The 288,358-nt window shown below is 40.7% G+C and overlaps 1 protein-coding gene, 1 long non-coding RNA gene and 1 pseudogene across 2 annotated transcripts; 1 reads left to right on the top strand and 2 right to left on the bottom strand.

The window, feature by feature from the left end:
• Window positions 1-72,935: 72,935 nt before the first annotated feature.
• On the bottom strand, window positions 72,936-74,070 carry LOC115275963 (annotated as a pseudogene).
• A 61,304-nt stretch (window positions 74,071-135,374) lies between these two features.
• LOC115277096 lies at window positions 135,375-137,332 on the bottom strand. The gene is made up of 3 exons (XR_003902218.1): window positions 137,147-137,332; window positions 136,133-136,185; window positions 135,375-135,780 (listed from the first exon to the last, which is right to left on the bottom strand). It is a non-coding gene; the product is annotated as an uncharacterized LOC115277096 (long non-coding RNA).
• A 2,018-nt stretch (window positions 137,333-139,350) lies between these two features.
• Window positions 139,351-268,054, top strand: TMC1 (transmembrane channel like 1). The gene is made up of 20 exons (XM_029920495.1): window positions 139,351-139,526; window positions 170,782-170,829; window positions 172,949-173,120; window positions 177,924-178,052; window positions 196,244-196,334; window positions 198,068-198,149; window positions 205,294-205,400; window positions 208,107-208,205; window positions 224,097-224,239; window positions 228,384-228,528; window positions 229,136-229,330; window positions 232,031-232,210; window positions 232,335-232,496; window positions 239,440-239,568; window positions 249,415-249,482; window positions 254,570-254,809; window positions 259,329-259,454; window positions 263,285-263,363; window positions 263,463-263,514; window positions 267,748-268,054. Exons 1-20 carry the CDS (start codon window positions 139,448-139,450, stop codon window positions 267,768-267,770), a joined length of 2,349 nt encoding a protein of 782 aa, XP_029776355.1. The 5' UTR covers window positions 139,351-139,447; the 3' UTR covers window positions 267,771-268,054.
• The last annotated feature ends 20,304 nt before the right edge of the window (window positions 268,055-288,358 follow it).

The following is a 288,358-nucleotide window of genomic DNA, read 5'->3' as shown; positions in this document are numbered from 1 at the left end:
CAGAGCTGCAGAAGTGGACTGAATGGTCTCAATGGTACCCTAGAGGCCTGAAAGAGTTAATGGGCTTGCCTCTGATTGGATTGATTGGATGCCAAGACATGACATAAGACACAGGAGAGAGAGAAGGCTAAAAAATCTTTACATAGGGGAACATTTAGCATCCATTAGTAACAACTAGATGGTACTTCCCATTCACTTCCTCTTCCCCTGCCTGATCTCTCTCTCTCTCTTTTTCACACACACACACACACACACACACACACACACACACACTCACCCTTGTTATTATGGTCCTGCCTGGAATAGCAAAATCAAACTGAGCTGAGTGGAAAAAGTGCTTTGAGTTCTTGGTGAAAGAAAAAATATATCTCACCCTTGACCACTGAAAGTTTATTGGATGGGGACATTTTTTTTCTCTTCTTTTCTCCCCTATTCATAGAAGCCCAATTACTTACGTGAGGGTCATGGTTGGGATCCTCATCTGGAATCCAATGAAGAAACAGGCTTCTGTGAATATAGTAAGAAACCCAGAATAGCAGGTAGTAAAAACTCCACTGATGGCCCATTAGTAGGAGGATAATTTAAAAATTCCTGAGGTTGAAATTCAAGGAACTTCTTGGTTTGGTTCCAACCTAAACTTGCTAAGAGTAGAATAAAATCTTTCTAGACAGCTTCCTCTGTCCACGTTGTTCCTTTACAGCAGGGCATTTTGTGTCTGTCATTTTGAACCAGGAATATAGTGAATCAAGAGAGGTCTGATGTCCTGGGGCATTTTAAAAATTACCTGTTGGGGCGTCTGGGTGGCTCAGTTGGTTAAGCGTCCGACTTCGGCTCAGGTCATGATCTCACAGTTTGTGGGTTTGAGCCCCGCATCGGGCTCTGTCCTGGCAGCTAGATCAGAACCTGGAGCCCGTCTTTGGATTCTGTGCCTCCCTCTCTCTCTGACCCTCCCCTGCTCATGCTGTCTCTCTCTTTCTCAAAAATAAATAAAACATTAAAAAAATTTTAAATAAAAAAATAAAAATTACCTGTTAATGTCACAGAACAGTGATAGCCTCTTTCTCCATCTCCCCCTAGGCTTTCCGCTGTGTTCTCATTCTGTGTGCGCCTCTTCTATCACCCCTGTTCCCTTAAATTGGCCAAATGAAGATTGCCACACAAAATATTTTCTTGCTACAAGTTTCAACACTGCTAGAATTTTAGTGAAACTGATTGTATTAAAGTTCTCAGGATTAAAACATAACAATAACTGGGTTCTTTTTCTTTATTGGTATATCCCAAGAGGTAGCACAATGTTTGACATATATTTAGTATCTAATAAATATTTAAAGAATGAGTAAATGAACATTAGATCTCGGGGCACCTGAGGGGCTCAGTCGGTTAAGCATCTGACTTTGGCTCAGGTCATGATCTCACAGTTGGTGAGTTTGGGCCTCACATTGGGCTCGCTGCTGTCAATGCAGAACCTGTTTTCAGATCCTCTGTCCCCACCTCTCTCTATTCCTCCCACCCCTCTCTCTCTCTCTCTCAAAAAAAAAAAGAACATTAGTTCTCTTGTTTTTCACTATCCCCATCCTCCACCCCCCTCCACATAGTAGGCCCAGGAGGTAGAGTAATGAGTGACGTCAGTTAGCCCAGATTCATGCATTTTGTCTGTGGTAGAATCATGTGAAGACATGTGTTCAAGTGGCAGGGGACACCTCTCACCTTTGTTGCCACGTACAAGTATTTATTGGCCCGGCTCTGCCAGATACTCTTATCTTCAAGAGAAGCTGAAACTCCTTATTTGTACAAAAAATTTTCAGATTTTTAAATAATGACTCAAAAATTTAAAAGTGTTGTGTGCTGTATTAAAGAAATTAAAGTAATTCTGGGACACATAGGTGACTCAGTCGGTGGCTCGGGTCATGATCTTACAGTTCATAGATTCAAGCCCTGTGTCTGTGCTGACAGCTCGGAGCCTGGAGCCTGCTTCAGGTTCTGTGTGTGTGTGTCTCCCTCTGCTCCTCCCCCACTCACACTGTCTCTCTCTCTCAAAAAAAAAATTGATAAAATAAAAATAAAGTAATTCTGAATAAATGGAGAGATATACCATGTTCATGAATGAAAAGACTCAATATTATAAAGGTGCAAATTCTCCCCAAATTAACCTATAGATTCAATGCAATTTTAAATTTTATTTTGTATATGTGAGAATGAGTTAATTCTAAAGTATGAAGGGTCAAGAATAGGCAAAGCAATTGTGAAGAAAAAGAGCAAAGTTCAAAGGACTACCAGATGTTAAGTATTGTATGTATAGACAAGAAGAACAGAGTCCAAAAGCAAAAACCACATAGATTTTTCACTTATAAAAAGGGGACTTTGAAGTTAGTGAGTGAAGGCTAGCCTCTTAAATAAATAAATGGTTCTGGGAAAACTGAACATCCATTTGGGAAAAGATAAATCTTACACAATATTAAAAAAATCACTCCCACATGGATTATATATATAATGTAAAAAGTAAAACAATAATTCTATAGGAAAAAATTACAGAAGAGTAGCCTCATTCTGTTGGAAGAGGCAAAGATTTCTTAAACAGAATGCAACAAATATTAGCCAAAGTTAGATGTAAGAATTTCTGTTTGTTTTGCTTTTAAATTTTTAAAGTTTTTATGTTTGTTTATTTTTGAGAGAGAGACAGAGAGTGAGCGAGGAAGGGGCAGAGAGAGACACACACACAGAATCTGAAGCAAGTTCTAGGCTCTGAGCTGTCAGCACAGAGCCCAATGCAGAGCTTGAACTCATAGCCCATGAGATCATGACCTGAGTCAAAGTCAGACACTTAACTGAATGTGCCACCCAGAAGCCCTTAGAATTCTATTTATTAAGAGACACCAATAAGAGAATGAAAAGGGTAGCTATATTTTGCCAATGAATCATATACAGAATACATTTTAAAAATTATGTCTGTCAATAAGATATATACAACCCAATAAAAAACTAGGCTTGAACTGCATGAAAAAGTATGTTCAAATGGTCAGTAAACAAGGGAAAAACGTGAATATCTCAATAATCATTAAGGAAATGCATATGAAAACGACAAGAAGATACTGTTGGTGGAAGTATGAACAAGCACAACCACCTTGGAAAACTGCTTGGTAGTATCTACTACTGCTGAGCGCACACCTGTGCTATGACCCAGCAATTCCATTTTTGTCTGAAATGCGCACATAGGTGAACCAAAAGACATGTACTCCCATGTTCGAGAAGTTTCATTTACAAAACCTCCGAAGTGGCAGCACACAGATGTCCACCAACAAGACAGTGTGTCAATAAAATGGCGGCCTATTGGTAAATGGAATACTACACAACAGTGAGAAGGAATTCATGACTGTTATCTGAAACAACATGGACGAATCTCTCACACACACACACACACACACACACACACAGCCAGACACAAACTTACATATGCTACATGATTCCATCGATATAAGGTTCAAAATCAGACAAAACCAATCCATGGTGATAGAAGTCAGGATAGTGGTTGCTTTTGGCAGGTAAGGACTGGCGGGGATCATGAGGGAGACTTAGGCGGGGCTAGTGGATGTTTGGTTTCTTGATCTGTGGGAAGTTACATGAGTGCATTCAAAATTTGTAACAATTTTTCAAGCTGTACATACACATTTTTCTGGAAGTATGTTATCTTTAGAAAATTTTTTAAACATTTATTTATTTTTGAGAAAGAGAGAGACAGAGTGCAAATGGGGGAGAGGCAGAGAGAGAAGGAGGCACAGAATCCAAAGCAGCTCCAGGCTCTGAGCTGTCAGCACAGAGCCCAATGCAGGGCTCAAACCCACAAGCCATGAAATCATGACCTGAACTGAAGTCAGATGCTTAACCAACTCAGCCACCAGGTGCCCCTGAAAATATGTTCTTTATAAAAACCAGATTGCTTTGGGGGCACCTGGGTGGCTCAGTCAGTTGAGCTTCTGACTCTTGATTTCAACTCAGATCATGATCTCATGGTTCATGAGATCAAGCCCCATGTCGGGCTTTTATTGGCTGTGAGGAGCCTGCTTGGGATTCTCTCTCTCTCCCTCTCTCTCTGCCCATCCCCAGTGCTCTCTCTCTCTCTCTCTCAAATAAATAAAATCAGAAAAATAAATAAAATAAAATAAAATAATTTTTAAAGCAATAAGGTTGCTTTGAAAAATACCATGCAGTTTAGGGCCACCTGGGTGGCTCAGTCAGTTGAGCATCTGACTTGGGCTCAGGTCATGATCTCACAGTTTATGGGTTCAAGCCCCACATTGGGCTCTATGCTGACAGCTCAGAGCCTAGATCCTGCTTCAGATTCTGTGTCTTTCTCTCTCTCTTAACCACCCCCAGCCCTGGGCCCACTCTGCTTGTGCTCTTTCTTTCAAAAATAAATAAACATCAAAATAAATACCGTGCAGGCCAAACATAACTGTATGTCTTGTAGAGTTCATGAGCCACTAGCTTGTACCATTTATTCTGGGTCAAATTTCTGATTGAGCCAAGCTGGTATCTTCACCATTCATACACTTCTGTTATTTACTTCTTGGAGCTTTGCCTTCAGCCTCTGTCTGAAATTCTCTCCCCACTCTTTTCTCCCATTCAGTCTTTCAGAGCCCACAGTGGGCTTTGCTTCTTTGGCAATCATGATCTATCTTGCTCGCCTGAATCACAAATTGGCTCCTACTTTATAAGTATAGGTCTCGTTTCTTTAAAGTTGTTCTCTGGATCCCAAATGCCAGTCTTTATAGATCCACACAAAATGACCAAAATCAAGATCATGTCATTTTTATCATAAAGCTGAATACATTGTGTCTAACAGATCTTTATTTTGTAGTTACTTGGCTTCTTTATTCTTTTAGTATCTCTTTCACAAAATAATGGGATTAACTGATGTGAGTATGATAGTTAAGGGTTTTGGGGGCCAGACTGGTTGTATTCAAGTCCCAGTATTGCTGAAGTTATTGACTTCTATAGACCTCAGTTTCCTGAAAAGTGAGGGCAATAACTATATACACACATACACACATGTCATGTGCACACACGCACACACCATATATACACATATAATGCTATATATAGTTACATATGTCAATAATATGTTATATATGTTGATATTAAATATCATGTTTTATATATATTTATAAAATGTCAGAAAGGTTGCTAGAAGTTCTGAGTGAAATAAATAAAGCCCGTAGGACCATGTTTGGCATATAGGTTTCTCTCTGTAAATGTTAGTCATTTTCATTGTTTGGCTAGAAAGAAGAAAAAGTTGAAGTCTCCATCTTAAATGTCCTTCCCATTTTTTTTCTCCAGAAAAGTTGTTATTAGTCCAGAAATGTTTAAAAGTTCAGATCTACTCAACTCGAGTTGGTGATCTCCAAGAGCATGGCCCACACTTTATATTTCTTTTAAGCATATAATGATATATGAGCAGCTACTCTGATATACTGATAAAATACATGTTTCTGTTCTAAATGTTTCATGTTCTAAATCATGCCTCGATTTATTCTAAGCCTGTTAGTATGTCTTTATGGTGAAATACAATAACATATATTTCTGTATATATTTTTGTTTCATGCCACATAGTAAATGTTAACTGACTATCAGCCTTGTCTAAATGTAAAACTTCTGTCTTCATTTCAAGATACTTTCCTCAACAAATGATCAAGAGTGATGCTCTAAGAATAACAGCAAAAATGCAAACTGGGGAAAATTTCCCCCCTGAGGTTCAGACAATCTGCTGTCTTTTGGTATAATTAACTTTGGGATTAGAAGATCTTAGGAAAACACACAATGAAGGACAGGCACCAAACACTCGGCAAATACTCTGGGTGCGTTTAATGAGCAGTGATCTTCATGACCCTGAGGTGACTGGTTTTTTAAACAAAGCTGTCCCTGGCAATTGGCTGGGGTGAAGGAGGAGGCAGTAAATGTCGGAAAGATAAGCATTATGACTTCAAGGCGACACAACAGAAACTAAGAAAAGTGTTTCCTCAAATGTGAAACTGCTCCAGATAAAATCTGGAGACATCGGGGTGGAAAGGAGGGAACTGAAGGAAGGAATCGGGTTGTAAGTCTAGAAGAGTCTCTGTGGGGAAAAGGACATTTCTTCATTTTCCACCCATATAATCCTCAATTTTAAGTGCACACAACTTATATCTAAGACACTGTGGGACTATATTTTTTCAAAGCTAAAGTAAAGAAGTAACCCTAATTTTTTGGGCAGATTTCCATTTAAGCCACTATTTTAACCACACAATGACTTAATGGGCAGATTAGACATATTTTATGAATACTCCAAATTACTTGAGTGTAAATCTCATTTGAATCACAGAGCCTTTTTAAAAAATTTTTTCTTATAAGAGACTTAAATCTCCAGAGTAGGATGGTGAAAAGCATGAGGATATTCTTTTGGAAATTTATTAGGGTGGCGTAGTGGCAAAGGTGCATAGCATCATTATTCCATCCACACCTAATGTCATTGCCAAGTGGGGCCAGTTGGTGCTTCTAAGGATTCCACTTCACTGACAGATCACAGAAACTTGAGCACTGAGGCATGAGGCACGATACAGCAACTGTTCATATTTCCAGAATTTGAAGAAAGCCCTAAATTCCAAGGGAGGGGAGGTGACTGAATCAACATCACCAGGGAGATGCACCACCCTCTGCTAAAATCGCTTCTAAAACTCTTCCATTGACCTTCAGATCTCAGATCTGTGGCATGACCTATAGTTCATTATCATTCCATCAAGAGGCTTTGCCCTTATTTTGCCTTAAGAATACAAAATTAGAGGGGCACCTGGGTGGCTCAGTTTGTTAAGCATCCGAATTTGGCTCAGGGCATGATCTCTTGGTTTGTGAGTTCAAGCCCCACATCGGGCTCTGTGCTGACAGCTCAGAGCCTGGAGCCTTCTTCAGATTCTGTGTCTCCCTCTCTCTCTGTTCCTCCCCCATTCACCCTCTGTCTCTCTCTCTCTCTCAAAAATAAATAAAAACATTCAAATTTTGAAAAAAAAGAATACAGAATTAGAAAAAGACTATTATGGCAACTTTGGCAATAATTCACTACTCAAAGCTGCTTTTCAAGAAGAGGAAATAACACTGCGACCAATCAAAATTATTCCTTTTTATATGATGCATACATATGGTGCAGGACAGGGATTTTGAGCAAATGCATTTTTGTTTATGTTTCCTACTTTCCCTTTATTCTTTAGTGACTCCAATGCCTTGTCTGTTCAATAAGGTGAAAAATGGTCCTATGGTCATTTTAAGTCATAAATATAGCTTTAATTCATTCTTGACAATGTCCAGGACCATACAAAGTCAAAACTCCAAATATAATTTAGCAACATATCTCTTCTGCCTGAAATTTGAAATCCTGAAATCTTGCCTGTTCCAGCCTGAAGCTTCCAGTAGGGAGTGGGAACAAGTTTATCTCCTTTTCCTCCTTCATGTTCTCTACTCACCACCTCCCCAGGGTCAAATGTAGTGTGGGAGAAGGGAGAGAGAAATGCATAAGACATTGTCTATTTGGCTAGGTGGCTTTGGCTCTCTGACTTGGCAGATAATAAAAGTAGCCTTTTTTGGGAGACTGGGCTGGCAGGGACTTAGGACAGAAATGGATTCTCTCCCCCGTGTGGCAGTCTCACGGACTCTCCTCTTGCTGGGCTTCTCTCTCCTGTAGTGTGGTTTACCTCCATGGATGCGTCTGTATCCCAGGTGTTCAGTACAACCCCTTGCTCCATCCCTGGACATCTGGAGTACACATCCAGCCTCTTTCTGTTAAAGTCACCTCATACCTCCATACAGCCCAACTCGACAGGACACGAGAATCACAGAGGCCGCTCTCCCCTGTGTAGCTCATTCTGGCCAATGGAATACATCCATATCTCTTGCTTAGGCAAACTCAGACTCATAATACAACTCCAACACAGCAGCGCTCTGTTGGATCCACCACCAAGTCAATTAGGCCCTCTCCTACCTCTACATTTCCCCCGGACCATCTGCACCCTACCTTAGTTGCTTCTAGTGTGAGTCAGACAGGAGTCTTCTGCTGTTCCCAACTATCAGAAAGTGTTTTTCCAACTGTGCTTCTCTTGAGGTGTGAAGGGGATGCAGGAGATTGAAAGGTGGGAGGTGAAGAACATGGCAGCACTTCCTTCCTCTTGTCTCTCAGGTTCCTTTCTGTTCTATCCATCTGTTTGAGACATCCAATTGCCATGCAACAGGTTCTTCAGGGCCCTTTCTTTCCCCTCCTCCTCCTCCTCCTTTTCTTCTCCTTCTCCTTCTTCTTTTAACAGTTTATTTTATTTATTTTTGAGAGAGAGAGAGAGAGAGAGGGAGACAGAGGATCTGAAGCCGGCTCTGCGCTGGCAGCAGAGAGCCCAATGTGGGGTTCCAGCTCCCAGATCCCAAGATCATGACCTGAGCTGTAGTTCAACACTTAATGACTGAGCCCCCCAGCATCCCTCAATTTATTTTAAACATAAGTGTTCTCCATCTGAAAACACCATGCTGGCCAAACAACACACCCGTGGGTTGCCAGGTTCTGTCTCTGTCCTAGGTTGATTCTGGAGCCATTTTCTTTTTCTATATTCCAAACCCACCCTCTCCTTTCCTGGGATGTGGCTCAGGACTGGAAGGGACTCTGAAGACAAGGACCCAAGGTAAGGACTGAGGCTCAGCCTACCCCCTTCTACCAGTCGTCATCAAAGAGAGAGAGGTTTCATCTCACAATCTTCAGGGAACAGGAGAACTTGCATTTACAACTATGTTTCACTTTTATTCAACTGAAGGATGAAAATTCTTGCTTTAAACAAAACTGCAAAGGGCTTCCCATTACTGTCTTATGGGCATCATTCTAGCCCATAATTAGATGTTACGATTGTTCATACGAAACTGACATTTGCTCACGTTCTGAGAGAACACTTTCCAGCTGGTAGTCATGTGAATGCCATTACATGACGGCTTGTTACAAGCCTTGCTGAGGAGCAGTTTACAACACGGATATCTGTGCAAGGGCCATCCTCCGTCTGCATTAGATCCCTATCCCCTCTGTGACCGGTGACCTCAGGGACGTCAGGAGCTCTGAGTGAGTATTTGTCTGTTGCAGATTGCAGGAATCTTCCACTCACCCAATTGTTGTATTTTAATTTTTTTTAATGTTTATTTATTTTTGAGAGAGAGAGAGAGAGAGAGAGAGAGAGAGAGAGAGAGAGAGGCAGACTGCAAGTGGGGGAGGGGTAGAGAGAGAGGGAGACACAAAATCTGAAGCAGGCTCCAGGCTCTGAGCTGTCAGCATAGAGCCCGACATGGGGCTGGAACCCACAAACCGTGAGATCATGACCTGAGCTGAAGCCGGACGCTTAACCGACTGAGCCACTCAGCTGCCCCCCAGCTGTTTGTTTTAGAACCATCTTGGGTCTGCAGGCAAATATTCGGTTCCCTTATGTATTATAACCTCCATATAATCTCTGAGCTGGCTTGAGGGAAGGTAAAGATTTTCTGGAGCGCTCAGCAATAAATGGTTTGTTCATTTTTTAATTATTTGGGCTACAGCTTTGAGACTCCAGGAAAATTTTTTTTAGACTCCAAGAAAGTTTGATATCAGATATTAACAATAAACAAATTGCAAGGCTGTTTTGTGTGTGTAGTTATTACTACATTGTGGCTATTGCTCTGTGCTTCATTTGAGAAATATGTCAGTGCCTGTCACTCGTGTAGCCTGAATATATGCACACGTATGTGTCTTTATTGTAAATAAAAGATGCGGCATTTTCGAAGATCAATGTTAACTGGCTAATGTGTTCCATAGATGGTAATGAAAGGAGGAGGTTTCCGTTAACCGCTTGCATTTGTGATTCCATTGGCGCAGAGAGGTTTTTGTTTCTGACCTAGATACTTCAAGTAGCTTGCTTCTGGGAAAAATAATACCTAGTTAGGCAGTAGTAACAACAACCCGTGTCCTAATTAAAATCCCTAAAATGTTTTCTTTCCTTATTCGTTGTCTTGAAATTGTCTCACTAGGTTAAGAAGGTGGTTTTCTGGGTTAAATCAGAATTTAGTGGCGAGTTAGGAGATGTCAGGTGGATGTGCATTGCGTTTCACCTCAGCCAAAGTGTCTTAGGTTTTATTGCGATTCTCATAAATCGGAGACCCCAAGGTTTCTGGCTCTGAGCAATGCGGCATTCAAGACGCACAGTTCCATAGGCCATCTCATTTCTTCTCCCAAATTAAAAAGGAAATCTGGTCTTTGCTTGTATCTCTCAAAGGACATTCCAGGAATCCGAATCACAGCCAGTGTACATCCATTTCTCTCCTTTCTTCAATTCTTTCATGTTATTACTTACAACTAACTGCCTCCTTCTCCTTTTCCTATCCACCCCCACCCCTTCCCCCCACAACCTGGGCTCTCTCCCATCTGTCTGGCTTGTATTCAGGGTCTTTCCTCCCCTTCCCTCCCAGCCCTTTAATTGTGAACCACCTTCTCCTCTTCCAAGGATTCTTTCCCCCCGTTCATGTCAGTCCAGAGACGGATGGGAACCAGGAGGGTGTATTGGCTTTGTAACTACTTACCTAATGATGGCCTTAGGGGGATAATGTAAATATCCTTCCTTTAATCATTTTTATCTTGTTGCATAGGGCATTAAAGAGTTTAAAATCTGGCTTGCTTCAATAATATTGATTAAAATACAGAGAGATTGGTATATAATTGTCCATAGCCGACGTTCTAGAGAATGAGATTGGGCTTTTTATCACTAAAATGGTATTATTCCCTGAAGTGGTTTCAGGACCATCAGACTACTCCATTCTGGGGCCTATTAGGGTCGCAAGGCTGTCTAGGTCTGGTGTCTCCATTCATTGTCAACCTTTAAGAATGGCAAGAGAGGAATTTATCAGCGGCGGTTGAAGTAGGGCTCAGCCTTCAAATTGCTCCACAATCTGGCACCGGTTTTGGTTTCCTGCCTTGTGCTAGCCATGTTCCCATGCCCAGTACTTTATTTATATCTCTATTAATAGAGAAAATTGCCTTGAATTATGGATATTCATGTACACACTGTCTGGCTTAATGGGTGATTAGCTCTGCAGTGTCTTACACAGAGCACAGGCTCAATAAATGACTGGGTGGACTTGAACCGTGGACTATGTTATAGACTCTCAAACTCCAGGGCAAGCCTGCGTTGTGACCTTGTTTCGTTCAATGGCTAGCAGAGTAGTTGAACGTGGTACATATTTTTTAAGGAGAGATGGAGTGGTGGCAGAGTGATCATCATCAGAATTTGGACATCTTCTTTCTACTGAACTCAGCAAATGTCTTCTGAAGAGTGAAAGACACTGGAGGAGGCACAGTGAGAGACACAAACTTAAAAATGACTCTGTGTTCATCTTTGGGAATCATACTGTTATTGCACATACAATTTAATTCACATGGAATATAAGGTGAAACAAAGAAAACCCATTTATTTGCTGGCCTGTTAAAAAAATCTGTGAGATTCAAAAATCCGGATTCACTACTTAGTCCTTTACTGACAATATTTCTTAATTGTTTTCTAGCAGTCACCATGAAATAAGTAAATACAATTACAGTAAAAGTTTGGATTGTGTGTAACTTGTTCTGTGAACATTCTGCAAGACGAGCAAACATTTCTAATAAATCTCAACTTGATAAACAAGTGATGTCTTGTCATACGAGTCATATGTGATGGTAAACGTCACATGATCACAACTGAGCCAATGGTTCTTGAAATTTGCTTAGATATATAAGTGCTTTGGATTGCAAGCATGTTTTGGGAACAAATTATGCTCACAAACCAAGGTTTTACTGTATATAATTTATGCTGGGAAGAAGAATAGAGGGTAAGTGTTCCTTAGGCAATTATTATTGAGGAAACCAGACCAGTCATTTGAGCAACACGTAACAAACACCTGCGGAGGAGTCTTTAGTCCCAGAATGCTTTGCCTCCTTAAGCCAGGGTAACCCTCCTGTTGGTAACCACTGGCAGTTTCAAACTCCCCTTGGGTGGAATGTCTTGGTTTTCTAAATCTTCCCAGCTTGCCTTCTTTACAGTTTGGCATTTACTGTTGACCAACGTTCCTGTATCCTGAGCTATTCTCCAATAATTATCTAAACTGTGTTTCATGAACTAACTCTGGCTGAATTTGTATGCAATCTTGGTACAAAATGTGAGCTTCATGGTGCCATCCGTATATAACCTAATTTGTAGAAACACTAGAAATTGAAACTGGAAGGAACTTTATGGAGTAGTAGTTACAGGGAGAAAATGATAAGCAGCCATGGACAGTGAGATTGTAGTGCTAGTAAATTGTAGCAGTAATTATAATATTGTGGAGTGAAATGTGTCTCCCTACAAATTTAAATGTTGAAATCCTACCCCCACTACCTCAAAATGTGACTGGATTTGGGGTTTTTATGTTTATTTATTTATTTTGAGAGAGAAAGAGAGAGAGGGAGAGAGCTGGGAAAGTGCAGAGAGAGGGGGCGAGAGAAACCCAAGGAGGCCCGGAGCTGTCAGCGCCAAGCCCAATGTGGGGCTCAATCTCACAACTGTGAGATCATGACCTGAGCTGAAATCAAGAGTTGGACGCTCAACTGACTGAGCCACCCAGGTGCCCCAAAATGTGACTAGATATGGAGTTAAGACTTTTAAAGAGGTGACTAAGTTAAAATGAGGCTGTCAAGGTGAGTCCTAATTCAGTCTGATCAGTCCCCTTATAAGAATAAATTTGGACACACAGAGATACTAGAGATAAACACAGAAGAACAACCATGTGTGATAGTAAATTTTATGTGTCAACCTGGATAGATCATGAGGTGCCCAGATATTTGGTCAAAATTATTCTGTATCATCTGTAAGGGTCTTTTTGAATGGGATTTACATTTAAATCTTTGAATAAAGCAGATTGCTCTACATTGTGTGGGTGGGTCTCATCTAATCAGTTGAGAGCCTGAATAGAACAAAGGCTGATGTCCCCCAAACCAGAGGAAATGTTGCCAGCAGACTGCCTTTGGACTTCATCTGCAACCTTGGCTCTTTCTAGTTCATCAGCAGACTCCCCTCGGACTCAAAACTGTAACTCCTTTCCTGAGTCTCCAGCCTGCTGGCCTTCCCCATCCAATTTTGACTTGCCAAGCTTCCATAATGTCTTATATTTCACGTGTGTGTGTGTGTGTGTGTGTGTGTGTGTGTGTGTCTGAATTTCCCCTTTTTCTAAAAAGACATCATTCATATTGGATTAGGGCCCAAACCTAATGACCTCGTTTAACTTGATCACCTTTGCAAGGATTCTGTATCCTCTGTGTGTATGTGTGTGTGTGTGTGTGTGTGTGTCTAAATTCCCTTCCTTTTTAAATTTTTAATGTTTATTATTTATTATTGAAAGAGAGAGAGTTCCTTCCTCAGGGGAGGGTTAGAGAGAGAGGGAGAAACAGAATCTGCAGCAGACCCCAGGCTCTGAGCTGTCAGCATAGAGCCCATTGTGGGGCTCGAACTCACATACTGCGAGATCATGATCTGAGCCAAAGTTAGGTGCTTAACTGACTGAGCCATCCAGGCGCCCCTAAAATTCCCCTTTTTATAAAAAGACACCATTCATATTGGATTAGGGCCCAAACCTAATGACCTCATTTTAACTTGATCACCTCTGCAAAGATTCTGTCTCGAAATACAACCACATTCTGAAATCCTGGGGGTTAGTACGTCAACCTCAGGACATGTGATCCTTGCTGCATTATTTCCCTGATCCTAAACTTAACTGTGAACAAAAGGCTGAAGCTAAACCAGCTGAGTTCTCTTTCTCATGACTCTGATCATTGAACCAAGTGACTTGAGCACAAAATGGCCACAATGGTAATTGGCATTCATTTATTCATTCCAGCAGTGGAAGCTGCCCATAAAGAGGAACAGTAAGTCCAGTGATCTTAGTTCTCACTCCAGACTGGTTCTAAGTTTGATTCTCCAGCCTTCCTCTAGATTTTGTGTTTTATCTGACATAACAAACTCTTTTTGCTTAGCCAAAGTTGAGTTCTGATTGCTTTGGACTGAGAACAATCCAATTTTTTTTATTGAGGTATAATTGTCATACCATGTCACATTGTTTTCAATTGTACAATATAGTGATTTGATATTTATATACACTGCAAAATAATCACCAAAAATAAGCCTAGTTAACATCCATCACCATACATTAAAAAATTCTAATTGATATAATGTTTTCTGAGGGTAACTTCTTGGTCTTTCAGGATTTATATACACTGTACTAATGTCCATACATATTTATTGACCTTAAGATAAAGGAAGCAGGTAATAAGTAAATTCATTAAATATATTTCTTTTGGAAAAGAGAAAAATATGCACACATATACATATGAATATATGTATATATTAAGCATATATCATATATAATTATTAAAATATAACATAAGCTATAATATATAGAGAGTATATATTTTATAATATATTATGCTGTATTATAAACATATATGATAATATGTAACAGGTATTTAAAAAATTTTTTTTGTCTTAAAATGAGCATACTTGGCTAAGAATTGTTTTCTAGTACAATGAAGAAAGGAGACATCATGCTAAGGAAGGATACAGAAATGCCTACATGCCTGTAAAATCCAAACATATAGTTGGTCTTTTCAACCCTACACATACACACACACACACACACACACACACACACAGATTTTTTGGTTTTGTTTTTTTAATATTCATTTATTTTTTAGATAGACAGAGAATGAGTGAGGGAGGGGCAGAGAGAGGGGGACACAGAATGTGAAGCAGGTTCCAGGTTCTGAGTTGTCAGCATAGAACCTGACATGGGACGCAAATCCACAAACCATGAGATCATGATCTGAGCCGAAGTCAGATGCTTAACCCACTGAGCCACCCAGGAGCCCATATTACCAAGTTATAATGATCGATAAGCTAAAAATTCAGTTCAGTCAACAAATGCCATGGTCAGAAATGAGATTACAAACATTATCAGTGGATCTGTTGAAGAATAAACTGAGTCTGTACACGTGGCAAGAGAACAAGGAAGTTTTGTTTAAAGCTCTGGTGAGGCACATGATGACTAGTCACCTTGGATCAGAATGTGGCTCATGGGTACCTGTCAAATGCTTACCAACAAAACCAAATATTTACCAAATGCTTATTAAATTTAAGGCACCGTGCTAATCTGCAATGACATAAAGGCAAATAAGCTTGAGCGCACGCTTTCAGATTTTCATGAGATGCAAAAACATGAACTCTAAACATATTTGTGGAATCATATGCATACATTCAATTACTCTCCAGCACTAATACTATCTACACAGGTAAGAGTTTTATGAAATTGCCCTTCATCCCGGAATCTCCAAAAAATTTCTTGAGCGACTCATTTTTCCTGCTCTACACATTAATTGCCACTCTGGTTTTGGCTGTGAGATATATATGGTATTTCATGGAAGGGCTATGCAGGCTTCGCGGAGTTATAAATGGGTACTTCTCTCCAGAGCAACCTGTCCAGAGAACTGTCTAAATTAGCTCCCCTAGTTTGCTGACTCATGTCCCATGAGAAAAATATAAATGTTACATTTGCTGGCAACATGGTAGGTGGAAATTCACATAAAAATTGGAAAGAAGTAAAACAACATGGTAAACTCAACGCAAGCCCGGAAGTCAGGCGAGCCTGCCCTTGTATGGACTAGCTGACTGGCGTTAGTCATCAGCTGGTCTTGGAGAGGCTCCTTCTTCTCCTGTTGTATAACATGAGTACTGCAGCTCCTCTTCTATCTATCACACTGGGTTGCGTAAGGCTCAAACAGGAAAATATCCGAGGGCTCACGATACTACCCAAATGTGAGTCACCACAATGAAATGATGTCAGAGTTAGATTCTATGGGAAAATTATCATTGCTATTACTCTTGAAAAGTGTGAATAGACAGAAATAAATTCACCTGTTTTTATCTTTCAGATGGGTGGGGGAGTGAGGTGGGACAGGGAACAGAGGAAAGAGTTCAATCGACTCTCATGTAACATTTATGTCCCTGACATGCTTGGATTTCCTCACATTCTCTCCGAAGCACGTGAAGATGTTGATTGATCCAAGTAGATTTGAAAAATCTTCTCTAAAAAAATTTTAACAAGTGTTAATGACTGGTCCTTAGAAAGGAAATTTAATATAAAACAGAATCACAGTATCTCTTTCAGACCTTGAAACAGAGAGAATTCAATGGTCCATAACTTCAACCTTCATAGTAATCTTAGCTGATTAGTAGCTTTGGAGAAAAACTAAATAAAGACATACTGTGTTCCTTCTTTCTCCTAACAAGAACTGAAAGTCTGAGTCATAAAATAAAGGGCTTAGCCACTAGTTAGAATTTGAGACTTGTCATTTCTGAGGAGGTAATTCTTAAACATAATGTATAAAAATAAAAAAAAAACCTCTAGACATTTAATGCCTGATATATTTGAGAAACTGTGTGCATATATGGTGTGTGTGTGTGTGTGTGTGTGTGTGTGTATGCGTGCATTCTCACATGGGCTGAGGCTGTGTTTTTTATGATTTTCACTTTTGAAACATTTCAGTCTTGACCAAAGTCACCCACTCTACTATTTTCTGGTATTGTTGAGGGAGGTAAAAGCTAGAAAAACAAGTTATTTTTGTTTTGGTGTCCTGTACTAGCCCTCAAGTCTTCTTCTCCATTGGTTAGTGGCTGGATTTTATTTACATGGCAAGGAAAAGTCAAACATTACAAGAGTTTAATTAAAAGTTATCGGAGAAGATATTTATGTTCTGAATTATAACGTAAATATGGCTCTTTTACCTCTTTTACTAACCATAGTCATCTGATGTACTTGATTTCATGTGTGAGACTCTTAAACCTCTCTGTGTCAACCTGCATAAGAATCTCACTATTTCTTCTCATGAGCTGTGAGATCATGACCTGAGCTGAAGTTGGACACTTAACCAGCTGAGCCACCCAGGCGCCTTCCATATAAATACATAAATCTTTTTATAAGTCACAGTGTCACACAGAGGAAATACACATTTTAATTCACAGATTCACGCTCAGTGAATATTCTCCAAAGAACAAGTGCTATATTCAGATGCCTAGATTGGTCTGGAATTCTTATGCAGATTAGGCCACCTTCATCCCAAGGAAAATGTCTGTTCTTCAGGATTTGGGTAGATTTACTCACCCAGTGCAAAGAAACCAAAAGATATATACTCTTCCCCTAGGACAATAGGAGAAGACATCTTGCTCTGCATTATATTTTACCTGGGAGGGAAACTTAAGGGTGTGACCTTGAGGGTCAAAGGTGGTCAAACAAACAAAAGACTTCCAGGAGCTCTACCTCACACAATGGTAATATCTGGAAGCATTGGGAGTTTAAAGATAAATACGTATGTACTTAGGGCAACTGGCCTGCTGTAGCTCTTTCGTGCTATTTTGATCTGACCTAATAAGCTCAAAGTGTAACCACACAAAATAAATTATTTAGTAATTTCAAACACCATAGATACCCAGACTATTGAATAATATTTTAGATACATTTTCTAGGAAATTGCTTTCTCCACAGTCAGTCATGTGAAATATCTGACCTTTGCCCAATACTTTGTTCAGAGAGGGGCTCCTGTGATATTGAGGGACCAGAGAATTCAGAGAAGACTGGTCCATAGCCTCACCCCAATTTGGGAATTGCACATGCTCTACTCTTTCTGACCTAAGGAGTTATACAAATCCAGTAACTATTTTTATCTTCAATGAAACCTTTTTGGTATGACCAATATTAAAATTAGCTCTTGAATTGGGGGGTCTGGGTGGTTCAGTCAGTAAAGCATTCGACCTTGGCTCAGATCATGATTTCAGGATTGGACTGTCTGCTGTGAGCGTGGAGCCTGCTTGGGATCCTATCTCCCTCTCTCTCTGCACCTCCCTCACTTGCGCGCGTGCTCTCTTTCAAAAATAAACAAATAAACAAAAGTAATAAAAAATTAGCTCTTGAATTTAAAGCCCTGGTTTATGCAGTATGTTGTATCACAGTCAAAACTGACCTGCGGCATAGCTGCAGAAGGGAATTGCTCAAGCCAAAGCTGACCATCAAAAAAAAGGGAGGTTCCTGTAATAACTATATTATGACAATAAGATTTGCCAAGTGAAAGAAGAGAATTGTGTTTCATTTCAGCAAGAGAAACAAATGTGCTCGGTTTTGCATTTTTCTACCATTTAATTTTTCAGTGACTATCTTGTTCAAATTCCCACCACTTTCATGGGCATCATGTCAGCAATGGTCATTCTATCAGTGTGGATTGAGTGATCACAGATTTCCCCCAAAGCTTCAAATCCCAATGATTAAAGTATTTCTTATAAATGATGTTTGTTGTCACAAGGGAGTCATCTCTGACTCAAGTCTGAGTTTTGGTACTTTGGCGACATGGAGTTAGATGACACTTCTCTTCCTCCTCCTTAAGAGTATATCTTTGTAAATACTGATCCCCAAAGGGTGTTGAGAAATTTCTGGAAAAAAGCCAATAAACAAAGTAAGTGTAGCTCACGATCGGAGGTCAGATATTCACAGGTCTAGTGGACTTGAGGTTGGAATGTACATGTGTTGGAGATCAGGCCACAGGTGACAAGTTTGATGAGAACAGATGGAGCCCCTGATAAGGAATTCATGATAAGGAAAATGTTCGGTTGAACCAAGTCAAACCCTGGTGCGGATCAAAGGTTGGAAGTTCTGTGAAAATAAAAGAGATGTTAAAGTGTAGCAGCTGATACTAGAAATCAGTTCTAGGAAACCCATCCCATATGTCAGTTGAAGGAGAAAGAAAAGAAAAAGGAACACCTGCTATCCTGTCCTTGTAGCCCCGAGCCATGGGTCTCTGGTGCTCTTCACCTCTGCCCACTACCACCCCGTATTTCTAAGTGTCCCCAAGGAGGGCATAACAAACGGGGCATATAATTCCACTCTGCCACTCTCTTACTGGCTATGAACAAACTTAGGGGGCAAAAAACAGTGGGGGGTGCGCAATCTGCAGAATTCCAGGTGTGGCCAACAGTGCCACAAAGGTGGGGATCAGGGCACAATAACCGGGAATGGTATCTAAGACCTTCCTGAGTGATTCTGACACACTGGGCAATGAGGGGAGGGGGGAAGACCCTGAAAGGGTCGGAAATTCCAAAAGTCAAGAGATATTTGGATGAACGTTATTCGTTATCATTTTATTAGTAGTTTTATGAAATCTTTGAAGGACAGGTCGTGATAAACAAGACATGGCTAAGATTTCACTTCAGCTCATGCCTCCATTCCAAATTATGCAGTAGCATGCACACAACACACACACACGACCATCACCACCACACTTACTGATTCTGTAACTTTTGGACAGCTCTCTTCTTAAGAAGTGAAATGAAATGTTTCCATGGATTGTGGTTTTTTTGGCAGCCATTATGGTGCTGTCCAGTAAAGTCAGATGAATACTTCCAAAATAAGAGAAAGATATACCCAGTAGAAAAGCAAGGAATTTTGATGTGAGGCAAATACAATGCAGGGAAAATATACACAGATGTGGTAAGAAGATCATTTTAACTAAAAATTATAGATATTAAAATATAGCTATTAAATATATATGCCTACTTTGGATTCCAAAATGATGCAATAGTTAGCACTTATCAAACATCTGCTGTATGTCTAAGGGGCGCCTGGCTGGCTCAGTTGACTAAGCATCTGCCTCTTGATTTTCGTTCAGGTCATGATCTCATAGTTTGTGGTCTTGAGCTCTGTTTTTGGCTCCGCACTGTTCATGCAGAGCCTGCTTGGGATTCTCTCTCTCTTCCTCTCTCTTTCTGCCCCTCAGAAGCATTCTCTGTCTCTGTCTCTCTCCCTCTCTCTCTCTCTCTCTCTCTCTGTGTCAAAATAAATAAATAACATTAAAAAAAAGGTCTACTCTATACCTGAAACTGTGCTAGGGCCTAAGCTATAAAGATAAGACATAGACTCTGCCATAAAGGATTTCTCAACTTAAAAGGGTACAAATAGCTACAATAAGTAAAGTAACAGAGGGGCTCCTGGAAGCCCCAGTCAGTAGAGCATGTGACTCTTAATCTTAAGGTCGTGAGTTTGAGCCTCACACTGGGGGTAAAGATTATATTAAAAAATAATAAAACCTAAAAATATAATAATAGTGTAATAGTAATATTGTCTGATATGGAGGAAAGAGCAAGTAACTACATTTGGGATAGTGGTTAGGATAGCTTCTCAAAGAAGAGCTTTCTTGGCCTGGATTTGGAAGGTGAGTCAGGTAAGGAAGGAACATTTCAGTCAGGGGAAACTGTAAAAGCAAGGATACATAAATAGGTTTCTTTATTTGCTGGATGGAAGCCATTTTTCCCATGGGCTAATTGGAGAACTCCAGAACCTAGCATGAGAAGAATTTTGGGAGTGTTTTGGAGGGTGCTAAGGGATAAACTCAGAGAGGCGAGCTTGCATCAAATCATTGAGAGCTGTGGTAAAGGGAGCTGGATTTTATATTGTGGAGGATGAAAAACCATGGAAGTGTTCAAGTAAAGAGTGACACGTTCCGATTCATGAATTAAAAAATTATAAAGAGCACTACCAGGCACCCTTCTAAGTGATTCCTCCCTTCCATCTTGGTCCCACTTCTTTGAGGAACCCTTTCTTATATGCTCGTTTGTAGGGTACATGACGATCTTTTCTAAGACTCGTCGTCATCTTAGCCCTGTGGTATCATAGGTGTTGCTTATTGAAAAATAGGTTTCATTTCATGAGTGCATTCTTTTACTATATTGCTATAATGATTTGTGCCAAGATAAGAATATTTTGAAGCTGAGAAATTACACATAGGTTCTCATCTCAAAGATCATTTTTGTGACTGTGGGAATGTGTCTTGCCAGTAGAATTAAGTGGTTCATTATTTGTGTCGGTAAATGTGATCTCTTGGTTTTCCAGTTACGGTGAGGACTATTTGGAAGGGCAAAGATTTTAGAGCTTTATTATAGGAGGCAGTTTCTAGATCTGAGTGAATTTAGTGTGACATGTGGGAATCCATAGCCCATTTTGGTTTTAGTATATTTTTAAACATACTAAATTCAGGAATCAATGTTAAAGACAATGTTTTTGAAGAACACATAGCTTGCTTTATATTTAAAACACAAGGGATGCCTGGGTGGCTCAGTGGGTTGAGCATCCTGCTTAAGCCAGGTCATTACCTCACAGTTCGTGGGTTCAAGCCCTCCATCGGGCTCCATGCTGATGTTGCAGGGCCTGCTTGGGACTCTCTCTCCCCCTCCCCCACTCACACTGTCTCGCTCTCAAAATAAATAAACTTAAAAAACACACAAAATAGCAGAAGTAAATGGATAGGTGGTGTAAATTAGCCTAGAATCACAAAATCCTAACCTAATTTAGAGTGCTTCTGACTTAAAGAAGAGTAAGCTTAGAAAATATGGCTACATTCACTACTATTTTTTATCCTGACCACAGCGTGAATAGTTATGTCGGAAATTTTGCCAGCATTGCAAACAAACTAAGGCTTCCTAATACCCGTTGTGAGAGGCCTGCTTACAGCAGCCGTTCAATAAACATGTAGTGGAATTCTAGAAGTCCTCACCATAATAATCCTTTCCTAAGAGGGATACTTCTATTTAATAATCAAGATTTTCACAGACCTTTGGAACTTTCCGATGTTGAAAAAGTAGTATAGGCAGTTAATCATCACTATTGTAAACAAGATATCCATATTTCCCTAACACTCTTCACATCTAATGGTGCTCATACCCGTCATCAGACCCCCTCAACACTTCTAAACCTCATTTGGTTCCACATTTAGTTCAACAAACATTTATCCAGCACTTACTCTGTGCAGGGCCCCGGAGACATATGCAAAGAACACGTTAGTCAGAACTGGTTTTATTGTTGTGAGTGTATGGGTTTTAGTTCCTTAATATGTGAGTCCAGAGTCTTCTTTTATCAGAAAAAAAACCCCTCATTTTTTTTCATCTTTTTCCTTCTTCCCCTTGCACCATCTTTAACAAATTCTAGTATAATAAATTCTAATCCCATATCAGCAAATTGCAAGTCACTTTCATTGAGAACACCTAGAAACTGGAAATAATTAGAGGACAGGAACAGTGATGTGAGGAAAGGTGAACAGTAGTCCAGGTTCATGGCCCAGAACTCTGGCTCTTGTTCACTCTGCTTCAGCCTTGGGTTCCAGCTCTTCCCTTACATACTCACTTTGGCAGCACATACACAAATCCTCCCCTGAAACACTGTGTGACTTTGGACAAGGTTCGAAACCTCCAGAAACCTCCATTTCTTTATCTGTAAGATAAGGATAATACTAATACCTATCTCATAAGGCGGTTTTAAGTGCAAAATGAAATAATGCATATAAAACTGAGCACATTGTTATCACCCTATCGGTGTTGGTGACTGCTTTATAGAAATGAACATGGAAGCAGATTTTGATAGTAAAACATGGGAAGAGGTAATGAATGTTGGAGCAATCCCTGCCTTCTTTTCTTTATTAGGATGGTGTGAACTCAGTTGTGTTTCAGAATGTCCTTAGGCCAGAAAACTATTATTTATTTATTTATTTATATATTTACATATATATTTATTTATTTTAACATTTCACTTTATTTTTTGAGAGACAGAGTGTGAGCAGGGAGGGGCAGAGAGACACACACAGAATCCAAAGCAGGCTCCAGGCTCTGAGCTGTCAGCACAGACCCCAGTGCAGGGCTTGAACCCATCAACACAAGATCATGACCTGCGCCGAAGTCAGATGCCCAAGCGACTGAGCCACTCAGGCGATCCCAGAATAACTTCTGGAAAGAACCCATGACATATGAACATGTATATTAGAAGCAAGACTTAAAAAATAACTCCCGGGGCACCTGGGTGGCTCAGTGGTTAAGGCGCCAACTTCGGCCCAGGTCAGATCTCACGTTTGTGGGTTCGAGCCCCGCGTCAGGCTCTGTGCTGATGGCTAGCTCAGAGCCTGGAGCCTGTTTCTGGTTCTGTGTCTCCTTCTCTCTCTGCCCCTCCCCCTTTCATGCTCTGTCTCTCTCTGTATCAAAAATAAATAAAACATTAAAAAAACCAAAAACAAAACACCTTAAAAAAGAAACATATTAAAAAAAAAAATAACTCCCTAGTTGTGCAAAAATAGACCAGTGTATGGAGGGCCTTTTGAGCATCTACTTACAAATATTTAATTTTTTTAAATGTTTATTTACTCACTTTTGAGAGAGAGAGAACACAAGTGGGGAGGGAAACAGAGAGAAAGGGAGACACAGAATCGGAAGCAGGCTCCAGGCTCTGAGCTGTCGGCACAGAGCCCGATACCAGTCTCGAACTCAGAAACCATGGGATCATGAGCCCACATTGGATGCTTAGCCTACTGAGCCACCAGGAACCCCTACTTATAAATCTTAAAATCCTTGAAATCACAGTGAAGCCTGAGATGATAGGAGTGAAAACCCTAACTTGTGAACATCAGAAGGGATCAGACACATTTAAACAATGCTGCTTACCCAGCATGCAGGCCATTTGCAATAAAGCCAATAATCTTGTAACCGTTTTATAATTTTGTAATTTTATAGTTTATACAGTATAAATTTAAAATTACAGCTTATATTTTTTTTATTGAAACTTGGAGAAAATGGTCTTCTGGAAAATTTAGAGTGAAAAATGACAAATTAATTTTAATTATAGAGTATTCAGTCCTATTAATCTAAGATTCCAAATGGCATCTATAATTTCTGTGTTTCAGGTGCCGTCTTTATTTTAGTAATGGTTTAAAAAAAGTCTGTGAGTGCTTTCCTTACAGTTACCATTAGCTCATGTTCCTGATAGATACGTTTCTTTAATAAGGTCTCAATTTCCTCCTTTCACTACATTCTTTTGTGAAGGAAGTTAAAGAAGTTAATTCTTGCCCTTGGATGTGGAAGAGGGCACTACCAAGCTTTCTATAGAAGATATGATTATGCGTACTTGAGGCCAAATATTCAGGAGGCCTGAGTGGCCTCATCAATACATATGTCCAGTGATCACGTGAAAAACCACACCTATACACCTGTCATGGCTGATGTTAATAAACAACAGGTACAAAGAAGTTGGGCACAAAAAAATGCATGCACTTTCGTGTTGATTTCATCTACTTGAAATTAAGCTTAGCATATTCATGACATTTAGCATGAAGCATGTCAACTATTGTGAACTTAATATTATATGTAATATATTCATAAGCATTTTAATTTTCCAGCATTTATTTTCAGATTACAGGCCAAACATTTTAAGATGCACAAAATGGTTAACCTTGTGTAGCAAGCCTTAGAAAATGATTGAAGACATGCCTCTGAGAGATTGGAGGAGATAGCAAATAGCCTAGGAGACCAACCAGAATTATAAAAGGACATAGACAAAGGACATAGAAGAAAGAGAAGATTGATTGAAAATAGGGGGAGAGGGGAGAAAATAACACAGGAATTATTAAACAGAAGCACTGAATTCAAATAACCAAAAGCTATAATCAAAGCACAAGTTGACAGCATTTCAGATATGTTCTTATTCCTGTGAGGAGTGTAAGTCTAGGTTTTAGGGCCCTGAGTTTAACATATAGACAAATACAATATTGTATGCCTAATAATAAAGATCTTCAGGAATGTTATGTTAGTTGTGATGTGTTTCCAACAAATAATTATGTTCGTCCTGGACACTGGAGTGGGTCTGATGATTAACTTACCTTTGAAGACCGAGCCCTCCCTTACTCATAAGAACAGACTGGAATGTGTTTCTCTTCTCCCGCTTGCAGAAACCTATGCATTGTTTCCTTTGCCAGCACTGGATTTATTTATATTTTTATAAATATATTTTTATTAAAAAGTGTGTTTATTTATTTCCAGCTCAGGCAGGAAATAGCTGGCTGATTATCTGGAGCAGCGGTCCTCAGCGTACCATCAGGAGACAGTAACAGCAGCAGTAGCATTATCTGAGAACCTTCGAGAAATGCATATTCTCGGGCTCCACCCAAGACCCGCTGAATCACACACGCTGAGGGTGGCACCCAGCCCGAGCTTCTGAGTCACTGTCTGTGGGTGGCACTTAGAGCTCTCCCAGGGAGGTGGCAGGTAGGGAGACAACATGATTACAGATGTGTGGGATTTAAAGCACTTCACGAAACGTGGATGAAGACCGAAATCAAAGGCCTTCTCCTCTGTGAGAATTCCCTGATGGTTTTAATGAAGATGAAACTATATTTCCTCTATTCTACTGCTCCTAAAACTTCCTGGATTGGGATAGATGTCGTCTCTTATTCAGCTTGTTTTTTTCCACAGTGTCGAGCCCATCACCCCGTAATTGACATGTTTAAATATTAAAACTAAATTGAATGCATGCCTACGATAAACAAACACAGAACGATATATCACAACTATGCGCAAATTTCTACCTCATGGTGGAAGTCAAACATGCCAGCGGAGAGAGAAGAGAGAATGAAAAGGAGAAAGGGATGAAGTTGGAGAGAGCACAATCCGAGGAAGGATCAGGACATGATTGATGGATGTCGCCACCCTTCACCCTGAGTATTGATTTTCCTCTGACTTGCGGTCCATGCTCAAATTCGTTATTAGTTCTTTTTATACAACTGTAATTAAGATTTTTTCAATTTCATTTTCAAGTTTGATTTGATTTAATTTTGCAATTGTCTGGATTCCTGATGAACACTGGCCACGGTGCTTGGAGCGAGTGGGCAGAGGCCTCCAAAAAGTCCTGCTCTAAAGGAACTTAGAGTCGAGGGCGGTTCCTAAACTTCAGCGCTACTGGAATTCGGGGCTGGGTAATCCTTCATCGTGGGCACTGTCCTGGGCCTTGTAGGATGGTTAGCGGCATCCCTGGCCTCTACCTAGTAGACACCAACAGCATTAACTTCTTCCCTCCCCCCACCCCCACCAAGTTGTGACAACGAAAAATGTCACCAGACATTGTCAAATGCTCCCGAGGGACAAAACCTACTCCAGTTAGAACCACTGTGCTCGTGGAAGATGGACAACATACAGAAGTTTCTCCTACACCGTGATACGTGCTAGGACACCGTAAGGCCTCGAGGGCACCTCACAGAGCCTGGGGGATGGGGGCGGGTGAGGGGTGGGGAGGGAAATTTGGGCAGGAAAGGAAGTGGGGTGGCATCTTGAATACTGGCAGAGTATTCAAACCTGTGAGAGATATGAAAAGGAAGGGGGGAGGAGAAGGAGGAGTGGGGAGGAGGAGGAAGAAGGAGGGAGTTACAGAGAATTACTTGTTCCAGGCGGAGGGCAGGAATGAGAAAATGCAGCAGCCTGAGCCTGTGTGTCACATTAAAGGACCCAGAAGCTGGGAAGCGCAGTGTTACCCAAGCGTGAAGTGCAAAGGTGGGGGGTGGGGGCAGTGGACATTTCAGCCACAAAGCTACAGAACTCATTGTTCCTAGCCCAAGGTCAGTCTTCTATTATCCTTTACGGTGAGGTTGTCATCCATTTGTCTCTCGTCACCGCCGGGGAGCCCATTAAATACTTGCCACTCTATATGGTCCCAACAGTTAATAGACTGTTGCATCTGTTAGCTTCTCACCTAGCACTGAAATCTGTTGAGTTTTTGCAGAATCTTGGGTATGTTTTTCTTCAGGTGTGGGGCACAGACATTTAAACAGATACATAATACTTGAAAATAGGGAAGAAATAGCTTTGGCAACTTGTTCCTTTATTTGGTTTCAAACACTTCATAAAAGTAGAAAACAATTTTAAGGATAAGAACTGTCATCATTTTCCTGAGCTCTTTTGGTTTCCCTTTGTGTCCTGGGAAAAGAGGGTCAGTGTCTTTATTATTATTGTTGTTGTTGTTGTTGTTATTTTGAGAGAGAGAGAGAGAGAGAGAGAGCGCGCGTTCGAGAGTGCAAGTGGAGGGGAGGGGGCAGGGAGAGAGAAATGAAGAAAGAAAGAGGGAGGATTTTTTTTCTTAACATTTTTTTTCCAATGTTTATTTTTACTTTTGACAGAGAAGGAGACAGAGCACGAGCAGGGAAGGGGCAGAGAGAGAGGGAGACACAGAATCCGGAGCAGGCTCCAGGCCCTGAGCTGTCAACACAGAGCCCGACTCGAGGCTTAAACTCACGAACTACGAGATCATGACCTAAGCCAAAGTCACATGCTTAACTGACCGAGCCACTCAGGCGGCCCGAAAGAGGGAGAATCTTAAGCAGGCTCCATGCTCAGCCTGACACAGAGCTCAACCTCATGACCCTGGGATCATGACCTGAGCCGAAATCAAGAACCAGATGCTCAGCCCACTGAGCTACCTACCCAAGGACCCCAGGGTCAGTGTCTTTTTAACGTTCATCATAACATCTGATGTATGGGAGGTCCTTGACCAATATTTATTGGGTAAATATATTTACATTTATTACTAGTAATAGTACCAGCATTTTGTCCGGTTCCATTAAGGCTGAGGTAACAAAGTACCATGGACTGAGTGACTTATAAATAATAGAAATTTATTCTTCACAGCTCTGGAGACAGGCAAGTCCAAGATCAAGACGCAGGTTCAGTGTCTGGAGATATCCCACTTTCTGGTTCACAGACTGGGTGTCCTTTTTGCTGCAACTTCACCCAGCAGGGGCTAAGGACCTCAGGGGTCTCTTTGATAAGTGTGCTAAGCCCATTCCTGAAGGCTGTGTCCTTATGAGCTGAGCCCCTCCCCAAGACCCATCTCTTAATACCATCACATGCAGGATCAGGTTTCAACCTGAGAATTCTGAGGAACACCTTTAGTCTAGGACTCATTTCCATAGAGCACAATACAGGATCAACTTCTCAAGGATGTGATCTCATTGGATGATTATGGCAACCCCGTGAGGTAAGTAAAGAATTGTGTCTAACCCCATTACAAATTGTGTCTTAGCCTTGACCCAGTATTAGCCATGTCATACCTTCCTATTTCTACAGTGAAAAAAAACTATAGACAGAAACATTTTGTATGAAGTATAAGTAGTTATTCTTATGGTAGATAAATGATGGAGATAGTGAGCAATACAGATATGTATCTTCAACTCTGTATAAGTCCAAAAAGAGGGGCACCTGGGTGGCTCAGCTGGTTAAGATTCCAGCGTCGGCTCAGGTCATGATCTCACTGCTCATAGGTTCAAGCCCCTAACTGGGCTCTGTGCTGACAGCTTGGAGCCTGGAGTAGGCTTTGGATTCTGTGTCTCTCTCTCTTTCTGCCCCTCCCCCACTCAGTCAGTCAGTCTGTCTCTCTCTCTCTCTCCCTCTTCTCTTTCAAAAATAAATAAAACATTTTTTTAAAAGTCCAAAAAGAATAAAGGGGGAGGGGCCTTACAAGTCAAGCTTCTCAATTTCTCAGATAAGGAAACTGAGGCCACATAGCTGTTTAGTGGAGGGAGAGCCAGAATTCTCTCTCACCTGGGCCTCTGGACTTCTATGTCTGTGTGTGCTTAAGAATTTACCAGTTGGTGTGCAGACCCGAGGATCCCTTGTCTTTCCAAAGAGCGGCCCTCCCACATCTGCACAGCTGATGTCGGACTGTGGGGACTTCTCTCGCACAGCTGGTCCTCTCTGGATAGCTATGATCTGGGAGGAGGCTGGCTTCAAGGACATGAGGAATGGCACATTCAAAAAAATATATACACCTGCCTCTCTTTTCACACCAGTACTGAACAATGCCACCGAGGTGTCCAACTATAATAACTTGTCTGTTTTATTTTTTTCCCAGAAGAGGAAGTGTTGGCCCAGCGAGGTGAAATATTGCACGGGATTTTGTTAGCCAAGTCAACATCTGTTTGCTCCTTGACAATGAGTCACCGCTCTTCCTTATAAGTAGGGCAGGAGGGCAGCTGGAATTTCCCAGCTCAATCCTTGGTCACCGTTTCCTGTTTCTGCTGCTTTTATCCTCCACGGCACAACTTCATTGGCCAAAGAGTAAAACAGATACTACCCTGGGGTAGTGTGCCTGTACTGAGTCAAATGTGCTAGGCTTGTGTTATGGTAAGTTGAGGGCAAAATGTGTGTCTGTCTTGACCAAGAGTGTGAATAATCAAATCTCTTCCCAAGTGCTGTTGCTCAATATTCCACCTGGAAAGGAACACAGCCACACTCTGCCTATCAAAGTCCTTGTGTGAGGGTCAGAGGCTGAGGCTGTCCTAAGTGAAGACGCTCAGTGGACGGGTCAGCGCCGTAAGAAAGAAAAACAGTTGAAGAGGTGGCGCCTGTCTTCTTGCTTTTGTGAGAAAAAGAAAAAAAAAAAACCCAAAAAACAGAAAGCAAAAGCAATCCTTAAAAGCAAAGACAAAATAAGCATTACCCACAAAGTAACATTGACTACTCTTGCTCGTCCCTGAATCTGGAAAGTGCAGGAATCTCATTTAGGATGGTGGTGTGTGTGTGTGTGCCTCTCTCCAGAGGCAGCCGCCCTGAGAGTCAAGGGAATGAACCTTGTTGAAGAAGCACTGAGTTCCTATGGCAGTTAGCATGTCTGGGGCCCTCCCTTAAAATAACATACTCCCTGGGGCGCCTGGGTGGCTCAGTGTGTTAGGTGTCTGACTCTTGGTTTCTGATCTCACAGTTTTGAGTTTGAGCCCCATGTAGGGCTCTGCACTGGTAACTTGGAGCATGTTGGGATTCTTTCCCTCCCTCCCCCTCTCTCTGCCCCTTCCCTGCTCGTTCTCTCTCTCTCTCTCTCTCTCTCTCTCTCTCTCTCTCTCTCTCTCAAAACAAATAAATAAATAAACATATTTTTTTTAATAACACACTCCTTTACACAGCTGTTATGTTTGCATTCCTTGTGTACAACTTGCATCATGCACTGGCCTGCTCCTGCCTTACTGATTCCCTCACCGTCTAAAACAATGGGCAGCACAGAAATAAATGTTCAACAGATACTCCTGTATCTGAATGAATTCAAAGTTTTAGGACACCACTTAATAGGAAAGCCTTGTTTCCCAGACTTCATCTGTCAAGGGAAGGCGTCAAGAGCCGGTAAAGTCACAGCGGAATTAAATTCTAGCATCTGTTCATTTCATAATTGGCGCTTTGACCCAAAGCTTTCTTTCCCTCTCTGATTCTTAAAAACAAAGTAAAACAGGACTAAACAAAAACAAAAGGAAGCAAAATCCCTATGATTTCACAAAAGAGCCAAAAATAAGGAGAACGAGTCTGGTCTAGACCAGTAGGTGTCCCTAACATCGGCAGGGCCAGGTCACAAGCGTGCGTGGAGGGAGAGAAGGGGGAGGCTCCCTTCTCTTCCCATTCTGGCTCTTGCCCCAGTGCCAGAGGCCCGGAGAGCACATGTGGTCAGCCCAGCACACAAGTCCAAGCTCGGGGCCCACCAAGCACCTTGGACAACACTCATTGCTGGAGTTGTGCGTGCTACGCCGGGTTATCCACTGTGGGAGAACAGATGCGGGGAACAGTCCATCAGGCGCTAGCGCTGGCCCAGTGATATTTGGGCACGGAATCCAGGGTCTTGGGCACCAGGAGCATGGTCTGGGGACGGGGGGCCATGGGATGCCGTTGGGCATGTTCCCTTGACCCCTTGGACCCCTTGCACTGTGAGGAGCATGGCTAGTAGAAGGTTATCTAGAAGTCAGCGTCCAGGATTCCCGGTCTCTCAGACCTACGGGCCATACTGCTCACAAAATCACCCTGAGACCTTCTTTAAAATGAAACTCCTACGTTCCATTTCCAGATATTCTGATGCAGCAGCTTCGTGGGAGAGGCTCTGGCCTCCGCCTGTGCAATCAGGGTGGCTATTCTGCCGTTTCCTGGTTTGGCTCAGCTCATCTGGGGGATGTTTACCACCGGGAGGGAGGCCTCTGTCCTCCGTCCTCTTCCTCCTCGCGCTGCCCTCCCGCAGGCCCCGGTGACTCACTCTCCTCCTGTTGCTGGGCTCTCTTTGTTGTGGTTGCCAGGCCTCGCTGGTGTGTCTTTTGCAGATGCTGCCTGCTGCCTGTATGTTCAGCCAGGTTCTGGTTCCCGGCTGCCACCACCGCTCTCGTTTGTTCTGTCCCTCGCTTGCTGTAGGAAACCTTGCTACTGTCCCCCAGGCTGCAGTCTCTAGGCTGCTTCCATTGCATAGAGGAGGGCTTTCTAGGTTCTGTGTTCTTCTACAGGCTCGACCTAGAAGTTGTCACTAAGTGACGATGGCATGATGGGGCTTCCCAACACGGCCTCATGGTGCCCAGTCCTCCAAGGGGCTCTTGTGCTTGTTCTCTGAGACCTGAGAGGGGGCCATGCTTTTCCGTATTCCTGTTTTCTTGGGATACACTTCCCCCAGAATTTAGGGCAGGCCATCTAGCCTTCCAACGCTTCTCAGTCTGAGTACTCAGTCTGAGTACTCAGAAACTGACTCTCAACCTTAAGGCCTTTTTTTTCTTCCTTTCTTTTTCTTCCTTTCCTTTCCTTTCCTTTCCTTTCCTTCCTTCCTTCCTTCCTTCCTTCCTTCCTTCCTTCCTTCCTTCCTTCCTTCCTTCCTTCCTTCCTTCCTTCCTTCTTTTCTTTTTCTTTCTTCCTTTCTCTCTCTCTTTCTTTCGTTCTTTCTTTCTTTCTTTCTTTCTTTCTTTCTTTCTTTCTTTCTCTTTTTATAGGGAGTCCACATTACTGCCTACATTTCCTGGATTCCTGAAATATGTGGGCCAGTACACTGGCCATCACTCTGAACTCTGGCACATTTACATGGTAGATTTCTCACAGGTCTAGATAAATAATTGCAAAATCACTCCCTACTGTTTTGGTGATTTTGTAAAAGACTATTGAGAAGCATGAAGGTTGGACAAGGACAAAAATGATATAATTTTACCACCGCAGTCAGAGTATATTTTATATCTGTATATCTATAGAAAAGGATCTGCATTAATGGATTGATTGAGACTTCTGGCTTCATATGTTGGAAAATAATATTTGAGTTTTTCAAGTTTGTTCTTGGGTTGATTTTTCTTATTTCTTTGCTTTATTCTGTATTTGTTTGTTTGTTTGTTTCCCCCTATGGGTCTCATTGCTTCTGAGAAAAAGTGACCCAGAAGGACATTTGACAGAGAATCAAATTTTTGTCCTTGGAGGGGCAGATTCATTGGTGTGGGCACACAAGAAAAGTTTTAGAATAAAAGTATCAGATTAAACCAGTTTTCCCAACTGTAAGTAGATCAAAGTTTCCAGGAGAAAGGATTGAGGCAGAAGACAGTGAGGACCGGGATCCCTGAAGGGGTGGAAAGACAAGAGTCACCTCCCCGCCCCTCCCCACCATAGTTCTTGGGAATGAAGGTCAGAGAGGTCAACGAGTCAGAACTCAGAATTTCTTCAGGATCACCAGGTAGTGGGAATAAGAAAATATCATTCAGGTATATCGGGACAGATAGGTGAGAGGTAGCCTCACAGACTTTCCTCAGAGTTTCCTCAAAGCCTAGAGCAGTATAAGAGCAACAAAATATTTTTATGGGGCTGAGCACTGCATGGTCATGGAAGAAACTGCCAGGCTAAATGATCTCGCAGTAGAAAGTTAAGGCTACCCCAGGGACAGTTGGTCCTGTGTGGATCAACCACTCAACGCCAGATGGGAATATAAGCATGTGTCAGTGGACGCAGCCGGCTATGTGACTGACTGCACCTGATGTGTCTTCTTTTATTTTTAAGAACTATCTTGTAGTATGTGTCTCAGTAGCACTGTGTGATAGGAAGTTCCGTATTTCATTAGCTCCACAAGAACTCAACTATTATCTCTTCAAATAATGCCTCTGCCCCTGTAAGGATGCAGGTGTGAAACTGACTCCATGAAACGATAGAAGGGCACACATTGCCCAAAGCAAAAGACCACCCAATCAAGAAAGGCCAGCTAACATCTTTAACATTTCTAAGGGCGGGCCTAAAGATGGAGGCTAAGACTAGTCACGCCCTATGTGAGGGTCCTGGGCCCATTCTGTGATTGGTCAATACTCTAAATGTTGTAATTGGATAAACCTGCTGTCAATAATATTGTGTAGTAATAATTGGATCACTGTACCTATGTCACAATTTCCTGGAACTCCCCCTTCCCAAACTCATAAAAGCCCTGCCCCACCTTTGTTCGGGGCTCTTAGCATGGATTCCCTGCATTGGTAAAGTCTGTGAGCCCGAGCTTAGGCCCGGCCCGCCTAAGCCCATAATAAAACCACCCTTTGCTTTGGCATGCATGATTCGGTCTCCCAGGTAATCTCTAGTTTTTGGGGCGATATTAAAATCTGGGCATAACACCCCATTATCTGTCTGAGATCCCAGTGAAATGCATATAAGATATTCCTAATGTGTTTTCTATGTTTCTTCCTTCTGTATTTTTCATCCTTATGTGTTTGTGTTTCATTCTGGATTAGGTGACTAATTCTTTTTTGCAGCAATGCCTAGTATGCTGTCAAGTATTCTTAACTTGATTGACTTCTGGATTTCAATGATCAACAGTTTCATTTCTAAGATGATGAATTTGCTCCTTGTTTCCTATTTTCTGCCAGAATTTTACAGTTTAATTCTTAGCTCCCTGAAACTAGCAAACACAAGTTGTTCATAGCTTTTTTTTTAAATTCCAGTATCCAGGGGCGCCTGGATGGCTTAGTTGTTTGATCATCTGACATCTTGATTTTGGCCGGGTCATGATTTCACATTTCATGAGGCTCTAATGGTGTGGAGTCTTCTTGGAATTCTTGACTCTCTCCCTCTTTCTCTGCCACCTCCTCCCCCCACCGGCTTGTGCTCTATATCTCTCTCTTGCTCTCAAAATAAATAAGTAAACTTAAAAAACATTCCAGTATCTGGAACTCATGCAACCAGTTTTGTTCCCTAGGGATTACATTCATAGCATCCAGTCTGCATAAATAAATGCCAGGATACCTTTGATTGCATGCAACAAATAATTTGAAGCCTAGAACAGTGTTTTTGTCCACCAAAGAGAATATACAGTTACTTTAGCCAAGTGCTTGTGGATACTAATATTTCCGAGCAAACTTCATCCAAGTTCCAGATTTGATACGTTCCAGGCTACTCAGCATATCTGTAGTTTATTTCTGGCTTATCCTTACTTCTGGGGTACAGCTCTTTGAGGGATAGTGTATGGAATTCCTATTTTGCCTGGCTCTGAACACTGATTTTTTTCTTCCCAACTCTATAGAGTCATCAAAAGTAGGGCTCAGTTTCTTGGCCACCTTTTTCCACTCCTATTCAAAAATGGCTATAATACCAAGGTTACCTATCTGGATTCCCACCCCTTCTGTATCTGGGCCTGGTAGTTCATCAGTATCCTGTTGGCCTTTTGATGCTTTGAGGATATTTTGTCTCTTAAAATTTCATACAGCTTTCTTAGTCATCTTTCGTGAGAAGCCTGGTTCCCATTACCTAGTCTTCCAACAGAAGCAGAAGTTTTTATTAAAAATGCTTTACCAGACTTAAAGCCAAGTCATCCTGAGGTTGTGACCATGACTCTGTGAAAACAACTGGTGAGGTAGGATGAGACAGACTCTCAGGAGCCATGGTGATCTGGGGCCATAAGCTATGACGAGACTGTACTGTATTTTAATTTCCTTGGACAGTCAAATGAATCTTCTGACACACAAAATGCAGATGTGGTCTTGTTAGAGCTTGCTGATGAGACTGAGTTCTCTGAGTGTTTGAGGAATACTTAGGAAGGGAAAAAGTAAAGCAAGCTATTTTTAATGACCCGATAGCTCTGAGTTTCTAATGGGAGTCAGTCTATTGGTCTGGGCTTGGGCTACTTGGCAGAGAGGACCCTGTTATTGTGACAAACTGGCTGATCCCTTAGGCTGCGTACATATGGGAGATGTGGTGAGGGTGAGGAGGGAGAGGGTACCATGCTCTGTAGGAGAAAGCTACATTCTATAGAAAGGCCTAAATTGCCCCTTACCTCGGAGGGGAGGTGTTTATGGGATGGTTGCCAAGACCAGCTCAGTTGCCCCGCTTCTTGCTTTGCCTGTAGGAAGCTGAGGCCTTTGCGGTGAGGTGCACCCATGCCGAGAACCCCCAAGGTTCATGATGCATGACTTGACACAGGCTTGAGAAATCTTGAGGGACCTAAGGGGGAGCTGCTTGCCTTGTGTTCTCCTGAATGAACTCTACCAAGGGGTGTGTCCCAGAGACCCCCAGAGCAGAGGCTTAGTATGCTCAGCTAACCTGAATGGAGCTGGGGAGCCACCAGCCATATGGCCCTGCACTGTACAAGAATGTGACTGTTCTTGTTCTGAAGAGACAAGCATGTGAGATAGCTTGTGCAAACAATGCGAATTCATGATAAGGGTACAGGACACTTGCAAAAGCTGAGACAGAAAAACAGCCAAGGCTCAGGAACAAACTGGATCAGAGACTTGAACACCTCTGCTCCTCCATGTACCTGGTTTCAGGGTTGTTCTTTTTCCCTCTCTCTCTGTGGACTAGCTTTTTCTATTTTTCCATGCACAAATGGAAAAATACAATTGTTGAAAGTTACCAAAGGTAGATTTCCACTGGAGCTACCTAGAAAGAGAAAGCTATCTCTTTCTCTTTTCCAATTCCAAATTCTGCAGTCAAATGACTTTCTTGGTCCCAATAGACTGGGGTTCTAGGGGTAGGGCCATGAAACAGAAAGAGGACATCAGGACCCATCTCTTTAATCATATGGATGGACAAGAGCTCACAGGAAAGGTGGTGGGGATATAATGGATGGTGCTGAACAGACATTATGAAAAGGCCCCGCCAAAGAAAGCTCTTTGATATGATCAATTTGTTATTTTGATGAATATTCTGGAGAAATTCTTCACTCATACAACAAAGAAATGGCAAACAATTCACTGAAAGATGTATCCATGAAATGATTATGATTGATTGGATAGTAACTAATATGGATGTGGTTTAAGTAATTTCTAGAATTTGTGTTTACTATCGAGTCTGTATATTCTTTTAACATATATTGAAAAAAATCCTAGATATTTTGAAGGGCATCACCAGAAAAATATGTATGAAAACATTAATGGACTCCTATATATTTAGTTCCTGTGAGAACGTCCAGTCCAGTTTCCTACTTCACTGATGAAGAAACTGAGAACTTGAGTGACAGGATTACAAAGATTTTTTTAAGCTACTTTTAGATTTTCATTTTAAGTGCTTTAAAAAAAATCCTTGAAAATAGTGCTTAAGAAATAAAAAAAGACCAAAGACGAATCACGTAGCAGATAGCCTGTGATAAAGAATTAGAGTATTCAAAGACAGGGTGAAAGAAAAAGATGATTATTTTTTTTTATACCAGGGTAGAAATGGTTTATTTTCAGTATCATTACTCTTGCTTCAGGTGTATACATCTCTTATCAGTGAGGCTGATCTTCGCAAATTGTCCCAATTCTTAGACAAAGGCAGTTGATTCATGGGTCTCTTAGAAAGAAAAACTAGTTGGGTGTGTTACAGCTGCATGAATCATGTGGGATTCTGCTTAAAGCTATATTTATCATGGATTAAAGAATGTTTTTAAGGGAAACTATGAATCTACCTAAAATTACACGGTTCACCTCTCTTCACAGGGACTCATTTTTTTAGGCTATTGTTGAATGTATGACAGAAGTACCTTCTAAGCTGTTGGCTCTGCAGAAGAAAGCTCTCCCGGGGTCGACAGATGTCATTCCTCAAAGTTGAGATTCCTCCTGGAAGCTCATCTTTCTTATCTTTGGTTTAACTGCCTCTTCGAATCCTGTTGACACCCAGTCACGTGTCTTGCCTTGGCCACATTTAATCTTTTCCACTGGTCACTTTTCCTTTTCCCCCCTCCTATCTGACCTATAAACCACAGTCACATGAGGCTCTGCTAGGCCGATCGTGTGTCCTCTTCCTGCCACAAGCAGCCTCAGTGGCTCTGTGTGACCTCCAAGATCAGCTTCTGGTCCCTCATCCCGAATTTCAGTGTTCTACCATCTGACACATCTAGCTGGCCATGTTCCTTCATACTTTTTATTACTTGTTCCTTACCTCTGGAAGGAGAAAAGAAGATGGGGTTCAGAGTGTGCTGGAAGTATTTCATACTCAGTCTCTACTATAAAATTTTATTCCATTAATTCCATATTATTTCCATGACTCTTCCTTAAGGGGACAAAGGTAGCTGTATGCACAGTGAAATCAGGGATGGCCAGACGACTTTTCTGCCAGGAATCCGCCTCAAAGAAGGCTTATCCTTGGCTGTGCTCGCCCTATAATTTTTTTTCTTTTAATCCCAGCCTAATCCAAGCTATATCTCCAAGCCAAGAGCTATTTCTTTCTAGAACCTGTTCTCAATATTTAGCCCCATTCTCATTGTTTGGAAGCCGTCTGATGCTGTCTCTGCTGTGACTCGGGGCTGCTCAATTAATCATCTGCCTAGTCACTCTTTCCAGACTTCTGGGTCATTTTGGTGCCATCCCTTTGAGTGTCACACCACCAGCACTCATGTGAGAAGCCACACGCTGCAGTGGTTAAGAGCACAGGCTCTCTAGCTCAACTCCCCAGGCTTGAAACCCAGAGCCACGCTGTGCTGCCTGTGTGACTAAGGCAAGATACAAAACCACTCCGCGCCTCAATTTTTTCATCTGTAACATGGAGCTATAATACCACCTGCTCGGGGGTTGTTAGGAGGCTTACTTGAATTAATACAGCTATAGTGATGATTTTTTCAGCTTAGCTGTTCTACCTCCACTAAGTTCAGTCTCCAAGGCTGCTGCTCTTTGTGAAACCTCCTGACACTTATTTGGGCCCTGCTGGATTAGATTCTCTCAGGTACAGTTTGCATCTGCCTTTCTTTTCTTCTCTTAAAACAAAACTGCTCTCTGAGGGCCACCTGGGTGGCTCAGTTGGTTGAGTGTCTGACTTCGGCTCGGGTCATGATCTCATGGTTCATGGGTTTGAGCCCTGTGTCGAGCTCTGTATTGACAGCTTGGAGCCTGGAGCCTGATTTGGATTCTGTGTCTCCCTCTCTCTCTCTCTGTCCCTCCCTGGCTTGTGTTCTGTCTCTCTCAAAAATAAACAAATAAACATAAAAAAACCAAAAGACAATAAAACTGTCCTTTGGTTTCCATAGATTACAATAGACCCCTAATTTTTAATGTCTCTTACCCTGATGAATGGCTACTTTTTCTGAAATATCATGGCCCCTCACTGTGCTAGCTGTATATTTTGATGCCAAATCTTATACTGACCGGCACTGTGTCTTAACCAATTCTAACCTCCATATCTTAATTTTTCCAACCAAACTGAAATGATTGAAGGATCGGTGATCATTCTTTTGAGTCATTCATACATACAGAAGATACTGAAGAAGTAGTTATTTGTCCGAATGAGCTGATTGAATAACTATGCTCTTCTCAGGAGCCTAGAAGCCTTCCAGAATGGTTCGGAGGGTCTTGACTTTCTTTCTTTCTTTCTATTTTTTAAATTTTTTTTTTTTTTTTTTTTTTTGAGAGAGAGTGCAAGTGAGAAAGGGGCAGAGAGAGAGGGAGACAGAGGATCCAAAGCAGGCTCGGTGCTGTCAGCAGAGAGCCCTATGCGGTGTTGGAACTCATGAGCCATGAGGTCATAACCGGAGCCAAAGTCCACACTCAACTGACTGAGTCACCCAGGCACCCCAGTGGTATTGACTTTCAAAGAGGAGACTTGATGGATGAAAATTTCCTGATTGTTAGCATCTCTTGTGCTTCTCAGGATTATTGTACTGCTAGTCTGAATGATCTGAACACAGGAAGCCACCGCTGACTACTCACCTGTGAAGCCGCATCACACTGCCCTTCGGAAGAAGTGACTTCACAGGCTCTGTCAGCAGAGGTGGCCTTGAACTAGGGTATAAAGAAAAAAGGACTATGGAAAAAAAAAAAACCCAAAACCAAAAAACTGGTTGAAGTATTTGGAGTGTGCGAGCCAAAGAGCCTGACCTAGGGGATGATTTCTGATCAGGGCTCTGACTCATCAACTCAGTTTACTTTCCCCTTCAGGCCTCAGCCTTCTAATGTGTAAAATGAAAGTGTGGCCTAATTCTTGTCTTCAGCTTCTCTATACGAAAATAAGTCAATATACCCATATATATGTATACATAGATATTTAATGAAGGTTTGACTTTATATGTTATTTCTACTTTTATTCTTTTGCTTGTAAAGTAGCCTTTGAGTCTTGGGACAAGGAATTTCCCCACTAAACCAGTTTCTCCCCCATCTCCCCAAAGACACCCCCAGCCACTCATTGTTGAAGCCAGAAATCCGGAACTTCTTGATTCTCTCTCTGGTTCACTCCTCTCGTTGTCTCAGTGAGCAAAGCCCCTCTGCCAGATCTCAGGCCTATCCACTCTTCCTATCTTGTTTCTTTTACCGTCATCTGCTTCCAGCCATAGCAACTTTTTGTTTAGATTATAGAAATAATCTTCTTTCCCTCTTGTTCTCCTTCAACTTACTTTCAGGATGGTAGCCAGTGTTATCTCGTAACACCGTAAATTTGATCGTACCATGTTTCTGCTTAAGAAACATCAGTATTTTCTTTTTGTGCTTAAAATAAAATTTAAATTCATCTCAATAGCTTGTAGGGTTATATGATGTGGCCCCTGCTTGCTTCCGTAGGCACAACCCAAGACACTATTTACTTGACATCCTTCCTCTAGCTCATTTGCCTCCATTTAATTTCCAAAACAATCCTTTGTCTTTCATAATTCAGGTCTTTGTCCTTGTGTTCCTCTTTTCTGATATGTCTTAGACCTGCCCTGAATGGTGGGCTCTTTCTCATTGATCAGAATTAGTACTTTGTGATGACATTAATGTGGTTTTTTTTTTTAAAGAATAAAATATATTTTCTGTCACAATAACAAATAATAATAGTATAGTTTCTGGTTTCAAAACTTAAATTTGGCAAATTTGGCAATGACTTCATTTAACATTGATCTTCTAATAGAATAACCAGATTTGTGAATCTGTCTTCTTTCATAGTTAATCAAAGAATACTTTTTATCTAGTTTAATTCTGAAAGCTCTCTTTTATGTGAAGTAACAGATCTAAAAATAGTTCAGTAAATCTTACACAAATAGATACATTTGGAAGAGTCCTAAAAATCTTATCGCACAGTAATTTCCAGAAATTGTAAAATTGGCCACATCAATGCTTTTTCGAGGTAGATTCTAGGGGCTTTCAATTTTTTCTTCACTTAAAAAAGATTCGCCAAAGTATCTTCACTAGAAAATTTATCATAATTTTTTTTTGTATTTGGTAGAAATGTCTAAAGATTTCTTTGGCAAAAAAAAAAGACAATGTCAAGGAATGATAGCAAACATTGACTTTATTTGATCCATTGCTTTAGAACAGGTGTCCAGTTTTTGATAAAAACAACTGAGGCATTCAAACATCGTTCTTTTGATTTTGTTGATGCTGGTCTTTTTCAAACTGTGCTTCTTTTCCCTATATAAAAATGTAATCAAAATGTAATTTTTTCCTTATGAAAATACCCATTTTCTTACATTCATTGTTGTAAATGTATTGGTTTCGCCTACACTTAGGAATGCTGATATTCCAGGAAAAAATTAAATGCCTACGTTTCACACACATTGTTCAAAGTCAATTCAGTCTCTTTGCAAATCTGTTTGTCTGATTAATCTCACTGAAAGCTTCACTCCAGAAAAAAAGATTAATTCAGGAAAGGAAAATAGCCGTAACGGAGAACAAAATCTGGTGAGGTCTTCTTGTGTCCACATTTTCTCTTGGATCTTTTAGTACTTCAAAGGTTGGGATTAACTTTTCAAAATTTGCCTTTACTCTGTGGATGGCTTCAAATGAACACTCCACTGTGTCCGGAAAAAGCCTTCTGGTTGTTAACACCTACACTCTGCAGTTTCCCATCAATGAGTCTTTTCAAAATGTTGAAAAGAAGGAATACATTTTTTTCTGTTTCCCCAAAATATCACGCATGAAGAAAAACTTCCCAAACAGTGAACTCTTCAAAGGTTTGGGGGATGGTTTGCACAAGGTACAGATAAGAATTTGGATTAAGCTCTTTGATTTTTTTTACCCAAACACTGCAGTGAGTAACAGCTGTCATTGCAGTGTTTCTATACCCTTGACCATGAGGGGGGGGCTTATGTCCTGTCCTTCCCTATTCAGTGACCTTCATGTGAGTTCAGCAGCAATGATCCTAGAAACGGGAAAGAAACTCAAGAATGAGTCTTTTTCTCTCAAATTTGCATCCTCAAAATGGACATAACTGAGCACTTCACATTTGATCAGGGTGTGACACGTGAGAAAGATTAAATGTTATAAAAAAGAACAAAAGATTGAGATGCATGAAGAGAGCTTGAAGTTAACTCAGATTATTCCATATGCCCCTGACCCTAATGTAGAAATAAATACAGGAAGTTGAGTGTCTTAATCAGTTCAGGTTGCTGTAACTGAGTACTCTCGATTGGGTGGTTTAAACAATAAATATTAATGCCCACAGTCCGGAGGCTGGGGAGTTCAAGATCAAGGTGCTGGCAGAGCTGAGGACTGGAGGTGAGAGCGTGCTTGCTTACTTTGTATATGGTCATCTTCCTGTGATATCTTTCCAGGGTAGAGAGTAGAGTGCAGAATAGGTCATCTCTCTTGTCCCTTTTCTTTTCTTTTCTTTTTTATTTATTTTTAAAATATTTTATTTATTTTTGAGAGAGAGAGAGTGACAGAGCATGACCAGGAGAGGGGTAGAGAAAGGAAGACACAGAATCCAAAGCAGGCTCCAGGCTCTGAGATGTCAGCAGAGAACCCGATGGGGGGCTTGAACTTACAAACCACGAGATCATGACCTGCGCCGAAGTCAGATGCTCAACCCACTGAGCCACCCAGGGGCCCCTCTTGTGTCTTTTCTTTATCAGCACTAATCCCACTATGAGGATCCTACCCTCCTGACATAATTATCTCCCAAAGATATACCACATCGGGGATTTAGGCATCAACATATGTTCTTGGGGGCCACAAACACTCAGACCACGGCTCTGAGTCCGTGTGCGTTGGGAACAGATTATATAGTTGGTCCTTCCAATTAACGTCCATATAGAAAACAGTGTTTTAAAGGGTAATAAAAATGTGCTAATTCATAGTTTACATGTATATTATTAAAACTCAGCAGTAACCGTACCAATTATTTAGAACTTAGATCAACAAAAGATTTCTTTCCTGGAAGAAGTGTTTTTTATTGACATTGTTTAAACTTGCCAGTGTACAGTGATGATAAAAAGCAGGCTGATTTTAGTCAGTTTTATTACTGCTTCTAAACTTTCTAAATACAGTGTGCGTTCCCAGCCCTGGGCACATATATGCTTCTGAGAGCAATCTTCCCCGGTTTGAATACACATGCCCCCTTCCATCTAATCTTCATCTCCAAATTCTCTCTATCTCCCATAGAACATTTATAACACTTTGCAGTTATATATTTATTTGTTTGTTTATGTGAGGTGTCTGCCTCCTGCACTAGATTATAGTTTATATCCCGCACAAGGGAAGAAACTATGTCCCTTCTGTTCACATATAGTTCATGCCTTCCACAGTGCCTCGCACATAGTGGGCAGGCAACAAATATTTGTGGAATAAATAAATGCAGGGAGATTTTACAATGGTTCGTAAGAAGCAATAGATGCCCAGAGACTAGTGTTTCAAAGAAGCAATGTTATTCACAAACATCTCCTTTGGGTTTCATTACTCATCAGAAGTGCATTATGAGGCTTATTTTGTACGCTTATATATTCCCATCAACAGTCATCATCAGAAAGTGTATATTTCTTTAAAGAATTTAATTGTGCAGTCTCTTCTTTAGGATGTCCAGCCACATTACATGTTTTTAAATTTATATTTAAAAAAAATTTAATGTTTATTTATTTTTGAGAGACAGAGCATGAGCAGGGAAGGGGCAGAGAGAGAGGGAGACACAGAATCTGAAGCAGGCTCCAGGCTCTGAGCTGTCAGCACAGACACCGACTTGGGGCTCAAATTCGCTGATGCGTGAGATCATGACCTGAGCTGAAGTTGGATGCTTAACCGACTGAGCCACCCAGGCAACCCACGTCACATTTTAAATGAAGGTGAATTCACTAAGGGACACAGAGCTGGTAGTCCCGATATCCAGATGCAAAAAGGAAGCAAGCTCTTCTGTAACTGGTGGATTTGAGATGAGAGCTGCCCCCATTTGTGGAAGTGGATCTAGAGAAGGGAAAAAAAACAAACAAACCGGAGGGTGTGGTGGGTAGGAGGACAGCCTCGCTAAAATGTCCACATTCGAAACTCTGGAACCTACGAATGTGTCACCTTAAATGGCAAAGGGAAATTTGCAATTGTGACTAAATTAAGGATTTCGAGATGGGGAGATTATTCTGGATTATTTGAGTGACCTTTGTGCAAACACAAAGATCCTGATAAAAGAAGAGAGGGAGGCCGGGAAGGCATAGAAGAAGTTGCTATAGAAACAGAGGTCAGAGTCCAATTGAAAGATACAAGGAGTCCTAAAGATTCTACTATGTTGTATCTGGCTTGGCATACTGAGGAAGGGACTGTTAGCCAAGGAATCCAAGTGGCCTCTAGAAGTTGGGAGGCCGCAGAAGGAATGCAGTCCTGCTCATGTCTTATTTTAGTCCAGTGAGATGGACTCTGGACTTCTGACTTCTAGACTGGAAGATAACAAATCGGTGTTATTTTGAGCCCCTTCAATAGTGGCCGTGGGACCAGTTCCTCATGCTCTCTTGTGGCTGCTCTGTCCCTTAAGATGTGGCTGTTAGTCTGGTATCTGTAACAAAAAGGGCTGAAAAAGGGGGTGAGGGGAGAGTGCCTTGAGCTCAGGCCTGGTAAGGGCATGAAACCAACTAATGACCCTCCTATGTTGTTTGTACCAAGGTAGAACAATAATTACATTTTAGCACAGAGTGATTATTTCTGTTCTGATTTATATAGTTGCTTTATTTATCATTTAAAAAACAGATTAATGTAAGCAAATGTCAATGCTCTTGTGTTATACGTGATAAGGATTTATTTTATAATTTAAACATTAAAGATATGTTTAAATACACACACACATATACACACAAATAATTCTCAACATCGCATAGAATGTGCTTTTCAGGGTTTGGTTCTTCATGTTTTAAAATATAAGGGTAAGTGTTTCTTTTTTTTATGCTTTTTATTTAGTTTTGAGAGACAGAGAGAGACAGCATGAGCAGGGGAGGGTCAAAGACAGAGGGAGACACAGAATCCGAAGCAGGCTCCAGGCTCTGAGCTAGCTGTCAGCACAGGCCAACGTGGGGCTCGAACCCACGAACCATGAGATCATGACCTGAGCTGAAGCTGGAAGCCAGACACTTAACCAACTGAGCCACCGAGGTGCCCCTAAGGGTAAGTGTTTCAAGAATGAAAACTTATTCATATTAGTTGCCATGCTATTGTTGGTTTTTGTGTTTTGTTTTGTTTTTGGCTATTTTAATCATTCCAGGATGAAGAAAATTGAATGTAGAGTTAAACATTCACTTAACTTTGACTATTACAAAAGAAATCCATTTATTTCTGAAATAGCCCAGTTATGGATTCCTGAGTCTTCTCTATTGTTAAATTTTAGGAAGACATAAAAAAATAAATAAAAGGAATAAAATGAAGCATGAAATAGAAGAGAAAGTAGAATTTACACCATGATATTGTGCTCATATTTATCAAAGCTTGCCTATGCTTGCGCTGATACATTCCCCCCCTAGCTTGACATTTTAAAGGCTTATTTTAAATTTATATCTTCTGTATTAACAGGTGAGAAGTGGCTGATTCAACATATAGCAGCTACTATGGTCACTTTTATCAAGATTTTCTCGTACAAGTAATTGGGTTTCTGGGGCCTTAGACACATAATGATTGGAAATCATGCTACCAATTATGTATGAAGCCATCTCAATTTATCTTTTCTATGTCGTATGTGTGTGTGTGTAAGTACTGATGAATCCCTACAGCTCTCTGGAAACGAATTCAGTTTCGAGCAAACTGAATTTCATGTCTGAGTATTGCTCTTAACTTTTACAAATAGAAGTCCTTTAAAAATTTCTATTTACAACTGCTCTGCATTCTCAAAAACGGCAGAAAACACCTCACTTAATATATCTCCACGATCCATAGCACACACACACTTTTGATTCCTCGAAATCTTAATATTTTATAAGCACGGGTTCCTTCTTCTTAGATGTGTGCAAGGAACTGACGGGCACCATAGTTTTGGGTGCTTTCAGTCTCTCGGTTTTCCTCAGCGGTGCTCCTTCATTGCTCATTCAGTTACTGAATAATTAAGGATGACTCTTTTCTAACCAAAAATACTTTCCAAGTTAACATTTTTTTCTCTAAGTTTTTTTGTCCCATTCTACTTCTTTCCAGATTCAGTGTTGTTCCAGCTCGTGGAGCATTCCAGAGAGTTGGAATCTGCGTTGGCCAAGGTTTTAAAATGGTGACCACGCGGACTTAAATTCTTTCCAGCTGCATATGTGCATGCCTTCAACAGGAGTGGTTATTTCTGACTAAAAGACCCCAATCTGGACTTATTAGGACAAGACTACATGACTTTTCTTGGTGAGATCTTGATCTTAGCATTTTTTCAAAAAAGATCTTTATTTGTCATTTGTTATTTTTTTAAGTTTATTTATTATTTTTGAGAGAAGACATAGAGAGAAAGAGAGGCGCGGAGAAGGAGGATTCCAAGCGGGCTCCATGCTGTTAGCACAGAGCCTGATACAGGGCTCGAGGCCACGGATAGAGAAATCTTTACCTGAGCTGGAATCAAGAGTCAGATGCTTAACCGACTGAGCCACCCACATGCCCCTGATCTTAGCATTTTACTCTGCCTTCCTGGTTTGCACCCTGACCTTTGGAAGTTCAAGGAGACTAACAGAACAATAGGACATGAGAAGCAATGAACCCTTAGACCACTCCCTAGAATGAAGGTAGGGGACGCTGGCATTAGGCTGGCACTGACCATGTACAAGCTTGAAGGACTCTGGGCTGTGATTTTCTGGGTTTTGTATTCTCATCTGAAACATAAAGAGATTAGATCTGGTGATTTTTAAAGGGTTTCCTTACTTTCTGATGTTCTATGGTCTATGACAGTAGTTGAAGGCTCCAAAGAGTAAAGGAGGTAGACATTTCCTGAAATTTAGCCTGCTTCTTTATTCCTAAGCATTCTTGAATTCTGAGTTGGAATCTCTTGGGTAAATGCCTTAAGCAGCTAGATTTCCCTTGACTTATGAGAACTTCACCAAAGTTGACCTTTCTTAATATAATCATTAGTAAAAGGCATATAAATGACACACAGGAATGCCAGAAAATCAATAGCTTCCTTTTCATGTGGATGAATGTTTCTTATTAAGATTAAAATGCTCCACAGATAATATCTCATTTGTTTGTACAACATCCGGGTGAGTTGGAAGCTAGTCGTAATCTCATGCAAATAAATGAGGCTCACTTAGGAGCTCTGTTTCCTTGGATTCTTTTGTCTTTGGGCCTATTACGTGATCATAGCCAGGTAAACGAATGCATGACTAAGGTTAAAAAAAGAGCAGGACTATTGGTGACATCTTCTATCATCGGGAAATTTTCTGAAGTCTGAGTGACTCACTCAGAGTCAGAGAGACCTGGGTTATTAAATCCAGCTCAACAAGAGAGCACTTCAAGGCTTTTGCTATGAGTGCTGTATTAAGTAGCACAGTGAAAATGGGGCAGGAAGCAAAGGGTGAATTAGAATGGGAGGCAGGATGGGTATTACAAAGGGATGCCAAGGATCCTAAATTCTATTTGCATAAGGATTCTGTAAGTTTATCGTTTGTCACTCTTTCAGAAATATGTATCGGACACCTTCCTGGGTGTTGGGAAGAAGGATCCAGTAGTGAAGAAAACAGACACGTTATGGTGGGGAATAGGGGAAAGCATGGTAGTAAGACAGTAAACGAATCAATATGATTCTTTGGGTAAGGCTCTATCAATAAGCACTGGGAAGGCCGTGAACTTGGTAATGAACCAGAGTGACTGAGGTAGGCACATGAACAGGGGGAGCCCTCTCTGTGGCACTGACTTTGAAGATGGAGAGTGAATGGTAAGAAGGAGGCAGGAACATGGGGGAGGAGCATTCCAGGCGGAGGAAAGGGCAAGTGCAGGGACCCTGAGGTGGGCAGTTTGGAATGCTTGGGAACAGCCACAAGGCCAGTGTAGTCAGAGCAGAGAGGGCAGGGTGTGGGCAAGACAGACAGGCCTTGTAGGTCAGGGCAAGGAATTTGTATTTTAAATGTAACTGAAAGCCATGGGAGGACTTTAAGCAGGGCAGTGGCATAGTCTGATTTGCATTAAAAAAAAAAAAGAGCTTAGTGAAGAATGGATTATAACAGAGCAAGAGTGGAAGCAAGGAGACTTCCCTGAGTCCAGATGGGAGATGATGGGGCTTTGAATTTTAACAGAAGCAGAGACTTTCCAGGAGAGAAATTTAGGGTTGATATTTAGATTCATGGTTCAGAACAAAGCGGGAAGAAAATGTTACTTAAATCACTGCCTTCTGAAGATACAAAACTAACAGGGAACAGAGAAAAAAAAAAGAGGACACCAGGTTCTGAGATACGAGAACTGTAGGGAATTTCTTGAGTGCCCGTTAGCAGAAGGTCTGTAAATTAAGAAACCTTGGGGCGCCTGGGTGGTTCAGCCGGTTAAGCTCTGACTTCCGCTCGGGTCAGATCTCACGTTCATGGGTTTGAGCCCCGCGTCAGGCTCTGTGCTGACAGCTCGGAGCCTGGAGCCTGCTTTGGATTCTGTGTCTCCTCTCTCTGCCCCTCCCCCTCTCATGCTCTATCTCTCTCTGTATCAAAAATAAATAAAACATTAAAAAAAAAAGAAAACTAGATTTCCTTTTAGTGAAACCGAATCGGTCGTCACCCAGGCAGCCCATCATTGTCTGCCAGGGACAAGGCTGAGGGCCAGGGAGAGAACCACACCTCACCCTACAAAGGATACCTGGGTTGAAATTCAAGAGCCACGCAGACCGTTTTGATTGTGTCCCACATACTGACACTCAAGTAAGAATATGAAAGCTTGGGAGTCCCTGGGCGGCTCAGTTGGTTAAGTGTCCGACCCTTGATTTCAGCTCAGGTCCTGATCATGCAGTTTGTGAGTTCAAGCCCCATGTTGGGCTCTGCACTGACCCTGCGGAGCCCGCTTAGAATTCTCTCTTTCTGCCATTCTTTTGCTTTCTCTCTCTCTCTCTCTCAAAATAAAATGTATAAGCTTTTTAAAAAAATAATTCAAAAATGTTACACAAAGAGGAGAAAAATCAGTCGATCAGAAGCTAAGTGGCTCTGACCCACTAATCAACCGGGTGACTTTGCACCAGTCACTTCTCTGAGCCTTCCTCCTGGAGAAATGAAAGCATGGAGTGAATTCTTTGTAAGGAATTTGCAAAAAGGGTCCCTATAAATCTCAAATCGATGCCTTCGCTTTGCAAAAACATACCATCTAAAGCAGTTGTTCTTACTTGGGGCAACTTTCCTCCCCAAGTGACACTCGGTAGCATCCAGAGGTGGGGGTGGAATCCTCCCAGCACCCAGGAGGTAGAGGTCAGGGGTGCTGCTCAACAGCCTACAACGCACAGGACAGCCTTCCCCCCAAACTAGAGCGGTGACTGAAACAGTCCCAAAGGTCACGGTAGTGAGGCTGAGAAACCTTGGTCTAAGAAATGACAGAAGTGCTAACCGTTTGCTTCTGGACAGGATTATGGGTGATTTCTCTGCTGCTGTTTAAAAAAAAAAAACATTTTGTCGGGTTGCCTGGGTGGCCCAGTGGGTTAAGCGTCCGACTTTGGCTCAGGTCATGATCTCAGGGTCTGTGAGTTCTAGCCCCGAGTCGGGCTCTGTGCTGAGAGCTTGGAGCCTGGAGCCTGCTTAGGATTCTCTGTCTGTCTGTCTCTCTTTGTCCCTTCACCTCTGTGCTCTCTTTCTCTCTCAAAAATAAATAAACATTAAAAAATAATTTTTGAAAAATTAAAAAAACCATTCTGTCCTTTCCAGATGTTTAGTATTGAGCCCATGTTGCACAACCATTAAATAACAACAACAACAACAACAAAACACAGGGGCGCCTGGACAGCTCAGCCAGCTAAGTGTCCCACTCCTGATTTCAGCTCATGTCACGATCTCACAGTTCGTGGGTTTGAGCCCCGTCTTGGGCTCTGCACTGACACTGTGGAGACCCACTTGGGATTTTCTCTTTCCGTTTCTCTGCCCCTCCCCTGTTCATGCACACGCTCTCTCTCTCTCTCTCAAAATAAATAAAAGTTAATAAAATAAAATGAAAACAAAAAAAACAAACATGCAAAAAAAACCCCAAAACTGAAAAGCAAATGACATGCCACCAAACAAGGGTCGCCCTGGAGCTGGGTGGTGACTTTCCAGCACAGGCCACGGGCCTTCAGCCCTCTGCTGGGTGAGTCAGGGCTGGCAGCGGAAGGAGGGCCCTGGGCTGTCTGCTCTGGGTGCTGCAGAAGACCTTACTTAGCAAACATTCACGATTTCCAATGAGTCATTTGCCTGTGGCTTTGCTCCGCTTGCTCAGGTCCTCCTGTGTTTTGGTTCGAGAGGCCAAAGAGGAAAAACAAGCGGCTTTCTTTCTCTTTAATTCGCCTTGATGTTGAGCAACACCTAGGGCCTCTGGCTGGTGTCCCTGCCTCTAGGGCTGGGCCAGTGGGGGGCTTGTCAGAACCCGCAAGAGTCCCTGGGAGCAAGGGTTTTCAGATTACATGTAGGGGCTCCTGGGTGGCTCAGTCAGTTAAGTGTCTGACTTCGGCTCAGGTCATGATCTCACAGTCCGTGGGTTCGAGCCCCACATCGGGCTCTGTGCTGACAGCTTAGAGCTTGGAGTCTGCTTCAGATTCCATGTCTCCCTCTCTCTGTGCCCCTCCCCCGCTCACTCTCTGTTTCTGTCTCTCAAAATAAAAATAAAGACATTAAAAAATTAAAAAAAAAGATTACATGTAATGTTCAATTTTAATATTAAATTGTTTACATATTAAACATTAAATAACATTTCAGGTCCTAGTCAAAGAGGGCACATGTTCTGAGCACACCGTAAAGGTGGCCAAGGGTGAAATAAAGATGTTTCTTCAGCGAAGGATTGTCCAAACGGAAGACCCAGGAAGCATTTCTTTTGTTGTTGTTTGTTTTGTTAATGTTTATTTATTTTTGAGAGAGGGAGGGAGACACAGAGTGTAAGTGGGAGAGGGGCACAGAGAGAGAAAGACACAGAATCCAAAGCAGGCTCCAGGCTCTGAGCTGTTAGCACAGAGCCCGACATGGATTTGAACTCATGGACTGTGTGATCATGACCTGAGCCGAAGTCTGACACTTACCGACTGAGCTTCCCCGGTGTCCCCCCTCCCCCCAGGAAGCATTTCTAACTCCCCCGTTAGTGTGATGAATCCTGCCCTCTCTCAGTACAATCCCCATCCTCCTTGCGAAGGACCTCAGCCCCACCAAATGCTCATGAAACCTCTTCCCTGACTCACGGGACACTCGTCATGGCCCACACTCTTGGTGGCTCACCTCAAGAAAGCTAACTGTAAAGTCCTGAGTTTGTGTGATCATTCAGGTGACAATGCATTTGAGATTCCAAGGTCTCGGGGAAATTCGGACCTAAATTATCTGGATGAGTTATCACATTATGTCCTGCTCTGTCTGTTCAAATTTGGCAATTGCTGGGCCACACACTCCATCCCCTGGGTCGCCCTGGACGCTGGCTCATGCAGCGAAACAGAATTCTAGGCTCAGTGACTTCTCATCTGTGGCCACTGCCATTTTCTCTTGGAAGAGGGCAGACTGCTTCACTGATCTCTATTTCTATTTCATCTTTTGAAAAAACTGGGATGATCATAGTTATCTGGTTTACATGCTTGTCGGGAGGAGTTATTTTAAAGCACTTTGCAAATATAAAAATGTTCCACAAAATTGCAGAGTCATCCAGATGGTGTAGTACCTGTCTCCTTTGGGGGAGTCCATCCAAATCCACACCCTCCCAAGCCGACTTTTCTCCCGTCTCCTGTTCTCGCTTTTGTTAAGAGATAGGGGTGCCTGGGTGGCTCAGTCGGTTAAGCATCTGACTTCAGCTTAATCATGATCTCACAGTTCATGGGTTCCAGCCCCACGTTGGGCTCTGTGCTGACAGCTCAGAGCCTGGAGCCTGCTTCAGAGTCTGTGTGTGTGTCTCTCTCTGACCCTCTCCGGTTCACGCTGCCTCTCTCTCTCTCTCAAAAATAAATAAGAAACATTAAAAATTTTTTTTAAATGGTCGCCATGTTTGTGTATATGTGTGAGTGTGTGTGTTGCAAAAGGACTCTGTTCAAATATTCATATCTTGGAAATTGTGTTTGTAAGTTAAAGCTTTTATTTTGAAAATTTGTGGAATTATCTTTATTTCAGCTATTCCTTTGAATATAAGAAATAAAGTACACTTTTCTCTCTAAATGGAAGCATCACCCTGGCCATCACAATAATTTTTGTTGAAAAACTGACTAACGTGACTATGAAAGGACACAGGTCTGAACCAAACTGACTCCATGACAGGCTTCAAGTTTCACCTCTGACCTTGGAGGCCTAAGTGTCGGTTTCTAAGAATCATTTTAAAATAAAAGGGCACAGATTGCTCAACCAGGGACCACCCTAGTAACACCCAATCAGAAGCGGCCAGCTAAAATGCTTAACATTCCTAAGGGCAGGCCTAGAGATAGAAGCTATAGATAATCACTTATTGCTTAAGGCTAGTTACACCCTACGTGAGGGTCCTGGGTCCACTCTGTAGTTGGCTAATACTCTAAATGTTGTGATTGGGTCCCGCCAAAAGTAACGAACACTCTAAGCAATGGGTATGATTAAAGTTACTGCCAATGATGTTATGTGATAATGATTGGATCACTGTACCTGTGTCACAATTTCCTGTAACTCCCCCTTCCCAAACCCCACAAAAAACCCTGCTCAGCCCTTGTTCGGGGCTCTCAGCACGGATCCACTGTGCTGGTGAAGTCTGTGAGCCCGAGCTTAAGCCCATAATAATAAATGCCCTTTGCTTTTGCATGTGTGACTCAGTCTCCCTGGTGGTCTCTGGTCTTTAGGGATGAAATTGTGTTCTGGGCATAACAACTAGAGTCATATAACTGTTCCGTTGTTTACCCTCTTGAATTCAAATGAGCACATTAAAATTTTTTTAATGTTTATTTATTTTTGGAGGTGGGAGGGGCAGAAAGAGAGAGACACACAGAATCTAAAACAGGCTCCAGGCTCTGAGCTGTCAGCAAAGAGCCGGACGCAGAGCTCAAACTCACAGACTGTATAATCATGACCTGAGTCGAAGTCAGACACTTAACCAACTGAGCCACCAGGGGCCCCAAACAAGTACATTTTAATGTAAGGAATGAGCCAAACATCTTTTCTTCTATAAGTCTTTAAAATGGACTTCATTTAGGGGCACCTGGGTGGCTCAGTCAGTTGAGTGTCCGTCTTCGGCTCAGGTCATGATCTCGTGGTTTGCAAGTTTGAGCCCTGCATCGGGCTCTGTGCTGAGGGCTCATCTCTCTGTTGCTCTCCTGCTCACACACACTCTCTCTCTCAAAAATAAATAAAGATTAAAAAAAATGTTTTTAATGGACTTCACTTAGGTATGAGACACTACAATGAAAATGAATTTCCTTTTCAGGAAAACATTCCTTTCTGAAGGGCAAGCTGGGACAGACATTAGAATGAGAGAGAATTTTACACCAGAAACTGTATGGCCTTTTCCACCACATTCTTAAGGATCGTATGTCCTCTATCCCACAACACCTCCTGAGGTGACCAGGTCCTTCCCTACCTAGTGCTTCTCATGTGACAAACCACAGTCATGGGTGACACTGCTCAGAAGCCGAGAATCCAGAAAGCAAAAGATGGAACCTAGAAAAGAAACAAACTAAACTAGACAGACAAGAAAGGATTTACAAAGCAGACACCAAACCCAGAAAAATATGCTATCAGGAGGTGGGTGGGGGATGGGTGAAATGGGGGATGGGGGTAAGGAGGGGCATCGGTGATGGGTACCAGGTGTTACATGGAAGTGATGAAGCACTAAATTCTACGCCTGAAACCAGCATGATGCTGCATGTTAACTATTTAAATAAAGAATTGAAAGAAAAACAAATTTGAATTCATGGTGGGTGCAGAAAAAGAATGGTTAAATTTTGGAAAATTGAGATGAAGGAAAATCATTCGTCCGTAGACTGCCATCTAAATAAGAACACATTAAAAAAAGAAAAGACTGCTAAGGAAAGAGGGTGCTGGGCAACCAGGTCAAACGCTGCCAGGATTAAGAAGTATTCAGATGTAATATGCAGGTCACTGATAATGGGTGCAAAACCCAGACCTGGATGTGTTTAGGAGGCTTTTTATTTTGGAACACACTGATTTCAGGCTGAATTTAGGCAAGAGTCCCATTGTCTGAAAGCTTATATTTGGCCGAGGAATATCAATTCACTCATGAATAGGTATGTTAGGACTCTCGGGCCTGATATATGTTTGATTATAGGAAAATGAATAATAGTCATGTCTGATATGCACACGCCCCCACTTGTTTCTGCCTTTCAGCAGCTAAAAACATTGTTGAAAACAGTCATTATTGCAATATCCTCAAGAGGTAGGTGTTACTACCAGGCCTATGCAAGTGTCAAGCTGATGATTGGATGAAAACAATGGTGGCATGAGTCATACGTTAATTACTACTACTTACCCTCCCAGAGTCAACCCATCTGATTGCAGAAGCGAAGTGTGAAGAACCAGGGAGGTCCACACGTATGTAAATATTTCCAGTCATCGCTCTTTTTGTTAATACTTTTTTCCCCTCATTGATCTTTATTTAACATTGGTCAGATAAGAGTTAATGTCCTCCTGTGCACTTAGATACCCTGCGTCAGCCTGAACTTTGCCCAAACGTATTCTCAATTTGGAAATATCTTTGATAGAGGTGTTATTTTATCGCCTCTGGGTGTTTATCTCCTGTCTGCTTACCCAGATGGCATTTTGCAAGTTTCACCAGCTCACCTCAACTAAACTTCACTTTGCCATCCAAGCAAGGTTGATAGTTATTGTTTCATCTTTCTGATTGCACCAGGCTTCTGAAGGGACACCTGTTAGTCAGAGATGCTTAAACGTGGTTTTTCCAGAAAATAGGTGTTTCTTTTTTTTTAAATTTTTTAATGTTTATTTATTTTTGAGAGTGGGGGGAGGGTTAGAGAGAGGGAGACATGGAATCTGAAGCAGTCTCCAGGCTCTGAGCTGTCAGCACAGAGCCAGATGTAGGGCTTGAACTCACAGACCATGAGATCATGACCTGAGCCAAAGTCAGATGCTTAACTGATTGAGCCACCCAGGTGCCCTCAAAATAGGCATTTCTAAGCAGATAGAGGACAGTAACATTAACAGGACTGGTTTTGTACTTCCGGAAAGAGAGGAAAAATTAACTCAGCTGTGTTCAGCTTTCTGCTCTTTTTCTCTGAATCATAGTAAATTGCCATGGAAGTAGAGGAACCAGAAGGAGGCAAGTTAAACTATTAAATTTAGGAAGGGGCACCTGGGTGGCTCAGTCAGTTAAGCATCCGAGTTCGGCTCAGGTCATGATCTCATGGTTTGTGGGATCAAGCCCTGTGTCAGGCTCTGTGCTGACAGCTCAGAGCCTGGAGCCTGTCTTCGGATTCTGTATCTCCCTCTCTCTCTGACCTTCCCCTGCTCGCACTGTCTCTGTCTCTCAAGAAAAAAAAATTTAGGAGATCACAGCAGCGGCAGAGAATGCTGATAAAATTATCGCGTTGGTCTCACTATGAACCATCAAAATAAATACAATGATGTTAACAAATAACATCAGGTAACATCCAAGCCAGACACCGTTTTCAGACTGATTAATTCCCACAATCTTATAAAGTGGGTCCTGTCTTGTCACAGCGCCGGGAAGTCTGAGGGTCAGTAGGCTAACATGACTTGGCAAAGGTCAACAGAAGTACTGAGTTTACCGCTGGCATTGAAACCTAAGCTGTCAATTTCAAACAGACATTCCACAATTCTGCCTCAAGTATTTCTCTTTTTAGGCATACATGGGATGTTTGGACCACAGAACTGAAGATCCTGAAAGACCCCAAAGTTAGCAATAGTTACCACATCTATGGTCTAACAATCTCTCACACTGCTGTAAGACACCCGTAATTACCATTCCATACACTTGGTTGCCCTTGAACATGAACCCTTGATTAAGATGAACTGCTGACTCTGCCCTATACCCTCTTTTATACGGCAAGGCAAAGGTCTGCAGGTTCTAATAAAAAGAAAGCATTTCTGGAGTCACTGGATTTACATCATAAAATTCCTTTAAAGCTCTTTATGCACCAAGTTTATTCTAGCCTATGCTCAGTTACATGATCCATTCAACTTGCTGCCTGATGGATACACAGAACAGTGCTCTTACATAATTTACATAATTTTATGTGAATTACATTTTATATATTTAGTAGTACACCTTTGTGCCATGGCATATTGCTTGAGAACCAATCTATTTTTCTCATGACTGGAAATTTAAGTCAGATTATGCATGAAAATCACATTTATTATCACCCAGGAGGGGATGGATAATTAGTTTGATTTACAAACATCAGAAAATATAAACTCGCCCATCAAAGAATTCCCTACCAAGAAAACCACTATAGTGTAAGAAGATAATTGATATAATAATAGTTTTTCACTGTTTTTAAAAATATAGAAATATATAAAAATATACGGAAGAGAGAAAGACTCAACTAAGTCTTTGGGGATTATCAAAGAAAACTTGACAGAGATGTGGAATTTTAGTCTTTTTACTTTTTTTAAGATTTTTTTTTAAAGTAATCTCACACCCAACATGGGGCTCAGACTCATGACCCTGAGATCAAGAGGCACAAGCTCTTCCAACTGAGCCAGTCAGGCACATGAGTCCTTTAGATTAAGAAGAAAGTTACTAGGTAGAAAATGGGTGTTCAAATGTAGCACTTACAAGCGGAGAGTACAGCATAAACAAGACTTAGAGAACACTGAGTACTTTGGGGATAATGAAAGCTTCACCTGCACAGTTATGTGGTAGTTGCTGAAGAGAGGAGCTTAGAAAGTGGATTGAGATTGGGTTGAGAAAATTCCTTTAGATCAGATGAAAAATTAGCCTTATTAGGCAACACAGAACCACAGAAAGCTTTAGACCATCATTAGCTTTACATTTTACAGTACCAATTTGGGTGTCATAAGAAATACAGATTAGAAGTTGACAAGAACAGACTCCAACGGACCAACTCACCAAACCCAAGTGCCAATAGATCAAGAGAAAATAAACGTCAGAATTAACATGGCGGCAATGGATTCCATGGTGACTTTGGAAAATGGACTTTAGAGACCATCTGGGATGGGCGGAAGCTAGGAGATGAGAAAGGAGTTGATGCCTTCAGGGATTGATGGTGCTTTTGCTAAGACTGGAATTACAGGAGGGAGAATAGATTGGGGGAGGGGAGGAAGGAGTTGGATTTTAATTCGAATGTATTGATTTTGAAAGACTAGCAGGACATCCATCATCCCAGGCCTTCCTTGATGGCAGTTGTTTGGATGATCATATCAAAGTGCTGGTGATAACTCCAGTCACACGTATCAGCTGTGGGTAAAGAAGACAATTTAAGTCTTTTTTTTTCCCTTTTTTTACCCCTCCTCCCCAATTTAATCTTGCATATCAACTCTTTTCTTTACCATTTAGAAAAATTGCATTTTTACCAATGTCAGGTTTTTTTTTTGTTATTTGATGAATTTGGCTTGAAACTTCCCCTATATTTTCCTGATGACGGTAACCTAGGGAAAGCATTAAATTGTGTTGATATAATTGTTGGCTACAATCTGGCTCTGATGATAATAGCGTAGAATCATGAAGCAGCAATATTTTAGCCCAAGAGAAAACAAACTCTATCCTGAACACATGTGCTCTTTTGCCTTTCTTGTCTGATGTTGCTTGAAAATTTTATTTTTCCACTTCGAATTGTGGTTGCTACCAACTGTTTTAAAAGCTTGTTTCCTTTTAGGGGAGGAGGGGAATGGTTTTTCCTCCCTTTTGCCTGATAGCTAAGGATGAAGATTTAATCGGTGAGAAAAATATACACACTATAACCTCAGAATGTTCCTGCTGCTTTTAATGTTTGATGTACCTGACTCATTGTCCTTTCAAAAACAGAATAATAGGATAGGTGGTGCTGGAAAAAACCTTTTCCATCCGAGACAAAAGCACGTGGACATTGAATATAACTGGCGTTAGCCTAGACATTTGGGGGGAAGGGGGACATACTGTTGGGCTGCAGATTCTATACTAATAGTCCCGGCTCACTACAAAAAGTGTAATGGAAACAACACTGAGCCAGAGTCAGGGCACTTGGCTTCTCTTTCTACCTCCACAACATTGAGGGACTGGGAAAAATCTTACCCCTCTCTGTGCTTCAGCATCGTCACTTGCAGAAATTAATGATTGCATTAGGTGATTTCTGACTCTAATAAAAAATGAATATGATATATTTTTGAACACCCATTATATGTCAGCTATGTTGGCATATATATTTGCACTCAATATAATTCGATTATGGAAACCAAACTAACCTGTGTTACCTGTCATTTATTGATGAGGAAATGAAGGCTTAGAGAAAAAGTGTAAAGTTAGTAAACATTGTAAGGCAAGGTCTTACCTTAGTGAGTGTCCTTTCCATGGTATGGCACTGCGGCTAAGCGATTTCCATTATTTGGCCAGGAAAAGACAGCACAACAGATATACATCTGAAACAGTAAAACTACCTACCATTCTTCATCCTAGAGAGAAACAGGATGAGGAGCAGCTTTGGGGAAGAATTTAATAAAGTCTTTAGGACAAGAAATCTCGGAAGCTTTGAATGGGTGCTTAGGTATCCAGAAAGTGACCCTGGAGAGGTGTTGTCCAAGTTTGGCAACGGGTTCATTCTTATTGCTGCCAACACCAAAAAAGCTCAAACTCCAAAGCTAAAGAGTAATGAGACATTGACTCTATTGTATAAGAGAGGTGCCTTGCAAACTACAAGGTAATTGGGAAAATGTTTAGCTCTTCCCTTATCATTTTATAGAGGGTCTATCTTTGAGATGAAATATTTGTCCTTTGGAGATGTGTGTGCATTTCAGTATCTTGTGTATTCATGTACCCACATACAAGTATTTCAATAGTGACTGATGGATCGTCTGAAAAATAAATCAAGAGACAGGACTAACTCACATGAGAAGTAAGGTCTTAAAAAGAGCAGCAGGCTGGAAATCCCTCCTCCATTCTCTCATCTTCCCTCAACTCTTCTGAAGGTCCTGGGAAGTCAAGGTCTGTCATTGTCTTTTCTATGGAAGCCCTCAAGAAGCAGCTTCGTAAGTAACATCTTAGCTTTGAGCTGTGTATAGGACTGGGGTGGGCAGGAACAGTAGACCAGAGGCCAGTTCTCTGAGGTGGAGGAGAAGACAGATACAGGCCCACAGATGTTAAAAGAACATCTTCTTTGTGGAAAGGGGAGACTCAACAATGAGAGGAGCAAAGGAGGGATCAGTTACAAACAAGAAGGGCAGGGGGTGCCTGGGTGGTTCAGTCAGTTGACTCTTGAGTCTTGATTTTGGCTCAGGTCGTGATCCCAGGGTCATGGGATCAAGCCCCTTGTCTGGCTCCATGCTTAAGATTTTCTCTCTCTCTTTGTCTCTGTTTGAACATGCACTCTCTCTCTCTCAAATATTAAAAGGGAATGAAAGAAGGAAGGAATGAAGGAAGGAAGGGAGGAAGGAAGGATGGGCAAGTCTGCAAGGAGACCCCACTATGAATAGCTGGCCACGTGGTCACTTTGCAGCCCTTGGACTCTAGAAAAGAAGCTTATTTAGGATGCAGCTCTAGGTTCTTTTCCCTGCTCTTATGGATTCTGCCATAGACACATCTTTCAAATGCATTCCATCCACTTGCCTTTGATCTGCTGCTAGTATTTTAGTCTAGGGCCACTCTCCTCTCTCCCAAGGTTGCTCCACAGAATCCTACCTAATTCCCCACACAAGGTGCCCCATCAATTTCATCTCTTAATACATTACCCACAGTACAGCGATGGACACCTTCCTGAAATGCAAATCAGATCTTGTTGCCTCCTCATTTCAAACAATTTCAGGGCCTTCCACATTGCCTTCACAGTTCAAGTTCAAGCTCTCAAGTGTGCGGGCAAAGGTCCCTTTGTGATTTTCCTGCTGATTCCTCCCACCTCATGCTTCACCCTCTCTCCACCTCCTACATGATTTCTCAGACATAAGGGATTCCTAGTAGGATTTGATTGCTCTTTTTCTCTGGCTTCAGGGCTATTCTCTCTGCTGTGAGATTCTCTTTCCTTTTTCTGTGATAATTCCCCTCAAACTTTACCATGAATAACGTACAAATCTTTTAGATTTCAGAGAAGAGGTCCCTTTCCCTGAGAACACTTCCCTGACCCCTCGCTGTGAGCAAGTATTCCTTTGCGTGTTGCCATAGCCCCTGGGGATCCCCCCTTGTTGGACACGTCACCCCTTCTTGTAATTGCCTGTTTACTTGTGTGTGTCTGCCACTCGTCTTTACCCTTGTCAAGTATAGTCCTCTTCACGCATTATTGTAAGTTCTTTCCCCAGAACAGTTTCGGATAGTTGATAGTCAGCAAAAACTAGTCTTGCTTCCTCTCTGTGGAAGGAATAAGTGGTTATTAGCCCCATCCACAAAATAGCTCTCCAGCTAAAGATAGCTAAGACACTCCTATAGTCTTACCATGTCTCTGACAATTGTCTCTTAAATCTTTGTTCACTATTCAAGACTCTATCCTGGGGCTCAAAAACCTGATTACAATCTCCTGGGATATCTGAGTCCTAGAGTTTGTTTTATTCCATACATTAAATACATACTTTGGCCAAATTTCCATGTTTATGGGCTGTAAATATTGTATTTGGGACTGAAAACCTGCAAGTAGGTGGAAGTATGGGAAGGGAAGAAGAGGGTATGAGGTTCACATTGATAATTATTCCTTTGGGAATTTCTGGTGGAAAAGGAGAAATGCTCAGAATGTCCCAGATAAAAATGGTTTCAATTTTGTGGCCAGCTCTTTTTCTCAAATTGTCACAGCTTCTCAAACCTCCGAACTGAATTCCCCTTTTCAATATGCTCCCTTCTGCCCTGAACTCAGTCACAAAGCTCCGCCTATCAAGAAAATACAATCCTTGGGGCACCTGGGTGGCTCAGTAGGTTGAGCATCCAACTTTGGGATCAGGTCATGATCTCACAGTTCGTGGGTTCAATCCCCTCATCGGGCTGGCTCTGTGCTGACAGCTCAGAGCCTGGAACTATTGTGCCCAGATTTTTAATATCACCCCCAAAACCAGAGACCACCAGGGAGACCGAGTCACACATGCCAAAGCAAAGGGCTTTATTATTACAGGCTTAGGCTGGCCGGGCCTAAGCTCTGGCTCACAGACTTTACCGGCACAGTGGATCCATGCTGAGAGCCCCGAACAAAGGGGAGGTAGGGCTTTTATGAGTTTTGGGAAGGGGGAGTTCCAGGACATTGTGACACAGGTATAGTGATCCAATCATTATTATACAATATTATTGACAGCAGGTTGAACCATTCACATTGCCTGGAGTATTCGTTACTTTTGGGGGGACCCAATCACAACATTTAGAGTATTGACCAATCACAGAGTGGGCCCAGGACCCTCACTTAGGGCGTGACTAGCCTTCTAGGCCTGCCCTTAGAAATGTTAAGGGTGTTAGCTGGCCTTTCCTGATTGGGTGTTACAAGCGAGGTCCCTCTGGCCTTGGGCAACGTGTGCCCTTTTATTGTCTAATGATTATGAGAAACTGATACTTTAGGCCTCCAAGGTCAGAGTCAGTTTGATTCAGACCTGTGTCCTTACAGAACCTGCTTCAGATTCTGTGTGTCCCTCTCTCTCTGCCCCTACCCTGCTCCTGATCTGTCTCTTTCTGTCTCGCAAAAATAAAGAAATGTTAAAAAAAAAAAAAAGAAAAGAAAATATATCCCTTGACACATAGAAGCAGAAATTCCTATTTCAGACATGTTTTGTATACTTTCGTTTTGGTCTCATTTCTCCACCTGCCAGGTAAAAAGGAAACCAGATGAGAAGTATATTCTAGTATGGCTGTGATCACGACAAAATAAAGCAAGAGGATTGTTTCATGAACTTCCGTTCAATATTAATGTTGAGTTTATTGAGCCGTGCTATTGGTTACGTGGTGTGTTAGGCACTGTGGTTCAAAGATGAGGAAGACATAAGCTGCACCTCAAAAAGCTTACACTATAAGCTTCAGAGTTATTATAAATAATTATTGCTTACCTACAATATTCTCAACATACATCGTTAAATAGTTTAGGTCTTGCGAAATTTGCTTGCCTATTTTGTATTATTAGGAAATATCTGCTGACTCACTGGATTCTAACATGGTTGGCTAGCTTTCTGACCCAAGATGGTGGACCACACATTTGTATATGCCGATTGTGCTTACCACACCTCCCGGAAATAAAAGTGTAAATGCACAAAATGAAATAAACCCCACCAAAGAGAAAGAAAGCAATATTATCAGCAAGTAAGAGATTCTAAAAAAATTTTAGAAAATGAAAGGTAAACTGAATAGTGGGATGTAGAATTATCAGACACATTCGGAAAACCAATTGCATGATGATCATGAATAATGTAATCCAAGAAAAATAAACTGACTCTTGTAAAAATAGATGTAATGTGAGAAACACAGACATGAACTAAAAAGAAAGAATTAAAACCAACAGGTTCTGTTTGAATACTCGGAGCCACTTGAATTGTTCGTGAATGCATAAAACAAAAGCAGTGGGGTGGGGTGGACAAAGCGGTGACAAGTTCTAAACTCTGACCAAATGGACATGGGAGTGCACGTGCGCTTGCATGTAAGAACCAAGAAAATGTTCATGAAGAAAGTTCTGGGCTGAGCTTCCCGGTTAAATAGATGTACTGCTCCCCAGGAGGAAATGAGCAGGGTATTCTAGGCAGAGGAAGCAAAACCATAGAGTGTGTAAAGAAAAGAAGGATTGAAGCCCAGGAAACTACAGGTAACTAACTGCAGAGAAATGAGAGGTTGACGTGTACACGGAAAGAGGTCAGCCTGGAGGTAGGCGGGAGCTAGCCCATGAAGGTCCTTAGACTTTGGAAGCCATGCTAAAGATTTGGCATCTTAGCTTGGCAGTAATAAGAAACTTGGACCCAATGTGTGGAGATCAGTAATTGAGGAAGAGACTTCTATAGTCAAATAAAAGTTTGATTGCCCTCAGTACTTCCAAGGGTTAGCCCTAAGGCAGAAGGAAAAGCCAGTCAACGAGAGGAGTTGAATTTAAGTGGAGGCCTTGAGGCAAGAATTCGGGTCGGGGTGGAGGAGGGGTGGGGGGAAACAAAAGCTATTAAGGTGGTAGAATTGATTGTGCTTGGGGAGCCTAGTGGCAACATTCACCCATACCGAGAACGCAGGATGAGGAGCAGATTTCAGAGGAACATAATGAGCCCTTTTTTAGCTCTTTGTGAATGTTCAGAAATGGCAGCTGGTGTTGCATAATTGCAAAATTGGGGTTTAGCTCATTATTGGCTTCTAAGAATATAAACACATTCCTTCTTTCCTCTGGCCTCCTCTTTGAAAACCGACACCTCCCCCCTTGGCGGGGGGTCCAAGTGTGTTTTTTTGAGTAAGGCCCTACATGTAAATTTCTTGATATCTTTTTTTTTATCTTCTCTACCCCTTTTCTACATTCTGGTACATTCTGGCTGGTTGTACTTATTGTACAGGTAATCCACGATCATGGCAAAAGTTCAAACAAAACACAAATTTGGGAAAGTAGAGAACAAACCCCCGGACCTACCTCTCCCAGAGATAACTATCACTAACAGTTCCAGTCTACAGCCTTCCAGATTGTTTTAGTGTATATTCTTTTAATCACTCATTATATTTTATGGGATCGTACTACAAGACTGCTTTTTAATTCATTTACTCTATTTTTAATTTGGAAAATTTCAAATATTCATACAAGTGGAGAAAATAACATAACACCTATATACTCGGCTCTTAGATTTAAGAGAAATCAACATGCTGCCAAATCTTTTTTTGTAAGTAAAATTTCAGTTCCAGCCAAACCACCGGATTGCCATCACTTCTCTCTCCCCCTCCCCCTTTCCCCCATGCTCCTTCTCTCTCCCTTCCTGTATTCCTGAGGTTTGCGCTATCCTGAGGATGTGAATCAACCTTATGTATGTTTACTTTTGAAATCATTATCTGCGTATGTATCTATCTAGAAAAAAATATAGAGTGATATTTACTATCAGTCTATTATTTCCAGTAAATGTTTGCATTCATTGTATCCTACTGTATGTATCATTTGTCAGTTTTCTTTAAGTGTGGCATTATATTTTTGAGATTTATCACATTTCATGTAGATTAAGTTTACTTTTTAAAAAAATCTATTCTATGATACCCAACCCCACTTTTCTTAGCATTAGCAACAGTGGTATAAAGTGTATCCTTCAACATCCGTCCTTGTATAAATATGAAAGTCTTTCATACAAGTGGGTCTAGGGGATGTGCCCACCCTCAACTTCACTTGTGATTGACAAATGGCTTTCCAAAGAGAGATACCGGCTTACGTTCCCCCAAGCAATTTTTACACCCTTCTGATTCCTTTCATACTGTGCCAACGCTTGTTTTTTTTTTTTTTAGATGAAAACTTTGGGTTTATGAAATAGTATCTGTGATGGTTAATATTATGTGTCAACTTGACTGGGCCATAGGTTGCCCAGTTATTTGGTTAAAGGTTATTCTGAGTGTGTCCGTGAAAGTGTTTCAGGATGATATTAACATTTGAATTGGTAGTAGATTGCTTCTCCCAGTTGGGGGTGGACCTCATCCAATCAGTAGAAGAAAGAGTGAGGGAGCATTCTCTCTCCACACCTATCTTTGGGTGGGGACATTGGTCTGGCCTTGCCTACACAATGGGACATGGGCTAGAACTTATACCATTGGCTCTCCTGGTTCTCATGCCTTCTGACTCAGACTAGAACTGACCATTAGCTTTCCAGGGTCTCTAACCCGGTGACTACGGTGCTTTGGACTTCTAAGCCTCCACAATTGCATGAGCCCACTCCGTAAAATATACTTATACCTATGTCTGTCTACATATTTCTCATTGGTTCTGTTCTCTGGGGAACCCAGACTATTATAGTACCTCATTGTTGTTGAAATAGACATTTCCCTTGAGAATGAGTAAGGCTGACCATTTTTCTTCACAAATTTATTGGCGATTTGGATTTTCTATCATGGATTTTCTGTTCATATTTTTTTACCCACTTTGTAGGTGTCTAGTCATAGCCCATCCAACTGTTCTTTCTCTCAGATACTTCACTTCAGGGACATCCATTCCACATTTATACCCCTCTATCCTGAATTTTAATTGTCATATCTGTTTAACTACAAATTACAGAAAATGAAGGCTCATTCAGAATGAAGAAGGGTGATGTAGGTAGATGGGCAGCGTGTCCTTCTGTAAATAGGGGTTTTAGAATAAGAGGAGGTAGAATGAATGGACAACCTCAACATCTGCCACCCACGAATGGCCTCCTGGTACATGATGACCTTGGCATGCCAGACCAGCATTTCTACCCACACAGGCACCAAGACTGAAGGACAAAGAGGGCACTGTTGCTAAGTCCTGTGTATAGATGTTGGAAAAGAACATACCTCACTTTAAACCACTAAAAAAGCAGGTAATGATTCCCCAGAGTGGCTGGGCTTTCACTCTTTTGTGTGGTTCACAATGGTCCTAAGTATTTCTCAGTAAAGATGTCATTCATTTCAATTCCCTTTAATTAAGATTTCTATTTCTGCAACATTTTGCTGGTATTTATTTCAAATGCTTACTTTCCAGACCTTCCCTATTTTTCTGTCTTTTTTTTTTTTTTTTTTTTGCTGTTTTGGTGAAGCTATAGTCATGCTCTGTGCTTCACATGGGTGTTCCTTGGAAACAAAGCAATTTTAAGATGACAGATTGGGGACCAGTTAGAGAACAGGAAGAGCTGTGTGCAGGGTCTCCTCCAGTATGATGATTAAGGAAAACAGATAGGAGAGTGTGTTGAGGGGTGCCTGGGTGGCTCAGCCAGTTAAGCATCCGACTTCGGCTCAGGTCATGATCTCACAGTTGGTGGGTTCAAGCCCCACGTCGGGCTCTGTGTTGACAGCTCGGAGCCTGGAGCCTGCTTCAGATTCTGTGTCTCTGTCTCTCTCTGCCCCTCCCCACTTCAAGCTCTGCCTCCCTGTCTCAAAAATAAATAAAATAAAAAACAAAAAAAGGAGAGTGTGTTGAGGGATGTTCATTTAATGGGGTGCCCAAGACGCTAGGCGCTTCAATGTGAAGGGTCATCCCGACTGACCCTTGACTCAAGACCACTGTGGTGGTAACAGAAATGAGGAGTGAATGTCTGAGTAGTGCTGCTGTAAGAATGTAGGTCTGAAACTGACTCCATGAGACAATAGAAGGGCACACGTTGCCCAAGGCAGGAGGGTCCCCTTGTAACACCCAATCAGGAAAGGCCAGCTAACACCTTTAACATTTCTAAGGGCAGGCCTAGAAGGCTAGTCACGCCCTAAGTGAGGATCCTGGGCCCACTCTGTAATTGGTCAGTACTCTAAATGTTGTGATTGGCTCCCACCAAAAGTAATAATGATTGGACCCCTGTACCCGTGTCACAATTTCCTGGAACTCCCCCTTCCCAAACCCATAAAGGCCCTGCTCCCCCCTTTGTTTGGGGCTCTCAGCATGGATCCACTGTACTGGTAAAGTCTATGAGCCTAAGTTTAGGTCCAGTGAGCCTAAACCCATAATAAAGCCCTTTGCTTTTGCATGCATGACTCGGTCTCCTTGGCGGTTTCTGGTTTTGGGGGATGGTATTGAAATCTTGGGCATAACACTGCAGAGGCTGTGGTCCTTCAGACCGCTCTCCAGTTGGAAATTTTCCTTGGCCACAGTCTCAATCAACCCAGATTTAGTTTATGACCCATTTGCAAAGAATGTTCCCTTTTTTAAAAAAATTTTAAATGTTTATTTATTTATTTTGAGAGAGAGAGATAGAGCTTGAGCACAGGAGGAGCAGAGACAGAGGGAGACAGAATTCTAAACAGGATTCGCACTGTCAGTATGGAGCCCTACGTGAGGCTCGAACCCATGAACCATGAGATCGCGACCCGAGCTGAAATCAAGACTCGGGCACATAACTGACTGAGTCACCAAGGCCCTGGGAATGTTTCCTTTTAGCAGCAGCAACAACAAAATCTTTAGTACCACTCTTTCCTCCAATAAAAAAGAATCAGTTTTGAAACTTAATTGGCCTGGTTAATCCAAGGTGGAAAATGGTTATTTCCTTATCATTTTTTATACCTAGCCTTGCTCTGCAATAGAGGTGATAAGAAGTATGATGAAAGCCAAAGGCAAACTTTTAGAAGTCAACTCCTCTGATAGGTATTCTCTGACCACTTAGCCCTTCTATTGTCCCTATGTATATCCCCAAATCTCCCTGTGTGTTAGGGTTTTCTGGAGAAACAAAACCACTGGATATGCTGAGATATAGTGAGAGCAGATTTATTATAAGAATTGGCTCCTGCAATTATGGACGTCAGAAGTCCCACAGTCCTCTGTCTGCAAACTGGTGAACCAGGATACTGGTGGTACAATTCAGTCAGTCTAAAGGCCTGAGAACCAGGGATGCTGTTGTCTGAGTGCAGAAGATGGATATTTCAGCTCAAACAGAGAAAGCAACTTCCCCTTTCTCTGCTTTTTGTTCTATTGAGATCCTCACCAGGCTAATGCCCACCTGCATTGTCAAGGGCAATCATCTTTCCTCATTCTCCCAATGTATGCTCATTTCTCCCAGAAATAGCTTCACAGAGCACCCAGAAATAACGTTTTATCACCTAGTTGGGAATTTCTCAGTCCAGCCAGGTTGACACAGAAGACTAACTCTCACTTGGTGTTCACCTCCCTTTGCCAGAATTGCTCCCTCATTGAAACCGTTTGGTTCTATCTCCACTGTCTTAGACTCCTTCAAAGCCAAGCTGTTTGAGCTGTTTGGGCGGTCCAAGCTAGTATACTGCCCCTGGGAACTTGTGGAGTGATTTTAGTGGCTGGGGTTGGATGTGGTCAAAGGAATCACTGCCAAGTGCCACGAGGGCTCTTAGACCTCTTTTGGTCAGTCTTTCCCTCCCAGCCCCCACCCTGACCTCCCTTTCACCTCCAGCTCTCTGCTGAGAAGGAGATGAATAATAATATACTTATACAATGGGTTTACATGTTTTGTCTGGCTTACATTATTACTCCACAATAGCAGATGAGGTTTCAAAACCAAATACCATGCTCTTAAATTTGCAAATCTTTGGAACAAGAATTGGGAACAATGACAACATTCTGAGCTTCCCAGAAGGTAACAACCATGGGGATTTTCGTGGACATCTGAGAGGAACACATGCACAGATGGTCTGTCTTTTATTGGCCCATTCTTGCCCAGCAGGCAGGCCTCACTGAAACAAAGGGGCCTTATATTAGGAGGGTGTGGGGTCACAGCAGCCTTCAGGGTGGCCCTTGTCCTTGCTCTGGTCTCTCTCCGGGCCTCTCCTGTATTGTTGATCTTCACAATCCAGGGCTTGTGACCTTCTCTCGCGTGGAAACGACAGAACTATAAAACATTCATTTCTGATTGGTATCTCTGAGTCAGGCAAAGGGGCGGGGGTGATTAAAACTGGACTCACGCATGTCTTCCCATGAGCGAAACCAGGGTGTGGAAGTACAGAAAGAAGCTGTTAGGGGAAGGCACCCAGGAAACTGTTTTCGGTGGTAACGTCTGCCAAAGTAAGGCAGGTTTCCTTTGTGTCCAAAGGGGTGCCACCCCTAGACTAGAAGCCCTGTGGCAGAATGTCCATCAAGATGTCAAGGCAAGCTGAATTAAATCGCTTCTAGAAAGCATCTTAGAACCAGATGAAGAGAAGTCCAGCTGCATAGAGAAGAAGCTGTGTCTGTTCTGACAACTACAGTGGTTGGCCAAGAGGGTAAAAAATACACTGAAACTCGGAGGAGCTCCCATGAATATCTTGAAGAATCTGAACTTGTGTGCCAAGTGGGTCATATATCCTCACTCTTCTCTCTTTTTTCTCTTCTTAAAAAATGTTTATTGTGAGAGGGAGAGAGAGAGAGAGAGAGAGAGAGAGAGAATGCATGCAGGGGAGGGGCAGAGAAAGAGGCAGAGAGAATCCCAAGCAGGTATCCCATGCTCAGCAAAGAGCAGGACTCAGGGCTCGAACCCATGAGCTGTGAGATCATAACCTGAGCCAAAGTCTGGATGCTTAATCAACTGAGCCATCCAGGCACCCCTCTTTTTTTTCTCTCTGTTTCTCCTCCTGCTCTTCTTCTCTCTCCCTTCTCTTTTCCCTCTTTCCTCTCTGCCCTCCTTCTCTAGACCCTTTTCCTTCCCTTCTTTCCCTTCCCTCCAGTCTTCTTTGATCTTCATTTCCTCTTTGCCTTCAAATGCTTAGTGCCCTTTTGTGCCAACAAACAGGTACAGAAATCTCCTGCTTCGGCCAATTACTGTGCTAAGAGCCTGGGTGTCAAGATGAATCAGTTCTGTTTCCTCTCCAGGATCAGGGATCACTCTGCCAACTTCTTCCTGCACTTCCAGTCCTCGCCTCCTGGAGCAAGCTGGGCTCAGCAGCCTTGGCATTTTTATTCTATAATATGAGCCATTGGGATTTTTCTTAATCTTATTAAAATTATTCTCAGAAAAACTTTTTTTTCTTTTTTAATCCTCCTGTAGCACATCATCTAAGGACAAATAATGTGCTTACTCTATGACCGACATCTCAAGTCTGGTCCCACGGTCTCCAACTTCTCATTTTCCGGGTCCGTCCCTCTCTCCCCTTGTGTGCCTCCTCTCTGAAATTCTGGAGCCTCAGATGTTCCCACCCTCAGGTGGCTTGCCATCTAAAGGGAGTCACATTTAGATCAATTGCTTTAAAAGTCTTTACTCGCTCCGCAGTTGATAGGAAAATTGCGCAACTGATTTGGAAACTCCCACTTGAGCAGGTTGCAGTTGTTTGGGCCCAAGGGGATGGGTGGAGCAAAGAGACCAGAAGCCAAAATGTCTCAGGGCACTCACCGAGATTGCACAAAAGAGAGAGGTGTCAATTAACACAGGTGCCGGCCAGGACACTGCGTAATGCCTCCATTTCTAGTCAGATCAAAAACAGCTCACGCTGTTAAATAATACCTTAGTTTCTGCACCAGCCTGATTGAGATCAGCTAACCTTTAGGCGGAGAGTATGACTCCTCCTTGCTAAAGCTTTTGGCAAACTATTTTCAGCTTTGTGCAAGGGATTAGGTTAACTCTTGCAAAACCGGTTCATCAGGAAAAATGACTAAGTGGATTTTTTTTTTTTAGCATCCGGCATATTGTGTCTGAGCAGCTATAAATATATTTACAAGCTGAAATTCCAAGGAGGGGGCGGTATGAGCTTGCTGGAAAACACGCCAACTGAACTGTGGGCCTTCACTCAGTCTGCATATGGTGGGTTCATCTTCATCTCTCGCAATTTTATTTTCCGTCTCAAGGACTTTGTGTCACTTTCTCTTTAACACTCGTCATTTCTCTCCACCCTGCTCCTGAGCTGGTGTGTGTGCACGTGTGCGTGTGCATGTGTGCGTGTGTATGTGTGTGTGTGTGTGTGTGCGTGTGTGTGTCTGTTCTGGCCTCCCCAAGGCGGTGGAGAATGCCATGCAGGTATGTCCCTGTTATTAAATGCACAATCTACATATTAAGCGCTCCGGTGATGAAAGTCACTGACAAGCCATGTTCTTATCCCTCATTTGCAGGCAGTGAATCTGAAAGCCTGGAGAAGTATGCTTTCCAGCAGGAAGTGAGTATCTTGGAATCTGTCGAGATCTAAGTGTGGACAGCGCAGGTGTGCGTTGCAGATCTTGGCACCTGGCACCGAGGCTGGCAGAGGCGTGGCGGCGATAGACATTGCCATCAGGCAGTGTTTCCTACTGCGTGTTCCCAGAAATTAAAGACAGGAGGGGGAAGCGGGAATGTTACAAAAGGGCTTATTGAAATGAGGATTTCCAATAAGGGAGCTTTCTCAGAGTATTAATTATGCTAATGTGCCTTGAGCCTAGTTAAGGATGAGTTATAATACATGTCATTTTTCATATTTATCATTGGAGCCACGTCACCCAGTCTTCTCTGAGCTTAGCCTGAGAAACACACTTTAGTGAAGCCCCAGGGTCTAGGAAAAGAAGAAAACCCTGGTCACAGTTCCTGTTGATGTCAGCTGTGGATAAGTTTCCACTTACCACTCTTGGAATTGATCTGGGTAGAGTAGACCCGACTTGGGGGCTGCTCTGATTGGACCTAGGGCTTCTGGGAGTTTTCTAGTTCCTTTTCGCTGCCTTGTCCTACCTTGTCCTCACTGAGAACACAACATAATCCATCTGATCACAGAAGGGAGTCTTTCTCCCGGGTGAGGGGTTATCCTCAAGTGTATATTTAGGCATTATTTATAATCTGTTCATCTGACTCCAAGTTCAAGTCAGCGTGTCACCTAAGCCCAGATTCAGAGTTGTTCTTTTTCAGCTCACCTCTTCTCCCTGCAAGGTGCTTTCTCTGGCTTCCTACGCTTCTTACTGCCTTTGCGTTGACAAGGCTGTCTTTCCGAGTCCCTGGGCCACCAGCTTGGTCTCTGTGGACTCGGAATCTGCCTCGGAAATATCAGACTGTCACTTCTATATGTCACCGGGCTCGGCTCTGGCCAGCCTCAGAGTCACTCAGGCACAATGCCCGCCCGTTGACTTCCCTTGGTCCTTTGATTGGAGGCCTAGAAATCTCTACCTCTCGGCAGCACCCCAGTTGATTCTGATGCTTGTCCTGGATTGAGAAATGCTGCTCTAGGTTCTGGGCATGCGGCTCTGTCTCCTTTTTTCCTGGAGCTCCACCTGGGTCATGATTCCATTTCCCCTACCTCTGCCTTCCGAGAGGATGGAAATGGGGGTCTTTCCATTCATATTGTGTTCCTATTATGTCTTGGGTGCTTTAAATATGTTATTTCATTTATTTTATATTTTATTCTTTAAAACACACATTTATTTTTGGTGGGAGAGTGCAAGCAGGGGAGGGGCAGAGAGGGGGAACACAGGATCCAAAGCAGGCTTTGCACTGACAGGCCGACAGCAGCAAACCCGGTGTGGGGCTCAAATCCATAAACCCCGAGATCATGACGGGAGCCAAAGTGGGACCGGTAACCAACTAAGCCACCCAGGTGCCCTTATTTTTTAAATGTTTATTTATTTATTTACTTTAGAATAACTCAACATTTATTATCACCAAGATTTTAACTTAAACCCAGCTCCTTCACTGAAGAGATCTCCATTTCAGTACTTGCCTCACATCTGTGAATGTCCTTCAACAACACTGATGTAAGTGATTTATTGATAAATTGGTCACAAACGAAGATGAGTAATTATACCATTTCCTTTACAATTCGGTAGTTCAAAGAATGAAGAAAACAAAATCGAAAGAACAAAAGTGAAATCCAGTCCTTAGCCCTTAAACAGAACGTTTCCCTTCCACTTACCTGAAAATATAAAAATATAAATGACCACGTATGGAGCCGCACCATTGAATTTACTTTAGTGGTTCTGGTTTTTTGCTGAGATTTTTTTTACTTATTTGCTTTGAAAAAATTAGAAAATTGTCAGTTTGAAACCAGAACCACTAACACACTAGAGTCAACAAACTAAAAAAATCCAAATGGTTAAAAATAACTCTGTTATAAAAGTACAAGTATAATTTACAACATCACATAGTTCAGAAAAATAAACAAAACCACTTAAATGTCTTTCCTTCTACATGACTACTTTCTCCCCAGAAAGAAGCAACCAATGAACTTAAAATCAAATGTAACTGTTGCTCACCCAGCAACATCTAAATAAGTGGCCCACACAGCACAAAGCATTCTCATTCACACGTAGTTAAATTATTTTTCCCCTCAGTTACATAACAGTCTTCTTAAATCAATGTCCACTTAGAAAATTACTGTATTAGTTAAGCCTATTCATTCTTGCTATGCAGTTAATTTCATTTACATAGGCCACATAAGTTTAACTGGCACACTTTCCTTAATAAGACAAAATAAGTAAATTTTTCTTTTTAAAGATTACGGAATCATCTGTTTTCAAAGAAGAGTCCTAGAGACTTAATTCATTAAAGCAATCTCCTACCATCAGCTGTCAAGCGTTTTAAATGATCACGAAGTGTTCCTCGCAGATTATCAGTGCTTGGTGAGCTGTAAACTTGATCTCAAGATTTGTGTCCATTTTATAGTATGAGACAGTCCGTACTGAAGAGTTTTTTTGAAAAGATAACCTACATCCATACAGTTAATTTGCCCAAAGAACTTCTTAGAAATTCAGTATAAACATTTAAGAACCACAACAGAGTCCACTGTGGTTCAAACTTCCACAAAGCTTTCCTTGAAACCCAGGACAAAGTTTACTGGCTCAAGACCATATTCCAAAGTGACAGCAGCACACAATTTGATTGTGAGACTCTACCTCTTAAAAAAAGAGCACACGTGGTTATACATGGCTTTTCACCTTGAGCTACAGGTGTGCCACAAACCCCGGCCACCCTCCCCCTCTAGAGGACGTCAGTCACGGGGAGATGCGCACATTCTCGGAACACTGTTCAGAGTCCTTGGTTTTCCAGCTCTGATGGAGATCTCGAAGGCGCTCAGAAGTCCGTGTGCTCGCATTCAGGGCAGGATAAACTTCACAAATTCCACTTTCCTCCATTAGTGACAGGCCACAGACCCCAAAGTATGCATGCAAAGCATCTGGATGACTATCTGGCCACTTGGCAAATCCCCCCACGAGGCGATCTTGAGTTGATAAGATGTCATTTCTATTTTTCTCAAAGTTAGTGTACTGAAAACTTTTCAGAAGCTTGAGTTGCTCCTACCCAAAAAGAGTAACAGGCGTCTACGGGCTTATTAGGTCTTCCATGATAACCGTTTTGTTGCCTCATTATACACCACCTCTTTATCCGGTTCAATTCTTTTTCTGAAAAATCTTCTTCTAGTTTACCCATCAGACACAGGGATGCAGTGCCACAAAAAGTCGATCCTCCGTGAGATTCAAGTCCAGATCCGTGTGCCAGCCCATTGTCATAGGACATACTTCTTCTAATGTAACTGATGGCCTTTTTCACATCCATGCCGGACCAGTTGTTGAACATATAGCAAATGCAGGAAGCACAGTATACAAACCGCATGTCATGTCATTTTCACTGCCTTCAGGGACTGCGCAAAAACTTCCATCTTCCAGCTGGAGGGCTTGCAAGCCCGCTAAGCACGCTTCCTTATTTACCCGGCTCAGGTCATTTCCGAGAATAACTCAGCAGGAAAGGCCCGTGTAGGTCATTGCTATGTGGCCACGATCATAAGGATGAGCTGCTCCAGGATTCTTTGATGGGCTGAATGGAATACCCAGGTATAAGGAGCCTCGGAAGCCACGGCGATTTAGATTGGATCTGTCTTCTGTGGGAAGGACCTGGAGGGAGTAAATCCACTCTATTATATCATCTTTGTTCACCACACCTAAGGAGTCCAACATATCCAGCCTGGAGAGTGCAAAAAACGCAATTGTCAACCTGCTGGTCTCGAGTGAAGAAAAACGCTCGGGCCAGACCCGAGGCAGCGCTGGAAGAACCACACGTGCCGCTCTCACAGGAAATCCAGCTGCTCTCCCTCGCGCTCCCCGCTGGCTGCTCGTCCCCGGTAGCCGCCATGCTGCTGCCAATGTTTATTTATTTCTGAGAGAGAAAAAGAGAGCAGGGGAGGGACAGAGAGAGAGGGTTACAGAGGATCCCAAGTGGGCTCTGCGCTGCCAGCAGAGAGCCTGATAACGGGCTTGAACTCATGAACTGTGAGATCATGACCTGAGCCAAGGTTGGAGGCTCAACTGACTAAGCCATGCAGGGTCCCCATGTTATTTCATGGTATTTCGCGACACACTTATGAAGTACACATCGTTATCTTAATTTAAGGATGAGAAAACCAGTTTTTGGAGGGCCTGGGTACGTTTCCCAAAGGCTCAGCCCCAGGCAATGGTAGCAAAGGGGCTCGCCCTCCAATCTTCCAGCATCCAGTCTTGCTACTTTAAAAAGTGTGGTCCTTGGAGCCACAGAATCAGCCTGACCTGGGACCTACTAGAAATGCAAATACTTGGGTGCCATCTCAGACCCACCCTGTCGGTTTCTTTGGGGAGGGGGGGTGGTCCAGAAACCTGGATTTAATCAAGCCCTCCCAAATGATTCTCTCGCACACTGACCTCTAAGAAGTACCAACCAACTATATATTTTCCTGCTATATGGTCTTGTCTCTTTTTCCTTCTTTTTTTGCTCAGGAGAATTGCCATATTTCTTTCCCAGAAACCCCACTATCAGCTCAGTGTGCAGCCCACCCTCCCATATCTTTCTCAAGCAGCAGTTTTATGAGGCACACCCTTCTCATTTCCTTAACAACATTCACAGTATCTGAGCCAACCTGGCAGGGGGGGGGGGGGGTCCAGCCTAACTTCCGGTTTTGCACTATTTTACCTCAGTCTCTTAAATATTCCCTTGCATCGTTGAAGGCACTGAAGACACTGACTTCCTTTCTTATTTTTTATTGTTGTTTTTTTTTTAAACATTCATTTAGTTTTGAAAGAGAGAGCAGGGGAGGGACAGAAAAAGACGGGGACAGAGGATCAGAAGCAGGTTCCTTGATGTTAGCAGCAAGCCCGATAAAGAGTTAGAGCTGAAGATCCATGAGATCATGACCTGAACAAAGTCCCACACTCAACTGACTGAGCCATCCAGGTGCCCCCAGTTACCTTTTAAACTTGGGAGTGTACCGGGCGCCTGGGTGGCTCAGTCAGTTAAGCCTCTGATTTCGGCTCAGGTCATGATCTCACGTTTGTGGGTTGGAGCCCCGCGTAGGGCTCTGTACTGATAGCTCAGAGCCTGGAGCCTGCTTTGGATTCTGTATCACCCTCTCCCTGCTCCTCCTCCAACCTCCCCCGCCCCGCCCCTCTATCTCAAAAATAAATAAAACATTAAAAAATTAAAAAAAAGAAACTTGGCAGTGTTCACGTGGTGGGGGGCACATACCACACACACACACACACACACACACACACACACACACACACCCCACACACAGAGTGAAGTTTAATGACACCAACAAACTTCATTAAGTTGTATCGCCTACAGCTGGCAAATCCCCACCGGTGGTCTACTGCAAGCTCGGATTCGCAGATAAAGGATTGCAAATATCCAGTGGCCTCGGAAAAACGCTCATGGACCGTTGAGCTCTATCTCTTTAAAGGGAAGTAAGAGTGGGGCGATTCTTGAGCAGGGATCTGCTGATAACATGGCACCTCCTCAAAACTATAATCTCATTCAGCATTGGATGATGTCCAAGGCAAACCGGAAACACTCCCGTGCCACTCTGCCTGAACGCTCAGGGTGGCGAACGCCTCTTGCTGACGCTACCGCTTCCTATACACGTGGAGACTTCCAGGTCGCTCAGCAAAAGCCTGATGACCCCGTGTGACAGTTTGAATGTTGATGCCATTCAGACTACCTTTGAAAAATGAATTTATTCCAAGCTCTTCAGCCTCAGAAATAATGCATAATGGATTGGTGAAAGATTAGCATTTTGGAGTTCAAAATACCTGCAGCTTCCTTGGTCGGCTGAGATGTGACTGTTGAACAGAATAAGAGGAAATAGAAGGCTGAGGAGGAAATCTCAGGGTAGGGGATTGATTTATTTATTTACTTATTTTTCAGTTACATTTAGCCTTCCAGATGGTTTCTTCAATGCCATCTCTCACCAGAATATTCCATGAATACATATTAGGGTATGTCCCTGGGCCACGTGTAATGGTCATGCTACTCTGTTCGCTGAGGTGCCCATGGGATTGTGTCCTGGCCAGGATTGGAGTTGGTGTATTGAGATGCATTGAATCCTTTTACAGCCTCCATTCTCCTTTTTGAAATGTATTCTCACTGGGTAAGAGTTCCTAGCTGTGAGTACTCTTGGGTCAGCTTAATTACCAAAAACAAAACAAAAAAGAATTACAGTTTCACCATAAAGTGACCTTACAAGTGCAGCCCAATTTCAAATTCTGCTCAAGTTTCACATATATTCTTGATATATTTTGCTTAGCAGTTTATTTGCTTTCTCATTGCCGCTGAGTAACGGCACAGAACTCTATAAATAAGAGCCAGTAATGGGGAGTGACTCAAGAGTCTGGCTATTTCCATTAGTGCACTATTTTGGGGTGAATAGTCCACATTTTACATTCTGATGCTCGCAGCAGTGCACATAAGTCTGAATCCACACCCCCCCTTGAGTTCAAGAGAATATTTGGAAATGACTAGCAGAAAATAGACTTAGCAAAGCAGTGCTATCAATTTTCATGCTGAAAGATTTAGAGGGAATGATGGCATCTTATGCTTCACAATGAACATACAAGGATTTCTAAAAGTTGGCAAACCGTAAGAAAAACGCATTTAGAAAATTGTGCTATGAGTTAGTGTTCTGGCTATATAGCTGATTCACTTGTGTTTTGCTTTGTTTTGTTTTTTAAATTTTTGTTTTTATTTTCCTCTAAATGTTTAAAGTGAAATTTAAAGCACGGCTGATCTGGGCTTGGATAGGCAGACTGGATATTAACTGGGGATTTAGTTAATATCCAAGGGCTGATCTACTTCTGACGGTGGGACCCACATAGCTCCCTTGGAAGTTTTCAGAGAGGCTGACTAGTCTTTTTATGTCCTGCTTCCTGCCTCCCTGTTGGTCTCTACCTTCTTTAGTTACATGCTAATTTGCCTCATAGAATTCTGATTTTCTGGAATTGTTTTCTCAATGTACATGGGGAAAAATGTAATAAAGATCCTTGATATTGCACATCTTGAGTTTTCATATTACATTTTTGGAGGGGAAATCACCTTAATGTCTATTTTAATAATCTCTGTGGATGACTCAATAATTGAACGTAAGCTATGTAATGCCCCTTTATAATATCTTATTCATTAAACCCATTCTGTGGGGTACCTGGGTGGCTCAGTGGGTTAAGCATCTGATTTCAGCTCAGGTCATGGTCTTGGGATTTGTGAGTTCAAGCTCCCCGTGGGGCTCTGTGCTAATGGCTCAGAGCCTGGAGCCGGCTTCAGATTCTGTGTCTCTTGCTCTCTGCCCCTTCCCCACTTGTGCTCTCTCTCCCTAAAAATAAGTAAATAAACTTTAAACCTCAAAAATATTGAGTCAGTGGTCTACAATTCCCCATTCAAAACTTCCATAAAGCAGAAACATAAATATCTTCATTGTTTTTACAAACAAACGGACAAAACCAATGACAACAACAAAATAATTTTTATTCTTATTTCTCGGATGCTATAGTGGCCCTTTGCGTGGGTTGGGTTTTATTTATTAGACATATTCTAATAATTTCTGTTACTTAAAAGCAGATAAAATAACTTCTCTACTTTAACCTCTCCGGCTCTACCTCTTCTCATATGACCATTTGCCAAGAACAAAGTATGCACCCCAAATTCCAACTAAAGTCAATTGTTTGACTACTCAATATCCCCAATGGGATGGGACGTCTTATACAAGATTTTTGTTTCAGAACTTAGTACCAGCAGGGGCGCCTGGGTGCCTCAGTCGGTTAAGCAGCTGACCTCGCCTCAGGTCATGATCTCACGGTTTGTGGGTTCGAGCCCCGAGTTGGGCTCTGTGCTGACAGCTCCGAGCTCAGAGGCTGGAGCCTGCTTTGGATTCTGTATCTCCCTCTCTCTCTCTCTCTCTCTGCCCCTCCTCACTCACTCTCTGTCTCTCTCTCTCTCAAAAATAACTAAACATTAAAAAAAAAAGAACTTAGTACCAGGAAAATTTTGCTTCCCTCTGGCAATGGTATATTTTCTCCTCCTGGACAATAAGAACCATGTCATTGAGCACATTTTTCCTTTGTGCTTAGCTGCCAGGAAGCTCAGAGCCAAACATGTAGCCCAATTTTTATTTCTACTTAAGACCCTACGGCCCACATATCTGGGTTCCTCCTTTCTCTTTGATATCAATCTTCCATCCTGACTTTAGTTTGCAAAATATGCCCCTATTAAAAAAATTGCAGAAGTATGCACAGGGTGCCTGAAATTATTATGGCATAAAGTAGGTTACATATAAACCAGTAAGTCCATGATTTGAAAAACAATGCATTTTGGCAGGCAGATCGCTCCGTGAATGGCCTTTTGGTTCCTAACCCAACTCATTGACGCCTATTTCATTTCAGGGCACATTTTGTGTGCGTTTGCCGTGTGTCAGACAGCCATGCTCCTGGCAGCGGGGTTTATGAGTGCTCACGGGGCTCAGTCTCTCAAGGGTGGCTTGAGAAGACACAAATACAAATAACGTCACACAAAACAAAATAGACATCAAGTAGCAATAAAAAACCCTGATGTAGGGGTCCCAGTTCACGTTGCAAGTGCTTAAAAGATAAAGAGATTTTTTCCAGAGCTGAAATTCAGGGCCGTTCATTTCAAGCCAAGGAGGCTGCATGAAGAAAGCATCATGTTGCTACATGACAGGGAGAAATGACAGAGCAATGCTGTTACAGACCGTTGTTTTGCTTGTTTGGTTTTCAGTTTATTTATGTATTTGGGGAGAGAGGATCCCAAGCAGGCTCTGTGCTGGTGGCAGAGCCAGAGACAGGGCAGGGCTTGCTCCCCTGAACCGTGAGATCATGGCTTGAGCGGAAAACGAGTCAGATGCCTAATGGTCTGAGCCACCCAGGGGCCCTGGCAGATCATCGTTAATAAGTAATGGGTTATTGTTAATATCGCTCCCTAAGCAAGACAGGGTTATGTAGAGGTGAGTAAAAGTTTTTGAAAGGGACTTCTGGGAATTTAACTATCCCAAACCTATTACACACATTTCAACTTAAAAATTATAGCTCTCCTTTTCTTTGTTTAATACAGGTCTTTAAACAATGGAAGGATAATTGACATAGAGCATTACGTTATTTCAGGGGTGCCACATAGCGATTTGACAATGATATACTTTATGAAATGCTCATCTTGCAAAGTATAGTTACTGTCACCACACGAAGTTATTACAATGTTACTGACTATATTCCATGCGCTGTACTTTTCATCCTTGTGACAAGTATTTTCTAGCCAGAAGTTTGTATCTCTTAGTCCTCTTCACCTGTTTTGCCCATCTCCCCAGTCCCCTCCCCTCTGACAACCACTAGATTGTTCTCTGTATTTATGAGTCTGTTTCTGTTAGTTTGGTTGGTTGTCTTCTTTTTCTTTATTTTTTTTTCAATGTTTGTTTATTTTTGAGAGACAGAGCAGGAGCAGGGGAGGGGCAGAGTGAGGGGAGCAGAGAAACTGAAGCAGGTTCCAAGCTCTGAGCTGTCAGCACAGAGCCTGACGCAGGGCTTGAACCCATGAACCATGAGATCATGACCTGAGCCGAAGTCAGATGCTTAACAAACTGTGTCACGCAGGTACCTTTGTTGATTGTTTTATTTTAGATTCCACGTATAAGTAAAATCATATAGTATTTGTTTTTCTCTGCCCGACTTAGTTCACTCAACATAATACCCTCTAGGTCTATGTGTGTTATCACAAATGGCAAGATCTACCTCTCTTTGATGGCTGAGTAATATTCCATTATATATATGTATATATATCATATTTTCTTAAATAATTCATCAACTCTTAGGTTGCTTCCATATCTTAGATATTGTAAATAATGCTATAATAAACATAGGAATACCTATATCTTTTTGGATAAATGTTATTATTTTCTTTCAGGTAAACACCCAGAAATGGAATCACTGATCATAGGGCATTTCAATTTTTAATTTTCTGAGGAACCTCTGTACTGTTTCCCACCATGGCTGCACCAGCCGGCATTCTCACCAACAGTGCCAAGTGTTCTTCTTTCTCCACATCCTCGCCATTTCATATTTTTTTCCTGCTAGCCACTCTGACAGGTATGAAGTGATATCGTAGTTTTGATTTACGCTTCTTTGATGATGAGTGGTGTGGAGCATCTTTTCACGTGTCTGGTGGCCATCTGTATGTTTTCTTGGGAAAAAACGTGCTTTTCCTTTTCCTTGATAGGAACATGTCATTGGGATTTCCCGAATGCCACTCCATCATGATTGGGATGACTTCTGAACTGACAGTCCTAAAGAAGAGAGGGAGTGGAAGAGGAAAGGAGAAGATGCTCTAAGAAGAAGAAAAGCGAAGGACAAAGAGATGCCCGGGATTAGCTGCATTTCTCTAAGGCACAGAGAGAGCATGGGGATGTAGACCATGTGGGAGTGCTCACAACAAAGAAGCCTCGGGAATATGTCAGACTGAAACAGAGAAGGGTGAAGCGAACATGGCATGCAGGGACGTCAGTGGGGGAATTATTGGGCCAGATTGTCTTGCTGTCAGGCTAGAACACGGTGGTGATCTGATGGGGAGCACAGTCTGCTACAAGGAAGCCATTAAGCCTTGTAATGGGTGCTGTGTGGAGCTGGGGAGGTGGGCGAGGGCCGCCGGGGGCACAGGTGCCCAGGTGGGAGGAGTCTTCCTGTGCCCTGGGGCGCTCCTGCATGGCTGGTGGACCTCCACTGCAACACCCCGAACTGTTTGACGTTAGGAGCTAATTTAAACCATCAAGAAGAACCGCCTGAGCAGAACCAGAGGGAAATTTCGTAAACAGCAAAGGCAGTGATTCCTACGGGCTGGGCACTTTTGGAAACAATTTACATAAGGGGTGATTTCGACATGCACTAATATATACAGTCTAGCTGGCGTTTTATATGGAAACTTTAATAAAACGGTTCTAATTGGTGCTTGATTTACATAGATTAGAGAGTTTCACTGGCCCATGTATTAGGGCTTAGGGATTTGGGGTCATTTAATGGAGATGCCAGTTTGATGTAGATAAATAACTGATTTTAGGGACTCCTGGCAGGATTAGCCAGATACAAACAAGATAGTTTTTAAATTTGTTTTCTCTTCCTAAAGTTTTTTTTTTTAAACAGTGTTATAATTGCAAAGACTTGGAGACAACTTAAATGTCCATCAATAAGAAACGGATTATATAAAGTATGTCTATCCATAAAATTAAATATGCATCAATAAAATGATGAGGCAGGTACTGATAAGGCACATCACCTAAACATGTGTGTTTGAGCTCAGAAATAAGATGTAAAACATTGTGCAAACATTTGTTTACCAACATCTGTGTTTTAAAAAGAGAGGGAGTCCATTATGTACATATCACCGTGAATGCCTAGCATTTCTCTGGGAGACCACGGAAGAAACTAGCGACAGTGGCTGGCCCTGGGGAGGGAATATAAGGGATCAGGAGTAGGAGACTTAGATTTTCACTGTGTTTCTTTTCAAACTTGACAGTCTGACCTTGAGTTTCTTTTACTCTTGTCCAGTGGCTTAAACCAGCTTTCCGTCTCTTTCCATGATCCAGGACAAAGAGAATCCCTGTGTCAGCATCAGGTGGGAAGGCTTTGATTATCCAGTCCTATCCTATGTGGATTTGTCCCACATTCCTCCATGGTCTGGTTTGGGGCAGGCCCTTGGTGTGAAGTTGTTGTTGTTGCTGTTGTTAAGGCTCTTCCTCAGACAGATGAATAAGAACTCTCTCCTTCTGCGAAGAGGCAGCATATTGGGCAGAGGGGGATGGATCTCAGTCACTGTTTATCCCTGTGGTTAGGTACTGTTGTGCAGTCTGTATACTGCACAACCATTTGTGATGGTCCTAAACGGGTCAACTTGCTGGTGAGAGTATGAATGTCAACCTCCTCCCTTGGCACATCACTAACAGAAAACTCAAGCTCCACGTAGATCATGAGACCTGCCCTACTTTTCCACTTCCCCTTATAGTCTTCAGAGTGACCAAGTCCAAGGACCTAGGGTGAGGCTGTGTGGCCAATGATTAGAGTGCCAGAAAGAAGTATCTGTGAAAGACTTCCAGGGAATGAAGACAAAGCAATTCACTCTGCATCACGGTGGTTGCAAGCGGAGTAGCCTAAGTTAGCGGTTTTCAACTGGGGTCTTCTATGCGAGCTTTTGTTTGGAGACGTTTTTGGTTTTCTCAGCCAGAGCGGTGGTGTTACTGCCATCTAGTGGATGGAGGCCAGGGCTGCTGCTGAACTCCCTTAGGCAAAGGACAGTACCCACTGACAAAGAATTACCTGGCCCCAGTGTCAGTGGCGTAGCTGTTGAGAAACCTGGTCATCTGCTATGGTGACAAATAACTTTAATAAAAATCTCAGTGGCCTCATGCAAAAAATCATTATTTGTCCCTCATGCTGTATGTCCAGCACGAGTCGGCATTGCAGCCCTGCCCATCAGGAAGTCTGGCTGAGGGGAGATTCACTTCCAAGTGGCCCTCCACCATTACTGTGACAGGTAAGGAAACTGGGTGGGTCGCGCAGTAGATTTTCAAGCTTCTGTCCAGATCGGTACATGTCTTTCCCAGTCATATTCCCTTGGCCATAATCTAGTCTATGGCCATGCCTACATTCAAAGCCGGTGGGAAACGCATTTACATCTTGTACCCAGAAAGAGGAGAGAAGGGGAATGATTATGAACTGCCTTATGACTATCACACCGAAGGGAGTGGAGGTGTGAGGATTCAAGGAAGGTTTCTGTTCTTGTGATCTATCCCTGCTTACACACCACCCAAACTTAGGGGCTGAGGACAACAACCACTGAATTTGCTCATGAAGTGGAAATTTGGATAGGGCTGGATGGGAACAGCTCATCTCTACACCATGTGGCATCTTCCGGGGCAGCATGCAAACTGGGGGCCAGAAGCCTCCGAAAGCCTGAGCGCGCATGTCTGCCAGTTGGTGCTGGCAGTGGACTAAGACTTCAGCTGTGACTGTCAGCTGGACCACCGACACGTGGCTACATGTGGCTGTCTGGCTTCCTCACAACATGGTGGCTGGGTTCCAAGGCAGAAAGTAAATGCTGTCGGTTTCTTAAAGCCTGAGTCTGGAAACTGGCCATGGTGTCCCTTCAACCATCAAGGAGTTACAGAGCCCAGGTTGAAGGGGAAGAAACACAGGCCATGTTTCGATAGGAGGAAGGTCAAAGAATCTGGGGACTGTGTTGGAAAACTGCTTCCTGGTCAGTGATGGGGCTGAAGAAATGGCAAGATTTCTTTAGTTGCAGTATGGGGCATGGGCATTCCCGGCAAAGCAAATAGCGTGAGCCCAGGCACATCAGAGCTGAATTTATTTCAGTTTTTCAGCTGGCCCCGTTTCACAGTTACTCACCCTTAGTGCTGACATCAACTTTATAAAAATGTCTTCATCTGACTATACCTTATATTTTGAAAATATTGTGTCTCATGAATGTGAATTGCAATCTGGGTTTGTTCTGACTTAATTGTCCATAATAAGACATCAATTCATTTTCAGGCAAATTAAATTATTAAAAAGAATAAGGGTACCGAAATTTTCTGTTCAATATTTGTTTCTATGATAATGGTTCAGTTTACCTCAATTTGGGACTTAGTGTATTAGTGGCCTTGACTATGCTTTGGATTCATTTTGCTTTGAACTTCGTGGTTCAATTTGGACTTCAAAGCAGGTTGGACTTAACCTGAAGCACTTTCTTTGGGAGTAAGATGTGGTGGGGTAGAGAAATAGCATTAAAGGGTCACAATTTATTATGATTTTTGAGAACGACTATCTGTGCATGTTTCTGACTTTCTGGAGCCAATCCTAACAGCACTGTTCAGAGAAGCACAGAATTTTCGAGCCGAGAGCATCTTTCAAGGTCATCTAAGATGACCTTCCTAATTTTGCATCTGAGGACACCAGGCAGGAAAAGGGCAGAGCGACCTGGAGTTTCAACTCACTCTGGCGCAGCGAGAGGAAGGGCAGCTGGTACAGATGGAGGGACCCACTGCTAAACTACGGGGAATCGAATGTTCCTCCCCACCCCACCCCCACCCGGGTCCCGCCGCCCTGGGAGAAACAGCTTCTTCGCTTCTGCGGCGCTGCCTTCTCTGGTGACCCCGGTGCCAGCCCTTGCTGTGACTCCTCCACGTCCCCAGGCCTGGACCCTTCCATCTGGCTTCTGATTATGCGCCCGCAGCTGCCTTTCTGCTCATCCTTTGTTCTCACTCTTTTGAATCCATGGGGGGAGTTTCTTCACTGATAGCATTTGAATTCAGCTCATGAAAAATTCTGTAACAAGTGTACTTGACAGTTTGGTCTCTGGCTTCTCCCACGCATTTGCCCTTTATACCCTGAGAGCCATAAGCTTCATTTCCTTGGAGCAGATTGCCATTTCAATGGAAAGGAAATAACTGTGTGACTTTCAAGCTGAGTCCAGTTCTAACGAGGACCAAACAAAGCTTAATCCTGAGTGACTGGTGGAAACTCAGGCACCAGAGCAGGCAGTGGAAATATCTCCTCAAGCTCGGCTGGGAGGTTATGATGTTGGAAAATCCCTGATCTGGGTTCAAAACCCAGCCCCGCCATTTACTGGCTGTGTGATTTGAGCAAGATGCTTAAACTGTGTAGACTCAGTTTCCCCTTATATTACGGAGAACACTGATTAGTGCCCACCTCAAAGAGTTGCTCAATCATTCAACTAAATATATGTGAGTGGATCCTTGTATGTTCAACATCCACAGTTTACAATCCAGTGAGAAAGATGAACATGAAAAAAATAATTACAAGAAGGCATACAGTTAAAACGAAATAAATCCATAGGCCATAATCTCCTAGATCAGGACTTTCTGGACAAATCTGTGTCCTCTCCACCCCACTCTTTCCATGACAAAGGAGCTTGAGAAAGACTTCCCTGGGGGAGGGCAGAGGGAGCTGACATTACAGAAGGATTACCAGGAAGGTTATCAGGCAAAAGGGTAGCACAGAGCAATTTAGGGCAGGAGAGCCTGCATTGGAAGAAGATTTCCAGTAAAATACAGGGGGGTGGGGTGAGGACATAAATGGCGGGGCCAGATCACTCACCTGCCTCTGTGGTGGTAGGGGTGAGGGATTGACCTGGGCTCCTTTTAGGTAATTGCAAGAACAGATTTGCATTTTCAAAGATCAGTCTGACTCTCATGGTTCTTAAGTCTTGACCTTTAAGGTGAAGCTTGAAGACGATACCTTCCCACCCACCTCCTCCGACCCCACACTGCGAGAGTCGAGATTCGGTTTCCGGTGGATCCCACTAGATGACAGCATACACCAGGGTTGAGACTCACCCAGAAAGGAGGCTGTAGTCAAAGCAGACTTACTATAGCCTCCCAGCAGGTTCAAGACAGAGACGAGGGGGGTGGTTCTGGGTCTAAGGCACTGGTTCTGAAACTGCGCTGATCTTCCAATCCCCCGCCCCCCCCCCCCCGGAGGACATGTTAGAATGCAGATTTCTGGGAACTTTGACTAGTTGGTTTGGGGTGTGGTATGAGAATTTGCATTTCTGACTAGTTCCCTGGATATGCCAATGTTGCTAGTTTGGAGACCACACTTGGAGAATCGCTGATCTGGAGAAAAGCTGTCAGATTTGGTAGATAAAATTAACAGGATGTGGTGGTAGATTGTGTGCACAGCTAAGAGTAAAGGAGGATTATAAGAACTCCTTTCTGTTTTCCAAATTTTGCAATGGAATGTACTACTAAGTCCGCTCCCTGGTTTTCAGAGAACAGGTGATGGATGGATCAGACCAGAGAAGACCATGAATTCAGTGCTGCCTGTGTATTTGAGTGTGCCTTTGAAAGAACTAAGTGCATGTATCAAGCAGGGATAAACATATGGAAGTTGATGGAAAGGGAAGTGACTATATGAAGATATAAATTTGGGGGTCACTGTGTAAATGCTTATTGAGGCTGAGGACTTAGCAATGGGATAATTCAATTCTCTTCCTTTCTTTTGCTTCTATCCTCAGTTTGAAAGCTCTGGCTTCCTTTTTATTGGCCTTTCCTAAATGCCTTAATCCTTCCAGCCTCTGTACTTTTTTATCTGCTATTTCTTCTGTTTAGGAGAAAGCTTCCTCTTCCCCTTTCCATGATTTAGCTCCTTTTCCTCCTTTGGATTCCACCCCCCAAGCTGAGTCCTGTGTGACATTAAAACCCAGCTACCCTGGTTTCCTTCTGTAGCACAAATCGGAGTTGGTGGCTGTGTGTTTATTCTTGTGCTTATTTGCTGAACAGCCATCTCTAACACTGGATTCCCAGAAAACACCGGTGCTATGTGAGGGCTTAGCTCGATACCTTACACTCAACGAAAACCCTCGGAGACACTTGTTGAGTGTCCAGCAGGTTAGTCACACAGATGGGAGTTGCTTAAGCTGCTGCGATTATAAAAAAGTGGAAAGAAGCGGTTAGTTTTGTGAAGATGTTGGTGTTCAGAGAGGTGATCAAGTTTTGCAGGAGTCTGGGCGTGTGAACTACCAACTACGCCATCTGGTGGACGCAAGTAATGCAACAACTAGGATCTCAGAACAGGCTCAGTATTGCTTCAAGAGTGTTGCTCTGGGGGAAAAACTCATTTCTTACACTTAAAACGCAAGAGTAAATTTTATTAGAGGGAAGATAGACGCTTTCTTAGAGAGACCTCGTTGGACAAAATTGGATATTTATTGAAAATAGTGTTGGGGCACCTGGGTGGCTCAGTCGGTTGAGCGTCTGGCTTCGGCTCATGATCTCATGGTTTGTGGGTTCGAGCCCCGCGTCTGACAGCTAGCTCAGAGCCTGGAGCCTGCTTCAGATTCTGTGTCTCCCTCTCTGACCCTCCCCTGCTTGTGCTGTCTCTCACTGTCTCTCAAAAATTAAAAAAAAAAAACCAACATTAAAAACAAAAGAAAATAGTGTTGCGTTTTCAAAGAAGAGAAGCATTGCCGTGGAGAGGGGCTCACGGAGAGAGGACTCAGTGTGAAATAAGAAATTCTAGATCTCCGCCCAAAGCCAGACTCTCAGAAAAACAGGAACAGGTATATGGCTGGGCGCTTCTCAGACTGATTTGCATTTTGGAACCGGCCAATCAGTGAGGATATTGCTCATCGCTGGCCATTTGTCTTGTAGTCGCTGCGCTGCCCTCAGTTACTTCTCCTTTGTTGCTTCACCATTAGAGGGTCTCCTCCTACAAGGCACAGGGGGTCGCTTACTGGTGATGACAGTAACTAGTGCTGTGCCATATGGCGTGTGGGGGTCTGAAAGTGGACTTGTAAGTTTTCTTTGTTTCTTACATGCAAAGGGGAGGAAACGTAGCTTTGACATTTCGTGATAGACAATGAAAACTGACCGTCCACCACAATCTATGGAATGGAATTTACGAAACTTGGTTCTCCTGTGCCTCTAATTCAACTGATGTTGCCACCAGCAGTGGGCTTACTGAACGGCATGAAACCAAGGGGATTGATTCTGGTCAGTCACTTCCCTGGATATGATGTCCCTATTAGACAAGAGCATTTGTATCTGGCTACATCATAGACTGCTGCCCAGCTTGCATATCGTTTGCTCAAGAGTCTGGTGGGCTCACTTCTTCCATTCAGATATGTTCATTGTTGGGGGTCATTTGGGACAGAACATAATGGCTGTATTGGTTAAAGTGGCTTTGATTTGAATAGGCTTAAATAAGGGAATTTATTTCGTACAAACTGGAAACTCCAACATTAGAATGGCCTTCAGGTGAGGGTTGATCTGGTGGTTCAATGATGTAAAAAAACCCAGTTTATTTTTTTTCCACTTCACTATGTACAGTCTTGGCTTCATCTTAGGATGAATCTCTCCCTTTAGCCCCTTCCCCAGGCCTCCTCCCTTTGCCTAAAAACAAATTAGTTTTTCCTCCATTTCTTCTTTCAAGGACTCTGAGATGCTGATGAGTCAACGCCAATGCCTGTAATTTCCTGATTTTCAAGCCCCATTACCCCAGAAACTGGGTGGTAGTTTTTCCATTCTCTAAAATGTGCTCCCAGTGACTGAGTGTCATTGCTCTTTTGCTCATAGAAGGCCAGTGGATAGAGTGGATGCTGGAATTCTCTGGAATCTCTGAAGTGGAGGCATCTGGTAGGAGCAGGGAGCAGATATGGGTTGCATTTAATTACTCATGCAGGTGTTTATTTAAATTAAGTTTGCTTGCTAAAGGTGGAGGCTGGTTTATTTTAATGCAACATGACAATAATATTTGTTGCGATATAACAGATACAACAAAAAGTACAAATCTTAAGTGTATAGTTTGATGAGTTTTACCAATGTGTACTTCTACGAAACTACCACCCAGATCAGATAGAGAGCATTTCTAGGACCTCGGAAAGCTCTCTATGCCCCTTCCTGGTCAGAACATTCCTAAGGTGTTTACTTTTGAAAAGAATTAAAACTGTTGCCGAACAACAAAACGTACCTCAGTACATGTATCATCTTTACACGTATCACCAAGGCCCTGTGATTATAAAGATTTTGCCACACATTATTCATGATTCTCCTTCCTTTTATGTGTGTGCTAAGTATTTTGAACAAAGCCCAAATATCATTCTATTTTGATACAAACTCTAAAAACATGGAGACTTTAGGGGGCGCCTGGGTGGCTCTGTCAGTTAAGCATCTGACTCTTGATTTTGGCTCAGGTCATGATCTCATGGTTTGTGAGTTCGAGCCCCATATCGGGCTCCATGCTGACGGTGTGGAACCTGTTTGGGATTCTCTCTTTCTCTCTTTCTTCCTCTCCCTCCCCACCCCCCCAAAATAAGTAAATACACTTTTAAAAATGAAGACTTTCTTACATAGCTATAGTACTATTATTACCCATGATGAAACAGTAAGTCCTTGAAATTATTTAACCCACAGGGTACATTCCAATCTGTCCAATTGCCTTGGTATAATTTATTTGTTCCAACTGGGATTCAATCAAAATCCAAAATAGCAATCTCAATCTCTCCCTCTCTTTCTCTGTGTGTCTCTTTCTGTTTCTCCTTGTTATTGACTTGTTGAAGATACTAGTGAGTTGACCTGTGGAATGTCCTCCATTCTGGATTTGTTTGTTTTTTTTGAGCTGGTGTTTAACTTGTTTTTCCAGGTGCCATTTGCTTTTTCAACCGGAAGTAAGCTCTACAGGCTTAATCCAGTTCAAGTTCAGACTTTTGCAAGAATGTGATGTTGTGTGTGTCACATTGCGTCACTCCTGGAGGCACCTCACCTCCAGCTGTTCCACTTTAATGATACTGATTCTTGAATTCAAGCCTTCACTGCCTGATCTCTCCATTTCCTTATCAGCCTTTTCTCTAATGGTTTCCACATGGGGTTTTTTTTCTGGGTTTTTTTTTTTTTTTTTGAGAGACAGAGAGAGAAAGCGCGACCAGGGGAGGGTCAGAGAAAGAGGAAGATACAGAATCCAAAGCAGGCTGCAGGCTCTGAGCTGTCAGCACAGAGCCTGACGTGGGGCTTGAACCCACGAAACATGAGGTCATGACCTGAGCTGAAGCTGGAAGCTGGACGCTTAACTGACTGAGCCACCCAGGCGCCCCCCACATGAGTTTTAAACATTTACTCTACAAATACTTATCGGAGCCTCTACTGAGTACCCTTTATATGTAAGATATTGGGGTTCCAAAAGTGGGCAAAGGAAACCTGTTTGTGGATAAGTTTAAAGACTTCATGTATCCTCAGTCTGTTAGTGAAAACCGCCCCCGCGAAAATTTTGGTTTCCTATTTTTAGAGCAAATTTCCAGCCTTGGGAAAATGTGAATGAAAAATGCAGTGAGAGTTCAGTGCTTCCCTGAAGTCAAAATAATCCTATTATCTTTCCTTATTTCCCCTCTTTCTCATTACATTCTTCTCCCTTCCTTCTTTAATTTTCCAATTACTTTGCCCTCATAATGTAGCAATTATACTGAGGATTCGTGTTGGAGGTGCGATGGGCTAAATTATCCTTGTTTGTATGCCACGGTGATTCATGGCGGAGCCGACTAGATAGCAGATCGTACGACAATCTAATTTTGTGAGAAAACCTTACCCAGGTTCACACGGTGACTGGCTCTAAGAAGAAATGACTCCTTTATTGAAAGTACTCGGTATCACAACTTCTGACAAGGAGCAGCGACTCTTCTAGAAAGAAAGTCGGTCAAAGATACGTAGCGTAAATCTACGCCAAAGCGCACCTGATAAAGAACTGCGTACGCTGTCTCCTCAGGAACCTCAGGACCATATGTATTTAACAAAGTTGTTTTGGGGCAGCTTAAAAGCAGATAAGAATTGTATGCCAGTGGGTTTCCTTTGTGGAATCCACATGTTGAAGTCTTTCATTCCACCTTGAAGAAAATACATTACTTATTTTTTTTAAGTTTATTTATTTATTTTGAGAGGAAGAGACAGAGAGAACCAGTGGGGGAGGGGCACAGACAGCAGAATGGAGGATCCAAAGCAGGCTCTGAGCTGTCAGCACAGAGCCCGATGCGGGGCTTGAACTCACAAACTGTGAGATCATGATGGAGCTGAAGTCTGATGCTCAAGTGACTGAGCCACCCAGGCTCCCTGAAGAAAATACATTACTAACTAGAAAAATGACAGTTTGAAAATTAGGAAGAAAGGGGGTGCATGGGTGGCTCAGTTGGTTGAGCATCTGACATTTGACCTAAAGGTTCTTAAGACTGAGCCCTGGTCAGCCCTGTGCTGATAGTGCAGAGCCTGCTGGGGATTCTCTCTCTCCTCTTCTCTCTACCCCTCCTCTGATAATTAAAACAATTTAGGAAGAAAGAACAAAGGAAAGCCCACTAGAGTCTCTGGAAAGAAGAGTGTGAGATACTGGACTGTCCATGGCTTGTAAGTAGACACCCTGAAAAATACCACGTTCCTACTTCGTTTTGTGAGTGCAGGAGAAGGGCTGGCCGCTAGCAACCCAGGTAAATATTTGGGGGTTTGAATTTCAAAAACTGAAACCCGGTCTGCTGAGGGCTTTGCTGCCGATGTTCCGGAGCTGTGGCACCAGCTCTCACCCAACGCCACGAGGGAGCCCTCTCAGATGACGAGGTGTGGCCGTCCTAGGAAGAGATGTTATTGGGAAAGACATTCAAATGCTGCCTCTTCGGAGAAGCATTTTTTACATGGGCAACGAACCAGAGGTCTAGCCGCTGAGTTTTCTTCCCACGCAGAGAAGAAAGGACCCCAGGGTGCCGTTCACGTGGGGCGGGAAAGGTGTTCTTGCCAAGCGGGTCAGCGGGACACGGGGCCAGCATGTGCACATTGGCCCAGATCCACTCAGCTCCGCGGAGTCACAAGGCTCGGTGACAGATTTCGGTTTCTGGAAAAGGAAGGGCCACCTTGAGGGCATCGGCTGCCCCCCTCTAGCGGATTAAGAGGGAAGAATGGTAGTAGCCATGTGTGCCAAGTGGCGTGGGGCGATCCTGGTCCCCGCATTCAGCCCCGGAAACGGCCGCCTTTTCCAAGCTTCTCACCATGAGGCTCTGAATCTAAATACAAGTTAGTACTTATCAGGGGCAGATGGCAAGCTGGTAATGGTACCCGGATACAGGGGCCTCCGGGCCTGTGATGTTATTGAGATCTGTGTTGTGTGTGCTCTCTTTGGCTCCTTTATTGGGGAATAATAATGATGACAACAGTATTCATAGTGTAACCCAGATGTCAGCGCAGACCCTGTGTTTTCTGTCTGCTCCAGGACGTCCCCACTTTCCCAGGAATGAACGTCAGCTCAGAGCTGGCTCCTACTTCCTGATACAGGGACAGCTCACTCCCATCCCCGGTACAGGTCCCTTTCCTCCATGCTGAACCAAATGCCATGCTCATCCATTCCATGGAATTCCATGAAAAAACCCCAGTCATACCATATAGCTGATGGTCTTTACTGCACGTTGGTCAGCACAGATAGGCTTTATGTTTTCACGGAGCAAACATCTTAAATGGAAAATGGAAACAAGACCAAACAATATAATCCTCAGCCACTGCACTATTGCTTTCTTATTATCTTTCTTGCTCCCTCTTTGATTTCTACAGCTTTCTCCCAGGAAATGGAAACAGACCCTGTCTTCAGTCTCTGCTCCAGGGATCTTCTCCAAAGACGGACGAGTGTGCTCTTCCTCTGTGAAACCATCTGTCATTGGCCCCCCTTCTCCCTGTGCTCCAGTCTCTGCGACGGAAAGGGGGCCACAGAAAGATTTCTTTTCCCAGGGACAGAAATGATTTCCTCTCTCTGTTCTTCCAACTTACAAGGCTAATTCGATTATGTTCAGTTTTTTGTTTTGTTTTACTTTTCTGGTCAGTTTTGATTAAAAACAAGGTTTTTTCCCCTTCCAATACTAGAATAATAATGTAATGGAGCACATGTTGTGAGGTGTTGATTGTTCTTTGCTTCGGGCTGCTATCTGTTATTACTGATATCTTTTCCCACTTCCTAAAGGTTGCTGCAACGTGTAGCAAATACAGTGGACACGGAGCTCTGATAATAAAATGACTGAATTCTCCAAGGCCAAGGGTCTGGTTTTAAGCCATGAGATTCCTAGTTCTTGTCTTTCTGTTGTTGAGAAGGCCAAGGTGGTGTCATAGACTTTATCAATGAACCGGATGGAAGGGGTTCTGGGAGAGAGGAAGATGAGGTCTTTGGGAGACAGCAGAACTCAGATTATGGAAATATTCCTCCCTACGTTGTTCCTGGGGTGGAGAAAGGCTTCAGACCTGTTGTTCTCCTTTTCCTGTACATGTGGCAATTCCAGGGCCATATGTTTGCTCCTCTCTGCTTGGCTAGGTGCTGACAAAGATCTACTGTACAAAGTTGCTTCCTAATGGACTGGCAGAGTGAGTGATATTATTTGGGCAAAGAGAAAGGGGCGGGAGAGACAGTAGGAGAAGGAACACCAGAGGACGCCTGCATTCCCCACCATTTTATTTGCAAAGATAACTGTATGTTCCTCCATTAAGTGGATGCCAAAGAAGGTGGATGCAGCAAAAGGCTTCTTGCAGATACCTCCCAAGAAAGCTGACCAGTGGGTGAGTGGATCTCAGTTTCAGAAAGTCTGTTCATTGGATTTTCTAAAGAAATTGCTGGGGAGATAAGTATAAAGGGGCCAAGTTGAAACTGGACTTTCCAAATCGAAGACAGTGCAGTAGAAGGTCCCTTGGGATTCTCCGATGACCCGGCAAATGCACATCTGGATTTGGACACCTGCCTGGAGACTGATGACCCTGCCATGTTGAGGGGGGAGAAGTGACCACCACCAGAAAGCGATGTCACAATTGCCACCAGCAGCTCCCAGTTCCTCAGACACCAGTGTTGCCCCCTCTGAAGTTTCAGGGGTGGGCACAGGTTGGAGAATGAGAGAGGAAAAATGGAGGAAGTAGAACATGCTTCAGCGAATACTGGAAACAGTTCCTATCTGCTCATGAAACTAAGATTAAACGTTCAGGAATTTTGCCAGTTTTTCCTGGGTAGCTTGAATCAGCCGTTGTGGAACACATGGAAACCAGCAAATGCTACAAATCAGGACCTTTTGATTTTCTCTGCCTGGGAGAACTGGTTTACCACCTTCTCCTCACCCCATGGAGATGAGCAGGGGCTACAGACAGAACCCGAAGGGGGAACTTGGCTGAGGGGGGTTGAAAAAATTCCATACTCGAATGGAATATAATTAGGCCATCTTGCTCCCCGGCAGGAAAAGGGAGCCCAACAAAACAAAATTGTGTCGGTTATTAAGAAAACAAAATACCATTTTATATTTTTACCACAGTGAGTGGGTTACTTTGTCTCTGTAGGGGAAAAAACTATGATTTTCCCTGAACCCTCTGAGTTCTAGCTAAGACCTCTGTAATAAAAGACGGATTAACAAGAGGAAAACAAACGGCAATTTATTAACATGTACAGCTCATGTATCCATGGGGGAGACCCAGGAAAAATGAGTAGCTTAGAATTCAAACTTAAATAGTATCTTAATTGGGAAAAGGGAGCGGAGATGAGGCTTCTTGGTAGAGAGTAAATGATTTTCAGGACAGACTAATGGGCTGCTAGGAAGGATCGATGGGAGGCATGGTGGTGTGTGACAAAGCTTGTTTGGATTTGGTTCCAGTTTCTAGTCTCCTCTTGGTGACAAGCGTCTTTCCTCCCTGGTTAATGAACCTCTCAGGAAGGGGATTTATGACAATTGCGTTCCTTTTGGAGCATCTGTGTTTAGTTGGATGAGGGGAGTTCAGACAAAGCCTCTTCCTGCATTTGCTGTTTTTCAAGTGCCCGTGCCTGTTGTTCAAAATAATCAGTGCATCAGAGTGGCATAACTTGGAGGGGCGTGTCCTGTAGTTCCATTTTGTGTTGACATATCCTGGTACCCTTCCCTTCTGTTCTTGATTGAATTGTGTCCTCCCCAAAAGGCATGCTGAAGTTCTAACCCTCAGAATGTGACCTGATTTGGAAATTCGATCTTTATAGAGGGCATGCCGTTAAAAATAATGTCATTCGTCCTAATCCAATATGTTTGGAGACCTTATGAAAAGGGGACCTTTGGACACAGAGACCGACGTGCACAGAGGGAGGGTTATGTGAAGACACGTTGGAAGACAATCATGTGACTAGAATGATTCGTCTGCAAGGCAGGAAGCCAAGGATTGCCAGCAACCACTCGGAGCTAGAAGAAACCAGGAAAGATTCTCCCCCAGGGCCATCAGACGCAGCAGGACCCTGCTAAACCTTGACCCTGAGCTCTCAGCCTCCAGCATGGTGAGGCAATAAATATCTGTTATTTTAAGCCAATTTTTGATACTTGTTATAACAACCCCAGGAAATTAGTACAGTGCCCCAAATCCAATGCAATCTAACTACTACTTATTCGTTATTTACAAGGTGTGTGTTGTGTGCTTTGCTTTATTTATTTTATCTGAATGAGTCCTTCCAGAGACTTGCAAGGATGAAAAAACTACAGCATCCATGGGTCATTGCAAAAGAGCATCAAAGAAGTTTCCAGGAAAACAGGAGTCTTCGACATCTCAGAATCAGCAACAGGAAACGGCCAATAGATTTTTCAAGGCAGATGGTGAAGATCCAGGTACCTAACAGAGCTGGGGGAGGGGAGGAGGCATTATTGCTGTTCCTTACACATCCACCCATTATTCCAATTCACTCAAAAACTGGAAATGCGCCTTTCGGCCTAAAGGGACATGGCCGTAGATACAAAATGATGGTGAACCACTGAACGAATAAGATATTCTCGAACAACTTGCAATTAATTCAAAGTGTTGTCACTCCTGAGCATGGAGTGCCTCAGGGAAAGAACTGGCTAGGCTCGCTGGCTGGGTGTTCCAGCTACCCCCAGCCAAACGCTTCGGGCTGAATGACTTAGCAAGAATAAAATACCAGGGGCACAGAGCAGAGCCAAGTTGAGGAGGGAAAGTCTTCTAAATTGCCCATCTGAGAGCTTACTGAGTGGTAGCAGGGCCCTGGGGGAAGTCAGATGCACAGTGGTGGGTTGTGGATGAGAAAATAGTTACCATGATTCTGAAGCCGGAAGGATTACTCAGTAGGCCAACAGATGTGGGGTCCCCTGCCTTTAAACTGCCACACCCAGCTGAATTTGCAGCTTTGACTTAAATCTTGAAGCTATAAAACTCATGACTTCGAGTCATGATAAAAAGTGGAGTTTGGCTCCAATATCAGCTAACTTAGTAACCTTGGGGTCAGAACATCTCAACAAAACACCTTTTGGTGCTCATTAGATGACACTGGTGACAAATAGGATGTTCCACCTTGGAGATGGCATCTGCTTGATGAAGGTGACCCTGGAATTCTGGGAGTGGCAGAGCTTCTCAAAATTCAAAGATTTGGGTCCTTCCATGGGGGGACAGAAATCCAGGTGATCGCTGTGTTTTCCTGAGCTGACCTCTGGCTCATGCATGGAGCTCGCATTTTAGACCCATGGAAAGTCTTAATTTACTAAGGGTCTCTTTGGCGCTGGGCTCTACGCCAACTGCTGGAAAAACAAAAATGAAAATGTACTTCTTGCCGTCGGTAAAATGTAAGTAAACATCTAGTGGAGATACAAGACATTCAAACAACAATTATGAATATGATGTAAAAATTACTTCCAGAGGTTTACAAACTGTGCCCGAAAAACTCAGTTAGGAGGGGCTACTGATGGAGGGTGGGTTGCAAAAGGAAGGATCCGTGGAGGGGGTGTAACCACCGGATTGCAGTTCATGTCACAGGGGGCAGATGCCAGATTGTAAAGGCTGTCAAGTGCCAGGTGTAAGGGAGCCATTTAAGTCTTTGGTGCTGTATGGGGACATGTTTAAATGTGCATTATTTAAAAAAAATTTTTTTTTATGTTTTTTAATTTATTTTTGAGAGACAGAGGGAGACAATGTGAACAGGGGAGGGTCAGAGAGAGAGGGAGACACAGAATCTGAAGCAGGCTCCAGGCTCTGAGCTAGCTGTCAGCACAGAGCCCGATGTGGGGCTCGAACCCACAATCATGAGATCATGACCTGACGCTTAACCGACTGAGCCACCCAGGCGCCCCTAAATGTGCACTTTAAGGACACCTCTATGGCAGCAGTGTGGAGGACGAAGGGACAAAAATATCCACGTTGGTACACTTAATTCTAAATGGTGACCTTACCTTTGACTGTGTGCACACTTTCGTGGCTCTATGTAAGCAACAAAACATACAGAATTAGAAACCCCGTTTTACACCCCAGTACCTAGCTCTGTCACCGCTTCGGCTCCTGCCTATTCGCCAATCTTACAGTGGTACAATACTGTAGATGGAAATGGTTAAGGGATGAAGATGTGGGCTGTGTTCCAGTGTCACCACTTCTTCTTTTTTTAAAAAAAATTTTTAAAGTTTATTTATTTTTGAGAGAGAGAGAGAGAGAGAGAGACGGAGGGCACAAGAGCAGGGGAAGGGCAGAGAGACAAGCAGGCTTCTCGCTGTCAGTGCGGAGCCCAACTCAGGGCTCAAATTCACAGAACTGTGAGATCATGACCTGAGGTGAATTCAGGGGCCAGATGCTCAGGGCATCTGTGTGGCTCAGTTGGTTAAGCATCTGACTTTGGCTCAGGGCATGATCTCGCAGTCTGTGAGTTCAAGACCTGCATTGGGCTCTGCACTGACAGCTCAGAGCCTGGAGCCTGCTTCAGATTCTGTGTCTTCCTCTCTCTCTACCCCTCCCCAACTCATGCTCTGTCTCTCAAAAATAAATAAAAACATTACAAAAAAATAGTCAGGTTCTTAACTGACTCAGCCACCCAAGTACCTGTAGGCCCTCCCTCTTTTAAATGACTTTTTCCATTATATCTTTGGCTTTACAAGATAGACAATTTAATAATAGATATCCTGGAATATTGTTGTGTGGTGTGAAGTATTCTACCTAGCAAAATAAAAAATGATAAGAGTTATCCTATAGGCGACTTATAGTTCTCAAGCCACTGCTGGAATTCTTTTTCCTGTTATTAGAAAAAAAAATCAAGTGCTCTCTTGCATTTAAATATTCACAAAGAAACGGAAGTTCTTAATAATAAATTGTATCAGAACATATTTTGTTTTACCCTATATTCTATAAGCATCATTCTCAAATTTCAGCATGTACCAGAGTCACCTGCAGTTCTTAAAACCGAGTGCTGGATGCGGTGCGGGGAGGGGCACCTGGGTGGCTCAGTCAGTTAAGTATCCTACTTCAGCTTAAGTCACGATCTCCGGGTCGTGAGTTCGGGTCGCACATCAGGTTCTCTGCTGTCAGTGCAGAGCCCATTTTGGATCCTTTGCCCGCCCTCCTCCAAAGCCTCCTCTCTCTCTCAGAAAAATAAAATTAAAACAAACAAACAAACAAACAAACAGAGTGCTGGGTACTGCCCCAGAGTTTGTGATTCAGCTGGTCTGGGATGAGTTCTCAAACATTTGGATTTCTGACAGCTTCCTGGCTGATGTTGCTTCCGCTGGTCTGGGGGACCACACATTCAAAACCATTGGAAATAAGAATGGCTCATTTTATTGGGTACTTTCTGTGTTTCAACTGTGTTTTGTTGAGTTTGTCCCTTGTATTTAGCCCTTTTAATCTATTTGGCAACCCTCAGAGGCAGGCACTTCTGAAAGGTAGCTGAATATGCCACCCCAAAATATGTCTCCTGGGCATAAATATTATTTTGAGCTAATTATTTGAGAAGCTGGAGACTGCTTGCTAGAGTAGCTTTGAAGGCAGAGTAGAAGTTACCCTTTTGTAAAAAAAAAAATTTACATCTAGAAAGAAACTCTCCATTTGTAAGAGTATTTTCCTCAGGGTATCTGGAAGAGGAGGACTGAATCCTAAGGGAATCCTATCAATGGGAAGGCACCAGACTTCTGTCTGCATAATAAACATTACCTTTGTTTATCTTGCATTTCCTAATAACTTCCCTGTAACTGGTCCCTTCCCACCTTTCTTTCTTTGGTCTTTAGCTGAAGATGGGATTAAGTCAGAGTTCTAAGTCTCTCCAGAGAGGGACTCATTTCCCCCTGGGTATGTCTTCTGCATAATAAGCCACATGTGTTCATAAACTTCTGTTTGTTTTTCTCTTATTCATCAGCCTTCTCTCACTGGGATTTAAACTAGAACCCGGGTAGAGGAAACATTTTCCTCCTGTACCACATTATTACAAATGAAGAAACTGAGGTTTGAGAAGGTACAGTGACTCAACTCAAGGTCACTCAGTGACAGGTTGAGATTGAACCCAGAGTTATATGCAATAATGATTTGCTGTGATTTTCCTGTGGGTGAATTCCTACCTCCAAGCATGCCACCGATCCAGAAACTTTGGAATGCTGACTGCACTTCGTTGGTATGTTTTGTGACTAATGTTGCCTTGTTCCGATGTCAATGTTGTTCTTTGTGAAAACATTCATATTTTTTAGGTAGAAATTTACTTTATCCCCAATGAACATTTCTGACGATAGCCAAATTGCCAAACCTGATGACTCCTAACAAAAATAAAGAGCATCTACTATTTAGTCTAAGGCTTGTAGTCTTGGGAGGTGGTGGGAGGAAAATTAGATTGCCTCCCACTATTGATCATTTTCACTTCACTTTATTCAATGGCACTTATAGTGTAGTGTATGAAGGTGGTCGTGAGGACTTTGTGGAGATAAGATTTTCGATAGTACCAATGGCTCTGCTAAATGTTTAAGGCATCATCGGGAGCTAGGGCACGATCCTGACTCAGGGGGACTTGGCCATGTAAGTCACTTTGTTGTAAGTGCGTTGGCCTCTGAATATCTAAAATGGACACACACTTTATGGGCTTATTAAGTCACTTCTATGGAAGGCTCCAGCTACAACTTCATGCCTGACCACACACCAAGGACTCTTTATTGCTTGTTTTCTGGCTCTTTGCCTGTTCTCTTTCCTCTGTCCATAACTGTGGGTGTATGAAGTCCAGGAAATTCTGTTTCTCTATGTCTCTTTCTCTCTGTCCCTCTGTCTCTGTCTTTGTCTCTCTTTCTCTCTCTCACACACACACACACACACACACACACACACGCACGCACACACACACACACACACACACACTGAGTTTTTCATGGATAAGTTAGGTAAGGAATATTTCTATCCTGTAAAGCTAAATATAAAACATCTCTGACCATGGCAATGTCTTGTTTTGTGTTAAAGCTATTGTCCTAGAAAGTAATGGGAGGAAGGGTCGTCATTGTTTGGGGACAAAGTTTCCTATAATTACAATCTCATTATCAAGGAGAAAACATTAATGTTTAATATGCTTTTAATTTAATGGCAATTTTCACACTTGAAGATATTGCAAGTATATACAATTCTTCTGCTGATAAACTCCCATTATAATGCAATATGTTGAGACAAACCACGAACATCAGCTTAAAAATGAGCCACACTGACACCCCTGAACGTTTATAAGATTTACTAAAAATTATTAATAAGGAATTGTTTACAAGAGATTTCTTTATTCACCAACCCAATATCTTCACACTTTTACCCACTGTCTAAGGGGAGGAAGTCATGGCCTGAAATGTTTCTAAGCACTGAAGGTATAATTTTTCTGTCTATCAAATATCTGGTGAAGTATTACACAGCTTACTTATTTTTCTTGTTCAATCTGTCTCTCTCCACAAGCTCTGTGAGCCGAAGTTTTCATCTGTTTTGCTTTCTGCTGTATCCTCAATGCCTAAATAAATAGTGCCTGACTTAACACATACATAAAATAAACACTCAAATGAATAGATAATGAATGAATCGTGGAGCAGATGAAATGTACTGGCTTAAAAGCATCGTCTGAGCTGAAATACAGTTTAAAGAACTTCTGGTAAGTTAGGTAGTATACAATAGGATCAAGGTATTTCCCCCATCTCTGAGAACTAACTTTTTGAGGAGAAAACAGGATGAGTTTACACAGGCTCTGTTACATATCTAAAAAGGTAATTCAGACCATGAAAGACAGATATGATCTCACTTATATGTGGAATCTAAAAAAGAAGAACTCCTAGAAACAGAATAGGATGGTGGTTACCAGGAACCGAGAGCAAGAAACCAAGGAGATGTTGGTCCCAAAGTATGAACTTGCCCCTAGAAGATAAATAAGTCATGGGGACTCTAATACACAGCATTGTGATTATAGTTAACAAAACTGCATTCTGTATTTGCAAGTTGTTAAGAGACCAGACCTTAAAAGTTCTCATCACAAAAAAGAAATGATCATCATGTGACATGATGGGGGTATTAGATGGTGGCAGTCGTATCTCAATATATGAGTGTGTCAAATCAGTACATGTACATCTTAAACTTACACAAGTCGTTATGTCAATGACATCTCAATAAAAAAAAGAAAGAAAATAGGCAACAAATATTAAGGGAAAGTTTTGTAAAATTACAGACTATTTTAAAAGTAAGGATAGTTGAATCCATTGTTTACATACCATTTGCTTCCCTTTAAAATTAAGTCATGTGAAAAAATTTGAAAAAATAAATTAAACAATGTGGATGGAAATAGCAAACTCCATAAATGAATAGCTTCTAGATGGTTCAGACAACAAAACAATGATCTGTAACATACGGCCAAAATGATATGGTCTTTCATCAAAGTACAAATTTAGAAAGGCAATTGCTTGTCACCTTATCACAAGGAATCCAAGTAATTAGGTGGTGTATTACTTATCTATTGCTGAATAACAAATTACCCCCAAATTTAGCAGCTGAAAGCAATCATTTATTATCTCACCGTTTTTGTGGGTCAAGAATCCAGGAGCTTCTTAACTGGGTGATTCTGATTCAGAGTCTCTGGGCTCATTTGCTAAAGCCACCATTACAAAATACCACAGGCTGAGTAGCTTAAAAAATAGAAGTTTATTTTCTCATAGCTTTGGGGCTAAAAGTCTAAGATCAAAGAGCTGGCAGGGCTGGTGTTCTCTGAGGCCTTTTTCCTTGGCCTACAGATGGTCACTATCTTGGTAGTACTTCACATGACTGTCCCTCTGTGCACATGGACCTTGTTGTTTCTTTTTGAGTGCAAGTCATCTCCTCTTAGGAGGATAACATTATAATAAGATTAGATCCCACCCTAAGAACCTCATTAAAATGTTTTTTCTTAATGTTTTTTATTCATTTTCATGCACGAGAGAGAGGGATAGAGCACAAGTGGCAGAGGGACAGAGAGAGAGAGGAAGACACATAATCTGAAGCAGGCTCCAGGCTCTGAGATGTCAGCACAGAGCCTGACGCAGGGCTCGAACTCACGAACTGCAAGATCATGACGTGAGCTGAAGTCGGACGCTTAATGTACTGAGCCACCCAGGTGCCCCATTGACTTAGGGGCGCCTTTGAAGGGCCTATCCAAATACAGTCACGTTCTGAGGTAATGAGAATTAGGACTTCAACATATGAATTTCGAGAGGACACACTTAAGTCCATAGCAGTCTTTCATGAGGTTGTTGTCTTTCATGTTGCTGGGGGCTGCTGTTACATCTGACAGATTGACTAAGAAGGGATGACCTTCCAAGCTCATTCAAGTGGTTGTTGGAAGGCCCTGGTTCCTTGGTGGCTGAGAGCTGGGGATTTCAGTTCCTGCCATGTTGGTTTCTCCAAAGGCAGGCCAAGTGACGTCATGACATGGCTGCTGGCTTCTCCCAGAGCTAGTGATCCGAGAGGGAGGGAGGGAGACAGAGGAAAGACAACTGAGAAGGAATATTTAATCTTTTTACAATCTAATTTTAGGACCATTACTTCTGCATATTCTATTAGTCACACTGACCAACCCTGGTAAAATGTGGGAGAGGACCATACAAGGGGATGAATACCAGGAGGCAGAATCATCCTGCCACCATTCTGACAATGGCCATCTTTGAGGCTGGCTACCACAGTTGGCTTAAAAATAAAACTTCATGTATTCTGCAGAAATTTATGTATTTATGTTACTTAAAGCATTTTGATCAAGTAATGCAATATGACCTTGAAATATTTTCAGTGACTGTGGTAGGGATTATGCTTTCTGGGGTTGAGTTATTTTTACTAAAGAGATTCGAAGTGCTGTGTCAAATGAATATAAATGTTGTAAATATTAGTGCCTTAGGGTGTATCTAAATCAAAAGCAAGGGGAGTTAGCAGAGTAGTCGACTCCAGCCTCTGATGCTGAAATGCCTAGGTTGTTTTCTTGGTTTAGTCTTTTGTTTCAATAAATGTAAGTCAACTTTATCGAAATATGATTTACATAGAATAAACTCTATTTAAAAAATGCAAACTTTCAATTACAAAATACCTAAGTCACAGAGATAAAAAGTACAGTATAGGAAATTTTAAAATATAACAAACAAACAAATAAATAAAACATACAATTCCACAAGTTTTGTCTAGTCTGTGAAACTACTACCACGATAGGTATACAGGACATTTCTATCACCCCACAAAGTTCTCTCTATCCCTTTCTTAGGGTCTTCAGCTCCAGGCACCCACTGATCAGCTTTCAGTCAGTATAGTTTAACTTGTATTTTCTAGAATACCGTATGGGTTCTGTTTCTCTGGAGATGCCTGACTAATAGTCTTGTGTTCTAGTTCAATGTTTTCAAAAACAAGTTTCAAATATCCAGCAGGGTATACTTTTGGGAGTTCCAACTCTGTAAGTGCAAAGTGGAATTGTTTTCCATTTAATCACCCATTGACGGATTCAGTCAATAAGAACTTACGGGATGTCTACCATGTGTTAGATAGGTATGCAAAGTGGGGTTCTGGTCTCAGTTCACTGAGTAGCAGAGTCAACAGATAAGGTATGAAAAGTAAACCTCATAATTCCCTGTGACCAGCAGCCTAATAGAAATGTGCAGGACAGAGTGGTAGTTGAGAGGGCACTGTGTGTGCTCTGTAGGGGTGAGAGGAGGGGCTGCCACTATGGAGGACTTCCAGCTCAGTAGGGTTGACAGGGAGGAGTCATCAGGTGAACAGGATGAGCTGATGAGGGAAATATATTTAGCAAGGTTAAACACATGTACAAAGGAAGCATGTGAAACAGCTGTGGTAATTAAAGTAGCTAAGTGTTCAAGACTTGCAAGGGTTAATTGTGAATTCTAAATATGATGAGAATAAAATGATTGAGATATAAGAGTTCCCAATCTCCCCCTCCCCATGTGCCTATTAAAAGGAGTTTTGGTATAACTCCTTAGTCCCTTTCCTTCTCCTGCTCTCTGAGGAGGTTCTGCCTTGTCACTGTAGTTTGTGGGATGAGAGGGAGGAAGGAAGGGAGAAGAAAAGGAGGAAGGGATGGAAGGAGGGAGGGAGAGAAGGAGGGAAGGAAGGAAGGAGGGATGGGAGGGAAGGAAGGAGGAAGGGAAAGTAGGAGGGAGGGAGGAAAGGAGGGAAGGGAGGGAGGTAAGGAAGGAAAGACGGGAGCTAATAACGAGGAGGGGGAGGAGAAACAACTAGTATTTTTTCAGCATGCCCTTTGTGCCAAGGCTTAGTCTAAGCATTTTATTTGTATTAACCCATTTAATCTTCCCAACCATGTGAAGCAGATGTTGTTTCTCCCATTTTACTTACGAGAAAACTGAAAAAAAAAAACCCAGAGATGGAATACATTGGCCAAGTTTTCACAGCTTGTAAATGCCGGAGTCAATATTCAAATTCAGGCAGTTTATGCTGCCTATATATGTCATACACACACACACACACACACACACACACACACACACACACATGTACATAAATCTGTATATGATGATGTGATTTATTATAAGGCATTGGCTTACATGATTATGGAGGCTGATGTGTCCCAAGCTTCATGGTTGGCAAGCTGGGGACCCCAGGGAGTTGATGGTGTGGTTCCAGTCTGAAGGCTGGCAGGCTCAAGGCTCAGAAGGGTGCAATGTTTCCATTTGAGTCTGAAGGTGGCAAAAAACCCATGTCCCAGCTTGAAGGTAGCCAGGCAGAAGGAATTCTCTCTTATTCAGCATTTTTGTTCTATTCAGACTTTTAACTGATGGGATGAGGCCCACCCAGATTAGGGAAGGCAAGTGGTTTACTCATTCTATTGGTTCAAAACCTTAGAGACTAGAAACACCACCCAATATATCCCTACTCATGTTTGGCTGGATGTCTGGCTACCCTGTGGCCCAGTCAAGTTGATGCAAAATCAACTATCACAGAAGACCAAAGCCTGTGGAGAATTGGAAGTACTTCAGTAGAGGAGAAGGTCAAAACTAAGTAAGGTTTTAGGCCAAGTAGGAATGGCTAAAAAAAGGAGGATCTGGAAGATTTCTTTAGAATCCTTACCAAGAAAAAGGAGATGCAAAGTTAATTCTCATCTGTACAGTAAGGAGATTGAAGTTGGTAACTTCGAAGATACTTCCATGTCTAAAAGGTCCATTTTCTCCTCGATTTGAGGTTTCAAGTCTGAGTAAGTGGGAACATTAAGAGAAATGAGTAATGCAAGAAAGCTTTGGAGGGAAATGATATTTTGTTATTTATTAGTTGCATGGAAAACGACTTTTACCCAAGATTTTTTAATTCTCCAGGAGATATTATTGGTGTTTGACAAGACACAGCCTTCTGAAACTACTCATTGTATTTGTTTTAATTGTATTGTTGGGGTCATGATTTATTAGTAGGTCCTTTGGAGAAAATTCTTTTCTTTAGTCAAAAGTACCTGCAAAGGATCACTGTACAGAGGAGGTGGTCAGAGTCCTAGGAAAGTTTTCCTAGTGTAGATGGTGCTATGGAAGTGAAAGGAAGAAGTAAACCAAGAAGGGATGACGGCAAGATCAAGATCTTTTTCTCCAGAGAGGTTAAGGTTGATGAGGTTTTTGGAAAAGCTATCAAATTTTGTGATTAAGATATTCAGTCCAGGCTTTTTTTTTTTTTTTAATGGTTGTCAATTTTTGAGAGAGAGTGAGTGGGGAGGGACAGAGAGAGAGAGAGAGAGAGGGAGACAGAATCCCAAGCAGTCTCTATGTTACCTTCAATGTCAAGCCCAACATGGGGCTCAAACTCACAAACTGATCTTTGAGATCATGACCTGATCTCTCTGATCAAGAGTTGGATACTTAACCGACCAAGCTACCTAGGTGCCTGTTTAGCACAGCTTTAATTAGGACTAAAACTTTAGTTTAGCTTAGTTCTATGACTGAAAGTCATGGAAAGCTGAGCTAACAGACTTCTGTTGTTGGTTGATAGGATGACATTGAGGTGGATTCAGTAATCTGGGTATTTAAATTTTTCTATCAATGTTTAGCAATTTGAAGACTGAGGGGAGAAGGTAGAGGGCAGGGACGGATGGGGATGTGTGTCTGGTGCTTGGGTTTGAAGGTTTAAATGGTGGCTGTGGGTTTAAGGATTATGGTTTGTTAGAAAACACAGCATTAAAATATCTGATGATGGGATATTGTTTCAGAAAGCAGACAATGATGAAAGCAGACAAATGAAGTCAGAAGGCCACATCACAGGTGCTTTGCTTTGATCCATTTCATACATTAGGGCTCTACACTGGGGGTCTTCTATTTGCCCCTCAGATTCACTCTGTATGTATGACCTGGGAGATGACCTGTAAGGATCACATCAATGAATTATCTTGTCCTCCAGCTTCTGTTTGGATGTGGCCAGTAGAGAGCACATTCGTGAGATAGGAGGGAAAATGTGAGGGAGATATTCATTCCTCTGCGTTCCTTTCTCCAGAGTCATCTTGTTCTTACTCCTTCAGGTCTAGAGGTGGTAAATAACACTCAGCTTTCTTAGCCTTTTGTGATTTCTCTATACTCTGACACATCTTTGAAATTACCTGTATGAGTTTCTCAAATTACCTGCGTTGAATGTTCCATCTGGAGCCTGTCTGACACAAGTTTTATATAAGATTTCATTATAAAAAGTTGTCATCACTAAAAAGATGTTTGGTACCAGTAGACTGGAACAGGAGTTGGCAAGCTATATTTCTAAAGAAACAGATAGTAAATATTTTTGGTTATACAGGTAATACAGTATCACTCAATGTCACCACTTCTAGCTCCTGCCGCTTTACTGAGACAGCAGCCATAGAAGATAAGTAAATAAATGAGTGTGACTGTGTTTCAATAAAACTTTATTTACAAAGATCAGGCCTGCATAAGCTGTAGTTTTTCTGACCTTTGATCTAGAACAAGCAGTCTTCTGTTTAATCAATGAGAGTAGTTCTCAATCTGGGAAGATTTTGGCTCCTTGGGATGTTAGGCCAATGGTTGGAAACATTTTTGATGATCACAACTGGAGGAAGGGGGGTAGTGGCATCTAGTGGACAGAGGTCAGGAATACCTCTAGCTCTTTTAGAATGCGCAGAACAGCTCCCCACAACAAGAGATTGTCCTGCCTAAAATACCAGAATTGCTGAGGTTGAGAAATGTTGGTCTTGAAGAACTTAAGTAGATGATCAATTTGCTCACTGTGTCAGTGTGACTTAGAGGAAAGAATCACAGATTTAATTCTGTAGCTATGAGGACTGTACAAGCTGGTCTTTTCCTGGCTCCAATTTTAACATTACTTTACAGTGCTTCTTAGAAAACTGGAATACGATGCATTTATAGGAAAATGCATGGTTTCCTCATGAATTTTTTCATCCCTCAAATCATTAGGCATATCACTCTACCTTAACCTACTCTTTATGCCCCTAAGTATCTTTTGGATAGATAATGAAAGTGTTCATGCCTCTTTTAGCAAAATTGTATCTGTCTGGCATCCTGAAGCTGTGTCTTAGATTTCCTCGACTTGCTGGTTAAAATTAAGGGCTACCTGGTAAAAAGATTATATTTGGCCCAAAGGAATAAATGTGAACATGGTGTAAATGTGGGTGGCAGGTGCGTGGGGGTGGGGAAGAGTAGCTGAGCATGGTCAACAAGGTGTGTTGTCTTTGTGCGCATGTCAGTGGGTGGGCTCGAGTAGAGATGGTATTAGTGAAGATCTCAGGAGTTGGGAGAGACGGGACATTTATTCACAGGAAAGGGAAGGAGAATGACAGCTGGGAAAATGAATGGTTGGGAAAGGTCTGCCAGGGGAATGTGGCCCCGAGCTAGGTCTTTTGATTATAATCTTCTGGAGCTCTGTTTCAGACTGGCCACCTTAATATTTCAGAAGGGGATGAAGAGGAATGGATAATTCCAACATAGCTTATTGTACTGTGAGGATTTTTACTTTTATTTTTTAATGCTTATTTATTTTTGAGAGAAAGAGAGCGAATGACAGAGTGCGAGTAGAGGAAAGGCAGAGAAAGAAGGGGATACATAGAATCCGAAGCAGGCTCCAGGCTCTGAGCTGTCAGCACAGAGCCCGATGCGGAGCTGAACTAGGGAATGGCAAGATCATGACCTGGCCGAAGTCAGATGCTTAATCACCTGAGCCACCCAGGCACCCTTGTACCCTGAGTTTTAAATAAACCTATATACTATCCTAAAACTACTAAATCAGAGCAACGTTGTAACATTTGTATTCCCTGAACTGAACTGAACTGAACTGATATTTCTTTTGACTAATGTCCTTGTTTAATGACAGGAGAAAACATACTCTGCCTCCTTCCCCTGCCCCTGCACACATATTGTCAATTAGTGGACAATTTGAAGACAAGGACACATGGAGTTCTGTGTCTGGGTGACATCATAATTTTGATCAGCTGAACAGCCTGGCAGTGGCCTTGAAGAGATGCTTAACTTTTGGAAATCACTTCTTTATTGTAACTAAAGCTATTAAGTTTAAAGGTCCATAAAGATGAGATAAACAGTCATTATGACTTTTCTATGAATTTTGAAATTCATACACTGTGTGCTAAAGGATTTCATTGCTGTCGCTTAAATATGGTGATGTTAAAGCAACGTCCATACAGTGGCAAAAATCAAACCATCTACTGCTTAATGGGGGACAAGCATTTGGAGAACAGCAGATGAAATGTTACTTTTGTGTCATTTCAGAGTCATTTTTGCAAGGGTTTCAAGGGAACAACTCTCTATCTCCGTCCATCCTTCTTAAAATTAATTTTAGAGCTTTCCTTTCTAGTGGGCACTTTTATCATAGTCTAATTTGTAGATTGACAATTCTTATCCGATCATTTTTTGGTAATTCTGACTTTGAATACTAGTAAAAGAAATGCAATAGAGACACTAAACCAAATTGAGCTAATGTATTAAATATGCAATTTTATCTAGATCCTGGCTGATAATTGGTTATTTCCTATGTGCCAGACAATATACTGAGCAGTTCATATGGATTACTATTTTAATTCTGATTAAGTAGAGGTTGGTACAGTATTGTCACCCTCATTTTAAAATGAGAAGCAAACTGAGGCAAGAAGACATTACCTAATTGTCTCAACCTCACGCAGGGAGTGTTGCTGTCGGAATTTGCGAGCAGGCAATTTTATTTCACAGCCTGTACTTAACCACTTTTTTTCATACTGTTTTCCTTTTGTATATTTTTGGTGGTGACTATGAGAAGATGATTTGAAGGGCATTATGGTATGCTAGATATTAATAACCCAGGTAATAACTCATCTGTGTATAACAGAAGCAAGCTAGTTGGTCTTGGGGAAATCACATAAACTTGAGTCAGTAAAATGAGGGATTGTACTGAGTGGTTTTTAAGGTATCTTTTCTACTTTTAGCATGGCAATTCTAAGATACTGTATAAATGTTTTCTTAACCATAGCCTTCCTCCTTTTAATAAATGTTTATTTATATATTTTGAGAGAGAGCAAGTGCATAAGTAGGGGAGGGCATAGAGAGAGGGAGAGAATCTCAGGCAGGCTCTGAGGTGTTGGCACAGAGCCCGATTTGGGGCTAGATCCCATGAACCCTGAGATCACCACCTGAGCCAAAATCAAGAGTCCACTGCCTAATGGATGGAGCCACCCAGGCGCCCAGGTCATCCTTTTAATATTAAATTATTCAGAATATACATTTGCCAAATTTTCAGAATAATCTCTCAGTTCTTCTTTGACCTCACTGGTTGATGCTCAAATGAAGAATGTTGCAGAAGTCATTCCTCTTCATAAAAGTAATGTTTTGCCAGTATAGAAAATTTACAGAAGTTTAGAACTGTAGAGGACCATGATCTAACCCATTCACATTACACATGGGGAAGCTGATATCCAGAGAGGTTCAGGGGCATGCCCAAATTCACAAAGCTAGTTCGTAGTAGAGCCTACAGGGATCTGGACCCAGACCCCGGGGCTCTCCCTGTACAGCACAACCCTCTCTGGCTTTATTTCTCCCAGTCATGAAAAACCACTGGCCTATTTTAGTCTGAGCCGTTTAGTGGAACAGAAAGATCTAAATTTGAATCTCAGCTCTATTCCTTACTAGATATGCAGCACTGGGAAAAGGTAAAGGTGTGTGTCTTCATATACATATTTATATATAATGTCCAGGATTTATAGGTAATGTTCAGGTTCATCAGACTGAACCTCAGAGCCTAGTATGGACATACAATGGGGACTGTGTTAGTACTAAGCGATATATCTGTAATTGTTGAAGAAGAACATATGGGAATAGGGCGCCTGGGTGGCTCAGTTGGTTTTAAGTGTCCGGCTTCTGGCTTTGGCTCAAGTCATGATCTCACAGTTCGTGGGTTAGAGCCCGGTGTCGGGCTCTGTGCTGACAGCTCAGAGACTGGAGCCTGCTTTGGATTCTGTGTCTCCCCCTCTCTCTGACCCTCCCCTGCTCGTGCTGTCATCTCTCTCTGCCTCTCAAAAATAAATAAAAAACATAGAAAAAAAGAATAAGAACATATGGAAAGAGAGGTTAACCTAATTTGTAATTGAGGGCAATGATGGGATGAAGCTGATCTGTTGTGGTTTTCAATTGGTTGAATAGAGTTAAGAGGCGAGAATCAAACCTTCAGGAAAACAGAGGAGGATGGGTGGACCAAATTCCAAAGGACCTGCTCCCCTTCCTCCCGAATCAGGACAATGGTCACACAATGAAAGCAATGACTCCACTTTATGGAAGCCATTATTATCTGTCAAGTTAAATTAGTGCTGTTAATTCAAAGTTATTAGCATCGTAGGCCTGTTTGCTTTGAGATTGTCAAATTGTTTAGTCTTATTATTATTTAAGAACTATGGGGGCTCCTGAGTGACTCAGTTGATTAGTTAAGTGCCAACTTCAGCTCAGGTCATGATTTCACCATTCATAAGTTTAAGCCCCGCATCGGGCTCTGTGCTGACAGCTCAGAGCCTGGAGCCTGCTTTGGATTCTGTGTGTGTCTCTCTCTCTGCCCCTCCCCTATTCATGCTCTGTTTCTCTCTGTCTCAATAATAAACATTAAAAAAAAAAAAATCTCAAGGTCTTGTCCAGAGACCTCGTGTTGTACCTCAGGAGGTATTTTCAGTGCATTGGTGTAACCAGTGGGCAACTCACCATTTTAGAAAAATTCAGCCTTGCAGGGAAATCTTTCTTAAAGACCCTAAGTGATTTCCAAGGAGAGGGACACCATCAATCAACAATCCTGAGTCAGCCAAGGAAAGTGCTTTGGCACAGGATGGAATGCCTGAGTATTTACACCAGGCATTTAAAACTCCTTTCCAGCTGACTCAAAACATAAACCAAAAGTATTTTCAGGGCAACAGAATATAGTTGGCTTCAATTTCAGGCACAAAGAAGAGAATCACCCAATGCAGAAAAGGAAAAAATCCTCAACAGGGAAATAATCAAATTAAGCTTCCCTAACTTTGCATCCAGAGGGCTTTATTGTGCCCTAACTCCATGTCTGTTTTCTCACCTTATCAGACCTGAATTCTACTCTGATTTTCTTTGGATCTTGGCTGAACTGAGAACGCAAGGGAAGACAAAAATAAAGGTCTCGCAAAAAGCCAGCTAGCCATTGTCAGGGGCTGGAAAAAAGAGGGTGGGAGTGACTGCTTAATGGATAGGGTCTCCTTTTGGGGTGATGCCAAGGTTCTGGAACTAGATAGTGGCTATGGTTGCAAAACATTGTGAATGTACAAGTGGCCAGGGGATTTTACACTTTAAAATGTGAAAAGATGTCTTTTATGCTATGTGAGCTTTACCATAAAAAAAAATACAAGCCTTAAATGTAGTGCACTGGGGAGAATGACGTGAGGAGAAATGGGGAAGTATTGGCATCACGGATGCCGAAGGGAGATGGGGGGATTCTGAGGGTAATGGAGACCCAGCTGGAATCGATGAGACTTCTGGCGCAGACCCGAGTCCCGATTTTCTTTGGTTAATCCATTTTTAGTTGTTTCTTAGCACTACTTCCACTTCTAGTCCAATTCACCCAAGATTTGTACAGAAGTCGCAAGTGGGCTGTCTTATAGTCTAACGTAGCTTATCGCTTTTTCCCCTAGCAGTATGTTTTATTTTATTTTATTTTGTTTTGTTTGTTTTAATTTAATTTAATTTTATAATTACTTAATTTTATATAAATGCTTTTAGATGGGTATGCTTTCTCCAATTTCATATGTTTCCCATGGGTCCGTATTATTTTATATTATTCCTGGTTCATTAATTTATGATGTATGCCTGGCACATGAAATCATTTGCATTCACAACACATGATTTTTAAGGAAATTGTACATGCAAAGCACAATGCTAGATGCAGTTCACTAAAATGGGCTCCTGTTGCATGGAGTGTCAGGATGAAGGCACGCTGCAGATGGCTTATTACAACATGGGCAGGATAAGAGCCCAAATGGTAACACAAATTAAGTGTATTGGGGAACAAAGACAAACACAAAGACCATGTAATATCTGATTTCCTTCCACTTTTGCTCATTACATTGAGATTTCTATTTCAGCGAAAGCAGTTAAAGAAGACAAATGGTGTTTGTTAAGAAGCTGGGAAGAAATACCATCAACTCTGTAACTAATAGTCAGTGGGGTGTAACATTTTATCGTAACAAGCTTTTAGCTTGGGCACGAGGAACATATTCCATTCTTAACGAAAACAACTTTGGCAGAATGAAAAATATGTACACTTGGACTTCTAGCAATAGAACAGCAATGCTCTTAGGAAACAAAACTCCTATTTATTGACTCCTCCTGTGAGCTTTACGTATGTTATTACCCATCCTCACAGCAACCCAGCAAGTTAGTGTATCAGAGAAGAGCGTTGACATGAGGGAGGACATCTTGATCATCTTCTGTTTTCAATTCCAAAGTGCAGACGTGCCTTTTTGACTTTCTTGGATCACATTTATTTTAAGAATCAGATATGACATGTGGATATTCTCCTGTTTCATTTAAAAATACACATCTTTCCCCATTAGAATTTTAGCTTTATCTCTGCTTTGATAGCCATTTTAATAAACAAACAAATCAAAATTTCCTTAGAGAAAGATTCCAAAGAAAATGAGTAGACCACAGGAGCTGGTTAAGCTGAACAGATACCTAAGATCATTCCCTGTCTAAGCATGTGTCCCGGTATATCAGCCTTCTAGAACACTCCAGAGTGTGCATATTCTTTACATGTTCATATTCTACTGGAGTGAATACAAATTTGCACAGCATTATAAAGAAGTTTTATTATTCTATATCCAAAGTTTTTAAAAGTTTGGATCTCTGGATTTGGTAATTCTGCTTCTCAGAATTTATCCTAAGGAATGTAATCCTAAGATATCCTCAAAAAATTATGTGAAGGCTAATAAGAGTTTTAGTTATAACAATAGGTTAGTTATAACAATAGTTTTCGTTAAAACTGGCAAGGTGCCAGTTACCAGCGTATTGTCTCTGGGCTCCAAGTTCATCCTTCTTTGCCCTGCTTTTTGTTAGGGTGGCTAAACCCTAGAAACATTTCTTTTGCCTGCTGGCAGGATACTCGGCCACATCAATAGAGGGGGCTGCAGTGAAATAGTTGTAAACAGAGAATTCCAGGTTTTAGTCCTCCATATAGATGCTGTAAGAGCTCAGCATTGAGGCAGAGCTTGACCTTCACCTTCAGGCCATCTCTTCCTATAAGCAACCTCTTCAGAGCATTTTTAGCCCTCTGTAGATGCGGCTAAGCCCACCAATCCAGAGTTGGGTCGCTTCTCCAGAGCAACTGGCCCAGCCACACAGAGCAGCAAGGCCCACTGGCCCTTACTCAACCACACTCACCAGTGGTGATGAACTGCTTTTACAGGCAGGTGCCGGCCTGCCCCTCTGCCACAGCGGGCTGCCTGTCATAGCCACTCCTTTGTTGAAGAGATTTGAATCTCAGCTCAGGGGTTGGGCCAGGAGGGCTTCTACCCTCAGTTCCTTTATTGTCCCTCTTTCTCAGCCTTCTGGGCGTTGCACTTTTAATTTGTGATTCTGGATCCCTTAGAATCCTTTTTTTTTTTTTTTTTGCCTCTTTTAATAGTTTATTTTTGGGGTGTTAACTTTATCCTTTTCAAATAACTTCCATAGTTTCTGCTTCCCAACTGGACCTTGACTGATACAGAAATTAGAAGGTCAATAATACGCGACTAGTTAAATAAATGAGCATGTGTCTATACGATGGATTAATACGGTTTTGATTATCAGTTGGTTGCTTGGTGAGCTGACCCAGACCCTCATTTGAAAGGGTCTTTTCTGCCTTTGTTGGCTTGCACATGCTGTGATTGCTCACTTCCTAGTATCGCTGGTCAGAGAAGTACCAAGTGGAGCCTCAGTGACTCCCCTGGGATTTAGACTTATTCTTCCTTGCCCCTATTGTACATCAGTCCTAGCTCCTCAGAGAGATCATGATCTTAGACCTTTGCTAATACATTAAATCCTTTCTTTGCTTGCTGGTCCACTGGCTCTTCTATGGATATCTTATGGGTGTCATAGTGGCATTTTATCTGTGCTTACACAAAATTATGATGTGGCCTTGTTTTATTTTATCTTGTCATGATTCTAAGAATAACCTTGTCTGAGGTCAGTATTTTAGGAGATTGTTTATGTCCAACAGGATAATGACATGTCCAACATGTGAATGTCCAATCAGTTCTGAACATGAGAACATCATTTCTGAACATGAGTTCTTTTTCAAAAGTTTCAACTGTCATGTAAGAAGTCTGGTCCCCTGGAGGCCACCACATGGAGTGATGATATACATACATATAGAAAGAAATGAATGGTCCAGAGTTGAAGTCTTCAGCATTTCAAGTCTTCCAACCTGAGTGTCAGACATTTGAATGAAGACTTTGAGATGGTCTCAACCGTACCATTAGCTACATGAGACCTGCATGCAATGTCAACTGCCTAGCTGAGCCCAGTTGACCTGTAGGTTCATGAGTAAAATAATTGTCATGGATTTGAGCCACTTTTCTGAGAAATTTGTTGTGCAGTAATAGATAAGTGATACAGTTGTCTAAAGGCATGGGGCTCAGGAGAGAGACTTGGCTTTTAGCAAGGAGAAAGCACTTTAAGTCATTGAATGGATCAAGTCACCCAGGAGATAATGTACCCTGAGAAAGAAACAAAAAGATTTTATCCGGAAGGGATCAAAAAGAAAGAAGCAATTACCAGGAGACTGAGAAGAGTGGATGAGGTGATAAGAAGAAGTCCAAAGAGATGAAGTCAAGGAAGGCAGGATCAACTACACACAGAAAGAAGGGCATTCGCCACAGAATCAAATGCCTTGGAGGGAGATCAAGTTAAGACAAGGATGAAAAGTGCCTTTGAATTTAGCAACAATGAGTTTACATTGTTGGCAAAAGTAGTTTCAGGGAAGTCTTGGTGTGGGAGTGGCGGGACTAGGCAGTGATGGGGGCAGATGGCAGAGTTCAGAGGAGGGGAGGGAAGAGAAGGAAGGCACCAAAGCCAGTGCCTTTTTATTGCATCATGTTGCCCTTCTCCACACTATTTGAATATAATTCTTTTCCACACTCCAATAACCTTAGAATAATCACATCACGTATTGAATCCTACGAATTCACAATAGTGCAGATAGGTTGTATCCTATATATACTAAGTGTTATATTTATCTTGTAGTTTTCAGTTATAAATATATGACTCTGTGTGCCTGCCATTAAAATTAATTCAAATATTCTATTATTTCTCTTACAATTAAAATAGTTTACCATTTAAAATAGTAGCCTCCACTGAGTGTTCATTGGTGTCTTGTAATTACTTCAGAAAAGCAAGTTCAGTTTAAAAGTCTTGGGGCACCTGGGTGGCTCAGTTGGTTAAGCGTCTGGCTTCGGCTCAGGTCATGATCTTGCGGTGCATGGGTTTGAGCCCCACATTGGGCTCCTTGCTGACAGCTCAGAGCCTGGAGCCTGCTTTAGATTCTGTGTCTCTTTCTCTCTCTGACCCTTCCCTACTCATGCTCTCTCTGTCTCTCAAAAATAAATAAAAAACATAAACATTTTTTTAAAAAAATAAAAGTTACAAAGTCTTGGGGTGCCTGTGTGGCTCAGCCTGTTAAATGTCCAACTCTTGGTTTCAGCTCAGGTCCTCATCTCATGACTCATGAGTTCAAGCCCCACGTCGGGCTCTGTGCTGACAGCGTGGAGTTTATGTGGGATTCTCTCTCTTTCCAACTCTCTGCTCCTCCCCCATTCACAGTGTCCCTGTCTCTCTCAAAATACATAAACAAACTTAAAAAAATATTATAACCTCCTGAGGCATCTCTGCAGGAAGAATAGCTTACTCTTGCCAGAGAAGTCTGGGAAAAATTATTCTAGCTCTAGCCTGCTAATTCATGGCCTGATTGTCATAGTTCCTCTTCTAGTTCACCCACCTTGGGAAGCTGCTTATTTAAGTGGGGGTCCAAACCCCCTCGGTGACAGTGAATGCATTGCCAGGGGGTTTTGGAGAGAAATTCTTCTCAGTTCAACTTGTAAGTTGCAGTTGTTGTCATGGTGTCTTTTGGCTTCTCTAAGCCTCTTTCCCCACCTCTTTTCAGGGGGAATCTTACCCCATTTTTTAAATTATTTGCTCATGGTTTTCTTTTCATAGATGTGTGGAGGCAAGCACAGTTACGAAGGTGGAAGTAAGACCTTTAAAAGGAGAATTTACTGTTCCAAGGACTTCAAATTTATATTCCAAAGGTCACATCCAAATGAGGTTTTACACATGGACAAAACACAATGAACAGATTTGGAAGATGACATGCAGTCTGCATTTTGAACTCCTGTTGCATTCCTGAGCTACACTTGCTGTACGGTCTTTTTATAAATCCTATGGGAACCTTGTAAATACCATACAGTGTACTACAGTACTTAAAAACATTCTTTTGTTAGATGTAAAGTTTAAAGTATACTATTATTTTTGAAAGTCATTTTTTCAAATGTTTACTTACTTATTTTGAGAGAGAGAGAGAGAGAGAGAGAGGGAGGGAGGGAATCCCAAAGCAGGCTTCATGCTGTCAGCGCAGAGTCCAACGAAGGGCTCCATCTCATGAATCATGAGATCATGACCTGAGCCAAAATCACGAGTCAGATGCCTAACTGACTGAGCCACCCGGAGAACCTCTGAAAGTCATTTTTAGCATTTCTTCATATTTTAGAATGCCAGAAACCTCTACAATGGAAAATTCCTGGACATTTCTCGGCATCTGTGAAAGCCTGCTTGGGGCCATGACTTTGACTCCCTGTGGAAGGAATTCTGGGGTGTGGAGGATGATCTCGTGCATGTTCAGAGGGAGTTGAAAAGGTAGAAAGAAAACACTTAAGTCCTAAGCGTGTTTTTATGCTGAGCATTGTACCAGGGGCTTCACGTTCTACTTTGAATCATGCGTGGGATGAGGCTGGAGAGCACAGGTCCTGGGAGAGACGGTGTGAGCTGTCATCAGAAGGGAAACTAACATGTGGAACATAAAACCAGCTTGTGATGCGATTTGGGGTAAAGGTGGAGGAAAAAGATCTTGGCACATTTATTCTGCACAAATACTTGTGTTATCCTCATTGAAGCGGTCCTGGTCCTTGTGACTTTTTCATCTGGTGGGCAGATGAATTCGAATGTGTCTTAGCCCTAAGGAAACCTCACCAAAGGCACGCATGAATATGGCTTTTCGGTAAATTTTTAAAAAATGAGCTTCAGAGGGTTTCTAGTATATGCATGCGCACATTTGTGCTGAACATACCTCCAGTGTACATCAGATATTCAGTTGGGGAGATTTCACATGCCTTTAGTGTGGCCCAAGTGAATATATTCTTAGAAATGAAAAGTAGAGCAGGTTCTAAAAGTTCTTTTCTTCTGCCGTCAGGGATAACAAGTCTTTATTTATAGTAATTTGAGGTCCCCAAATACCTTCAGCAATATTAATGGGGCAGATAGAAAAAAATTAAGCGGTAGATGATTAGATCACGTGTTATCTTACAGAGAACTTTATTTCTCTTGCCTTTGGAAAATATAGACCTACTTTTCTCAACTGTGATTAGAACAAAGTCTTTTCTGAGATTTACTTAAATGCAATACTCTTGCTTGGGCAGCAGGACTATGGTCAGCACAAATGACCTTGTGTTTTGGTCTTTGTGATTCAAAGAAAAATACATGTATAGGTCTCAGATCCTTTGAATTCAGTAACATTTGTTGTAAAGGAAATATATATAGAATGGAAATATGCATATACTGCAGTATACACCAGTGCCTAGAAAAATGTTTACTATTGAGCCACTACTATATACCAGATTCTTTACATATATTCGACACCTCATTTATATTCAAATAATCCTATAAGGTACGTATTATGACCACTATCTGTTCCAAGGGAGTGTCAAAGATATTAAGTAACCTTTCCAAGGACACTGAGCTGGTTAGTGGCAGAACTGGAAGTCTGAACGTCAGTTTGGCTGACCCTGAGGCTTGTATTTTTTCCACTCAAAGAGTCCCTCCCTCAAAATCATAACAGTTACTGGGGATGACAGAATTGTAGTATGAGGAGGACAGCTATGTTTAGTATTCAGTAATGTCCATATGCAAAGAACCATTTACTAAGCTTCTCCTTTCTTCCGGGAATGATGATAAGTGATGTGGAATCTAGAGATCAAAGGCGAGGTGTCCCTGCCAGAGGGAATGTCTGAGAGGCGTATTAATGATTATGATGCAGGAGGTCAGGGCCTATGAGAAAGGTAACAACAAGCTACTGTTGGGCCTGGGAAAGGCCACTGGCTCTGTGTGCATGTGTGGTGTGTGCGTTCGGGGTAAGTTAAAGGACATTCCAGACAAGGGAACAGCATGTGCAAAGTCAAGGAGCAGAGAGCATATAGCTTATATGAGAAGTGTCAAGTTGCTTGCTTTAACTGGAAAATAGTACTTATGGGTGGCGGGGTGACAAGCAATGAGAATAGAAGGACCCGAGAAGGATGAAATCAGGAATTCTACTTTTTATACTGACCATAAACGTTCCAAATAGTCCTGGCAAGATAGATATTTTCCTTCTGCTTTTGATTTCTCTCTTTTGAAGAGAAAGAGAAATAGTTATAGTATTTTCCCAAAGAGGAAATGAAATTAGTACACAAATATCTGAGGAAAATAGTGTTACTGGTGATGAAAGCAAAGAAAAAAGTTAGCCCAACCAAAGACTAAAACTAATGAAAGTAGCCGATATTGGCAAGGACAAAATGAGACAGGCATATTTGTGTTTTGCTGATTGGGCTATAAATTGATTCAAATTTTTGTAGAGCTATACACAATACATATTAAGATGTTTTTAATATTTATTCCCTTTGATTCTATAGCATTAGCTCTGGAATTCTATAATAATAAAGTTATTACAAATATTTATTCTAAGTCTCTTTAATGGTACATCATTAGAATCTGCCTAAGTAGCCATGGTGTATCATTTTGATACAACTTAATGTACCATTAAAAATTATGTTTATGAATAACATTTAAATGGATTTAATGTAATTCTAGCTTAAAAGTAGGGTACAGAAATATACACTTTTCTACACTCTCTAAAACTGTATAGTAAAAAAAGAAACTGGAAAGAAATTCACAGAATGTTAGTGATGGTATTTGTGTTTGGATCGCAGTACTATGGATAATTTTTTCTTCATACTTTTATGCTTTCCCACATTTTGAAATGACTTTTTATAACTTTTATGAAAGAACTATTACTGTATATTTTTTGTTGATGAACAAAAAATGTATTATAGAGTTCAATCTTATTCTATGTTGCCTGATGTCTGATAAACTTCTTATATCTATAGCTGGGCAGCAGGTGGATGATTATTTTTTTTTAATTCCCAGTGTTGGCACCTGGGTGGTTCAGTTGATGAAGCATCTAGCTCCTGGACTTGGCTCAGGTCATGATCTCACAGTTCGTGGGTTCAGGCCCCGCTTCAGACTCTGGACTGACAGTACAGAGCCAGAATGGGATTCTCTCTCCCTCTCCTTTTTCCTGCCCGGGCTCTCCCTCTCTCAAAATAAATAAATAAACTTTAAAAATAAATAAATAAATAAAATTTCCAGAATTGGCAAATGTTCTCTTGGCATAACTCTTCTGGATTTGAATGAGCTCTTCTCCTGTAAGCCACTTGCCTTTTAGACTTTCTAGAAAGAGAATTCATGAAAAATTACAACCTACCATCTATAAATTACTATGTGCTGCAGGATCTATTAGACAATGTGACTCTTTATTTTGTGAATTATACCTGCCAGGATACAGTGCCTCACAGCTAGCCTCATATCAAATACAACCTTCGTGAACTGTTGTTTTGTCTAAGATGCTGTCTCTAGAAATTAAGGTGTTCAGGGAAACAGAGACAGCAATCCAGTGACTCAGAAAGCATCAATCTTCCACACACCCTGCTTATTTCAGAACATCAAATCTGAACACATATCGCATCCCTTTGTAAGGAATGAATGATTACAGAAGACATCAATGAAGCCTACACAAATGAGAATGGGTTGCAAGAAAACATGAGCATTGTGAACCAGGAGCACAAAGCCACCAAGAAAGAATGAGCCAAGATGAGAAGACATGAGGTTTGTGGGCTGGTGCCCTTGCATCTTTCTGCCCCAGATCTTTCCTGTGCATTTAATTCTGTCACTAATAAAGAATTCAGCATTGTGTGGCTCTTTGATTCTACTGTATATAGTAACGTATTCCCCTAGAGCAGTGTTTTTCAACCAGGGATGATCTTATTCCCTAGGGGACAATTCTGGTAGTCACGACTAGGGGGATGGTGCACTTGGCATCTGGTGTGCAGAGGCCAGGGGTGTTGCCAAATATCCTACAGTACAGAGGCCCAGCCACCCGCAGAAAGAATTATTTGGTCCAATATGTCAGCAGGGACAAGATTGAGAAAGCTGCTGGGTATCTCAGTTGGTTAAGTGTCCTTCACGCAGATAATCCAAGTATGAATCCTCCCCATGGTTCGTCTGCTTTCATCCCCAGTTGGCAGAAGTTCTAGAAGCTCTTCGTGTACTTGGGATGTAGTAGCTCCTAACAATTTCATAGCTAGAACACCCTATTCCTCTGAGCTCTTCACTTCTTAACACTAATCTTTCTATTGTAAGTCATAAGTTTTCAACTCTGAGTCATTCTTGTAGAGTCAGTGTAGAGGACTAAATTATTACAATATTAGAAGACTTATTTCCCAAAAAGCACCAAGAAAGTCTCATGAATCCAACTGTAATAATCATAGTTTGTTTTTTACCCAATATCCAGTAGGGTCAGATACATAGCTTGAAATTTGTCCTGAGGAGCGCCTGTGTGGCTCATTCCATTGAGCCTCCGACTTCAGCTCAGGTCACGATCTCACGTTCATGGGTTCGAGCCCCACATCGGGCTCTGTGTTGACAGCTCAGAGCCTGGAGCCTGCTTCCGATTCTGTATCTCCCTCTCTCTTTGCCCCTCCGTGCTCATGCTCTGTCTCTCTCTGTCTCAAAAATAAATAAAACATAGAAAAAAAAAGAAAATTGTCCTGAAAAACAAGTTGACAAGCAATTTTACTAGAGAATCTTGAAAAGTCATTGGCAAAATCCCTTTTAATCTAAGTAGTCCAGGCCATGTTCTTGGATGTAAAAGACATTGTATAAATATCTTTGTAACTAGAAAATTATAAGAGAAAGAGTATTACAATAATATGGAATCCCTGATTTTTTTTTTTATTAAATAAAGATAGTCTAGTGCAGGAATAGCCACCAAGTAAATTTTGATGTGGAATCGGAAGGAAATTTTTTGAATCTCTGTAATTTCCAGAGTCTTGTCCTGAAGTAGTGTAGTTGATCATGTCCGCCATTTTAGAGTCTTCTTCTAGGTCTCAGCTTAAAGGCAACTTCTCAGAAAGTCCCTTCCTGGTACCCTGATTAAAACATACCTTCTTAGGGTGCCTGGATAGCTCAGTCAGTTAAGTGTCCTACACTCAGTTTTGGCTCAGGTCATGATCTCATGGTTTGTGGGATCAAGCCCCACATCAGGCTCTGCATTGACAGCAGGGGCCTGCTTGGGATTCTCTATATCCCTCTTTCTCTGTCCCTCCCCAACTTGCTCTCTCTCTCTCAAAACTAAATAAACAAAAAAATTAAAAACAAACAAAACATACCTTGTCTCCTCCCCATCACTTTTCTGTACTATCTAATCTTTTTCTACCCTATGACTCTGATTTTCTATCTAAAAGGATCATATTTACTTGCTTATACATTAATCATCTATCAGTCCTCATACACTATGATGGTTGCTTTCATTCTATAAGTAACCGAGAAAGAGAGAGCATGAGTAGAGGAGGGGTGGAGAGAGAGGGAAAGAATCCTCAGCAGGTTCTGCACTGTCAGTGAGCAGCCCCATGTGGGGCTCGAACTCACAAACCATGAGATGATTTCTTGAGCTGAAGTCAAGAGTTGGTGAATTAAATAACTGAGTCACTCAAGCACCCCAAGACTGGGAGTTTTTTTTTAATTCTTCCTTTTCTCGTTCTTCCCTTCAATTCTTGCTTCATTAGCTAGTCACGACTGCTCTCATTTCAAACATGTCTTGAACTTGCCTGCCTCCCTCAGTGTCCACTGATACTGAACTTTAGTTTAAGGCCACCATCAGCACCCAGTGCACACTGGGAGCCCCTGCCTGCCACCCCACTTCACCACAGCCCTTCGTAACCCATCAGCCCAGAGGAGCTGAAAAGAGTTAATCAAAATACAGATTCTGTATTCACTATCTTGCTGGAACCGAGCCTGTTGTATATGTGTTCTCAATAGTATTGGCTGCATGAATGAATAGACAGAATAGATAAGCAGAGAGAGTGAATTGACAGAAAGTCTCCCTCTCTCTTACCTTATGACATTTGGTTAAGGTCACAGAACTTCCACATGTCAGATTTAGGACTAAAACCCAATTTTTCTAAGAATGGTCAAGGGCTTATTTATAGAAAACACATTGCCATATCTCCTCATTATTTCTGATTTTCAACAAACATGAAGCATTTTATTTATTTTTTGCACATTGTTCATCTTGATTGGAAAATCAAGTAAAACCTTGATACCTTTTTACTGTAAAAATCATTAAGTTACTGGAGAGCATGAAGGAATTAAGGAGCAATTCATAAACCTCCCATGCATGTAACTTTGACTTTCATCTGTATACTTTTCTTCATTATTATTTTTTCCCATATGTAAGCATTTATTTTTATAATCAGGAAATATAGAGAGTTATATGACTGTGTAAAGAATTTCATTCTTGGGAAATAGCGGCTGGTGATATTTTAATGGAATTTATTCTAATATTTGATGGGCTTGCTTGCAATTTGTGTGATATGAATTTCCATAATGTGTGGAAAGACATTTTAGAGGATGCTAACTGTAAGATTAAGAAAGTCGACTTCACAATTTTAAACATGGTTCACTGAATTAATAAATGTAAGAAATTTGCAGACGACTCCCAATCCTCTGAATTTTTATAACAATTGGTTATAAGAACTGTAAAATGTTCACTGCTATAGAAACCTAATTATTTCTTAAAAAAATCTTTTGAGAAAGGGGAAAAAACTTTACAGCTTTTTTAAAAGTTAGGTTATGTAGCAATAACACAACTCTACCTATGTATATATATTTATCTTTAGAAGCCACATTAATATATATAAAATAGTTGACATTTTTTGCAAAGACTTTCTCTCAGGTTGTTTTTGGATATATATATGAAGTACTGAAATTATTTATAAATTTTATCACTAGTTTCCACATATTGACAGTCATATGAAATCTATGCTTGAAATGTATATAATTGCTGTAACATTTGTTGTTAAAATAAGCATTCTTACCTAATACATAGAGGAATAAAGAAATTTTAACACTGAAGTTATCCTTTCTTAATTAAATAAGAAAGACTATTTATTTTTATTTTTTAAAAAGATATTTATTTATGTATTCATTTGCGAGAGAGTATGAATGATGTGGGGGTGGGTAAAGGAGGGTGACAGGGGAGAGAAAGAATCTTAAGTAGGCTCCATGCTCAGCACAAAACCCAACACGGACTCAATCCCAGGACCCTGAGTTCATGATGTGCTTGAAACTAAGAGCCAGATGCTCAACTGACTGAGCCACCCAGGAACCCCGAGATTTTATTTTTAAAATAATCTCTACACCCAACATGGGCTTGAACTCACTACCCTGAGATCAACTGAGTCTATCAGGAGCCCCAAAAGACTATTTATTTTAAATGTTTTAATATTTAAATATTCTATATAATTTTTAAATTGCATATCATACTCAAGCTGCCTTTGAAAGTAATTTCATCTTCCATTATCTACATTTCACAATGGCTATTGTTTTCTCATTGTTCATCTCTCAGTTCTTTAGGCCTATCCACCTTCCACTCCAACAACCCAAATGAACCCCAATTTGCACCCGAATAATTTAAAATAGACCTAAGAACTAATTTCATAGCTCATTTTCTTTAAAACTTTTTAAAAATGTTTATTTATTTTTGAGAGACAGAAAGCATGAGCAGGAGAGGGGCAGAGTGAGTGGAGACAGAGAATCCAAAGCACGACGAAGCCCAACATGGGGCTCTCGCCCCCAAGCAGTGAGATCATGACATGAGCCAAAGTTGGGCACCTAACGGATTGAGCCATCCAGGTGCCCCTTAGAGCCTATTTTTCAAAAGCATTATGCACCTGTATCCAAAAAAGGTATTTTTGATATTTTTAATCTAAAATTATGAAAAAGTGTTTAGCATAGTGCTTGGCATAGTAAGAGTACTTGGCAGTGTCTCTTGGTTGCCATTGTTATTGATGCCACACATTGATATTATTAAGGTTAATGGCATGCCTGTGTTATGCATAATAATGTTACCATTAGGGTAACTACATGTCATAGCTGGCCTGGGGGAATCACAGTCTATGTTCATTGTCCTTGTGTCTCCTCCAAACCTATGTTTCAGCACTCCCAAAAGTGTCCTAATTTGAGTGGTCACTGATGAAAGAGCAAAAGGAACTGTGATGTGAATGCCTGAGGCACCTAGCTCTTGATTTTGCAGTCCAGGCCAAGTGAGAGGGTAAGCAGCCTGATGGCAGGAACCACCCAAGTGTGGGAAGGGAGATTTCAAATTCATATATGCGTCCCAGTGCCACTTACACTCTGTAGATGAAGAATCAGACAACATTTGAGAAATGAAGACTACAGTGTCTATCTTTCTTTATCTTTCTGGTCAGGGTATTTTTAATTTTTTAAAATATTTATTTATTTTTGAAAAACAGAGATTGAGCTGGAGAAGAGTAATCAACATAGACAAAAATAATTTTGAGGAACGCAGTGGACAGTCTTGATCTGAAGAACGAGGACAGAACTCTGTACTTAATAATTGGAGAATATGCTTCCTTTCCAGAGCACCCAGATCATTAAAATTTTTTTTTAATGCTTATTCATTTTTTGAGAGAGAGAGATAGTGGAGGAGGGGCAGAGAGACTGGCACAGAATCTGAAGCAGGATCCAGGCTCTGAAACCTCAGCACAGAGCCTGAAGTGGGGCTTGAACTCACGAACTGTGAGACCATGACCTGTGCCAAAGTCAGACGCTTAGCCAACTGAGCCACCCAGGTGCCCCAGGTCAGGGTATTTTTTTAGTTGGGTTTTGATTTTGAATAAAAATTTAAAGACATTTCTTAGACATGTCCAACTTCTCATTTGGCAGACAAGATGGACTAGAATTGTGGTCACAATTATGTTTGCAGATATGGCCAAAGCTAGTGACACCTGAGTGGCAATCTTTTCCATACCTACTATTTGTGATTTATATTGAGGTTGTAGGCATTGTTTCCATTATTGCCTTTTTCTTCCCTTCCCTTCCCTTCCCTTCCCTTCCCTTCCCTTCCCTTCCCTTCCCTTCCCTTCCCTTCCCTTCCCTTCCCTTCCCTTCCCTTCTCTTCTCTTCTCTTCTCTTCTCTTCTCTTCTCTTCTCTTCTCTTCTCTTCTCCTGTCTTCTCCTCCCTTCTCCTCTCCTTTTCCCTTCCTTCTCCCTTTCTCTTTCCCTTTCCCTCTCCCCTTTCTTTCTTTCTTTTGTCCATCCTTCTTCCTTCCTTCCTTCCTTCCTTCCTTCCTTCCTTCCTTCCTTCTTCCTTTCCTTCCTTCCTTCCTTCCTTCCTTCCTTCCTTCCTTCCTTCCTTCCTTCCTTCTGCTTCAAGGTCTGTCTAATCTGTCACTTCCAAGATGTCCATGTAGTGTGAGTGCCACCCTCCCGTCTGGCCTATGTGTTGCTGTTATGGTTCATCAGCACACCTCAATTAAGTCTTATAACTTGAAATTGTGCTTCACTCTGTCCTTTGGGTCTCTATGACACTGTCGAATGGATGCACCAGGTCAAAGACAGTCCTCTTTGCTGTTGTCTTAGAGAAAGCTCGGTGTGGCTCCAAATAAAATACAAACATATGCTTACTTTTAGATTCCAAGATCCCTTCTTTTACATTCTTGTGGTTAACATCCTCATAAAGTAGATGAAATAACATATTTTGGTTATATTTTTGATTCCCAGATCAAATGCTCAGCTATAATTTTCTAGACATCAGCCTCAAGTTGTAAATCCTCTCCTCCATGTTCTTATGATCTATGTAATCATTACAGGAACCCAGGAGTCTCCCTGGAACTCTTACAAATCCATGCTTTGCCTATTCCATTCCTAGACAAGTCTATTAAATGCTGGGTAACAGATCATGCTAATAAAATGTTTGTTGAAATGAGTTTAAGGCAGGGGTTCAAACTCAGCTGTCTCCAGGGATGGGGCAGATAATATGCCATAAAAAGTAAAACCACCAGATAGGAATTGACTCGTGACTGCAGAGAAAAAAGATGCCTACTCACTACAGAGAGTTATTGACATGTGAGATGTGGTCACAGTGTGGTCAAATCTTTTCAGAAAAAAGTTTGAAATCCAAAAAATTATACGAACTGTTCTTTTTAAGTTGTCAATTAATTGCATTATTTATGTATTATTTATTTATTTATTTTTCTTAATTTTTTAATGTTTATTTCTTTTTGGTAGACAGAGAGAACACAAGCAGGCGAGAAGAGAGAGAGGGAGACACAGAATCTGAAGTAGGCGCCAAGCTCTGAGCTGTCAGCACAGAGCCTGATGCCGGGCCCCAACTCACAGACTATGAGATCATGACCTGTGCCAAAGTCAGACGCTCAACCGACTAAGCCACCCAGGCTCCCCTAATTGTATTTTTTAAGGAGACTCACCATGGGCAGAGAAAAATAACTGCAGCTGAAAGTTAACCCAAGAGATGTCAGTTGCTAATTTTTCTTTTTAGTCAGATCTATTGAGATATAATTCATATGTAATTAAGTTCACTCTTTTATGTGTATAGTTCTGAGTTTTGAACACATATATTTGTGTAATAAAAGCCATAAGCAAGATAAAGGGCAAGTCCATCATCCCCTAAAAGTTCCCTGTGCCTCTTTGTGGTCATTTCTCCAGCTCCTAAAAACCACTGGTATGTTTTCTATCTTTATAGTTTTGCCTCTTCCAGAATGTCATATTAATAGAATCCTATAGCATGTAGCCTTTGGAGACAGTCTTCTTTCACTTAGCAGAAAGCATTTGAGATTTATCCATGTTTCTCTATGTATTTGGATGATTTTTATCTAATTTTCAAAGGCATTTTTCCTTCCTTCCTTCCTTCCTTCCTTCCTTCCTTCCTTCCTTCCTTCCTTCCTTCCTTCTTTCCTTGCTTCCTTCCCTCTCTTCTTCCTTCCTCCTATTCTCCATTTTCTCTTTCCTTCTTCCTTTCTCTCTCTCCATTTGGATATCAATTATACAGCAGTGGATTAATCTTGGTATTTGTTTCATAACACACCAACATTATTGACCTAAACATGGCTTTTATTTCGAGAGCTTTATGAGACAGTAATACAGCAGGTACTTTTTTCTATCCAGCTTCTTTCACTCAGCATGATCCTTTTGAGATTCATACATGCTGTGTGTATCTGTAGTTTATTCTTTATCATTGTCTAGTAGCTTTCCATCATAAGGATCCACTGCAATTTCTCTGTTCAGTTGTTGATGGACATTTGGGTCATTTCCAGTTTGGGTTGCTATAAACATTCACGTAAAAGCCGTGCTAAGGACATATGCTTTCTCTTCTCTTGGGTAAATATCTTAGAGTGGAATAGCCTTAAGTTAAGACATTTCCAGACTGTTTTCCTAAGTATGTGCCATTTCACACTACCCCCAGCTGTGTAGAAGCATCCTGTTTCTTCCCCACTCAGCTTTTGGCATAACCAGGTTTAAAAATTGTAACCATTTTAATAATTGTGTAATGGTATCTTGCTGGTTTTAATTGCATTTCTCTAATGACTAATGATGTCGAGTATCTCTTTCTGTGCTTATTTGCTATCAATATCTTCTTTGATAAAATATCCATTTAAGTCTTTTGCAAGATTTTTATTAGGTTGTTTTCTTATTATTAACTTTTGAAAGTTATAAATATTCTGTTATGTATTCTGATTATGAATTCTTTTTCAGAGATATGATTTGCAAATTTTTCTCCCAGTCCATGATTATCTTTTCATTGTCTTAACAGGGTCTTTTGAAGAGCAGACACTTACAATTTTAGTAAAGTCCAATGTATAAATCTGTGCTCTTATGGATTGAACATTTGGTGTTATGTCAAAAAAATTCTGCCTAATCCATAGCCTTCTGTGTTTTTCTCTAGACTTTTTATATTTTCAGGTTTTACACTGGGTCTATGGTCCTTTTTGAGTTAATTTTTGTATATGGTGTAAGATGCAGATTGAAATTCTTTTTTTAAATGTATGCATACCCAATTGTTCCAACATCATTTATTGAAAAGACTATTGTTTCTCCACTAAATTGTCTTTGCACCTTTGTTGAAAATCCTTGGACCATATATGTGCGCGTTTACTTCTGATTTCTCTCTTCTGTTCCAGGTGATTGGGATAAGCTCTTGACTTCTTGAATCCTCTCTCAGTCATAGGTCTTTCCCACAGCCTCCACCCTTTCCTGATATTTGTCAGTTCCCCCAGATCAGCAATAGACCCTCAACGTCATAAATGTCTTGTCTTCTGACTGGCTTCAGCACAAGTGTCAGCGTTTCATACTAGGTACGGGGGGTGGCCTGGGGTGTCTTGGCTTTCATTCCTGCAGGGAGCATGGCCTAATTAGGACCTTCAAAAACAGGATAAAAAGTTATAGTCTCTCCCATGAGAATATAAGGCTTTTATCTCTCCAATACCAGAGAATATATTGGGCATTGACATACTACAAGCTCATATTCTGCAAACTTCTACCAGTGAATTCTGCCTCTGGGTAAGAGTAATCAAACCAGTACTGAGGGGGAACACCAACTGGGACCCCCAGCGGAGAGGGTTAACTGTCAAACAATATAAATTGCCTGGAGAATAGGAATGGGAGAAAGTATCTGAGAACTGCACCAAATAGATATTGTTCATCCTGCCCACAGTGTCCATAGTCCAGTATGGCTGGTAAAAAAAAGCCAGATGGCTCATGGCAGTTGCCTATGGACTACCCAGAACTGAACAAGGCAATGACCCCATCAATACAGTTGTGTCCAACATTGTACCTGGGACTCCAGGAGGCACCATGTCAGAGCCAACAGAAGGAGAGAGTGCCCCTAGGATTTTGGTCCCAGCTTTGGAAGGGGCAGAAACCTCTCACAGAGCACAGTGCCTAGCCATGTGCACAGCGCTCCTCCAGCTAAAGCCTCTTATGGAGCAACAGCAAGTCATGGTAAGAACGTTCTTCCTATTAAGGGATGGGTTCAGACTGTTCCATTGACCTCTGCTGTTGCTCCAACTCCCACTTTGATCAAGTGGCACACCTATTTGCAGCAGAGGGCCACCCTGTCTACCAACCCACTGTCTTTGGAAACTTGGGCACTACAGAGCCCTGGTGACTGTGTAGATCCTCCAAATGCTCCTGTGGCCTCCGCAGAGAGGCAACGAGGGAAATTCCCGCTGAGACCAGTTACACAAATGGATCAAACCCACCCACGTGCACTGCCTTTACTATTCAGCCCAACACTGACACCATCTGGAGAGAAACAGAAATGAATCATGCACGGCTGCCGATAGGCTGGACTGTGAGAAGCTGGCCAGGTGATTGATTACTCATGCACTCTGACCGTTAACCCTTTTCATTTATAGTTGGGCTGTTTTAAAAAGATTAACTCTATGGCTCGAACAATGGGAAGACAAGGGGTGTGTGATCATAAACAAGCCCTTGTAAGGGGCAGGATATGTGGAAAGACATTTGGATTTGTCTGCAAGAGCCCGAGGCAGTCCTTACTGTTTTCAGTATTCTGGCTCATCAGGCATTGACACACCCTGGCAATGAGGCAGTTGATGCCTTAGCCTAGGCGTAAGTCACAGCAACGAACCCTTCAGTAGATACAGTGGGCTGGGTACATAGGAACAGCAGCCACTGCAGTGCCCAGGTAGGAGGGCCTATTGCCAAGGATGCTTGCTTGCCCTTGAACTCACAAATCAGTAACAGCATGTCCTGTGTGTTCTGAACAATGCCCAAGGCAACTACCACAGGAGTTTGGGGTCATCCATTGGAGTTCTCAACCAGTGAGGGACTGGTGAATTGGTTATTTTGTTTTGGCCCCCAGTCTCCCACTGAGGCCTTCATTTGTGAGGACACCTTATTTGGCCTAAGCCACGCTCTCCCCTATTGCCATGCAAACCAGACTGCCACCATTAGGGGATCAGAGAAATTGAGTACCACATATTGTTGAATAAACAGTGATCAGAGGTTACACATTAAGGGTCATGATGTGCAAGACTGGGCAAAAGAACATGACATTGAACAAAGATCCCATCGCCCCCATAGCCCCAGGTAACAGATTTGGTAGAAAGGAAAAGTAATGTGAAAGTGGCAGATTAATTTTCTAGTAGGTAAAACCACCCTGGCTAGGCCAACTAAAGTATTATCCCAGGCTTTGATACATTTAAATGATCAACTAGTAGGTCCTGTTGTCCTGGATACCGCACTGGGGACACCTGCAGAAGCACCCAACACTTCGTATGTATGTATGTATGTATGTATGTATGTATGTATGTATTTAATTTATTTTTAAACACCCAGCATATTCAATGTATGGAAGTTGCAGGAGACAGCCATTGCCCCGACTCTCTCTGTGGATCAACAGTCGATGCTGCTGAAAACACCAAGCGCCCTCATGCCATGGAGAGATGTTCTCTACTGGAATCTGCAATGGGACATCCACCGGGGTAGGTGAGTTACTGTGTAGCTCTGGGTGAGAAAGAATTACTCACTCTCCACTTGGATCCCATTGGCTTGCTCCAAGCTGGACCTACTGAAACACACACTACCTGGAATGCAACATGCACCACTGAAGGAGGGGAAAAGACGGGGATCCTAGTCTGGCATATCCCACCCCTGATCCGCCTCTTTAAGCCTGACAGTGCTGCCTTCTATGGCCAACATGTATGGTATGTACAACCAGGAAAAGTTCCTAAAGCTTCAAGCCACATTGACTTCTATAGATCAGGCCTCACGTGTAATTCTTTTTTTTTTTTTAATGTTTATTTATTTATTTTGAGAGACAGAGCACATGTGCAAGCTGGGAAGGGAGAGAGGGAGACAGAATCCCAAGCAGGCTCCATGCTGTCAGTGCAGAGCCTGATGAGGGGCTCCAACTCATGAACCATGAGATCGTGACCTGTGCTGAAATCAAGAGTCAGACACGTAACCAACTGAGTGATCTGGATGCTTCCCACAAGTGTAATTCTGATAGAAGGGAAAGACCTTCCCATACAAGTTTGAACTAATTATCTTTTTGAACTTAAACTCTTGTGGTATCCAGTCATGGGCATCTTTTGGAAATATCTCTCTACAGCAGGTCGACTTGTGTGCCAGGCAAAGGAGTCAGTCTAACTTCTGGTTACGTGGGCAGGTGCCCCTCTCTAGCTCTTCAGAACCGCTATGGCAGATAACCACCCCTCCAGGCTGGGAGTTAGAAGGCACTATAACAATGCATAAAGGGAGAACAAGCTAGGATTAGCACTCTTAATTCATAATATTACCCAGACTGACCCAAAAACCTGGCTTGTGGCACATACCGTTTATAGCTTTGGGTATGGGTATTCTTTTCCTGTCAATCAGATTATGCAGGGAGCCTATCAAACGGCTCATCAGAGGGGTCCTAAAAATACCACCATCAGAGCCATGGGTGGCCACATGCAAATTTGGGGTGGGTTCATGTGGCTTACCCTGGGTATTGAACATTTGAGCTTTCACGTACTCTTATGTTGAGAATGGAAAAACCACTCTAAACAGGACCAACATGTATAGGATAGAGGACGAATATCACCAGAACCATGCAGTCATTCTGTAACATTAAAGGATATTGGCTCATGTTGTACTGACTGGTCACACTGCTCTGGTATTTACTGGGTAACCCCAGATCAGTCTCAAGGGTTGGTGGCACAAATCTTCAGCCGTGGTCTTCAACTGAATGGTTGGGCTTCTGTACCCTTTATTTTTCCTGGACACAAGGGAAAATCCATCTGACAAAACAAAGGTTGTCAACTTCCCTCTCCTCAAAGCCAGGGGGAGATATTCTGCTTTCTACTGGTACAGCCATCTGGCCGCCATCTTTATTCCCTATATTAACCTGGAGGATGTGGTAAACACATAGAGGTCCTTAATAAATTTACTCAGCAAGCCTTAAATGATAGCTGGCAAAGCCCATCCTTACTGAACTCTGGAATGTTCCTAATGAGAAAAGCTGTCCTCCGAAATGGGATGGCCTTGGACATTAATACTGCTTCACAAGGAAACTCTGGGCCATTATCCAAGCAATATGTTGTGTGGTCATAGCTGATGAGTCTGCTAATGTATCATCTTTAAAACAACAACAACAGCAACAACAACACATTATTATTTTGACAGAGAGAGAGAGAGGGAGAGAGCGTGCGCAAAGGGAGGGGCAAGAAGGAGAGAGCGAGACTCCTTAAGTAGGCTCTGAGCTGTCAGAAGAACCATGAGATCATGACCTGAGCAGAAATCAAGAGTCAGACTCAACTGACCGAGCCATACAGGCACCCTGTACCATCTTTATTAAAACACATAAGGATACAAATGAACATTCTGAATGATCCGGCCACCAGTCTAGGGGACTTAATAAATCAGTAGTTTAGATCATGGGACTCTTGGTGAAAAAAAAATGTTACTTATTTTGGAAATCATTGTCTTAATCAGTTTTCTCTTGCATCTGCTTATATTAAAAAAGCGTATTTTTGGTTGTTGATTTATTTTTTAGAGAGACAGAGTATGAGTGGGGTAGGGGCAGATAGAGAGGGAGACACAGAATCCAAAGCAGATCCAGAGCCTGTCTCAATCCAAAACAGACTCAGAGCCTGTCTTGGGCTCGAAACTTCCAGCCAAGAGATCGTGACCTTAGTGGATCGTGACCTTAACGATGTCGGACGCTTCAGCGACAGAGCCACCCAGGCGCCACGCTGTGCCTCTATTGTTGCTGTGGTATCTGCCTTCGGTATTGTCAGCCATCGGTTGAATCTCCTCCAAGCTAATGAAACCCTGGCTAACTGTTCAGGGCACATTGTGAAAGAGGGGAAATATGTAAGATTGCAGGAGCCAGTCACCAGCAGCGGAGGGTTGGAGGAGGTCATGGAGAGAACATGACTGCCAGGTGACCTTCCAGCTGGCTCCGGGGCAATCAGAGCCCTTCTGCCCCATCGTTGCAATGTACACTCTGCCTGCCGTTCCCATAGCTGGAGCCAGTTTCAAGGACTCAGCCTTGAAGAGTAATGTGAACCCTGAATTGAGACAATTCGAACCCCATTAAGGCCTCCATATGAACTCTGAGGATTCCAGCGGTACATGCAGAGACCCACTTGTCCTGAGGTGGGTGCCGACAAGCCTTGAAAGTCAGTATGTTCCCTCTTTTGTTAAAACTGCCAGAGGGGCGCCCGGGTGGCACAGTCAGTGAGCTTCCGGCTTCGGCTCAGGTCATGATCTCAGGGTTTGTGGGTTTGAGCCCCGCGTTGGGCTCTGTGCTGACAGCTAACTCAGAGCCTGGAGCTGCTTTGGATTCTGTGTCTCCCTCTCCCCCTGACCCTCCCCTGCTCGCTCTGTCTCTCAAAAAAAAAATTAATTAATTAAAGACATAAATTTTTTTAAAAACCTGCCTCCTGGGACGCCTGGATGGCTGAGTCTGCCAAGTGTCCTGACTCTTAATTTCAGATCAGGTCATGATCTCAGAGTTCTTGAGTTTCAACCCCTAGGGGCTCTTCGCTTCTGGCAGAGCCTGCTTGGGATTCTTTCTCTCTCTCTCTTTCTCTTCTCTTTCCTCTCTCAAAATGAATAAATTTTTAAAAATCTTTAAAAAAACACAAAAACCTACCACCTACCAAACAGCAGTGACCTGCCTCTTTCTTCTGTGTCTCCCCTGCTCTGTGGTCTGAGGCCAGTTTCAAGTTCACCCCAGGGGAAGTCTGAGGTTTTGGACCAACATACCCATACTGCTAGTGGTCTTGATTTGTGTTTCCCACGAAGAGATTGGGTCTTTCTTCATATGTCAATTGACTGTATGTTTCCTTCTTTTGTGAAAGGATTGTTCACATTTTTGTTCTTTTTTTTCTTTAGTTACAGCCCATTTTATATCTTTCTATGCGATATATTTGTTCAAATCTTTTTTCTTTTTTCTTTTTTCCCCTTTTGGGGTATGTGTCTTTTTGTTGAAGGGTAGAAGTTCTTTGTTTTTTTACTCTTATGAAGTGTTGTGTGAAATGTAAATCTAGTTTCTTTGACACCTTCTGATAAATAGAATTTTTATTTTAAAGTAGTTGAATCCATCTATTTTCAATGTTATGATTTTTGTCTTTAACATTTTGTTTCTTGTTTTTCATAAAACTTTCTATATATAAGGCTTGCAAAACATCTTTTGTTAATTTACTCATAAATTTATGATGGTTTTTATTAGGATAGTGTTTAGAGTTATTTCATATATTCGTATTTAATAGAGCTTAAATTATATACTGTTATTCTAGGTTATATGGCCAATGATTTACAATAAAATTTCTTTTTTTAAACGTTTATTTATTTTTGAGAGAGGAAGAGAGAGACAGACAGAGTGGGAGTGGGGGAGGGGCAGAGAGAGGGAAATACAAAATCTGAAGCAGGCTCCAGGCTCTGAGCTTTCAGCATGGAGTCCAAGGTGGGGCTTGAACTCATGAATCTCCAGTTCATGACCTGAGGTGAAGTCACATGCCCTAATGACTGAGCCATCCAGGCACCCCTACACTAACATTTCTTTCTTTCTTTACAAATTCCCAAGTTGAATATATGTGCTTGTATTAGCTCTACCCTATCTTCTCGTTGCAGTGAAGACATAGTATCCCAATAGGGAAAAACTAGGTGAGTATCATCTTTACAAAGCTTTGTTTTAAGCCGTAGTTTTGAGTGTGCTTCACACTACTTTGGCTGGAATCTATGTATTAGACCGTAGCTGCTAAAAGGGTCAGATCTGTGCACAAATCCATTTGCGAAGCCGCAAGGTACTCCGGTGTAAATGTGCCACCGGGATCCATTTCAAAACAGTGCTTCCTCTTGCCAAGGTCAGTGGCGATCACCAAAGTAACCAGAGAATGCCAGCGTCTTCGCTCTCCAAAAGGCAGCCTGTTTCGAGACATTAAATTACAGCACATTTTGTCCCTTCCTTCCTTCTCAATGATGGACATCTTTTTTGTATATCATTCTAAAGCAAAGATGACCACCTTTCTATGAGATGTTTTGATAAAGAGAAAAGTTTTAGAATAGTGCCCAGAAAGGAACAACTTCTTTTACAGCCCATTTTATTCAGGAAATGCGAAAATAAATACAATGTCCCCAGGTTTCCTTGCACTAGAGACGGATTGTTAACGTGAATGCTCTATAGCTCTGCCCTTAAACCTGAACCCTTGACGAAGGCATATCCTGTTTATTTACTCATTTAATTCACCAAGTACAGTTGGTAGTCAGCATTTCTCACCTTTCTAAGACTCCACTCACACTGGCCTCTGTATTTGTAATTCCAAGAAAGCCCTGGAAGAGAAGGTATTCAAGATCAACCAGGCAAGTGCATGCATGCCGGGATGAAGCCAGATTTGCTTTGAATACAACTCACACGATTAGTTTAGTTTTATTTCAAACATGAGTCCCAAATACAGCCCTTTTGACCTGCGTACTCCATCCTTAAATGGCAAACTAAACATTCATGAAAATTTAATGGCGAGGAAATTAGTACCTTCTTATGTTTCAGACTGTGAAATGGCACCATTCAGCGACAGACAGAAGTGTGTGGATGTGCTGCACCAAACCTGAGTCTTTTGTCCCTTCAGCCTGTCATCCTTCTTCAGGTCGGTCGGCTGCTGAGATATTCTGACAGGACACCGCCAGAATGCCACCCAAGAAAGGTATTTCAAAATAAAGACCTGGTTCTAGAATATTCTACTTTTCTTAGAGATCAGAAACTTTATTCCCCCCCCCAACATGATTTTTGTTCCCTCTTTGGGGCTTCCCCTTTCTATATTTTTGTGGTTAGAGTCATACTGTGTCTTGAGAAATTGGAAAGAGCTCATTAGTTTTTTAATGGACATATGCTTTCACCAACTAGTAAGTGCTCGAACTTATTTCATTCAGGGAGGCAATAAAGGAAAGCAAAATACACTGAAAACCAGAGCAACAACTGAAACTGGGGTTCTGTTCCCCAGCAGTGACCTCTCGTCTGACTGGTTTGGGGGGCTTGGTGAGGGACTCCATTTCTGCTGCCATTTGTGAATTAAATATAGTTCCAAATTAAGTGAAGTCGAAAAGGAGAGGAAAGAGAATTAAGGCAGAGAAAGTGCAGAAGAGAGGCATAAACCCCTCCTAGGGGGTATGCATGTGAAAGGGTAAGCAATGCAATGAAACACATTTTTGGTTGCAGGCTCTTGTCATAAAGGTGCATTTTCAGGACCCTGGAGATTACGTGTGTCGTGTTTGAATGTCCTTCTGTGATACTCACGGAGCTTTACATGAGATCTGTTTTCAGTCTCATTTCAGTCCCCCAAAGACAAACTGGTAGAATTTTCAAATAAGAAAAAACTTGGAAATGCATGTTTGCTTTTCGGCGTAGAACTTCTAATCCAGACAGCCTTGGTCTTGGTCGTTTCTTCAGCTGACTTATGGAATCTTAGAATGGAAAGTGGAGACAGAGACCTCGCTTAGAGATAATCTGTTAAAAATCACCAAGCTTCAGGTTTGTGTCTTGACAATGTGCGCAGGATCCTATTTAATAGGCTTCGTTGTTGTATTGACTTCAAACATCTGGACAGTCTTAGGAATATCATTATCAAAGTAGGTCAATGTTTTCAGAAAACGAAAACAAAATCATCCAGTTCTTTTCAGGCACTGCGTGCATTTCTTAAAGAAACTGTTAGAAATGGCCCAGAGATGGATATTTGCTTTTCACAGGTGGGGCTGGTGTTCCATTAATAAAGGCAGAGCTTAAATTTTAGTAAGATGTGTGACTTCAGCCTCTTTAGTACCTTCCAATCTGGGGTCCTCGAGCTCCTCAGGGGAGTTTGGTGGTTATGAGGTTTGCAGGCTCATTTAAGATCTAACAATTCTTACAGGAACGTACGATAAGGTTGCCCAAGCTCTCCTATATGCCAATCATTCATTACATAAGTAAGATCGGAACTGATTATCCCTGCTGTTTATTCAGGCCATTATTTATTATGTATTAATCTTACTGCTTTCATAGCAACAGATGTTTTCAAGTTTAATCGTTTTATCTTGATTATGGATGGAATATATGTAGTTGCAGGAAATGTATACATTTTAGAAAAATATAATACATTAAAAAAACAACAAAAACAATCCCACCACAAATAAATGACCGTAGACATTTGATTTTCTTTTTCTATGAAAGAAGGTCTCTGAAAAACTTTTCTTCTATGAAAAACTTTTTCCCTGAAAAGCTTTTTTTCTAGGAAAATCTTTTTCTCTGAACCTTTTTGTTTATAAAAAACTTTTTCTTTGAAAAACTTTTCTTCTATGAAAAATTTTTTCTATGGAAAACTTTTTTTCTATGAAAAACTTTTCTTCTATGAGAAACTTTTTCTCTGAAAAACTTTCTTCAATGAAAAACATTTTCCCTGAAAAACTTTTTTCTCTGAAAAACTTTTTCTATGAAAAGCCTTTTGTCTATGAAAAACTTTTTCTCTGAAAATCTTTTCTGCTATGAAAAACTTTTTCTCTGAAAAACTTTGCTCCAAGGAAAACTTTTTCTCTGAAATCCTTTTCTTCTATGAAAACTCTCAGAAAAATTCTTCTATGAAATATTTCTCTAAAAAGCCTTTTTTCTATGAAAAATGTTTTTCTGAAAAACTTTTCTTCTATGAAAAACTTTTGTTCTATGAAAAAGTTTTTCTCTGAAAAACTTTTGTTCTATGTGAAACTTTTTCTCTGAAAAACTTTTCTTCTATGAGAAACTTTTTCTATGAAAAACTTTTTCTCTAAAAAGCTTTTTTTCTATGAAAAACTTTTTCTCTGAAAAGCTTCTTTTCTATGAAAAACTTTTTCTCCGAATATCTTTTCTTCTATAAAAAACTTCTGTTCTATGAAAAACATTTTCTGTAAAAGTTCTATTTGGTTTATGTTTAATAAAATAGATACAAATTAATTAACACATAATGAGTGTAGTTTTTAAGACAATGTTCTGGCTTCACAAGAAATGAAAAGAACAATAGCATTGCCTATTTTGGTTACATAATGGTGGCATACTGACTGCTTCCATTATTGAGTGCATATTACATACCAGGCTCTATGTGATATGTAGTGATGAATTGCCATGACGGTTAGATGTGAAGGGTTGCCAAGCTTAACATGATGGTTACCACTTTCAATAAGCTATGAAGGGACAAAGTAGATCAATTGGCAGGTGCATTGCTCAGCATGTTAAACGTCTCCAGACAGCACACAAGGAAAAACTGTGCCTAGCGGTAACCTACGAAGAGATGAAGGAAGGCAAATTTATCCACCTGGATCCCTCCTGTCCTGTTTTTACCCCATGGAAAGTTAGCATAACACATTACTGAGTTGGGTTACCTAGCCCCTGCAGCAGGGCATCACTGTGAGGTGTCAGATCCCACCCTCCATTGTGTGGTGTTCCACCCAGGTCTGGACGTGGCAGAGATCCGAACACTTGGGGCTTGCAGGTGGTTGACTCTGCTGTGTCCCTGGTACTTCAAGGTCAAGTGATTGGTTGGGGCTGGGATGCTGTTGGAGCCACAGGAAGGAAGGAAGCATTGGAAGGAATTTTATGAGCTCCATGAGGTTTGCATCTGGCATAGAAAGGAAGGATTCCCAAAGCATTTGGAAGGTAGAAATACTGGTACTTGGTAAGATTGAATATAAGAAGATGAATGGGGGAAAATGAGATTGAATATGGGAAGAGGAGGGTGTCAAAAGTAACTCTTGTGTTTCTGGCTTGGTCAACTAAGTAGAAAAAATTCCAATTAATAAAAGACGGGGAAAAAAGATTTGGTTGGGGGAATGACTTGATTATCTGCAAAGTATTTTCTGAGGCTCAGGAAGAGGGTGGGTGTGATGATAGAGATTCTGGAAACATCTGGAAGATGAAGTTTCTAGAATCACATGACTTCCCAGGAAGAGTATACAAAATATCAAGGCAATCAGAGAGCCAATAACGGAGCCCTGGACAGATGCCCTGTTTCATGGTGTGGAGAGGAGGATAAGCCCGTGGAGGGAACAGAAAGGATGGGTCAGAGGGAGAGGAGGAGATCCTGGAGAGAAAAAGTCACAGAAGCTAAGGGAATGGAGAGTCTCCAAGAGGAGGGCTGATAGTTAAGAACATCAATGTATTTCAAAGAAATACCTTGAAATACAGACTAACCATCTGTAAAAATGATGATAATTCTGAATTGTAATTTAAAATGTAATCATGTTGATCTTTCTCTCTATTAACTAGAAAAGCCCTTGGAAATTTTTTTTCAGTACATGAATAGACTTTGTTATTTATAGATAGAAGCTGCTATTGCTAACATAGTGCTCCTAAATGGCTTAAATGAATTAGTGCTTCGAAGAACACATGTAAACCCTGAAATGACAAGCAAAGTGAGGATGGAAATCATTGCCATGTTTCTATGCTATTGTTTGGCCATGTACTTTTTACCCCCAACAATGCAAAGGTAACCCCAGGCTCTGCTTGTTCGAATTCTTGAAGATTCTAAATCTGCGGTGCTCATATGGATGCTGTTTTACTATATTTAAAAATGAATAGACAACCTTTCCTGTAAGAGATAAATAATATAAACAGATATGTTAGAATTATAAATTATCATAGAAATTCATTTTATTCATTTATTTGGTCACTTCAACGAACAATTCATTTGATTCTTTTTGTGTACCCTGGGAAGAATGTGACTTGACAGAGGTGTCCTTCTTCCCAAAGAGTTTATAGATTAATCTATTCACGGCAGGGCTGAACAGTTACGGAAACAAAACAGTCAAAACTTTGCTTTACATGGGGGCGTCTGGGTGGCTCAGCTGGGTAAGCATCTGACTTCAGCTCAGATCATGATCTCATGGTTCATGGGTTCTAGCCCCGCGCCAGCCTCTGCACTGACAGTGTAGAGCCTGCTTGGGATTCTCTCTCCTTCTCCCTCTCTTTCAGCCTCTCTCCCAATCATTCTTGCTCTCTCTCAAAATAAATAAGTAAACTTAAAAAAATTAAAAGTAAAAGAAACATTGCGTTAGAAGGTACAGAGGCCCTTTCCAAATGAGGAACACTAATGTTTTTGTTTCTCACGCGGCCTGTGCCTTCAGGAATTCTCTGCAGTGGACAAGCCCTTGATGGGCGTGAAATGCCCATCAACCACGGCCAAGGGATGACATTCGTCTAAACGATAAATTATTGACACAATGTTATTTCCATTTCTTTCATTCCACTTCAAACTAGTTTTTTATTCTTTATTTTGAGAGAGAGAGACAGAGAATGAGCAGGGGAGGGGCAGAGAGAGAGGGAGACACAGAATCTGAAGCAGGCTCCAGCTCTGAGCCCCAAGCCCAATGCGGGGTTTGAACCCATGACTGTGAGATCGAGAACTGAGCCAAAGTCAGATGCTTAACCGACTGAGCCACCCAGGCACCCCTTTTCATTCCACTTTAAAAACCAGCCTTGTTGAGATACAATTTATGCCCAATAAACTGTACACATTTAAAGTGTCCAATTTGGGGCTCAGTCAGTTAAACGTCCAACTTGGGCTCCAGTCCTGATCTCACGTTTCATGGGTTCAAGCTTCTCATCTGCCTCTGTGCTGACAGCCAGACCCTGGAGCCTGCTTCAGATTCTGTGTCTGTCTCTCTCTCTGCCCTCCCCCACTTGCTCTCTTTCTCTCTCTCTCTCATGAATAAACATTAAAAAAATTTAAAAAGTAAATAAATTGTCTAATTTAAGAAGATTTGAAAAATATATACATAGTACTCTAATGACCAAGACAATCAGGACTTCTGCCACTCAAATGTTCCTGAGGCCTCTTTGGCATAAATCCGTACATTCCATCTCTGCTTCCCATATACACCTCCACCGAAGCCGAGCAATCACTCTGCTGCTTTTTGCTATGGATTGGTCTCCTTTTTCTAGAATTTCACATAGATGGAAACATACAGTAAGCACTCTTGTATCTAGCTTCTTAGGCTTAACATAATGCTTTTGAAATTTGCCCACATTATTAGATATACCAAGAGTTTGTCATTCTTTATTGTTGAGTTGTATTCCATTGTATGGAGGTACCACAGTTTGTTTATCCATTCACCTGTTGATGAACATTGTAATTGTTTTTTAACTTGGGGCTATTGTGAATACAGCTCATATGAACATTTGAATACAAATCTTTGTGTGAGTGTGTGGATTTAAATTGCTTGGTTGTATGGCGAGTGGTTGATCAACTTCATAAGAATCTGCCCAATTCCTTTCCAAAGTGGCTATAAAATTTTCCCCAGCAATATATGAAAGTTCTAGTGATCCGCTTCTTCACAAAATGTTGATATTGCAAGTAAATCTTTTTAATTTTAGCCATTTGAGAAAGTGTGTTGTGGTAGATACATCGTTATGACTTTCATTTGCATTTCCCTAATGACTAATGATGTTCAGTGTGTTTTATGCTATTTTCTTTATTTTGTCACATTACCTCTTTGTTCTCTATTCTTTTTTTCTTACCTTATTTTGGATTTATTATTTTTTTTCAACTACTCTATTTCCACTATTGGTATATTAGTTATATCTTTTTTGTGTCTTATTCTGTTTTAGTAGGTTTACAATATGCATCTTTAACATAACACATTGTACTTTTAAATAATGGTATATCACTGTATAAATATTTTTAGAAACTTACTATAGGATAATTTCATTTTCTTCTCCCATTTCTTGTGTTATTGTTTTTGTACACTTTATTTCCACATATATTATAAACTCCACAGCTTATCATTATTATTTTGCTTTAAATATTCAATTATCTTTACAAAGAAATTTGAAAAACTAAAAAATGTCTTTTATATTTACCTATGCATTTACCATTTTCAATGTCTTTCTTCCATATTTCAGAAACAAATCTTTTTTTCTGGTATTATTCTTCTGTCTGAGGAACTGCTTTTAGTATGTCTTATAGGACAGGTCTGTGGGCCATGAGTTCTCTCAAGATTCATGTGTCTGAAAGCATCTTTACTTTAATCTTTGAAAGATATTTTTTGGTGAGAAGAGAATTCTAGGTTGAAAAACTTTGTTTTCCCTTTTCTTTGTTTGTTTTTCCTTTCAGTGTTCTAAAGTTTCTCCCTCTTATAGTTTCTGATGAGATGTCTGTGATCATTTTTATCTTGTGTCACTTTTGTCTACCTGCTTTTACAGTGTTTATTATTACTGTTCAATCTGGCAATTTGTTTATGCCTTGGTATAATTTTATTAATCTGTTTTCCTGTTTGGAGTTCCCTTAGCTTTTTTTGAACTTTGGTTTACAGTTGCTGTCAAATTTTTAAAACATTTTTGGCTATTATTTCTTCACTTTTACTGACTCCCCTTTCTAGAACTTTAATTACATGTATTTTAGACTGTTTAATATCACCCAACAGTTCAGAGATACTCTTCCATGTTTTTAATCTTCTATTTTACTTCTTTCATTTTAGGTACAGTCTCTATCTTCAAGTTTGGTGCACTTTTCTTCATCAATGTCAAGTCCACTGTTTCTCATTTCAGATATTCTATTTTTCATCTCTAGAGTTTGATTTGTGTTTTTAAAATAATTAAAAAAATTTTCACATTATGTTCTTGAGCACATGGAATATATTTATCATAGATGACTTACCGTTAATGTCTGCTAATTCTATCATCTACAATATTTCTGGACCTGATTTATTTGATTGGACTCCTGGTTGGGAGGGAGGTACTAATTTCCCAACTTCTTTGTCTACCTAGTAATTACTTTATTTGCTGTTGGAAATGTTGAATTTTACATGTTTGGGTCCTGGATTTTTTGGTATTCCTTGAAATATTATTGGACTATATTCTGGGATGCAGTTAAGTCAGTTCAAATTAGCTGGATGCTTTGGAGACTTGATCTTAAGCTCTGTTAGGGTGAGCTCACGGCAGAATTACTTGGTCTAGGCAATAACTCTCAGAGGGTTCTAACCAATGCTCCACACATTAGGAGGTCTCTTTCTCTGGCTGGTGGAAAACCCAAACTATTCCAGACGTTTGCAAGCTCCAGAAATGACTCTGCCTGCTCCTTCCTATCTGGTGTTTCATCTCACAAATTCTAGCTGCTATGGAAAACTCCCTGAAAACAGAACTATGTCTCCTCAACTCGGTGAGACCACAAACCTCCCTATGTTGCACACTCCGCCTACCGTGTTGCAGCCTAGAAACTCCTTAAAGTGATCAGGCAAAGTTAGGGTTCATTTCATTTACTCCCTTTCTTTCAGGGATCACTCCCTTTCTTGGGCTATCTGTTGAGCAGTATATGAAAATGTTTCATACATTTTGTCTGCCTTTCTAGTTGCTGAAAGTAAGAGGATTGATTCATTCCTAGTTATTTCATTCTAGTTGAACACCAATACTGAGTTTATAGTATGCTTTGACTTAATTACTCAAGGATTCCTTTAAGTTATGAAAAGTTTCAGATGATGTAAGACGAAAATTGAAAACATCTTCAAAACATATCTTTCTCTTTTGGAATAGTTCTTACAGGTCTGGTCTTTACTAAAGATATAAACTTTTAGTATCTGAGGTCCATATGCCAACATTCATAAATATTAGGCATATCCATATGGTGTGTTCTAAAAGGGGGGGAAAAGATAAAACTCCACTCTTCTCTGATGCTTTACAGGTCGTGGAGAGACTTAAAGAAGAGTCATAAAGTCCATAACTCTCTATGAAGTGAAAAGTTAAAAAGATCCGAACCCAAATTGCCCGAGACAATGACATTCATTCCTATGAAGAGGCTGAATCTCTAAAGCTTTTCCTTCGGTGACATATTCCACAATGACTGCTTCAATTTGGACATTTATTGCTAAAACTAACTAAACACCTCATGTTAGTATGTGAGATTTCTTCCTCTTATTCTGGTTGTGGTATGGAGAAAAGTCAGTGCCCATCAATGTAGACATTCATAACAAATTATTAAATTCTTTTCTTAGTCCCCTGTGTTTGAACAAGCTGTATACCTTTAATTTTAGATCGTTTAACACAATATTTATTATTTATTGAATGCAACAAAAATATAATAGATTTCCCTCGATGTCAAGAAGATCATAGCCTTATCGGGGAGATGAGACAAAGTGACAGAAAAATGTTAAAAAAAAAAACAGTGTGAGACTGTAATGAGAAAGATGTTTGGATGCAGGATATGAAGTGTCAGTTGAATTGTAGAGGTTATACATGCTATGTAGTTTTTCTCATTTCCAACTCTTTAATCTTCCTTTATGGTTCTCTAGTGAACATTCTTCAGTTTACCCAGACCACTCCTTAGCTGTGGAGCTGAAACGTTCAGAAGATAAGAACGCGACCACTTCTGAGTATGTGTGGATGATGATGCCAGTGTTCTGACTGCATCCGTTTATGCATCCCAGAACTGTACTTGTTATTATCACTGCGTCATATGATTATCTCTCAGCAATGTGGGAAGCAGAACAAATGTTGAAATCGTGCAGACCTGGGTGTGAATCTTTGCTAGAATTTTTGCAGCCCTTAGATTTTGAAAGTGTATATGACTTAAGGGAAATTTGGTTGAAGGCAACATACTCCAGCTTAGCTAGCTCAAGCTCAAAGATTGTAGGGGCAACTCCCAGAATCTAAAGGCAAGAATGAAATTGAGTCTCAACCTCAGATAGAACCTGAGACTGAAGCACGATAGCAAATATGCTTCATTTGTTCTGGCTGCAGACTGTTTTCCCCCTTTTATAGTAGACGTGACAGGCATGGCCAAGGCTAAGAGTGTCCAAAACCATGTAAGTGACTACATATATGTGTATTTATGTCAGAGTACAGTTCACAGAAAATGCTGAGGAGGAGGTAGAAAAGTTCCCATAAAAGTAGAGTCACTGGAATAATCAAATGATGATCGTTCACTATAACTAATCATTTCAATGGGTGATGGGCATTGAGAAAGGCACTTGTTGGGATGAGCACTGGGTGTTGCACGTAAGCCATAAATTGTGGGAATCTACCCCCCAAACCAAGAGCACACTGTACACACTGTATGTTAGCCAATTTAACAATAAATTATATTAAAAAAAATAAAATAAAAACTTAAAAATACTAATCATTTCACCTCTTTCAATTCAACTTACTTATATATAGGAGGTCCTCCATAAATATTAACTCTTCTCCTTTACTTCCTTCCCAGTCAACTTTCATTCTCTGTCCCAAACAATTTTCTGCTAAGAGTATGTAATATGTACTACCCCACAAATAGGAATAGGTTTTGATAAAACAGCTTACATTTCCATAATTTATCAAGGTAAGGACTCATATATTCCTCCTGGGCCAAGTTGATGTTGTAGAAAGTAACAGAGATTGAGGATTTTGAAGATCCTTTACCCAAGAAGGTTGTTTGCTAAGGTGAGGATTATATACATACAGAGGTTGCTTATGGGGTAAACTACTAGGGTGTCCTTTAAGAGTGTTGCAAAAGACACTCAGGAAAATGCATTAATCAAGTCAAAAAATCATAATGTAAAGGCTTCCTTAGGGCAAGCAGATGGTTTTTGAAGAACTCACAAACCTTCCTATGCAATGGCCATGGACGGCCACAACAAGGCATGGTGGCCACCCAGTGTGAGCAAAGATACTTAACTTTTTGCTCTTCTAATCTTCATTCTACTCTTCCAGGAAAGAATTAGAAGATACATAGTGAGTAGGACAAATGGTCAGGATAAGTTTCAAAGATATGCTTCCATTTCCTTCCCCACTTAGGACTCTAGGTCTTGACTGTTGGCATGAGTATGGAGAGGGGAGAAGCTTTGAATAGGCTGTGGGATTCCAATTTTAATTTGGACTGGATTGGGTATTTACATACCTTAATACCAGAAAATGGTTTTGAATGATCAAAGTGAGGTGGTACTTGTAACTGTAAAACACCAGAAAACTATAGAATATGCCTGAAATGTTATCCAGGTCTGGGAAGATGAAATCCAGTGGAGCCTGATTTAAGGTGGCATTTATTTACCCTTGAAATAAATGATCTATACCTATTGAAGTGAATGTAGTTATAGTTAGTAAAACACATAGTAGATTTTGATAGAAATACTCAGCTCTTTTTTCTTAAGGGAACCAACAACTTACTTTCAAGGAAGACAGGTACGGAATTGCTGAGGTGGTGATATAGATCATCCAACATTCTCTTGTTTCATTCTGCTCCTGGCCCGATCTTAGCTGAGATCTCTAGTTGTGACTCCTGCTTATTAATAACCTTATTCATAATAAGCTAATTAATAGCCCAACTCCTGTGGGCTAATGTTCTGTCTTATTCCTCATGTCTATCTTTTCTTCTTGAAGGGAAGGCTTGTCTACACACTGTGTAGATTGAAGAGGCCTTTCTACCTCTTTGATGTTAACACTATTTTCTGCTGAAAATCTAAACTGAAAATGGGTCCCTCATTTATGCAACACCATGACACTTCCTGAGTAATAAAGAATTAAATAGCATTCCCAACAATAATTGCTGGGTTTTTTTTTTTCACTCCATAGCCAATGTTGTGTGCAAGCTAACATCACAAAGCTCAAGCCTTCACATATGGTGATTTTATGACATGGAATTCTCAACTTCAAATATACTTCCTTTTCACTGAACTTACTGAATTGCATTCAGGTCAGTTCTCCAGTTCTTAAACATCTGGTTTTTGAGAAGCAGTGACCAATAAAATAACCTGTCTTCCTCAATTCTATCTGACTTGAACAATTTTTTTTGACTCAAAGAAGAAAAGTTTCCCTACCTTTCTGCTTTTTCTTTGACTCCACATAAAAGATTTTGCATATAGATAGGTGTTGGCAATACTAACCTTCTGCTGAACACTTACAAAATAAACATAGTCTAGTTTTTAATATCTTTATGACAAAGTTCTTCTTGCAAAACCATCTCCTGGACCCTGCAGGTGAAGGCTTGCAAGTTTCAGTCAAAATCATGAAGTAAGCCTGGACCCATGTTCTCCGATGACTTCCTCATATTACTGTAATACCACTGTAATCTAGGATCCAAAGCTCTTGGTCTTCTAGTGTTCATTTTATTTTGCTCTCTTGCAAGGACCTGGGTAGAAAAAAATAATGCAATGTTTTTATAATACAATGTAAATTATTGACAGCTAAAAGAGTGCTTTTCAGTTTTTGGCTCTGGCTCGGTTTTCAGCCTTGCCTAATTCCTATGGTATCATTCCATCATGTCCTTTCCTTCATCAGAAAACTTACATGGTTTTACCTTGTTGTCATGTAATGTGGTCTGTCATGGTCTTTTGCCTTTTGAGCTTCATCTTTAAAAAATTTTTTCTTAACACTTATTCACTTTTGAGAGACAGAGACAGAGAGTGAGCAGGGTCAGGGTGAGTTGGGGAGAGAGGGAGACGCAGAATCCAAAGCAGGCTCCAGGGTCTGAGCTGTCAGCACAGAGCCTGAGGCAGGGCTTGAACTCATGACCCGTGAGGTCACGACCTGAGCCAAAGTTGGGAGCTTAGCCAACTGAGCCACCCAGGCGCCCCATACTTAGTCTTGTTTTAAGTTCATATCAAACCTATTAGATTTACTCTCCATTTCCTGCAGATGTTTTTCAGCCTCTATGTTTTATTTTATTGGAATAATCACTTTAACCTCTCTCAATTTTTGCTCATCATTATCCTATCCATCATTCAAGGCTCTGTTGATTACCACTTCCTCTGTGATGTTTTCCTGCATTTCCTCAGCAAGATATCATTTCTTTTTCTTCATATTTCCTATAGCATTAATATTCATCCCTTCCCTATCACTCTTCTCCAAGTGCTTTGGAGAGGAGATATTGTTTATGCCCTTTCTACAGCCAGTGATCATTGTTTCCAAACTAAATATTGATATAGCCAGATCTTTTTTTTCCAATTTGTGGGTTTCTCTATATAACTTCTTTATACATTTATAAAATTAAGTTCTATTTTGTTAGGTTGTGAACTTGAAAAATTTCAAGATGAAGTGAGCTGCTTGTGGCCAACTGCTAATTGCAGAACTGACTGATGATTTGTCCTTGCTGGCCAACACATTATTGCCTTAGAGAAAAGTTACATGGGGAACCAGATGGCTGGGAGAACCCATGAATAGACTTGAGTGATATTTCAGCAAGGTCTGATGGAACATTCCAATTTTGCCAGCAGGAAAACAAACAGACAGACAAACACCTTGGAATGGCTTGTCTTCTCCAGGATTTAGATCTCTTTAACTGGATAATGTTTAGCAAGCACTAATATTATTTCTTCTTTGGGTTCCCATTTTCTGTGCCTCTATTTCTGATCATTTTCTGTCTTTAGACATCTTTGCTTTTCGTGTATATCAATACTGTCATTTTGGCTACTTGTCTTCCTCTAGGAGCCATTGTGTCTTTAGGAAGGTTTTGCACATGTCAGATCTCATCTGTTATGTTTTGGTGTTTAATAGCACTCCAAAGTTTTAGATTTTTTCTTTTTTTTTAATTTTAAATATTTATTTATTTTTGAGAAACAGAGAGAGGGAGACAGAACATGAGCGGGGCAGGCGCAGAGAAAGAGGGAGACACAGAATCAGAAGCAGCCTCTAAGCTCTGAGCTCTCATCACAGACCTTGACATGGGGCTTGAACCCACAAACCATGAGATCATAAAGCTGAGGTTGGATGCTTAACCAACTGAGCCACCCAGGTGCCCTCTGTTTTTTTAAAACTAGAGAAAGAGTGCTCACTTAAGAAGATATATATTCAACACTTCATTGCTTTCATATAAAGAAAAAAAAATTCTGCAGCAGTATGTCATAGCTTATAAAACATTTGCAATCAGGACTCTTCTGGAAATTTAGGATATATTATCCTATCACTAATTACACTGGAAAATCTGTGGAGAGCAGAGTCATGACAAACCTTTAATACCCTATTTTCCTTACTACAAGAATAGTTAAGACTTAGTACATTTTTATTGAGTCCATAGCCAACTATAAGAGTAGGTTTAGGCATAATAAGTGAGTGAAACTAGGTTTTATAAGCTGAGACATAATTCCCTACTCCCTATTCTTAGCTGGTGCTTGCAGGAGGTCTTAGAAAACGAGGCTGGCCTCTGGTACTATTTTCCTCTGTAGGTTCTATGGAATAAAAGGCAGGACTTAAGGAAGTAGGTCTGTTTTTAGACTCAGTGACATATTTAAATAGGTTGCCATAGAAAGTGGTGCAAAGATAATTCACAGGTAGAATATCACATCCAGGGTGCTTTAGCACTGCATTCAAGTGACCTGGGATGGCATGGGTGGAAGCCCCCATCAACGGAAATAAGCCAATGAAAGCTACTCTTTGGGACCCACAGGTCTGATGACTCAGGTTGGGGTGTCAGGAGACCTGGGTGTGATGTCTAGCACCATGATGTCACTTCAGTGAACAAATTTTGAGGTTAATCTAACAACCCTCCAGTAGTTGACTTCATTAAAAAAAATCTATGTAGTGTTTTGTTCTCCTCTAGGTTTTTCTTAGTCTATGTTCAAACTTAGTTAGGGCACTAGGTCCTTCCTTATGAGCTCTTGGCACCCATTGCGAGGAGGGAAAATTATCCCTCTCATGAGTGAGTGGTATCTGCTTTCTCTGTGAAGAGAGAGGAGCTGCATAATGATGTTTAGAGATGGGGAGCACAGCCTGATTTCCCTGCCATGATCTTGATCCCCGGCAAGTTGTGTGTATCGCCTCTGAATGGAGGAGGCTTGGGGTGTATGACGGACCGAGCTGCTGGCCTGCATGAAAGCTGTAAAGAGAAGATGGCAGATTAAAAAAAATTAGACATTTCAAGGGAATGATTTATAATAGCTACATTAAGATATAATTTGATATGGAGAGCTATGAGGGATACAGTTAAGGAAAAGAAAGGATCTTTTCTAAGAAAATTATGAAAGGGGTCCCTGGGTGGCTCAGTCGGTTAAGTGCTGGACATCAGCTCAGGTCATGATCTCGTGGTTTGTGGGTTTGAGCCCCACATCAGGCTCTGCACTGACAGCTCAGAGCCTGGAGCCTGCTTTGGATTCTATGTCTCCCTCCTTCTGCTCCTCCTCCACTCGCACTCTGTCTCTCCCTCTCTCTCGAAAGTGAATATATGTTAAAAAGGTTATTAAAAAAGAAAATTATGAAAGAGCCCCACAAAAGCTGTTCCAATCTAGTGGGACAAATCTCTATCCCCTCCATGGCCTGTGCCTCCTTCTTCCATGTGACTTTGCCCATGATCTTCCCTCCTCTTGGAAAATTTTCCTATCCTAATCCAAAGGCCCCAAGACTCAGAGGGGAATGTGGTAAGTCTGAGACTAGAAGGAAGTTGTTGTGTAATAGCCTTTTTGTTCATTGATGGATTGGTTCATTCATTTATTCATTCACTCATCCATGTTACAAATATTGGCTGAGTGCTTACTATTTGCCAGGTACTAATGACAAAGGATTGAGGATCAACCAAGGTCCTGTTTCCTAGAGCTTACTTGCTTGTGGGGAAAATAAATAGTGGATCAATGAACAAATAACTAGATAACAGAAAGTCGGGTGGGGATGGTGTTAGGTGATTGTGTTATGAAGAAAACTGAAGGAGGGCAGGAGAACTAGTGATAACACAGTTTTTGGTTTCTCCATCTGTCTGGATGCTCTTGCCTCCTCACTGAGGCAGATTGGCAATGGAAACTTGCAGTGTTGACTTTTAGGTTAGAGTAGTTTTCCACTGCATGTCTAAGTTCTGCCATGGAAGGCAACTCCCTTTCTTTTCCCTGCCGCCTCACTATCCTGTTTGGCCTGGATAAGCCAGAAACTTCCTCTTTTTCTCATATTCACAGTGTTGTAGAACTCCTTCCACTATGGGTATTCCTTCTTTCCTTTTGTGTGGTGTGTCTATACCTTTTAAAGTCTCTTTACTACTATGTGTGATTGGATCTTGAGAAGGAGTAAAGACCAGCACATGGATACAATCTACCACATCCAAATGGACCCATCCACTTAATCTGTTTAAAACTGAGATAATAACTCACCATTACTCAAGGGGCTGTCCTTCCTCTTTGCCAAATCTACTTCTTTTTTAGAGATTCATTTTAACTCTCAGAGTTGTCCATGTGGAGCCTCGAGTAATTTTTCAATTATGGTTAAAGTTTTCCTACCCTGGCAGCAGGCCCCATGGAAGTTTCTGCTTGTGCGTTTCTGCTCTGATAAACTGGGGTTCTTTGCGTCTGCCTTTCTGTCTCTCCAGTTTGAGGGGTAACAATTTTTCTGTGAAGTTCAGTTCTCTCATAGATCTAAGAAGAGTTGATTTTTCAGTTGGCTAAGCTTTTCTCTTATAAGATGGAAGTAATGATTTGAGTGGATGAAAAATTGCATTGTTACAGTGCTAGAAAAATTTTTATGTATGAAAATGACAATAGCCTTACCCTACGTACAAATAATACTTAAAAGCATGTGAAGTTGTGATTATTTGTGATGTTATTTGTACAAAAAAGGTGTACATATCTTTTGAAGTGTTGAGAGAAAAATAGACTTTATATTCTTGATCATATCACTTTTTTGTAAATGTTGAATTCCTGTTTGTGTTTCTACATTCTGTTTCATAGCCTTAAGAACTGTTTTGAACATATCTGAATATACCCAAGAAAAGTAAATGTCCTATATGATGTGATGCTGCATTATATATAAAATTGTGTACATTTATTTAAAAAAATCTTCTTACATCTAAAGACTCAATTTAAATCTATGTGCTCTGACCCTTTCACCTCCCTGGGATGTTTCCCCTTTCTCAGCTTCTATCTTTGATAGTAAATATTAGGATGCTCAATTGTATTTCACCAACAGCAACTCTTTTATTTGTGTATATCTTGTCTTCTAGCTTGGTGAGGACATACTGGAATGAAAAAATCTTATTCACTTTATGGCTGCCCAGATTTTGTTAGATTAATATAGATTTGAGTGCCTTTCATATGCTAGAAATGGCTACATTTCATTTACTTTATGATCACCTCACTCCTGTGAGATTACTTGTTTTAATGATTTGTTGAAATGAGATCTGATACTTAGAGGGGTTAAAAATTTGCCTGTGGTTACACTTTTTTGAAGTGGCAGAGCTAGGTTTGGAACTCAGGTCTGTCTGATTCTAGGAACAAGACAGTGGTCCTTCAACTTTCCAGAGTTGTACAGCCCTCTTTAGGTGCTTTGTCTCCAGAGACACTAAATCTATTCTTGGTGGTTGAATGAATTAGTGGATGAATTCTCTGGACCTCTTTTCACTACTTACTGTTCTTTTCTCTGTAAAATGATCATGGTAGGAACCTGACCTAAGAATCAAATTGTCTGCTGAGGTCCCTTAATTTGGCAACCAAGAGAAAGTAGAGTTCATTAACTAAAACTCTCTCCCATCAGTTTTCTTTAATCTTCCATAATGTTTCAGAAGCATTTTCCTGAGCTCCATTACAAGTAGAACATTTTAGCCATTACTGAAGAAAGTAATATTAACATTTTATGAGTTGGCTCCTTCCTAACACCATGAGAATAAAGCATTGTTTGTTAAATTCTGGCTGCTCAACTCCTATTTTTTCATGATGTTTTGAAATTCAGACTTTCATTATAGGGATGTAGGGGTATGTTTATAACTGCAAGGCCAAGCAAAAAAAAGAGTGTGTGAGATCCTAGGAGACCACTAGGTGATCATCTTTGACTTTCTGTAGTTTTTTCATCAAAATTGTCCTTATTTTTTGTCCCCTTAATTTCATTCTTAAAAATAAAAACAAAACTCAAGCTTGCCTTTTTAAACATAATACACCTCTATGATAATAATTTGGAAAAGTTGGAAAAAATCTAAAGTAGAAGAAAGTTGACAATCTCACCGTCCAGATATGGCTGCTAACATTTTGGCATATTTCATCTCAGTCCCTGCCCCCTCCCCACCTTTTTTGCCTAAAACATTTATGTCAGATATATAGATAGATAGAATTTTAATAATCTTTTTGCACAATATAGATTGTAGACATTTCTGCATATTATTAAAACATTTATAAGCATTATTTCTCTTTAGTGGATGCACAGTTAGTTGATGTAATTATCCCCTCAAAATTGGTAATTCCATGTGGAATTACCTGTGGATGATTGGGTATCAAACAAAAAGAGGGGAATAGGAAGCAACCAAAGCTCTTGACTTGTATTCTTTCTCATGGACTGGGAAGAAAAGAACTCAACTTAAAGCCTTCTGAAACACTTAGAATGCATTGGTTTCTCATAGTCAGGATGGAGTACAGGTATTGTGCTTCCTCCTTTATCTGAAACAAATAAAACATGGACAAAATGTATGAAACCACAATTTTCAAGACATTATACCTCAGACAACAAAGGCTAGTGACCTCCGAGAAATGGAAAATAAAGGAGGCGAACTCCCCAGATGCTGTGTCTGCCGGTTTAGAGTGTCCAGACCACAGGTGAGGGAATGGGGAATGTAAACCGAGACTAGTGAGCTGTCAGTGTTGAGGAGATCGAGCTGAGAGTCTGGGGGGATAGAAGCAGCCAGAATTCCCAGGGACGTCTCCCAGAGAAGAGAAGAGGAAGCTGAACAGAGAGAGTGTTCTGGAGGTCTGCAGAGCGTTCTGAGTCTTCAACTGAAGAATGATCAGCGTATACATGTAGATAGGGAAGAACCACCCAGTAGGACGGGAACAATTCATAGAGCTCACACAGGTCTGGGTGGTTCCTATTTCCACCAAGAAGAGTACAGAACCTTTTAATTCATGAGACACCAGGTAAACTACTCGAAGGTTTTTGCTTTAGCAGTAGGAAAAAAAATAGTCCTAGATTAAACACAACTCTGGTAGTACCAGCAACTTTAAAGTGAGACTCTAGGGATGCCTGGGTGGCTCAGTCGGTTGGGCCTCCGACTTCGGCTAAGGTCATGATCTCACATTCATGGGTGCAAGCCCCTTGTCGGGCCCTGTGTTGACAGCTCAGAGCCTGGAGCCAGCTTCTGATTCTGTGTCTCCCTCTCTCTCTGCCCCTCCCTGCTCATGCTTTGTCTTTCTCTGTCTCAAAAATAAATAAAACATTAAAAAAAATTTAAAGTGAGACTCTAAAGGATACAATTGATTCCAGAAAACTCACATGCATGCCAGAACAAAGCTAAAGAATATTTTTGGGAATACAAAAATATCTACCACCCAATAAGGAAAAATTAATAATGCCTATCATGCAATCAAATATTACCATGAATACAAAGAGGCATGAAAATACCCATAATTAGAAAAATCCATTACACATTATCTTCCCATAAATTACACAGTTGATATAATTGATAGACAAACAGTGATGAAACTGTATTGTACATATTCCAAAGGCTATCGGAAAAAAATTAAATAGGACACACGAAATTAGAAAGACGAAATTCAACTACTACAGGTGAAAAATGCAATATGTGAGATGAGTTCAGCGCTTTCTGGGCTTCATGTAAGATTAGACATTGCAGAAGAAAAGATGATCGAGCTTGAAAAAGTACATGACAACAGTACAAAGTCTGGAAAAGAAGAAATGAAAATATTCTGGTGTAAGGTTTTATACTATAAATGAAATGGTATAATATCACTTGCTATTTATATAAATTTCTCTGGTACTATATTAAGTATCTGGTTTAGAGTAAAGTGATATTTAGTTATAGATAATAGGCCATAAAAGGCAATAAAATAGAGTCACTGGAAAAGTCAATTCATCTAAAAGAAGGCAGCAAAAGAGGAAAGCAGAACCTAGAAATAAAACAAATAAAAATTAAATAGCAAGAGGATAACTTTCAACATTCCACCATGTGGGTATGAATGTTAAATATTAATGACCTAAGTACCCAAATTAAAAATTAGAAATAATCAGATTAGATAAAAATTTCAATATCCAACTAAATGTCACCCATAGCAAGTCCACTTTCAGTATAAAGATACAAATGAGTTAACGGTAAATGGATGGAAAAAGACATACTGTATTGAAATAGTGAGAAGAGGGGCACCTGGATGGCTCAGTCTGTTAAGCATTTGACTTCGGCTCAGGTCATGATCTCATGGTTTGTGAATTTGAGCTCCACTTTGGGCTCTGTGCTGACAGCTCAGAGTCTGGAACCTGCTTTGGATTCGGTGTCTCTCTCTGCCCCTCCTTTGCTCATACTCTATCTCTTTCTCTCTCTCTCTCAAAAAAAAAACCACTATAAAAATAGTAAAAAGAAAGCTAAAGTGGTCATGTTAATATTGGATAAGTTTTATTTTCTTTTTAAAAAGTTTTTTATGTTTTATTTATTTTTGAGAGAGAGAGAGAGAGAGAGAGAGAGAGAGAGAGAGAGAGACTGAGACGGCATGACAGGGGAGGGTCAGAGAGAAAGGGAGACACAGATGTGAAGACAGGCTCCAGGCTCTGAGCTAGCTGTCAGCACAGAGCCTGACGTGGGGCTCGAACCCACAGACCATGAAATCATGACCTGAGCTGAAGTTGGATGCTTAACTGACTGAGCCACCCAGGTGCCCTGCTAAGTTTTAGTTTCAAACAAAGAATATTATTAGGAATAAATAATGTTATTTCATAATGATAGAGGTAAATGTATCAACAGGAAATAGCAGATGTAAACATTTATACACATAATAATAGAATTTCAAAATACATGAAGCAAATGCTGATAGAGCTATAAGGAAAAATAGACAAGTCCATTGTTGGATTTCATACCTTTTTCACAATAATTAGTAGAAAAAGCAAAAAGAAATCAGTAGGCATATGAAAGGCCTCCACAGCACTACCAACTATCTTGAACTAATTGACTGTTATATAATTCCACCTAAGAACAGCAGAATACACACTCTTCAAATGCATATAGAAAATTTAGCAAGCTAAATCATGTAGTAAGATATAAATCTCAACACAGTTAAAAAGATTCAAGTTACACAAATTCTATTCTCTAACTACTATTGAATTAAATTACAAATCAAAAGCAAAAGATATTTGAAAAATCTCAAACTATTTGGAAACTAACTATCCCCCTTCAAACTGACCCATGGGCCAAATAAAAAATCAACAGAGAAATTAGAAAGTATTTTGAACTGAATTTAAATAAACACACAAGCTTTGAAATTTTGAGATGCAACTAAAGCAGTATTTAGAGTAAAATTTACAGTATGATATACCTACATTAGGAAAAAAATCTGTTTCTATCTTAAGAAACCAAAGAAAAAGAATAAATAAAATCCAAAATAAATAGAAGCAAGGAGGTGACAAAGGCCAGAACTGAAATAAATAGAAAACAGGAAAACAATATATAAAATGATACCAAAACATGTTCTTTGAGATCAGTAAAATTAATAAACCACTGGTCAGATTGATTAGAAATTTATCAAGAGGAAGTAACAATTTTAAGAGAAATGAAAAATGTGGCAACACTACAAATTTTACAGATACTGAATAGATAATGTTACGAACAACTCAGGCCAATGAATTTGATAACTTAGATACATTGTACAAATTCCTTGTATGTCAACCCACTAAATCTCACTCAAAGAAAAAATCAGTGAGCTTAATAGCCTTACATGTGTTAAGGAAATTGAAATTATAGTTAAAAATTGTCTTATAGATGTGCCTCGGGGGCTCAGTTGATTAAGAACTTGACTCCTGATTTTGGCGCAGGTCATGATCTTACAGTCATGAGATCCAACCCTGCATTGGGCTCTGTGCTGAGCATGGAGCCTTCTCTCTTCCTCACTCTCTGACCCTTCCCTGCCTGTTCTCTCTCTCTCTATTTCTCCCTCTCTCAAAATAAAGAAACATTAAAAAATTGTCTTATAAATAATATAGCAAGCTTTGATTACTTCCATGGATAATTCTTTTATTCATTTATTTATTTTATCTTTTGAGAGAGAGACAGAGAGGATCCAAAATGAGCCAGAAGCTGACAGCAGCCAGCCTGATGCAGGCCTCGAACTCATGAACCTAACCACAAGATCATGACCTGAATTGAAGTTGGACACTCAACCAACTGAGCCACCCAGGTGCCCCTCCATGGATAATTCTACCAAATATTCAAGGATGAAGTAATTCTGATTCTGCACAATTTTTTTAGAAGAACAAAGAGAAAGTATTTTCCAACTTTCTTAGATACTAGCATTGGTTTAATACCAAAATCAAACAAAAACATTCCAAGAAGACAAAACTACAGGCCACTGTATAAAAACAACAATCAGAAATTGAACTTCTAAACATATCATTTCAATATCAGAATAAAAAATTACAAAGCACTTAGAAACAAATTTGACCAAGGTATAATAAAACCTAAACACTGAAAACTACAAAACACTGCTGAAAGAAATTAAAGTCTACATAAATAGATGTTCTCACTTGTGGAATGACAGATTCAATATTATCAAAATATCAGTTGTCCTCAAATTAATTTCTAGATTCAACACAATTCCAAACAATATCCCACTAGGCTTTTAAATTTTTTTTATTGTTTATTTATTTTTGAGAGAGAGAGAAAAAGAGACAGAGTATGAGACAGAGTGTGACCATGGGAGAGACAGAGACAGAAGGAGACACAGAATCCAAAGCAGGTTCTGGGCTCTGAATTGTCAGCACTGAGCCCGACGTGGGGCTTGATCCACCAACTGCAAGATCAGGACCTGAGCCGAAGTCAGATGCCTAACTGACTGAGCCACCCACGTGCCCCGTTTTTTAAAAATTTTTACATAAATTGACAAGTTGATCATAAAAGTTGTATGGAAATGCAAAGGATATAGAAAAGGCTAAGTATCCAAAAAGAAAGAACAAAGTTGGAAGACACATACATACTTACCATCAAGGTTCATGGTAATGCTACAGTAATCAAGAGGGTATGAAATTGGCACAAAGAGAGACAATCAAACAAAGACAATTTCCAGGTCATATTAGTTTTGATTCCTAAAACAAGGTTGTAGTTGTTTAATAAATTTCCCTACTCCCTCTGGATGCCTCATTGTATTGGTTCTCAAAGTGTGATTTGAAGACTGGCAACATCAACATTACCTGGAAGCTCTTAGAAAAGTCAATCATTGGCATCTCCAGCCCCAAACTACTAAATCAGAACTTTGTGGATGAGGCTGAGGAATGTGTGTTTTCACAAGCTCTCCAGGGAATTCTGGTGCACATTTGAGCCTGAGAACACTGCGTAGACCTCTTTCTGCTAGAATCCTGCAGAATTTTGCAGGCAGGAAAAAAGATTTGGAGACAGGAGCATAATTCAGTGTCACAGAAAGAAGAGGGAGCTGATGGCCTTTGATTATGGAATCCATTAAAATATACCTTCAGTGCCAACAGGCTGAGATGGTGGATAAAAAATAAGCTAATCTCATTTCTAGTCATCAGGCTATTAATGATAATTGGGCTTTTCCCAGTCCAGGTAGTTGACACAATTTGTTGTTTGGAACTAACTGACCAAGTAGATGATTGAGAAGAATACAGAGGCTATGAGAAGAAATCCAGGATTCTGGAATATTTAAGTCTTTTTTAAAAAAATTTTTTAAATGTTTTATTTATTTTTGATATAGAGAAAGACAGAACATGAGAGGGGGAGGGACAGAGAGAGATACATGGAATCAGAAGCAGACTCCAGGTTCTGGGCTCTCAGCCCAGAGCCCGACATGGGGCTTGAACCCACAAATGTGAGATCATGACCTGAGCCAAAGTCCAAGGCTTAACTGACTGAGCCACCCAGGTGCCCCTCCTTAAGTCTTTTAAAATTCTTTCTCTCTTTCTTTCTCTTTCTCTCATCTTCTCTCTCTCTTTTCATACCCACCCACAAGCACACAGACACACACACACACACACACACATACACAAATACATGCATGTGCACACATGCATTCACAGTGAGATTTCATGACACAGGAAAACAGGAAGTAGAGGTCGAGAGTCCTGATGAATGTCTTAAGACCCAGAGTTGAATGTCTGTTCTAGCTAGGCATGACCTAGTTTCTTGGGAAATACTTGATCACATTTAGGGAGGTTGAGTAGCTTTGGGGGCTAATATCAGAATTTGAGTTCTATTTTCAATCATTTGAAAAAATATATTGTATTGAATTGGGAAACTTGACCTGAAGTTGTCTGATCCCACTTTTTGGAATCAGAATGTGGCTTGTCACAATAACCAAAGTAATTCCATCTTACGGAAAGGAAATGAAGGGACAGTGTGTAATTATAAATATAAGAGCACCTTCTACTTGGCTGTCATACAACTCGATCTAGATCTTAGGGGTTTTTTTAATGTTTATTTATTTATTTTTGAGAGAGAGAGAGATGGAGGGAGGAGCAGAGAGAGGAGGAGAGAGAGAATCCCAAGCAGGCTCCCCACTATCAGCCTAGAGCCTGAAATGGGGCTTGAACCCATGAGTTATGAGATCATAACCTGAGCCAAAATCAAGAGTCAGATGCTTAACTGACTGGGCCACCCAGGCACCTCTAGATCTTAGTTTTTACACATTGCCCTTCCTTGTGGAATATAGTAGTTACAATTACAGTCCCAATCTCTTAGTATGTAATCAAGATAAAATTGATAACTTTAAAAAATGTTAATTTTAGACAAAGAGAGCGTACACATGAATGGGGGAAGGGGCAGAGGGAGAGATAGAGAATCTTAAGCAGGCTCATGACCTGAACCGAAATCAAGAGCCTGATGCTCAACCAACTTAGACACTCAGGTTCCCAGTAAGTGATTTTTTATTCTCAGTTAAAAGTTATCAACTTTAGGGGAACCTGTGTGGCTCAATCAGTTGAGCATTCGACTCGATTTCGGTTCAGGTCATGATTTCAGGGTTGTGAGATTAAGCCCTGTGTCATGCTCTGTGCTGAGCATATAGACTGCTTAAAATTCTCTCTCCCCTCTGCTCCCCTCCTCTGATTGTGAACTCTGTCTCTCTCTATTAAAATAAAAAAAAATTTAAATAACTTTAAAAAAAGTTTATTTATTTATTTTGAGAAAGATACAGAGAGACAGAAAGAGAGAATCCCAAGCAAGCTCTGCCCTGTTGCACGAACCCAATTTGGGGCTCAAATTCACCAACCATGAGGTCATGATCGAGCCAAAATCAAGAGTTTGTTGCTCAACTGACTGAGCCACCCAGGCACCCCCCTAAAAAATCACTTATAACTAGGATACTGATATATAAGCAAGGACAAGGTCCCAACCTTTTACTGGACTTGGCAGATTCTTAGTCTTCTACTAAATGCTCCTCACTCTACACCTTTTTTCTGTCACCATGTAGGAATAATAATTTGTCCTCCGGAGGCCAGAGTACTGCCAAGAAAGGAATTCAGAAGCTGGATGAGAGAGAACATACAAATCTCTCATTCCAGAGTCCATTGACTTTTATTTCTGTATGGAACACATTTTATAATTGCTATGACACTAAAATCCATTCATAATGGTGGCTGCCCCCCCCCTTTTTTTAGTCAAGCTCAGCCTGTTGTAATTGCTCCTCCAATTGCTAAGAAGCAAGAATTGGATGGTGAAGCTGACCATTGGCTCAAGCAGCATGACTTTCGACATTGGTTGTCTTCATCAACAAGCATGAAGAGGAGGAGCTAAGGGTACCAAGAGACTGAGAATTTAGGGAAATATTTTATTCCCTGTCTTCATCATTTGTTAAATGGCCTTTAATATAATCCCTGACTGAATATTATGGCAATTTTCCTACTTGCAAAGTCTGAGATATTAAGGTAAAGGTCAGAGTAGATGTGTCTTCCTTGTCTTCCTAGAATTTTAGGTGAAATTTTGTGTGTAGGTGTGTGTTAAAGCATTTGAACAGCTCTTGTAGATTATGTTAACCTTTGTTATATGCCAGGCACACTTTATTATATACATCACACACATTTATTATTACATTTAGTTTTCACAGCCACTATGTATCACAGCTATTTCTCCTTCCTTTAATTAAGACATAGGTAATTTAAATAAATTATCCAAAGTTTTAAGATGGCATAAAACTGTAACAGAGCCAAAACACAAATATTCATCTGCCTAACTCAAAAACTCAGGGTCTTTCTACTAAATCACTTGCTTACTTGAAAACTCTGAGTTGTGTTTTCTAGTTCTATGGTATGAATACAACACTTTTGAGGACCCCAATGAACAAAACTTCTTCTTTCTTGTTCATATTTCTCAGTACTTGGCTAGTCCTGGAAATAAATTTTCTTCTTCATGGCCTTGGTCTTGAAGGAAATGGGACTAATCCAGAGGAAATCAGGTAGTGAAACATACATTTATTTATCCTAATTAGCCTTTTGCCTGTTTCCAGAAGTATTTGAAGAAATGTAACAAAAATACAGATCATCTGCTTGTATTTATCTGTTGGAACTTGTCAAATGATATCTTGTGTTACTGTTTATAGTTTCTAGTATTTGTCTGGTTCCATCATGGTAATTTGGAAAGGAAGACTCTGTATGAAGGTTCTCCAGAGAAACAGACCAGTAGGTTCTCTCCACTTTCTTTCTGTCATTTGTCATCTATCAAGAGATTCATTTTAAGGAATTTAACTTATTTATTATTTTATAGTTACTTTATATGTTTTCTATTTATTATTTTAAAAAGTACTTCCTTTTTTAAAGTATTTTTTAATGTTTATTTATTTAGTTTGAGAGAGAGAGAGTGTGTGAGCAGGGGCAAGGCAGACAGAGGGGGAGAGAGAATCCCAAGCAGGGTCCATGCTTAGTGTAGAGCCTGACATGAAGCTTAATCCCAGGAACCTTGAGATCATGACCTGAGCCAAAATCAAGGGTTGTACACTTAACTGACTGAGCCCCCCAGGTGCTCCAGAAATATTTTCTTACTTATTATAAAGAATTATACAAGCTGCCATTAGGATACAAATTAACACATATACCACATTCTATGTCAACTATTTTGATAAAATTATAGGCCACAAACAAATTACTTACAAGTTTTGTCTTATTGAACATCATAAATTGAGCCTGTAAAGGAAAAGACTGGAATGGATAGATGGGGGGTCACAATTTTTATAAACTCATGAGGGCACTTAGAATTCAGAATTCCTTTTCCTTAAGGGATGATGATGTTAATTAATATCCCTAGTTGGGTAGCAAACCCTACAAAGTATGATTTTCCCCAAACAGCTAAAGCACAGAAAAAAGAATGATTCATTCTAGTCAAAGATTTGCTTTTTCTTTTCTTTTTTTTCCCCTTTCTTCTTCTTCTATTAAATTTTCTTTAGAAACAAAAATGAACAAAATCATTTCATCTATTTTGGTGCTATTACCATTTTGTTAGGAAGACAGTCCTTCCAAATTTTAGGAAACTACCAATTCCAATCCCCTAAGCCACTCTCATTTTCTTTTTCTCTGACTCTGTCTTTTGTTGGAGCCCTTACTGTACAGCTCAGCCACCATCCAGCCTCTCTGGTGCCCCACACTGCCTTTGTTCTTTAGAAGACTCTCATTAACATTTGCTAATGTATGCTAATGAGAAGTAATTAGCATCTTCGGTGTGTTGCTGGGAGTTCAGTCTGCTATGCTCTCTGCTTCTTTATGCTTGAGGAATTGTCTGCTTTCAATTGTTCCACAATTATTTACTGCTTTTTGTTTGTTCCTTTCATTTTGTTTGTTTATCCATGAATCTTGACAAGCATTCTTCTTCATGATGTGGAATATCACAGAAACGCTTTGGGGGACCGAAAGATTCCTTTTTGTCACTGGCTATCCAAGGATATAAGGATGCTAAGGGCTTACAGCACATTAATTTCATCTGGTTGTTATTTTGGTATCCTATTACTAGAAAAGATTTGAGCCACAAAAACTCACACAAGAGAATGTATTTTCATTTCAACACACTTATTTACACTGGTTGCTCTTTATGTTGGTAACTAAAATGTGAGAGCACACACTGAATGTATATTGTGACAGCATGGTTAAATAAGAAACATCCTCTCCTCCAGAATATTCTAAATGCAAAGAAAAAGCCAAGACTACCACTTAGTTTTTTTGTAGCCACGGAGAGCTCCAAATGCCTTTGTAAATAGCTATTTATTTATTGGATTTGTACCATTAAAAGAAAAATAAGCCAACCCCTCAAACCAGTTTAGAATAAGAGCTGTTTTTGTTTTTCTGTAGACTGATGGTATCATAAAATATCTAATTACAGTTTCTCCCAAATACTCTAGTATATAATTCACTATTTGAAGAACTATGCTTTAGCATTTCATATTTGCTCTTATAGCTCAAGGGTGGTAGAATTTGGAAATGTACCAGCGACCCACTTCCTCGGCCTGTGTCTTATTTTAATTTCATGTACAATAAACACAGAGGAAAAAACTGCAAAAAAAAATGGTGTGCCTCTCTTGCCCCTCCTTCTTATATCTATAAAAAAGATTATTATCATTGTGAATAGAAAGAAAGGGGATTTTTATTTTGCATGGATCTTCTTTTTTTCCCTCTCTGTTCTTCTAGGGGTTAGCCATTCTCTCTCTTGGACCTCATAGTACAACGTGCTTCTCTACAGAACTCATCCGGTTCTATTTGTCAACTACAATATTTTATATTGTGTTTTTAATAAAGCAGACATCAGTACCTATTTATTCTCTACTTCTTAAGGGTTTCACAGCCTCAAAAAATAAATATAATCTAGGAGGGCAACAGTCACTAGAGCAGCTGAACCTCTCACCCACTTACTTCTTTGGGGTGGCTGAGTCTTCCAAAGTCAACATTATTATTATTATTGTTGTAGTTTTATAACCATAGCAATTTAAAGTAACTATCTAGTATCTCCAAGATTATTATGATGGTTGAAAATATGACCAGCCTTTTGGCATTTTTTAAAAAGTTTTCAGTAGGTTGTTTTTGAATGTATATGCTCCATGGTTCCTTTTCTATGTCTAGGGAAGATACAAAGGATTCTAGCACCTGCGGAAAGAATGTCAGCCCCAACCTGTCAAATTAAACCTTCTCCCCAGATACCTCCATGATATTCAAATTAATGATCTCATTTTATTTCTTTCCACACCAAGGATTTTGTAAATGTCTTATAGTTTACAGGTTTATTAAGGTATTTGAATGATATAGGAACTAAATAAGTCTTGTCTTTACTCAGTGGCCTCCAAATATTATGCTTAATTCCATCATTTGAAGGACTTGGGATTTTATAAACAAATGTCATGGGCCTCTTTTTGTTCTTCCCTAAAAATCATAAAAGTAAAGGGAGCTGCTGATTTAAACCGAATCAGATTTCATGTCTTAGGTATATACTCTTCTTGAGGAAGAAGAATCACATCCTATCATTGTTTTTAATGTTTATTTATTTATTTTGAGAGAGAGAGAGAGAGAGAGAGAGAGAGAGAGAGAGAGATGAGGGGCAGAGAGAGGGAGAAAGAGAATCCCAAGAAGGCTCTGCCTCAGTAGTGCTGAGACTGATGCAATGTGGGGCTGGATCCCAGGAACTGTGAGGTCATGACCCGAGCCGAAATCAGGAGTCGAACACAACTGACGGAGCCACCCAGGTGCCCCACATCCCATCATTTTTATTCAACTTTGCAGACGGTGCCTTCTGTTCCTTACTTCACACCCATCAATAACTGAATGAAAGCAGGATGCTGGGGCATTCTCTGCAGGGGAGATGATAACCTCATTTTGGTTTGGTGACTTGATCTTTCCAAGTGTCTCACTGATGGGAAATTCTTCTTTATGGCTAAATTACTCATTCCTTTTGAAATTTTGGATGATTTATCTAAATGCAATCCTTGGCTATAATTTATATACATCTTACAAATACATACATACATACACACATACATATAATTTTGTCCATATCATAATTGAATCACCACCATCATCATCATTAGTATAATCAAATTTAGTGGAATGCCTGGGTGGCTCAGTCAGTTAAGTGACTCACTCTTGATTTCAGCTCAGGGCATGATCTCCCTCAGTCATGAGACCAAGTTCTCCATTGGGTTCTGTGCTGCACATGGAGCCTTATTAAGATTCATTCTCTTCCTCTTCCTTTGCCCCTCTCCCCTGCTCGCACTGTCTTTTTTTCTTTTTCAACAATAAATAAATAAATAAATAATCAGCAACTTGAGCAGCTACTAGATGGCATCAGACCTAGAAATTTCAGAGCATAAAATTTACAGTGTCTATTCATAAGGAGGCTACATTTAAAAGAAATTTTTTTTTAATCATAGCTTATTTTTCATAGTTTCACTGCTCAGTTTTCTCTCTTCTTTTTTTTTCCCCCTTGTAAAGAAGGGATTTCACATTTCCAGTAAGGGGATCCTAACTTGTCTTCCTTCCAGAGCAATGCAAATTTTACTTTGGAATATACTCTTAAGAAAAGAGGTATTTTTATTTTGTTCACATTTTCTAGCTCTTTCACCTTTAAATTCTTGTTAAGAAAAAGTATCGATAGAAGAACTAGTTGAAGATGGTCTAGATTTTGTTAACCCGAGGTGTTTCTAAAATATGAAATATTAAGTATATAAATTCAGAACTGAAAACATTTTCTGTTATTTACATGAGTATAAATATACAGATATGTTTACATGAGTATAAATATACAGACATGTTTATTTATAATATGTAGCAAAGACAAAATACAATGCTTTGCTTTACATGTCTACTTTTTCACCTCTCATTTACTATAATCTCACTTCACTTTTGCCCTTTTACCTCCTTTTCTTTGCTATGTTCTTCCCTTTGTCTCCTTACTTTCCCCACTTTCTCTTTTTCTTTCTCTCTTCTTCTTTCACAATACTTTAGTCCCATACTTTTGAATTTCTATACCATCGACACTATATACATAAACAAGGGATATATTAATACTATCGACACTATACACATACACAAGAGATATATTAATAAGTTGCCCAGTCTCTTAACAAAGTCCCAGAGACACATAGCCCAGTATGAAATAAAAGAATTCAGAATCTAATATGTGTCATTTGAGTAACATTATCTTTTCATAACCTACATCAGTTGCTCATTCTTACTGGATCTTTGCCATCTGAACGTCAGAACATTCTGGCGAACATAACTAGGTGTCTTTTATTCCTCACTGCCATTCTCTTGTGAAGCCACTGAAATTCAGGCTTTTCCTTATACCACTTTGATAATTTATTCTTGTCAAACTTATCATTGACATCCACATTGCAAAATCCAAAGGTTGATTTTTAGTCCTCATTATACTTGAGTTACAAGCCTAGGACACATTTCTTACTTTCCTCCTATGTCACTGGTTGCTCATTTGCAGTGTTTTTGGTTGGTTTTTCTTCTTCTCCCTGTCCTCTCAACTTTGGAGTCCTCTTTTATTGTTTTGTTTATACTCATTTATCTGGTGATCTCACTTGGTCCTGCGGCTTGAAGTAGCATCAATACACTAATGACACCTCAATATCTATTTCCAGTCCAGGCTTTTCTTGTGGACTCTAGACTCAAACACCCAACTACCTACTCAGCTCATGTATGGGTTTCTAATAGGCATACCAATACCAACATGTCGTATTAAACTTCTGATCTTCAACTCCTCCCCCACCTAATCTATTCTTCCTATGGTCTTCTCATCTCCTTTTCTTCTGATTCTATCTTCCAGGTTCCAAGGACAAAAACCTTCTGATTGGCCTTGATTCTTCTCTTTCTCTTACATTCCACATAACACCTCATACTGATGACACAGGCTCTTCTGCTAAGATTTGGCAAAATCCTTGTTACAGCATAGATGAATACCTCTCTCAGTTCAGTTGATTGTGAGGTGACATGTACCCCGCTTATACGGAAGGGGCCCACATTGACACTTTCTCTTTCACACACACACACACACAACAAACCCTGAAAAGTAACACAGAAAAAGGCCTAATAAACATAACTAATACATCGTTGTTCTAATGCACATAAGCTGACTAAGATACTCATACCTAATCTTGGATCTCCTTTATAATGTTCTTTTGCACAAAATTGCAGGATTCCTTAAAGGCAGTGGTATTTTCTTCTGTGGTCCACAAACTCCCTCCCTGAGCATTTTGCTCTGTACTCCCTTGTAACTGCTAAGTGGACAAACATGCTTTCAGTTTCCAAACTAATAACCGAGTGCTACAAACATTCTTCAAGAGCTAAATGGGGCTTAGAGGAAGAGGTAACACCACTTAACATTTCTGGCCCCTTGGCTACTTTGAACCTAAAGAACCATAAACTACTTTCAGGGCTATAGATTAAAAAAAGAAACTCTGGAATAGCATTCCCTTCTCTGAATGATTCCAATGCCTCTAAAATGTGACATTTTGCTGTTGTTTCCTTTTACTGTTTTTAATTTACTGGGTCTATTTGCATGAAATGAGGATCTGGGTTGCCTAGGCGTTCATCTGCTCTGATTGAATATTCCTCTCTTAAATAGCATACTTCAGTGTGATTTTACTTGCTGGCCTCCAACGTTTTGACAGGACCTCCCCTCCTCTCCTTTCACTGCCCTCCCATCACTCCCCAGGAGAGAGGTTATTTTTAAAGTACATAATCAATAGGCTTTGGGAAGCAGCCAAAGCATGAGGGGGGGTCATATGATTGGGAATAAACTACTGGGGATTGCTGAGAGAAGGGATGGCAACAGGCCATGGCAAAAACGTCTGAGGAGAGAAAGATAGTCTGTAACTCCCTTTTAAGTGTTCTGAGTAATTCTCTCTCTTGCATAGGCTTTTGTCTTGGAAGGGTTTCTTGTCTTGGTTCTTCAGCCTTGCTTGGAGTTGCAGGAGATACAGACCAGCCCTGACCATTGTTTTTCAGACCAAATAATGTCCCATTAAAATCAAGCTCACTGCAAATGAGACTTCTGAAGGAGTCTTAAATCTGGTCATGGGGCTGTTGTTTAGTTCTTGATGCTGATGATTCGAGGCAAGAACACATCGATTATTATCAGAATAACTATACAAACAACTGTTTCATTGTCCTGGACTCAACAGCCCAAGGAATGCTGTTGAGAGAAGAAGGCCCCTGAAGAGAAGGTGCAGATGATCACGCACAGAGGAGCATTCCTGTCGGAGAGTCCCCTCGTGAGGAGAGGCAGGGCTATTTCTGCAGGGCTCTCCACTACGTCACTTAGAAGCCATAGCTCTTTTTTAGTTCTTTATTTGCAACCACAGGGATGTCTCTTCTGATGGATTCTTAGGTTTTATTTAATAGCCATTTGTTACTATCCTTCCTGTATTTGATGATCCATGACTTCAGCCCTGTTTTTTCTCCTCCCCTGGTTATCAGAGGAAATTGATTTGCTGCTCCTCTCCTTGGCGTGGATGTTTCATCCCGCTGCTTTTATTTCATATATGATTCTTCCTAAGAATTTGCTTATATTTTTATTCACTTAGTATTTCTTGTTGGATTTAATCACATCTAGTGAGTTGATTATTACAGATCAGGATAATATTTTGTATGGATTTCGCTTTGGCGAGAATATTGCAGAGAAGGTTGCTTGCCAGTCTTTGCTATTTATCCTTAGCTAGTTTTATATATGCACAGAGTGGACTCTGCTCCAAAGCTAAGCTTATATCATTCAAATGCCTTCCTGGAGAATTCTTCCTTGACCGGAGAAGCTTGATGGCAGCATTAATTACAAATAAAAGACCAAGACCGATTGTTAAATGTAAAATATCTTCTTAGAAGTGTCTGCCTTCACTACTGCAGACTCTCCGTGGTGACATAAAGATCTTTGTTCCATCCAGATCCAGTTACAGCCAGTAACAGAAGGCATATGTCCACTCGGAACAAAAGAAGACTTATTTTCACATTCCGTGGCTGACGTTGAGTGATAACATTTTTGCATATCCTAAAAATTTTTATGCAGATGCCTTTTAAAGGCAAAATGGGCTTTCACAATAATCTTCTTTGTGAATGGAATTTACACTCTTGGCAACGGGTCCGTTTTCAGTATGCCTGTCAAGTTCTGAAAAATAACCTTTGACAGCGCGCGAGCAGGAACAAAACGAAGGTTGTTTTCTCTGTTCACGGCCACATTGTTTTGTCATCTTTGCTTTTTCAGTGGGACCCTCATCCAACTTAAATGAAAATATGATCCAATTAATATTTTATAAGCAAGTTGCGAGGTTGCGTCTTTAAAGAAATAGTCAACTCTAATTTTTACCTGGGCATGTTGCAGAGCTTTGTGTCTGCTGAAATCTGTGATGAATGGACAGTAGATAACAAGTGGGAAAATGTGCCCATGAGTGTATTTTCACGTATTACTGGTCAACTAAAATGTTTATAAGAGCTCTATATGTCTTTAGAAAAATAGAGCAAAATTGAAAGCAAGGTGCTTTCTGAGTATGAGGTGAGGAATACACAGAAGAAATGTTCTTTGTCTTGGAAAGAACTATAAAATTACCTGTCTCCTCATTGTCAAGGTAAATCATATATTGAAAAATTTAGGCTGTGTACAGAAATAATTGAAATAGGAAATACCAGCCTTTCGACATTTTTTGAAAGGCTCTTTGACACTGGTAGCTGGTCAGAATGAAAATGTTCTCTATTTTTATAAATTAATTTGGTTCTAATAACCAAATTGTTTGCACATGTGAATATAGCTTTGTTAACAATTCATTTTATCATAGATTGAAATTACCCACCAAATGCCAAGTCTATTCACTGCCACACAGAATTTATTTTGGTAGCAGTTATTTTCAATTGAGCTGACAGGCTTATAATTGATATGTTTTGCAAATCTTTGAAGACAACAAGGCAGAGAAGACTTTGCACAACACTGTATAAAATGCTATAGCTGTATATCTTTAGTAAACAATGCTTTTTTTGACCAGCCCATTGAAAAATGTTTTTATTAACTGCACAGAAGACCTTATGATGAAGAGAATAACAATAAAAGCCCATTACTAACTGTTGTACTGTCATTTAAAGAATTGCTGTGTTTTTCCTTTCTTCAACAGTGCAAATTAAAGTGGAGGAAAAAGAAGACGATACTGAGGAAAGTTCAAGTAAGTGGGAGTGGACCTGCATGGAACGTGTTCCCTGTGGAATAGCAGTGAATGCAGACAACGTGTCCGTTTGTCTTGTGGCATCATGCTGCCACATGTAAGCACAGGCTACCACATGTGTGGATGGTTTTAGATGGTCTCACAAAAGGGATCAAGTCCAGCAAAATCTCCACTCTAGATCCCATTCAACTGGCACACACATTCTAACACATGTGTAAGTTACTCATGATCCAATAGATGATAGTCCACAAAATTTTGCCTTTTTAATCCCCAGCCCCCACTTTTTCTTTAATTTTGGAGAGAGAGAGAGAGACAGCAAACATGAACAGAGGAGAGGGGTAAAGGGAGAGGGAGGGAGAGAGAGAATACCAAGCAAGTTCTACACTTTTCATGGAACCAGAAAGGGGGCTCAATCCCATGACCCTGGGATCATGACCAGAGCTGAAATCAAGAGTCAGATGTCCAAATGACTAAGCCATCCTGGTGCCCCCAACATTTGCTTTTTAAAATGTCTCTACTATTTTCCCTATTAAGGCCTTTGTCCTAAAATCTCTTCATTAGGGCTGAATCTATTACAATAGAACAGATTGGCCATTTAGACTGGATTGATCAGGTGGTTCAATTAAAATGGATCAGCACATTATTTTGTACTGAATTCATAGGTATTTCATCAGAATTGCTCTCTATTTGATCTATTGTAGGTTCAGCTCAAGAATTTGGGTTGTGATCCCTTGCAAGTAATGTTAAAAGATAATTAAAAAGTAAATAAAGTCATGACACACACACATGTAAAAATGAACATATTTAATTAATGAGTGGGGACCCTAGTGAGGTGTTATAACCAGTTCAAAGGAAAATTCAAAGAACAGATACTTTTATAGGTCAGGAATACTGCAATGATTTGCAGATGGAGGCCTCACTGTTTTGTTTTGTTTTTTTTTCTGGTGAGGAAGGATGGTCTCTCCCCTGGACAGAGTTCATGTATATGTTTATGGACAACAATTAGTTTGCATTGCTATGCAGTGATCTAGAAGTACTTTCAAAAGCACAAAATAGTTCTTATGGAATCAGAAGCAGATAATACCAAAGAGTACATTGCAGACAACTTATAGTTTTCCACTGAATACAACTTTTTCTTTATAGAACTTCTAATTAAGAGGATAAGATAACTCTGGGTAAAATTTGATTTTTTATTAATAGTTGAATCTAAATATCAGAAGTTAAGAAGTGACAAAAATGAAAGAGAAGTAAGATTATGTGTTATAAACTGTGAAGTAAGGAACTGGATTCTCTACTCTTTACCTGGAAGATTCTGGTGAAGTTATGGACATACAAAGCATTCATTGTTAGTCGATAAAATAAAATAAAATAAAATAAAATAAAATATAAATAAATAAAATAAAACAAGATAAAATAAGATAAAATAAAATAAAGCAAAGTAAAATAAAATGAAATGAAATAATGTATTTTCTCTCCATTTTACATTAAATTTATGTTATCTATTTCTATTCATAAGGATATTATGATCAAGTAACTATTTATTTATAAATAAATATATTTAGTATCAATTTCACTTAAGAAAGGGAAAACTATTTAAGAAAAAGGAAAAAATTAGAATCAGGAATAAAGAGAATTTGAATTGGGAAAAATCTCAGGGACTGAATTAGTTTCTTCAAAATTATTCTTGTGTGTTGTATTTCCTTGTTCTTCCTGAACTTTGTTGCAAAATAGAAGTAGTAGTAAACATATAGTGGTTAATCACTTAACCCGTATGTGTTTTATCAGTAACCTCTGCACTTGGTCTTAGAGGTCATGGTATGATATTAGCCTCCAAGTCACCTAGTAACCCGCATAAATGAAGACTGGAATTCTTAAGATTATTAAAATTTGGGGATCCACATTCACATAGGTGAGTAGATGAACCACAAAAGAAATGAAAATCTAGATACGTGTATTTGAATGACAAGGTATGGAGTATATAAATGACACAGTGCATCTTCCCATGGTGTGGAGACTTGCTGAATTAGGATCCCATGGGTGACAATGGTAAGCATATATGTGGTCGTGGGAGAGAGCACTTTTTGATACTGTTCACTGAAACATTCACGGCTATGTTTAGGTGAAGAGGAAGAGGAGGAGGTAGATAAACTACCTCGAAGAGAAAGCTTGAGACCAAAGAGGAAACGAAAAAGAGACGTTATCAATGAGGATGACCCAGAACCTGAACCAGAGGATGAAGAAACAAGGAAGGCCAGAGAGAAGGAGAGAAGGAGGAGGCTGAAGAGGGGAGCGTAAGTGAGCTCTGACCTATAGCTGAAACTGTTGTTCATACAAAAGTACCTGACTCTCAAAGACCCCACCCCCCACCACCCTTTAGGTACTCTGTGGCCTTAAAACTGGTCATTCAAAACTACTTTTAGAAAGGCAGGCTTGGGGCACGTATGTGGCCCAGTCTGTTCAGTGACTGACTCTTGGTTTCTGCCCAGGTCACCATCTTGCGGTTTTGTGAGTTCGAACCCCATGTCTGGCTCTGTGTGGACAGTGTGGAGCCTGCTTGGGATTCTCTCTCTTCCTCTCTCTCTGTCTCTCCCCCACTCACACTGCCCCTGTGTCTCTCAAACATAAATAAATAAACTTAAAAAAAGAAAGACAGGCTTAATCTGATGCTGCCATTTTTTACTCCACTAAATTAGATGAATTTTAAAATTTAAATAGAATTTAAAAATGGATATATGTATTAAGGAGGGGCTGAGAGAAATTTCCTTATGAGACATCTAAATTGTCATAGGTTATTAATATAGTTCATTTAATATTTTGAAGTTATCCCATTAGTAATATGCATTATTATCAATGTTAAGTGGAACATTCCCAATCAATGGGCCCAAATCACTTTATCTTACAGAGCAGAGGTTGACAAAATATGGCTAATTCCAGCTCAAGAGACAAGAGTGGTTCTTACTGTTTTAAAAGGTTGCTGATTAACAAACAAACAAAACCAAAGACGAATATGGGACAGAGCTGTACGTGGCCTTCAAAACCTAAAATATTTGTCCTTTTACAGAAAGCAAAAGTGTGCTATCCCCTGTTATAGAGAATTGGGGTTGTCATTTCCTTTTCAACACAACTCTGCATCTGTCATTTCCACCAGGCGAACATTTCACGGAGCACTGACATTACATAGAATAGTTTATTAAGTGTTTTTCTTGGAAAACTCCAAGGAAATGGATGGCATGCTGGTAGGAAAAGTGTGCGTGTAACACATCTAATCATAGAAAACCTTGACCCCTTGGAAAGGCTTTAAGAGGAGAGCCCCTCTGCCCTTCCCAGGTCGGGGGGCCCTGGGAACCACCACAAGGTAATACGATTTCCTCCAAAACAGTCCTAGGACTTTAGACGAAGAGGACTTTTTAAAGATATTCTCCCAAAATGACCCATTCCAGTGTTCAACAACTAGCTATTACTTCCCTTTTCATAAATAATTGAAACTAAATGCAATTGTATGAACATTTTGGCAGGTAAAGGAGCTTAGCCTTGGCAGCTGACGGTTCCTTTTAAAATATAAGAATACCCCCAACTAGTTCAGCATATTTTTCTGGATTTCAGTTTTTAAATCTCCCTCCCCCTTCCATTTTCTCCTCCTCCCCAAACTCCTTTCTTCCATCTTTGAATACCAAGACATCACCTTTTTAAAAATTTTGCCTCTGGTATTCTTTTTTTCTATTTTCTTTTAAATCTTTTTATGCTTTTTATTTTTAAAAGAAAACAAAATATTTCATAATGTTTATAATTAAAATTTTTAATGCTTCTTTATGTACTTTGAGAGAGAGAGGGAGAATGCTCCTGAGCATGTGAAGGGCAGAGAGAAAATCCCGAGCAGGTTCCATGCTGTCAGCATGCGATCCTGACCTGAGCCGAAATCAAGACTTGGTCACTTAACCGGATGAGCCACCTCATCTCATACCTTTAAGCTCTGCATCTTATTGTCCTCACTATTATGATGTCGTAATATTTCCTATCAGCAAAGCACCTGATTTCTGACAGTGAGATTTCAGCAATAGATGCATGCATGATATAGGCTGTGTTCCAGAATTTGCTTTTCTTCACATGTGCCTCAGAGAGGTCCTTTCAAAAAGGAGAATTGCGGCGGGGGGTCGGGGGGACAGCACATCTGGGTGGCTCAGTCAGTCAAGTCCTACTTGACTGAGGTCATGATCTTGCAGTTCATGAGTTTGAGCCCCACGTTGGGCTCACAGCCTGCTTGGGATTCTTTCTCTCCCCACCCCCCTCTCTGCCCCTTCCCTGAGCACACTCTGTCTGTCTCTATCTTAAAAAGAAATAGACATTAAAAAGATAAAAAAAGAAAAAGAAAGATTCCGTGCTCTCTTGATCTGCTAAAGACCCACATGTTAACTGCTCAACCCCTAGAAATCGGACGATATGAATCAGCTGGCCTGAAGGAAAGTTGTCCCTGTGACACTGTCTATCCTTAGCTGGCAACAGTCTCATCCTGACTCTGAGAGGCCCATGGGCCATCCTGCCCCCCTTCCTCCTCACCCCTTCACAAAGCCAAATCTGGCTACAGTAGCTTTGTCTCAAAGGTTTTTCAAATTATATGATTACTGCCAAAATTCGGGCAACTCATGTAAATAGTATCATAAATTATTTGTGGTGATTGATGGTTCCAATCCCAATATGAAGGTTCATTTTCTATTGTTCATTTTGAAGATAAGCTTTTTTTTTTTTTAAAAGAAAACACATTAGCAAATATGTGGTGAGAAGGATTTGTGGGCAAATCAGGGCCTGTTTATTTAGTTTAACTGATTTACCGTCTTTTTAAATTTAAATATTCACGTGAATCACCTTAGGGAATTTCCCTGCACTGACAAAACAATTGAAGCCAACTAAAACCAAGGTTGCAATGCTGACTATCTTTGGAGACAGTTAAAAAACGCTGCCTCGTTAGATATTTTGGAGGATTTCTAATAATATGACAGGCTTTTCCTGACCCAGTTTTAAGTGAATAAGAAATATGTTCCTCGCAGTGAGAAATTCAGCACATTATGCCTTTTTTCTCCCTAACAAATGTTGTTTAAATAAATCAAACTTAAGATAGAAAGCCATTCCTGCACAGATTAGCCCTACATTTTAGAAAATGAAGCATGTCTCTACAACAGTCTTTTAATCTGATTAGCACTTTTTTTGAGTGGTTCTTAGCAATGCGGTTCCCAGCATATACATACTGGTGAAAGGGGTATTATCATTACCTGCCTGTTTGAAGATACCTTATTAACGACCCGTACCTCGTAGCACACCATGATCCTTCTGGAGCAATCGACAGTTAACAACGAAGAGTTTAAAAATATACCAGTCTGGCGTTATTTAGTGTAAGAATTTATTCTTATCTTTCTATACCATACTAATTTTGGAGGACATTGTTTTATTTTAGTGGACTTTGAGCAGTAGATTTATGATGATAGTCCTGTCATCCAGAAAAATTCTGTACGTAAACATGTATTTAATTAATATTTTTCCAGCTCCGCTGCTGTGAAAGCTAATTTGCTAATTTCTTTGGAAGGCCTGGCTATGAATATGCAATTGACCTTATTCTCCAGATTTTCATAATAGAGTAAGGGAGGGGTACTTAGACACAAATTATTGTGAAGTAAGACAGCATCAATGTGACCGAGAAGAAGAACAAAGTTGTTTGGGATCTTAGAGAGGACAAAGCTGTTTATTACATGGGATAATATATATGGATAATCAGCAAAGGGTTTTTGAAGAGATGTTACATAATTTCTCAAGGAATCATTGAATTTGAACGCATATAGTACGGGAGTTAAGAGAGAAGGAAAGGATACAATTTGTGTTAGGAAGATTTCCACTAAGTGATTTCTAAAATTGGGGTGTAAAGAAATAAGCTTTAGTTACGTGTAAGTCCACATACCTAACAGATCATTTTTTTAAGTTCTTTGATGACGCCGCATGGAGATACCGCTTCGTATATGATTCTAATGGGAATCCATTAATGTAAAGCTTTAAGGGACTTACATGTAGATACAGCTGACCCGTGAACAGCATGGTTTTGAATTGCAGGGACTCTTTTCCTTCTGTAAAAAACGATTTTAATTCCAGTTTAATTCCCCCCTTTCCTCCCCCACCTCGGGAGCAGACAGGGAATCCCAAGTCCCTTCTCAGTATCTCCTATTGGCAGCTCACCCCTGAGCCAGCTGACGCTGCAGAAATGTGCCCTATGGAACCCCAGCCCCAGCCCCAGCGACACAATATGAAGACAGAAAAGGAGTCTGAAGTTGAGGGATAATAACTCAAAAAAAAAAAAAAACTATTACCCCAAAAAATTGGTCTTTACAAAATAGGGCATTCCATCCCTCAATTTAAAATCCTGTTGCTCATGTTTAGATTGTGATTTGTTTTGTTAGTTCTGGACCCTACAGTATTTTTGCAATCCGAGAAACCCAGAAGAGAAAAGATTCATCTCATTTGCTCAGTGAGAAGCCAAATTCCTTTGAAGGTCTCTTCAAAGGGTTCGCTTCTACCAAATACACTTCAAGTTGAATTTTATCAACTGAAGTTGGGAATTTAATTAACAGATTAAGTTACCTTCGAGAAATAGATTTTTTATTTTTTCCTATTTCAATTTTTCTCTTTCTCTTGAGACATGGCTCACAAATTTGTAAGGGCACTTCAAAGGCATTTTCCCCTCTCGTTTACTGTCCTTATCAAAATGTAACATTTTTCAATGAAATGTAGAATTGGTTGGGGAAAGGGTACAAGGGAACAAAGCAGAGAGGAAAATAGATAGATCTGTAACTAATATTCCACAGTCCTGAGAGTTTGAGGCTGTGGGTGTAAAACTGTTTCAGGACTTCAGAACGTAAACACTATTGTTTTAAAGTTACACTAATTCCAGAAATCCTGCATCAGTGTTAGATACTAGCTCTAAAGCTTATAAATCTCAGCATCCGCAATGTACAGCTGAGTTGATATCCAAGAGTATCCGAGAGCACTCTTCTTTAAGTTTGGTAGTCAAGTAAACTTAACTTTATTAAGGTTTCTTTCTTTTCTTTCTTTTAAAGGGAAGAAGAAGAAGAAATTGACAAGGAGGAATTGGAAAGACTGAAGGCAGAGTTAGATGAGAAAAGACAAATGATTGCTACTGTCAAATGCAAGCCTTGGAAAATGGAGAAGAAAATTGAAGTTCTCAAGTACGATGCCTCTTTTCATAATTAGAAACACTTTCCTTGGTTATTGATTCCTGAAATCCTCTGAGTATTACCTATATTTCATACATAGTGCTATATAAATATATCATATATATAAAATACTCATTATATATAATGTTTGTGGTCATATACGCACATACAACATATTATATATGTTACATGTCATGTGTGTGAACACATCATATATCATATACATGGACATACATGCATATATATGTGTATATATATATCATCATTAGAGAGGCTGACTTAATGATTATAAATTTAAAAAAATAATGAGCAAATTCATTGTTTGGAGTCTTATAACCTCTGGTCACTGTTAGCCGTTTGTTCCTTGAACTGAGAATTTCTTTAGTTTAATGCATTCATTACCATCTCTCTGAAAGAGAGAATGTAGTTGAATGTTACACGTTTGTGTGGCTTGCATATTCTTGTTTCTCTGCAGGGTCCCAGCCTCAGATGATATAATCATGTGACAGCTCCCTTCAGAGCCCAGGGAGGATATTAAGCTAACAGAACAGAAAATGGGATTCCAATGAAGGATTATGCTAATAGTTATTCCACGGGGGCATGGCAGTGACCCAGTTTCACTCTGACGTTGACTGTTGGTGGGGCAACAAACACGCTCAGAGGCACATGGATTTACAAACTTCCTATCTGAAAAGGCAAATGGGTCTACGGCCATACCACCCTGAATGCTCTCAATCTCGTCTGAAAAGGCAAATGATTATCTCTTTCTGGGGGATGGAAGCAGCTTTCCTTCTGATCACCTCTGAGGGTCACACTGTAGTCCCTTGCCAACATTGTTGGGGAGACGAGGCGTGAGTAAAGGGGAACGTGTCTGTGATAACAGCCATGTGTAGATCTTTCAGTTGTGCTACGGATCGCATTTTCCCACAGAACCAATTTTGTAAGTAGTGATAAATTCCCAAAGCTGCCTCTCCACAAGGCTCTTTAACGAATAATGTTAAATATTATAGAGAAGTATGATTGTCTTTGGTGATGAAAGAAAGAACTGAAGTAGTTATCGGGATAATTCCCTTCTAATCTTAGCTTTGTAAATGAGCAGGTGTTATTTAAGGACATGCCTTAAACTTCTGAGGCCTCATATTCAAAAATAAAACAGGATATTCTAGATCTATTCTGTGACGTGGGAAATCAGCCACCATTTACAATGACATTGTTTCGTTTGCGGAATAAAGTCTTCCAAGTTCCAAACAATGGCCTTCCCAGCAAACTTGAAGGCTGGGCACTCTGTATGGGGGTACACACCAGCCCCGAATGAAGGCAAAGGCAAGCGGGGTCTCTGGTTTCATGGAGCTAGTAACACGTGTGTGCACATACACATTCAACGCCGTGATAATGATGCTAACTGATAGGTTTAAAAATATCCTTACTTGGCAAAATAGGAGTTTTACAACCACTTTACATTGCTTCCAAAATATATTTTGAAATACGATTGGCCATAAATTGCCCCAAACTGGAAAACACAGGTAACTGTACATAGAAAGTCGTAAAATTGGAATGCAGTCATATTGTGAACTTTCAACGCATGGTGTGAAAGTGAGTAAGAACGCTGAAGTGTGTAGCTTCCCTTTCCACCTGCAGAAGGTGTAGAAATACCCCCACCCTCCCTTGTCTGTCTCTCCCCTGCAGGGCCGTAGAGTAGGAACGGGCTTCTGATTTGAGTTTGAATCTCAGACCTTCACTCAATAGCTGTGCAAATTTGAATGAATTGTTTAGCTCTCTGACATTCAGGTTCCTTATGAAATTATGCTAATTTACCAGGCTAGTGGAATCATAAAGTGAGATAATTTACATAAACACTTAGCGTGGTGCCAGAACCTAGCACGTGGCTGGGAAGCACAAGTTGTAATTATTATTTCATCTCAGGACAGAGTCCTGGTTGCCTGGTTCCCTGCAGCATGACAGGAGAGATGGAGAGAGCATGAGACACTGCAGAGCTAGGGGGAAGTGCCCCTAGCCAGGGCTAACCTTAGGATCCTTGGGGGATGGTGACACATTGGTAGCAGTCTAGATGGACAACTGTTTTTGTTGTTCCAGCAAGGAATAGGGCATCTTGACAATTTGGCAGAATCCAGGGCCAGGCCACCTTCAGATCTTCCAAAGATATCCAAGATAATCCTGTGGCAGATTCCAGGACCTGGGGCCTTGAACTGAGTCCAGGAATTAAAATTCCCATTTTGAGAACTGGGAGAGATGGGGATTGGGTAAAAATAGCACCTGGGGCTCAGTGATCTTTGCACTTATGAACAGGGTATTTGGTCTTCAGTGCACACAGTTCTCAATCCACGTCGCTTGTTCATGTTGCTTGGTTAAGCCTTGTATGCATTCCCACTTGCTGCCTCCTACCCGTGCAGCGAGGGAGCAAGGTAGGCATGTGACCCAGACAGCGATTCAGACTGCCAAATTCAAAGCCAGCTTGCAGAATGGAAGCAAAGATTTAGGCTCAGAGAAGAAACAACTACGGCTTCTCACCTGTCAGTAATGCTCACTGTCTTGTGATGATTCTCCATGGCCAGAAGTCAGTCTTGCTTGGTAGTTTTGTGATTCTCTGCACAGTGGGTGCCAGCAGTCACAGTCAGCCTGATTCTCTTGGTTTCAGCCTCTGGGATGAAGCTGGTGGCGTTACAGTGCCCAGCCTTCTGCCTTTGTGAGTTTGGGATGTTGTATGGAGCTTCTCCCCCATGGATCTCCATGACATTAATTAGAGCAAGTGGTCAATACTTAATAGTATTGGTTTCTCTACTCCAATGCCACCAAAACATGGTGGTCAGCGAGCTTTTCTCGCACGCTTTATTTCTTTCAGAGACTTGTAACTCTGAGAGAGCATTTCTGAGGGCTGTGTTATTCCCAGAATTTGCCTCCAGTCATCAATCCTTGCTAACTACATGGAATCCAAGACACCAGTCTTAGTATAACTGAATCAGCTATTTTGATCACAGGTTTGGATCTGTGTTGGGGTCCCAAGGCTTTCCATCTGTCTCTGAAGTCTGAAAAGCTTGGGAAACTTCTAAAACGGATTTTACAGAGGGTCAGGCTTTCAAGATGTGTTTTAGAGTAAAGCTTCAGGAATGGTTGCTTAATGTTCTGAGGATGTTGTGGGGGGCTGGGGAGAGTTTTGACATTACTGCTAGCAAGATGAGCATCCTCAGAGCTGAGGACCAAACAACAGTTAAAAAAAGCAGTTAATACAAAGGCAAGAAGCTCTAAAAATGGGCAGTTGGTCCCTAAGGACTCTCAAACATGGCTCAGGAATTGGAGCTCAGCATTTTCAGTATTGACTTTTAAGGACTGAAGAGACATCACATCCTTTCCACAGTCCCTGTGGAACAGTGTTTTTCAATGTGGCTTCAATGTGTTTCACATATTCATGTAGCCTTACACCTATCAAATAATCTCCAGCTGGAGGGGACAGGTGTGTCTGGCCCAGACCAGAATATGTGTATTTTAATTATCTACTCTAATAGTCAAGGATTGAGGGCCACTGTCTTCTGTGAGAAACAGAAGACTTCATTAAGCAGAACATCTTACTCTAAACTGTTTATTGAATGGGTGAGAATATGTTGGCAGACAAGGGAAAGGGAAATAGAGGTACATTTTTCAACTATTTGAAAGTCAGTTCTGTTTTTATTAGTAATTAACTGAAAAAATGGGATTTTAGGCATAATCTATTTTGAAGTTATTAATGGGTTTCACTTAGAAGTTGGTTAACTAGATCTTTCCTCCCTGTTATAGGCGGCTGCCCTAACCTGGGACCAACCACCACAGGTGAAATAAAACACCTGGGTGGAAAATAACCATCAACTTATTACTCACCCTGAAACCTAAAACCTAACTATACCAGAACGCTCTACATGGTAGATTTAAAGCTTGCGTGACCAATCCTAATGAAGCCATCGCTTTATTTTGCTATAGTAGGGTAGTTTTGGGATTGAAAAGTAAGAGACATAGCCTCCTGCTAAGCTCTACCTCTAACTTCAGCTCTTTGAGTTTCATGTATTTGTTTATAAAATGAAGGGATTAGATTGTGGCCCATGATTTTCAAACTAATGTCTCCAAGTTACGCTGGTTTGGTAAAATCCCTACAGTGCAAGGGATGTGAGGAAAGAAGGAGGGGTTGCTTGGCCAACACCACCAGCTTTGAGCAGAGACCTATGGATTTTTTCTTCTTCAGAATGTATAAAGCACATTTCATGAGTCTACCAAGTCTTACTTATATGAGAATATTCCAATATACTTTTGCACAGCAATGGCTCTTGGGTAGAAGCCATTTCCAATGTACTTATTTTGATAGCAAAGAAAAGATGTTTATTTAGCTCTTCCACTGACTTTTAATTTGTTAGCTTTGTAGCACCCTGCTCCAATGTTTCTAGGAGTTGCCCATCGGCCAACTTGGCCTAGTGACTTATTAATGAAACATTTAAGAAAGCCAAGAAAGTAATTCTTATGATTTCGTTTACATTTAAACATGTGCTTGAAACTGGCAGCTGGTCATTAAGGTAACATTCCTTTGTATTCAATCTTCCTTCATAATCCTGGATCCTTTTTATTTGTATTGGTTTTGATTTTATTGAGTTTTTTTGGTTGAGGGAACTAATATATTTCTATGGCAGTAAGAATCAACTGGAGTTTATTTTCTTGGCAGGAGCCATCTGGGAAAACTAGCTCCCTGGTTCCTATCCTTTTCTCTCAAGTTTCCTTGGAGCTTGAGATTTTTATAGGTAAAAATCATGATTTCTCTTTCAGTTCACAAAGGCCTTTCCTTCATCTGTCATTGTCAAGGAATGAGGAATTCCACACAAGAGAACCTTTAATCACATGTACACACCTACTAACACACCCTTCAGCCTTTTGGGATTCTTTTTAATCAGTAGCTCAACCGCAGCATCGGCTTTCAGTTTTTGTACATTACAGGTATCTGTATATTGATTTTTCTCATCCAAAGAATGGAGACTGTTGGAAGTCAGTATGACTGAATATTATTGATCAAAATATAACATGGACATTCAATTTTTCTATTATTTAATAAGTGCCTACTAGGTATCAGGCATTATGCTGTGACTTTGGGCAATTTTCTTAACTTCAGCAACTTTGCATTTTCTCACTTATAAATGGGGATAAAAAGTAATACTATTTCATAGAATTATTAGGAGGATTGAATCAGTTAATATCTAAAGCACTTAGAACAGTGCTGGCACATAGTAATCATTTTATGTGTGTTGGCTATAATTATTTTACTGTCATAATTTCATTTATCACTCTCAACCATCTTTCAAAGTACATATCATTACTTTGGTTTTGCGTATAAAGAAGCCAGCACTCTGAGAGGATGAGTAATTGTTTATGTTCAGACAACTATTAAGTGGTAGAATTATGGTTTGAACTTGTTGCTTAGAAAATTACTTTGAGGAGATGGAGATCTCTAAGTATACTACCAGGAAAGCTTGATCACTGGTCAGGGGACTGAAAGATCAAGCTAACGTGCTCAACTCATAAGGTCTATGAAGTCAAGTTAAGGTAGAGTGATAAGCAAGAGCAAAGTGGTGGCATAAGTGAACATGCCAGCAAAGAATGGCAATGGAGTGGTGGAGGCCACAGGATCACGTTTATTGAATTTGGGGGTTCACAATGCTCACATGCCCTACTGATATTCACCATCCTGCTGATGACGTGGCTAAGAGGATTGGTGTGGCAAAGGGCCCCGCAGAATGAAAATGACTTGGGCCAGTGAGAAGCATTTGCTCTATCAGAATGACACAGAGCAAGCACACTTGCTCTACTATAGTAGTACCTTGTCAATTATCCTGTTGAAATGCCCCAAGTGGTATTTGAGCAGAACACACGCGAGGAGAACAGAAACATACTAGGTGACCCCAATGGCTCGCCAATTGAGTGGTGACAGATAATCAGTCCCAAAGCGACAGGATCATAACCTGGTCTTTCCAACCATGTCTTACTTTAATATTCGTATTTGTTCATCTGTTTTATGTCTTTCCTTGGCAGGTGTCACAGATTCCTAACTTACTTAATATCTGTATTGGAACACATGTATAAATTATGCCTCTGTGTCACATGCTACATGTTTATTTAAAGTTTATTTATTAGCTATACTTAATACCTCCTCTGTGGCAAGCCAGTTACGTAATTTGTAGGATCTGGTGCAAAATGAATATGTAAGGCCTTTTGTTAAAAAAGTAATGAAGACTTTCAGTTATTAAGAATTTCAAGGGGCAACTGGGTGGCTCAGCTGGTTCAGCATCCGACTTTTGGTTTTAGCATCTGACTTGGTTTCAGCTCAGGTCATGACCTCATGGTTCATGGAATCAAGCCTCACGTCAGGCTCTGTGCTTACAGTGTGGAGCCTACTTAGTAAATTTTCCCACTTTACTTGCCTTCTATCTCTGTCCCTCCCATGCTTACTCTCTCTCTCTCAAAACAAATAAATAAACATTAAAAAAAAGAATTTCAGGATACCTATGGCAGAGTATTAAAGTAGGCATTGGGCCCTTCTGAGTATGTTGCTCTGCATCAGGATAGTCATAGGCACACCAACTTTACTCTGCCTATGAGTTTCACTTGAATATTATGAGCCAAGAGCTTTCTTCTTATCTATGCTTATTACTTCTGATGAATCCCATCCATTACAGTAGCATAATTCAATGCTCTCAAATAATACTGCAAACTCATGTAACAGAACTCATTACTCCAAAGACAGTGTTCATGCATTATTACCAGGGTGTTCTTTTTAAACACCACTTGGAATATGTCACCCTTATGTTCAAGGCCTTCAGTATCTCCCCAATAATTAACAAAGTTTACAAGCTTTTGCTTAAGAAATCAGTGAGCTCTACAATCTGGATTCACACTTTGAAGTCCAACTTTTTTTTTTTCAAATCATTAGGTACTGATGACAATGATCAGGAGGGTTTGGAGGTGGACAATACTGTCTTTATTTATTTATTTTTTTTGTCTACTATGTATCAGGTTCTGTGCTAGGAGATGCTGTACACATTTACTCTTTTAATCCTCATAAGCACTTTGAAAATAGAATGTTATGTCCATTTTACAGATGAGAAAGCTGAGGCTAATGGAGGTAAAGTAACCTTACACAGCTAGTAAATGTCAAGGTGAAGATTAAATCCAGATACCTTCATCCCCAAAACCTCATGCGTTCTCCATCGTGCCATATCACTTCTGATTTAAACCACGTTTTCCAGGAAAATGACTTTAATTTTCCCACTTTACTCGTGTCTCCTCTCTGCTCCTCTGCTATTCTTCCTGCACATCTTCCAGTTATACCTCCTTCATGAATTAGCATTTCTCCTCTGAAGTCCTTTCTCTGCCAACTCCTGTAGGACTCAGGTAGACTCTCTTTATTATTTATTTGACTCTGCTCTTAGGCTGTGTTGTATTACATTTAAAAAATTGTACAGAAATCTCCTTCCCTTCAAAATAGACTGTGAGCTGCTCTTTAGTTCTGCAGAGCCTACCATAGTGCTCTGTACCTCAGAAACATTGAATCACCATCTCCTGTGTGGCTGACAATATTGTTTCTTTTGTTGTTGGACTCTAATTCTCTTTTTTTTTTTTCCCCTCCTACCACCTACCTCAGGACGCTCTTTCTTAAGGCAAGAGAATCATTAACACGATGGAGCCTTTTAAGGTCTGCATGAATTTGTGAATAAAAGGAAAGAATGTGCTGGTAAAAACCCTTGATTTGTAGCTTCTACCAATATCCATGGTGTAAACACTCCCACTATGATCAATTTCAAGTTAACAGTTTAAGAACGAGTTTACAGAATTCCTGAAAATTTAACAATCAGTAGCCAACTCAGCTCCAGCACCTCATAGAGGGATGTAAGAATGCTCTTTGATTAAGTTTGTATTAGAGGAACCTCAATCTGGAGCAACTGAGAGCAGAGACTAAAGAAAGAACTGTTTGTTATGCTGTAACATATTTCCTTTATTTAATCGGTAGCCAACAATGAAATGCTTGGATTAGAGCTGTCTGTGAGAAAAGCAGGCATTATTCTGTTAACGTCAGAACTCCAGATAAAGGTCCAAAGTGCACTGTTAGCCTCTTTTTCCATTTCTATTTTAACACCCTGCTAAATGTCTTTCATTTTATATTCTAGAATCTCCTCCCAAATCTGTGAGCATGTCCAGAGGTTCAGTCTTTCTCCCTTTACCCTCTTCTATTCTGTTCTTCTCTCATTCTCTGTTATTAAAGTATAGTTAACATACAGTGCTATGTTAGTTTCAGGTGTACAATATGATTCAACCATTCTATAAATTGCTCAGTGCTCAACATGATTAAGTGTGCTCTTAATCCTTTCACCTATTTCGCCCTCCCCCAACTCACTGCCCCTCTAGCAACTATCAGTTTGTTCTCTGTATTTAAGAGTCTGGTTTTGTTTATTGCTTTTTTTCTTCTCCCTCCTTTTAAAATTCATCTTAAAGAGAAAAATTTTTTATTTAAGAATAATCAAGTCTTGAACAGAATCATACATCTCTTCTGACTTATCATTCACAATTTAGTTCACTTGTCTTATCATTTTCACTGAATTAGAGGTAATCTTTCCTTATTAAATAAGCACACTGTTCCTTATAAGTCTTTCTCTTTCAGATTTAGCCTGTTAATATTTGCTGTGCTATTGTAAATGCTTAGAAAATCATGATGGGTAATTTTAATAATGCTTTTCAAATAATATTTTGAAATTCTTCCTTAAAGGATGCTGGTAGGAACCACATGAGAAAATCATTTTTTTTTCCCTTGAGACTTGAAACTTTTTCCATTGTTAAGGAAGTCAGCTCTGAAACATTGGGGATAAATATAATTTTGCCTACCAAAAATTCTTTTTTTCTTCACTATGTGTTTTGTGATTTATTTAATCTTTTCCTTGGAGATGTGCTAGTCTTCACCTTGCTTTGCCATGCTTTCCAGGTGGCCCACTGGACTATAGCTCCTATAGTTTTTGGACAGTTGTAAAAGCATATATAGTTCTTATACCTGCTATAGGATCTCAAATACCTGGCCTCATTAAATCTGCCTGAGAGTCTGCCCAGATGGTTGATAGAAGGGCAATGGTCATTGGAAAATGGGTCTACGATATGCTAACATCCATCTTGGCGATCGATCTTATTCACCACCTTCCAGAAATACGTGCTTGTCCAGAATTCTGAGAGCCTCGAATTTCAAATAGACAGGGATTTTTAGAGGGCGTTATCAGATAATAATAATTACAATAAAGGGTAAATAGTAGACAAAAGAAAGTTCTAAAGTTTTCTTTGAGGTAGCTACAATGTGGTTAGTATCCTCTTCGTTGCATTTCGTGTATGTGACTTGCCTAGAGTCAGTATATTATGTATACTGACACACAGTGAATCGGTTTTCTCAGGTTGCCAGAGTTTCCTACTTTCCAGCCATTTTACCTAAGTCGCATTCTTTAGAATGTCAGCTACTGGTGACGGCTAATTTTCACAACTTGTTATTAGACTCTCCATAAATATATTATCTTTGAAAGGTGATTAAGAAGAAAAATTCATTAATTACCACTTGCAATTATCTAGAAATGCTTTTAAGAGTGTTTGACATAACACATTAACAGTCAAAGAAAAGCAAATGCGTACATGATAAGCACGGAATACGATAAATTTGAGAAATGTGTCTTTTTTGTTTGGGGGAAGCGGTCATCTAGATCTTGGGTCAAAGGTCAAGTTTTGAAGATAACCCTTTACTTTATCGGGTTTATAATAGAGTAGACAAGCCATTTTTGAGGATTTTTTTATGTATAAGACCGAGGAGTGGCACGTGGGATCCTACTGGAGGCCTGTTGCTGTAGAAGAAAAGTGGTTATGAAGATGCCTTATTAAAATGCATAAACGTTTGGAGAACATGATATTAGAATATCATGACAAATTAGACAGGAAGAAGAAAGGGGAATAGTTTCATATATTCAGTCCAGTGTGTCTAAAATTTCTTTCTACAGTCCTAAAAATTAGAAATTTTAAATACTATAAACACTTCTTTCAAATAGTCATTAATTATGTGTTTACAGTATGCATGCATGAATTTACATGCATATGTAGATGTGTATATATATGTGTATGCTATTTTATATATATACATATACATACATACTGGGATATCTACATAAAGACACGTGACTCTGGATGAATTAATTTTTTATTTTATGCATATCCTCTTATAGTGTTTCTTGACCAGTGCTTGGTCACAAGGATCAGGGAAGCTTAGAAGGGAGGCTATGCAAAAAAAAGTGAAATAGTAAGACATCAAGTTAACTGAGTAGAAAGTCGAGTTCACAGAGGAGTGTAGAATGCTCTACGGGTGATTTCACCTACGTTGTGTTGCCAAGTACTTGCTTAGAACAGACCTCGAGAGCGAAGTCTGCCATGTGGCAAGCAGTCAAGTTTACCAGGTAGTCTTAATTATTTTCAGAGCTCTCCGAACTGCCTTCATTTGAAATTTCTTGCCCACTCATGGATCAAAACGCCGAGCACACTGTCTAAACAGGAAACTAAGACTTTTTCGCCCTCCTAAATATCTCAACACTGCATTTTGGAAAAATATTCCGTAGTACTTAGAAATGTTGAGCATAGGGTAGAAAGATGAACACACAGGTGTTGTGCAGAATCATTTTTTAATAGTTTATTGTCAAATTGGTTTCCATTCGACACCCAGTGCTCTTCCCCATAAGTGCCCTCCCCCATCACCACCACCTCTTTTCCCCCCTCCCCCTTCCCCTTCAACCCTCAGTTCGTTTTCAGCATTCAATAGTCTCTCAAGTTTTGCATCCCTCTCTCTCCCCAACTCTCTTTCCCTCTTCCCCTCCTTCTGGTCCTCCATTAGGTTTCTCCTGTTTTCCTGTTAAACCTTTGAGTGTGCAGAATCATTTTACTCAACCTTCCAAAGCAGGATGGCCTCTCCCCCTCGGAGGCAATGCCATGTAAATCTATTTACAGCATTCAGAATGTACTACACGCATTTGATTCAAATGCACCCGAACCGAGCAAAATCAGCTCAGTCTGTCTACTGAGCCCCGTAAATGGCCTTGTGAAGGGCTGGGTGTTAGTCTATCTAAGACTGTGAGTTTGTGTATGTGATCCATGGTGATCCATGTGATCCATATGATCCATGTGATCCTTTGTTAGAAAAACTCCTTCAAACCAATGCCTAGAATGCCTTTCTCTGCCCACCTGAATTCTATCAGCCCTTTGATGTCCAGTGTAATTCTTCTCTTATCTACATCTTCAACACGCTCTCAGGCCTCCATTGTCCTCTCCCTTTTCACTTAAATCTGTCTAGCACTGTTATATAGCAATTTTATGGGCCTATATCTCATTTTTCTAACAGAGTTTAAACTTCAGAAAAGAATCAATGTTTCTTTTATTTCTTTCAAAGCACTAAACACATTGCTAAGAACAAACACGCTCAGTAAATGCTTAGAAAAAGTGGCTAAGTGTACCAAGTACTGCTTTGCTTGTGTCTTCTCATATGTGTCCATGACAGTTGCACGAGGTAGATGATGCTGTTATTAGGGGAAAACTGGTGGTGGGGGGGCACTGAGTTCAAATTCCAATCAAGCTAAAACGCTTACGCCTTGGGTAAACTTGGAACTTTACTCCATTAATCTCATTCTCAATATCTCATCTCGGAGATGGGGATAACAATAGTTCTCACCTTGCTGGCTTTTGGGGGGAAGTAAATGAGTTGATGGGCATAAATCCTCCCTGGAACATGGCAGGCACTAGTGTATGTTAGCTGACCTGCCATTACTGTTGCTGATCCCATCTGACAGGTGAGATCGTGCGGGATCCATAACGTCTCATAATCCTCTCCCAAGAACACACAGCCAGTGTGTGACGGAGTCAGGATTCAAACCCGCGTCTCGGTGATAAGACACAGATCACAGAATTGAATGGAATGTAGTCATATTCAAGGGAGAGATCTCTTTTTGGCCTCTTAGCACAGAAACCCCCTGGCTGCCCTCAGCTCTCAGAGGCAGCACAGCCCAGCGAGAGCAGGCTTGGGCTAGAATTTACGGCTGCCTCCTTTCAGCCTGGGTCATAAGTGGGGTTTATGAAACCCTGACACCAGGGCCCTCGCGTTGCATCTTTTTTTTTTTTTATGTTTTCTATTTATTTGTCAGAGACAGAGACAGTGGGAACAGGGGAGGGCTGGAGAGGGAGATACAGAATCTGAAGACAGGCTCCAGGCTCTGAGCTAGCTGACAGCACAGAGCCCAACGTGGGGCTCGAACCCACAAACCATGAGATCATGACCTGAGCCGAAGCCAGACGCTTAACAGACTGAGTCATCCTGGCACCCATCATGTTGCATCTTAAATGCAATGTGTTCTGCTCATTCCTGCTCTTCCCATATCGCAGCATGTGACGGGAAATGGGCTGGCTTTCTGAGGGGTTTTTGCCTGGAAATATCTAGTTGCTTCTCCACTTTGTAATTTGGAGACTCAGGCACAGAAATTGAAGTCAGCACTGTTAGTACTATGGCTATTAATAATAGTTCCTATTTATAGAGGTCTTACTGTTTGCCACAGTCACATTACACATGTCATTGCGAAACATATTGTATGCATTATTTCCTATAAAACTCAGGACACCCCCTTTACACAGCTATTATTATCTTTACTTCATAGATGTAAAAACTGAGCATCAAACCATTACAACCACTGCCACAAGCATCTCTTTTATAAAAAAACAAACAAGTGTTTTGAATCATCGCTTCCAATATTAGGATGATTTTAAATAATGCCGCCAATCTAATTATAGAGTTATGTTAGCCAGTCCTTACTTCCTTATTTCCTTATTTCCAATCTCTGTGCATTAGAATAGCTTCCCACCTCTGCTACTTTCTTTCAATTGACTCAGTACTATTTTAGGAAAAGTCAAGAGTTTTGACTTTGAATCCATTAAAATTTTTTTTTTTTTTTAAACAACAGTGTTGACTAAGAAAAGGCTTCTTATTCTCCGGATCCCTTTACTGGGAAGTGTTCATGAGTCCCAGTGTTGATTACAGTTGCCTTAAGGACTAGTTTTGAAATGTCTTTCATTTACTTGAGCAAGATGGTTGCTCAATCATACTATCAAACTGAAAACAAGAAGGAAGAAAAGCCAACCTAACCAGGGAACACGTATTCTGGGATGAGAATGTGTCAAAGGCAACCTAGCACGTCTTAACTCCCCTGTGTGACCAGCGTTGTATCATGTGTTCTGGGTAAATTATCTATTTTGTAAGTTAGGCCACAGTGTGCTCCTCCAACTAACTGTGAAAGCATTCTTGAAAGCCCATGAAACCTTATTATTCTAATTACCAACACAAGGGGTTGATAAATGAATTATGAGGCCAGGTATTATTGTCATTAAATAGATCTCACTCAATTATTTATCCCCGGGTCTGGGGTTACAGCTCAGGGAGCTGTCCACATTGTACCAGGGCCGGCTTGAGCTCCGAGACCTGGGGACCGGATTACAGTCTTGGCAGGCACCTTTTGTTGAATGCAGTTCAAGGGAATGACGCACATTTTTCAGTCAGACATTTGGATGGTTCGAAGCCAATGGATATTCAACGTTTATCTGCAAAATCTTGTTCGTTTTATCCGTGTCAAAAAAAATCCCTTCAACTTATTCAGATAAATACAAATGGTTAGGAAAATGGATTAACTCTAGGGAAAACATAAAAAAGTTGTCTTGCTTTTTAGTTTTCAAAGACTCTGCTCTTTATTTACTTGGATTCTGATATCTGTAATGGGCACTTGAGTGTGATAAGTATCAGTCAGTGCCTCTCTCCACATTGGATATTTTTTTTGTATCTTGTTTCCAATAGCACAATGAAAGATGCTGTTTCTGGTCAGGAAATCTGTTATTGGAGAGGGTGGTATTGGGAGGCTCTAGTTTTGTTTGTTTGCTTTTCATCCCCCAATCATGCAGCTCACTGCAAAAGTTAGCCTCGAAAATAGTGTGAAAGGATGTTCTCTCACTGAATCACCAACTTCTTCCAATCTGATGTCCCTTATTCTAGACCAGCAAGCTGCAAGAGTGCCTTCTTATATCCCAAGAGCATCCGAATAGGAATCTCAAGAATCTGTTCTTGCTAAAAAATTATTCTCTTGTCACCGCATAGCCCCTGGCTTTGTCTCAACATCACCCACCCACCCCCTTCCCCCACAAGACTTCTGATAAGTTGAGTCTAGTATTAATTTTGGCAAGAGTGGACAGTGGAGATCAGAAGGAGCTGGAATGGCTCTTCAGGGATCCTTCTGGCATGAAACTTGGGAGAAGCCTTTTGGAGAATGGAGGAGGGGTAAGGCATTCGGAAAGAGAAGAAATTTATACCCGAGATTACATGGAGTTGAGTGTGGTCCATGCTGGTATCTGAAAACCAATGTCAGAATATGTATGTTGAGGGGCTCCTGGGTGGCTTAGTCAGTTGAATATCTGACTTCCGCTCAGGTCATTGTCTTGAGTTCTATGAGTTCGAGCCCCGCGTCAGACTCTTTGCTGACAGCTCAGAGCCTGGAGTCTGCTTCGGTTTCTGTGTCTCCCTCTTTCTCTGCCCCTCTCTCGTTCATGCTCTCTCTCTCTCTCAAAAAGAAATAAAAACGTTAAAAAAAAGAATATGTGTGTGGAGGGTGAGGGGAGGGTAGTACCTTGGAGGGAAGTATGAAATGGTGCTGAGCATCAGGAAAAGCCTGGCGACTGAGGAGGCAAATAATAAAACCCTGTTTCCATTGCTCCAGCGAAAATTGTATTTATAATAACTGACAAAAGACCCTATGAATGCGGTGGAAATAAGTTCCTATATTATTAGACGAATTTATGATTCATTTTGTGGTGATTTTAATTTGGGTATAACCCTGACTTCCCTCTCTCTCTCTCTTAAGTCTTGCTAGTTTAATGGTCCCATCACATAATCATCAGTTCACAAAATTAAAAATCTTGTCAGAAATATGAAGTAGAATAATGGCTGTTTAGAGCAGTCATGTTTTCTAATTGGCCACTCATCTAGAAAGTGATGTAGCCCAATAAACCAAACTGAGCCTCTTTTAAATTAGTTGCTAAGTATCTAGAGTAGCAAAAACGCCCATAAAGTAGGTGCTTTCCAATTGAAAAACAAATTTTGATTTTACTACCAGGAAGAATTTGTGATTCTCTATTTATATACATTTACTAAAGTAGAGTGATGTAATGCTTCTTGTGTAGACTTGATCTTATGCATTTCAAAGTTCCTGATACCAAATAATTGAATTGTAGTCAGTTTGGGTATCACACAATGTATGGGTTCCTAAAATCCACCCACTATGCAAAATAGGACCATGAAAACCACAGGGATTATAGGAAAACTGGGACTAAGAGAAAAATACTCTGGAATATTGTCAGTGACGCATGAAAAAAGATAGATATAAAATAGCAGCAACATTTTGCACATGCTAAGTGGTTAAGAAATACAGAAATGCTACAATAAATTACGGCAGTTTCCTTAGAAAAAGACCTGAAGCTTCCTTGTGGAAATGTCCTTCAATAGTTTTGATGCAGTGCTGGGAAGGAAGTTCTACAAGACCAGCTGTGAATGGCTGTGGGTTTTCTAAAGCTGGAAGTGCAGTGAGGTAGCTGGGTGAGGTGAGTACATTTTGTGAATAAGCTGCTAAGTTGAGCTGGATGCAGTTTTTCCTGCATTCCCTTCGGGCTTCTAGAAGATAAAGTCACACATAAGCAAATCCCAAATTTGTGTTCTGTTTAAATTCTTCTGTAATGTATCAATCATGTCAGAGCAAATTTTCAGTTTTGAAACAGGTATGAATAGGAGAATCAGGGGCACCTGGGTGACTCAGTCGGGTAAGCCTCCAACTTCGGTTCAGGTAGTGATCTCATGGTTCATGGGTTGGAGCCTTGCCTTGGGCACTGTGCTGACAGCTCAGAGCCTGGAACCTGCTTCAGATTCTGTGTCTCCCTCTCTCTGCCCCTCCTCTGCTCATGCTATGTCTCTCTCTCTCTCTCAGAAATAAATGTTAAAAGAAAATTAAAAAAGAAATAGGAGAATCGACCGTGTTATAATCCCTCCAATACTATCCCATTTACCATCTCACCTTTTTCTTGCTACCCGTCGGGCAGGCACGGAAGCCATTGCCTGCCCACTGGTTTGTTTGTTGGGGAATCCTGACCTGTTAAAGGCAACGAATTAACCAAAGGAATCTGTGCGAATCTGTGCAGGTGTGTGTGAGTCCTGGGTTGGTGTGCTTTCCCCCTGAGAAGTGGAACACTCCTGAATGTGGGCACACAGAGGGTCAAAAGCATGAGTGAACTCACAGAGACCAGTCACAGAGGCTGGTTTAGAACTCAAGTTAGAGGCAAGTTTGGTTTAGGTCATTTCTACATTTTATAAATGTCTGCCAAGTGCCAAACTCAGCCTGCCCTCTCATCTCAGAAACACATTGTTAGTGTTTAAATGTGATGTACTTTCTTGATCACATGGATGTAGAAAACCCAATGAGAGCTCAGTTTACGCTTTGTGATGTGCTACATTAAACATTTTAGCATCTGTGGAAACCATTTTCAAATTAATCTTCATAGCTGGAGGTCATGTCAAATGGTCAGGCCATTTGACAAGGCCAGTCTATTGGCCCTTGCCATTTCCAGGAAACTGCCCAGAGTTTCTGAGTAGGCTCCTGAAGAAAATACCATCCCAGAATTTGGAAATGACCTTGCTTTTGAGCATTAACTAATGTAGAAAATACAATTATCGGATTCTCCCCTGTCTACAGCTATCCCAAGTCATGCCTCTCGGCTCCACTTCCAGAAGGGCTAGGTTTATTAAGCACCCTCCTCTGCTCAAAGTAGTGGTCGGTGCAGTGGGAGATACACAAGGACAGGATATCGTCCCTGCCATCAGGGAACTAATTTGGGGGCTCTCTTTGATGACTGAAGAGAATCTTCTCCATTGCACTTGTGTTTTCATGGCAGAATATGGGTGGTTCACATGCCCAGGCAAGTAAGGAGGCACCACTGGGTAGTTATTGGCTAAGACAGCAGGTGCATGTTGTGTTTTGATCACTGGGTATTATAGGATCTTGAGTTTAGGCCTGTTTTAAGGAACACCTTACCAAAAAAAAAAATCCTTCACTGACTTTTCATTTTTCTAAAAAATTTGCTTTGTCTGTTAATAAGCTTATTCATAGTATGTTGAAGGGTCTTATCCTGTAAAACCACACATTCCAGCAGCCCTCCTCATGAAAGACAAGGGTGCAGCCCTCAAACCACAGTTGAGGTTTGGGTTCTCTTGGGTTATGCCCGTTGCGGCCCCTAAAAGGTCAAGACAAACCTGGACCACCTGTATCTTTAAAAGTTCTTTGCATCTCAAGCAAACAGCAATAGCAAAATTGGCCAACTAAGTTTACAAAATTGTAGTATATTTAACATTCTCCATTTCGATAGTTTGATGCTTTTCTATCCACACACACACATACACACAAAGACACTAATGTGACTGCTGGAAAGGTAAAAGTATTTGGGAATAATGTTAAAGTTTATATTTGAGGCCCTTCCTGAATGTGAGGCCTGAAGTATTCCTTTCCTTTCTCTTCTCCCCTCGATCCAATTTGCTGTACATAATATGATTTTTGTTGCAAGTCGTAATTGGTTTTATGAGATTCAATACCAAATCAGTAAATGTGCTCCAGGTCAGTTTGTCCTCAACTCTTTACTCTATTTTACAAAAGGAACCCTTAAAAAAGAAGAAAAGAAAATATTTTAAAATAAACCTTCTGATTGCCAAAATCTAAAGTCCACTTTGGATTCAATTTTATATGTGGTGGCAATGAAAAGAACTGGAGGTCTCTATTTTGACACTTAGCATACATTCCTTGCTTTTTGATGACTCCGGCTGATTAATAAGTGAGACTAAAATATCTTACTCTTCCCGGCTGGAATTTAAAAGCTTAAGCATTTATTACACGTGTCAAGCTTGAAATAGCGCTTAAATTCATGCACTAAGGGTCTATCTAGAAGAAGGAAGGCTACAAACCTAATAAAATGAAATACCCACTACCTCTATTCTATGCATCTCAACCTATACCCCACCCCTCCTTACCCTTTATTTTGTTTTCGTGTCTCAGGGAAGCAAAAAAATTTGTGAGTGAAAATGAAGGAGCCCTTGGGAAAGGAAAAGGAAAACGATGGTTCGCATTTAAGATGATGATGGCCAAGGTAAGCAAGCATTTTCACGACTCCGTTTGGTTGATGTTGTATATTCTTAAGGGCGGCTGGAAACAGTGATTTATGGCAAAAAAGACCTGTGTGATTTTATCACTCCGAAATGGCAAAGAATGTGCCTTTTTCATTTTTATACCCTGGTAGTTAAAGGGTTCTGGGTCAAAGTTTGTTGCTCAACAAATCTACAAGTTTCAGGGCCATACAGATCTTCTCTACCAGAACTATAAATTGAATAGAATATGAAAAAAAAAAACCCAAATGGTATACCAATATAACATAGGTCCTTGGAAAGGATAGAAAAGAAACTAACATTTATTTACTATTTACTTACGCCAAGAGCTGAATCGAATTGTTCTATGAAGGTACCATATTTAATTCTCAAAGCAAAGTAGGTATGTAGGTATTATTATCCCCTCTTTACAATTGTCATACCACTTGTAAGATAAATGCTATTTCCGTAAAGATGGATTTTTGTGAATAAAATCCACAAAACCCCATCTTTATGATGACATACAGGTTTGCAATATATATCAAGGAGTTATAATTCTGTTTTTATAATTTAAATGAATGGAATCATATATTATTTATCCTTTTGTTTCTGGTTTCTTTGATGCCATATTATATTCATGAGATACATCACGTTGTGGTAGTTCATTTTTATTGATGTGTTAAATTCCATTGTATGAAGGTACTGCAGTTTATTTATCCATCTTATCGCAGATAGATATTTGGGTTGCATCTTGGTTGTCAATCTTTTGAACTTCAGACTTGTCTCATACTGTTATCTGGGCTCTATTGCACCTGTCCAGCTCACACATTATCCCAGCATTACGTGCACCTATGCAAAGTTGTCTTCCCTGTTCCCATTCTTCTTTGGGGTCCTCTTGACCATGGATGGCCCAGCATTGTGCAGTGAAACCGGAGCAAGGTCTTTTATAAAAAGTAATGCATGGGGGCATCTGGGTGGCTCAGTTGGTTAAGCATCTGACTCTTGATTTCGGTTCAGGTCATGATCTCACAGTTCGTGGAATCCAGCCCCAGTCGGGTTCTACACAGTGGGGAGCCCGCTTGGGACTCTCTCTTCTTCTCTCTCTACCCCTTCCCTGCAACCTCTCTCTCTCTCACACACACACACAAAATAAATAAATAAACATTAAAAAAACTAATGTATGATATTTTTCTTCCTCCCTTTCCTATGATACCATGCCTTTCTCTTTACTTAGTTGCTCTACATCTACATGGAATAAAAGGTGTCCCATCTCATAACACTCCCCGTCCTGTATTGAAACTACTTGTTTAGCCACAGCTTACTCTAATAGTCCCAGAAGCCCTTGAAAGCAGGAGAAATGTCTTATTCATAGTTCATCAATTTCTTCTTGCAGTGAATATTTAATTAAACACATACAATTTGCCGATCAACTTAGTAGGTGCTAACGCAGTCCTTGCTCCGTATTGTCTGACAGAATAAACAGATCTTTCTCAGCGTATTTTCTATAAAATAAGGGATCCATAAAAGTTTTTTTTTAATTGAATTGGTGTGAAGGTGGGTGGAGAACAGAGAAGCAAGTGAATCCTACTGTTGTTTCTTTTTACAAAAAGCCTCAAGTGGCACCAGAGAGATCTTTCCAAATTCCTGGTCTTGTGATATTTGGGGATGGGGGTGGAGGATAAAACATCTTGACCAACAAGAAGTTGGGTTTTACTGTTGTGTTTGGCTTTCTTTTCAGAAATGGGCAAAATTTCTTCGTGATTTTGAAAACTTCAAGGCTGCTTGCATCCCGTGGGAAAATAAAATCAAAGCAATTGAAAGTAAGTGCTCCTGAGATCTCATTAGATGGGAAGCTTGTTTCATAAGCTTATTAGATGTCTTTCTCAGTTTCTATACTGTTGAAATGATTAAAAACAAGACAACAAACAAACAGAAATCACCATTTTTTCATTCTCTTTGTTTACTGTGAAAATTTGCTAGTACTTACCAGGCACAGCCCTGGAGACCCCACTCTCCCTTTCTACATTAGAGCAAAATATTCTCATACTGACCTTGAGTTTTCTCCTATCCAGGGAAGTCAATATTGTGCACAATGACTCTGAGTCATATATATCATTGGGAAGGCAGTGATTTTATTTTGACAGTGAACATGACATTGAAAATATATACTCTTGTGAGATTTGGATGGTAGTCAAAATGAACAATGTCTACAAGGAATGAAGAAATCTTAAAGCCTTGTTTTCAAATCCGAAGTAGAGTAAATAATCACATTACCATCCAGGAACTTGTTATGTGAATATCATATTGTGCCTTCATTTTATACAGTGTTCACAGAACTCAAGAGAATATATTCATCAGAAGCTCATTTAGAACAGTGCTCTAGGTTTAGAATAAAGCAAACAAAAAATATAAAATATTGTAAATGTAATAATGCTTTTAAGTAATAAAGAATATAATAAAGAATATAAAGACAAAGCATAACATAAAGAACAATTCTGAGCATAATCTTGCAATATTTTAGTGCTAAGAGTTTTGACTAGGATTTGAATTTCCTCCCTGGGTTTTCAGACTGAGAGGCAGATTTTCCTGCTGGTTAAAATGTGGCTTTGCATAATTAAAATGGAGGCTCCACGGGGAGATAACACAGTTGATGGATATTTCATGGGCATGATTGGGCATGTTTTAAGAGTGCCTATCGTCAGTCCTCTGTCTTTCATTATCAAGTGGCAATGAATTAAAAACACATCAACTAATTAATTGCACTTCCTCCCACATATTTCTGTATGGTCACATCATTGCTTTATTTTCTTCCTTAACACTTACTATCTAAAATACTATATTTTAAATTTAATTTTTAAATGTAATTTCATTTCATTTTATCTTGTGTTTACTTCTTCCAAAAGACATGAAAGAAGAGGTTAGGTTTTGTTTTACTCCAGGATTGCCAGACCTAAAATTTGACCTTAGTAAATACGTGTTGAATAAAATGAAAGAGTAGATATTCTTCACATGTTTACCATTCTATGAAATGGAAAAAGGAATATTGGCATGTCAGATAAGAACAGACATCATGGAATCCCTAGGTTTCAAGTGAGCAGCTGAAATATGGTACCTTGAGAGGCAGGAGGAACAGAAAGCCATTTGGAACATTAAGATCTTGACACAATTTGTGTGGAAAGAACTCTGATTCTGCTCTTGCTTTCTGCAAATTAGCTGTTCAGCTCCTCAGGGCCATGTAATCCCTCTGGGCCTCAGGTTATTCATCCGCGAGATGATAAGGTTGAATCTTGACCAGTCATGAGATGTATCTCAAGAAATTTGTAAGAATGATCATTAAAATATGTACATTTGCACATTATTTATTTTGAAGGTGTACTAGAGCAGGTTCTAGCTTGTCTCAGTAATAATGTCATGCCCGCTTGTGTTGCAGCAGCCTATCTTGAGTGGGTGAAAAACAGATGAGATTATTCTTATTGCCAGACTTTCACACAGGAATGAGTTACACATCTGACCACCATCTATCATGTGTGCGACTGTGGGAAAGACAGATTGAGGGCCACTCCATTATTTTCCTTCCTTTCCTCTTCCTTCGGAAAATTTGGAACAGTCAGCCAAATGATGTCAAGCACATTACTTTCTCTTCCGTATGCAATTTATGATTTGATTAGGTTGTCCTGGCTTCTTCACCTTCCACAGTGCTCTGCCTCCCTGTGAAGAACTGACCCTTATTTTCTAGTCTATTAACAGTCGCCACAACCATTGCTCTTCGATCGTCACTCACATACTCCACAAACATTTCATATGATCTTTAACATGCCTGCAACGTCCATATTAGCCTTCCTGTTTGAGTTGCAGTTAAGTAACTGTCCCAGAATTAGTCCCTAGAGGAGCTGAGATGCAAGGTGAAGTCTGTCTGGGTCCCAAGCTTGTGGTTTTCTCAATGTGGCTTGCTCCTTTATCACTTTATGCAACATTTTATAATCTTTTTCTTTTGCATCAGATCAGAGTGGATTCAGCTGATCATTATCCTACTTGGGAAATTGTTTCCTATTTTCTCATGCATTTATTTTTGAATGAGCTATTTAATTATATATTTCATCTCCTATAAGAGGCTTAATGCATAATGATCTTAATGATAATCATAAATACACCATAGATTTTGGGACTATTGTATTAGTTGAAAAGTATGAAACTTCTTTAAGATTGTACTAGCAAAGTCATGGGGTCACACTAACCATCCCATAGAAAATACCCTACCAAAGATGGGAAAGTATGTATCTGCGAAGGTCTTTGAAAATTAACTAAATGGAAATTGGAAAAGAAATGGGACATGCATTCATGTCCCAACCTTTTCTAAAGGTTGATGTCCTTTTGCCTCCTATTGGCTCCAGATAATGCAAATCAAATTTGCCACATGTAATTCCCCTAGACCAATTTGAAAGAAACTATGCTTTCTGTCCTAGCCCAACAAGATGGTATTTATTTTGTACTCCTACAGCAGGTGATTTAATTGGTCTTTTCCTATTTAGAAATGCTCATATTTGTCTGCCTGCCTTATTACCCATCCGTTCAAGAGGAAATTATACATGATGACAGTCTACAAATTACTTTGCCTTAATAATAAATAACCATAGGGAGAGGAGAAACTTTAACCTTAATTTAAAAGAAATGCAAGAAAAGTCAGCAACAAGAATATTACATAAGCTTAAAAGGTCTCGCTTGAATACATACCAAGAACTCTGGTTTAACACATTAATAATTCATTGTGGAAGCAGAATTTATTAGTCAGATTAAAGAAAAGAAAGAATAGGTCCTTTCTGGGCACCATCCAAATTTATGAACGTGCCATGGCCTTAGCTGATTGATGGATATTGCCTATATCCTTTCAGAACTACACACTAATGGCATATTTATTCCACATATTATAGTTTTAAAAAGATAATTTGATTACGATTCTACTTGAGGAGCAATATAGCACCGTGCTTAAGAGAGATCTGTATTTGGAGTCAGACACCTAGAGATCAAGGCTGCCAAGTTTAGAACTCTGTGTCCATCATTTACTACCAACATAACTACCTCCGTGACCCTGTGTCATCAGTTACCAGCTGTGTAGCCCATGGGCTTGTCTCTGTGAAGTGAGAGTACAGTAGTTCTCTTCTTGCAGGAATTTGATGATGACTAAAGGAATGAATACACAAGATCAAAACAGATGTTGGAAACAAAAATCTATCACATGTTAGCTGTTACTATTATTAATCAAATCTTGGTCCAGTCCAATACTGTGTTTAATTTTTTGGTTCCCCATCCATACAACAGGCCTAATGACACTTAACCTTACTGAGTTCTAGAGGTAGTAAAATGAGTTGATGCCACCAAAATTTTCAGTATGCATAACTGACCAGCAAGATATGGCAGCTATTATTATTATTGTTGTTGTTATTGTTATTACTATTATCATTACTACTACTACTATGACTACCACCACATGCCTGCATGTTCTTTATAGTTTTATCTAAGAGACTAAGCACATGGGAATGGCCGTTCTTTGAAATTATGGTCTTTTGGCTACACTATAGTAAGATTTCTCTTTTTAGTAAATGCCAGATTTAGTCACCAACCTCTGGTCAGATAGAGCCACTAGGATAAATGGATGTGAAGAGGGAAGATTTGTCCTTTTTCATTTTGGGGATGAGGCAGGGAAAGGTCTTCTGGAGTTTGGATGCCAACCACCTGATTTGTTTTCTTTCCTTTATAATCTTTGTTTTCTTGCTCCTCTGTCCCCTCTGCCATTTGTGGGTGTCCTGTAGAAGGAACAATGTATTCTGGATTCCTTGGTCTCTCTCACCCATGTCTGGGTCTCTTGTACATCATTAGTTTTAATGAAATCTGTTTTTTCTGAAATTCATTTTCTTTAGACTTAGGATTCTGTTTAAAAAAAAAAAAAGGAGGGGGGTTAATTGTTACTTCTCTACGTCCAGATAAAATAGTTGTGAAAAAAATGGAGCCTGGAAGCTTTGGAGTCTAAAGTGTATTTCATCCACAATGAATATGGATTATATATGGGGGAGGGAATACTTTCTGAAACCTCTTCATTTGCTCCTCTATTTTGCTTTTAGGTATATTTATGCTCTGGACTCAATTTAAGAAATTCATTTGTGAGGGGTTGTGGATGGGGGCTGGAAGCGGGTGAGCCATATGTGCTAATGAGAAGAGCAAAACTGTAAGAAGGGACATAGGAAAGGAAGAAGGGAAGGAAGGAGGAGGGAAAGGAGGGAGGGAGGAAGAGCACGAGGCAGGGAGAGAGGGAGAGAAGGAGGAAAGGAGGAGTCAGCATCCCACAGTTGGGATTCTACACCAGAAGATCTCATGTGTGTTTCAGGGAAAAGCTCACTCCAAATACCGAGACAAAGTTTCTTCTCCAATTAATGAGTAACTATACTGACTAACAAGCTGGAAGTCTACTGCCTTCAATAAAACATGACAGGCGAACCTGGCCGAGGCAGTCCTTGGGCAATGGTTACCAGAGAACATAGATAACAGCCGTGAAATGATAAGAAATCACTGGGACCCAGGTGGGTGATCAGATGTCCCAGGAGAAGCAGATCTGCTTCGCCTTCCTGCAGATGGACCAGTGCATCTGGTTACAGCCCCTGTGAGCATGTTCCTCAAAACTACGTGCTTTTAGAAATCCTGTAGAACTCTGCATCTCTCTACAATGTGAATGCAAAGATTCAGAGTTCAAAATAATTTTTTTTAATTTCCATTTAGACACTGACTTTTTTTTGAACTTTCTATAAAAATTGCCACTGTGGTGTGGGGCCAGGTAAGGTGGCACCTAAAGAATATTCTAAGTTCCAGAAATAGCCGCATAACTGTCATGGGATTGCGGCCTCATCTTACTAAGCAGAGGCTGGAATTTGCTTCATGGGAGCCTCCTTCCTTCTGCAATGTTTCCCCATCAGCAATGTTGCAAAGCCAGAGGGCCCCGAAAAGCATTGGCCACGAAAAGCACTGGTCATTGTATTTCGCTGAATGCGTCAGGAAGAAGGGCCTGATGCAGTGGGTGACTGCCAATGTTCATTGTTTCTTCTTGGGAATATGGAAGACTAAGAAAACTAGTAACTTAATGTCGAACCTTAAGTGATAACCAAAGAAAAGTCTAGGTTTTGCTAATTGATGAATTCTCAACTTGAGACCTCAAATTCCTGTTCTTTCTTCCTCTTCCATTCTCTGTTTTATGATAATGTTTTTATTTTTTTCTCAGCAAATGCCATCTGGACAGATCGCTGTCCCCTGTGGTGCATGAGCGTTGATGGCACATTCTTGCCCGTCCCCTCCCAATTCATTTCCCAAAGCCTAGGAGATTTTTTAAAGGTCACCGTCCCCCCACCCCCACCCCACTCCAATTGCTTAACACCTGTTGGTGACTTCTCATCACATTTAAAATAAAACCCTCACTTTCCACCTTGCCTTAAGAAGCCCTACATGGTGTGGGTTGGCCTGTCTCTCCATCCTTGTCTGTCACCAATCTCCCTTGTTCATTGGGCACCAACTGCACAGTCGTTGGCTTTGTTCCTAGATCGCCCTGAGACATTGCCTATCTCCAGATATTTATTCTCACTCTTTCCTCTGCTGGAGTGGCTCTTCCCCAGCCTGGCCATTGTGCCTCTTCCTCCAACGTCAGACCTCTGCTTGAACACTACCCTCTTTGATATACCTTCCTTTGATATACAAGCTTATTGAAATCAACCCTCTTGATACTTTATCTTCCTCTCTCTAGGACCTATCTGGCTATAAAAATTACATATATGTAATTGTTGCAACAATATAATCATAGGTAATCTTATCTATCATATGTAATACATACATGTCCTATAAATGATGCCTGCATATATGATATATCATGCATAATACATATGCATTAATCAATGCATATAATGAAAATGCATGTATTTGATGTATAGTATTATACATACCACACACACATATGATATAATGTAGAATAGAATATATAATGATAAATGCATATATTTTATTTACTTAGTTTTAAATTCCTGAGTATTTGTAGTTTCCATACCTCACTTAAAACATAAGTTGTATTAGGGCAGTGACCCTATCTGTGACATTGTGCTTCACATCTGAGGTAATTCCTGGCAGAAGATGAATTTTTTTAAAGTTTATTTATTTATTTTGAGAAAGAGAGAGAGAGCACATGAGCAGGGGAGGGGTAGAGAGAGAGAAGAGAGAGAAAATCTCAAGCCAGCTCCAAGTCGTGAGCACAGAGCCTGATGTGGGGCTCCATCTCAGGATCCGTGAGCTCATGACCTGAGCTGAAATCAAAAGTCAGATGCTTAACTGACTGAGTCACCCAGATGCCCCAGAAGATACTTTAAATATGCGAAGAGCGAGTGAGTGAACTTCAGATTCTATGCAGTACCTAAAAAATGCCAGTTAAGTCAGACAAGTAGCACAGGGCTGTCTGTTGGGATAGCTGTCCATCAAGGATGTGGTGAACATTTTTGAGAAGAGCGTTGTTGGCCGAGAGGAAGGAGGCACAAGGGCAGTAATCATAATGATAATGGCGGATAACTGCCGGCTAGCTGCCGTTGTAAGCACCTTGCAAGTATTTGCTCACACCACTGTGTTAACCCCAGGCATGAAAGGGGCTCTTCAAGTAGCAGTTTTCGCTACAAAGCATGAGGCAGCTTTCCTTTGGATGGACCCTAAAGGCAGAGGTCACTGTCATTCTACACAATGGCAACTGCACAGGAGAGAGCACTTCCATTGCCATTAACTTTTCCTCTTCCTGGATAGAAACAGGAGGATGCCAGAGACTGTTGATGTGATGTCCTTGTGAAAAGAGCCAAAGTGTTGCGATGAACAGATTTCTTGTGGAAAGCACCAGGCTTTTGTTTTGTTCTGATTCTGACCTATCTCCCAACCTTTTGGTTTTCTTTTTGCTAGGTCAGTTTGGCTCTTCCGTGGCCTCATACTTCCTCTTCTTGAGATGGATGTACGGAGTAAATATGGTTCTCTTCATCTTGACGTTCAGCCTCATCATGTTGCCAGAGGTAAGATTCTGACTTCCCATTTACAAAAAAAAACCCAAAAAAACCCCCCAAAAAACAAAAAACCCAAAATGCTGAAACAAGTTTCTCCTGTCCTAGAAAATTTATTTTCTCTTCTGAAGAATAGAATGATTAACTGGCTGGATCTACTCTTAGAGTCATACAGAGCACGGGCAATACGGTTAATCTTCAACATGGCGCCCATGGGCCAAAGATCCCAATCATTGCGCCAAAGGGTACATGAGCCTCCTGCAATCATATATAAAATGTGGTGTGTCTGTTTAAGTGTACATTTTTATGTGGAAGGGTTCGTGGCTTCTATCAGATTCCCAAGGTGATCCCTGTGCTCAAATGTTAGTTGCTCAAAAGGAAAGCTTTGACACCTTGTGAATTGCATTCACTTATTTTGCCAAGTTTGCTTTGAAAGAATACTTCTTAATGCATCTGTTTTTTCTATTTGAAGAAACACAAGAGCATTTTTTTTTTTTTTGCACATGTAAAGTAAGATAACCCAGACACACACACACACTGGGGTGGGGTCTTTTAGGATCAAAGTCAGAGAGGAGAGTAAAACAGATAGTGGGTCCAGATTGAAGAATGAGGCAAAACCCTGAGCTGACACGGGGAAAAGAGTCCATCAACTAAGGCCAAGAAGCAAGACTGCTTCTGATCTTTGGATGCTTACTTATACAAATGTCAGGTTAGGCATTATTCAGGCTACAAAGAGTCTTTCAGCTGCCATTATTTCAAAGCCAATTTGTTCAGAACAGTATTGCCGACAGCCAAAACTAAGTGTTGCGAGTGATTTTTTACTCCCGTGGTTTTAAATCAGGCCCAGCTTCTGTATTGAGCCTCCTCATGGGCCTAACAATCCTAATAGTGCCTTATATGTATGAAGCGTTTGCTTTTAAATGGTGCAAAAACATTTTCACTTCTTTTACTTACTGAGCCTCATGACAAATGTAAGAAATAGACGACAGAAGAGTTTTCTTTCCCCCTTTAAAAATGTGGAAATAGAATTACAGATTGCTTATCGGGCTTCACCGATATCTTAGTTAGGTTTTTTTTCCCCTAGTATGAGACTAAGATCATGAATCTATTTTTTGTCCCAAGATTTTGCCTCCCAGTTCACTAGTTTTATAATTCTTGAGATAATTTGGGGGGAGGTGGGTGTATGGCTGTGTGGCTCTTAGAAGTCAGTGGACATAGGTCAGAAGTCCTGCAGAGTCCATTTCCCCAGGGACAACTTTCAGGCGATGCAGCAGAATATATGTATTTCATCTATTTCAAATTAGCCCCGGCTTTATTTTTGCTCATCTCTCTAAGGAAACCTGAAATGCCATCACTGGCTGTTATGACACTCCTTAGTGTCAGACTTGGGGCATACGTGGAGTTTCATCAGCGGCACTTACTCCTTCCCCTCCAGCACACAGCCTCCCTGGAAATGAAAGGTTGTGGCTGAGTGGTTGCAACTATATGAAATTACAGAATGCCTGGTGTATCGTGGAGGGAGTTAATACGTGTTTGATTGGATGTATTCCTAGAACTAATAAGTGTGTTGTCTTTGGATGCTTTCTTACAGGTTTGAGTTAGAGGCTGTGAGGGACATCTTGTTTTCTGGGTCTTGGTTACCAGCCCCAGATAAAGAACAAAAGAGGATAGAAACCTCACGTGCTAGTTTTACAGAACCACCAGAGGCAAGGACTGGTCCCCTCCTGGCAACAAGGCTCCATTTTTCAGCTGCCTCCAACCCATAGACTCACTCAGCATTCCCTTGATGCAAATGCCCTTTTGCCCAAAGGGCCAAGCCTGAGACCTTAGTCTTTGTTCTTTGTGGCCCCCAACTTTTGAGTGAGATGGGATAGGACCCATCCTGTGCTGGCTTCAGTACTAGGAAGCCAAGATGCTCCTGCAGAAGGTGTGCAGTCTGAGGCTGACTTACAGCAAGCCCCACACCCAGGCTTCCAGCCACATCCATCCTCCACCCCCGGCCCCAGGGAGGAAGGTTTCATATCACAGAAGAAGCGGTATCTCCTTGGCCAGCGAGCCTTGTGCCTGCTCTGGAGGAGAGGGGTGCTTCAACCATTTCTCACCAAGACATCTGCCAGGACCCTATTCTTGCCCCCTCACTGGCTGGCTCGGCCCCTAATAACTCCTTTTTGAATCTGGTAGTGTAAGATCAGGGCAGCAGACCTGAATTAGTGGGAAAGCAAATATAATCAGGGTACCATCTTTCCTCCCATCTGACACCCTCAAATTACATAAGTGATTCACATAACTCTTCTCTTAACATGAAGGAGAGAATCTCCCACCCTAAGAAGCAGTCCCATATGAAGATGTGGGTAGTATGGTTTGTTTGAACACTATAGTTCCCCCAAAGGCCTCTTTCCTCCTCTCCAGACCTCCCCTAAAGGAGACCAGCTTGAAGGTGGTGGTGGTAGTGGGGCTTCTCAACAAGCCTTCCGAGCAATGTGGTTGGCCCAACTGCTGGTGGTCCACTCAATTTAGAATGCAGAGTTCCTAGCACTCCCTTTGTTCTTAACTCTGGATTTAGTAGTCAGTTCCCAGAAAATGGGACCCCACGTGGAGACCCACAGAGTCCCCATGAAAAAGTTTAAGAAGTGCTTTTAAACAAAACCATTTGTGATCACATGTGTGGCTCAGACTTTGTTTCCAATTATTAACCGCTTTCTTTGCTTCTCTATACAGTACCTCTGGGGTTTGCCATATGGCAGTTTACCTAGGAAAACAGTTCCCAGAGCTGAAGAGGCATCTGCGGCAAACTTCGGTGTGTTGTATGACTTCAATGTAAGTGTCTCCGCATAGCTGTATTGGTAGGAGGATAGATTTTTTTTTTCTTACTTTCTGAAACCCCAAGGGCCTCCTCTTTTGGGGTAGATGAAGGTCTTAAGAGATATGTCCCTGCCTCTTGTTAAAAAAATAAAAAAGGAAAGAAGGAAGAAAGGAAGGAAGGAAGGAAAGAAAGGAAAAAAGAAAAAGAGAAAGAAGGAAAGGAAGGGAGGGGGTGGGAGGGAGGCAAGGAGGGAAAGAAGGAATAGAAAGACTGAAAAAAAAAGAATAAGTTTAAGAGTATGATAATATGATTAAATGAGAATATAGACGACTGAAAGAAGGTGAGCTCAGAGTTCAAAGACTTGAAGCAAATATCTTTATCTCTGGCTTTGGAAAAGAACAAAGGAAGAGTTTGCAAATGTGCTTTCTGAAAAATCTCATAGGATTCTTAGGGAATTAGAGCTTTACTTCCTAAACAAATCTATTTAGTATTGTTCAATCATCGATTCTAGACACAGCTAAATATTAAATACTGAACAGTTCTCAATTCTAACTTCTAAATAATACGAAAATGAGTATCACTCGATGGAGGTACCCATATGAGCATTGCTCCACTATAGTGCTAGAGGAAGTTTTACTCTTCGAGCTGCCCTGGGTGAGGACTGTTGTTATAGCAGAGATTTATTTTTACCCCTTGAAAAATCATTTCAGGAATTTGATTCAGGTCTGTGGCAACTATTAAATTGCACACATTTTCTTTTAAATAATGCACAGATTGATGATGTTTGGAAGTATAGAGGATAAGAAAGTAGCAAGGTGGAGATTGGGGAATTGCTAATTCAGGAAATTTTTGGACAGTAGCAAATGAGAATAAGATTTTGCATAGCCTGGGAAATCAAAGGAGAGAAAAACAATGAACACTCCATGTCCGTAGTGCTGATAGGTGTATTTCACAGATGTTTTGAATTCTGCCCTTAAACTCCCTAAATTATGAGTTTCCTGAAGAGGGGACCATATCTGTTACACCTTCTTTGAAGCCCTTAATATGATACTCAACCAATAGAGGCTTCATGAATTTTTTTAACTGACCATCCTATGTAAGGGGATGACTTGTAGAACCTTGAGATAAGAACCATAGAAATTAATTATGTGAGCAATAGTACCAGAAAATGTAAACTTTAAGAAAGTTTCCCAGTTTCTGAGTAAGCAATAAGAATAAGCATCAGGCACAACGGCAGGCCCAACTTTGTGGCCTTTGGAATCTCCAATCATCCCCGGCAGTTGGACTTTCCATTTTTAATTCAGCATTTATTTCTTGAATATAAACATGCACTGGTTTTACAAAGATAAATGTAATATGATTCTTGGCTTCAAGGTACTCATGACAGTAGAAGATAGTCGGTCAACTAGTCTACCACATGTTATATGTTAAGTTAGCAAAATGGAACAAAGAAAAAGGCGCTGGGGTGCCCCAAGGAAGTGATTGTTAATTTTGCTTGGGAAGGTCTAGGATTTATGAAGGATATGGCCTCTGAGGTAGATTTTACTTCTTATTGTTTATTTCTCCGTTCTGTTATCCTCCATCTCTCTCCCTCCCTCCCTCTCTCTCTAAATTTCAAATAATATTTTATTGTGCTCCCTTGAAACTGCTTTTACTTCTCATTCTCTTCCTCTGATTAGCAAGATAACATACTTCTGGTCTGGTTCGTAAGAGCACAAACTAATAATATCATTGGCATGTTCTGATGCTTTAGTCAAACCAGAGATGAGGAACTGAAAGTCTGAACAAAAGATGTTTTGATTTGTAAACATATATTTAATGAAGTTGAAGCACTTGTAAATTTGTCAACTAACTGAAACAAAAAAAGTTGGGGAAAAAGTCCATTAGCGATGTGAACGACCTTAATCAGCTGAGAAAGACAAAGTAGAAGATGGTTCTATGGGGCAAACCAGAAGTTCTAACAGGTGAATATAGAAAGAAGCCAGGGGAATGGGTTTGGGCAATATATGCACTTGCCAAGATTTAATTAATTAATTAATTAATGTATGTATGTATGTATATATTCGCCAAGATTTTATTACTGCCCTTGACAGCTCTCTCATGTTCCATTTGACAAAATACAATTTATTGGTGGATAGAGGAAGACAGAAACCAGAGTATCCTATGATACTCATTTTCCTTTATAATCTACGCCTGCCTTAAAACAATTCTAAAGCAATAAGAAAATATATTTAAAAAAGAAACAGAATATAAATGGTTGAGAAAAAATATGAAAAGTCATTAAAGTGGTATTATTCATTTACAACTTTTCTTAATTTTTCTGCATAGGTTTACCACTCATTTATTTGGCATGTATCATAAAATAAGGGATTTAGAATTTTTTAAAACTATTTTAATGTTTATGTTTTAGAGAGAGAGAGAGAGAGAGAGAGAGAGAGAGAGAGAGAGACAGAGAGACAGAGAGTGTGGGGGAGGGGCAGAGAGAATGGGAGAGATTGGATCTGAAGCAGACTCCGTGAGAGCCCCACACGGGACTTAAACTCATAAACCATGAGATCATGACCTGAGCTGAAGTTGGACACTGAACCAACTGAGCCACCCAGTCACCCCCCCCCCCAAATAAAATAAGAGATTTTTAGAGATACAAGTGCTTTGAGAACTCTCCCATGTTTCACATTGTAAAGTGAGGGAAACTGAGTCATAGAAGCATACTCAGGTCTGATAGCTATTGAGTGGCTCCAAAAAAATAATATTCCTTCATTGATTTCCAACAGCATTCTCACTGTTTCCAGAACATAGATTGACTCCTTTCAATGCCATAGCTATCGCGCCGGGAAGGAGTTGAAACAGTTGGATCCCATTTTCACTTTTCATAATAAACACATAATCCCCAAATTAGCTTTTCAAATAGAATGGTGGGTTCAATAGTTACCCCTGCCTGAATTCTTTACTTGGTCCTCTGAACAACAGAGGTGCCCACTCTGTATTATGATGTGATCTTCCTGGACAGCACAGTGTTCCGTTGATCATGGCACGATGGAGAAAACCATCAATGAAATATCTGTGGGACCCCTGAAAACTCAGAATTCTGCACTCCAAGGAGCCCAGAGATGCAAGGAGGAAAAGACATGTCTGAGGACTACGGCGGAGTTAACAAATGCCTGAACAATCTCATTAAGCCATGGGTTTGTCTCATCTAAGAAGATTAGTGTGTCAGCTTAGCTAAGCAGTTGCGTATAGATGCAGGTGAAGAGAAGCAGAAAAAGAGTTGTAGAATGCTGTGAAAGAGAGGCAAGCATGACCTCTTGTGGTGGAGGAGCTTATATATAAGATGCGGAGGGTCCGCAAACCTGTGGGGTGGAGGTGGGGAGGTGGAGTTGCAGGTTGGAACCTTGGCACTTCCCTGTGGATCCTCCCCTCCCCCCCCCAAGTATCTTCCTGGAGCTTAGTGCTCTGTCATTTGAAAAGCCATGTCATAACTCATCAAAATTGCCTTGAATTGATAGGAGACAAATGCCACTTGGTGTATGCAAGGTCGGCCAGTCTTAGGGCTTTTCAAAGTCATGGTCTACAAAGCACCATAGTTTTGATCCTTGTATTGAGGCCCTAATGGTGTGTCTTACCAATCTGGAGGAAAATATATTTTATTAAAATGGTAAGAAATAGAGATATTGTCTAACATGCATGTTATGGATTGAATCAGCATAAATGATACAATCTGAAGCAATAGAATTGGAAGAATGAGCGTAGGTCAAGAAGAAGAGGACGTCTTTGTTGGCAAAATACTTGGAGAAACAAGAATGATGTAGGAATAACAAAGAGGAAATGGACTATGGTTTTGATATTCTTGTAAGGGAGAGAGAGGGAAGAGCTGAGGTGGCATTGGGAAGGAGTCTGAGCTGATATCAGACGGTGAGATCATTTGAGTTGTGAATAAAGGGGAATGCACTCAGTTTTCCAGCTTGTGAACATCTTGTACATTGCATGTGGATAAATGGGAGTCGATTTTGCCTCCCCTTTTCTGCTGGTCATCATAGGTGTTTGTGGGTGAAGCTCTAAAAGGGGCCCTAAGAGAGGACAGTTAATACCTATCATGTGTTAAACAGGCATTTGCATTAAATATCATCTTCATAACAACCCTTCAGGATGAAGATCAATAATCTTTTTATAATTGAAAGAATTGGGACTCAAGAGAGGTTTGTCAGTTTGCCAAAGATAGCACAGGTAATTAGAGGAGGTACTGAAATTCAAAGTAAAGTGTGGCTGACTTTAATGTCAAATCATTGGTTTACTTCTAACACACCCCAAGCCAACTCCTTATGCCCTGCGCACTTGTGCCACAGATTGCCCTTGACCTCTATCCTCAAAAGAAACTGTCACAGACATTCTGGATGTTTTCAAAGAGCAGGTCACTCCTTATTTTATCAATATCAACAGTTCTTTTAAATAATAATCTTCCAGAGCTGCAGTATCTCCTCTCAGACATATCTCAGTTCTCTTACGTTCCTTCATGTCTTATGGTACTGGCCATATTTTTGGATATACATATGGAATAACTCATCTTCTTAAAGGGATATTTTAGTAGTTCAAACACATCTTTATTTTCAGAGAGTGCCCCCTTTTTTATTGAGGTATGATTGACATGCATTATATTGGTTTCAGGTATATAGCGTAATGATACAATATTTGTATGTCTTGTGAAATGATCACCACAATAAGTCTGGTTAACATTTGTCAACATACATAGCTACAGAGTTCTTTTTTTTTTTTTTTGAAATGAGAACTTTTAAGATTCACTGTCTTAGCAATTTTCAAATATGAAATATAGTATTATTAACTACGGTCTCCGTGTTGTACATTGCATTCTCCATGACTTGTTTGTTTTATAGATGGAGATCTGTACATTGTTCCTTCTTCCACCCATTGTGCCCATCCCCATCTCTTGCCACAGGGAACCACTGGTTTATTCTCTGTATCTATGAGCTCGTTTTTTCTTTTTCTTCAAGATTCCACATATAAGTGAGATTATATGTTCTTTGTCTTTTTCCATCTTATGTATTTCACTTAGCATAATGCCCAAGGTCCATCCATACTGTTGCAAATGGCAAAATTTCCTCCTTCTTACGGCTGAATAATATTCCACTATACATACATTTGTGAATCTACACACCACATTTTCGTTATCCATTCCTCCATAGACAGATGCATAGGTTGTCACCAGGTCTTGGCTACTCTAAATAATGCTGCAATGATCTGGGGGTGCAAGTATCTCTTCAAGTTAGTATTTTCATTTTCTTCAGATAAATCCTGAGCAATGGATTGCTGGGTCATATGGCATTTATATTTTTAATTTTTTGAGGAACCTCCATGCTCTTTTCCATAGTGATTGCACCAATTTACATGCCCACCAACAGTGCACAAGGGTTTTTTTTAAGGAGCCCTTTTGAAGGGGCAAGTCATTTTTGGTTTCCCAAAAAGCACACACAAAAACACTATTAGATGCAGGAGATATCTGGGGTATAGGACAGGAATACCTACAAACAAGGAAAGGGAGGGGAACCACAAGTAGGTGGGGAAAGTCTCCAGATGGCAAAGAAGCCTGACTCTTGTGAAGGGAGAGACAGAGGGGAAACTGAGTAGGAAGAAACTCAAGCCACAGTACAGCTCTGGAAAAACATCTTGACCAGATGAATGGTGAATCCCCAGGCAAAGTCTGCCCATTGGAGGAGTCCCATATCACTGGCTCTACTATTTCTCACTATTCTTGGTCATAGACTGGGGGCCACCTGGGAGGACAGAGTCTCAGGAGGACTGCATGGTGTTCCATTCTGGTTGATTCGAAGTGGTGGCATCTGGAAGCCATCCCCTGAAGGCTCTCTGAGCAACACACCTTAATGCCTGCTGTAGGGGTCTGTGGACCCTGAAAGTGTGATGTGGTTCCTCTACTTTAGGTCAGAAGTGTTGTTGCTTCTCCTGCCACTCTTACTTGGTTTCAACAAGCTTCAAGTCCACCAACGTAACCTCTTTGCTTCAGCTCTTGCCTCAGCCTCACCCAGAGCTGGCTTAGCAAAGACCAGACTCCTAGATGATGAACACCTAGTGCACTTGGTGAGGGTAAAAGTATGACCTCGAGCCACACTGCTAAGCCTCTTGGGACAAAACTAGGCTTGTAGATTACTAAGCCCACCCAGAGGGCTGATAGGTCTCTCCTGCAGGGACGATCCTAAGATTGGAAGGGGCTAGGATCCTCTCCTCTGTATCCATAGGGAGACTTCTTAGAAGACTTCACTGAACAGGGTGGGTGCAGCTCAAGCCAGGGGTGTTGAGATTGGCAGCATCCAAAGGTTGTCCATCCTCGGATACCATATCTGCTTCGTTTGCTCAGTGTCCAGTCCAGGTCCCTCTCAATAGACTCATTAGGTTTGATTAACAGAAGAGGCATCTCAGATTCTTCTCTCACTCTTAAGTCCTTTCTCTTGCTTCATAAGCCTCTTAATCTTCTACTCCTGAACTTCTTAATACACATTTATAGGTTGTGGCAGAAGAGATCCCCAGGTTTGGTTTTGGCTTTCTTGGGATCCTTTTGTTCTGTAGACTTGGAAAAGGATCTCTTGGGGTCCTCATTTCTATCAGTGTTTTCTTTAATTTAGCAACAACTTCCAGTTTTCAACATCTCCCTTGAGCTGCACCTGGCCAAACCAAAGCTGGTCTTTCTTTTTGCAAAAATTTGAGATGCCTATGATCCTAATGCCATATTTACAACATGAAAACAGCATCGATTCTTTGGATGTGATGGCAGAGCAAGTCTTCTTTTCATTAATTTAGTGAACATTTATTTAGTAGTTGCCAGATGCCAGGTAATGTGCCTAGCACTAAACAAAGGTGAGCAAAACCTAACACGGTCTCTGCCCTTGGAAACTTAAAGTCTAGTAGAGTAGTCAAGTGATCACAAAAATAAATGTAATTTCAACTGTGCCAAGTAAGAAGGGTAAACAGTATTAAGATAACATGTTTCAGGGATCCTGACCTTGTTTATAGCCTAAAAGAGGGAAGTAGAGGATAGCAGAAATTTTTCTGAGAAAGTAGCCCTTGAATTGGACTCTAAAGAGTCAGTACAGGCTCCCAATTTGACAGAGGGAAGAGGCATTCTAGAAAATGAGGACAGCAAGTCAAAGGACTTCTCGTGGGAGAAGCTTGCCTTACTCAAGAGAGTGACTGGAAGTTAGTGAAATTAGACTGTGAAAGGGTGTCGGGACCTTACAGAGATAGAAGGGTATCAAGATGTGTCAGACTCTTTAGAATCTAGGTCATGATAATGTGTTTTTTTCTCAGAGAAGTTAAAAGTAATTGTAGGGAGTGATGGATGAGTAGTGGCATTATCAAAGTTGAAACTTAAAAAGGTGAACAGATCAGAGAGGAGGAAATTGAATGTGAGGAGACCAAAGAAGGGTCTATCAATATGTGAGAGTATCACGTGTTGATAAATATCAGTAAGTGAGAGACTAAGATTATTTGGAGGAGCTCAATTTACCTAATAGGAATTTGTGGTCTCTAAATATTGGCTGCCAAACTAATAGGTTAAAGATTGAGCCACTGAGTAAGATTAGAACCTCACAGTCTATTCGATTATATTGCATAATACAAACAAATGGCACCAGATTATGAGTCTGATGTGTCTGCTGCAAAAATAGAGTGTTTAAAATTACAAACATTTAAAAACCATTCAGTAAAAATTCTACCGTATGTTCCAGCATCATGTATCTCCATCAAATGTTATTTGCTTATGAGTTGTACTTGAAATTAATTACATTCATTGATTTGTTTTGTTTTTAAGTTTATTTGTTTATTTTTAAGAGAGAGAGAGAGAGAGAGAGAGAGAGAGAGAGAGAGAGTGTGTGTGTGTGTGTGTGTGTGTGTGTGTGTGTAGAGGGACAGAGAGGGAAAGAGGGAGAGAGAGAGGGAATCCCAAGCAGACTCTGCACTGTCAGCAGAGACCCCAATATGGGGGCTGAACTCACAAACCATGAGATCATGACCTGAGCCGAAATCAAGAGTTGGACATTTAACTGACTGAGTCATCCAAGTGCCCCTACATTCATTGATCTTAAGTGTTTGAAATAAAATATATGCTGTTCATATAGGATTGAAATTTCCTAAATTTTATTTTTTTCAAGTAGTTTCTTATTTTCTCTACTTTTTTGTATATTCATTTGTTCAAAACTCCTTTTTAAAAAAACTTTAAATATTTTCTTTTTGAAATAGAGAGAGACAGAGTATGAGTCAGGAAGGGAGAGAGAAAGAGGGTGACACAGAATCTGAGGCAGACTCTAGACTCTGAGCTCTCAGCACAGAGCCAGATGTGGGGCCTGAACTCATGAACTACGAAATCGTGACCTGAGCCAAAGTCAGACACTCAACCGACTGAGCCGCCAAGGCATCCCTCAAAACTCCTTTTAGAATAGATTATAGTGGGGTTCTTGGATAGCTCAGTCTGTTAAGCACCTGACTCTTGATTTTAGCTCAAATCATGATCTCATGGTTTGTGAGTTCAGGTCCTGCATCGGGCTCGGTGCTGAGAACACAGACCCTGCTTGAGATTCTCTTTCTTCCTCTCTTTCTGCCCCTCTCCCTCTCAAAATAGATAAATAAGCTTTAAAAATAGGTAATGGTAAGATAATTCCCACTACAGGCTGTGTCCATATAATCAGACATGTCTATCTTCATATATGAATTTATGATGCTTCATTTTTCATTGCTTTAAAGAATTAGTAGGCAGATTTAGAAGATGTTAAGTCAACTGAACAACTAAACCCCATAATAGAATGGTTTTAATCTCCATCTTGTGAAACAAAAGACCATTTTTCTCATTTGGGAAGAAAATATATGTAGAAGCTCATTTTCTAGCACTGAGAATTTCTTATTTTATAAGAGTTTTAGGCAATTAGAAAAAATTAAGGCATTTTGCCACTGTTAATATCTCTCAGACACTTTCTTGGTGTTTTGATTCATTAAATCTCAACATAAGAATGTTATCATCATGCTACTGTCTTGAATGATTTACTCTATTTTGTTAAAATGGATGGTAGAGAGAAGAAAAACAGAAAAAGGTGGTTTAGATGATAATTAGAAAGAGCTGAATCTCACTGAGGATTGTTAATGATCGCCAGAACAATTTTTTTATTCAATCAGTCATCCCACAAACATAAATTGAATGTGAGATGCCGGAACTACAAAGATAAGTAATATATTTTCCCTGCCCACAGGGATCTTTTGGTTTAATTGAATGTGCAAACAATTGTCATACAATGTGACAATCTCAAGTTAACATCTACATGTCCTAGGCACAAAGAGCCATAATGGAGGAAGGATTCTGTGTTATATTTCACTGGAGTTCAGTTTGCTGGAGACCCGAGAAGACCCAGAAATCAATAACTCTACCTTCCATCTGAGCTCTGAATGATTTGTTTGGAAGGGGAGGCAGATGGGCACCAAAATTTCACATTCATTATTAATAAGGGCCAAGTTGGAGGGCTAATCTGGGACTCTTAACCAAATGGTCTTGCTAATATGGGACTCCAGATTAGTCCATCTTACCCTGGGAGAGCTTATTTCCTACAGGAAGAAGTTATATGTGGGCTAGGCAAATTCAGCTAATTCATTCCAGAAGTATCGATCAGGGAAGTTACTATACCTCCCCTGGGACAGCGGGAGTAGAGTAGGAAAGGGGCTAGCAAATATTTAATCGAGCGGAAGCTCTGTGCACCTGGAGGAAATGACCCTTTTCCCTGTAACAAGTTACTCTGGTCTAGAGGTCAGTAAAGGCTTTACAGAGGTAGTTTAAACTGGTTTTAAAGAAAAAATAAGAATGAACTAGGCTCTGAAATGGGGAGGATAAGTGGGAACAGTATTCCAAGAAAGGAACCTGTGTGCACAAAGGTGCAGAGGCAAAAAAATGGTGCTATGCACTCAATACCAATGAGTGATTCAGCAACACTCATATCTAGGGAATAAGAGTAGCCTACTTAAAGACAACAGTGTCACACAACAAAGGGATCTAATGAAGGAGGACAGTGTCATTCATTAGGCTAAGGAGTCAGACTTTATTCTGTAGGCAGTGGGGAACACAAAAAGTTTTGAAATAGGATGGAAATGCAGTTGGTTACCCTTTAGAAGGTTCTTTGTGAATTCAGGATGGACCAGCTTGGACTTGGTATAAGATGGAAGCAGAGAAGTCTGGGAATGGCAGTGATGTGCAGAGAAGAGATCCGTATCACATAGGATCATGAAGCTGAAACTACAGGACTTTGCTAGTCACTGCATGTGACTTACGGAAGATAATGGGAAGATAATGGAAACATCCAAGTTTCTGACTGAGCTAACAGATGGGCTGGCGGCCTCATTGCCTGGGATAGGAGGAAGATGCCAGTTTGAGGGAAGTTTTTGAGTCCAAGGTGTCTGTGGGATATCCAAGTGAAATAAGATGTGTATCTGGCACTGGGCATAGTGTCTAGAATTCCCAATATTAGTGTCAGTTGTGGACGATGGTACAGAAAAGACAAATGGGAATGCTCTTTAGGCATTCCATCTTTGTGGAAGCCAGCATAGTTTAAAATGCAGGGGCTCCTCGGTGGCTCAGTTGGTTAAGCATCATACTTTGGCTCAGGTCATGGTCTTGTGGTTCGTAGGTTTGAGCCCTGCATCAGGCTCTGTGCAGACAGCCTGGAGCCTGTACCCTACTTTGGATTCTGTGTCTCCCCTTCTCTCTCTGTCTCCCTTGATCACACTGTCTCTGTCTCCCTCTCAAAAATAAATAAACATTAAAAAAAATTTTTTTAATACAGTATAGCATCAGGAAAGGAATTCTGTCATGGGATTTTGACAGACCTGAGTTTGAATCCTGCCACTTACCGCCTGAGAGACACGAGACAACCCCTGTGGGCCTTTTCATTGTTGTGTGTCAGGTGGTACTAATGTCTGGCTGGCTGGCTGGTATGAAATAATAAATGAGATCAGGTGTGTAAAGCGCTAGTACAACACCTGGAAGGCACATGGTAGGTGTTTAATAAATGTGTCTTTCCTTAAATACCTATTTAGAGTACTTAACTCACAAACATGCCCATTTCGTGGAAGGACAATGAAAGAAGGGGGAACCCAACCAGTGATAGCATGGTATCCACAGGCCAGAAAGGGAAACAGGGCACCAGTGAGGTCAGCTGCCTGGGAAGGAGGCAGAAGGCCAAGAACGCTGATATATGGATGGGTGCTAAAATCAACTGTCTGTTTCCGGGTTTTGAGGACCAGAGTTCACAGACTACAGTCCTGGGACAGGTAGTTAATTCCAGCTACCGAAAACTAGCAGTTCCGCTAAGGCTCAGACCAACTTCCTCTTTGTAACCTACACGCTCCCTCACTAAGAACGCTGGAGTGTCAGTTTCATCTCTCTAGATCAGGGCTGTAGCAAAAAGAAAGGAAACTCAGTGGCAAGCAAAGCGTGAGGTGGAGGCTTGGTGAGTCTGGGTGGAGAAAAGGAGGGAGGTCTTGGGCTAGGTCTCATCTAGGTGCCAGGCTGGCCGTGGTCCTTGTGAAGTTAGTGGCAGTTTGCTTTGGGGGTTGTTAGCATTGTCCTTGCTTCTGTCCACTTAATCTGATAATCAAGTGATGCCATGCCTTGCCTTTCATCCATACTTGCAATTTCTTTTTAAAGTTTATTTATTTTTGAGAGAGAGCACGAGCATGGGGAGGGCAGAGAGAGAGAGAGAGAGAGAGAGAGAGAGAGAGAGAGAAAGAGAGAGAGAGAGAGAGAGAGAGAGAGGGAGACAGAGACAGAGAGAATCCCAACACGGCTTGGCACTGTTAGTATGGAGCCTGACTTGGGGCTCGAACTTACGAACTGTGAGATCATCACCTGAGCCAAAACCAAGAGTCGGACGCTCAACCAACTGAGCCACCCAGGAGCCCCATACTTGCAATTTTCTTTAACACTAAAGTGTAAATGACTGGTAATAATACAGGGAACAGTAGAAACACACCCACACATCTAGTGCCACGCTCCCTTCACATGTCCTCAGCAGGCACAATCAGAAGTCACATCTTCTCTTCCCACTAGTTTTGACTTAAAGATTTTTTTTTTAAACATAATAGTGGTCTGATGGTTACTACAAACTAAAAAGAGTTGCTAAGGCCGCTGAAACTCATTTACCATCCCAGGGATGGAATGTCATGTTTCCCAGTGAGTATTTATTTGTAGTCCTGAGAAACGCCAATGGGGTGGAGCTCTAATATAACTTCAGGTGACGGATACTTATGAAGGGGGTATTTTGCTTGCAGAATGTTGTTAGGGGCTTCTGCCATTCCCTTTAGGGATATCTTATGGCATCTATGTACAGTACTGGGGAAATAGTAAAATTTCAAAGTTAGTTAGATAAACATACATGAGTTGACACCATCAAAACAATGTCTCTTGTGGAATTGTGTTGGTGACTATGAACTAGACCAGCTGCAGCATTCAAACAGAAATTGGAAGCTTAATAGACGATGCCCAAGCATGGAGCCCAGAGTTGGACGGGAATGTCTCATGCTCATTTGAAACTTGGCTCTGACTGGCTTCTCTGTCACAGATTTTGGGGGTGGGAGAGTGCTCCCACAGGGGAAACCATGCGCGCTGACATGGAAACTGAATAGGACATTGGCTAGGCTGGGAGTCATTGCTATTTTAGTCACTTCCAGATGTCTGCCGTTGGAGTTTGAAAGGAAAGGGAAAGATGTGTAGAGTGTGGGGGGCCCATAGGGTGGAAGGGGAGGGCTGTTTAAAGTCACCCTTCAATATGCTACTAAGATGATGACTTGGAAAAAGCTTTTTAAAATTGTGTTCTTCAATAGTGCCTCTTTCGTTTACACGCTTGGCTGCATAGGTAGTAATAAGCAAAAGGAAGAAACCTTTGTGAAATAATCAGGATTCAAAAAAAAAACCCAAACAACTACAAACCTTATGACTTTTGCTTGCCATCTAATATTTATGAAGCACCAGCCATTGAATGGGACACATACCAGACGAGCCAGCTGCCCCAGTAGCTACTATGCCAACCGAACAAATCACCGGATGCTTGGTTTCTATCTGCTTTCTTCTCTCCTGTTGTTTTCTAGGTGTCTTTGAATCCCAGTACTGTCATTATGAGCTAGAAAAAGACATCAGGTTGTAATGTATAAGTACATGGAGTGAGGCCCTTTGAGATCTTCAGAGGGGGTGTTCAGGCACTGTCATGGGTCGATCCAAAGGTGTAGGTCAAAAGGCCTTGCTAAGTTGGTAGGGTTTCCTGTTCCTTTCTTTGGCTGGGAAGGTATGGCCTTAGCATGATACAAGGGGTAGAAGGAGAAGCAGGGGAGAAGCCAGCACAGGAGTCATTAAGTACATGGATTTGACTCAGACCCAGTTCAAGGTCAGACAGTCACTTACTGGTTATGTGAGCATGCACAAGTTACTTCACCTCTTTATAGCTCAGTTTCTTGGGGTGCCTGGGTGCCTCAGTTAGTTGCGTGTCCAACTTCCGCTCATGTCAGGGTCTCATGATTTGTGATTTCAAGTCCCACCCACATCAGGCTCCCTGCTACCAGGGCAGAGCCCGCTTTGGATCCTCTACCCCCCTCCCCCCACTTACACTCTATCTCTCAAAAATAAACATTAAAAAAAATAAAGCTCAGTTTCTTCATCTGCAAAGCAGTAATAGGGCTATTAAGTCTTTGCTGGGTGGGAGTGTCATGGTCAATAACAGCCACTACCTTCTTTAACCAGGTTGTGAGCTAACCAGAAATAAGACAAAGCGTTAGATGGATGGAGGTCGCCATGTCACCTTTATTATTGCTAAAGCTGATATTAAAGACTGTGGCATCTTTTACCATTGAACTAGGTGTGCAGGTCCTGCCTGTGATTATTCTCCTGGCCTGATTCCTGGGTCCTGGGCAGTTGACCAATCCTCCTCTCTGTGGTTTCTTTTCTTGGGCAGAGATTAGCCCATTTGCTTCTCCAATCTGAGGTTTCTACTAGTTCTTTTTTTATTATTAAAAATTTTTGTTTTATTGTTTATTTATTTTTGAGAGACAGAGACAGAGTGTAAGCAGGGGAAGAGAGACAGGTAGTCACAGAGTCAGAAGCAGGCTCCAGGCTCCAAGTTGTCAGCACAGAGCCCAACGCAGGGCTTGGACCCACAAACCATGAAATCATGACCTGAGCCAAAGTGGGATGCTTAACCGACTGAGCCACCTAAGAACCCCTAGGTTTCTACTAGTTCATTAGTGCCAAATTTTCTTTTGGGTCAGATTTCTTTTTTCTTGAGCTGAAAAAATGCAGATGACAGGCAGGTGTGGTGCAGGGAAGCCCTTCAGTTTTTACCTACATCCCTCTCATTCCATTCCGACCGTATTGGAAACTCATGAGCTCTTCTGAGATTTTTTGGGTAATTTTTTCCTGCTAATCACTACACAGTATTAAAACATAGATTTGCTGCAAATTTTGAAAGCAATAATTATTCCAGATGTTTGTTGGCCTCTGTTTTGAGCCAAGCATGATCTTCGTTTAAGGAAATTTTCTAAACAGCTTCTCTTCAATCTTCCTCTGGGAATGGACATCCAGGGGATTTCCCCCTCCTCCTCTTCTGCCCTTCCTCCCCACTTCTTCTGTCTTCTTCGGTAGTGCCCTTTAAAGTCCCTAGCTGCGTATAAATGATGTTAAAGGTAGCCAGTTGGACTTTCTTTCCTTTTTAAAAATTTTTTAATGTTTTTATTTATTTTTGAGAGAGAGAGAGAGAGAGAGAGAGAGAGAGAGAGACAGAGTGAGCAGGGGAGGGTCAGAGAGAGAGAGACACAGAATCTGAAGACAGGTTCCAGGTTCTGATAGCTGTCAGCACAGAGCCTGATACAGAGCTTGAACCCACGAACCCTGAGATCATGCTTGAGCCGAGGAGGGACGCTTAACTGACTGAGCCACCCAGGCGCCCCGCCAGTTGGACTTTTTAAGGTTCCAGGGTGACTCACTTGATCTCCAGAGGAAGCCTCACACTGGCAAGGGATTACTGTCTCCCTTTACAAAACATAAAAATTTTAAGTCCTTGCCAGAAAGACAAAGTCAGAAGGAAGCTCGGGAAGTGGATATGTAGTGATACAGAAACACGCTTCAAAGCTGGGAGTGAAAACCACAGGGAAGAGGAGGAGAGAAAGATGAAGACCCTTGTAAAAGAAAGACCATCAGAATATGCCAATGTTTTGAGTAGGAAGGCGGTCACTCAGGTATCCGTGGGAGAGGGTGATTCTAATATCTGGCAGATAATTGTAAGGAGAGAGCACGGCATTGCAGGAACGAACATGCTTGCTGTGGGAGAACGCGCTCATAGCCTTGATGCGTACAACGCTATGCAGATCGGTTCCCTTAACATCTCACTCGCTCTTCATCTTTGCTCCATGTGAGCTGAGCTGCCGCCTCTGTAGCTCGAGAAGAATCGATCTAACTGTGGCTCAGGTGACTGGAAGTGGATACCTACCATAACGCTTTGAGGAAGCACGCTTCAGATCCTCCCCAAATGTTAAGCAAGCTCTTCAAATTGGAAATCGAATGACACCATGAAGCGTGTTTTGATGTTTCTATCAATGGGCATTTCACGGTAATGGCTCCGCAGCTGAGCAAGCCTGGATTTGGTTAACAATTTGGCCTATTTAGAAGCCCCTGAATTTCGAGTAAATCAAGAGGCTTGCCAATCAATGCGGCAGCTGAGACATTTGCTCTATGAAGCAAAAATAGGGCTCAACTCCCAAGTCTGAAAATTAATGCCATTTTGTTGTTTCTCTTAAAAGTTGATCTTTTGTCTTTGAGTTGCTCTTCATAACATCGGCTAAGTGGCGTTGTTGTTGGATTTTAGGGCTTGGCGCAATATTCCGTTCTCTTTTATGGCTATTATGACAATAAACGAACAATTGGATGGATGAATTTCAGGCTGCCGCTCTCCTATTTTCTGGTGGGGATCATGTGCATTGGATATAGCTTTCTGGTCGTCCTTAAAGCGTAAGTATTATTGGTCTCTTGGGAAGCAAGCAATAATGTCTGGAATCAAAGGGAAGAATTAATTTCAGCATTGGATATCATTCTTATTCTGTTTTATACCTAGAGGATACTGAGTCTGTAAGAGATAAAATGTAGTTTTAATATCGACGCTACTGTTAGACTATGATATCCCTGGAACAAAAGGGTTGAACCCAAGTACAGGCCTTTAGTTCACCTCACAGGGTTGCACATCTACCCTCTGTTTAAGCATCTTTGGAAGAGACTGCCCTTTTGGTATGGATCAGTGTTGCAAGCAAGACAGGGAAACAGCTGCTGGCCCCTGTTTTTGTGTGCAGAGAAGTTTGCACGTTGCAGAATCAGCTCAATAGGCAGAAATCATTGTTCTCTGTTCATTAAAATAAAATTAAAAAAAAGGATAGCTATCCAACCAAAATAATCGGTTGTGTAAGACAGCAAAAATGAATGGCCCCCCCAACAAGACCATCATGATCCACTGCAGAATCATGGTTTATCTTGGAAGAACTCTTATTAGAGCATGGAGAAGACCTTCTTTGGGGCACTGAATGATGCCATTCATTCCCCACCCCCACCATGCCTGCAGTATGGGCCACACCCTGTTCAAAGACACTGCAGAAACCAATACAGCCATCTGAGGGCTCTGAGCAATCTATGTAACCCTCCAACCAATTCTCTGAGTGAGCTTAGAAGGCTCGAGACACCTCAATTAATGTTCTGACCCTTTTATTTGACCATGAACAAGGTGAATTGGCCTTTTGCTTCATTGCAGGAAAGGACTTCTGCCTGAGGGTCCAGGTTACCTGGAGCTAGGGCTCTCTGGAATGGTCAGTGACACATTTTGTGACTTGTCTCTGTCAAACTTACTGGTTCCACCGGAGAACACTGTTCCTGTTTAGTTTTTAAGTCCTTTCAGGAAGACTTGAAAAAAGCCTTAACACAGACCTCACTTCCAAATATTGATCTACCTGTCCAAATATAATCAGAGATCCTAAATACAGGTTATCTATCTACCTACTAAAATAGTACTGCATTTCCAAATCTATGCTATTTCTGGTCTTTTAACCATTCTGATTTGGCAAAATTAAAATCAGCGCTGCCAGTTACATTAAGGAGGTCTCATGAGTATTGTCTCTACGTTGGTCCTCCAGTCATTTGCTACCTTGATTTCCAAAATCACAATTCATGTATTTATTCATTTATTTAAAAATTGAACAATTGATATGGGCAACCTGGGGGTGGCTAGCCAGTGCTTGAGGATTTAATGGTGAGCAAAATAAAGTCCCTGCCCTCATGATGCTCAGTTGAAGTAACAGTCTGTAAACTAAGGAACAAACAGAGGTTGTGGCCAATATACAGTTAATATATATATTATATCCATATATATATGTTATCCATATATGTTATCCTTCATAGTCAAATATTTGCCTCAATTTCTTCTTTCTCAAGAATGTAATACATGCTATTTAGTGTAGTATAGTCCTTGCTGTAATTTTTTTCCCCATCTGTAATGGGCTTATCCTGTGAGATTCTAGAGAGTTCCTTCAATCTTCTTTCTCTTCCTGACTTTCATTTTAGCAGAGGCTACATTATAGTGACCCTGTTGGCTTAGGATTTAGGGAGGCATTTATTTGATTTACTAAAAACCTTTACATACACCCACCCAATAACCACGTAAACCCAGCATGTAAACAGAGATGTTAACCTGTCCCATGCGGGACGTCCACTGTAAAATCCCAGGCAAAGGCACTAACGCAACAGTTGCTTTCTGTAACCTCTCAGCAAAGGGCGCCTGGGTGGCTCAGTCATTAAGCATTTGACTTCTGCTCAGCTCTTGATCTCACCATTTGTGAGCTCAAGTCCCACATCCGATGAGCTTGAGCCCCACTTCAGGTGGGCCCTGCTTCTCTCTCTTTCTCTCTCTGCCCCTCACTCACTAGTGCCCTCTCTCTCTCCAAAAAAAAAAAAAAAAAATGATATCAACCATTCAGCAAAGCTAATGATACTTTTTTTTAAATGTCTTATTTATTTTTGAGAGAGAGAGAGAGAGAGAGAGAGAGAGAGAGACAGCGTGAGCAGGGGAGGGTCAGGGAGAAAGGGAGACACAGAATCCGAAGACAGGCTCCAGGCTCTGAGCTAGCTGTCAGCACAGAGCCTGATGCGGAGCTCAAACCTACAAACCATGAGATCATGACCTGAGCTCAACTGACTAAGCCACCCAGGCACCGCAAGCCAATGTTATGTTAAGGTTGCTTCTTGTAGAAACAGTAGTTTAAAACTCTAGCCGCCTGGCAAACGGAAGAATTTTCAGAGGTATGTACGCTTCTTCCCCCTATATGGGCAAGGGATAGAGCTGTCATGGAACTTTTTATAGCTACCTGGGTTGCCTCCCAACAAAATACGCTATGAGCAGTTTGTCTTTGGGATCCTTCCTTACTCCTTTCAGCATCCCACTCCCTTTCTTGTTGATTCCCATACCTTAGGTGCTCCCGATTTGTCTGTCCAGCTCATGGGAGACAGTCTATAGCTACCCAGTTTTGCCAGTGAAGCTACATTCAAAACGTAAATCTGTCAAGTATCCATTTTTACTGGGGGCCCTGCCCTTTCCTCACTGACAGCACAGAAATGGATAGCGGCATATTAATCAAACAAGTAATTTTCTCCCTAAACCATTGGGAATCTTTTATTTCAACACCTTTTGACCTACAAAAAACCATTTTATGTGATTCGACGGATCTCACGGAGTCCTAGCTTGGGCACCAGAGTGACATCAGAGAACCTAAGCCCTTGACCTACCCTCTGTGGTTAACTGCTGGATAACGTCCAGCAAATCACTTCATAATGTTAACCCTTTGCTTCCCCATCTATGAAAAAAGAATAATATTAACTACCTCGAACTTTTGCTCAGTTTTTGAGAAAGGACAAATATGGTAATGCACAAAACATCATTTCGACAGATAAAGTGATAGACTGATGTAAAAGATAATTGTTCTGTTATTTTTCATAACACATTAACCCATTTAAAATATATCAACCTCACTACGAAGGGGAGCTGAAGGTAGGGGACCTCAGAGATGCCTGTCAACCTACCATGTCAGCTTTATGTCTTGGTGTTTCTTCCCTTCTTGGTTCTATATCACTATAATATTCACAAAACCCAAACCTTCTAGGATCATTTTTAAATATGTATCATATGAAATTTTAATTTTGCTATTTATAGTGATAAGGGGAAAAAGGAAGTGGAGTGAGTGGAATAGAGATCTCTAACCACTGAAATAAACTGTAAGTAAATGTATTTAAAGCTCTCCAAGCAAAAAAACCCAAAACCCAACTCCCCCAACAAAACTATATACATATATATTCCAATCAGTGATGTATATATATTATAATATATATTTACATATATTAGAATATATGTAACAAGTTGGCACTAAGGTTGTATAAGAATTTTTATTTTTTGTGTGTATAAGAGTTTTGATTTTTGTTCATGAGTGGTATAGAATGGAGAAATTTCATGCATTCCATCTGTTCTTTGGGAAGAGATTCTGGGGGAGGAATTAGATCCATGCAGGAGCTTCCTGCCTGGCCCTGGGTTAGCTCCTTACTAGCTGCAGGGAGATCTGGAAATAAGTTAAGACTGTGTAGAATAGTTTTGGATCTACACATATTTCCACTCCCTGCACCACCCCCCCCCCCCCCCCCCCCCCCCCCCCCCCCCCCCCCCCCCCCCCCGCCAAGCCGGGGAAAGACCCATTGGTTTTCATCAGATTTCTAAAGAGATTCTTATCCCATAAAATTTAAGAACAAGTATAAGACACTGAGTAAACAGGTGAGAAAAAAAGTATATATATATACATATATATTTATAAACCTGTTTAGTTGTTAAAATCACCAATGCTTCATTGTCCTTTAATTCCGAAAGTCCTGGAAAATGGACAGTTTAGAAAAATAAAACAAAATCCAAATCTGAAAATAAACTTTGATGTTCTGGTGATAAGAGCAAACTCCATACTTTTAGGATCTTGCTTCTCCAGTTTATCTATATCCAACATTTTACCACCCCCCACCCTCTCCCTCTCTGTGTGTATTCTGGGCGGGGGGGAATGGATTCCACTCCCTGTTTTCACAGGATGACCAAAAATATTGGTGACGATGGGGGTGGTGACGACAACACCTTCAACTTCAGCTGGAAGGTGTTCACCAGCTGGGACTACCTGATCGGCAACCCAGAGACAGCAGACAACAAGTTCAATTCTATCACCATGAACTTTAAGGTAACAAGTCAACTTCAAGAGCCACTCTTCTGTATTTCTTAGAGTAAAACCAGGGCCACTCTGTATGCTTTAAGCGAGCGAAATATCCTGACAATTAAAAGAAAGAGTAACTATTATTTCAGCCTAGCAGGATCCAGGCAGCATCCTGATTGCGATAGGAAAAGATCTGATGACCCATGATAGGACGATGGCTTCTCTAAATTTGGTAATAAAAATAATGCTGTTGGCTTGAAACAGGAGACCATTAGTAATCAGAATCAGATAGTTTAAATAATAGAATGCTGCTCATAATTATTTACAGGAAGAAGCTCGATATTTAAAATGACTCTGAAGTCTTATTTTTGTAGCTTTAAAGGAAACACGGTATTGGGAAAGAATATAGAAAGAAAGTTATTCCAATATTAGATTAATCAGAGTTTGTAAGAGTTCTTCGTTCATTCTCTCACATGTCCTCACTTGCTGGAGACATTCTCCTGGTCTGCAGAATCCCAGATACAATGTACATTTCATTCCTCATGTTTTGATGTTTGCAAAAATATTTTCTGAGTTTATGAGACTTTTCTGTAGGTCGGACATATCATTCTTCTTCTGTTTTGCTTGGGTACAGGAAGCTATCATAGAGGAGAGAGCAGCCCAAGTAGAAGAAAACGTCCACTTGATCAGATTCCTGAGGTTTCTTGCTAACTTCTTCGTGTTTCTAACACTTGGCGGGAGTGGATACCTCATCTTTTGGGCTGTGAAGCGATCCCAGGAATTTGCACAGCAAGATCCTGACACCCTTGGGTGGTGGGAAAAAAATGAAGTTCGTCTCTGCATGCTTTTTATGTGTTTAGAACCTGACATTTAAGATGTGTGGGTTATGCTTCTCTGGTGGGATATTAAATAAGGCCATCCTTTACCTCTCTTCTCCACGGTGCCCTCACCATTAAGTAGCCCTGTCACCCATTTTCCACTCTATTCCAGCCTTATTTCCAAATCTGTCTACTGTCTGTTTTTCATTTTGTGACTTTATGGAAAGTTGGAGTTGGTAGAGATATTAGAACACATACATTCCAACCAGTACACTTTACACATGCAGTTAACGAGTGTCAGGAGAGCAGGAGATGTGTTCATGGTCACAGAACCGTGGAGAAGAGTGACTTAAAACCTAAGAATCTTTATTTCAAGGTCAATGCTCCTCCCATGACTCCATGTTTCTTTCTCTGTGGACTGCATCTGTCACTGAAAGACCCAATTATTGCCTGAATTCTTTGAAGCAGCAATGATAGAGCCCTTGGTTCCTGTTTATCTCACCGGAAACATTCAGATTGCCTCCCATCTTTGGACAAGTCTGGGATTCTCTGTTTTTCCCTAGCAGCCTCACCGCACATTCACCACCTTCTCCTCCCCTTGCCTTATTTTCTCTCCCTTCCAAAGATATTCAAATGAGGAAGGCCAGCTCTTTGCCTGGAATTAAATATGATTGTCATTCATTCATTTTCAGGATATCTACCCGCTTAGCAGGTCAGAGGAAGGAGGTCAGACATTGAGAATAAAGAAATTTAGATGTTTAGAATAAGGAAAGCATTGGTTATGTGTGGTTCCTAGGGCTTTTTCCCTTTCATAAAATGTTCTGGAATAGCGTGTGGCCTCAGTTTTAACTCGGGCATTTTCAAAGTGTGCATAGATTTAGGCTGTTGGAAGTGTAGACTTCCCACACCAAAACCTCTACAGAGCCTGGTAGACCAAAATGATTAAGAAAGTCTTTATAAGCATAGTAGTTTCTAGAAAGATCTTGGACAAGATATAAGAACACTTATTTACAACAAAAGGTTCCGAAACATTCTAGATATTTCAGAAGTGGTAACACGGGACATGGGAGGTCATACATTTAAGAGACTATAAAAGCACAGACTTCTTTAGGTAGAGCGATTTTATTTATTTAAAGCAGAGGAGAACCTCAAAGCATTTATTAAGCTTGCTTTCAAAGTTTCTTCTTACTGTTGTGATAGTTGCTGTCATAGGCAAAATTATCATGCCACTTTCTTCTCCAGAGTTCATATTGATCACATTTTTTGTATAAATGAACCATAGTAAAGGTCATAGAAAATGGCCTTAATTAGAAGGGTCACTCTATGTAAAAGTCTGTTTTAATAGCCATTTAACTCCTAAAGTCCTCAGGGCCAACAAAGGTAGCAATGGGGATTAATTTGATGAAACAGAATTTAGCTTCACCTTATGAAAGATGGCTGCAATTATATGGTGCTGATTTTGTATTATGCCATGCCGATTTTTACCTCCTTTCAGTCATGTTCATATAACAGTCTGAATAAAAATGGGAAAAACCATATTGACACTTATTTTCTAAATACAGTCTGGTAATGGAGCACCTGGGTGGCTCAGTCAGGTAAGCGTCTGACTTCAGCCCAGGTCATGATCTCATGGTTCATGAGTTTGAGGCCCATGCTGGGTTCTGTGCTGACAGCCCAGAGCCTGGAGCCTGTTTCAGATTCTGTGTCTCCTTTTCTCTCAAATAAATAAACATTAAAAAAAATACTACAAATGCAGTCTGGTAGTTATAATCATTCAACACATGGAGTCAAGAAATGGGAAATGGGAAATATTGAGTGGTGAGGTGACAATCTGATGCAGGTAATTAGGAAAGACCATTGCCAGGGTTTACCAGAAATCTTTTTTTTTTTTTTTTTCATTTAAGGAGGCTTCCTCCCACCAAAAAAAAAGTTGTGCATGCACTGGATTCTTTTCCCTGATTTAATGTAGCCTAATATTGCAATTATAAGGGTGTCAGACATTTGCTACATTTCCTATATTCTCTCTCTCTCATACACACCCCCCCCCACACACACACACAAAGTGATATTATAAACCAGTTCTTCATTCCTGGAACTGGAACTTTCCTACCTTGGCTGTGATAACATCATGCCTGTATTCTCCTTTTGTTTCTTTGAATGTCCTGTTTTCTTAGATAAACCCATTACTTTTTTTTTTTTTTGCTCCTAATAGTATGTGTTCCTCAGAATTCAGTATTTAGCCCTGAGCCCATCTCCGGGAGCTCATTTATTCTGACTGAACCAGCCCTTAAGCTGGTAATTGTCAAATTAGTATTTCTCGTTTGGACCTCATTCCTCAAGCAGACCGTTTTCCATTTCCTTTGGAAATCTTGCTGCAACGTGTATCACCATATCAGAATCAGTTCTCTTGTGGAACAATTTGTGTTCTTTGGCTAGAGGGTGATGTAAATTACTTCCCCCATTATGCCAGGAAACAGACTACTACCACTGGTACATATACAAGCTCAGACAGGAGTACTTCCCTAGCATGAGAGCTGAATATTGTCTTTGTTGTTTTATTAAGATCAAATTTTAAAAATGCATGAGATAATCTTCCTGAATCTTATAAAAGATCAAGGAAACCTAGCTGAAATCTTGCAAATTTCTGGAGGAAAGCAATAATATTTTAAAAAGTACCGTTAACTTAGTTGATTCTTTGTGTCTCATTGTAGATGAATATGGTCATGTCCCTCCTGGGGATGTTCTGTCCAACACTGTTTGACTTATTTGCTGAGTTGGAAGACTACCATCCACTCATAGCCCTGAAATGGCTACTGGGTCGCATTTTTGCTCTCCTCTTAGGCAACTTGTATGTATTTATTCTTGCCTTGATGGATGAGATTAACAACAAGGTAAGTCTTGTGGCTGGATTGTTCTTGGCATCAGGGTGTTATTCCAATTCCGTCTCCAGGTCGTTAGAAATGCGTCTGAAATCTGTGTTGTCTCCATTTTTGTTTGCATCACTTTGCTCCCAAGATCGAAGAAGAGAAGCTGGTGAAGGCCAATATTACCCTCTGGGAAGCCAACATGATCAAGGCCTATAATGCCTCACTCTCCGGAAATAGCACTGGACCCCCTTTTTTTGTGCACCCTGCAGATGTACCTCGAGGACCCTGCTGGGAAACAATGGTGGGACAGGTAATGTCACAAACACACATGTATGACAATTAATGAATTACAAAAGAGCAGAATCAATTATTTCTTTCCTAAGTGTGGCCTATCTTTTTTATTGCTTAATAAAAAAAATACCTAAGCTTTATTGGATGCTTACCACGTGCTGGCTCTGAGTTTCATATCTATTAGCTCATGCAGTCCTCACATCCATTTGTGAGGTAAGTACTACTTTTACACGTTTTTTTACAGTTGTTTATAAAGAAAGGATATTTTTAAATGGTGTGAGGGAATGCTTATTTTTGATCTGTGTTATAATAAATCACCTAGATTTAGATACAGGCTCAAGTGAATACTTAAATGGAACTCTACTTATTATTACCTGTTTTCCATAAAAAAAAAGATTCTTTTGGGAGCACACACTAATACTTATTTCAGGAATGTCCAGTTTTGTCAGATAATTGTCCCTTAAGTGTTAAAGGAAATACTATTTCAAGCTAGTTGTTTTCATGATGACTATGTAAAAACAGGCCAAGACTACTGTTATTTTACCAGAGAAAAGAAGTAATGTTTCATGTGGCTTTCTGTCCAATAGAGGAAACCAAATTAAGCAAAAGCAACAACAATAAACTATTGCATGTCTCTCACTTCTATACAGATCCAATTTTTATTTTGAAAAGCTTTTCATTTTAATTTGCATTTCATAAACTGATTTTGGGCTTTGGTTCATCGACAAAGAAGAGATTTTTTTAATGGTTTATTTATTTTTGAGAAAGAATGAAAGAGAGACAGTGCGAGCAGGGGAGAGTCAGAGAGAGGGAGACACAGAATCCGAAGACAGGCTCTGGGCTCTGAACTAGCTGCAGCACAAAGCCCAACGTGGGGCTCGAACCCATGTACCGAGAGATCATGACCTGAGCTAAAGTTGGACGCCTAACCGACTGAGCCACCCAGGCGCCCTGATGAAGAGATATTTTTAAATAAGTTGTCATGCATCTGCCTGCCTGTTGGACAAGAGTTAAGTTTCAGCAGTAACATGCCTTGTGGAATTATTTGAATGATTTTTTGCTGGGTACTTCTTTTTGGCAATATAAAAGAAAAAATTAAATGTTAGTGTTAGTCTTATAAAGCTAAGATAACTTAAACAAATGTGGATGGAGCGCCTGGGTGGCTCAGTTGGTTAAGCATCCTACTTCAGCTCAGGTCATGAGCTCACAGTTTGTGGGTTCGAGCCCCGCATTGGGGTCTGCTGACAGCTCAGAGCCTGGAGCCTGCTTCAGATTCTGTGTCTCCCTTTCTCTCTGCCCCTCTCCCACTCGCACTCTGTCTCTCTCTCAAAAATAAATTAAATATTAACAATAAATAAATAATAACAGAAAAAAACAAATGTGGATATCATTAGATACTCTTGTGCTCAATTAGATGCTCATCAGACTGTGATTTCAGTTGTGGGGGAAAAAATAAGAAAAATGTATATAATGCTAGAACACATTGTTGAAGACTGTGTCCTAAAAGCATGACATGATTAAAGCTTTTATTTTACTTTATTTTTAAGGTTTCAGGGGCCCAGATAAGCCCCTCCCTCTCCAGTCACATTTCATTAAATACTCAATTCTTAGATGTGCACATTCCATACATGTTTATAGAACATAATATGTATGAAGTGAAGTGAAATGAAGTGAAGTGAAGGCTGCCGTTACTTAGTAGGGAGGTGTGGTGATCAGGTGTGGCAGATGGGATAACGGACCTTCAAAGATGTCCATGTCTTAATCACTGGAGTCTTTATGACTGTATCACCTTCCATGGTAAAATGGACTTTGCTGATGTGATTAAGCAAAGAGTTTTGGAATGAGAAAATTATCCTGGATTATGTGGATGGACCTGATGAAATCATGAGTGGAGACAAAGACTCTAAGTCAGAAAAACCCGATGTGACAGTGGCACCAGTTTGGAGCCCCATGTTTTAAAGATGGAGAAAGGGGCTCTGGGCTCAGGAATGCCGGCAGCCTCCAGAAGCTGAACAAGGTGGGGAAACTGAATCCTCTCTGATGCCCACATCTTGATTTTAGACCTCCGACCTCCAGAACTGTAAGAAAATAAATCTGTGTTGTCTAAGGCCACCAAGTTTGTGGTTAATTTGTGACAGCAGTAACAGGAAATGAATACACACTGGTATACAGGCTTCTGGATTTCATGGGTCCTTGAAGCAAAGTCTGGTCATGGGGCTTAACACAAATCTTATCATGTTGAGACTGCTCTTTGACTCTTTAGCTCAAGTTGAAAGAAATGAAAACATTGGGCAAATATGTGTTTTGCACCAACTCAAAGAGCTCGAGATGTTCTCTTTTATATATCCCAGAATGCAGACTGGCATGTGGGCTAAGAAATTTAGCCTTTAATAGTCCTGATAGGACGAACTATAAAGAGTAAGGTTGAGGTGGGGTTAATCAACTGCCTAGCTCAGTCGATTCAGCATCTGGCTCTTGATTTCAGCTCAGGTCATGATCTTCATGGTTTTTATGGGATGAAGTCCAGTGTGGGCTCTGCACTGACAGCATGGAGCATGTTTGGAACTCTCTCTCTCTCTCTCTCTCTCTCTCTCCCCACCTCCTCTGCTCTTGTGCCTCTTTTGAATGTATTTGCGCATACTCTCTCTCTCAAAATTAAGTAAATAAACATTAAAAAAAGAATAAGATTGAGGCCTCTCACTTCTGGGGAAGAGAAAGTGATTAATTGGATAGGAATGCCAACACAATCTACTTATGTCTCTGATTATACAGAAGCATCTGTGACTGTTCCTCACAGACTGACTGAAAGACAGGAGAAGTCACCTGTTTCATTCTTCTTGGGACCATGCTGCTTGTCTTGGTCTTTAAAAAAAATCCCATCTTCATGCTTCACCATCTTTCCCTACTGCCCCCTCTCTTTCACCTTCCTTTCTCTAAGGGGAGCATTCAGCCCTTGTGGGAAAGTCTGCAGGAGCTGGCCCAGGAGGTGTGGCTCTGAACAGACTATTGAGGGAGGCAGGGTCCCTGGGGACAAAGAGAACACAGGGAACATGAAAACCGTGAGTGCTGGAAAGCCTGGTCTTTGGAGATCAATACCTATATCCACACCTAGACACATTTCTTTTAACCACTTAAAAATAGGGACTCCAGGATAAATATAGTCAAGGCATCTACTTTGCCTGTAAAGTTGGGGACACCCCCCAAAGACTTATTTTTTGTTCCATAGAACATTCCAGATATTTCCTCTTCTCCCCCATGGATGCCCTTTGCTTTGTTTTTTCAAGGATGATGTGGGCCTCAAACCCCTTTTTGAGTTTGAATGTAAGATGATTTGGTGGCTCTTTTATCCCTCCAGGGAATCTCAAGATGTAGCCACTTAGTCTCATGTCCAATAGTATTCGATAGGTAGGCAGCAAAGCCATTGTTGGAAGACTGCTATTTGAAGCTATGTACTGAGGTCTGCATTTTGGGGAAGGAGAAAGCAGACAGCAGCTGAACATAATGACAACAGGGCTAACATTTATTGAATGGCTCTAATGCACTCAGCACTGTCTCCTTGAATTTTTAAATCATCCTTTGAGGTAAGTCATATTATTATCTGTTTTATAGATAAGGAAACTGGCACCTAAAAATGTAAAATAATTTGCTTAGGCTCTTAAATGAAGTCAATGACAGGAGTCCACATAGTCTGAATAGAATTGACATTCTTTGTTTTTGAAAATGTTTTATTATTTATGAGACAGAGAGAGACATTGTATGAGCAGGGAGGGGCAGAGAGAGAGGGAGACACAGAATCGGAAGCAGGCTCCAGGCTCTGAGCTGTCAGCACAGAGCCCAACATGGAGCTTGAACCCACGAATGTGAGATCATGACCTGAGCCAAAGTCAGAGACCTAACCGACTGAGCCACCCAGGTGCCCCAGAATTGACATTCCTATCCATAGTGCTGAATTGTCCCTAGAAACATAATTAGCATAAACACATACCCTTCAAACTCCTACTGTGGGACATCTAGAGTCTGGGGTCCTTTGTGGTGCCGCTTGTCTATGGTGTCCCTGTTTCCTACTAGTGGCTCTTAGGTTTATGGATCAAAGCTGCCTAGACAATGGAACTAACTGTCATGAGTGTAAAGTTGTGAGATGTGAGGTGTGGTGCTCAACAGGGAGCCTGTGTGATGGACTGTGCTTCTATCCTGACTAGCATGTTGGGAACTGGAATTGGAGGGTGCCCGTGAGGTGGGCTGAGCCACTGTTTGGGGATTCTCTTATAAAGCATTGTGTTCTTTTAAATGTTTATTCATTTTTGAGAGACAGAGTGAAACAGAATGCAAGTAGGGGAGGGGCAGAGAGAGGGAGACACAAAATCCAAAGCAGGTTCCAGGCTCTGACCTGTCAGCAAAGAACCTGATGAGGGGCTTGAACTCACGAACCGTGAGATCACGACCTGACCTGAAGTGAGACAGTTAACTGCCTGAGCCACTCAGGTGCCCCAAGCATTGTTTTCTTCTGATAGTTTGTGAATAAATATTCTAATATCTCAATATAATGTTTGAATCTTCTTCTGGTACATTTTTTAATGTTTATTCATTTATTTTTGAGAGACAGAGAGAGAGAGAAAGAGAGAGGGAAAGAGAGAAGAGGGGCAGAGAAAGGAAGAGAGAGAATCCCAAGCAGGCTCCACCCTATCAGTGCAGAGCCCGATGCAGGGCTGAACCCACGAACTGTGAGATCATGACCTGAGCCAATATCAAGAGTTGGATGCTTAACTGACTGAGCCACCTGGAGAACTTGTGGTATTTTCTGTGACAGAACACTGCTTAGGAAAAAATGGGATTTCAGGTATTGGATGAGGATGTTTAGGAACATGTAGGAGCTTCAAAACCACTCTGGAATTTTCTCTTACCCGAGGAGCGATAGCCAAACAAATATTCCTCGTCACCTACCTCTGATTCATACTAGTTATTAGAACCTGAACTCAGCTTGGTTGGCAAATGAAAGGGAGAATCAGAACAGGGAAGGGAAAAGTTATGCCCGGAAATAAGAGGCAAGCGTCCTGCTGGATACTAGAGGTGCACTGAGCATAAAGGTGGGCGGGTTCCTTGCCCTCTTTAAAATTATGATTTCTTGAATAATTTTGCCAAGTTTGCAAATTTACAATGATAGCAAAAATGAAATGCAAGGAATCTGAGAATTGTGTAGAGAGAAGCTTGCCCTTGTCAGCGATGGGACTGAAACTTCCCTCAATCAGGGATGCTGCCGTGATGTGTATTAGTTGGCATAAACTGAGTCAACAGGTGAAGTAAGAATGACTGAGTGGAGCAAAGACCATATGCAAAGGCCCTGTGGGTTGAAGAAATCTGGAGATTGAGGGTCTCGATGAAAGCCAGTGGAGCTGGAGTTAAGAAGAGGCTGAGAGCATTACCAGAAGAATATGGGGAGCCAGACAAGAGTCAGACTTGTACAGAAACTTCCAGAGTACGCTGGAACCTCACACTCTCTTGGCCCACCTTTTTACTCCAGCCGTTGATGCTACAAACAGCTGCATGCACCTGTTATCTGGTAGCATCTTAACTCATCCATCTGCATTCCCCTCAAAGTTGCTGTGCTATCACTGGGGGGGGGGGTGTTGATAATGACACTGGGGGCCATCCTTGACCGGCAGGGAGGTGGCGGTTCACCATGTCTCTCTTCTGTCTCTGGCATGGACAGTTCTGAGGCTTATACTATATGACTTCTAGGCTTCTGGGTGGGTCCCCACAAGGGTAAGACTCACATGGAAGATTTTAACAGGCTCTGGGGCAAAAATTTTCCTTCCTTCTGTCTCATTCCTCCCAACCTCCACTCCTGGTCTCTCACAACACTTCCCAAAATATACTGCCACCCTACCAGCCCTGCTTGTCACAGGTACTGCTGTTGGTGAAAACTAACGCTAAGTTTGTATTTTAAAGTCTCTAATATCATCATGTTAGCTTGTGTTCTATTTCTATTATAGTTAACCACTACTTTTGGCAGATTATATTTATAATAGTCATAGTTATCCTTTAAGAGTAAAGTATATGAAAGTTCAAAGAAATATGAAATAAATTATATTTCATAGGGTACTTGGACATACCAAGAATCGAGGAGATGGTGCATCATTTTCAGGAAGCATTGCTCTGAAGTATGAGGCTGGAAATTAACCAAATGACCGCTATTCAAATTGTCCTTTACCCCATGAGAAAGTTGTTTCTCACTAGATATTTTTTTATTTTATTTTATTTTTTAAATGTTTATTTATTTATTGTGAGAGAGAGCTAGCAAGGAAGGGGCAGAGAGAGAGGGAAAGAGAGAGAATCCCAAGCAGACTCCGCATTGTCAGTGCAGAGCCCCACATGGGGTTCGATCCCACAAACTGTGAGATCATGACCTGAGCAGAAGTCAAGAGATCAGGAGTTGGATGCTTCACCGCCTGAGCCATGCAGGTGCCCCTGATTTATAACCATTTTTAACATGTTAGAAAAACGAAATCTGTATCACATTTGCTGCCAGTACTTTTACAAGTTTGTCTTTTGAACTTGATAAGTATTGCTGTTTGCCAGATTAAAGTTTTAAACTTTATGACCAATATGTTCCTGGTTTTGTTTCTTATGTCTTTTATACCTATAAAAGCTTCCCAGTAAGAAGACTTTTGATACAGTGGCTTTGGAATGTTGAGAACATTATTTTTAGACTAATAGAATAAGGGTGAAATGGCCTTCACTTTCTAGATATGCCTAACTTTTTTTTTTTAACTATGAATTGCAGCTTCTAAGCTAATACTATGCAGAAGCAGAACAAACTTGATGTCGACCCTGGGGCCATGCTCGTTTAATCTGGGTAATATCTCAATAGGAATTTGTGCGGCTGACCGTTTCTGATGTTCTGACCACTTATGTCACAATCCTCATTGGGGATTGCTCGTTTAATCTGGGTAATATCTCAACAGGAATTTGTGCGGCTGACCGTTTCTGATGTTCTGACCACTTATGTCACAATCCTCATTGGGGATTTTCTCCGGGCATGTTTTGTGAGGTTCTGCAATTACTGTTGGTGCTGGGATTTGGAATATGGCTATGTAAGTATGATATTCACTTTTCTCTTGTCAGATTATTGCTGGGTGGATTATCATTTGCACACACAATGCAAGTTAAAAAGACTTTAGAAGGTGGGGCCACCCATAAGATATTAATACATGAAGAGCAGTGAGTGTAGTTCTAATTCAGGAGGGTTTCAGACTTGAGTGTCATGGTGTAGGATACTTTGGTAAAATTAGCACAGGATGGCTAGAGCAGAAGACCTCAGCCTTTCCTTGAATATGGTGAACTCCATTGATCTGGGACTCAGAGCCAGCCCCCTCCCCATGAAGCTTGCCGACATTTCTAGAAGCTGGACAAGAGGGGTGTATCAACTGTACATTCTAGTAATTCCTTTGTTTCTACGAAACAGAGTCCTGGACAGTACTATGCAGTGCGTTGAGGGATAAAAGGATTCAGTAAATACGGCGCTTATTTCACAAGTCCCAGGGCCATGAGAGCTCAGCAGAGACACAAGCAGGGGAATGTGGAAGCTTCAGGGAAGGCCCAGGGTGCTCATATAGCGCTGGCAAGTGGTGGTCCTGAACTCTGGCAAGCTGATTCCCTTTCCCACAGCAACAGTGCAAGCTTCTCTGGCTCCATCCCCAGCTCACCCTCTATGCTAAACCCCAGCTGCCTCCCCCCCCAAAGTTCAAGGGCAGCAACAGAGCACATATCACACGTTGGTCTACCACATTGCCAGGTGACCACTGTCCCTCTATCGCTAATGTTAACAGTCATCTTGGGAACTATGACCTGAAAGCGTTGACTGTAGTCACTTGCCTTAAATCCTCCACTGGCTTATAAGTACTTAAAATGAAACCCAAATCTCTTTCCAAGGCCTCTGATACCTTATCGGATCTCTTTCTTTGTTCTTTCTGAGCTCGACTTCTACCAAGTTTGTTCTTCCTTTACAAAGTTTATAAACATTAGAATTTTTTCTTATGCTCAAGCACAAGATGATTCTTGCATTTGCTCTAGCCATTTTCCCCTGTAGGGTATGGATTCCTAGGATTTGGCATGGTTGATGCCTTCTTGTCACTAAGGACTCAGCTAATACATTACCTCCTTTGAGCCCTTCCCTGACCTTCCCATCTAATGTAGCTTACCAGGCACCCTGTTTCATCACCCTGCCTAAATTTCTGCATCTGATGTATAACGATATGACATTTCCTTTTAAAAACAATATTAGAATCTGTCTTCCTTGGTTTGAATGAAAGCCCTATCAAAACAGAAGCTTTGGGGGCACCTGGGTGGCTCAGTCAGTTAAGCATCCGGCTTCGGCTCAGGTCATGATCTCACAGTTCGTGGGTTCGAGCCCTGCGTCAGCCTCTGTGCTGACAGCTAGCTCAGAGCCTAGAGCCTGCTTCAGATTCTGTAACTCCCTCTCTCTCTGAAAAATAAATGCTCGTACTGTCTCTCTCTCTCAAAAATAAATTAAAAGCATAAAAAAACTAAAAAATAAAAACCAGAAGCTTTGGCCTCCACCCTTAGAACTAGGCCTGTCACATGGCAGGCATTATATGCTGACTGTCTGTTTCAGTATCGAACCTCTACATTCTAGCACCATCAAGGCAATGCCGTCTATTGACAGAATTCTGCCTGCTTTCAGGGATGTGCCCATGGAGTCAGTTCTGGCTTTAGTATTGTCCAGCCAATGACATTTCTCTCCTTGCTAGAGAAGGGGTATCCATTTCTGCTGACCTCTCCTCAGACCCATGTCCTCCAGTCTCCGGACAAATCCATTCCTCAGAACTGTTCCCAAGACACCAACCTGGATCTTCCTGCATGGGCATCTGACTTTGAGGTCAGACCTTTGATGATGAGGTCATCTCTGTCATCCTCACTGAAAGTGCCTCGGGGACGAGCCAGGGGCGCTTAGGTAATGCTCTTTGATGAACATCAGTGAGGTAATGCTATAGATCCAGGGTTTCGTTGCATTGTTCCCATCCCCTGCAATGAGGTATTCAGCTGGTTTGGTTTTATTTCTATTTTCCTCGTCTGATTCAGCTCCTTCTGAAGCAGACATAAAAATTGCCATTCCTTTCTTAGGCCGTTGCTTGGCTTGTGCTTGCCTTTTATCCCTTACTGCTTTCCTCCTAAGTGCTAGGAAATTTTGCTTCAGATATGAAGTCAATAAAGCATGACCTGGATGCATAAAAGCTGTAATTAAATGACTCTAATTTATTATTTATTGAGTGCTGACGATGCTCGTGGGTTAGTACAAAGTACAGGAAAACTGAGGAGTTCCTGCTTTAGGTCACAGAGACTTTTTTCCCATGTTACTTTGGAAGACTCTTTGAAAGCAGCCCGCTATCAAAACAAAGTTTAACCAGTAAAGGGTGGTGGTGGATCTTTGAGACGGATCCTATGATCATTGACTCATCATATAGAGAGTTTACCCGTTGGGTGCTCACTAGGTGCAAATCGGTATGGACAAACCTCTGTGCTGGGTGATAAGGGGATGCAGAGATGTAAAGGATGTAAGCCTAAGGAGAAGTTGCAAACTTGGGCTGGATGCCTCGATTCAGCTTTCTGATATATATTTTTTCTTTTGTCTATGGGGTGCTTTTGTTTGTTTGCTTTGTTTGGTTCTTATTTAATTGTTTTTTAACGAGCTCATGTTTTAAAACTAGAAGTTTCACATTTAAAACATATATGAATTTCTTGCTTTTCTTGACATACTGGATGGGCGGGCAGCATTAGATCCATATTCACACTGGTCAGAAATTGGCTGGAGTGAGAAACCACCGCCCTGTACGGATGGGATTCTCATCCCGCAGTCCACACACTCTTCACTGCCCTTTGGTCCTACAAGCTCTCGTTACTAATACAGAGCAGGAAATAGAAATGCCACAGAAGAAACCAATGGTTACATGACTTTGGTGGTGGAGAGAGGGAGGGAGAAAAGGAGAGATGGAGGAAAGGAAAGAGGGAGAAACAGAGAAAGAGAGGGAGAAAGAGTGAGAGAGAGAGCATCTGAGCAGGGGAGAGAGGCAGAGGGAGAGAAAGAAAATCTTACACACACTCCATTCTCAGCACGGAGCCTGAGTTCACTTTTATTACAACAGCTTCTGTAACGACTAAACTCTGCGGACTCCAACCTCAGATCCAGAGATCCATGGAATGTTAACGCTGGGTGGAATTTTGACATAATGAGTCATGCGCCCTTTATTTCACACCTGCAAAATTGAGAGCTTATGAATTGAAGTGAGTTGTCTAAGTTTGTGTAGCCGGGGAATAAACAAGGCCAGGACACAACACAGCCGTTGTGCTAAACATGCTGAATTATATATACTGGTTGTATCAGAATAACTTAAATTAAAAGTGATCTATATAGCTTTCCAGTTATAAATTTATGGCTGAAGTATTATCACAACAAACCTATAAAGATGAGGTGGGAAAATTACTGGCTAGTGGCAGGCTGTCAGACCATGCAATGTCAGTTAATTTTTTCCAAGGCTTCTCCAAGCATCACAGACAATTTTCAATGTTTCTGAAGTGTTCATTGACTCACAGGAAGTGGAATGGTTTCTTCTAGGAGGGATTTTAGCCACCCAGAGTCAGCATAACTGCCCCAAAGCCTCATGTGAACTCTTCAGGTTTCTTGAAACAGTTCAACACAGAATGCCTTTACTTTCAATTTTGTTTGTGTTGACATTACCTTTGCTATTTATCAATAAAAAAGGTAACAGATATGTCAGAAGAAATAGAATTGAATACACAGCGTGGGATTAGAACATGGTCAATCAAATTAAAACCTCAGCATCTTGTTACAAATTACATTTTTAAGGTGGTCCTTAAAATATAAGGAAAATATAAGAGGTTTTCTTGAGATCTGATGAAGGGGCTCAAGATTATTTATAAATAAGAGGCGTCTGACTGACAGATCATCAAAGTAGATTCCATAGAATAGCATATCTTATGCAGTTCTTATTATATGTCAGAACTCCTACAAAATACTTTACGTATATTATTGGATGTATTCCTACCAGAAATGCTATGAGGTAGATATTCTTTCTCCTACTTTACAGTAAACTAAGCCTTAGAGGATGTTTAATAATTTGCTCAAAGACCTATAGCTAACCAATGGTGGAACTAGGACTCAAACTCATGTCTAATCAACTTCAAAGCCATCAACCAGATTTCCATCATGTTGAATTTTCACTGAAACGCTTAACCCTAGAAATTTCAAGGACCCTGTCATATCATGATTAATTCATGAGCCAATCTATGACATTTGTAACTCAAAGCACTTGCAAGATTAGACAGGTCACTTGTAATAGAATGGAGTCGCCAAGAAAGGCTGGGATATAGAATTCGAAATAGAGGCACCTGGGCGGCTCAGTTGGTTAAGTGTCTAACTCTTGATTTTGGCTCAGGTCATGATTTCTCTTTGGTGAGATTGAGCCCGGTGTTGAGCCCCACATCAGGCTCTGTTTAGAAATAAACTGCTGTTTCCCAGCTGGGAATGATATATTATTTAGCAGTGCAGGAAGATGCCATGCTTAGGAGTCAGTAAGAAGTCTTGAGTATCCCATGAAGGGTTGAAAACATAGGAAAGGAACAGTACATTCTGGATTTGAAGTTCCACTTGAACATTGGACAGTATGTCTGCAGACAATGAAGGTTGAAGTACAAAGCCCCGAGTTTCTGAGTCATCCTAGGAGATGAGGCTAGGATTTGTCCTACGTCAGTGGTTCTCAGATTTGAGGATCCACCAGAATGCCCTGAAGGCATGTGAAAACACAATGTTTCTGATCTGCGACAGGTCCCGGAGAATTCACTTTTCTTTTCATTTTCTTTTTTAAAATTAAAAAAAATTGTTTTTTGAGATAGAGACAGTGTGTGAGCAGAGGAGGGGCAGAGAAAGGGAGACAGAGTCTGAAACAGGCTTTGGGCTCTAAGATGTCAGCACAGAGCCCAATACAGGGCTCAAACCCATGAACTATGAGATCATGACCTGAGCCGAAGTCAAACACTTAAATGACTGAACCATCCAGGTGCCCCCCAAATTTACTTTTCTAACAAATTCCCAGGTAATGCTGCTGCTTCCAGTCTGGGGACCACTCTTGGGAACCACTGACCCAGAGAGATTTCAGCTGTGGGAAGTGAGATTTGTATGTCAGACAGAGCTTTGCAATGACAAAATTCTCTCTGAGATATTCTACAATATCCATAGGTTAATGATCTGTCCCAAACAACTAAGCTTGCAGACAGAGGATGAGTTTTCCCTGCTCTTCAGTCCGATGACAACCATCTGTCTTCCTTGTGGGTAGATGACTGACTCCTGCCCGCCACAAAGGCCCAGAAATAAAACAAGATAATTTCCAATCCCTTGACGGTTACAGACCTCAGCCTAAATCCAAATGGGATCTGCTTTTGCCAGCCCCTAAAAACCTTCTTAGGGATGAACAGCCCTTAGTGATTTTGTTATATGCATCCCACTTGAATCATTTCACTTCTCAGTTTTCAGGAAAATCTATTTTTTCCCAAGCATCATTTACCTTCAAGCTATTTATGTTTTAGAGGCAATTAAGCAAATGTATTGCAAACTGATTTACACTTGTGTTATTAAAGTATTGCTTTTAAAACTTTAAAGCACAGTATCATTTCATGTTTTTATTAAATCGGTCTCTAAAAGAATGAGCACTGAATTTTATAGCGTGAGTATGTGTGTGCGCGCGTGTGTGCTTGCCTTCTTACTTTTGTTTTATTTTTAGAGTGAGATTTTTCTGAGTTGAACTCATACAGTATTCAAGTGCCTTTCTAAGATGTTTACAGAAAAGCAATTCTTTAATAACTGCGCCTAAATTTTCAACCAATTACATATTTTAGATTAGAAATGGATCTTAGAAAGGATCTAGTTCGAAAATTGGTAGACTTTCTCTGTAAAGGGCTGGATGGTAAGTGTTCTCACTTCTGCAGGTGTGATACTGTGATAAAATAAGAAATATATATTTTGGTCTCCATTTCCGGGTCCTGGGCAGAGCTCCTGAAATCTTTGTAATTTCCTAAGCAGTACAGGTACTAGGATCATCTTTTGTTCCAATATTTGGTCTTTGACGCTGGTTCTTGATACAGAGCCCCCAAATTCCTTGGGATTTCCTGGGTGATTGAAACATTGCTTGTTCTAATGAGGCAATGCTTGTTCTAACGAGGCAATGCTTGATAGCTCCTGGAAAGCTTTAGGATGGGGACTGGTAAACAGAAAGGGGAAGCCATGGTGAGGAGCTTGAAATTTCAGCCCGATCTCCCCCATCCTTGAGGGAGGGGAGAGGGGCTGGAGAGCGAGGTAATGATTGATCATGCTTACCTATGAAGTCTTCATAATACTCCCTGACCTGTGGGGCTCAGAGAGCTACCAGGTCACTGAACACATTGAGCTGCCGGGAGGATGGCCTGCCGGGAAAGGACATGTGTGCTCTTTTCCTCATACCTTGCCCTATGCATATGCATCTCTTCCGTCTCTCTCTTCCTGCCATATTTAATAATGAGCCAGTAGTCTAGAAAGTCAACTGTTTTCTGGAGTTTTGTGAGCTGTTCTAGCAAATTGACAAGGAGGTAGTTGTAGGATTCCTTCCTGAGGAGGAAGTTGTAGGATTCTCTGATTTAGAGCCAGTCACTCAGCATAAGTGCAACCAGAACTTGTGATTGGCATCTGAAGTGAAACAGGCTTGTGGGACTGCCCCCTTAACCTATGGGGTCTGCACTAGCTCTGACAGTCAGTGTCAGAATTGAGTTAAATGTTAGGGAGCCCAGCTTATGTCCATAGAGACTGGAGCACTGCTTAGTGCAGGGGGGGAGGGGAAACTCACACATCTGTGTCAGAAGTACTGTGAATGTCGTGTAGGAAACAAGAGGTTTTGCTTTCAGCAGGCGATACGGTTTCTGGGGGAACTATTGAACTTTCCTGTTTTAGTGCCCAATGGCCACAGACAATACATAAATGAAAAAAGGACCATGTATTCTAATACCTCTTTATTTACAAAAACAGGTGGTGGTCCAGATTGGGCTCCTGGGCCATAGTGTGACAACCACTGACCTAGTTCATTGCATCAGTTTTTCTGTGAGGAAACTCAGGCCTGACGAGATATGCAACTGGCCCAGCTCAGGCAGCTAGGAAATGGCAGGGCAAAGTCTAATACTCAGGTGTGAATCCAGACAAGTGTATGGACCACAAACCCTTGGTACAGTAGGGATGCCCTGTACCCATTTTCTGCATCAGGTCAATTTGTGCATCAAAGATTATATTCCTCCGGCTGACCCTGCTGCAAACACAATATGAGAACAAGGGTTCCCAATGTGTCCTTTATGTTTTTCTAGTTGCCTAGTTGTAAAAATATCTCAAATGGGCTCTAAGAGTGAGAGTCAAGAAAATATACTTCTAAAATGTTGAATATTTTTTAATTTTACATAGTTGCATGGGTTAAATCATGACACCATTCTAAAGAGGTCAAAGATGGTGGTTTGATTCTTAAACCGACACAGAAAAGAGCTGTTCCAAGGCCACAGATGGGACAGCACCCAGGCGAACATTTGTGAAATGGGTTGTGTGAGCTCACAAAGCTTCAGGGGAAGAGAAAGTGGTCCAGAGCAAAGCACTCCTGTGGAGGGAGAAAGACTCAGAATGAACATTTCCAGAGACTAGAAGCAGTTCATTTTTCTCCACAAGGAACACATTGCTCTCATTGTTGATTTGAGAATAAAAACGGTCAACTAAACCCTTTTGGTTTGAATATTAGGCTTCTAGATAATCTGGAAACCGGCAAAACACTTTGGGTATCATCTAGGTCATCACTGTCCTGCTTAACACAACAGGGCTAAGTATTATTTCATTATGTATCATCTTATCATTTTATCTTGTTATTTTAACCATTCTTGCTGTTCACATCCGGAATCTGTTACAAGTCACAGGACCCGTGTCTTTCCCAAAAGTACTACTGCCTTTTGTGAAAGTAATGAAGTTGAGGCCTGAATTCAAGAATTCTCAAGGCAAGGCCTTCAAAAGCTGTGATAGTTTGGTTGGGATTTCAAACCAGAGAACTGTTCCATCTTCTTACAAATATTTTTTGGGGGACTCTTTGGTTTGAAAAATACAGTGACACTCTCAAGTCATCTCATTGTGTGTGTGTGTGTGTGTGTAGGTGTGAGAACGTGCGTGTGTGCTGTGCACGCACGTGTGTTGGGAAGGAGTTGTTATGAGGATACATATGATCTGAAGTGACACTTGCAGATGCCAGGATCTGGGATGGGATTGGGGACCTGCCTCTCTTTTGGTCTATATTTCATGGTCTTGTTGGGGCTCTCGGTTCACATTTCTTGCTTTTCTCTTTTTCTGTTACTACCATTTAGTCAGTTTCCTGATTGATTATGCTCTAGCTCAGTTTATTTTTTTTAATGTTTATTTTTATTTTTGAGAGAGAGAGCAAGTGGAGGAGAGACAGAGAGACAGGGAAACACAGATCTGAAGCAAGCTCCAGGCTCTGAGCTGTTAGCACAGGACCCAATGCAGGGCTTGAACCCATAAACTATGGGATTATGATCTGAGCTGAAAGTCAGATACTTAACTGACTAGGCCAGCAGGCAACCCCATCTCACCTTAAATAGGAGCCAGATTCATTGCATTGCTAATTAGCATTACTCCCATTGATAGAAGGTTTCCTTCTAGGATCACTGATGTGTCAACAGGAATCCTTTGGACAGGCCACCCTGGGACAGATGTCCACCTCAGTTTTTACTGGTGGCTCCTCTGTACAAAAAAACAGCTTGGTGTTGCTGCTCTAAGCAGGATGATGTTATCTAAGAGACAAACACTGGGTACTGAGTGGAATGATTTCTTAAACTTTTATTGTATCTCTCTATATTCATTTTATTGTAAGAGAAATCCACATTTTTTGAAAACTATTTTGAAATGTGCAAACATAAGGAGGAGAACATAAGTCATAATCCATCACCCATCTAGAACACCTGTTAATGTTGCTGGTCATTTTTAAGTCTTTTCCTTATGTGTAATTTCACATTCAGTTGCTAAAAATAATGAATGAGTTCTATATATTTGTTGTTTAACATTAAATCACAGTTTTCTCTTGTGTATGTAAACATTCTCAAACAGTGATCATGATTACATGCCCTATGTGTCACAGTACAGATATACTCTAGTCACTTACCCAATGCTGGACCTTTATTTATTTTTTTATTTTTAAAAAATGTTTTATTGATTTTTGATACAGAGAGAGACAGAGCATGAGAGGGGGAGGGGCAGAGAGAGAAAGGACACAGAGCTGGAAGCAGGCTCCAGGCTCTGAGCTAGCTGTCAGCACAGAGCCTGATGCGAGGCTCCAACCCACGAACGTGAGATCTGACCTGAGCCGAAGTCGGAGGCTTAACCGACTGAGCCACCCAGGCGCCCCAATACTGCACCTTTAGATGGTGTCACCTCTGCTTGTTAAAATTGGTCAGCATTTAAGATCAATTTGTTAACACAAATTCCTAGAGGCAGACTTACAGGGTCAAAGAGCAAGAGATGTTTTTAAGTTTTTAATATGTATTGTCTAACTGGTTTTTCGAAAGGGTCAATCCAATTCTTACTTTTGCCAGCCATGTACGAGAGCCCCCTGGTCCACACCTATACAACATTTTGAATGACTGCTTTGGAAAATGAGCCTCACTATGTTAAAAAGTGTGCTGCATTATTCTATTTGTCACTAACTGTTTTTTATATTGATTATTCTGTGGTTATTGGTGCGTGGACGCAGTTGACGAACCTATGCAGGAAACGTGTACCACTTGGTTTTCAATTTGCACCATTTATATGCTAATCCAGTGAATGTCTGTGTCTTCTGTAGCCTTCGTACACCGAATTTGACATCAGCGGCAATGTCCTCGCTCTGATCTTCAACCAAGGCATGATCTGGTAGGTCCACTATTGACAGCTTGTAACTTAAAGAAAAGCCTCGAAGATCATTATTGCATAATGCACTGTAGCCTGGTGTCAGAGAGGTCCACAGTTGGACTTCCGGGTCTAACTCAACAGTTGCCTTTGCTAAGTGGATCTAGGAAAAGCTTATTTATATTTGTTTATATTTATGTTTATATTTATGTTTATATCTTAACTCTACGTCCTCAAAGAAATCTGCCTGTTTTGCAGGGCATTCCTTTATAAAATACTGGGAGTGTATTTCTGCTTTGTAGATTATTTGAAAGCTTTTTATACTTTTATATCCTGTGATACCAGGGCCTAACAGTGAAACTTTAATGATCCCATAACCATGTTAAATATGAAATAAATTAATGTAAGACCCTTCTAAAAGACTGATTTTATTTCATCATTACTGAGTACATTTAGAATACAACTTGTTTCTTTTGAAAATACTATCTTACCAAATCTAGTAGTTGTAGGTAACTAAACTACTGGAGATGAAATGCCTGCTTTAGGAAGGTTAAAATATGATCTCTATTTCATAACTTGTTTCACAGGCCATTTGCACATCAGAATTATGTCTTTTGATGTACAAAGGATTGTCATATCTTTTATTAAATGAAAGCATTCTGGCTGTAAACCTTGACAGGTTAAGATGAGCTGATATAGTAGAAACTGTTTTTGAATTTAAAAATTGAATCATGGTGTGTGATTCATCTGGGGACCATGTGTCTTGGAAATCTGTCACTTTTAACTAAGAACACCTCACCCACAAGCTGTTACAACTGAGCTTCTTTATCCTACTGACACTTGTTTAATAGAACATCGTGCCACTGGCCACTGCACTGTCCTATGTACCAGACCTGGTAGCTTGGTTCAAGGTTTGCACAAGCTTTATTTATTACTTAAATCCTCCAACCATAGCTGCATTGAGTTGTTAAACCTTTGCAAGACTGGACCTCTCTGCAAATGTTAAAATTATCTTGCTTTAGTAATATAAATATCCTTCCCTTGGGCCTGTCCAATTCCTGTGCCACACCAGATCAATACACATGAAGAAAATAAAAAGACCATCTTTTCCATTATCAGGTGTGTTTAAAAATTGAATTCCTGCCCTTTCACTTTCTAAATTTTGCAAGTTATGTCTCATCTGCCCCAAGAGTCTTTGAAGAGTGAAATGCTTCTTTCATTCGCTAAGCAGGGAGGAAAGGCATGTTGGCCCAACCTATGCCCACCAACAGAGAGAGTAAAGGGAGAAGCTTCTAGGAGTTCTGGATCTTTCATTTTCTGGAGGGGATTCTGCTGTCACAGCAGAAAATGGCTAACATGGCTACTGGAACAATGAGAAACCATCATCTTGTATCAGTTTTAAAACTCTCTGGCTTCTCCACAGAGTGCCACAAATCCCTCAGGCCTGGTGGATGCCATTTGTGCAGACATATGCTGCGTGTCTGTTTCTTGTTCTTTCATAGCTAAGGCAACAGATTGGCCTAGAAATTCATTTTCATGATCAGAAAAGCTGTTGCAAGGGCTGTCCTGATTGGTTTCACTTATAATTTTGCAACGATTTGGTCCACTATCGTTCATGTTGAAACCTTAAATATCTAAAAACGTTCCTGCGTATTCTCATGGGCAGACCCATTACCAAAATCTCTCTACTCTTTCTGCACTATCCCTTTTCTGTGTATTCTTCCTTTAGGTATTGGTCAGGTCTTGCCTCTTGTTGGTCTGAAGAGGGCATTAGGAAGGGATGGTGGTTTTTGAATGTACAGAGATAATCACACACCAGAGTTTCAGAAGCAAAAGAACTATAACTTACCTTCAGGTCAGCCCTTTGGACTGATGGTCTTTTCCTAACTCCCAGGAAGTTGGTAAGGGAATGTGGATGTAGTTGATGGGGGAGGTGTGAAGAATGCACAAGGGGACTCACACATGGAACTGACACTGGACCTTGGCCACACAGAAACAAAACTGTGGGACATTTGCGCTCAAATCCATTAGTTTGTGACTTGGAGACATTCAGGTACAGCTTTAGGAGTTTCTAATTCGTGAATGTTAGCAAAGTCCTACTTTATAGGTAAAGTCCATTTTGTTGTGTAATTGACTGACACGATCAGTAAACCTTCATATTATGCACTTCATTTTCAAATGGATAGCACAAGCTTTTGTCATCATGTTTTAAAACGACAGACACATGTCATGTCTCTCTGAAAAGGGTGTAGAGGCAGCAGAAAACAGGGAGACAGAAGATGGGTTTGGATGTTGCTCCAATACTGTCTCTTTGTGTACCTCTTCTACCTTCGTCACCGTCTGCTACCTCATTTTCTTGGTTGATGTGAATAATTTACCTGACATGTGCCATGGCACTGGAGTAATAAGGAGAGCTCAATAAAAGAAGCTTTCATTCGCTTTGATCTTCTTGGAAGAAAAGCACTTTATAAGGCGAAGGTATTACAATGATCTTGAACTGACAGATGACAGGATCAAGTCTGGGTAAGGGACTTAGTGAGGCGAGCTGATTAGTGAGTCACCAGCAAAGACAGGATGAGCGTTAGGGTTCAGATATCACTGTGTCAGGATCTGTTTTTCTAGGTTATGGTTCTTGAGCCCGTTTGATCAAAATGCCCAAGTGATATTTATTTTGAAAATCTGAAGTTTACTTATCTACAGATGCATGTACATAGATGTGTGCTTCTATATGTATACAGACAGATGATGCGTGTATACATACAATATGTGTGGCTTTAGGTAAGTTTAGGTATTAACTTATATACAAAACTGTGTCTGAGGACAAACTAGGTTGTATAGCAGTTAAACAGTGTCCCCCCCCCCCCCATCTTAGTGGTTTACAAAGGGGAAAGTGTGCTTTTTATGTAATCTACCTGTTGTTCAATGTGGGTTAGTAGAGGAATCTGCTCTTGGGAGTTACCCTCACTCTGGAGTCCTACACTGGCCAAACTGGGTCCATCTGGAGCATCACTGGTCAGGGTAGCAGAGCTATGAGAACAAAATCGACATAGGTCTTTTAATGTTTCTTTTTGTTTTTTAATAGTTTATTGTCAAATTGGTTTCCATACAACACCCAGTGCTCTTCCCCACAAGTGCCCTCCTCCATAACCACCACCCCTTTCCTCCCTCCCTCTTCCCCTTCAACCCTCAGTTAGTTTTCAGTATTCAGTAGTCTCTCAGGTTTTGCATCCCTCTCTCTCCCCAACTCTCTTCCCCCTTCCCTTCCCCATGGTCCTCCGTTAGGTTTCTCCTGTTAGACCTATGAGTGCAAACATATGGTATCTGTCCTTCTCCGCCTGACTTATACGGCTTTTAACGTTTCTATCCAGTACTGGGACACCTCATTTTAATTTCCATTTCCTTGGCCCAAACAAATCATATGGCCAAGCCCGGCTTTTCGAAGGGAGCACACATCATCATTCACAAGCATCTAACGTTACTAATACTGGTATCTGAGAATACAGTGTCGTGCTGTGTAATCGTGGCCCCTACTTGAGACTGTCACTCATTCGCTCACATTTTTGAGACTCCGGGTTCCCTCTGGCTATCCTGGGACAAAGATACCCTGTGTTGTTCCAAAGTCTATCTTTTTACTTTTTTTAGTTCGTAACATTTATATTTTAGAGAGGTTTGGGTTCACACAAAAAACTGTGTATGGGGTTCCCATACACCCCCATTGCCCTCCCTCACACAGCCTCCCCCACTATTGACATCCCCCCCCCCACAGTGGTACATGTGTTATAATTGATGAACCTACATGGATATATCATGGCTTGAAGTCCATACCATTAAAAAAAATAGTTTATCTTCCTTCAGAGTCTCTGGTCCATTCAGCATGTTAAAATACCCTTTAGAGCTGTTGTATAAAATCCTATCAACAAGAAAACCCGGATTTGGGGACAAGTCCACCTTTAAATGAAATACTTCAACAATGGTTTGCATAATTTCAATTACAGAAATAGCAGAAATGAATGTGTTCATCTAAGTGACCCACTGTCCCCTGGCCAACATAACATATGAAATGTACTTTGGTTAGTTGGTTAAAACAGCCTCTCTACATAGTCAGGAAATATAAAACGCTGACCCTACCTAGAACTGTTGAGGGCTTTATCATAGCTGGGACCGTTCAAGAGACAGGCTCTGCTTATACTTCTAAAATAAGTGCACGTGTATCCTCTTTTTGGTTTGGGACCAATACATTGCTATTTATATGGTTTTATAATGCTAATGGATTTTCTCTTCAAAGAAAAGTGAAATGTATTTTGTTGAAAATAACCAACTAAGCCAACAAATAAAAGTGACCTCATCTAAGTGCTTCCTGTTTAAAAGAGGCATTTAAAAATAGTTTTTAAAAGTCAGATATACAAAGCAGGGGATTTCCAGGACAAACTGAAGTAAGGAGGTAAACAGATTAAATTAAATTAAATGGATGTGTTGACTTTTCATCTCAAACACATAAAGCTTCCTATAGATTATCAACAAAACACAGTCTATTATTGGGCATGCAGATATCAGCTCATAAACACCATAATAGCTACATAGCTAATAGAGAAAAGCCTCAGAAAAAGAAAAATTCATTTTGTTTCCCTTCCATTAAGCAAAAATTAATTAGCCCACAGGAAAAGTAATTAATCCAGACGTGTAGTTTATTTGAATAGAATGAGTGGTTTTAAGGGTAAGTTATTAAAAAGAAGTTACATTTTTAGATTTATTAGTTGATGATTTGAGTATTAGGGGAAATCAAGTTTATTTTAGAAGTAGAAGAGAGAAGTAAATATATGTAATACATTCCTTGGTGTAGTTTAACTGTATTAATGATAACAGACATAGTTCGTGAACAGCATATTTACTGTGAATCATGTATGCATCCCCGGTGATCACAGGAAAGACGGTAAAATGTGCATAGAAGATGGAAATTGACTGGTCAAGTTTATCTATAAAAAGAGTTTGTGTGGTTGAAAGCGACACTACATTTTCTCCCTTTAGCAAATAAGCATGGCGTGAAATAAGCAAGTGCTGGGTGACTTTGTTGAGAAGACTTGAACTGAGCAGAGCCATGTTTTTCTTTCCAGGATGGGCTCCTTCTTCGCTCCCAGCCTCCCGGGCATCAATATCCTTCGACTCCACACGTCCATGTACTTCCAGTGCTGGGCCGTGATGTGTTGCAATGTTCCCGAGGCCAGGGTCTTCAAAGCTTCCAGATCGAACAACTTCTATCTGGGCATGCTGTTGCTCATCCTCTTCTTGTCCACCATGCCTGTCCTGTACATGATCGTATCCCTCCCACCATCTTTTGATTGTGGTCCCTTCAGGTTCTTGTCTTCGAAATTCCATTGGGGTGTCATTTTCTTCCAGGCGTGGAGATAGGAATGGTCACTTCTATGAGTCTTTTCTCCCCTTCCAAACAATGACATTTTGGCCTGTAGAAATGAAAATCTTTGGGCATCCAGTCTCATTAGGCAACATGGAGATCCTTAGGCAAGTTCCATCGATTTTCTTATTTGAGAATTATAAAAGGGAAAAGGATTGGAGTGCACCAGGCTCTACCTGGGTAAATATGGACAATAAATCTGAGCTAAAAGGGGATAGCAAAGTGTGGGTTAATTGTTATAGACGGGACATGGAACGTTTCTAGATGCTGGGCTCCGATGTCCAAAAAGCAGAAGCTACTGCTATATCATGTCAAATAGAAAATAATTAATTAATTCAAAGTAGATTATTCCACAAGCTCCCTGGGAAATGGGGTCATTATTAGATAACTGTGAATATAAGTGGGTCACACAATTTATAATCCAAAATGCTCCATGCTAGCAAAACAATTGAAGATGATCATCATGTATATTCTCCCCAAATAACAAGGACAGATCGCTCAAGTCAGTAGTAAAGAGTCAAGAAGTCTCTCTGATCCGAGCTGAAATGGACTTTTCCCCTGCTTTCTATGACAAGAGTGCTGACAGTGACACTTATCAAGAAAGCCAAGTCCCCAGGATCTGGGGCACTGAGATTTCATTCCCTAAATAGGACCTTAAAAAGGGATCTACCGCAAGTTCCTCCCTGCAAACCCAAGAGTCTCTGCCTGTTGAGTCACTGGTCAGCATGCATTTGAGTTATTTCTCCTTTTCAAATGAAAGAAATGTGAACATGAAAAGCCACGTGAATGACAAGTAGGAGGCAATAATGGCCACATGTAATTTCCCCATGATGCTGTCAGACGCAAGTTATTAAAGTCAAAAGTTTTATTGCCCACAGACCTAAGTATAAAAGAGGCATTTCATTCTAACAATAGGCTAAGTTATTATTGCTTTACTGGGGGGTGGAGGGAAGAAAAAGAAAACACGTTAAGCCAGCTGATAGGGCAAAAACCACTGGAGTTCTGTCATTTAGGAAGCTGGTGCTGACAAATCCTGATCACCCCCACCCCCACCCCCACAGTGGGCTGAAATAAATAATGCAAACAGTGACATCTGGAGACTGAATATGAAATTGCACTCTGGAAGAATAGTTTGGTCTTAAACCCCTAATGAATCTCAGGGTACAAAGTGCATCAGATAAGCCATTCAAAGGCGTTAGTTAACTGCAAATTATCGACACAACTAAGCATCCAGGATGAGTTTTAGATGTACCTTGAACTTTGTAATTGGAAGTCGATCCTGCTCAGAAAATTATCAACAGAAGGGAAACCTCACAATGTCCACACCCAGCTGGGTGGTAGTTACACAGAGGTCATTCTTGTGAAAAATATCATTGAGCCAACCAGGCACAATGGCCACACAATTTTAGCTTTTTGAGCCTGACTCCTCTGCCTCTCTTTTTATCACACAGAGTTACTATTATTTTAATGGAAAAAAATGAGTCTGTATCTAAGGCATAGTATCTGATTTTAACCAAGTGTTTCCTGATTGGCAAACTTAGGAAAAATTGCTGCATATATATATATATATATATATCACTCTTCTGAGATCAAGAAAATTTAAATATTTCAGCTCAGGTCATGATCCTAAGGTCATCTGCCTCTGGTTTAAGATTCTCTCTGTCCCTCTCTTTCTCTCTCTCTCTCTGACCCTTCCTGCTCTTGCCCTCTCTCAATCTCTCTCTCTAAAATAAAACTCTAAAAAAAACCAAGGAATTCCATAAGAAATTTGATGAGGTATTCCAGCTTGTCTTGATTTCATAAGACCCGCTTTGGGAGGGTGAATTTGTCAGAAAATTATTCCAATAGGCTATTAAGTGGATTCACCTTACACAGTTCAACAGTTTTAAAACTATTTGTTTGGGATCCAGATGAAGAAAATTCTCATGGCCCCACTACGTTTGCTGACACGCTGCTTCTGCCCCAAAGTCTCGCTAATAATTTTGAACAATTTATAATTCTCTAGGCTCTCACATACCTCCCTGCTAGCACTATGGTAATTATATTTTTATGTATTTTCATCTTACTGAAAAGATATTCTGTGTTTCTTCTAGAAAATTTGGAAATTATAGAAACATTTCTCCATGAAAATAAACACTATTCATAACTCCAAAGACCTGAAATAACAACCCTCCACATTTCAACATTTTGGAATTTTATATTCTGGTTTTCTTTTTATGCAAATTTTTAAATAACTGAGATCATCCAATAAGTGCAGATTTAAGTTATAATGTGACACTATTTTTATTTTTGTTTTAAATTGTGACACTGCTATTGTATTATTTATTTGCTATTATACCTTTTGTGTTTATTTTTTTAATAGTGTGGCTGACTTCTAGAGGTTGGGGATGGAATATTTTCATGTCTGGAGGCACCTGGGTGGCTCAGCCAGTTAAGTGTCTAAATTCAACTCAACTCAGGTCATAATCTCATGATTCATGAGTTCAAGCCCCACATCGGGCTCCGCACTAACAGTGCAGAGCCTGCTTGGGGTTCTCTCTCTCTCTCTTTGCCCTCCGCCCACTCACTTTCTATCTCTCTCAAACTTAGTAAACTTTATAAAAAATATTTTTAGAAAAGAATAGTTTTATCTCGGTGAGTCCAAACACAGTAGAGTGTTGGCCAGGAACTTGAAGTAATGAATGAATAATGGCTGCTTATTGTAAACTAAGCATTAGGGGAGGTGTAGGAATAAATTGGACACTGATTCTGGTCCTGGGAAACTTTTAGTTCATGGAGAAGACAGACTGTTCTCATCCAGAATGGGTGGGGCCACACCCATAGAAGCTTAAGTGTAGTGTCACTTCATTTAACTGTAGGGTCACAGCAGACCGGAAAGGATGTGAAGTGGCACACTTTGGCTAACTGTCAGAGAAAAAGATTACCAGGGATTAGTAGATGCTTTGTTAGCTTGTATGTAAGAGATCTGGACTCCTGGTAAGAACACCAGACCTAGAAAGAGGAGAATCCTCGAGGTGCCAATGACCTCGACTTTGGGTCACACTGAATGCCAGGAAGACCTTTGTGGGTGCGGAGCATTTTGTAAAATTCCAGTTCCCCTATTCTAACCACATCCATCAGCTTCAGCCCAAGAAGTTGGAGAGCAGAATGTCTTACCTTCTCTCGTCTGTGCTTACCTTCTTACCTTAGCTGTGGCCCCTGTGCCTGGGGAGAAAGCACAGCCAGTTAGAATGCATGAGGATGAAGAAACCTTAGAGAAATAAATCGATATAATCTGTAAACTCCATTCCCTCTTTATATATCACAGGTCTTGCTGGGTGCATATCTGTAATTTGTGAAGCAAAATTTACCACCTTGGCAGCCCAGCAACCCTTGACCTCATATTTGGAGTTACTCTCAGTCTTTTGAAAAACATTATTAGTTAAGTCAGGGGCAAAAAAAAAATCTCATCTGGAACTTGTGGGTCATGTTTGTTTAGCAGTTGAGAATGTATGAAGATCAATAAATGGTAGTGAAACAAAAATATTATATCAAGGATTTGAAAGAAAAATATTATATTAAGTGTTATACCAGTCTTTATTCTGGTGATACATAGAACTTGGTGGTAAATAACCTAATCTCTTTGCTGAAAATTATGGCTTTTCATAGGAGAATCAATATGCATATAGAGAAAAAAATACCTTGACATGATGAGTATTACTTAATAATTCTGAATATTACATATTAAGATAAGGCAGGCATCCTGCCTCATGTTTCTAGTTTCTAGGGGCTGATTCTTTCCTCAGTGGGTGGAGAACAAACCCATTAAGGACTTTGGCTCTTTAGGCTTATTTTCCTTCTCTTTCCATTGTCTGTTCCTAGCGGTGGGACTGAGCTGGCCGTCATTAGGGCCTGTCTCCAAGAAACACAGTGAGAGAAAGGACTCACCCTTCAGTGTGGTCACCTGTCAATACTTCTGATGAAAGAGCTCTGTGGAAAATGAGTTAGCAGCTCTTGCATGGAGAGAGATCCTGGATTATCTGTGGACTTTATTCTGTCAAGCTATTCCTTATGGTTATTTCCAAGGCTAGTTCGACAACTGAGTGCACTATTTATACAGCCCAAAGGGAGTGTTCTCCAACACGGACAGCTGGCTGAGGGGTAGCCTTACAAGTTATTTATAAAATATATTTCAATCAAAATCTTAGGAATACAACTTTTAAAAAATCTTCTCCTCACGTGATTAATCTCCTGACTGCTCAACTGTGTGTTTGCGTAAGGATTCAAGTTCTCACATCTTACGTCTATGTTGATAATAACAGGTCAGAGTTCCAGGAGTTGTAGCTAAACATCAGGTTCCCAATCTGAAAGAATACTTAAGAGGTGTCTGAAGAAGATAGCTCGTTTTCTTGCTGTAACCATGGTTTCTACATATGTTGGAAATAAACTTCTCTCCCCCACCCTGCCTTTTTTTTTTTCAGTGGCAAAAATAGGATGTTCGAAGTCATTGGGGAAACGCTGGAGCATGATTTCCCAAGCTGGATGGCAAAGATCTTGAGACAGCTTTCTAACCCTGGCTTGGTTATCGCTGTCGTTTTGGTTATGGCGTATGTGTTTCCCCCGCTGCCCCCCACGCTCCTAGGAAGAGCCTCTGTAATATCTTTCCTGGCTCCTTTCCATTTCCAGCTTTCTTAGCTTTCTCCTGCTCTCTAAGGCTTGTGCTGTAGCCTCACCAAATTCAGTGCTGATTACATGGTGGGGAGAGCCTGAAATTCATGAGCCATATTCTGATCCTATTGGATATAATTCCCAGCCATCTGCATCTGTCTTTGCCTGCCTAGGATTATAAGATTTGTTCCCAAGTAACCAAAATAATGATCAGTAAACAGCTAAAGCAAGGGAAGCATAAATGCTAAATGCTAAATCTAATCAGCACGTTGAGCTCCCCACCGATCTGGCCCCCACCTCTTGTTCCATAAAGCAGATGGCTGTGAACACGCAGAAATGATGAGTCTCTAAGTTAATATTCCTTTTGGGGATCCTATAGGCTATATTTTAAGGCTAAGGGCTTAAAGGGTCTTAAAAATCATTGTGTCCTTGTTCCTCAAAGGCTATCAGTAAGTGTGGGTCCATAAGAATAGAATCAGAGGACCAGAAGGGTCTTAGAAAGGTCACTTAGTCTATCCCTTCAAACATCAGAGGTGATATCCAAAGGAGAATTTGGAGGGGGGTTGTTCCCATGTAACTTTCATTGGCTTCTGGCTCTTGACCAGCACAGAGATAAACTTATATTCTAAGGAAAAATATATGTCTGTTATCGAAGAGCCAGGAAAAGCACCCTGGTCCTTCCTTTCAACCCTCAAGGCCCTCCTAAACAGAAAGTCTGGAACTGTCACGGCTCTCAGCCCAGGAGGGCAAGTATGAAACCACCCTCAGAAACAGTTTAAAAATAAAGCTGATGCACAGGGTTGGATATGTTTTTAAAAAGGTAAAACTGGGAAATCTCAGAAAGAGAAATCCCAATGATTTGAAACCAATGAGCAGGGTTCTGGGCCAAGTTGTTACCATCTACTCTGTGATGCTCAGGGTCATGAGCCACATCAGAGAAGACAGGTTTAATCTTCAGTTTCATTAAGGCACTGATTTAGAGAGGATTTCCCCTCAGGTAAAAGTACATAGCTAAATGGTAATAGTAGGACTCTGACAGTAAATTCAACCTCGATGCTTTTTACCATGACACCTTTTTTGAAGGAGAGCTCATAGCCGCTGGGAACAATTAAACAGTAAAACAGATCACTTTTGTATATCAGAGACTTGATCGTTTGGTGACACTCAGAAGCTGATGGTGAATCTCTGGTGCAAATATGTTAGAAAATGACCTGCTGGACGCAGCTTGTTTCACCAGATGGCCTCGAAGTGATTTTTCTTTTCCAAGTTTTTGTGATACCTTGGCTTGTAGGACTGTGTTAAGCATTATGCAGCTTTTAAAAGTCAAGGCCCTTTAGTGGTATAAATGAGGTCTTGTATTAAAAAGATAAAAACCGATCAAAGTTAATGTCAGATTTTATGACTACAGTCTTAACTTACTGAGAGACAGATTTATTTCTAAATGAAGGAGCAACATTGTTCTAATCCCAGTAATTAAAGGTTGAACAAGCCGTCGCAAGAGTATGGAAGACGAGCTAATGTTCCTATGTTCCAGGCACTGTCCATATATTAATCATTTCACTTCCACAATAACCTTAAAAGGTTGGCCTCATTAATCGTATTATTGATATCACTTGGAAGATACGCCCCAAATCAAGTGGCTGATAAGTAAATTCAAGCCCATGTCTTATTTCCCGTCTCTTATTGCCTTTAATCATTTGAAGCACCAGTGAGCTTGGAATGAGTGGGGATATACAGAAGGGCTAGAAGCCACTTGTCAGAGACGGTCTACACTCTGGATCAGCACAATTTTTCTAAAAGGGTAAAATAGTAGATATGTTAGGTTGAATGGGTCAAAAGACAAAATTGAGGCTATTACGTAAGTACTTACATAACCATTTAAAAACATAAATGTTGTTCTTAGTTCACGGGCCATGCAAAACAGGCTGGGAGTCCGTCCTGCCCTGGAGACTCTGGTTTGCCAACTCTTCTCTGTCGAGGAAAGCTCGCAGGATACAAGGTCACGTAGATGTCCTGCAAGGTTGATTGTAGTTCTGACGTTCCGATTTAAACTCCAATTTTAGTTTATCGCTGATTTGGTTTTTCAAATCCTGAGACATTGTCTTCTAGTTTATGGGGCTCACACAGTTTGGCTTGGCTCTTTATTACCTTTAATTAGAGAATGTTCCATGTTACAGACATTTTTAATTTCCCCAATGGCTCATATGATATCAGCTTGGATGATTTGGGGGTAACTGAGTAGAATTCAAGTTTGTTCTCTGCAGCCGGGTTCATTCATTTTTGAGACCAGAAAATGATTTGTGAAGAGTATTTATTTAAGGTGCATCACAAGACAGAAAAAGTGGGAAATTAACAGAGAATTCTAGAACTGCAAATGACTTGTGAGGTTTTGAGTTCACCCTCCAGGCACTTTTACCTTGAGGGTGTCATGCTAAGCGAAATAAGTCAGGCAGAGAAGGATAGATACCATATGTTTGCATTCATAGGTCTAACAGGAGAGACCTGGCAGGGGACCACGGGGAGAGGAAGGGGGAAAGAGAGCGGGGGAGAGTGAGGGACACAGCTCAAGGGAGACTACTGAATACTGGAGACGAACCATGGACTGAAGGGGGAGGGGGGAGGGGGGATGGTCATGGTGGGGGGCACTTGTGGGGAGAAGCACTGGGTGCTATATGGAAACTAATTTGACAATAAACTATTATTAAAAAATAAATAAATAAAAATAAAAATAAATAAATAAATTCTTAAAATACACACACAGACAGATAGACACACACACACACACACACACACACACACATTTACTGAGCACCTACTTCATGTCAAATAGTATATGCCAAATGCTTTCATGTATGTAATTTCATTCAAATTCCCGTCACTCGTCTAAGAGATAAACAAACCTAGCTAAACCGTATCAATAATTGTGTGAGCGCCAGATGGCTCATGAAGGACATAATCTGGCATGGTTGGGGAGCAGAGGAAGTGTGTTTAGTGTCTAGTTATTTGCAACAAAGAGCAATGCCAGTTACCTTTTTTAAATGCATTTTGTTTGTTTGTTTTGCTTTAAGCAAAGATGAACATATTTATTTTTACACAAATGGTTGGCTGGAATTTGCTCTTTCTTGAAATGTAAATGTCAGTTAAAAGCCAACGATATTTTTTTATAAAACATTTTCTTTCCAAAGAAGGGAGAAATGCAAACAATACACCCTAGGGAAAAAAATCCATGTGAGCTGACTATGACTTATGAGGATTATATTCTTTGTTATAAAAGCCAAAGGAGGGAATTTAAGGCAGAAAGTCCATTTCATTTTTGTTCTATACTTTCCCTAAGCTGCAGTAGATTTTTTTCATTCTCCTGGATGCCATTGGTGTCAACTTGAAATGTTACTTTTAATTATAATTTGAACTGATGTTAATACATTTCCAAGAAGAAGCTGGCATCTATGGCCACGCCACCCTGAACGCACCCGATCTCGTCTGATCTCGGAAGCTAAGCAGGGTCGGGCCTGGTTAGTACTTGGATGGGAGTCCAAGAAGAAGCTACGATTAGGCAGCGAGGCATGGGAGACAGAATGATGGGCCTCGGAGAGGATGCTTGGGTCCTGCCTTCCCAGGTCCAGCCCTACTAACCATGTCACAAGTGCACATTTTTACCTCTGTGTACTTCAGTCTTTTATTATCTGTGTTCTATGATTTAGAGAATGTAAATTTAAGAAGAATCTCAAACGGAAAAATACCATGTGTTTTATTATTTTCTAAAATGCAGTTTGACCATCTATTATCTCAATGCCACTGCAAAGGGCCAGAAGGCAGCAAATCTGGATCTAAAAAAGAAGATGAAACAGGTAGGATACGGTTTAGTTCACAAAACTCTTGCCTTTATTAATTTCAAGTAGTAAAAAACACTGCAAAATCTCATATTCTCTCCTTTTTGTTTTGTGTAGCAAGCTTTGGAGAACAAATTGCGCAACAAGAAAATGGCAGCTGCCCGAGCAGGTTGGAGAAATGTTTGTGATTGCCCAATTTCCCCCCTATGGATCAAATGTTCCTCCTTTATCTTCTTTCCAAATGAGGCATTTGATGGAGGCTAGCATTATTGCCCTGAGTGAGTCATTCCACAATTTTCGCTGCTCACCTTTTGAGCCCCTTCCAGGCATCGTCTCCAGGAGGATGGTTGTTTTCCAGTGGAGACAAGGGAAGAGAAAGAAAAATTGAGAAATGGGAACTCAGCAGTAGTAATAGAAAGGTGGCTTTGCAAACTGACAGAAGATGAAGACGACATCCACATAGTCATAGTCAAGAGCAGACAGAAATGCAGAAGCTCTCCTGCTCCCTGGGCCCATTTTTATACATAGATGGATATACCAGCAAGATACCACTGGGCTCTTCTAGCTCACCACTGCTGATTTCCTGGAGCCTTTTCTAATTCATTATTCTCTTTTTTGGTAACGTTTTTAAATTTTAAACCATTAGAAGAAGGCATACCTTTATTTGCCAAAATTCCTGATATGTTCTGCATTCCACATGGGAAGGTGATGTCTAAGAATTTCAGGGAACATTTTTGCAAACTTTTCCTTAACTTTAAATCTCTTTATATTACTAGGGTTTTTTCCCCTTGTAAGTGATAAAACTCAACCCAAATTGGCATACGTAGAAAAATATTCATTAGTCCACACAAATGAATAGGAGAGTGGTGTGTATGGCTTCAGACCAAGTTTTAGCCCCACATTTATTTACTATTTTTTGGAAAATGTTTTTAACATTTGTTTATTTTTTGAAGGGTGAAGAGACAGGGAAAGTGCAGGGGAGGGGCAGAGAGAGAAGGAGACACAGAATCTGAAGCAGGCTCCAGGCTCTGAGCTAGCTGTCAGCGCAGAGCCCAATGTGGGGCTTGAACTCACTAATCGTAAGATCATGACCGGAGCCGAAGTCAGCCGCTTAACCAACCAGCCAGGCACCTCGCCAATGTTTCGAAGAGAGCAGGGCTAAGCCATTTCTTTGTGGTTCTTTCTACACCGTTCTCCCTCCATATTGGCTGACCTTTATGGCAAAAGGAGCGGATGTAGCAATTTCCAGTACTATGCCCTTAAATTCCATTTGTTTTAGATGGTTTTTTCACCATAAAGCTACTTGCTTTTTTAATTGCATTAACATTTTTTCTCAGCTGTGACAAATTGTAAAACATTTAAAGTGTACCATGTGACGATTTGATATGGACATACATTATGAAAGAACTTCCACCACATTCATGACCTCACACACCTGTGTGTGTGTGTGTGTGTGTGTGTGTGTGTGTGTGTGTGTGTGTGTTTGTATGACCACTTAAGTTCTACTCTCTTAGCAAATTGCAATTTATACAATACAGTGTCATCAATCATAGTTCACCATGTTACGCATTACAGCCACAAAACTTATGTATCTTACAACTGAAAGTTTGTACCCTTACCAGCCTCTCCCTATTTCCCCCAGGCTCCTGGGTTACCATCCTGCTCTGTTTTCATGTCTTTTTTTTTTTTTCTGATTTCACATATAAGTGAAACTGTGTACTACTGCTTGCCTTCCTCTGTCCAGCTTATTTCACTTAACATAATGCCTTCCAGATTTATCCACATTGTTGTAAATGGCAAGATTTCCTTCTTTTATAAGGCTGAATAATATTATGTAATTATATACCTCTATCTATCTATCTATCTATCTATCTATCTATCTATCTACCCATCATCATCATCATCTACCTATCTGTCTATCCAACTATATCACATTTTCCTTATCCATTCCTCCATAGATACGCTCTTAGGTTGTTTCCATCCTTCCATGTTGCAATGAACATGGGAATACAAATTAATGATTTCATTTCCTTTGGATATATATCCAGAATTGGGATTGCCAGATCAGATGATAATTCTATTTTTAATTTCTTGAGGAACTTTCACACTGTTTTCCATACTGGCTGTACCAGTTTGCATTCCCACCAACAGTGCCCAAGGGTTCCTTCTCTCCACATGCTCACCAACATTGGCTGTCCTTTGCTTTTTGATAACAGACCCCTAATGGTTTGGGGTGTTATCTCATTGTGGTTTGGCTTTGCATTTTCCCGGTGGTGATGTCGAGCATCTTTTTATGTACTGTACGGATAATGGCCATTTATGTCTTCTTTGAATAAATGTGTATTCCGGTCCTTTGCCCATTTTAAATTATGTTATTTGGTTTTTATGTTGTTTAGTGGCATGATTTCCTTATCTACTTTGGATATTACTCCCTTCTCAAATATGTGGTTTGCAGATATATATATATTTTCTCCCATTCCATAGGTTGCCTGTTCATTTTATTGATGATTTCCTTTGCTATGTGGAAGCTTTTTAGTCAAATGTTTATTTTTGCCCATTTGCTGCCTTTATTTTTGTGTCAAATACAAAAATCATTGCCAAGATCAAGAGCAAGGAGGCTTTTTCCTAGGTTTTCTTCTAGGAGTTTTATGGTTTAAGGTCTTACATTGAAGTCTTTAATTGTTTTGCTGTAACTTTTGTGTATGTTGTAAGATGGAGGTTCAGTTTCATTCGTTTGTGTGTGCATATCCACTTTCCCCACATCATTTATTGAAAAGAATATTCATTCTTCACTGTATATCCTTGGTACTTATCAAAAACTAATTGATTATATATGCACGTGTTTATTTCTTGTTACTCTGTTCTGTTCCAGTGATCTTAAAGTCTATTTTAATGTCAATGCCATACTGTTTACAGCTTTGTAATGTAGTTTGAAATCAGGAAGTATGATGTTTCCAGCTTTGTCCTTTCTCAAGATTGCTTTGGCTAATAGGGATCTTTTCGTGGTTTCACAGAATATAAGGACTGTTTTTGTCTATTACTTTGAAAATGGTGTTGGAATTTTGAGGAAGGTTGCATTGAACCTGTGGATTGCTTTGGGCAGTATGGACATTTTTACAATATTAATTCTTCTAATCCGTTAACGTGAAATATCTCTCCATTTATTTGTGTCTTCTTTGATCATTGTAAATGACCTTTTTTGTCTCTTGTTACTACTGCTTTTGGCTTAAAATATATTTTGTCTGAAATAAGTATAGCTATGACTGCTTCTGGTTTTCATTTGCACAGAATAGCTCTTTCCTTTCTCTCACTATCGGTTTATGTGTGTCCTTAAAGCTGAAGTGAGCCCTTTGGGGGCATCTTTTAGTTGGAAGCATGTATGCCGCATGAATCTTTACTGCTTTTATGTTCACTATAAATGGTGACTCTAACTTAACATTATCATGAATGAAGGGCGAATGAAGGGGCACCTGGGTGGCTCAATTGGTTAAGCGTCCAACTTCGACTCAGGTCATGATCTCATGTTTTGTGAGTTCGAGCCCCGTGTTGGGCTTGCTGCTGTTAACACAGGGCCTGCTTTGGACCCTCTGTCCCCCACCTTCTCTGCTCACCACCCCCGACTCTAGGTGCTCTCTCTCTCTTTCTGTCTCAACAATAAACAGTTTTTTAAAAGTATATTACAAAAAAAAAAAGAATGGTGAACCAAAAGTTCTGAGTTTTAAGATCTGAATTCTAGCTAAAGCTTACTTTTATCTTCATTGTTTTAATGATATAATACTACAGGATGATATTTGATATTTTTTCATAGTTTATATTTAAAAACATATACAACCTTCACAAAGACAGAGACTATCTTATTCATAGTTTTTAAATGCAGAACTTTATTATATAACAGTCATTCAGTAAACGCCTACCAAATTTCTACTGGCCTATAAGGAACTCTTTTATCTGAAAATGTAAAAAGAATAAATTTTATATTAATTATAAAAACAGTACTAAGTATAAAAAGAGCAGAACTTTCACTCCCCCGTAAAATAAGAAATATTTTGAATGTAAAAATGCTAAATATTATGTCAACGTGGAGTACATTTGGAAGATACAGATTTCAGACCGCCTCATTCAGAACATTAAGCACACTGAAAGCTAAATGCTTATGTATTTTTGAGAAAGAGAGCATGAGCAGGAAAGGGGCTGAGAGAGAGAGAGAGGGACAGAAGATCCAAAGTGGGCTCCACACTGACAGCAGAAAGCCCAATGTGGGGCTTGAACTCACGAAACCAGAGACCATGACCTGAGCCAAAGTTGAACTAATGCTCAACCGACTGAGCCATCCAGGTCCCCCTGGAAGCTACATTTTAATTGTTGCTTCTTCATCTTCTCTCTCTCGTTCTCTTTTGAACAGCTGCAGCTGCTCGTGGCCAGTAGTTTTCAGAGCTATGCTGGGGGTCCAGAAGTTCTCCTCACCTTGCGGTTCAAAACCAACGACTTCTGTAAAGGGCAAGAACACAAGCATTGCGAAGTTACTGTTCCCCTCTATTCTCACCCTGATGTCTGTGTCAAGGTCATGCTAGTCAATCAAAGCATCACCAGTCTGAGTTCAGCAAGAAGGATCTCCACCTTGTTCCAAATTCAGGGATTTGTTCCTGCACCACCACTCCCCCCCGCCCCCCACCGACTCACTTCCCTGGCTTTTCTTCTAACAAATGGAATTTAAAAGTGGATGTGATTCAGCAATACAGGTCACTGGTTTACCTGAAGGGTTAATTAAAAAAAAAACAAACCTTATGTATATGAACTTTCATCTTAAACACTTCTGCCTTGGTTTTCTTTGCCTGGGAACAGAAATATTTCACTCTTTTTCTCCCTCAAAGTTCAGAAATATTTTTATAAAGTATTCACCGTAATTGCTCATTAACGTGTATTTTGAAACCAACATCTTGTTTTTCCATTTTTTTTGCTGTCTCCCCATCCAGGGCCTCCATGACTATACACCCAAGATTTTTCATTAGCTGCTGGATTCAGTATGAAAAGAAATAGGCTTTTTAAAAGAAAAATTCTAAGGGAAGTATGAAGGCCTCTGACCTTGAGGAGGTGCATCATCTTAGACAACACACCTCTTTATGAGTTAAAATAAAAAAGGCATTGTACATGATTACAATTCCATCACAGCCTAATCATGACCTCCAATGATCACATTTCCTGAGTTTAGATTCTAATATCCCGTAATTTGTCTTTGCTTGTTTGATAAGGTTAGGAAAACACACACTTTTATGGGGCACTTTAGTTTATAGATGTGTTTAAGCATTATCATTTGTTTAAAGTTTGAATTGACCTTGAATTGCAGCAATCAGTGCCCTCCGCCAGCCTTGTTGGGTGACTTCAGTAACATGCTAACCGACAGTGTCTTTTTCCAAAGCTAAGCCAATTTGCCTGCCATTCCCTGCAATTGACTTGCTGCTTTTTATCACCCCATCCTTGAGTTTTTCCTTCTTTTCACTCTTCTGGCCATAAAAATGACCCTCTGTTCTTCTGCCAATCCACGTGCCCATCACTGCCATGACACAAATCCAAGATTTCCTTCCTCTGGTCCAGTTTTCCAGGTTAGCTTCGATTCCCAACCTTGATAGATTTCTTTGGACCCTCATGTCTTTATTCAAGAGTCTATTATTTATATAGATTTTCCTGTGAATTTGAACAGTTTTCTGTTTCCTGTATGTAAGTATCATCTTTCCTACCCAGATTGTAAGCTCCATATGAGCAGGGATCATATCTTTTCTTTTAACTCTTTTGTATGCCTAGGATAGTGCAGTGCACAGGTAGGCACTGAGTATACGCTTATTAATTAAATTGAATCGATTTAACTTGCAGCAGTTGCACTGTGAGACAAAAACTGTGTTATCTGCACGAAAAGTGTTACTATGATGTAAGAAATGGAATTATCTGTTGCTACGCAGGGCTTCTCACCTCATTCGATTATAATGCCGATGAGTAAATAACGCTAGTGCTTAATTCTACTTGGATCATTTTGTACTGTGTAGTAATAAGATTAGAGAATTGGTGTATATGTGTGGCCAGATTTATAATGTGGATGACACTCCCTTGCTCTTGATCTACTTCATAAGGAAAATGATGAGAGATAACAAACTGTCCCCAAAGACTTCATCTCCTGACGGCAATGTAAGCAATGCACTTTTAAAAAAATTCTAGTTACCATCTGTCAGCATACCAAGTTACTACAATATTATTGACTACATTCCCTATGTTGTGCATTGCATCTCCATGACTTACATATTTTATAATTGAAAGGTGGTACTTCTTAAAACAACGTACTTTGGGAACAGACATTCATGGTATAAGAAAGAATTCAAACGTGACATTCTAAATTTCAATCTTTGTATACACTGAAAAATAAGTTGGATATTTATGGCACCTATACACCCCTCTGATTTAAGTTAAATGTTTTTAGAAGATTTAACTCTTTTGGTCTCCAAAGAGTTGGCAAAATATTTCCATACTACTACCTGAACAAGCATTTGAAACCGTGAATGCCATTTCCAGTCTATTTGAGGATGATTCAGAGACTGGCCTTGTACTGGGAAGGTTCTGACTGGTATGATTTCGTTCTCTATCATTATTTCTATATATAACGATAAAAGCCATAGGAAAAATTCGAGAGGGCGAGCAAACCAAGCAATCAACCAACCAGACTGCACCTTTTATTTTTTTCTAAGAGGAAATTAAAAAAAGGCTGACCAATATATGTGAAACTAAATTTACTTTTCTGCAGAGTTTTGCCATTTATTTGAAAACTGAAAAACTGCATTTCGACACACTCTTTGAATTATCTTCTTTGGCTTCAGAGAATTATCTTCAGAGAATTATCTTCTTTGGCACATAAACTGTAAACTGTATCGAGGGGCTCGTTTTAACAATACTTTGACCTGAACTATGTTTTCTTATCCTGCTGAATCCCTGTAAGTTTCAGAGATGGGGTCTACGCTGGCCAGGTTTGGAAATAAATTTGCAGACTCAAAATGTTGTCCTATGGTGGGATGTAGTTCCGCTCGTTGCCACAAGGGGTCAGCCTTTGCTATCTTCACTTCTCAGTGGATGAGTTAATAAGAAAAGGTTTCGGGTCATCTTCCCTGCCTCACATTTCAGTGCTGGAGCCTTACCTTTAACCTGGTAGACTTTACTGGAATTTGAAATATTTCACTTTGCTTTACCAGCCCCTTTCTAAGGATTATGGGTAGGTTGTGGGGAAGTGGGTTTATCATGCATGCTGGGACCGCACTGGGTGCATGATCATTAGGATCCACGGTGAAGCTGGTACATCTTCATTCATTTGATAAACATTGCTCAAACACTGTGTGTCAGACGTTTATCAGACATAACGTATCCCACGTATCACCTACTCTCTATATTTTCTCTCACTGTTTTGCACCACCTGCCATATTGATCTTCTTGGTGTCCAGAATCTTCTAGAATGATTCTAGGACTTATGAAATTATTTTAAGATTGAGGAAAATCAATGATACCTTTCCATTCAAGACAAGACTTCCCTTTTGTTAATAATGATGCAGATATTACAGTATACTATCAGAAATTGGAAGAGTTTTACTCTCTCTTATTCTCTATCAAGTGCATTGCCAAGCAAAATCCAGATGTTATTCTCCCTTTTTCCAGCCTTCATCCTCAGCTAGGATTTTCTTGATGGACAAATAACCCTGGAATGCAGAATTGGCATCACACGCTTAGTGAGTGGAATGCAAACAAAGGAGTTTAGCCTCTGTTCTTTGGGAGAACACCAAGAGAGTGTTTCAAAAGAAGGAAGCCAATGAGATGGACGTCTGATGACTTTTACTTCCTTCCTTTAGTCATGAAATATAATACCCAGTTATAACTTTATTTTGCCTTGTTTGGTGTACAAGGGTAAAAGCATTCCCACAGTTTATTTGTTAAAGAAATAGCCCAAAAGAAGACGTAAGCAGGCTTCAAAAACCAGAGACTTAAGATGGCATTGGCAAATGTTCTCAGTTCTCAATGTAGATACGCACTTCTTCTTTTTTTTTTTTTGAAAGAGAGATACGGAGACTTAACCATGTATTTTTTTTTAAATGAACTATAGTCATGGCCTCTTGTTGTATTTACTTCCTGCAACAAGGAAATACCATTATGTGGTGGTGACAGTTCTCAAGCCCCTGTATTAGATTTATTTGTCTGAGTTCTCTTGTAATGGATTGCCTTGACACTTGGCCTTGGATGGGCCAGCTGTCTTTTCCAGCTTCAGTTTCCGTGGCTTAGGAGCTATGAGCAATGGAAAAACATATCTAAGGAATACTTGCCCTCCTCTGGGAACTTAGATTTCGTACCACACGCATCTTTTTCATACATACCAGGAAGTTTTCATACAAATCCTTATGGTTATTTAAAAACTTAAAATAGAGGCACATGTTTGCTATAGCAAATTTAAACATTTTAAATAAAATTAAAAAAGTAGAAGAACTCCATAATTCTACCGCCCCGCAAAACTGCTGTTTAATATTTTGGTGTATTGTTTTTCCTTTGATTCGCACGCACAGACACACAGACCTAATAAAATGTTTCGAATCATGAGATATATTTAGTTTTATCTTACTTCTTGATTTAAGTTTTTCCCATGTCAAAAAATAACTTCGAGATATTTTTAATGGCTGTAAAATATGTTATGTGACCTTAAGGAAATTGTCCAAAACCTCAAGTTTCTCATTTTTGAAAATGGAGCTAGGGGCGCCTGGGTGGCTCAGTCGGTTAAGTGTCTGACTCAGTTCGAGTCCTGATCTCACAGTTTGAGCCCCGCGTCAGGCTCTGTGCTGACAGCTCTGAGCCTGGAGCCTGCTTGGGATTCTGTATCTCCCTCTCTGCCACTCCCCTGCTTGGTCTCTCTCTCTCTCTCTCTCTCTTTCTTTCTCTCTCTTTTAAAAATAAAAAGATAAAAAATGTTTTTGAATAAAAAAATAAAAATGGGGCTAATAAGAGCCCTACTCCATAAAGTGTCTGTTTTGTGTTAGAAGAGACGAAGCCTTTATAGAATATAGCACTGTGCCTGGCGTGCGGCTAGTGCTCAGGAACAGACACGGTCATCAGGCCTGTATCACGGAATTCTAAATATTTGTAGTCATGCTACAACTCCTTTTTCTGCTTGACTGTACATATCAGCTCTCTGAAGTAATTGAGAACACTATTGAAATGAGAATTATCCAGAGGCTGATCATAGTTCATATAGGAGTGGAGCACTGAAAATATTACCGTGATTTCTAACATCTAATTTTAAGTAAAAACAAGATTTGTCTCAAAACTCTAAACTACATGCATGGTGACATCACATGCTTCTTTCAAAAAAAAAAAAATCCTGCTTTGTTGATTCTCTAAACACCTGCTTGCTTGCTCTATCATATAATCCAGCCATGGAATTAGCAATCTGCTGTGTTTATAATTTAGAGTTCAAGGCCCTATGGGTGTGGTCAGCATTTCGCAAGGGTTAGATAAATGGATTAAATAAGGACTGTGAGTCAACAGAAACAGAGAGCATGACTGAGTTGAATGTAAAAAACTTCAAATGCTTTTTTTTTCTTTTGGGATCAAACTTTTTTCCCGTGTGAGGATAGCACAGATTTGCTAATAGAAGTAAATGGGGAAATGGCTTCAATACACATGTTAAGAAATAATCCTATGTGTGTTAAGGCAGGTCAAACTGAAAAGCATTAATTAAGAGAAATTTTTTAAGAATGCAGTATTGTGATGCATGATGTGAAGACACCTCAGGGAAATGACGATAGATAGATTAGCAGGTCTGAAGGGCAAGGTGTTTAGGACATGGGCCTTGGAACTGAAAAATACATTTGTAGTGGGATGTGAAGTTGCATAAATGATGAAGGCATGGCCCATCGGCAGATGAAAACTAGCTAGAGAAGGAGCCGTTGGCTGTAGGACAAGTGACTTCAATGGAACATGGAATGAGTTGATCCCATGGGAAATGTTCACCCCAGTGAAGTAATAGGTAACACCCAGTGGAAATACTCAACCTTGTATCACAGAAAAGGCTCCCAATATGTCAAGTCAACAGGCTCCTATATAACCCCGGGGGCTGAATGGAGTGTGGCAGGCAGGGGTGGGAAGACTGGTAAACAGCGCTGACATGGGAGTCAAGGCCACGGTTTCAGTTCAAGTTCTGGTCCTGATTAAAAGCGCTCTTCACTGGCCACGTGATTTTCTGAGGATCATTATTAGATTTTTGACCCGGGCTAACTACTTACTCTCACTAGGCTTCATTGATCCCATCTTAAAATGGATTATAGTTGTCTCCATTCAAATTCAAAATCGGGATTGCAGGAGATGGTGCTGATGCTGAAAACGGCCCCCCACCGTTGGGCATCTGGCATGCGGCTTAGCACGCAGTTAACAGCGGGATAAAAATTACCCATAATTCTCCTTTTCTGGTCAGTCAAATATTTTTATTTGAAAATGTTAGTCGTGTTTTAGTTAAAAAATTAGGATGATTGAAAATAATTTTTTAATATTTTTATTTATTTTTGGGAGAAAGAGAGAGACAGAGCATGAGTAGCGGAGAGGTGGAGAGAGAGGGAGACACAGAATCTGAAGCAGGTTCCAGGCTCTGAACTGTCAGCACAGAGCCCAGTGCGGGACTTGAACCCACAAACCATGAGATCATGATCCCGGCCAAAATCAGATGCTCATCGGAGTGAGCCACCGGGCACCCCCAAAATTGTGGTGATTTTAAATTGATCTGATTCAGAGAGCTATTAATCAGAAACTACTTGCAAAGAGGTTTTACTTAGTCTGAAAAACCTAATCTTTCACAGACACGATAAGAACAACTGTCCAGGGGCGCCTGGCTGGCTCAGCCGGTATAGCATTAAACTCAATCTTAGAGCCATGAGTTCAAGCCCCACCTGGGCATTAAGGCTACTTTGAAAAAATGGAGAAAAAAAAAAAACTGCCCATATTTTTGGGCAACATTCTTAGTATTTTTTAGAAGGATGTGTTTTAGTAACAGAGTGGCTGTACAGATATAAGATAAGCAGCATTAAATGAGTAAAAATGTGTGTGATTAAGCATGAGGGCCCCTGTGTTCTAGCTCTGTCTCTGCTACTGATTTGCTGTTTGACTTGTTGGGAATGGTGCCGCCCCTCGCGGTCTCATTGGCAAGGTAAGGGGGTTGCCCGGCATGATTTCTCAGATTCCTTCCTGGGCTGTAAACCAGAGCTGCTGCATCAGGTAGGCACCAGCCATATGGGGCCCCTGAGCACTTGGAAGATGATTGGAAATGGAAATCTGTTAGCAACATAAAATCCACCCTGTAAAATATCTCATTCATATTTTTTTCATTTTGAGTGTGGGAAAGATATTATTTTGCATATTTTTGGCTAAATGAACTAAATTACTAAAATTACTTTCCCTTGTTTCTCTTTCCTTTCTTTAATGCGGCTACCAAGACATTTTAAGTGACATGTGGCTTACATTTGTGGCTGCATTCCCTTTCTATTGGGCAGTGAGTGCTGCTCTAAAAACTCTTATGAAATAAGGTTTTGTGAAGGTTTCAATTACATGGTACACAGAGCTGGGTTTCAGATATGCTAGGAGACTGACCGTGAGCTCTTAGGGCAGGTGGCTCCTGCCCATCTGATTTCAGCAGCTGATTTGCACTGGGGGAGATGGATGCTGCTTTTGAGGAAGTGGGGGAAAGAAAGAGCAATGGATTACAGTCTGCTGGAGGCAGAAACTACAGACAGAATCTGATGGAACAACTTGGTGGAGGGGGGACTCCTGAACAATGGGGTACAAGTGATGATCTACTTGTGGCCAGGGAATAAAATCTAACACAGAGAAAGGAAGAGAGACATTCTGCTCACCTATGAATGGAGCATGACACCACTGTGGGAGTACCATCAGCTGGCAGCATGGAGAGCATGGGAGATGACCCACGTGAAAAAGTTCTGGTGTCCCCATGACAGACATCCATGACAGGCACTTCTCAGATATGGGTTTGAGGGGCTGGAGGTGCAGACTACGAATACAGAGCAAGCTTCATGGTGAATGAGCCTGATAGATCAATTCATGAAGTATGGAGCGACACACATAAACAAGTGGCACTTTGCAGAGTACCAATGTGTTTGTTCCAAGACATGGATTCAATACATTTGGGATCTTAATGTTAGTAAATACCTCCTTCGGATCTAAGGCTGGTGATGTCCAGGAAAGTTTTTAGCTCAGCAGTGATAATAATCTTTTAAAAATCAAAATTTCTTGGGATGCCTGGATGTCTCAATCAGAAAAGCGTGCCACTCTTGACCTCAGAGTCGTGAGTTGGAGCCCCATGTTGGGTGTAGAAATTACTAAAATAAAATAATATAAAATAAAAACCTAAGTTTCTTGAAAGCAATGACGTGCCAGGTCAAAGAGAAGACAGCTTGTTGATGGTGTCTTGCCTAGTTGTGTGGGGGCATAGGGGGTCAGTGAAAAGCGAGGAAGAAAGTGTGGACAGACATACACTTTGACAGTTTTGTATTGCCTTTCCTGTTGCTTAAGAACCAGTGGAATATAAATGGAAATCACAGAGCTTCCTCTTCTGGGACTCAAGGATAATATTCTTGAGGCAATGATGTGATTGAATACTAATTCATACTATTTCCTAAGCCTATGAATTAAAAAAATCAAATTATTACTTTGTAATAGCATTTGTGGTTAATTTTTCTTAAACATGTTTATCACATGGGTATTTGATTATCTTCTTACTGTTGTTAATGCTGATCTGTGATAAACTATGAATGATTAATAAAAGAGATCTAGACAGGGATGAAGACATCATTTTTCTTCCCAACTTTCCTAATTATTTTATTCTTAAACCCACTTTAAAGTTCGAAATTATGAAAAATAAATGTCGCAAATCTGTGATTCGTAAGTGACATCAACTATTCCTCAATGAACTGAATGAATCCTTTTTAGCTTTTGGGTTCATGGGGGTCATGTTCAAGGTCACACTGACTGCGGAGAATTGCTTTCCGCCTGATGGCATGCAGTCCATCCAGCAAAGTGAGCTCTCACCGCCTTGATTGATCCTTGTCTTCTTAGTGACATCAGCCGGACTCCCCAGGCCCTCCTTCCCCCATTCCTAACCTCCCTGGGGATAACACTTGAGACTATGCAGAATCAGCCAGCCCTCAGTTTAGGTTGAGAAACTACCCTATAAGTTGCATAAATTCTTGTGGGACTATTAGTGTTGGCACCGTAGGAGGCTCCCGAGCCCATCATGGGACACAACAGATCTTTCCATAAAGAGGGTACAGACAGTCAACCGTTACAGACAGTCACACTGAATAAACACACAAGTCAATCGAAAAGAAAATAAAGCAACTTCTGCCACTGCTAATGGCCAAGAGAAAGGTGAAAAGATGTCAATGTGATAGAGAGGCTGGACGACTGCTTTAGCAAGGTCACTGGGGAAGCATGTGAGGGGTGACACCATAGTCAGACAAAGCTGATAAGAAAGGGACATCCAGGGGGCACTTTATTTTCTTTTATAGTTTATTGTCAAGTTGGTTTCCATATAACACCCAGTGCTCATCCCCACAAGTGCCCTCCTCCATGCCCATCCCCCTACCCCTCTCCCCCTCCCGCATCAGCCCTCAGTTTGTTCTCAGTATTCATGAGTCTCTCATGATTTGCCTCCTTCCCTTTCCCCAACTATTTTTCCCCCTTGCCCTCCCCCATGGTCCCCTGTTAGGTTTCTCCTGTTAGACTTATGAGTGAAAACATATAGTATCTGTCCTTCTTTGACTTATTTCGCTTAGTATGTCACCCTCGAGGTCCATCCACTATGCTACGAATGGCCAGATTTCATTCTTTCTCATTGCCATGTAGTATTCCATTGTATAGATAAACGACATCTTCTTGATCCATTCATCAGGTGATGGACATTTAGGCTCTTTCCATGATTTGGCTATTGTTGAAAGTGCTGCTATGAACCAGGGGGCACTTTTCTGACTGTTTTGATTACTTACTCCCTCTTGGGGAGTGGGTGGGACTTCACAGAAAGAGTTGAAATTACAGAGAACTAGTCAGATGGAAGCTTGACCATTCTTTGTTTTAAAGAAATAAATATTTCTTTAAAAAATAATGTTGCAGGGTATAACCCATACCTCCTCTACCTACTGTAATTTTTATTCTCTTTCATAAAAAAAGAAAGCCCAGCAGGATTAGATGAGTGTAAGAAACCATGAGAATGTGGAGTCTGCAAGAGAGGGACCGTCTCTCCCCAAAGTGACCCAGCCAGGAAGCCACAGAGCTGAGAAGCAGAAGAGCCTGTTTTGTGCTCATCTAAGGACATGGGCGCCTTTTTGCTACGTACTTCCTGCTTTATCAGGGACCACAAACCCTGCTGCCAACAGAGGCCAAGAAAATAACACGATGAGTAAACTTGTCTAGTGATATATGATAAAACGAAAAGAACTGCCCTACCTTTTGGGAGCCTTCACTATTCAGTTCTAGCTACTTATTACGGAATCAGAGTTTCCAGATCTTCTGAGTTTTAGAAAGTTTTAAAAATATTTATTTTTGAGAGAGAAAGAGAGACAGAGTGAAAGCAGGGGAGGGGTAGAGAGAGAAGGAAACACAGAAACTGAAGCAGGCTCCAGGCTCCGAGCTGTCAGCACAGAGTCCAGTGTGGGGCTCGAACTCAGATCTGAGCCGAAGTTGGATGCTTAACCAACTGAGCCTCCCAGGTGCCCACAGATCTTCTGATATTTAAAGAGAAACCGGAAGCCCGAATTTTTTTATCATATGCCAAAATATTTTAAAATCATTTTTTAAATGTTTATTTATTGGGGCACTTGAGTGGCTCAGTCGCTTAAGCGTCCGACTTTGGCTCAGGTCGTGATCTCCCGGTTCATGAGTTCGAGCCCTGCGTCAGGTTCTGTGCTGTCAGTTCAGAGCCTGGAGCCTGCTTCAGATTCTGTATCTCCTTCTCTCTCTCTGACCCTCCCCTGCTAATCTGTCTCTCTCTGTCTCTGTCTCTCTCTCTTTCTCAAAAATAAATAAAAATATTTTTTAAAAATGTTTGTTTATTTATTTATTTTGAGGGGGGGTGCAGAAAGAGAGGAGAGAGAATCCCAGGCAAGTTCCATGCTGTCAGCTTGGAGCACAGTGTGGGGCTTGAACTCACATACCATGAGATCAGGACCTGAGCCAAAACCAAGAGGAGGACACTTAACTGACTGAGCCACCCAGGTGCCCCCTTAAAAATTTTTTTAAATATTTATTTATTTTGAGAGCGATAAAGAGTGCAGGGGGAGGAGTAGAGAGAAAGGAGAGAGAGAGAGAGAAGCAAAATATTTTAAATGTTAGTAACTAGCACAAAATAACACACGCGCACATACATGCACACTCCATCTGTCATCAGGAAGCTGTCCAAGGGCCATCAGCGTACACTCTATTTCTGATATTAAAAGTCCTTCACATCAACAGAACGTCTTTTGTATTCTCCGAAACCATTTTTCAGAGCTATTCTGTATTTCTTTCTTCTTTCAAAAACTGCGATTTTCCTTTGATTCCCTAAGACATGTCCACGCTTTTCCTGCACAAAAAAAACCAGGATTTGAGTTCAGCTCTGAAAAGGTGCTACCACAAGGGGAGCTCTAACTTTTTTTTTTTTTTTTTTTTTTTTTTTAAGTTTCTCCTGGAGTTAACACTAATTAATGCTTTAGGAGAAACTATCATCCTATAACATTTCAGGTTACCTCTTCCTGCTGAGGTTGTTTCTGTGGCTTGGTTTTATAAAGAATTGTTCCATTAACCTAAAAACAGAAATCAAACAAACTCCTCCAAAAGCCAGCCTAACAGCGTTATCGATCTATTTTTATTTTACTTTATATTTTATTGTTTTTATTTTACAAATTAATTCCGGTTTTTTTGAACAATCTTATGTGCTCCAGGCAGAGGTAAAGGAGCAAGAAGGATATAGAGCATTGGGGTCCTATAGGCTTATAATTCAAATTTCAAATTATAAACAAACAAGCAAAACAACCCAGGATTCTCTGAGAGACCAGAAATAAGTTTTCACTTAGGTAAGGGAAGACTCATATTTAGTCCCTATGGGCTGAAGTACTTAAAGATACTTCTCTAGCTTAGAACCTAGTTGTTTTCTAGGTTTCCAGCTTTAGTCCGTTCACGTCTGTTGGAATCTCTGTAAAGCTCGCTCTCCTACACATCCATCCACACACCACACCCTGAGCTATGATGTCGTTGGCTTGTGGTTTTGTTTCCTGGTTGTGTCTCCTGTCCGGAAGGTGCTTTGTTGGCTGACCTAGACTCCCGCCATTTTGTTGTTGTGTTGTTGTTCACATAACTGTTGTTTCAAGGCCTAGCTGGAAAATGAAGCTCTCTGAGAAGTCTTTCCAGACCTTTCCAGACCTCACTTTGCTAACCTCCCTCTTCTCTGAGGGTAAGAGGTACCAACACAGGCTCTGAGCACCGCCCTGAGGCAGTCCTCCCACTGGACTTTGAGGTTGGGTGAAAGTTCTCCTCGTTGTGCAGATAAGGTTGTGAAGGTAGAGAGGCTGTACCGGCAGGGATAAAGGTGCCTGAAGTGGGTGGGTGTCCCCCTGCTAGGTTAGACAAGGTTCATGGCTTTATCTTAACGTCTATAACTTCCTCTTCTCCTTCTTTCCCCTTCCCCTTTCCTTCCTTCCTCTTCTTCCATCTCTTCTTCCTTCTCAACATCATCATTACAGCTACTCAAAATGCCAGAAAATAGCGTTGGGTCCTATATGGATGAAAAACAGTAAGATCTCCTAGGAAGTTCACAGGACTGCTCAGAATCACTAGTTGAAGTTGCTAATTTAAGGACATCTTTTGTTTTCCTAACTTGTTATGTTTTCACACGCCAGTCACTGGATTTGTATAAAATATGCCATGAGATACACTTATCTCTTTTATTTAGCAGAATAGCTGTTAGCAGACTGGACCAGGAACACTTGCTTACACATGACCAGAGTTATAGCAGTCCTGGTTTAAATTATTCCCACGTCTCTCCTCCATATTCGTGTTCAGGCTTCTGGAAAGGCCGGCTCCAAGCTTGAGTCCTTCAGACGTCTTACTTTCTGCTAGACACCAGTGAATTCCTTACAACCAGTAATGACTCCATGATGATTGTTGGCCTGCAGAAGAATGAGAGGGTTTTATCCCCCTTAATTCCTCAACTGATTTTTCTTGAGATTCTGAAAAATGTGATTTCCAATGACATCCTGGGCAAGAATGTTCACACTGAAACTGCAAAGTAGGGTACTCAGGCGCTTGTTCTCACTTTTTCTTCTGGAGCTTTCTCACACTTTTCTTGCGCTATGAGTTTTCTTAGCACACCCTACCTGTTGGGCTTTTGTATTTTCAGGATTTCTCACAACTTCTTATCTATTATAAGAGGCGTCTTCTTTTTAGTTTTCAGCATGGCTGAATAGCCTTTAAAAAGTGTTTTCTGTCATCTCTTCGGGTTTGATGTGAGAAAGAGTGCAAGCATTATAATGTCTTGAAATGAAGGTTTAGCAGTGCCATTTCTAAACTGACTGCTGCAGTAAAGAGATAAATAGATCCTCTTTATACGTGGAGTGTTGGAAATGAAGGAGAGACAGGACTCCCACCTGCTTTAGGGAAAAATGGTGCGATATTGAGCTGTTCTTATAACCTGTGCCTGGGCGCCAAGTAATTTGAGCAGCAGTGGTTTGATTCTATTTTTTATCTTTATTAAAATGAACTGTTATCATTGCAATATTGCTTTAATGTATTAATCAGTGCTTTGTGATTAAATGCTATATTCCATTATACTGTGCCGTTGAAATGACGGGCTGTATGATTAGAATCAGCTTCAACATAATGAGCAAATCTGGCTTCAAGTCTGTTCACTGCTCCACCTGCCCTCCCCATGACCGTGTGATTGTTAGACTATTCAATGTGACTTCAATCCTAATGCTTTCTAGGATGCTCATTTACCTGTTATTCTGCTTTAATTTGTATAATGAAGACTTTATAGGTAAAGGAGCAGAATGAATGAGAATGAGAAAAGTCTCCTTCTATGCCCCCCACCCCGGCATTTTCCATCAGCCTTGGTTTATAGCAGGGGATGGAGGAATGAATTAAATCCCTCATGGGAAGGGACATGGGGCACCAGAAGTTCTTGACTCTAGCATGTTCATAGTGAAATTTCATACGGTTGAAAAATGAGCAGAGCAAGTCATCAATTTGTAGCGCTGTCTGCAACCCGTCATTTAAGTTTAACCCAGGCAATGCTGGTATCAAACAATTAGATAAATACTATGACATTTTTAAGCCTTATTTTATTAAAAAAGTGACAATTTGAAAAATTGAAGGGGAACAAGGGGAAATACCACTGAAATAAAAATGGACTTCTATAAAAGATACGTGAATGGTAACCCCTGATCTATATCAATGAAGTGTGTAGATGAGAAAGAAAAGAATAGATGTAAGAACGTGTTCAAAATGATGGAAAATTCTGTTTTGGAGGAGGTTTGACACTTTTGGGCTGACTGCCTGTATTAATCAGGATTCTCCAGAGAAACAGAACAGAACCAATAAGGGGTGTGTGTGTGTGTGTGTGTGTGTGTGTGTGTGTGTGTGTGTGTGTGTATGAATTGGCTCACATGATGATGGAGGCTGATAGGCCCCAAGATCTGCGGTCAGCAAGCTAAGGACCCAGGAAGGCCAGTGATGCATTTAAAATCCGAGTCAGGCTTGAGAACCAAAAGATCTGTTGGCAGAGATCCTGTCTGGAAGCTGGCGGGCTCGGGATCCAGGAAGAGCCAATGTTACCAATGTTCCAGCTCAAGGCAGTCCTTAGTTCCCGTTACTTTTGGGAGGATCCAGCTTTTTGTTCTATTCAAGCATTCAATTGATTGGATGAGTCCCACCCATATCGAGGAGAGAAATCTGCTTTCCTCAGTCTAAAATTTAAATATACTCTCACCCCAAAACATCCTCATGGATATACCCAGAATACCCAGTCAGGATGACACATAAAATGAATCACTGCAGTGCCACTGGGGAGGTTAACTTCTGTTTGGAAGCAGTGTCTCCCCTGTGAAAGCCAAAGGGGCCACATCTGTCTCTATTCTGATGGAGCCACAAAGTGGGCACGTGACTTAGGCTCAGCCTGTCAGAAACTTCCTCTGACTCTCACATGGGTGATATAACATGCTACCATTGGAAATCCATTGAGGGGAAAAATACTAGATATATATATCTTGACTGAATGCTTTTAGAATATTTTATTTTTTGGAGAGGAGAATTTTACTTACAACATATGCACTCAACAGCCTTACACATTTTTCAAGTATGTGTGGTATGTGCAAGCAGAGGGCTGACGACATTTCAGGAAAAGAATTAACCAAAAGACCCCAGGCTGCAACTATATGGATTTCCTTTGAGGGGGTTTTCACCGTAGATTGTAGAAGAAATGAAAGGGAAAAAGTCACTATAGAATTTCCTTACTTATAGATTAGGGGTAATATACAGACCTCATAAGAATGTGGAGATGTAATGTAATAAAATGAAATCTATAGTGCTGAGAAAAATGCCTGTCACTTAGTATGTGTTTAAGAAATATTTTATGTTGATGGTGATGATGATGACAATGATAATGATGATGGTGATGATGATATGTGGTGAGTTTTTTTTTTCAGGAATAATCCAATGACATGGGTGAATAAGAGCCAGAAAATTAAGTGTGAGGAGAAGGAATTTTGAGAGTCTGAAACAACAATACCAGGATTCCAGTACTGGCTACTGGTGGTCAGATTAACTTGAGGTGGGTGAGCATTGATTTAGCGCTCAGGGGATTTATAAGTTTAAAAAAAAAAAAAGGAGAAGAGGAAGCATAAACAATTGTGTCATATCTAGAGCTACCATCTTTTCTTCTTCCAAGCCAACAGGCCATCCTCTTAGAAATGAGGCCTAAGACTCATGAATCCACTCTTAAGTTGAGATGTCAAGTTCATCCTGAACCGTGACTCTTCACTCCACTAGTGTGGATTTGACAAGGTGTTTGATACATTCATAAACAAATTCATTATCATATGTTTCTCAAAAAGAGGAACTAAAATTTTTCACAAAGATAATGACAGAGCCCAGTACAAATTCCTAATGCTTTAAGAATGAAGTTGATAGTGGGGCTCCTGGGTGGCTCAGTCAGTCAAGCCTCCGACTTAGGCTCAGGTCATGATCTCACAGTTCATGGGTTTGAGCCCCGCATCAGACTCTATGCTGACAGCTCAGAGCCTGGAGCCTGCTTCTGATTCTGTATCTCCCTGCCCCTCTCTGCCCCTCCCCACTCATGCTCTCTCTCTCTCTGTCTCAAAAATAAATAAAACATTTAAAAAATTAAAAAAAAAAAGGATGAAGTTGATAGGATGCTGATTACATGGATTTGGAAGCTGCTGAAGGTCAGAAAGTCTGAGGGAAGCCAACCTAGTCTGACCATCTCTGGATGAATTTAGGGAAGGCCTTTGAATTGGAAACGTTTTCATAACTAATGTATAGCATGAGACTACTCTGAGAAATGTCTAAGACACTCTTTATCAACAAATAGGGAGTACATATTATCTTCAATGGATTCATTGGTAAGGATGGAAATGGTTATTACATGCTTGTTAAATATACTAATTTCTAATCTCTATCTGTTTTTTCTTTTCAGTCTTCATCTCTGCTGAGTAGGCCCTAAACTGAGTTTTTAACAAACTCCCCAGATGTATTTTTGCACAATAACATTCAATTACCCTGTCTATTTAGACTAACAGGGATCCTGGAGGAAATTATGTCTCTGGAGAAGTTGTGTTCTCCGCCACCCCCAGCAGAAGAAAACATGGAGCTCCCGGGGGTATGAAGTTTCCTGGATTGCTGTGCTTGTTGGGAAGAATCTCAGAGTTGCCAGGACTGTTGAGGCTATGCCAAATGATCTCCATTATCAAGGTCATAAAAGAACATTCGACACGATGGCATATTACAAGTACTCTTCTCCAGAGAGAAACTGCTGCATGATTTCAAATGTAGTGAGGATTTGAGAGATTGGAGGCTAGGCTGGGATGGAAGATCCAAGACGGCCTCACTCTCGGGTGGGTGGTGGCCACAGACTGGGTCGTTTACTAACAATTTTAAGTCTGTCTGAGCCTTATTTCACTGTAATTTCAACTCTGTTTCTTTTCCCTTCCTCATTTTTCCAAAAGCTGTTGCAACATTTACTTATATTAACCATGTACACAAAACTTGTAGAAATATGATCCACTAAAAGTAATACGGTCCTTGAGATTCATGCTTATTCTAAGCTGAAAGTTGAAAGTAGAACTTGTTCCTGGATTCAACATCACATTTCCCAAAATGTATATTCTGTTTGATCCTTACAACTAAATATATAGTTGGAGGAAGTAACAATTTTAAAACTGCATCTGATTTTGATGCAAATTTAAGGACAGAAGGCAAGGCAATGTACAAAACCATGGTTTATGTTATTTGAGAAATAGAAGAAAGATCGGATTAACATGGATCCAATTTTGATGTTATTTTCTTCCAGTTTTTAATCCATATGTTTCATAATGTTGTCATAATTGTTTTAAATGCTGCCTTTAAAATAAGTTTATGCCACAAATAATCTTTCATATTTTTATATGATACTCAAAACATTTTTATTTATTTATTCTTTTTAATATATATTTTTTTGTTTTTTACTTATTTTTGAGAGACAGAGAGACAGTGCGAGCAGGGGAGGGTCAGAGAGAGTGAGAGACACAGAATCTGAAGACAGGCTCCAGGATCTGAGCTAGCTGTCAGCACAGAGCCCAATGCCGGGCTCGAACCCACGAACTGTGAGATCTGACCTGAGCCGAAGCCAGACGCTTAACAACCTGAGCCACCCAGGCGCCCCTCAAAACATTTTTAATGGAGGATTAATTTTCCATCTAGTGAGTGACCTGTAATTTATTTAACCAATACCTAATGGGTGGACATACACTTTATTTCCAATTATTTGTTGTTTTGCTTTGCCTCCTTTTCGTTATTCCCTAAATCCAGATTCTTAGAAGTATATCAGAGCTTATGAACATGTTTATAAGACATTGCAGACGTCATTTATAAAGAGGTGCACCAATTTACTTGCCAATCAATAATTTATGAGCAATATTATCTGCCCTCTCCAGCATTTCTAGTATTCACAAAATGTCACTATCTTTATCATTTTTTCAAATATATTTATTGAATGTTTTACTATGTGGCTACAGATTAAAGAAGAATAAAGCCTAAAGAAGTTTGTAACTCAGTAGGAGATATAGGTATCTAAAAAAACATATTTCCAGTTCAATTTTAAGAATCCATTAAGAGAGATTTTCAGTTAAGGTGGCATTAGATCATCATGACTACAATCTGCTTCAAATATATAACAATGATGGGTAAAGGACAAAAAATACAAAATTTAAAAGGCATGGCATATAATAAAAGCCAAATAAAGCTGAAGTTATAGTCTTCTGGGCTCCTGGTTCTGGTAGCCATAGCGCTGGAGCAGGAAGAGACTAATGAGTTGATGGATTTCTCCCCCAACCCCAAAGAATGATACATATCTCTATCAGTGTGTGGCCATTTACAGAGAAAGTCAAATGCATTGATAGATCCTTTAACTCCACAATGGAAAACGCATACCTTTTTACTTTGTTTAATGCTTAATTACCAAACTCAAAACCTTTCTGTTATTAACATTCACTTAAACATTGAGCAACCACAAACTTTCTAAATATTTCTGTACTACTTATAAAGCAAATCCATCAAGACTTTTAAAGTTAAAATTAGAATATCTCAAATATTTAAACAATTATGAACTTATTTCACTTTACTCTTCTAAATATTTAATTAAGATCAAAACATAAGATGTGAAATTCTCCTAAATGCTTTTGGCAACTTAAGGAACAGATAAAATGTGCACATAATATCACACCAGTTACACATATTACATTAAAATACAGCTGACCCTTGAATTACATCCATTTGAACTGTAAGGTCCACTTATATATGGATTTTTTATAATAAAGCACTATAAATGTATGTTCTCTTATGATTTTCTTTCCTGTAGCTGACTTTATTATAGGAATACAGTATATAATACACACAATATACAAAATATGAGTTACCTGGCTGTAAGTTATTGGTAAGCCTCTGGTCAACAGACAGTAGTAGTTAAGTTTTTCGATACTCAAAGTTATACTAGAATTTTTTACTGGGAGGACTGGAGCCCCTAACCTCTGCCTTTGTTCAAGGGTCAATTGTCCCTGTAAAGGTAATGATGAAAACATTTACCCACATTAATTAGTGATATCATTACATATTTATATTCTTATTTTGCTCTTATGCTTTTACTTTTCCAAGATTGCAGTAAATTTACCTGGAAGGTGATGACAATATTTTCAAACCTTAAAGCAAATGAATACTCTCTCTGACTTGCCAAGGTCAGGGTTTATATTTAGAGCTGTTGATTCATAGTTGAAGTTGAATCGTAGGACCCAAGGCATTCAATGTGATCCAACAGCCAGCCACCGCTTAGGATGAGTCCATTCTAATGAAATCTCCCTTGTTAGGTCATGAGACCTTAACACTATATATTTTATGAAATTTTCTGCTTTTGAAATTTAATACTTTTTCAGGAATAATGTACACTTTAAATGGACAAATACTGATTGATAGTCCTCTCATTTTGAGGGTTTTTTTTTTTGGCATCACTGGAAATTTACATATATTTTTATGAGTGTGTCATGATTACTGAGAGAATCATGAGGGTGTCAACTTCTGGAATGGAATGAATGAAAGACTGTGGCAGGAACGAAGTGTCAAGTGTAGAAATGGTGAGAAATGCTTTTATAACAGGAATATTTTAAATGTATTGAAAGGAGTAGATTTATTGTAAGGAGTAGATTTTTGGCAAAAACGATATACTCTAGATGCACATACACTTTTGTCTTTTTTCTCTAGGGCTTGGATAGAGGTCTCCTCCAAGGGATCCTGTGCCCTTTCAGTCCACAGGAGTATTAAAGACCAAAAATTAGATGCTGGATACAGCTCAGTGGTGGGAGTAGAAAAGCATATTAAATTAACCTCCTGAAGGAGTTTATCCTTCTTGACTCTACTGTAAATGGAATTGCTTTCTTGATTTTCAGTGTGGATTGTTCATTGTTAATGTATAGAAATTCAACTCATTTTTTTGTGTTGACTTTGTATACTGCTACTTTGCTCTATTCATTTATTACTTCTAACAGGTGTGTGTGTGCGCGCACGTGTGTGCATGCACGCTGGCCTATGGAATTATATGAGTCATATTAAGTTCATGTTTCTTATGAACAGAGATAATTTTACTTCTTCCTTTCCAATTAGGATGTCTTTTATTTCTTTTTCTTATCTAATTACATTAAAAATTTTTTTAAATGTTTATTTAGTTTTGAGAGAGAGACACACAAAGCATGAGCAGGGGGAGGCCAGAGAGAGAGAGAGGGAGACACAAAATCCAAAGGAGGCAGGTTCCAGGCTCTGAGCTGTCAGCACAGAGCCACACGCAGAGCTCGAACCCATGAACTGTGAGATCATGACCTAAGCTGAAGTCAGACACTTAACCAACTGAGCCACTCAGGCGCCCTAAGAAGGGGTGTGATAACATTTGATTTGTTCCTTAGAAATATAACTTTGATACCAGTGTAGTAAATGGCACCAAATAGAAAGGAGAGAGGCTCAAAGCAGAGAATCATCCAGAGGATCTTGGTGAAACCCAACTGCTAAAAGCTTGAACTAAGGTATTGACTGCAAACATCTTTTCAAGCTGAGATTTTCTTTTTCATTTGTGTATTCTTTTTTTTTTTAGAATTGAAAATTTTAAAAGAGTTAAATGTCTCTGTACTCAAACATGCCAGTCTTTTACTGTGACTTGA

This window comes from Suricata suricatta, chromosome 13 (assembly GCF_006229205.1).
Source record: "Suricata suricatta isolate VVHF042 chromosome 13, meerkat_22Aug2017_6uvM2_HiC, whole genome shotgun sequence".
Taxonomy (NCBI): domain Eukaryota; kingdom Metazoa; phylum Chordata; class Mammalia; order Carnivora; family Herpestidae; genus Suricata; species Suricata suricatta.
Note: the sequence above shows the minus strand (reverse complement) of the source record. Positions and strands in the feature narration are given on the sequence as shown.

Excerpts from the sequence above, each read along its gene's own strand:
- TMC1 (XM_029920495.1), top strand. The coding sequence starts at position 139,448 with ATGAGCTCCATGAGGTTTGCATCTGGCATAGAAAGGAAGGATTCCCAA. Across the intron at positions 178,053-196,243 it reads AAGAAAATTGAAGTTCTCAA|GGAAGCAAAAAAATTTGTGA; the intron begins GTACGATGCCTC and ends TTCGTGTCTCAG. Across the intron at positions 249,483-254,569 it reads TTCAACCAAGGCATGATCTG|GATGGGCTCCTTCTTCGCTC; the intron begins GTAGGTCCACTA and ends TTTTCTTTCCAG.